Source organism: Hypoxylon trugodes (assembly GCF_022578975.1).
Source record: "Hypoxylon trugodes strain CBS 135444 unplaced genomic scaffold F4822scaffold_11, whole genome shotgun sequence".
NCBI lineage: Eukaryota > Fungi > Ascomycota > Sordariomycetes > Xylariales > Hypoxylaceae > Hypoxylon > Hypoxylon trugodes.
This window is the reverse complement of record NW_026250026.1, coordinates 14,468-270,287: the sequence shown is the minus strand read 5'-3', so window position 1 is coordinate 270,287 and position 255,820 is coordinate 14,468. Positions and strand designations below refer to the sequence as shown.

General features: G+C 44.0%; 81 protein-coding genes and 2 non-coding genes across 83 annotated transcripts; 49 read left to right on the top strand and 34 right to left on the bottom strand.

The window, feature by feature from the left end:
• The first annotated feature begins 300 nt into the window (after positions 1 to 300).
• Positions 301 to 2,817, top strand: F4822DRAFT_70205 (ammonium transporter). The gene is made up of 5 exons (XM_051463869.1): positions 301 to 1,085; positions 1,150 to 1,214; positions 1,278 to 1,735; positions 1,797 to 2,099; positions 2,148 to 2,817. The coding sequence occupies exons 1-5, from the start codon at positions 966 to 968 to the stop codon at positions 2,714 to 2,716; spliced, it is 1,515 nt and encodes a 504-aa protein (XP_051309025.1). The 5' UTR covers positions 301 to 965; the 3' UTR covers positions 2,717 to 2,817.
• A 536-nt stretch (positions 2,818 to 3,353) lies between these two features.
• On the top strand, positions 3,354 to 6,082 carry F4822DRAFT_70185 (uncharacterized protein). The gene is made up of 2 exons (XM_051463868.1): positions 3,354 to 4,082; positions 4,174 to 6,082. Exons 1-2 carry the CDS (start codon positions 3,460 to 3,462, stop codon positions 5,912 to 5,914), a joined length of 2,364 nt encoding a protein of 787 aa, XP_051309024.1. The 5' UTR covers positions 3,354 to 3,459; the 3' UTR covers positions 5,915 to 6,082.
• On the top strand, positions 5,995 to 9,347 carry F4822DRAFT_419895 (PhoD-like phosphatase-domain-containing protein). Its single transcript, XM_051459654.1, has 12 exons — positions 5,995 to 7,119; positions 7,182 to 7,341; positions 7,393 to 7,451; positions 7,500 to 7,607; positions 7,665 to 7,734; positions 7,788 to 7,926; positions 7,983 to 8,038; positions 8,094 to 8,150; positions 8,202 to 8,395; positions 8,464 to 8,559; positions 8,631 to 8,994; positions 9,055 to 9,347. The coding sequence occupies exons 1-12, from the start codon at positions 6,667 to 6,669 to the stop codon at positions 9,156 to 9,158; spliced, it is 1,860 nt and encodes a 619-aa protein (XP_051309023.1). The 5' UTR covers positions 5,995 to 6,666; the 3' UTR covers positions 9,159 to 9,347.
• Positions 9,348 to 9,562: 215 nt separating this feature from the next.
• On the top strand, positions 9,563 to 11,739 carry F4822DRAFT_419891 (protein arginine N-methyltransferase 1). Its single transcript, XM_051459653.1, has 6 exons — positions 9,563 to 9,770; positions 9,872 to 9,885; positions 9,956 to 9,975; positions 10,054 to 10,163; positions 10,237 to 10,568; positions 10,617 to 11,739. Exons 1-6 carry the CDS (start codon positions 9,688 to 9,690, stop codon positions 11,093 to 11,095), a joined length of 1,038 nt encoding a protein of 345 aa, XP_051309022.1. The 5' UTR covers positions 9,563 to 9,687; the 3' UTR covers positions 11,096 to 11,739.
• Positions 11,740 to 11,922: 183 nt separating this feature from the next.
• Positions 11,923 to 12,731, top strand: F4822DRAFT_434366 (Lumazine-binding protein; the record flags this gene model as incomplete). The annotated part of the gene is made up of 2 exons (XM_051461996.1): positions 11,923 to 11,953; positions 12,055 to 12,731. The coding sequence occupies 2 exons, from the start codon at positions 11,923 to 11,925 to the stop codon at positions 12,729 to 12,731; spliced, it is 708 nt and encodes a 235-aa protein (XP_051309021.1).
• A 652-nt stretch (positions 12,732 to 13,383) lies between these two features.
• On the bottom strand, positions 13,384 to 15,246 carry F4822DRAFT_438890 (crossover junction endonuclease MUS81; the record flags this gene model as incomplete). The annotated part of the gene is made up of 2 exons (XM_051462577.1): positions 13,384 to 14,213; positions 14,325 to 15,246. The coding sequence occupies 2 exons, from the start codon at positions 15,244 to 15,246 to the stop codon at positions 13,384 to 13,386; spliced, it is 1,752 nt and encodes a 583-aa protein (XP_051309020.1).
• A 416-nt stretch (positions 15,247 to 15,662) lies between these two features.
• On the top strand, positions 15,663 to 17,880 carry F4822DRAFT_419888 (Phosphoacetylglucosamine mutase). Its single transcript, XM_051459652.1, has one exon. The coding sequence runs from the start codon at positions 15,904 to 15,906 to the stop codon at positions 17,521 to 17,523; it is 1,620 nt and encodes a 539-aa protein (XP_051309019.1). The 5' UTR covers positions 15,663 to 15,903; the 3' UTR covers positions 17,524 to 17,880.
• F4822DRAFT_419886 (glycoside hydrolase family 5 protein) lies at positions 17,881 to 19,459 on the bottom strand. Its single transcript, XM_051459651.1, has 4 exons — positions 18,952 to 19,459; positions 18,577 to 18,898; positions 18,200 to 18,471; positions 17,881 to 18,140 (listed from the first exon to the last, which is right to left on the bottom strand). The coding sequence occupies exons 1-4, from the start codon at positions 19,393 to 19,395 to the stop codon at positions 17,952 to 17,954; spliced, it is 1,227 nt and encodes a 408-aa protein (XP_051309018.1). The 5' UTR covers positions 19,396 to 19,459; the 3' UTR covers positions 17,881 to 17,951.
• Positions 19,460 to 20,441: 982 nt separating this feature from the next.
• Positions 20,442 to 21,859, top strand: F4822DRAFT_440451 (Per1-like protein; the record flags this gene model as incomplete). Its single annotated transcript, XM_051462753.1, has 4 exons — positions 20,442 to 20,555; positions 20,719 to 20,767; positions 20,872 to 21,631; positions 21,699 to 21,859. The coding sequence occupies 4 exons, from the start codon at positions 20,442 to 20,444 to the stop codon at positions 21,763 to 21,765; spliced, it is 990 nt and encodes a 329-aa protein (XP_051309017.1). The 3' UTR covers positions 21,766 to 21,859.
• Positions 21,860 to 23,296: 1,437 nt separating this feature from the next.
• On the bottom strand, positions 23,297 to 25,779 carry F4822DRAFT_70111 (uncharacterized protein). Its single transcript, XM_051463867.1, has 2 exons — positions 24,653 to 25,779; positions 23,297 to 24,598 (listed from the first exon to the last, which is right to left on the bottom strand). Exons 1-2 carry the CDS (start codon positions 25,681 to 25,683, stop codon positions 23,341 to 23,343), a joined length of 2,289 nt encoding a protein of 762 aa, XP_051309016.1. The 5' UTR covers positions 25,684 to 25,779; the 3' UTR covers positions 23,297 to 23,340.
• A 2,814-nt stretch (positions 25,780 to 28,593) lies between these two features.
• Positions 28,594 to 30,000, bottom strand: F4822DRAFT_70024 (uncharacterized protein). The gene has a single exon (XM_051463866.1). The coding sequence runs from the start codon at positions 29,690 to 29,692 to the stop codon at positions 28,883 to 28,885; it is 810 nt and encodes a 269-aa protein (XP_051309015.1). The 5' UTR covers positions 29,693 to 30,000; the 3' UTR covers positions 28,594 to 28,882.
• Positions 30,001 to 30,485: 485 nt separating this feature from the next.
• F4822DRAFT_419852 (uncharacterized protein) lies at positions 30,486 to 31,659 on the top strand. The gene is made up of 2 exons (XM_051459650.1): positions 30,486 to 31,563; positions 31,640 to 31,659. The coding sequence occupies exon 1, from the start codon at positions 30,501 to 30,503 to the stop codon at positions 31,425 to 31,427; it is 927 nt and encodes a 308-aa protein (XP_051309014.1). The 5' UTR covers positions 30,486 to 30,500; the 3' UTR covers positions 31,428 to 31,563; positions 31,640 to 31,659.
• Positions 31,660 to 31,918: 259 nt separating this feature from the next.
• F4822DRAFT_434358 (YjgF-like protein) lies at positions 31,919 to 32,420 on the bottom strand (the record flags this gene model as incomplete). The annotated part of the gene is made up of 3 exons (XM_051461995.1): positions 31,919 to 32,239; positions 32,299 to 32,312; positions 32,378 to 32,420. 3 exons carry the CDS (start codon positions 32,418 to 32,420, stop codon positions 31,919 to 31,921), a joined length of 378 nt encoding a protein of 125 aa, XP_051309013.1.
• Positions 32,421 to 33,074: 654 nt separating this feature from the next.
• F4822DRAFT_69901 (glycosyltransferase family 39 protein) lies at positions 33,075 to 36,477 on the top strand. Its single transcript, XM_051463863.1, has 4 exons — positions 33,075 to 33,563; positions 33,677 to 33,975; positions 34,065 to 35,700; positions 35,755 to 36,477. The coding sequence occupies exons 2-4, from the start codon at positions 33,721 to 33,723 to the stop codon at positions 36,186 to 36,188; spliced, it is 2,325 nt and encodes a 774-aa protein (XP_051309012.1). The 5' UTR covers positions 33,075 to 33,563; positions 33,677 to 33,720; the 3' UTR covers positions 36,189 to 36,477.
• A 97-nt stretch (positions 36,478 to 36,574) lies between these two features.
• F4822DRAFT_434356 (uncharacterized protein) lies at positions 36,575 to 38,672 on the bottom strand (the record flags this gene model as incomplete). Its single annotated transcript, XM_051461994.1, has 4 exons — positions 36,575 to 36,748; positions 36,808 to 37,720; positions 37,777 to 38,077; positions 38,141 to 38,672. The coding sequence occupies 4 exons, from the start codon at positions 38,670 to 38,672 to the stop codon at positions 36,575 to 36,577; spliced, it is 1,920 nt and encodes a 639-aa protein (XP_051309011.1).
• A 1,771-nt stretch (positions 38,673 to 40,443) lies between these two features.
• F4822DRAFT_69905 (glycoside hydrolase family 18 protein) lies at positions 40,444 to 43,038 on the top strand. The gene is made up of 3 exons (XM_051463864.1): positions 40,444 to 41,595; positions 41,650 to 42,207; positions 42,262 to 43,038. Exons 1-3 carry the CDS (start codon positions 40,733 to 40,735, stop codon positions 42,836 to 42,838), a joined length of 1,998 nt encoding a protein of 665 aa, XP_051309010.1. The 5' UTR covers positions 40,444 to 40,732; the 3' UTR covers positions 42,839 to 43,038.
• F4822DRAFT_69918 (uncharacterized protein) lies at positions 43,039 to 44,462 on the bottom strand. The gene is made up of 3 exons (XM_051463865.1): positions 44,026 to 44,462; positions 43,727 to 43,938; positions 43,039 to 43,666 (listed from the first exon to the last, which is right to left on the bottom strand). Exons 1-3 carry the CDS (start codon positions 44,106 to 44,108, stop codon positions 43,239 to 43,241), a joined length of 723 nt encoding a protein of 240 aa, XP_051309009.1. The 5' UTR covers positions 44,109 to 44,462; the 3' UTR covers positions 43,039 to 43,238.
• A 328-nt stretch (positions 44,463 to 44,790) lies between these two features.
• F4822DRAFT_69558 (uncharacterized protein) lies at positions 44,791 to 46,092 on the top strand. The gene is made up of 3 exons (XM_051463861.1): positions 44,791 to 45,132; positions 45,215 to 45,448; positions 45,517 to 46,092. Exons 1-3 carry the CDS (start codon positions 45,076 to 45,078, stop codon positions 45,712 to 45,714), a joined length of 489 nt encoding a protein of 162 aa, XP_051309008.1. The 5' UTR covers positions 44,791 to 45,075; the 3' UTR covers positions 45,715 to 46,092.
• Positions 46,093 to 47,633: 1,541 nt separating this feature from the next.
• Positions 47,634 to 49,709, top strand: F4822DRAFT_69796 (uncharacterized protein). Its single transcript, XM_051463862.1, has 5 exons — positions 47,634 to 47,903; positions 47,960 to 48,050; positions 48,112 to 48,276; positions 48,329 to 49,619; positions 49,686 to 49,709. The coding sequence occupies exons 1-4, from the start codon at positions 47,800 to 47,802 to the stop codon at positions 49,352 to 49,354; spliced, it is 1,386 nt and encodes a 461-aa protein (XP_051309007.1). The 5' UTR covers positions 47,634 to 47,799; the 3' UTR covers positions 49,355 to 49,619; positions 49,686 to 49,709.
• A 536-nt stretch (positions 49,710 to 50,245) lies between these two features.
• On the top strand, positions 50,246 to 51,610 carry F4822DRAFT_69522 (NuA4-domain-containing protein). The gene is made up of 3 exons (XM_051463859.1): positions 50,246 to 50,588; positions 50,658 to 50,846; positions 50,925 to 51,610. The coding sequence occupies exons 1-3, from the start codon at positions 50,454 to 50,456 to the stop codon at positions 51,192 to 51,194; spliced, it is 594 nt and encodes a 197-aa protein (XP_051309006.1). The 5' UTR covers positions 50,246 to 50,453; the 3' UTR covers positions 51,195 to 51,610.
• Positions 51,611 to 54,629, top strand: F4822DRAFT_69547 (dipeptidyl peptidase). The gene is made up of 7 exons (XM_051463860.1): positions 51,611 to 52,128; positions 52,190 to 52,391; positions 52,467 to 53,713; positions 53,771 to 53,866; positions 53,937 to 54,200; positions 54,274 to 54,329; positions 54,398 to 54,629. The coding sequence occupies exons 1-7, from the start codon at positions 52,026 to 52,028 to the stop codon at positions 54,515 to 54,517; spliced, it is 2,088 nt and encodes a 695-aa protein (XP_051309005.1). The 5' UTR covers positions 51,611 to 52,025; the 3' UTR covers positions 54,518 to 54,629.
• F4822DRAFT_419794 (uncharacterized protein) lies at positions 54,178 to 56,470 on the bottom strand. The gene is made up of 3 exons (XM_051459649.1): positions 55,230 to 56,470; positions 54,398 to 55,169; positions 54,178 to 54,329 (listed from the first exon to the last, which is right to left on the bottom strand). Exons 1-2 carry the CDS (start codon positions 55,944 to 55,946, stop codon positions 54,741 to 54,743), a joined length of 1,146 nt encoding a protein of 381 aa, XP_051309004.1. The 5' UTR covers positions 55,947 to 56,470; the 3' UTR covers positions 54,178 to 54,329; positions 54,398 to 54,740.
• On the bottom strand, positions 56,471 to 58,503 carry F4822DRAFT_419793 (ATP-dependent RNA helicase eIF4A). Its single transcript, XM_051459648.1, has 4 exons — positions 58,108 to 58,503; positions 57,968 to 58,036; positions 57,546 to 57,904; positions 56,471 to 57,486 (listed from the first exon to the last, which is right to left on the bottom strand). The coding sequence occupies exons 1-4, from the start codon at positions 58,217 to 58,219 to the stop codon at positions 56,833 to 56,835; spliced, it is 1,194 nt and encodes a 397-aa protein (XP_051309003.1). The 5' UTR covers positions 58,220 to 58,503; the 3' UTR covers positions 56,471 to 56,832.
• Positions 58,504 to 58,667: 164 nt separating this feature from the next.
• On the top strand, positions 58,668 to 61,142 carry F4822DRAFT_419788 (Clavaminate synthase-like protein). The gene is made up of 3 exons (XM_051459647.1): positions 58,668 to 59,291; positions 59,412 to 60,055; positions 60,172 to 61,142. The coding sequence occupies exons 1-3, from the start codon at positions 58,966 to 58,968 to the stop codon at positions 60,690 to 60,692; spliced, it is 1,491 nt and encodes a 496-aa protein (XP_051309002.1). The 5' UTR covers positions 58,668 to 58,965; the 3' UTR covers positions 60,693 to 61,142.
• A 595-nt stretch (positions 61,143 to 61,737) lies between these two features.
• Positions 61,738 to 65,108, top strand: F4822DRAFT_419786 (uncharacterized protein). The gene is made up of 4 exons (XM_051459646.1): positions 61,738 to 62,271; positions 62,463 to 63,401; positions 63,469 to 64,176; positions 64,227 to 65,108. The coding sequence occupies exons 2-4, from the start codon at positions 62,473 to 62,475 to the stop codon at positions 64,783 to 64,785; spliced, it is 2,196 nt and encodes a 731-aa protein (XP_051309001.1). The 5' UTR covers positions 61,738 to 62,271; positions 62,463 to 62,472; the 3' UTR covers positions 64,786 to 65,108.
• Positions 65,109 to 65,407: 299 nt separating this feature from the next.
• On the top strand, positions 65,408 to 67,334 carry F4822DRAFT_419783 (uncharacterized protein). Its single transcript, XM_051459645.1, has one exon. It carries the CDS (start codon positions 65,897 to 65,899, stop codon positions 67,139 to 67,141), a length of 1,245 nt encoding a protein of 414 aa, XP_051309000.1. The 5' UTR covers positions 65,408 to 65,896; the 3' UTR covers positions 67,142 to 67,334.
• Positions 67,335 to 69,518, bottom strand: F4822DRAFT_419782 (uncharacterized protein). The gene is made up of 2 exons (XM_051459644.1): positions 69,273 to 69,518; positions 67,335 to 69,035 (listed from the first exon to the last, which is right to left on the bottom strand). Exons 1-2 carry the CDS (start codon positions 69,393 to 69,395, stop codon positions 67,722 to 67,724), a joined length of 1,437 nt encoding a protein of 478 aa, XP_051308999.1. The 5' UTR covers positions 69,396 to 69,518; the 3' UTR covers positions 67,335 to 67,721.
• A 14-nt stretch (positions 69,519 to 69,532) lies between these two features.
• F4822DRAFT_69305 (alpha/beta-hydrolase) lies at positions 69,533 to 71,786 on the top strand. Its single transcript, XM_051463857.1, has 3 exons — positions 69,533 to 70,093; positions 70,226 to 70,288; positions 70,350 to 71,786. The coding sequence occupies exons 2-3, from the start codon at positions 70,234 to 70,236 to the stop codon at positions 71,693 to 71,695; spliced, it is 1,401 nt and encodes a 466-aa protein (XP_051308998.1). The 5' UTR covers positions 69,533 to 70,093; positions 70,226 to 70,233; the 3' UTR covers positions 71,696 to 71,786.
• On the bottom strand, positions 71,786 to 73,650 carry F4822DRAFT_440447 (uncharacterized protein; the record flags this gene model as incomplete). The annotated part of the gene is made up of 4 exons (XM_051462752.1): positions 71,786 to 72,865; positions 72,916 to 73,096; positions 73,145 to 73,208; positions 73,448 to 73,650. 4 exons carry the CDS (start codon positions 73,648 to 73,650, stop codon positions 71,877 to 71,879), a joined length of 1,437 nt encoding a protein of 478 aa, XP_051308997.1. The 3' UTR covers positions 71,786 to 71,876.
• Positions 73,651 to 74,548: 898 nt separating this feature from the next.
• F4822DRAFT_434341 (P-loop containing nucleoside triphosphate hydrolase protein) lies at positions 74,549 to 78,089 on the bottom strand (the record flags this gene model as incomplete). The annotated part of the gene is made up of 9 exons (XM_051461993.1): positions 74,549 to 74,583; positions 74,647 to 74,752; positions 74,825 to 75,014; positions 75,089 to 75,119; positions 75,290 to 75,486; positions 75,544 to 75,688; positions 75,805 to 76,577; positions 76,769 to 77,262; positions 77,313 to 78,089. The coding sequence occupies 9 exons, from the start codon at positions 78,087 to 78,089 to the stop codon at positions 74,549 to 74,551; spliced, it is 2,748 nt and encodes a 915-aa protein (XP_051308996.1).
• Positions 78,090 to 82,746: 4,657 nt separating this feature from the next.
• On the top strand, positions 82,747 to 89,130 carry F4822DRAFT_419715 (uncharacterized protein). Its single transcript, XM_051459643.1, has 5 exons — positions 82,747 to 84,196; positions 84,270 to 84,753; positions 84,881 to 86,753; positions 86,802 to 87,195; positions 87,251 to 89,130. Exons 1-5 carry the CDS (start codon positions 83,374 to 83,376, stop codon positions 88,702 to 88,704), a joined length of 5,028 nt encoding a protein of 1,675 aa, XP_051308995.1. The 5' UTR covers positions 82,747 to 83,373; the 3' UTR covers positions 88,705 to 89,130.
• Positions 89,037 to 90,477, top strand: F4822DRAFT_69080 (putative cytosine deaminase). Its single transcript, XM_051463856.1, has 6 exons — positions 89,037 to 89,440; positions 89,521 to 89,607; positions 89,699 to 89,792; positions 89,847 to 90,018; positions 90,122 to 90,239; positions 90,292 to 90,477. Exons 1-5 carry the CDS (start codon positions 89,369 to 89,371, stop codon positions 90,189 to 90,191), a joined length of 495 nt encoding a protein of 164 aa, XP_051308994.1. The 5' UTR covers positions 89,037 to 89,368; the 3' UTR covers positions 90,192 to 90,239; positions 90,292 to 90,477.
• On the bottom strand, positions 90,053 to 91,864 carry F4822DRAFT_69007 (uncharacterized protein). Its single transcript, XM_051463855.1, has 2 exons — positions 90,595 to 91,864; positions 90,053 to 90,542 (listed from the first exon to the last, which is right to left on the bottom strand). The coding sequence occupies exon 1, from the start codon at positions 91,725 to 91,727 to the stop codon at positions 90,711 to 90,713; it is 1,017 nt and encodes a 338-aa protein (XP_051308993.1). The 5' UTR covers positions 91,728 to 91,864; the 3' UTR covers positions 90,053 to 90,542; positions 90,595 to 90,710.
• A 210-nt stretch (positions 91,865 to 92,074) lies between these two features.
• F4822DRAFT_419696 (kinase-like protein) lies at positions 92,075 to 93,587 on the bottom strand. The gene is made up of 2 exons (XM_051459642.1): positions 92,859 to 93,587; positions 92,075 to 92,798 (listed from the first exon to the last, which is right to left on the bottom strand). The coding sequence occupies exons 1-2, from the start codon at positions 93,547 to 93,549 to the stop codon at positions 92,275 to 92,277; spliced, it is 1,215 nt and encodes a 404-aa protein (XP_051308992.1). The 5' UTR covers positions 93,550 to 93,587; the 3' UTR covers positions 92,075 to 92,274.
• Positions 93,588 to 94,060: 473 nt separating this feature from the next.
• On the top strand, positions 94,061 to 96,276 carry F4822DRAFT_419695 (uncharacterized protein). The gene is made up of 3 exons (XM_051459641.1): positions 94,061 to 94,949; positions 95,002 to 95,736; positions 95,798 to 96,276. The coding sequence occupies exons 1-3, from the start codon at positions 94,438 to 94,440 to the stop codon at positions 96,129 to 96,131; spliced, it is 1,581 nt and encodes a 526-aa protein (XP_051308991.1). The 5' UTR covers positions 94,061 to 94,437; the 3' UTR covers positions 96,132 to 96,276.
• On the bottom strand, positions 96,277 to 98,642 carry F4822DRAFT_419693 (chaperone protein dnaJ 2). The gene is made up of 4 exons (XM_051459640.1): positions 98,242 to 98,642; positions 98,103 to 98,172; positions 97,208 to 98,038; positions 96,277 to 97,149 (listed from the first exon to the last, which is right to left on the bottom strand). The coding sequence occupies exons 1-4, from the start codon at positions 98,275 to 98,277 to the stop codon at positions 96,830 to 96,832; spliced, it is 1,257 nt and encodes a 418-aa protein (XP_051308990.1). The 5' UTR covers positions 98,278 to 98,642; the 3' UTR covers positions 96,277 to 96,829.
• A 3,545-nt stretch (positions 98,643 to 102,187) lies between these two features.
• Positions 102,188 to 103,663, top strand: F4822DRAFT_68906 (uncharacterized protein). Its single transcript, XM_051463854.1, has 3 exons — positions 102,188 to 102,492; positions 102,565 to 103,290; positions 103,369 to 103,663. Exons 1-3 carry the CDS (start codon positions 102,381 to 102,383, stop codon positions 103,449 to 103,451), a joined length of 921 nt encoding a protein of 306 aa, XP_051308989.1. The 5' UTR covers positions 102,188 to 102,380; the 3' UTR covers positions 103,452 to 103,663.
• Positions 103,664 to 104,852: 1,189 nt separating this feature from the next.
• On the bottom strand, positions 104,853 to 107,984 carry F4822DRAFT_419684 (Nop14-like protein). The gene is made up of 2 exons (XM_051459639.1): positions 107,620 to 107,984; positions 104,853 to 107,565 (listed from the first exon to the last, which is right to left on the bottom strand). Exons 1-2 carry the CDS (start codon positions 107,908 to 107,910, stop codon positions 105,133 to 105,135), a joined length of 2,724 nt encoding a protein of 907 aa, XP_051308988.1. The 5' UTR covers positions 107,911 to 107,984; the 3' UTR covers positions 104,853 to 105,132.
• A 197-nt stretch (positions 107,985 to 108,181) lies between these two features.
• On the top strand, positions 108,182 to 109,895 carry F4822DRAFT_419683 (uncharacterized protein). Its single transcript, XM_051459638.1, has 2 exons — positions 108,182 to 108,665; positions 108,724 to 109,895. Exons 1-2 carry the CDS (start codon positions 108,299 to 108,301, stop codon positions 109,353 to 109,355), a joined length of 999 nt encoding a protein of 332 aa, XP_051308987.1. The 5' UTR covers positions 108,182 to 108,298; the 3' UTR covers positions 109,356 to 109,895.
• A 1,457-nt stretch (positions 109,896 to 111,352) lies between these two features.
• Positions 111,353 to 114,321, top strand: F4822DRAFT_68815 (uncharacterized protein). The gene is made up of 2 exons (XM_051463853.1): positions 111,353 to 112,087; positions 112,186 to 114,321. Exons 1-2 carry the CDS (start codon positions 111,630 to 111,632, stop codon positions 114,206 to 114,208), a joined length of 2,481 nt encoding a protein of 826 aa, XP_051308986.1. The 5' UTR covers positions 111,353 to 111,629; the 3' UTR covers positions 114,209 to 114,321.
• A 560-nt stretch (positions 114,322 to 114,881) lies between these two features.
• Positions 114,882 to 117,443, bottom strand: F4822DRAFT_434330 (uncharacterized protein; the record flags this gene model as incomplete). The annotated part of the gene is made up of 3 exons (XM_051461991.1): positions 114,882 to 115,197; positions 115,251 to 115,512; positions 115,565 to 117,443. 3 exons carry the CDS (start codon positions 117,441 to 117,443, stop codon positions 114,882 to 114,884), a joined length of 2,457 nt encoding a protein of 818 aa, XP_051308985.1.
• Positions 117,444 to 119,631: 2,188 nt separating this feature from the next.
• Positions 119,632 to 123,259, top strand: F4822DRAFT_68658 (glycoside hydrolase family 38 protein). Its single transcript, XM_051463852.1, has 2 exons — positions 119,632 to 121,842; positions 121,894 to 123,259. The coding sequence occupies exons 1-2, from the start codon at positions 119,956 to 119,958 to the stop codon at positions 123,250 to 123,252; spliced, it is 3,246 nt and encodes a 1,081-aa protein (XP_051308984.1). The 5' UTR covers positions 119,632 to 119,955; the 3' UTR covers positions 123,253 to 123,259.
• Positions 123,260 to 124,130: 871 nt separating this feature from the next.
• F4822DRAFT_434328 (muts domain V-domain-containing protein) lies at positions 124,131 to 127,254 on the top strand (the record flags this gene model as incomplete). Its single annotated transcript, XM_051461990.1, has 2 exons — positions 124,131 to 124,361; positions 124,459 to 127,254. 2 exons carry the CDS (start codon positions 124,131 to 124,133, stop codon positions 127,252 to 127,254), a joined length of 3,027 nt encoding a protein of 1,008 aa, XP_051308983.1.
• Positions 127,255 to 127,567: 313 nt separating this feature from the next.
• On the bottom strand, positions 127,568 to 128,841 carry F4822DRAFT_434327 (uncharacterized protein; the record flags this gene model as incomplete). Its single annotated transcript, XM_051461989.1, has 4 exons — positions 127,568 to 127,688; positions 127,767 to 128,527; positions 128,599 to 128,739; positions 128,809 to 128,841. The coding sequence occupies 4 exons, from the start codon at positions 128,839 to 128,841 to the stop codon at positions 127,568 to 127,570; spliced, it is 1,056 nt and encodes a 351-aa protein (XP_051308982.1).
• Positions 128,842 to 129,070: 229 nt separating this feature from the next.
• Positions 129,071 to 131,746, bottom strand: F4822DRAFT_419631 (uncharacterized protein). The gene is made up of 2 exons (XM_051459637.1): positions 129,309 to 131,746; positions 129,071 to 129,229 (listed from the first exon to the last, which is right to left on the bottom strand). The coding sequence occupies exon 1, from the start codon at positions 131,679 to 131,681 to the stop codon at positions 129,330 to 129,332; it is 2,352 nt and encodes a 783-aa protein (XP_051308981.1). The 5' UTR covers positions 131,682 to 131,746; the 3' UTR covers positions 129,071 to 129,229; positions 129,309 to 129,329.
• A 73-nt stretch (positions 131,747 to 131,819) lies between these two features.
• F4822DRAFT_68517 (origin recognition complex subunit 3 N-terminus-domain-containing protein) lies at positions 131,820 to 134,537 on the top strand. Its single transcript, XM_051463851.1, has 5 exons — positions 131,820 to 132,146; positions 132,197 to 132,415; positions 132,473 to 132,921; positions 132,974 to 133,247; positions 133,308 to 134,537. The coding sequence occupies exons 1-5, from the start codon at positions 132,096 to 132,098 to the stop codon at positions 134,439 to 134,441; spliced, it is 2,127 nt and encodes a 708-aa protein (XP_051308980.1). The 5' UTR covers positions 131,820 to 132,095; the 3' UTR covers positions 134,442 to 134,537.
• Positions 134,538 to 135,243: 706 nt separating this feature from the next.
• Positions 135,244 to 135,699, top strand: F4822DRAFT_434324 (uncharacterized protein; the record flags this gene model as incomplete). The annotated part of the gene is made up of 1 exon (XM_051461988.1): positions 135,244 to 135,699. One exon carries the CDS (start codon positions 135,244 to 135,246, stop codon positions 135,697 to 135,699), a length of 456 nt encoding a protein of 151 aa, XP_051308979.1.
• Positions 135,700 to 136,079: 380 nt separating this feature from the next.
• Positions 136,080 to 138,298, bottom strand: F4822DRAFT_419622 (proteasome complex subunit Rpn13 ubiquitin receptor-domain-containing protein). Its single transcript, XM_051459636.1, has 4 exons — positions 137,996 to 138,298; positions 137,860 to 137,929; positions 137,299 to 137,797; positions 136,080 to 137,046 (listed from the first exon to the last, which is right to left on the bottom strand). Exons 1-4 carry the CDS (start codon positions 138,047 to 138,049, stop codon positions 136,515 to 136,517), a joined length of 1,155 nt encoding a protein of 384 aa, XP_051308978.1. The 5' UTR covers positions 138,050 to 138,298; the 3' UTR covers positions 136,080 to 136,514.
• A 105-nt stretch (positions 138,299 to 138,403) lies between these two features.
• F4822DRAFT_419620 (ribosomal protein L6e-domain-containing protein) lies at positions 138,404 to 139,845 on the top strand. Its single transcript, XM_051459635.1, has 3 exons — positions 138,404 to 138,701; positions 138,999 to 139,334; positions 139,394 to 139,845. Exons 1-3 carry the CDS (start codon positions 138,588 to 138,590, stop codon positions 139,544 to 139,546), a joined length of 603 nt encoding a protein of 200 aa, XP_051308977.1. The 5' UTR covers positions 138,404 to 138,587; the 3' UTR covers positions 139,547 to 139,845.
• A 266-nt stretch (positions 139,846 to 140,111) lies between these two features.
• F4822DRAFT_438879 (putative dipeptidylpeptidase III) lies at positions 140,112 to 142,351 on the bottom strand (the record flags this gene model as incomplete). Its single annotated transcript, XM_051462576.1, has 3 exons — positions 140,112 to 142,049; positions 142,101 to 142,161; positions 142,227 to 142,351. The coding sequence occupies 3 exons, from the start codon at positions 142,349 to 142,351 to the stop codon at positions 140,112 to 140,114; spliced, it is 2,124 nt and encodes a 707-aa protein (XP_051308976.1).
• A 4,534-nt stretch (positions 142,352 to 146,885) lies between these two features.
• On the top strand, positions 146,886 to 147,985 carry F4822DRAFT_68335 (carbohydrate kinase). Its single transcript, XM_051463850.1, has 2 exons — positions 146,886 to 147,316; positions 147,380 to 147,985. Exons 1-2 carry the CDS (start codon positions 147,032 to 147,034, stop codon positions 147,818 to 147,820), a joined length of 726 nt encoding a protein of 241 aa, XP_051308975.1. The 5' UTR covers positions 146,886 to 147,031; the 3' UTR covers positions 147,821 to 147,985.
• A 1,217-nt stretch (positions 147,986 to 149,202) lies between these two features.
• Positions 149,203 to 151,344, bottom strand: F4822DRAFT_419606 (2-oxoacid dehydrogenases acyltransferase-domain-containing protein). The gene has a single exon (XM_051459634.1). The coding sequence runs from the start codon at positions 151,020 to 151,022 to the stop codon at positions 149,658 to 149,660; it is 1,365 nt and encodes a 454-aa protein (XP_051308974.1). The 5' UTR covers positions 151,023 to 151,344; the 3' UTR covers positions 149,203 to 149,657.
• A 211-nt stretch (positions 151,345 to 151,555) lies between these two features.
• F4822DRAFT_419603 (ATP10 protein-domain-containing protein) lies at positions 151,556 to 152,915 on the top strand. Its single transcript, XM_051459633.1, has 2 exons — positions 151,556 to 152,116; positions 152,197 to 152,915. Exons 1-2 carry the CDS (start codon positions 151,731 to 151,733, stop codon positions 152,837 to 152,839), a joined length of 1,029 nt encoding a protein of 342 aa, XP_051308973.1. The 5' UTR covers positions 151,556 to 151,730; the 3' UTR covers positions 152,840 to 152,915.
• A 59-nt stretch (positions 152,916 to 152,974) lies between these two features.
• On the bottom strand, positions 152,975 to 154,526 carry F4822DRAFT_419602 (V-snare-domain-containing protein). Its single transcript, XM_051459632.1, has 3 exons — positions 154,001 to 154,526; positions 153,823 to 153,936; positions 152,975 to 153,758 (listed from the first exon to the last, which is right to left on the bottom strand). Exons 1-3 carry the CDS (start codon positions 154,067 to 154,069, stop codon positions 153,255 to 153,257), a joined length of 687 nt encoding a protein of 228 aa, XP_051308972.1. The 5' UTR covers positions 154,070 to 154,526; the 3' UTR covers positions 152,975 to 153,254.
• A 119-nt stretch (positions 154,527 to 154,645) lies between these two features.
• Positions 154,646 to 155,881, top strand: F4822DRAFT_419601 (60S ribosomal protein L35). The gene is made up of 4 exons (XM_051459631.1): positions 154,646 to 154,781; positions 154,864 to 155,003; positions 155,135 to 155,360; positions 155,457 to 155,881. The coding sequence occupies exons 1-4, from the start codon at positions 154,779 to 154,781 to the stop codon at positions 155,463 to 155,465; spliced, it is 378 nt and encodes a 125-aa protein (XP_051308971.1). The 5' UTR covers positions 154,646 to 154,778; the 3' UTR covers positions 155,466 to 155,881.
• Positions 155,882 to 156,846: 965 nt separating this feature from the next.
• Positions 156,847 to 159,121, bottom strand: F4822DRAFT_68273 (uncharacterized protein). The gene is made up of 3 exons (XM_051463849.1): positions 157,622 to 159,121; positions 157,422 to 157,568; positions 156,847 to 157,366 (listed from the first exon to the last, which is right to left on the bottom strand). The coding sequence occupies exons 1-3, from the start codon at positions 158,844 to 158,846 to the stop codon at positions 157,038 to 157,040; spliced, it is 1,701 nt and encodes a 566-aa protein (XP_051308970.1). The 5' UTR covers positions 158,847 to 159,121; the 3' UTR covers positions 156,847 to 157,037.
• Positions 159,122 to 160,216: 1,095 nt separating this feature from the next.
• F4822DRAFT_68219 (uncharacterized protein) lies at positions 160,217 to 161,001 on the top strand. The gene is made up of 2 exons (XM_051463848.1): positions 160,217 to 160,612; positions 160,677 to 161,001. The coding sequence occupies exons 1-2, from the start codon at positions 160,385 to 160,387 to the stop codon at positions 160,836 to 160,838; spliced, it is 390 nt and encodes a 129-aa protein (XP_051308969.1). The 5' UTR covers positions 160,217 to 160,384; the 3' UTR covers positions 160,839 to 161,001.
• Positions 160,642 to 164,213, bottom strand: F4822DRAFT_68211 (uncharacterized protein). Its single transcript, XM_051463847.1, has 2 exons — positions 163,811 to 164,213; positions 160,642 to 163,756 (listed from the first exon to the last, which is right to left on the bottom strand). Exons 1-2 carry the CDS (start codon positions 164,052 to 164,054, stop codon positions 161,076 to 161,078), a joined length of 2,925 nt encoding a protein of 974 aa, XP_051308968.1. The 5' UTR covers positions 164,055 to 164,213; the 3' UTR covers positions 160,642 to 161,075.
• Positions 164,214 to 165,346: 1,133 nt separating this feature from the next.
• F4822DRAFT_419589 (uncharacterized protein) lies at positions 165,347 to 167,016 on the top strand. The gene is made up of 3 exons (XM_051459630.1): positions 165,347 to 166,097; positions 166,157 to 166,468; positions 166,520 to 167,016. The coding sequence occupies exons 1-3, from the start codon at positions 165,543 to 165,545 to the stop codon at positions 166,616 to 166,618; spliced, it is 966 nt and encodes a 321-aa protein (XP_051308967.1). The 5' UTR covers positions 165,347 to 165,542; the 3' UTR covers positions 166,619 to 167,016.
• On the bottom strand, positions 167,017 to 169,034 carry F4822DRAFT_419587 (uncharacterized protein). Its single transcript, XM_051459629.1, has one exon. It carries the CDS (start codon positions 168,576 to 168,578, stop codon positions 167,151 to 167,153), a length of 1,428 nt encoding a protein of 475 aa, XP_051308966.1. The 5' UTR covers positions 168,579 to 169,034; the 3' UTR covers positions 167,017 to 167,150.
• Positions 169,035 to 171,128: 2,094 nt separating this feature from the next.
• On the top strand, positions 171,129 to 174,749 carry F4822DRAFT_438875 (RhoGAP-domain-containing protein; the record flags this gene model as incomplete). The annotated part of the gene is made up of 4 exons (XM_051462575.1): positions 171,129 to 171,419; positions 171,475 to 172,171; positions 172,224 to 174,259; positions 174,312 to 174,749. The coding sequence occupies 4 exons, from the start codon at positions 171,129 to 171,131 to the stop codon at positions 174,747 to 174,749; spliced, it is 3,462 nt and encodes a 1,153-aa protein (XP_051308965.1).
• A 1,030-nt stretch (positions 174,750 to 175,779) lies between these two features.
• F4822DRAFT_434309 (NAD(P)-binding protein) lies at positions 175,780 to 176,969 on the bottom strand (the record flags this gene model as incomplete). Its single annotated transcript, XM_051461987.1, has 2 exons — positions 175,780 to 176,400; positions 176,460 to 176,969. The coding sequence occupies 2 exons, from the start codon at positions 176,967 to 176,969 to the stop codon at positions 175,780 to 175,782; spliced, it is 1,131 nt and encodes a 376-aa protein (XP_051308964.1).
• A 554-nt stretch (positions 176,970 to 177,523) lies between these two features.
• On the top strand, positions 177,524 to 180,209 carry F4822DRAFT_419584 (UBC-like protein). The gene is made up of 8 exons (XM_051459628.1): positions 177,524 to 178,124; positions 178,193 to 178,226; positions 178,292 to 178,386; positions 178,446 to 178,467; positions 178,540 to 178,636; positions 178,699 to 178,710; positions 178,765 to 178,933; positions 178,990 to 180,209. The coding sequence occupies exons 1-8, from the start codon at positions 178,092 to 178,094 to the stop codon at positions 179,875 to 179,877; spliced, it is 1,350 nt and encodes a 449-aa protein (XP_051308963.1). The 5' UTR covers positions 177,524 to 178,091; the 3' UTR covers positions 179,878 to 180,209.
• On the bottom strand, positions 180,210 to 181,973 carry F4822DRAFT_419580 (uncharacterized protein). The gene has a single exon (XM_051459627.1). It carries the CDS (start codon positions 181,706 to 181,708, stop codon positions 180,629 to 180,631), a length of 1,080 nt encoding a protein of 359 aa, XP_051308962.1. The 5' UTR covers positions 181,709 to 181,973; the 3' UTR covers positions 180,210 to 180,628.
• A 963-nt stretch (positions 181,974 to 182,936) lies between these two features.
• Positions 182,937 to 183,699, top strand: F4822DRAFT_67966 (uncharacterized protein). Its single transcript, XM_051463845.1, has one exon. The coding sequence runs from the start codon at positions 183,041 to 183,043 to the stop codon at positions 183,524 to 183,526; it is 486 nt and encodes a 161-aa protein (XP_051308961.1). The 5' UTR covers positions 182,937 to 183,040; the 3' UTR covers positions 183,527 to 183,699.
• A 1,262-nt stretch (positions 183,700 to 184,961) lies between these two features.
• F4822DRAFT_67968 (uncharacterized protein) lies at positions 184,962 to 187,459 on the top strand. Its single transcript, XM_051463846.1, has 5 exons — positions 184,962 to 185,623; positions 185,672 to 186,008; positions 186,065 to 186,504; positions 186,554 to 186,644; positions 186,697 to 187,459. The coding sequence occupies exons 1-5, from the start codon at positions 185,468 to 185,470 to the stop codon at positions 187,242 to 187,244; spliced, it is 1,572 nt and encodes a 523-aa protein (XP_051308960.1). The 5' UTR covers positions 184,962 to 185,467; the 3' UTR covers positions 187,245 to 187,459.
• On the top strand, positions 187,444 to 189,387 carry F4822DRAFT_419574 (putative replication factor protein). Its single transcript, XM_051459626.1, has 4 exons — positions 187,444 to 187,972; positions 188,043 to 188,121; positions 188,192 to 188,977; positions 189,029 to 189,387. Exons 1-4 carry the CDS (start codon positions 187,857 to 187,859, stop codon positions 189,194 to 189,196), a joined length of 1,149 nt encoding a protein of 382 aa, XP_051308959.1. The 5' UTR covers positions 187,444 to 187,856; the 3' UTR covers positions 189,197 to 189,387.
• F4822DRAFT_419572 (uncharacterized protein) lies at positions 189,388 to 191,105 on the bottom strand. Its single transcript, XM_051459625.1, has one exon. The coding sequence runs from the start codon at positions 190,977 to 190,979 to the stop codon at positions 189,414 to 189,416; it is 1,566 nt and encodes a 521-aa protein (XP_051308958.1). The 5' UTR covers positions 190,980 to 191,105; the 3' UTR covers positions 189,388 to 189,413.
• Positions 191,106 to 191,294: 189 nt separating this feature from the next.
• On the top strand, positions 191,295 to 198,544 carry F4822DRAFT_67953 (Sec63-domain-containing protein). Its single transcript, XM_051463844.1, has 2 exons — positions 191,295 to 197,679; positions 197,737 to 198,544. Exons 1-2 carry the CDS (start codon positions 191,555 to 191,557, stop codon positions 198,275 to 198,277), a joined length of 6,666 nt encoding a protein of 2,221 aa, XP_051308957.1. The 5' UTR covers positions 191,295 to 191,554; the 3' UTR covers positions 198,278 to 198,544.
• Positions 198,545 to 199,060: 516 nt separating this feature from the next.
• On the top strand, positions 199,061 to 202,685 carry F4822DRAFT_419570 (uncharacterized protein). Its single transcript, XM_051459624.1, has 6 exons — positions 199,061 to 199,951; positions 200,182 to 200,707; positions 200,769 to 201,123; positions 201,179 to 201,412; positions 201,464 to 201,937; positions 202,037 to 202,685. Exons 1-6 carry the CDS (start codon positions 199,759 to 199,761, stop codon positions 202,085 to 202,087), a joined length of 1,833 nt encoding a protein of 610 aa, XP_051308956.1. The 5' UTR covers positions 199,061 to 199,758; the 3' UTR covers positions 202,088 to 202,685.
• Positions 202,686 to 203,007: 322 nt separating this feature from the next.
• On the top strand, positions 203,008 to 206,155 carry F4822DRAFT_419568 (polyubiquitin-tagged protein recognition complex, Npl4 component). Its single transcript, XM_051459623.1, has 4 exons — positions 203,008 to 203,364; positions 203,421 to 203,545; positions 203,603 to 205,073; positions 205,147 to 206,155. The coding sequence occupies exons 1-4, from the start codon at positions 203,281 to 203,283 to the stop codon at positions 205,501 to 205,503; spliced, it is 2,037 nt and encodes a 678-aa protein (XP_051308955.1). The 5' UTR covers positions 203,008 to 203,280; the 3' UTR covers positions 205,504 to 206,155.
• A 7-nt stretch (positions 206,156 to 206,162) lies between these two features.
• Positions 206,163 to 210,676, bottom strand: F4822DRAFT_419565 (putative carbamoyl-phosphate synthase arginine-specific large chain). Its single transcript, XM_051459622.1, has 4 exons — positions 210,124 to 210,676; positions 208,343 to 210,024; positions 206,739 to 208,115; positions 206,163 to 206,678 (listed from the first exon to the last, which is right to left on the bottom strand). The coding sequence occupies exons 1-4, from the start codon at positions 210,458 to 210,460 to the stop codon at positions 206,571 to 206,573; spliced, it is 3,504 nt and encodes a 1,167-aa protein (XP_051308954.1). The 5' UTR covers positions 210,461 to 210,676; the 3' UTR covers positions 206,163 to 206,570.
• A 322-nt stretch (positions 210,677 to 210,998) lies between these two features.
• On the top strand, positions 210,999 to 211,101 carry F4822DRAFT_t123. The gene has a single exon. It is a non-coding gene; the product is annotated as a tRNA-Ile (tRNA).
• Positions 211,102 to 213,152: 2,051 nt separating this feature from the next.
• Positions 213,153 to 213,254, bottom strand: F4822DRAFT_t120. Its single transcript has one exon. It is a non-coding gene; the product is annotated as a tRNA-Ile (tRNA).
• An 830-nt stretch (positions 213,255 to 214,084) lies between these two features.
• F4822DRAFT_419560 (auxin efflux carrier) lies at positions 214,085 to 216,128 on the top strand. Its single transcript, XM_051459621.1, has 5 exons — positions 214,085 to 214,490; positions 214,547 to 215,211; positions 215,358 to 215,536; positions 215,591 to 215,771; positions 215,824 to 216,128. Exons 1-5 carry the CDS (start codon positions 214,262 to 214,264, stop codon positions 215,899 to 215,901), a joined length of 1,332 nt encoding a protein of 443 aa, XP_051308953.1. The 5' UTR covers positions 214,085 to 214,261; the 3' UTR covers positions 215,902 to 216,128.
• Positions 216,129 to 216,364: 236 nt separating this feature from the next.
• F4822DRAFT_434297 (DUF1746-domain-containing protein) lies at positions 216,365 to 217,506 on the top strand (the record flags this gene model as incomplete). Its single annotated transcript, XM_051461986.1, has 2 exons — positions 216,365 to 216,636; positions 216,729 to 217,506. The coding sequence occupies 2 exons, from the start codon at positions 216,365 to 216,367 to the stop codon at positions 217,504 to 217,506; spliced, it is 1,050 nt and encodes a 349-aa protein (XP_051308952.1).
• A 22-nt stretch (positions 217,507 to 217,528) lies between these two features.
• F4822DRAFT_67805 (18S rRNA biogenesis protein) lies at positions 217,529 to 218,974 on the bottom strand. The gene has a single exon (XM_051463843.1). It carries the CDS (start codon positions 218,770 to 218,772, stop codon positions 217,552 to 217,554), a length of 1,221 nt encoding a protein of 406 aa, XP_051308951.1. The 5' UTR covers positions 218,773 to 218,974; the 3' UTR covers positions 217,529 to 217,551.
• A 58-nt stretch (positions 218,975 to 219,032) lies between these two features.
• Positions 219,033 to 220,522, top strand: F4822DRAFT_419554 (Sec62/63 complex, subunit Sec66). Its single transcript, XM_051459620.1, has 3 exons — positions 219,033 to 219,274; positions 219,328 to 219,629; positions 219,686 to 220,522. The coding sequence occupies exons 1-3, from the start codon at positions 219,169 to 219,171 to the stop codon at positions 219,983 to 219,985; spliced, it is 708 nt and encodes a 235-aa protein (XP_051308950.1). The 5' UTR covers positions 219,033 to 219,168; the 3' UTR covers positions 219,986 to 220,522.
• A 110-nt stretch (positions 220,523 to 220,632) lies between these two features.
• On the top strand, positions 220,633 to 222,154 carry F4822DRAFT_67793 (uncharacterized protein). Its single transcript, XM_051463842.1, has one exon. It carries the CDS (start codon positions 220,798 to 220,800, stop codon positions 222,028 to 222,030), a length of 1,233 nt encoding a protein of 410 aa, XP_051308949.1. The 5' UTR covers positions 220,633 to 220,797; the 3' UTR covers positions 222,031 to 222,154.
• Positions 222,155 to 222,718: 564 nt separating this feature from the next.
• On the bottom strand, positions 222,719 to 223,615 carry F4822DRAFT_434293 (uncharacterized protein; the record flags this gene model as incomplete). Its single annotated transcript, XM_051461985.1, has 1 exon — positions 222,719 to 223,615. One exon carries the CDS (start codon positions 223,613 to 223,615, stop codon positions 222,719 to 222,721), a length of 897 nt encoding a protein of 298 aa, XP_051308948.1.
• A 1,679-nt stretch (positions 223,616 to 225,294) lies between these two features.
• On the top strand, positions 225,295 to 228,896 carry F4822DRAFT_419549 (uncharacterized protein). The gene is made up of 2 exons (XM_051459619.1): positions 225,295 to 225,493; positions 225,569 to 228,896. Exon 2 carries the CDS (start codon positions 225,590 to 225,592, stop codon positions 228,146 to 228,148), a length of 2,559 nt encoding a protein of 852 aa, XP_051308947.1. The 5' UTR covers positions 225,295 to 225,493; positions 225,569 to 225,589; the 3' UTR covers positions 228,149 to 228,896.
• A 436-nt stretch (positions 228,897 to 229,332) lies between these two features.
• F4822DRAFT_419548 (uncharacterized protein) lies at positions 229,333 to 230,568 on the top strand. The gene is made up of 2 exons (XM_051459618.1): positions 229,333 to 229,953; positions 230,001 to 230,568. The coding sequence occupies exons 1-2, from the start codon at positions 229,826 to 229,828 to the stop codon at positions 230,068 to 230,070; spliced, it is 198 nt and encodes a 65-aa protein (XP_051308946.1). The 5' UTR covers positions 229,333 to 229,825; the 3' UTR covers positions 230,071 to 230,568.
• Positions 230,569 to 230,750: 182 nt separating this feature from the next.
• F4822DRAFT_419541 (uncharacterized protein) lies at positions 230,751 to 232,445 on the bottom strand. The gene has a single exon (XM_051459617.1). The coding sequence runs from the start codon at positions 232,296 to 232,298 to the stop codon at positions 231,399 to 231,401; it is 900 nt and encodes a 299-aa protein (XP_051308945.1). The 5' UTR covers positions 232,299 to 232,445; the 3' UTR covers positions 230,751 to 231,398.
• Positions 232,446 to 255,820: the final 23,375 nt, after the last annotated feature.

The following is a 255,820-nucleotide window of genomic DNA, read 5'->3' as shown; positions in this document are numbered from 1 at the left end:
GAACATAATGAAATTCCAAAGTCAGCCAAGATTGGACTCAGCTGGATAGTCTATGCTATCAGTGTTCAATATTAAAGATTATCTGGTATCGAGGCTTGTTCAGCGACCTATCGCTGCCCCTAAACGCCCGAGTAGATATCTCCGGGCTGGTCGGAGTAATCCTTGCTTATATTGATTTCCTACATAACCTAGTACATTGATACACATAATGATACATAGTACTTCGCCTGGTCAACAGGTAGCATGGAGTAGTTCCTACTACTATTTCAGGTAGGCCACCGATCTGAGGCGGACAATGACTCGAGCCTGCAGACCGCAGGTCATGCAACACACGCCCTTGCCTACTCAGTAGCTGGGGTCCAATCTCCCCATATCTGGAAGGGGGATAAGCTAAGATGTCGTTCAGACATCATTGTGTACGGTACATATACTATATACATTCACGCATGTATATACTGCGCTCATACACTAAATACGTGTGTCTGCGTCCTCTTCCCCATGTGCGACGCTGATCAATACAATAAGACCTGGCTAACAATAAAATTTCTCCCTGGCTTCGACACAAATTGATTGTTCAAGATTTAGACTTGTCGTGTTCCGGATCCGTGGAGCTGTTCCTCATTTTGATATGATTGATAGGCGCGTCGATTGACTCGAACGAGACTGATCGTTGTCTTACTTTTGCTTCTTCTCCTAAACTACTAAGTGGATAGCGAGTTTTACTACTGCCGGCTTTGCATTAACCTCTCCTCGGCCCTGGTATCCCACAGCCTCAAATCCGACATACTTGATCTGCCAATCTCCCTCAACTCGATTCCCCCCAGGCAAGGCTCACCAGCGACTTTATCCAACTATCTGACACTCCTTTGAATCTGTTCGCTTTTTCGTATGTGAAGCCGATAATAATTTCGACATTTTCATTTTCCTAGTCTCTTATCGATCTTTCTGCTAAGCTACGGGACAAAATGGTGGTACTCGAAGGTGTCGATCTCGACAAGCTAAACTACATCATTAAACTTCAATACAATGGCACCGGACCTACTGGAGGCGATTCCCTAAACGATGATTTGAATATATGGTACGAGGTTAGTAAACAGACATATTTGCACCTGATTTCACTCTAGACCTTATCCTAACGTGATGGCATAGAGTGGTGATATCGCTTGGATGATAACGGCCACAGCTCTCGTGCTTCTTATGATTCCAGGAGTTGGGTAAGTAACTGGTTTTCAACTAACATACCCTCACTTTGGTAAACATTGACTTACAATTTGAAGCTTCTTCTATTCCGGACTTGCGCGACGTAAATCTGCTCTATCGCTAATATGGCTCTCCGTCATGGCCACTGCTGTTACGACTTTTCAATGGTTCTTCTGGGGATACTCGTTGACGTTTTCGCATTCGGCATCTACTTATATCGGCGACTTGACCAACTTCGGGTTCAAGGATGTACTCGGCCAGCCGTCGGTAGGCTCTACGAAGATTCCGGACCTTTTGTTCGCCGTTTACCAAGGAATGTTCGCAGCCATTACCGTGGCTCTTGCGACCGGCGCTGTAGCTGAGAGAGGACGCATGCTTCCCTGTGTCATTTTCATGTTTATTTGGTCTACGATTATATACGATCCGATTGCTTGCTGGACTTGGAATCCGTCTGGATGGTCTAATAAAATGGGAGGTCTTGATTTTGCTGGTGGCACTCCTGTCCATATTTCCTCTGGCACAGCTGCACTTGCATGTGAGTCTGCATTTTATTACAACTGCTCTCAATTTTTTGTGACTAACGTGCGCATACTTAGATTCGATGATGCTTGGAAAACGACGAGGTCACGGCACACACGAGTTGAATTACCGACCACACAACGTTACTCACATTGTCATCGGAACGGTATTCCTATGGGTTGGCTGGTTCGGTTTCAATGCTGGTAGCGCTCTTTCGGCAAACTTGCGCGCAGTTATGGCTGCGGTAGTAACAAACCTGGCGGCTTGCGTTGGTGGAATTACGTGGTGTGTACTTGATTACAGACTAGAAGGCAAATGGTCCACCGTGGGTTTCTGTTCGGGAGTTGTTGCCGGCCTTGTGGCCATCACTCCAGGTTCAGGTAAGTCGCTTACTACCATGTTTAAGACATCTGTCTAACACCCCGTAGGATTTGTCCCCGCTTGGGCTGCTGTCATCTACGGAATTTTTGGTGCCGCCTTTGCCAACTACGCGACCAAACTGAAGTTCCTAATGCGCATCGATGATGCCTTGGATATCTTCGCCGTACACGCCGTTGGCGGTTTTGTTGGGAACATTTGCACGGCATTTTTCGCCGCCGATTACATCGCGCATCTCGATGGATACACTGTGATACCTGGTGGCTGGATCAACCAGCACTGGATCCAACTAGCATACCAGCTAGCCGATTCCGTCTGCGGAGGATGCTATTCGTTTGGCGGAACATGCATCATTCTGTTCATCATCAACTTAATCCCAGGATTAAAGCTGCGAGCGACGGAAGATGCCGAAATCCTAGGTATTGACGATGCGGAAATTGGCGAGTTCGCGTACGACTATGTAGAGCTCACAAGGGAGGTGTTGAACGACATCGAGGCGGATGCCAACAGCCGATATTCGGGTGACGCCGGAAATTCGTTCGACCCCCGAGAAAAGAATAGCATCCCTCTGATGGATTCCCGACTGTATTGTGGACAGTCGTCACAATCACCTCATTAAACCTTTTCGTATGACGAGACGCTACCATTTTTTGTTTGTTTTCGAGGACTTTATATACTAGGGAAAATAGGGTCAGGAGAGGTTAATGGGGATGGATATCTCGCTCGCTAATGCGATAACTCGAGAAAGGCGCTTCGGAGTTTCACATGATGGTTACGAAGGATTATTCTATACCCTTTGGTGTCAGTATATCGCATATATTTACTCGAGAATGAGTACGTAGGTGTCTAATAAGACTGAATAGCTTTCTATAATCCGAAATAAAAATAAAGAAAGTAGAGAAAAAGAAAATGTAATAAACACAACTCGGATTTCGTTAGTACGTGAGAAGGCAGTGAGTAATATTGAAATAGGCTGAAATCCTTGTCGGATTGAATGTGAGTACCTTATCGATACTTCGGATATAGTAGCGTGACTCCACTAATGACAAGTTCACTGCCAGTACCTACCATTTTCGGATTCCCGAGGTCAATTGTTCCTTCTACACGCGGGTTGACTAGAGGGGCATAAATGGAACTTCCCTTTTGCATCAGCGAAAATCCACCTGACCTCGAAGGTTGTTACTCAATATTATGTATTCACCGTATTCACTAACGGATGCCTACCCGACATATTATTTGTCACCCGGTGCAAACTGTGCATGCAGCAAAACACCCGACATTCATACAATGCATATTTCGGCCTTGGAAATCGGAGGATACTTACAGCATACACCTTATTTCATCATTACCAGGTAATAACTAATGGATCCTGAGTTAAGGGATAAAATCGCATTCTTTGAATGCCTTGACGCGGTCTGCGAGGAGAAAGACACCTTAGGCGAAGATGAGGAGGCATATAGGCAGAGGAGCAAGGCTTTTCGCTCTGTTACCTCGAAACCCTCCTCAGCCGTCACACAGACTTCGCAAAGACAAATCAGTCAGCTTGGTGCTACGGTAACCAAGAGGAAGGTGTCGGATCTCATCCCGACGAGTAGCGACCCGGACGTGGAGATCATAGCAGTGACCCCACTCAACGGGAACAGCAACGGGAACGGCAATAACAACCCGAAGGTTGCCGGCCGAAGTTTGTTAGCAGGTGCACCCGCTAGTGACAGTAGTGTTGTCCCTGAGACCGAGATCGTACCAACGAAGCAACCTCTCCGTCGCTCTACGCGTTCGTCAGTTCACCCAGCGAGACATTCCAGTCCTCCAAGCGATCCTTCGCCTTTAGTCAGGATGGGAAAACGCAAGAAGGAAGCTCCCCTGAAATTGGTCCCTGAGAAACAACGAATATTCAAGGACTTCTCATTCTATTATATCCCCAATGATGATATAAACCCAGCTCGCAGGCTACAAATCACCAAAGCTCGGGAACACGGCGCCACGTAAGTTGTCCCTTACACCTAATAAAACCCCAAAGACTATATTCCATACGATGTTTACCTAGAACGAATCCGCTAACCGAGTATTGTCTAGGTGGTGTCGGGAGCTTGCTGGAGCGACACATATCATCGTTGACAAGAAGCTTACCTATGCCGACATAGAGCGGCATCTCCAAGATGACCCTAAGTTTTCAGAAAAGGTTCTCGTCAACGAGACCTATCCCATCGATTGTTTAAGGCGTCGTATCATCGCCAACCCCGTTCAAGGTCAATACAAGGTTGCTGGCGTGCCAGCGTTGGCCGAGCAAGCACCCCAAGCACCGTTATCTGAAGGTGAATCAGACACGTCACTTAAGCTTAAGCCGAGACGGAAAAAGGCTACAAGGCGGGCTTATATGTCTGCTTCGAATACTCAGTCGAGTAGTGAGGTGTCTCCTTCCCAACGGCCGCGGACTCGAAGTTCAACAGCGAATCACCGACAATCGCAGGTGCAGAAGGAGACACTCATAGAAGAACCAGAGGAAGCCATCGAAGCAAATGACGACCTTACGCAATGTATACACGAGATGAAAACTACCGATGGCGCATTGCTGGACGATGATGATATTACCAGGCCATCAACTGCTGATGAAGCTGAGGTTGATGCGAATGCAGACGACTTGTCCGATGCCGACGCCTCGGATGACGAAAGACCAACGAAAAAGAGAGCAACCAACAGCAATGGCGGCTCGCGGCGGAAGAAACTTGACTGGCAAGAAAAATTCATTTGCACGAAGGGCGGCACGAAGAACGGCGACGATAAAAATCCCAATGCCGAAACAATCAAGGTCCTTCAAGGGATGTTAGAAGTTCATACACTCGCTCGTGACGATTTCCGAGTTCGGGCTTACAGATTAGCTATCTCGACACTCCGAGCACAACCCAAGAAGATATGCACGGCCGAAGAAGCCCGTGCTTTACCGCATATTGGTCGAATTGCGGACAAGATCGAGGAGATTGTCAATACGAATCGACTTAGACAACTCGAGTACGCGCAAGATGACCCTCGCAGGAAAATCGTAGCCCAGTTCGTGAAAATTTACGGTGTTGGTCTATCCCAAGCGCAGAAATGGATTGCGCAGGGATTTAAGACCCTGGACGATCTTAGAGATAAAGCCGAGCTGAACGCCAACCAGAAAATCGGGTTGGAACATTTCGACGACTTGAATACTCGGATTCCGCGGTCGGAAATGGATGTCCTAGCTGATTGCGTCAAAAAGACAGCCACAGCTATTGATCACAGAGTGGAGTTGATTGTTGGAGGTAGTTACCGTCGCGGAGCGGATAATTCTGGTGATATTGACTTCATCATTACTAAGAAAAGTACATCTTCTACAAAGGAACTCGCACCATTTCTAGATCGGCTCGTCGGTACCCTAACGGAAGAGGGCTTCCTTACCGCCGAGCTTGCTGCGCACCATGGTGGCGCTGATGACATAGATGGCGGCAGCAAGTGGCATGGATGCTGTGTGCTACCGGAACACGCATTTCCCGGTCCCAAAAAAGAACATCGACCAATTTGGAGGCGTATCGACTTGTTACTAGTGCCAGAAACTGAAATTGGCGCTGCCCTAATTTACTTCACGGGTAACGATATTTTCAACAGATCGATACGACTACTCGCGCGAAAGAAGGGAATGCGATTAAATCAACGGGGTCTGTACACGGACGTAGTACGAGGAAAGGGGAACAAGAGATTAAACGAAGGAACGTTACTTGAGGCACGGGATGAGAAGAAGATATTCGCGATTCTTGGCGTACGGTGGAGAGAACCTCATGAGAGATGGTGCGGTTAGGTAACTGACGTATCATTTTAACTACTTGCATACGCGGAGTTATTACGGCTAGCATTACATCCCTCACTTAAAATGTTCCTCTTATTAATTGACTAGTCGTGATTAGCTATAACCTTTTCAGGCGTCCCTCGCCTCTAGCCCGAACCCGTGGATCTTGTATAGGAAACCGTGCGGCTCCAACTTCATGGTATTATCCCGGATTGCCAATCCCAGTTTCGCCCTGCCGAGCCGGTATATACCGGATTTCCACGACCAAACGAGGAACCCACCGCATCAACTGGGCGGAAAGCTGAAGAGAACGTGCATAAGAGGGGTTGACGATAAGTGTCGACCAATTAGAAGAGTCGCAATACACACGTTTTCCCGTGCGAAATACCTCGAGGCTTAAAGTAGTACCACCCCGCGTGCTCATAACCGCGATGATTTATTGGAGCGTTCTTTTTCTTACAGCGCAGCAATAGTTGAATTGACCTTCCGTTCTGGTTCTTGGGGTTTGTTGAAATGGTCGTATTTGATTTGGATATCGTGTTATTGGACGTTGGATGCTGCGTCGTCATGCTACCCACTTACTTACTTGTCAAAGTATGGCTTGGTTGTATTGTAGGTAAGGTAAGGGTATACCAACTGGCTAGCTCGCGAGAATGGGTATAAATGAGCACATATATAAGTAGTATTATATAACTTAGTCGATATGAGTGTTTAAACGGTGTGCTATCAGGTCTGGGCTTATTTCATATCATTAATTTATAACCATGAAACTCACCTTAGCAGTCCTTGGTCTCGCGACCGAGTTCCTGGCTCCATTGGTAGCTGCCTCATTTAATGGTAACCTGAACTACGCAAGCCCTTCTCGTCGTCACTCTGGCCTTGGGATCGACGTTCCTCACGTATCTAGGCGCAGTCTAAAGCGCGGCAATGTTGTATATGCAGCGGAAGAGCTGAACTTCACGCACGGCGTGGCGTCGGGGGATCCATACCCAAACAGTGTGATCCTATGGACCCGAGTCGCGCCATCGTTAGAATCGGACACAAGCAATATCACAGTAGAGGGACCGGTGCCGCTATATAATCATGATACCCAGACGTACATCAACGCAGATCCTAGCCCGATATGTGTCGAGTGGAAGGTTCTTGCAAACGGCAGTGAGGATGTGGTATCTAGCGGCGAGGCGTATACGACGAGTGATATAGATTATACCATTAAGGTTGTTTCTGCGTCCTCCTAAGTTGGCTGGTACTGGCAATTTAGCTAACGAATTATATGTAGGTTGAGGCTACGGGCTTACAGCCGTTCACCACTTACAATTACCAGTTCACAGTTTGCGGATCGAATAACACAAGCCCTGTTGGGCGGACGAAGACTGCCCCCGAAACTGATGTAGACGTGCCGGAACTGAAATTTGCCGTTTTCTCTTGCAGTAACTATCGTGAGTAATATTTTCTTTAATGAAGCGGGCGGTAATACTTACGACTTGAAGCGAACGGCTACTTCAACGCTTATGGTAATGCCGCGCGTAAGGACGAGCAAGACTATTTCGTAAGTGACATAGTTTCCATGGTGATTATTATGTGTTAACATAGATAGATTCATTTAGGAGATTATATCTACGAGGGGAGCGCAGGGGGTGAGCGAGCCCACGATCCGCCAAAATATCTGTTCAGTCTGCACGATTACAGAACTCGCCATGGCCAGGTCCGTATAATCTTCGAACTAAAGAGTCAAGTGTGGGGAGATACTGATTAAGAATAGTACCGTACCGATCCGGATCTTCGGCTTGCCTCTCAGAATTTCGCCTGGATTTCGACTTGGGATGATCATGGTAGGTAGAAGGAGTATATTTTGAGGGGACAACAGACTAAGCAGTTCATACAGAAGTCTCAGACAATGGATATAGAGACGGAGCGAGCGCTCTCAATAACACCGAAGAGTCTTTCCTGAATGATGGCCGTGTCAGCGTCGACCAACGGAAAATGAATGCTGTGAGAGCGTATTTTGAGTGGATGCCTATTCGGTAAGTATATGTGATTCTGAGACGAATTAGTTGACTTTTTACTGACACTACCGAAGCCAGGTAGACCTTGATGATAACCTGAGAGTATGGAGAAATTTCCAGATGGGTAACCGTGTGTAACCCAATTGTTCTCCACAATGCCGTCGATAACTAACTCGTATCTGTAGTTCTTGACTTGATCGTCCTTGATACTCGTAATTACGACCGAAGCATCACATCACTGAGTGAGTAGCATTTCTGCGTGAGATCGAATAAAGATCACTGACATAATTTAGATTGGAACGATGACTACATCGACCTTATCCGCAACGATGCCTCACGGTCGCTAATGGGCTCGCACCAAGAGCATTGGTTTTATAATCAGCTATCAAACTCTTCTGAACGAGGCGCGACTTGGCGCATTATTGGCAACCAGATCGTCTTCTCATACATAACTGAATCTTATGGCTTGAGTGGCGATAACTGGAATGTAAGTTGAAAGACTTGGTTGCGCCAAAAATGGGTGAAATCGTAAAAGGCGAGCGCTAATCTTTTCAGGGGTACATCGCAAATCGAAACCGCACGTTGAAGCACCTTTACGACAACAATATCACCAACACCATATTCCTTGCTGGCGACAGCCACCAAAACTGGGTTAGTTAACGAGAAACCGCCTTTTAGTTCCCCCTATTTTTATATGAAATCGACCTGCTCACAAAATATAGGTATCCGACCTCGTTTGGTTGGACGAGAAGTCATATGATCCAGAGACAGGAGAAGGTTCCGTGGGCGTTGAGTTCGCCGGAACGGCCGTTAGCTCCACGGGATACAATGGACTCATTGCTCCCGCACGGGCCGAGGCGCAGAACCGCGTGGGAAATAACACGGAGCTTCAATGGCAAGATGGGTACTACCGAGGGTACTTCCTGCTTTCGGTAACCCCTGAGAAGCTCGAGGCGCGATACTATGGCTCGCCTAGTGTTGCATCTAGGAATTCGTGGGATTTGCCATTGGCAAATTTCACGGTTTTGGCCAGTGAGGGTAGGCTTTCTCGCCCGGTTGCTGGGGGCTCTGTCGAGGCTGGTTATTGTAAGTGTGCCTTCGAATTCATGTTCACTTTCTTTCTTATGCTAATATATTGTTTCGTAGTGAGAGGAGGCAAGACCAATCCCACGAATCTCACGCTCAATACTGATACTTTTGAATGGGATATTGTCGGATATGACCAAATGTATATCGACACCAGCAAATGAAATAACAAACAGGTCGATTGAATTGCAGGGTAAATGTGGGTTAGTTATTCTATAGTTGCCTAGGTGACTTGACAGTACGAATGAATTGTAAAGCTCATGATGGGGAGCTGTCTCAGTCGATTAATACCAAAGTTTCTGCTGTAAACAAGAACGTGAAAGCAGAAGAAGAAAAAAAGATAAAGTACGGCTGCGGTGCTACTAAGATAAATTTCGTCTTGTGTAACCTTCCTATAAAGTTAAGGAGGAGCATTTTTTCTCCGTTTCCGGTGGGGTAGCATTAAGAGTAGGAGCGCTAGAGGGCAAGGAGCGCGCCTTAGGCGCGTATTTGAGGAAAATAGTGGGGGTTTTCGGTCTAGATCCGTCGTACAGTGGTTAGTCGCCGTACAGTGGCTCCAATCCAAAAGAAAAAAAAAAAAAAAAAGTAAACCTTACTTCGTACCTACTCGCCTGTCGAGCCCAATCCTTATCCTTCTTCCCAATTCAACTTTTCAAGAACGAATTTTAGGATTGCGCCGTACCTCTTTTCACAATGGCGACTAACAATACGGAAGTTGAGGCTGCTGAGCAGAAGCTCAAGGGCATGGCCCATTCTGAGCAGCATTATTTCAACAGGTCAGTTTCTTGTGCGCATCGCATAAATTTCATAAATCGTTGTCACCCTTGCGTCCTGTGTCTGCGATGTAAGGCTTTAGCTAATACTTGTCTCACAACAGCTACAATCACCACGGTATGCATTCTTTGCGACTTGATATCACGATGTTGAATGTTTTAACTAACAAGAATTTCTTGCGACGTAGGAATACACGAGGAGATGTTGGTATGTACTCTATACTCATAGAATCAAATCGCCCTGCAAGGTTTCACTTGACTAACTAAGCATTGTCTCCTCGTATAGAAAGATGAAGTCCGCACAAAGTCCTACATGAATGCCATTGTGCAAAATAAGCACCTTTTCAAGGACAAGGTCGTTCTTGACGTTGGTTGCGGAACTGCTATCCTCTCCATGTAAGTCACTTTGCTTTAATTCACTTGTCGCCTACCCAGTTAGATTAATGCTAATGTCACTCCCTCTATGTAGGTTCGCTGTCCGAGCTGGAGCAAAGCACGTTATTGGTGTCGATATGTCAACCATCATCTTCAAGGCTAAGGAAATTGTCAAATGCAATGGCATGGAAGACAAGATCACTCTAATTCAGGGCAAGATGGAAGAGATCGAATTACCCTTCCCGCAAGTCGACATCATCATCTCAGAGTGGATGGGCTATTTCCTTCTCTACGAGAGCATGCTCGATACTGTTCTATACGCCCGTGACAGGTACCTTGCTAAGGATGGATTGATCTTCCCCGACAAGGCCACCATCTTCGCATGCGGTATTGAGGATGGCGAGTACAAGGATGAGAAGATCGGATGTAAGTTTTGGTCCGAGTGATTGTTCGGGCTAAGCTAATCGGTTATAGTCTGGGACAACGTCTACGGATTTGATTACACTCCGCTCAAGGAGACTGCTCTCGCTGAGCCCCTGGTTGACACAGTTGAAGTTAAAGCCGCTGTAACTGACCCCACTGCTGTCTTGACTCTTGACTTGTACAAGTGTACCACGGCCGACCTTGCCTTCTCCATCCCCTTCAAGCTCACCAGCCGACGCGACGATTTTGTGCATGCCCTAGTAGCATGGTTCGATATCGACTTCACGGCATGCCACAAGCCGATCCGTTTCTCTACTGGTCCCCATACAAAGTACACACACTGGAAGCAGACGGTTTTCTACCTAAGCCACGTCCTCACCGTTCAGCAAGGCGAAGAGATTAGCGTCAAGCTAGACGTGAAGCCTAACGAGAAGAACCGCCGAGATCTTGATATCAAGATTGACTATCTACTCGACACGCAAGACGCTACACGATACGTTGAGGGATCCTCCGAGTACAAGATGTGCTAAAGAAGACTCATTTGAGAGAGATTTCAAATGCTTTACTGTCTTTATAGATGTATAAGACGAACCGACGAGCATCTTTCCAATGGATAGAGGCCGGTCTAACGAAAGACTTGCTACTAACTAGTAATTGCTTTACTTAACTTGCATACCACATAATCGCATGGCGACTGGTCTGAATGGCGTTGAGAGGTACAAAATCCGCCCTTTAGTCTAGGGCTCGGGAGGAAGACGGATGGCCGATTACCAACAAATGGAAGGGATATATGGGGGGTAATTGCGATGACTGATGAAGATTACGATACACTGTAACTCCTACACGTCCCTCAAGATACCACGATAGAGTAGTGATGATCTAGAGGTTGATGGGTCAGTCAATACCCACACCGTTACGGCAAATTAGACAGGTTTAACAAAATTTCCTGCATTCTGCCCACACTTCTTTGTTGTCTATGAAAAATAATCGTTTCTGTATTGTTTCTTAGTGACTGGGCTTCTTAATATAACGGTGACGAGTTTCTATTGAACCGGTTATGCAGGTCTCTGACGGAGCGGTAAGGTGCAGTAAATGTTTGCTGTGCAGCATGCCGCTTGGTATATAAATTGTACCCATAGCGGGCAGATTACAGGGTCTTCTTTCAAGAATTAAGGGTCCTCTTTAGCGCGGAATAGGTTCCGTAGCATGTGATAGCGGGGTGAAGACATCAAAGCTTCTATATCGGACCAGACAACGTCATTCTTGCGGCAAGCCGAATAATAATCCTAGTTCTCTCTTCCACCCCTAAAACAACAACAGCCATTCATTGAGCTAGCTAAAGCTCATTTCTGCGAATATGTTTACCGGACTAGTTGAGGAGATTGGAGGTAATTGCTCCCTTAATTATGTTCATTTCTTCTCTTTCATAAGGGGGCATAGCGGGGTAAAATAACTTCAGTAAACAATCACTAATCCGACCGGTGTACAGTGGTAGCCGAACTCAACCCACACGATGAAACCGGCGGTACATCCCTAACCATCACACTCCCCGAATCCTCCACCCTACTCGCCGACGCCCAGCTCGGCGACAGCATATCAATCAATGGCGTGTGTCTAACGGCAACCAACCTAACTCAACACCCACCAACTTTCAAAGTCGGCGTCGCGCCCGAGACCCTACGTCTAACGAACCTAGGCTCCTTAGCTAAAGACTCACACGTTAATTTAGAAAGAGCAGTACGCGCGGATACGCGGATGGGTGGGCATTTTGTACAAGGGCATGTCGACTCAATCGCGGAAATCGTCTCCGTTACCCAAGATGGGAATGCTTTAACATTCCGCTTCGCGCCGAAGTCGCTGGATACCCTGCGTTATATCGTGTTTAAGGGGTTTGTCGCGCTCGATGGGACTAGTCTCACAGTTACCAAAGTCGACGATGCGGCGGCTTGGTTCGAGGTCATGCTTATTGCGTACACGCAAGAGAAGGTGGTGTTGGCGAGGAAGGTGGCGGGTGATACGGTGAATGTAGAAGTCGACGTTTTGGCGAAGTATGCTGAGAAGAGTATGACGGGATACTTGGGTGCACAAAGTGAGAATTTGGTGAAGCCGATTTTGGAGGAAATGGTGGAGAATTTGGTTGCCCAGGCTATGGGGGGACATTCGTAGAAAGAGATATAGGCTGGGTTTTGATTGTATATTGCTTGTAGCAATTTTTTCCATTGTCGACTTGCTCTGCTATGATATATATACTGGAATTGGGCAAAATTGTTAGGGATGGTAATCCAAACTCCGGATAGCCGGAAGGCAAATTGCTCATGTACATCTTCAAATCTGACGAGCTATGGAATTATTAGAAAACCAGTCTTCGAATGTGATATCACATTAGTTTATAAGATCATTAATTCATAGCTTCCTCTCATCACGGTGTATACGAGACCTGATGCTCTCGGAGTTTGCTGCTTGATGCAAGCAATCTTCCCCCACTCTTACTTTAGTCCACCCTACGAGACATCGAGAGGCACTACTTTATTGTCTGTTTGACATGTCCCCGACTTTCAAATCATGACAATTCCACGCGCAGAACCGAAATGACCTTGCGGATCGCCCCTCTTGTATACTGGGGTTATTAGGTTAGCCCTTTGCCGGAAGCTTTCAATACAACACCGGATCCCAGTAGTTGCCTAATAGCCACAAACGGTGTCCCCATGTCATAATAACAGTGGTCTCGTTCATCGTGTACTCTTACTTTGCCAGAGATTGGCCCTCCACCGGTTTGGATAGCCTCAAATTCATATTCGACGCATCTACCAAATTGATTTCATGTATTAGTCCAGATTTCTGCGATTTTCTGACTTAGTGGTTTCGCGATCTTCTTCCGCCCAAACAGGTTCCCCATCTGATCGGAGACCATTTCTCGCTTTCGTTTCTTGCCAGCGTCTCCATCGCCACAACCCTCATAAGCTTTCACGAAGTCATACGGCGTCTTCCATCTCCTCTGGATCTCAAGAGCTTTCTCTCCCGTAACTTGTCTAGTGCACATCAGCATCTTCAGATATAAATCCCGTAGCGTCATCATATCGGATTTCGACGCTAGTGACGCAAATGCAGGATAAGTGATGTGATGACCGGTTGTAGGCTCCTTTTTGCGGAGATGCTCGAGTAATGGGAGATAATTCTGAGTCGTTAGGACTTCGGTAGGGATAACGAGCAAGGGTTTGCTCTCGTATTGCTTCTTTAGAAGCATAGTCATTCTAGTAAGATATCGAATGGTATCGTCCATCTTCTGCGTCTTCTTCACAAAGAAGCCATTAACCACCTGTGTCGACCCAATAGCGGACTGTACCATCTCTGCACGTTTGTCTAATGTCTCGGCATCCATCGAGATCTCCTCGATAATATAGACGACATTCTTAACTCCGGATCGCTTCAGTCGGAACTTCTGCTCATGGAAGCGGCCGTCTTTTACACTACTGATTAAATCATCGAGTCTTTTTCTCTCAACGATATAGTCAAGTACGACTTCATCGCCCTCGGCGCCCAGTCGAGAGAGGAAGTTAGCCTCTTTACACTTGGCAACCCATATGGCATCACCGAGTTCAAGAGAACGCATTATTGGGTTGACGCCCTTCTTTGCAAGCTCGTTTTGCACTAGACAGTTGAAATTAGCATTTTCCACTATGAGTTTTCGACCAACTAAAATTCAGAGCATATATCGAGATATATGCCCGCGGAAGTTCAACATTGGCTTAATCTGCTTACTGTAGTCTCTATCGGTCTTTGCCCGGACCTCGCGGACATCGAGTACTAGATGAACCTCGAAGGTGCCGGGGCCTAAGCGAATAGGCCGGAAATTGGGTAATGATGAACTACTAGACGATGAATTACCGTTGGTAACAACGTCTACATAGCTCGATTCATTAGGTTGATCTTCTATTTCCAACGAAGGGGCTCGAGCGCTTAGTGTAGGAGGGGTTAGATCAACCTCCTGAGGTTCAGGGGCTGGATTTAACCTTGGCGGAACAGCTATAGGTTGATTGGGGTTCGTCGTCTGTTGAATTCGTCGGGCGACCTCCCATCCTTCCTCTGTCAAATGGTACCTTCGTGTTGGTCCACGGCGTTCATACACGAGGTCCTTATCAAGGAGAGTTTTCATAGAATTCCAGGCTGTGTAAAAGCTCCTTGGATCCGGAGGGGCTGTGAACGATGCATCACAATGAGGTTGCGCTACCTCGATTAATTGTGCCTTGCTGAGTCCGTTATTCGTGCCCTCTTCAAGAGTTGCTAGCCCAATTATTATGGCGTAAGGACCAGACCGAAGGGCTGGTACGTAAGGCTTAGCCTTCCTCTGCCTTTTAGGAGGCCGCGCTTCACCCTCTTCATCCTCGCCTTGGTCGGCCAAGCCAGGAACAGTAGACCGCCTAGGTCTCTTAGACATGGGTAGTCCATTTTCTTGGCAATGCTTCTGCATTTTATCGGTCAAGCGATCGCATAGTTTCGGTCCAAACCCCTTCAGCTGTTGGAGCTGAGAAGGGTGTTGGAAGGTCACCGGACATGCTTTAAGGGCGGCATAGGCCTTCCTATAGGTCGTCAATCCTTTAGAATTGCGCTCTCGCGCAAGATCAACCCATTCTTGCACCCATCCAAGAAGCAGGGGGTTGGCACAGGTCTCATCGGAAGGCATCTCGTTTGTCCGGGAACATGTCAATCTTCAAGACATGGATGTATGGTTTATGTAGTTGACGCGATTGAGCGCGTTTATGATTGAATGACGAAATGTCAGAGTTCGTCGCCGAATCATGTGACCTTGTACCGAGAAATGGCTAGGTGCAGCATACCATACCTAATAGGGTAATGATAAGATTTAATGCGGCAAGCACGTCCTCCCATACCCCCGTGAAACTTGCAAGGGCTGAGGGAAGGACTTTCAGCTTAGAGCTCGTGAGCCACTACCCCGCCCCACCTCCTAGATACCTAACCTCTAAGTGGTTATGAGCCTGCAGCTCGGGTAACGTCAGATTTCCCTAGCGTCCTAAGGCGGGGCCTCGTCTACGAATGTTAGGTGATACACCTAGACCTATGTACCTATACGAAGGAGGGGTTGGTTGCTTCGTATTAGCCTACTCGTTTCGACCTACACCTTGACCTTAACATTAACAACTTTGAACCTTTTATAGCCTCAATCTTTTTCGACGACGATTACTGGTCAATATTTTTTTTTATTTAATCTGACCATATCCCTTCTCTCGTCTGTTTCCATCGTGAAACTAAAGAGTGACTGGAAATAACAATAAATCAATTGATATCTTTACACACTAAGTCTATTGCACTCTAACCGAATATGGATCGAGATGCCATCCTCGCCGCTTCTAAGAAGCACGATATAGTCCCCGGAAGGCTATACAAATATGGTACAGCGGGTTTCCGTATGAATGCCGATCTCCTAGACGGCGTCACCTTCCGAGTCGGTCTACTATCAGCTCTTCGAAGCCGTAAATTGAACGGTCAGACGATCGGCGTAATGATCACCGCTAGCCACAATCCTGCGGTGGATAACGGTGTCAAGATTGTTGATCCTATGGGTGATATGCTTGAGCAAGAGTGGGAAGTACATGCTACGAATCTCGTAAACGCTCCGAGCCACGATGAACTCGTCGATTACTTTTACAAGCTCGCCGATTCCCTAAAGATCGACTTGACCTCCCCCGGCAAGGTCATCGCCGGCCGAGACACTCGTCCCTCGGGTAAAACCCTCATCACAGCCCTCAGCGATTCGTTAGCTTCTACAAATACGACGTTTATCGATTATAAGATCCTTACAACCCCTCAACTTCACTACCTGACTCGTTGTATCAATACTGCTGGTACACCTGGTGCATATGGCGAAGTTAGTGAGGCGGGATACTACAAGAAGCTTGTCGAGGCTTTCTATCGTGCTCTACGAGGACGTAAGATCACTGGGAAGTTATCCGTTGATTGTGCCAATGGTGTTGGTGGACCAAAGCTTAGCGAATTGCTCAAAGTCCACGACCCTGCAAAGACGGGATTGGAGGTAAGGGTTTGCAACGATGACGTATTGCGCCCAGAAGTTTTGAACTTGGACTGTGGTGCCGATTTCGTCAAGACTAGGCAACGAGCACCCGCCAACCCAAAGCCCGCTCCTGGTGAGAGGTGGTGCTCTTTGGATGGTGATGCTGACCGCCTTATTTACTACTGGATCGACCCTGAGACTAGTTTCTTCATGCTTGATGGCGATCGTATTGCCACGCTAGCTGCATCATTCATCGCAGATCTTATCCGCACTGCCGGCTTAGAAGGTCAACTCCGTATTGGCCTTATCCAGACAGCCTATGCCAATGGATCCAGCACAAAGTACGTCGAGCAACACTTGCAAATCCCTGTAGTCTGCACGCCTACCGGTGTCAAGCATCTCCACCACGCTGCCTGCTCTTACGATATCGGTGTATACTTCGAGGCCAACGGTCACGGTACTGTACTCTTCTCTCAAGATGCTCTCCAGACGTTTAAGACGAAGGAGCCCCAGTCGCCAGCACAGAAGGATGCTCTCGAAACCCTAAGCGCTTTGGGAGATCTCATCAATCAGACCGTCGGAGATGCCATATCAGATATGCTTCTGGTCGAAGTAATCCTAGCCCACAAGGGGTGGTCGCTACGAGACTGGGCCATGACATATCAAGACCTTCCCAACCGCCTCGTGCGCGTGGAAGTCGGCAATAAGGACCTATTCAGGACTACAGATGCTGAGAGGAAATTAAGTCACCCCGAAAACTGTCAAGAAGAAATCGACAAGGTCGTCAAGAAGTACACGAACGCCCGTTCCTTCGCCAGAGCAAGCGGTACGGAAAACGCATGCAGAGTATACGCGGAGGCCGCGACGAGATCTGAGGCGGACGAGCTTGCCAACAAGGTCGCCGCTATCGTGAAGGCATACGGGGGTTAGTCGGTCTCGTATCGGTATATCGAAAGTGGATATATGATGATGATTTAAAGTAAGTGGAGGGAAGAGGGGGGTGGGAATAGGTGGTGTGGACGGCTCGCGGGGTCTCAAAAAATAGGGGTGAAAAGTTAGGTGGTTTTTTGACCAGGAAAGCGAGTCTTTACGTGTTATGAACATAGTAAATGAAAGTATGAATGTCCAATTTTGGATCTTGAGATGGATTACTGTGAGTTCGAAATCGAAATTCTCATCATAACCTGAGCAAAGAAAAGTGAGATGATATAGTAGCATTCAGCATAGACATACGGCCTATAGCGTTGTAGAGGATAAATTTGAAAGCTGCAATAAATGAATTCAATTCGTGAGACTATCTGCACAATTCATGACAAAGCTAGCTTTCTATCGTTTCGTTTTTAAGTATTGCTATAATCTTAACGAGACGATGGAGATGTAGGAGCCGGGCACGGCACAGCAGGCAAAGGCTCGTCCGCCGCAATCTCTTTACCCTGGCTCATGGCAATGAAGTGCTTCCTGATGAGTTGAATCCGGCTATTTTGGTTCGCGGTATTCTTCGGGTTTCCATATTGTAAGGCGAGACCATCGCTATGATCCACGTAGGCCTACGATTTGATTAGAGACTTCGCTAAGACGAAACCAAGTTTGATCTCAGATCACTTACAGTACAGTCCGGAGCATTATGTCCGAATTGACTCCAGAAAGTGTCGCCGACAATAACCGGGCTCTCCTCAATGGCCTTGAACATTGATTGCAGATTCGCAGTATTTCCACCTACCCAATCATATTCACCAATGAATAAAGGTTTTTCGGCTGTTTCGACTAATTTGATGTCGTTTTGAAGTTTGGTTGTGTCGACAGGGTACATATGGTCGGAGAAAATGTCAACTTCCTCGATGCCTAAATGAGTGCTGTTGACGCCATATGTTCCATCAACTACACGCATATCAGTATTCTAGTTTTTTTTTTTTTCATGGGCCTCCTTCATTGCAGGGACGTTGAATGGCTAAATAGTGGCATATGAAACAATTTCACACATACCGACGAGCTTCTGCGGAGCAAGGCTCTTAACATATTTCGCGATATCCTGGACCCAATCCGCTGGCGAGTTCATATCACCCCAGACAGGACCAAGAAGTTCATTACCTGTCTCATATGCGAAGATCGTAGGGTCCTCGGCGAAGGTCAAGTTATTGTACTGGTTCCTGTGTGTAATGATCGTCTTGACATAATCTTTGAAGGTTGCAACGATGGTTTCGTTAGTATAGAACTGTTGAACTTGAGGATTTTTTTCATCCCTCCTCTGGTTAAGGTCGAAACCTCCCCATCGAAGGAAGTTGTATTTCCCTCCATGATAGTAGTCCTGTTGATGTATGAGCTGATGGTCCTTTGAAGTTTCTTGCCATAGAAGCTAACATAATTGTCTACTAGCGGTATGAGCAACCTGACACCATAAACTCCAGCTTGATAGACGGCCCAGTCAATTGGTTCGAAGGCTCTCTCGTTAACAACTCCTGGTTCGGGCACAACACTTAGGGGGTTCCCAGTGCTGATACCCAGTGTGTGCCCGCGGATCATTGTTCCTCCCAAAGCCTGCACTGTCGCCATCACTTCGGTGATACGTTCTTTGGTAGGGTAACTGGCCTTAGTGGGGGCGTAAAACGGCTCACCCTCCGGTGGCGTCACATTCTCATCAAGGCCTAACCAGTAGACATTTGGACCAACAGCTTTCCAAGCCTTGCCGTCAACTAATAGGGTAGTTCCATTACGCGTAACAGGCGATAACTTCGCTGCGCTTCGGCGAAGAGGCGAGGTAAGCGCCGCCGTGGCGGATAGAACGAGCAAAATTAACCTCATCATGGCTAGAGTCTGGATCTGATCTAAAGGAAAAGAATGAAAGTCAAGAAAAACAGCAGTATGAATCTACTGCTGGCATATAGACATATAGACATCATGATGTTATACGGACGGTATTATAATCGCCCGCGGAGGGAAGTCCTCCGCGTTGTGCTAGATACCAAATTCGTACCAAAATTGCGGCTCATAGGCCCTATAAAGCTCATATGGGCCTTTACTTTACCGTGATTATTGAGCATGTCGTGTTTTAATGACCATCATCATTGATAGCCGATTGCATTGCACTACGCAAGTTGTTGGATGCTTCGATGATGGCGCATAGTGTTGATCGAGCTAGGAAGGTTCCTAACTCGAAAGCAATCCCATCGTATTATGGGTTGCTGCTAGCGAAGCGATACCACTGCGCATTGTTTCACCGGAAATTGCCTTCTTTTGAATTGACCTAAGACAGTTCAAGAGTAAGATTTGTTCCGTGTCCGACCGATTGAGAAACGATTGTATCAATCGCTCAACCGTCTCGGAAGGCTTATTGAGACGAGGACGAAAGAGACTCTAGTACCAAGACTCGAAGCTTATTTATTAGAAGGGGAGTACATTTTCCAGGTACCAAAATATAGTGAGAGTAAGCAATGAATGCAGGGAAGTTACCACCTGGGCAGCACGAAATAGGTCCTGAATTAGGGCTAAGAATCCGGGGTATCGGGTACCAAAATACGTCAACTTTACTATTCTTAGAGCGTTAGACCGTTGTTACTCGCATTCAACCACGCTATGACGATCGACCTTCCACTGGCCGTTGGGGGCCTCGTGCAGCATAGCTTACCCCACTGAGCCGCCCCCTAAACCACCTAAACCACCTAAACCGCTGCCAAAATCCGCTGTTACATCCACCATCTGGATCCAATCAGAACAAGAACAAGCTGTCAGCGGTCCCGGTTGCCTGGACAGATTTTCCTTTCCCCAGGCTCTCCTCTCTGCTCGGGGAAAGTTTCTTTCTTGCTTTCCCTTCCCTCTTCTTTGGATACAAGCTTCGACCCGATGCAGACAAGATGCTTCGCCCATCATCATTACTGACGTCCCTCCTCGTCGCCGTCTGCTTGCTATGGGGGATTGCCGAAGCTTCACTCGGCGACCGGCTGCCCGAGTTCCGAGAATGTGTCCAGGTTCGTCTTACACACCTATACAGTATGAAGCTATAACGGTCAATGCGGGAGAAGATAAAAAAGAAAAAAAGGGAGGGGAAGCATTGGCGGAGATCGTGTATAGAGGTATATAATATTTAAAGAAAGCAATTGACTAACTTAGACGGTGTGAATCGGTATATAGGTCTGCGCGCGTGAGAACTGCGACCCGAACAATAATCCAACCCATATCCGTATGTCCCTCTACCCGCGAATTTACAATTACTCCGAAACTCCCATCTCCGCTTGTGTCACGATAAATGAATACCTCGAATTAACATTAAACCCCCCTCTCTAGCCATCCACCGCCGCCTGCTCCTCTGGACCTGCCCACAAGAATGCGACTACACTTGCCAGCACATCATAACGCAACAACGCCTAGCGACCTCCCAACCAATAACCCAATTCCACGGAAAATGGCCCTTCATCCGCGTCCTAGGCATACAAGAGCCGTTCTCAGTGATCTTCAGCCTGGGTAACCTCGCCGCGCATAACTGGGGACTCACCAAGCTGCGCCGCGAACTGCCGGCCTCGTACCCTCTCCGCAAATACTACATCATGTTCGCCTTTTTCGGCGGCGCTTCCTGGGTTTTCAGCACGCTATTCCACACCCGCGATTTCGCTGTCACCGAACAACTTGATTACTTCGCGGCCGGCGCTTCCGTTTTGTATGGCATGTACTATACCCCCGTGCGCGTCTTCCGCCTCGATCGACCGACGCCGAGACGAGAAAGCGTGTTAAGACTATGGACTATACTATGTTGCATAATGTACATCGCGCACGTTGCATATCTTAAGCTCTGGAAATGGAATTACACGTACAATATGGCAGCCAATGTGACCGTGGGCCTAGTCCAGAACGCGCTTTGGAGCTACTTCAGTTGGAAGAGGTGGAAGGAGAACCGTCAGACTTGGGCTATCTGGCCTGGTGTAGCTGTTGCCTGGCTTATGATGGTCATGAGTCTAGAGTTACTCGACTTCCCACCACTATGGGGAGCTCTAGACGCTCATAGTCTATGGCATTTAGGGACGATTGGCCCTACTATATTGTGGTACAAGTAAGTTGGCTCTTTTATTTGCCCTTAAGTGTATATCAAGGATTTCTATGCTAAACTTGGCGACTAGCTTCATGGTTAAGGACTCCCAAGACAATATAGCAAACGGTGCCAAATTGAAGGATATCAAGGCTTGACAGACGACGTATCTAGTCTGGAAGAGTTGGCTAAATGGGAGGCTTGGTGAGTGCGACTATTGTAATGATTGCGTGCGGCATAGTTTAGGGCGTTCAAATAATTCGTTGTAATGAGGACCAATGTCTTTTCAGCCGCATCAAAAAGGGTGTTCGTATCGCTATAGAGGCAGGAGTTTTGGGGTTAGGAATGGGTTGGTCTAGACTAAAACCTGTCATTGACTACGACTATGACTACCTAAGCTATATAATTTTGTCCAAGGTCACTTTTATGACCATTACCTCTCCATTCAGTCAAATAGATACCATGAATAACGATTTTAACCCATTTACTATCCGAGTCTCTCATATCCCTCCGCCACCACGCATAATCTCCACCCATCGCTTACCACATAATCGACGCAAATCCTAATAAACAAGTCAGCAATCCGAAACTCCCGACCTATCCAAGCCCCCCAACGAGGGTGAAAAAAAAAAAAAAAAACAACGCGGGTCATATAAATAGTAATCAGAAACCAAAATAATCTAAGCACAACACACCCCCACCTTGCCACCGGATCCCACACATCTCACCTACCGACAACCAAGCCCGCGGCAAGCACATGACGATGCACACGCGGCGCCTATACGGCCGGCAAGCAGATGCGGGGATTCGCGATAGTTCGGCCGAAGGAAGAAAAACCAGTAAGCAGGAGACCTGCGAATGGCCTTCCTCGAAGGCGGTCTCATACGGCTCTTCCTATGTTTGAGAGGTAAGGTTCGACACTTGCGGTGTCGGGGTCATCATAGCAATAGCCCTGCGTAAAACATAGTATCAATAAAAATATTAAATAACGTACCATTTATAATATAAAGAATGAGATGTCCTTAAAGCAGGCGATTGGAGTAAATCTGACGGGATATAGCTCTCTACGCGAAGGACATCTCATTCTGAGTTGAGAAGTGCAGAGGATGAAGAGTTCGAAAAAAAAAACCTTTGCTAAATAAATTTAGGTGTGGATCAAGTTCAAAGGTGGGTCTCTCAACAGCTGCCAGCCACCTGCTACATCCCGAGCACAAGTCCAACAACCCAAATACCTAGGTACTTCCCGCCCCACAGTGCAAACACTCATAGCAATCATCGTGACATGAGGTCAAAGCACATCTTAAGATTCACATATTCATGGTTGAGATCAAAATGCTTGAATAGACTCTCATTATAGGAGATGAACTCTTCATTCCTCGCTCTCAAACTAAAATGCCACAATCCTCAAGGCTGTATTTCCAGAGGTAACTTCTTACTACAACTATGTGAACATTTCGTGGGATGTCACTCAGAAAAGAAGCCAAATCAAAAGCAACGTAAATCTGTACACGGGGACAAGCAGAGCCTTGTCTATCTAGCTCTCTTCCGCGGAAAACATTCTGGGCTAAGTTTTTTTCCTTGTTGTCTTGCCCGAAAACAATTGATCATCATCGTTACATCATTCAAAATAGGAACAGAGCTATGAACGATAAGAAAGCATACTTAGAACGCCCACTATCGAAACAGCCTTTCATTCGACAGCTACCTCAGGAGCTGACACTGGTCACTTACGACTAATTAGGGAACCCCTGAAAGTCGGCAGACCAATCCATTTGTGGATTATAATCGATGTTGAAGTCTTGGGATGATGGCTGGCTGTAGCCAGCAGCAAGACTGGGCGGGATGGCTCCGAAAAGATTATTGCCAAACTCAGTGGTCTTCTCCATGGAAGTTGCTGGGAAAAGAGGGAAATCTTGGCCGAACTGGTTGGCGGGCTGGAAATCCTCAAAACCTTCATCTACCATGGTTGGCGGCGTCAACATGAGGTGGTTTCCTTGGCCGGCAGACAAATGCGGCAAGGGGTCTTGTTGGCAATTATCCACAGCAAGACCAACGAACGCACCCACGTCCTTATTATATAGAGAGTCTGCGGGTGTCGGTACTCGTACATGAGCACCGTAGATATCCTCAAATTGACCGGTAAATTCAGGACTGAGGTCCTCGTAGGTGTTGAATTGATCAGAGTCAGTGGTAGAGGGTGTGCTATTATCAATTGGAGAGAAGTCCAACTGAAGATTTCCGTCAAACGTCTGGTGATCGAATAAGCTAGCGTTGAATTCCTGATCTGAAGGATAGGCCGGGAAGTCATGATCGTTGTACTGTCCAAAGAGAGAGTCCTCGGGAGGTGTCATAACAGAGTCTGTCTGATCACTGCTAGGAGTAGGTAGGCCTTTGATAAGGGGTGTAGGCTGGGCGGAGCTGCCGGCTTTGCTCGACTTTTTCTGACCATTGGTCTTAGTGCGAACGTAAGTCCAGCCGTGTGCTTTCTCCATATGCTGCTTGCAATTGGATTCGCGCTTCGACTTATAGGGGCATGGCTTGAAGTGGCATTCGTACATAGGGGGGGCTGCCGAGTGTTTGTCGTTGACATGTCGGTCCATCTCTTTTTCGGTAGGCCAGCCATAGTCATGGTATTTGCAGGTGGAAATGGGACATTTCCAAGGACGAGAGTGAGTTTTCTCATGCTTCGTCAAGTCACAAGGTCTCTTGAACTCCTTATTGCAACCAGGGTGATTACATTTCTTAGGTGCAAGCTCTTCAGGGGAAGCATTCTTCTTTCGGCGAGCCATGGATCGCATGATTTCTTCCTCGTCCTCAGCTTGCTCGCTCATTGATCGCTTAAATCGAATCGGACCCTTCGTTTCTTCCTCGTAGTCCTCAATAGGTTCGCCTGTAGCAATAGAGATGGCTTTGCCGTTCTTCTTCACACGCACCAACTCAGCGGGCCGTCCATTGGTAGTAAGGCCACCCATGAGCTTGACCTCATCAGTCCTATGTACCAAATTAGTAAAATCGCAACTCCCAGATAGATACAGGGGACCATACGGGTCAATATCCATTTCTCCTAGCTCTTCTCCGGCGGCTTGCCTACTGCGAGCCTCTTGCATCTGTTGTGCGTGTTGGCGGATTTGTTCGACGAGATCAATGAAATAACCGTTGCTATAAGGTCGGTCGTGAGGTCGGGTTTGCTCTCGGTCGCTAAGGTATTCGACGGTCGCTTGGATGCATCGAATTGAGGTAAGGCAAAAATCACGATACAGTTCGACAGACTTTGCTCTCTCCTTCATCCACAACGAACGGTAAGTAACTCCACAGACGCCAGGGTCTTTCATTAGTTGACTCACCGGTGCCATAAAGATTAGGGTCTTCTCGAGATCCCTGAGACAAACAATTTGTGCCTCCTGGATCCTTCTGGGACAGTCAAGGACAATGGGTCGGAAATCCTTGAGTGTACGGTCGTTCAATAACGGTTTCAGAATATGTTCATGAATACGGTTCTTAGCTCGTTCGCTAAGACGTTGACTATTATGCGTCTTTGAAGCAGTGACAGAACGAGTGATAGCTGAGGCAGTGGTTCCAGACGTCTTGGCCTCTTTTCGCTTCTGGTGGGTGGAGGCAATAGATGTTCCTAGCCCACTGTCGGATTCATGGTTACGAGATGAGCGACGGTTGCGAGGGCGCAATACGCGCCGCTCCGTCTCCTGGGATGAAGCGTCATCCGACATGGTGTCTCCAATGGTGTGGTCCAAGAAACCTCTAGGAATAGGAAGACAGTCGTCCAAACACGGGTTGGATGACGACGAAGACTTGGCCTTGGCCGCTGACAAGGTATCCTCAAACTTGCCGATGTTCAGGGCAGCGCGACGAACGTGAGCACCAACAACATCATCGAGGCTGGTTTGGGAACGACGAGGTAGCGAAGGAACTTTGAACGAGGTAGAGGCCGATGGGCTGGACGGAGAGTGGAAAGTGGCACCTTTCTGTAGTGCCAGATTCGTCTTAAGGCTCAGGCCATTTCCGGAACCAGAATCCGGGCGAGTCACCGGAGTGGTCCTTCGAGGGTTGGAGAAGGACATGATGGATGACTCGATAGAACGGGGTGTGGGGTACAAATTAGATATATAGAATGGAGATGGGAGATATCGTTGTTAGAAACTGTGTCAAGAAACGACAATGGTTAGTACAGATATGCACTATAAGGCTGAGCAGGCCTATGAGTCACAAGAATCGTGCCCTCCACACCGAGTTCAGTAATGATGGCCTGAGGTATCAAGCAGATATCACAATTGCCAACTTGACATTGGTCAATCGATAGGTCTCGGACGAGACGGCAAGCCGAATATATAGAAGGTAGGATGAAAGGTGTACAGTGAAGAGTGTGTGTCGGGGGATGAGTCCAGGGGAGTTCGTCCTTACTTGAAGAGCGGCAAAATGATATAGAGAAACCGAACAATTGACAGTGCTCGTAAACGCAGTAGCGCGATTTGCGAGAACTCGAGATAAAGAGTCGGAAGAGGTGGGCGGAAAATAGAATAATACAGGAATTGGCACAATTCGGCCGACTTCAATAAAGAAGAATGGCGCGTCCTTCATAAACTACCCACGTAGGTTGTGCATCAAGTAGGACAAAAATAATAGGACACTATAGGACAAAAAAGAAATGTGGCAGCCTTAGAAAATGGGTTTGTGATATTGTTAATAAGCCAAGCCGAAGGTTACGAGTGTGCTTCGTCGATAGAAAACGGCGAGGAAATCGAGGGAGGGTTTAGAGTTTCGGCCATGATGGGAGGACGTTCAAAAGGATGGAGATAGATTTTAGGCAGCAGCCGTCCATTGTGGAGTCCAGTCGTGGGAACCCCTGCTTTGTCACTGGTCCGACCTCTATAAGTCGTGCATGATGTAGCTAAAAGTAGAACCCACTGTAATCCACTGCAAGTCTAGGTCGGCCGTCACTTCCGTACTAACATTCAATACCTGTAGACGCTATCAAAAGTCCTACCCAGGTACTGTTCCTCTTAGGGCAGATGCAACTCAGCTGCGCCTTCCCAGCGCCTCACGCTAAACCGTTAAGAGCAACGGCGAACCGCTCAATGTAAACTATTATTTCGTTACCATTCCCCTTACTAGTCAAAAAGGTCCCATACATCATGCCATTCATCAATTCAGCTACGCTACGGACGTATGGTCTAATATCTGTTGTTTCGTTTATAGCTACTAACAGGACATTACCGTTGTATTACCAAAAAGACAAACAGTATTATATGCATGCAGCACATTCACCAAGTCGATTAATTATTCCCGTTGATGTAATGGAGGTTATACGTAGCCAAAGCTATAAAGTCCGAAGGTAGGTCGGTATATTACTCAGTGAGGAAAGTGACAGAAACAAGCTTAAATAATCCATGGGGAGATGCATGCATGCATAAATGACAAGTGTGCTGGCTTTATTTTCTCGAGATCGACAAGCTGTGTTGGTGCCGTTGGGGCTAAGCCTTGAAAATAAAGTATCAATTAAACATATTATTAATACCTACTTGGGTAGGTGATACAAAAGTTTAACCCGCCGCCCGCACGGTACCCCTACTACTGTAAGCTGCCACTAGGTCCGGCAACGTCGCTATTCCACGTTTTTTATCCATCGTCCAATCTGCCAATCTATTCCCTTGTCCGTGTGACGATCAAGAAGCAAAGAACATTGCAAGTCAATTTTGAATGGGCAAGTGTCCTGAATCCACCAACTACCAAAACATAGCCAACCAACAGTCATGGATATCTGTCAATTAATTGTTTCAATACACTAGCAACTAGTCCATCGCATTATTCGGACTCGGCTTAGGGGTTTCAGGGGATACTCGGATTTGTTCAGTGGCCGAATTTAGGGGAAAGAATTACTCCGGGTCGGACATGTCTAGACTAGTTCTCCCGAACGGCCACTTTTTTAGGGACTATTTTCATCTAGTCTACTGCTAAAAGTACAGATAGGAATAGCACTTGGTGACGTCAATTAATAGTAGCAACTTTCTGTTGGTTGGAAATTAGTACCTAGGACGGGATGGCGTGCCCTTTGTCCTAAATTCTTCTTAGGTACTGTATACATAATGTTAGGTAGTATTCTTCTTTCGCATTCTAAATATCTGCGCAGATGCGAAAGTGCGAGGGTTATCAGTCCCCAGTTTGCTCGGCATTTTGCTCATCGGAATTGATTCGACCTTTCTTTTCCCTTCTTATCAATCCCGGCCAAGCACATGATGACCAAAAAAGCAAGAACAAATCAACAAGAGCAATAAAAGTCTCGTCATTTGTTTCCCAATCGGAAATCACTCCACAATTAAGGCTCACATAACAGATGCATCCGTGGATTCAATGCATGATTGTTTTACTCCCTCACAACCCGGACCCCTGAATGGAAGAGATCGTATCATTAAATCAACAAGGGTCGAATAGAGAATTGACACCGAAGCATCTTCCTTTGACTCATTCCCCTCGAGTGTGGTTACGCAGATTGCAAGCGTTGGCGGTCTCTTGCAGGTCTCTTGCAGAAAGAACAGAGCAAGTTACCAATAAGCGAGCTCACGAATCTGCAGAGATGCGAATGACCAAGATTCGGTCCGCTCTAATAAAATTTCCCCTCACCTTGGCATCGATTGGTCGACACGTACTCTTGTCGCATCTCTATCTGTGTTCGTCAGCCCTATAATCTCATTAAAGTTGGTAACGATAGCTTCGGCCAATGACATTGCTACGAATTTGGGAGCCTTACTGGTTCCCACGGCTTCAACCCCTTTTCATATCATCACGGCCTGCGCGTCAATAAAATACCGGTGCCTGACGCTCCCGTTTTGATCTAGATCTTATCACTAATACGTAACCTGAACGCGCATATCCAGGTCATTGAAGAAGGCAGACGTTTAAGGGTAATTAGGTATTCAAGATTATGTTATGTACGGAAAATTATCGATGATGTTACGCTAACGCACACGAAAGAGGAAAAAAAAAAAAGATTCAACACGAACGCTTATCATGTCCTTGGTTCTCTTTTGTCCACTCGATTCCTAATCTCCGATTCCAAGCAGAACCAAATCGTGATGTATCCAGTTAGATCGAAGGTAAGCCATGTGTCCTGCAGATATCGAGCGCGGGGTGAAGGGAGGGGTCTTCCGTACCTACCTAGGTAGGTAGCCACTCAATTCTCGAAGTTGCTCCCAGCCACTTGGAAATCTTCCCCAACGATTGCACCACCGATTTTGTATATTGGTAGGTCCTTAAAGTATCCCACTACAGCCAGTATTGTGAGTGATCATATCCTTGGCGGTGCTGTTCTGCATTCTTTCGATAGGCTCTCGTTTTCTTGTGCTCGGGCTGCATAGGTGAAACAGGAAATCTCTTCGACTTGTTGCCGCCGTCTTCATCATCGCTACTAACGGGCGAAACTTCATGTTTCCTCCAATCGCCATCATCCGCTTCAACGCTACCACACTCGCTGACATTGTTGCTATCTCTCCTAGCAGCGGGGATACGCGAAGGGATCGGTGAGCGGAGCGAAGGCCTGAACATCCCACTAAGTTCACGTTGATGCACGAGAGGGCGTCGTTTTAGAGGTGCGGACATTCCCTTATTCATCCTGGGCTGTTCGGTGACTATTCTATGTGAATTCTGTTGTCGTTGTTGATTGTATTGATTATGGTTCGGGTTGAGGTTTGATGGCGAGGCTGGAGCGCTATTTTGGTCGTAATGGCCCGGCTGGCCAGAGACAAATCGCTGGGCAGCAGCCTGCTGAGCCTGGTTCCTTGACTTCCAATAGAGCTCTGGGTCGTACACGGCGCGGAACTCGCTAGCCGGAAGTCCGGCGAAGGCACGAGCAACATCGGGTTCGATATACTTCACCCTGCCGTTAGGCCACCGCGGATTAGAGTAGTAAAATCTCGCAGGGTTTTGGTCTTCTTGTTCGCGATTCTCGTACGCCATCGTCGGCCTAGCTGTGTCTTGATATTGTCTTGCACTTTGTCCCGAATACTGGTGTCTGCTTTGCTGTCTAGGTGTCGGATAATAATCGTCGTCGCTGACGCCACAGCCCCCGAGACACATCGGGAATATCCTGGTGGTTTGGGTTTTTCTTTTTCTTAAGTGATTATTTCGGAAAAAACGAATGTATAAAAATGCTATGCCAGATAGCTAAAATAGAAGGGCACTGGTTTACCACCGAGGAAATGCGAAGGTGAATGTGATGATATTTAAAATTTTCTGTCCCAGACTAAATATTTCTAGTGACGTGTAGGTATCTACATTATGTGTAAAACCTGACTCGACAATAATATTGTTCTATCAGACAAGAAACCTTTCCAACTATGGTCCTCTTTGTGATTTCAAAGAAGTGACAAAGGTATTGACGACAGTCACGATACCCAGCAGACAAAGTGTATAGGCTATGTCACCTACTCGGAATCAACGATCCCATTGTTAGCCGGAAGTATGATAAAGCTACATCAAGGAACTTCATATAGAAGGCCCAAGACTCTTCAAAGTCACGAGTATGAGATGTGATCGCTACTAAGTCACGAAGCTGGGCGAACTATTGAGGGATTCATATTACGAGTACGACGCCACGATACCTACCTAGATACATGACAGGCGTTCATATTTTGGGATGATTTTGACCCAACTCTTCGGATACCTAACCTAACGTATTACATAGTCGATAGTTACTATGCTGAGAGCCTGGAGATCGTCCCTTGGGAGGGAACATCATGTTCCCGTATGGGATAGCAAATAGGGGTACATATTACAATTAGGAAAAGGGCTAACACATGAATTCTTGCGAGACAAGCAGTTGACAGAGAACAGTGCTCTGGTCCAATCCTTGTTCTAGAACAACTCTTCTGTTTAATCTAGTTCTATGATTCCCTGCGTAGGTATAAAATTTCGCGGATTCCGCCACCATAAGGAGCTAAGCCATTCCCAGATATCAAATCATATCACAATGACATTCGGATTGAATCATATTAAGAGACTATTCAACCGCAAAGAAAAGAAGAAAGAGATGACCACATCATCAATTAGCTGGCCAATTGGGAGGCCACCACAAAGACAAGACCAGAACCAAGTAAATCGTGACGTATATGACGATATTCGCAACGTACCGATACACTTTACGCCTCGAACCCAAGGTGAGGAGGCTACACGCGCATTTGTCAAGAATGGTATGTCTGATGACCTGATCAAGTTGCTTGACGATCGGGATGACGCCGAAAGGCAACTAAACAACGCCCCTAAGACGAAAGGTACTGAGGAGGTACAGCGTATACTTCGTGAGCCCTCCAGGAAGTCAATCGAGGACTTCCATAATGCCCGCAACCGCGCCGAGGCCACAAAAAGGTATGGCATTGTTGGTGACCTTGCGTACCACGTGGATAAGTACATTCGCCGGAACAGCGTACCGGTACTACCACCGCTGCAGCTCATAGACTTCGGAATGGTGATGCGTAGAGAATACGGAGGGTTCTTTAGTAGCTATAGTAGTTATCGTGCGACGCCAATTTCGTCCACTCCCGTTGACTGGCTTGCTCTCGGATTCTCAATGTCATCGGCTGGTAAAAGCCCATCCTTGTCCCTTATAGGCGAGCGTAGCAACAGCAGGGATTCACTAGATGCTAACTACGATTCTTCTAGCCGGTCATCACTAGAGTCGGAGATCAACATGGCTGAACACGAATGGCTGGAGGAACTGGCGAGCCGGGATGTGCGGGAAGCAAGTACCCTCACGATACATAAGGTACCAGCCTCCGAAGTGCGTATCACACAGATCAACCCCCCCAAAGACTAGATATAAACTCGTGCACACCTGAACCCTGAGGTGAGTACTTAGAATGGTCATATTTTGTTCAAAATATGTACTTAGGTACTTAGCTTCAAGTATAACTCATTACTGATGTGGTATGAAGTCGGAATATAGATAGTATCTGACATTAATTATTAATATATAAATTATAATGTTGTAGTGATAGCCATTAGTGCTGATGGTATGTCTTAACGTACCTGTGAATCCTACTTATTATTACTTACGCCCTTTCGTTACACATGCCCGGTATAGGTGGGTGGTAGTTGCAATTCCCGTACCATTCCCTAAACATCATCTGATGGGGAGGAGTATGGTTTGCCCGGCCTAATATTCTCACATTGATACAAAACTCATGTTTTAGGTATGATAAGACCATATTTGCTCAGGTAACATTGTCATTCATCCTTGATGATTCTTAAGACTATGTAGGTGAACGTAACATATGTACATCAACAAGCTTTTGCTGCTGGTAACGCTCACGGGAGGGCAATGCACTCGATCTCAACATCGACAGCCTTGGGTAACTGCTTAACAGCCACACAGCTACGAGCGGGCTTGTGAGTGAACCACTTCTCGTACTCCTTGTTCATGTCGGCGAACAGAGACATGTCAGCAAGGAAAATGTTGACCTTGACAACTCGCTCGATGGAAGAACCAGCAGCGGTAAGAACAGCCTTCAAGTTTGAGATGCAAGCAGCTGTCTTCTCGCCAATCGTTCCCTCAATTAGGTTTCCGTTAGAATCACATGGAATCTGACCGGAGCAGTAGATGGCGGTGGGCGTCTTGATGGCGTGGGACTACGATGATCAGTTAGCTTTCTCACCGAAGTAATAATTGGGACTCAGTGAGTCCGTACGTATGGGCCAGCAGCTATAGGGTCAAATTAGTCACGTGTATTCAGTGTCTTCCTCTTCTTTTATATAAGATCTACTTACGCGGAGCTGCGTCCTTAGAGAAGACTTGAGTGATATCGGCCATTGTGCGCGTTGGTGTTGAAATAGCGGAGATGAAAGGGGCTCTTGAAGCTGGAAGCAAACAACGACGGGCCGAAGAGAAGACGAGTGCACGAATTGGAAAAGCTCGATGAACCACGGGCATCGCTTGTTGATTAAATAACAAGTGGGTTTGATGCTTTTGTAATCGGATCCGGTCAGTTGGAGGGCGTGGGGAATTTGTTTAGCCGCTTAGGGCTCGATATAGTCTCCGTAATTCGGCGTTCCGGTCTTGTAGGCAGGTAGGTGACGGGGTAGAAGGTCTGCCAAGCTCCGTGTTACATGAATAAGGTTCCTAAATGGTAAAGCTTAGGGGTACGTATGGTACGTACAGTACCTACATATGTATCGGTAGGGCCCTAGCCGATGCCTTACGTGTACCTAAGGTCTGATGTACACCTCATGTATGTAGGTAGCCTTGCGATGAGGTAGCAATGGTCTAATTTGATCGCATTGTTTTTGTCGGTACCCGACCGAAAATGATACGTACGTGTATTGATGCATCCAAGTACGCCCGTCCAATAGGTACCCAAAATGTAGTATTTCAATTGTTGTTTGCACCTTTCGGTGACATTGAATTCGGTACTCGTTCACCTACATATATGTACCTACAACGCCGGTAGAAATGTAAATGTTTAGGTGGATAAGATGTTTTATCGATAAGATTTTTCGGTATCAACCGTCGCTGTAAGAGATTGGTTTCGGAGGGAAGCTTCAGGTGGTTAATCCACTGATGGATCCATAGGAAGACCCATTCTCCTTTTCCCTTGCCCTTTCCCTTCCCTAAGGTTTCCTTAAAAAGGGGGCAACAAGGCTAAGGTGTTGCCAAGTGGCCAGAATTATCCTGACAAGCTCCGACAAGCCCCCTAACGGCTCCCGGTTAGGCTAGATGCAATACCACACCTTGTTACGTAGCACGAGTGGGAACGCGGACACTTTTGTACAGCTGGAGCTTCCCCTGCGTTAACTTAATAAGATTTTAATGAGGCGCCGACTTTTTTGACCTCTTCTTTTCATCACCAACTTATGTCCTTCCGACAATTTGGGTGCCAACCATCATAGTACTCGGCCCACGAATTTGGCCGTATGGTTGGTTAATTTACATCGAGTTTTTTTCTTCTTTGTTTCTGTAAGTAAAATGCGGATGCCTGCCTTCTACCTTCTATACGTTGTGACACGTCAACTGCGACGTTATCACCCACATCAAAAAAAAACTCCTGCTAACTTTCAATTTCCGAGTAGTTCTCACAACAACGCTTTTCTTCTAATCTGCGCTCCTTTATACTATGTCGACGACTCCGCAGGGCACTCTGCGCCAGCGGAATGTCCCTGGTTCTGCGAAAAAGAAGTCACCGGGCTCCGTTGGCGCAGACTCGGAATCTGACGATTTCGTTAAAGTCACCAAGCCGATTACTGGCCCAGGTCCAGAATGGGATTACAAGATCGCTTTTACCGTGATCACAATACTAGCTTTTGTTTCGAGATTTTGGGGTATTAGCCATCCGAACGAGGTCGTTTTCGACGAGGTTCACTTCGGTAAAGTGAGTAAAAACCACTTATACATTCACTCAGCCTAGCGCTTGGGAGCGCAATATCGAACGTATTGGCTAATTTCTATTCTTCTGTTTAGTTCGCCTCGTACTACCTCGAAAGAACATATTTCTTCGATGTTCACCCGCCCTTCGGAAAACTCCTCTTCGCCCTAATGGGATGGATTGTGGGATATGATGGACATTTCCACTTCGAGAATATCGGTGACTCGTACATTGCGAACAAAGTCCCTTATGTGGCTTTCCGCGCCATGCCTGCACTCCTCGGCTCTTTGACTGTTTCGGTGACTTTCCTCATTATGTGGGAGTCGGGATACAGCCTTCCCGCCTGTATTGTCGCCGCAGGTCTCGTTCTTCTCGATAATGCCCACATTGGCCAAACTCGGTTAATTCTACTTGATGCCACCCTGGTACTTGCTATGGCATGCAGTTTGTTATGCTACATCAAATTCTACAAGCTAAGGCACGAGCCGTTTAGTCGCAAATGGTGGAAGTGGCTCATTCTGACCGGCTTTGCGCTCTCATGCGACATATCAACCAAATATGTTGGGCTCTTCGCCTTCGTCACTATTGGTTCTGCTGTCATCATTGATTTGTGGGACTTGCTTGATGTTAAACGACTTGGTGGCTCATTGAGTCTACGAGAATTCGGGTACCATTTCAGCGCGCGTGCTGTTGGATTGATCGTCATCCCTTTCCTATTCTATCTATTCTGGTTCCAGGTACATTTTGCCGTCTTAACGCGGTCTGGTCCTGGTGACGACTTCATGACACCCGAATTTCAAGAAACGCTCTCGGACAATGTGATGCTTGCGAACTCGCTCAATATCGACTATTATGACACCATCACTCTTCGTCATAAAGAAACCAAGGCCTATCTGCACAGTCATGAAGCGAAATACCCTCTTCGTTACGATGATGGCCGAGTTTCCAGCCAGGGTCAACAGGTGACGGGGTATCCGTACAATGATACTAATAATTATTGGCAGATTCTTCCTGTCACCGATGACCATCAGATGGGCCGCCATGTGAAGAACCACGAGCTTGTTCGACTACGTCACTTAGTAACCGACACAGTCCTGTTATCTCATGATGTTGCTTCTCCTTACTATCCCACGAACCAAGAATTCACCACTGTGCCTCTTGCTGACGCGTACGGAAGTCGCTCGGCTGATACTCTCTTCGAGATTAGAATCGAGCATGGCAAACCCAACCAAGATTTCAAGAGTGTTTCTAGTCACTTCAAGTTAATCCACAACCCTAGTAAGGTAGCGATGTGGACTCACACGAAGCCTCTTCCTGAGTGGGGTCACAAGCAGCAGGAAATCAACGGAAACAAGCAGATCGCCCCTAGCTCTAACGTTTGGATCGTAGAGGATGTTCCATCTGTCCCAGTAGACTCTCCACGCCGACAGAAGGAAGAGCGTCAAGTTAAAACCCTGCCTTTCCTAAGGAAATGGTTCGAGTTACAGCGTTCTATGTTCTGGCACAACAACCAATTGACTAGCAGTCACCCATACGCCAGTCAACCGTACCAATGGCCATTCCTACTACGAGGTGTCAGTTTCTGGACTCAGAATGATACCCGCCAACAAATTTACTTCTTGGGTAACCCAATTGGCTGGTGGATTGCTAGCAGTTTGATTGCGGTATACGCCGGAATTATCGGTGCCGATCAGGTCTCTCTCCGCCGCGGCATTGACGCCTTAGACCACCGTAAGTCGCCCATGTCTCCTTATCCACGCTCCATTAAACTAATTAATCGAAAAGGTACTCGTTCTCGACTTTATAACTCCACGGGATTCTTTTTCCTGGCTTGGGCTACACATTACTTCCCATTTTACCTTATGGGACGCCAACTTTTCCTTCATCACTATCTCCCTGCTCATCTTGCGTCGTGTCTCATTGTTGGTTCCTTGCTCGAGTTCGTCTTTAATGCCGAGCCTTCTGCTGAAGAGCCGAGCTACCAAGAGATCAAGGCGGGGAAGAAGCGAGCGCCAGGCCCTCAACGACACATTACCGCTCGGGAGAGATTCGCTGGGCAGAGCATGCTTGCGGCATGGATCGCTTGCTCTGTTCTTCTAGTATTGGTCTTTGCCGGCTGGTACTTCTTCCTGCCGCTCACTTACGGTTACCCCGGCTTAACTGTTGACCAAGTTCTCCGACGAAAATGGCTCGGATATGATCTACACTTTGCTAAATAAGCGGTTGCTATAGTATAGCAATGTGATGAGCAGTAATATTGCTATGTAAACCATAATTATTGGGAGTGGGGTAGACAGGTGTACGATTACGCAACATCCATGGATCTATTTGGGGCGAAAATGGATAGGTTGGGCAGGCTTCGCATGACCCGGGGCAATGGATCAAAAAAAAAGTCGGTTTTGTTATATAGGGGAGTGTGCTTCAATTAGCCCGTTACCTATCTAATCATGACTCGTTTCTGTAAACCATATAAAGATATCGAATTTAAAAACCCATTTATAAACCCATTACTCAATAACTCCCAGGCATAACCCAGTCATGACTATTCGTCCGACATTATAAATTTAGAGTAGAATGTATCCACCCAGTAATATTACTTGCTCGCTCACTTCTCAACCTCTTGTATAACTTCCTCAGCGACAACCTTGCCTGCTAGCCAGCTCAAGTCGATAGAACTTGCGGCGGCGTGGATGGCTGAAGTCCACCATATACCCTTGGTGGATAGTTTGAACCGTGGGTATTGTCTGAATGGGAAGAGATAGGGGTACGCATTTTCGAGCTAGTAAATCATATTAATTAGCTAAGTATAGAGGTTGGGGTATCAGATGAAGAACTTACTCTTGCCTGATACATCCAAGTAATCCCTAAATCGAGTTCACGTAACCGCTCTGTGACGTCGACGTCTGAAAGAGCGCGGTATAGGAACTCGGGAGCCCCATCACCCTTTTCTGACGTCCGAACAACTTCTCTTACAAATGATACTTCTCTGACGCCATCGAGTGAACGATCTCCGTTTTGCTCCTCGAGGAATAGGATTTGATTTACGTCGCCATATATACCGGTGTCAAGACGTGAAGGTAACGTGAAGAATGTGACGTGTGCGGGTCGATAAGATAGCATGGAGGCAGCTTCTACAACTTCGGCGGAAGCTCCGCGATACATCTCGAAATTCGGCGCAGCAATAATGACCTTATCAAATGGCTCGTTTCGAGATTCGGATAAGCCGTCGGCGTTGTATTCGACGAGCCATGCTGATTTGTCATCATCGATCTTCTTTCGTTTAACGCCAGAGACTTTAGTGCCTGTACGGACAGTTATGCCTAGTACAGCAATGACTTGATCTAGTCGTTCTAGTAGTTCCCCTCCGATAAAGGTATTTGCCCTATCTTGTTGGAAGGCAGCCATCTTCATACCGAAGTCGCTGATATCAGAAACCCTCTGCATGCTAGTGCGCTGGACTTGTGGACTCAAGACTTCATCTACGAAAGCACCACCCACACCCCGGCCGCCTAGTGTATCGTGTGCGAACTGCTGCGCGGACTCGAGGACACCCATGGAAGCTAGAAGCTGCCCGACGCCGAAGTCGAGAGGCGAGTGAACGAAGCGATCTTTTAGATCGGCCCCGTCGTCGAATATACCCGCGGCGGCCCAGGCTGGGGATCCGTATTTGAAGAGCATACCCCACCAATCAAAAAAGGAGAATTTGTTGTACGGACGGGTGGTAGTGGCTACGACGTGATCACCAGTGAAGCTATGGGTTGTTAATACCAAGACAATGACTACTTAGATATATTAAAGACTACCTACAAGCTGATTTTCTGAGGAGGGAGCTCGGAGAATGCGACGTTGTCTCCTATTGTCTTTTCCGTCGCTTTCGTACATAGCGGATTGCCCCACAGTAAGGCTGGGCCGGTGATGTCTTCGGCGGCTATCGGGTTCTGTGTAGGGTCATCGTAGGGGTATACTTGGCGACCCTTAGAATCGTTCAGAGCTAGCTGACCTCCGATGAGGGGGTTGGATTCGAATAGGGTTATGTTGAGGCGGATGTTTCGAAGTGCTGCGTTTACGTGTAGATGTTGAGCCGCAGATATACCTGCGGGTCCGGCGCCTGTTGTGTGTGAGTTAGAGTCCGATTTCTACTTCAGTATAGGTCTTAGGAGTTTATACGCACCGATGATGGCAATAGAAATAGTAGGGGGTGTGAATGTCCATGCACCCGAAAGGTTGAACTGATGTACACACACAAATATGATGAAAAAGAGGATGAAGACAAGGAAGCACTGTAGCGGAAAGCATCTATGGATACGCTTAGCGAATCGGCTATGAGGAGCCTTTCGACAAGACTCGCGAATATTATAGAGAGCTCGACTTCGACGAATCCTCCGACAGCTACTGCGGTAGCTTTCGGAGATTCGGTACGCTAGTCGACTCCGGAACGGGTTGCGAAACGAAGCCTGAACATACTCCCGTATACGCCCAGTCCGACGAGGACGTGCAGCCGGCGGTACCCATTCTGCTCTCCAATCTGGCACCCTTCTTGGCTCTGGATCTTGAATAGGTTGCAGAAGTGGTGTTCGCTCACTCCTGCGAGGCTGGAATGATGGGGGTGCTTCGGAGTACGGCGGTGGAGGAGATTCACTCCGATGGGATTCACCACGGTCGCTCGAGCTGAAGACCGAGACTGGCCGCGAGTATTTCGGCATGGTTTTAGGACGACATTAAAGAAAAATATATCAAAAAAATTGATATCCAAATAGGTGCTATCGGCCGTCAGTTGTTTCTTATGAAAACAGCTGAGGGAGCCTGATTACAAAGGCTGATCGCGGGGATTGAGGCGCAGCTGTTCCCCTCCCCAACAGCGGACAGCCAGCCTCGCTTGTACCAGGAAATGTGGTTTACTCTTATGGTGTGCACAAATTGTGGTTGAATGGGATTCTAATTTGATTAACTGTGTTATTGTGTATGTGTATCTGACAAAATAGCATTCATTGATAGGAGTGAGCTCTCTCATAGGCACAGTAGGCACCTATGGGGATATGGAGATGGGGGGTATGTGATAGGTGATAGTTACACAACATGATTTGACTCATTACCATTACCTATGGTGAATGAGGAATGGCCTATCATAATAACAGTTCTCCATCTGGGTGAGATTTTCTTATCAACTTCAACTTTTCCAAGCATATCTCGAGTTGAACTGAAATGACCTTCTGTTCGGAGACTAATAATGAAAATGAAGACTCTTATACTCAAGTTCGCGCTTGACTTGGTTATAAATGCTAACTAAACTTATTTGCTACAGAATCAAGGTTACGGTACCTTGCCTATCCGAAACCAAATCTTCTACCCGGGCCAATCAGAAGAGATTCCCCGCAGATCCTTATTCTTAGATACCTAGGTACTTAGGTACGTTTAAAAAGCAAGTCTAACACGGAATTCCAAAAAATTCCATCACGAAGAAAGGCACCTGTACAAATATCGCAAACGAGACGGCTATGCGGCGGCTCGTCAGAACCTCAACCACGAGAATTCAATTAATAATTTATAATAACAACACCCGAGTCGCTATGGAATCATGTCTTACGTGCCAGTAGACGTTTCGTGGTGTTGTGCTGATTAAACCTTGGCACTATCCTATCCCGTCCCATTCACACCTAGTCGTAATGGGAAATGTGCGATATATTGGATCTACATGTGTTCAATACTACTAAGGCCGTCTTTCAGGTTTTCAAAATACCATCCTGGTTCAAATTATTTTCTTATGTTTTTGGATCGTAAGATAATGTTTTTGCGATTGCGTATCTCACTATAACAGTACCTAGGTAGGTATCTAGGTGTCTATATGGCCCAGGACTAAACACAGGTACTTGAGTGAAGTTCTTCTGAGCACGCCATATAGATCCCAAAGAGTTATAATATTATTTAGGAATCAATACTATTAACCAGTTCTCTGTCGATAGGCTATCGGGCCGTTATCCTTAGAATATTGATCTCAGCCATGATGGTATTGAAGAGGTAACAAGAGGGGACATCGATCTAGATTCACAGCTAAACTCCTCTAAGAAACATTCTCTCTTCCACATGCTTGCACGAGGTCGACGACGCGCCATCAGGATGGTCCCACGGGTGAGGCCTGAACCTGCATCAGATCGAGTGTTGCAATCGACGGGAACCAACCGTATCATCGCTCGTTATTATCCCACCTTTTACCGATAGTATTGCCCCTGTTCGCCTCTTTTTCCGGTTCATCCCAGCTCCCGCCCCATTTCATCAACTGCAATTTTTTTCCCTTGGACGATCCAATAACATCTTAGTGGCATTGCGTGTCCTCACCAAGTGTGGATTGTGTGTCCCGTAGCTAAGAGATTTTTAACTGACCGTCCCCTTGCCACGGACCGAAAGCACTTACATAGCTACTCAGGCTAAAGACAAGGGTCAAATTGTTCTCCCATTGAGCGATTCGGATTCGTGCTTGTGAAGCTTGGGCTCTCAAATGTCCTATTGGACAAATGGAAATTTATAGAGTAATGACGCGTTCTATGAGGAAAGATGGCTCGCAGTTGCTTTCATATAACTCGGTGGAAGGGCTCATGTCGAGTCTGGACTCTGGACTTCTACGAGAGCTGATACTGGCGAAGAGTGGCAAGTTTCCGTGGCCTCGCGGGCTTCCTGTATAAAAGCCAAAGCAACTCGGTCCCTACAGTTAGCTTAGCTAAATATTTCACGAGGGTCCATTCGTTCGTTTCTAGTTCTTCTAGTCAACATGCAGAAGACATCGTTGTGGGGGCTCGCCCAATGCCTCCTTTGGGCGGGTGCATATGGAATAGAAAGACGTGATGACTGCGAACCTGTTTACTTGACGACGACGCTTTTCCTATCTACTACCATTTATACGACTGCTCCTCCTAATGTAACGTCGGTGCCATCTACCAGTGCACCATTTGGTAATACAACTGCAATCCCGACTTCAAGTCCAGCAAATACGACCAGCCTCCCGTTTGGAAATTCCACCACAAGTATCATTATCCCGACTACGGGGAAACCACCAGTAGGGACTCCAACAACTAGTTTGCCAATTGGTAACACTACTACGGGTATAACTATTTCTCCGCCTACGGCAACGCCACCGACAAGCATAGGGACAACGACTAGTGCGCCATTCAGTAATAGCACCACGAGTGGTATAATCACACCGACGGGAAAACCTCCTGGTCTCCCCGGAAATTCCACTACAGGAATAACTGTCTCTCCAACTACAGCGACTCCTCCTTCGAGCATAGGGACGACTACTAGTGCGCCATTTGTCAATACCACCACGAGTGTTATTATTCCCACTACAGGAAAGCCTCCAGGTTCCAGCACTAGTATACCTTCCGGAAATACCACTACAGGTATAACTGCCTCTCCAACTACTGCGACTCCCCCGTCGAGTATAGGGACAACTACTAGTGTGCCATTTGGAAACACTACGACGAGTGTCATCGTCCCCCCAACGACGTCAGCACCCCCGTCAAGCACTCCCTCGCCGACTACATCGCCACCAGCGGAACCTACGCGGCCTATACCGCCGGCTTTCCCACCCGGCCCATTTAGGGGATATAAGAATGCAGTGTACTTCACGAACTGGTAAGGAAACATAATCTTTTAATTACGACCAGGCTTTGCTAATCAATGTACCAGGGGTGTTAACGCGGGCTTCCACCCTCAGGAACTGCCGGTCTCTGAACTAACACACATCCTCTACGCCTTCGCCGACATCGACGAAGATGGGACGGTGAAATCTTCAGATCCAGTGATTGATCTGCAGAAGCGCTACCCGGATGATTCGAAGTTGAACGTTACCAGAAACGCCTATGGTGCCGTTAAACAGCTTTTCCTCCACAAGAAGTACAACCGTAACCTTAAGACGATTCTTTCAATAGGAGGATGGAACTACTCGCCGAAATTTGTGACGGTTGCTGCTTCAGACGCTACAAGATTCAAGTTCGCTACCACTGCCGTGAAACTGGTTACGGACTGGGGTTTCGACGGTATTGACATTGACTGGGAATATCCGAACAACGATGTCGAAAAGGCCAATTTCGTTAAGTTACTCGAGGCTTGCAGGCACGCGTTTGACAGGTATTCTCTCCTTCATGGCTTGAGATATCGGTTCACTATTAGCGTGGCAAGTCCGGCTAGCCCACAGAACTATGATAAGCTCGACTTGGTCGGAATGAACAGATATGTGGACAACTGGTAAGTTTTACCTCTCCCGGATATTATGAAAACCACGGCACTAACAGTTTGTAGGAACTTAATGGCCTACGATTATTCTGGAAGCTGGGATACAGTAAGCGGCCACCAAGCCAATGTCTTCTCATATCTCGACGATCCAGCCGTGAAGAAGCCAAGCACAGATGATGCCATAAGGCACTATGAATCTCAGGGAATCCACCCCCGTAAGATTCTCATGGGCCTGCCCGTATATGGCCGAGCCTTCGAGGGTACATCTGGCATTGGACAGAATTACTCAAGTGTCGGAGAAGGAGGTCCGCAACCCGGAGTCTTCTACTACAAGGACCTGCCGAAACCAGGGGCTGACGTGGTTTGGGACGACGTGGCGAAGGCGACGTATAGCTATGATCCCGACACTAAGGAGCTCATCTCGTACGATAATGTGCGAAGCACCAATTTCAAATCAGAGTATCTCCAATGGCGCGACCTAGGCGGTGCGTTTTTCTGGGAGGCTAGCGGCGACAAGGGTGGTGGCCAGGGCTTGGTTAACACTATGTCGAAGAATCTGGATTGGTTGGATGAGACGGAGAACAACCTTCATTATCCAACAAGCCAGTACCGTAATATCAGATGGGGATTGCCAGGCGAATAGGTACTAGACGCTTGAGATGCATCTCCTATCATGTCTACGCTTGATTTTTCTTCTTATATATGGGTTTGGGAAAACTGGACCGGTACGGTTGGATTGGATTGTTTATATAAACTTATGATTCTAGCTTCAAAGGGGGCTATTATGGATCGTGGCGTGATAGTCCTAATAGATATGATTCAAACACGTCCACTAAAGACCGCAGTTTTCAGTAACTCAATTGACTGAGTATCAAATCTAGACTTAGGGTATATTCATACGCGAATGTATAATGACCGCAATTCTGCGATGAGTATGGTATAGAAGTTGAAGTCGCTCGGAAATGAGCTTTATCGTATATACAAGAGAATATAAACAGGCAGAGATCGTCCTAATAATTAAGAGCGCTTTCTCTCATGCGAGTTTAAGTCTCTGCATACTCGTATGAACTGGTTGATTCCTCAACCTTAACTTCAATCTTGCTCTCTTCAAGCTCCTTGCCATTGACCTTGATACCGGCTCGCATAACGTCGCCTGGCACAACTGGGCCAACACCCTTTGGAGTTCCGGTGAGAATGATATCTCCCTTCTCAAGAGTAAAAACCTTAGAAATATCGCTCAATATTCTGGGAATTTGGAAAAGCATGAGTTCGGTGGAATCCGCTTGTTGGACCTTGTCGTTGACGGTGAGGTAGATATCTACAGAGTGAGGGTTGGGAATTGCCGATTTTTCAATCAGGTTACTGATTGGCAAAAAGGTGTCAAATCCCTTGGCAATTGACCACGGTAACCCCTTTTTCTTGGCCTCATTTTGGATATTTCTTGCCGTCATATCAATGCTGAGGGCATAGTCTTAAACAATTGTCAGTTTATTAAATTTGGGTGTGAAAATAGCAATTGTGGATTTCTTACGGTCGATAGCGTCAAATGCACCCTTTTCATCGCTTGCTGCAAGATCCTTGACTTGTTTGCCAAGTATCAAAGCCAACTCAACTTCATAATGCAGATCAACGCCCCGAGGCCGGATGACGGGACCCTCACCAGGTAAGAGGAGTGACGATGTTGGCTTTAAAAAGAAAAAGGGCTGCTTTGGTCGGGCACTGTTTAACTCCGTGATATGGTCGCTGGGGCGGAAATATGTTAACACCCTCGTTGTTCACCCCACGCCACGGGGCGATTATTACTGGTTACGGGAGGCGGGCGATACTCACGCATAGTTGCGTCCGATACAGACAACCTTACCGGCTTGCTTGAGGGAAGCCACCGACGCCATGCTGCGGCGGAATACGCTCATTGTCCTGTAAGAGAGTCTATAGTTAGTAATTTATGCTTGAGATTGGCGATCGGAAACGGGACGGAACAAGATCGTCGGATCCTTCGATTATCATACCTCTTACAAAAAGAAAGTGAGATGACCAAGAGAACTTCTAATACAATTATTACAAATGGACCTCGGGGGCTTTATAAAAAGTTACGGCTTCAAAATGGTTCGGCAAGGTATGCGGAGGTTTAACACTGTTCATAGGACAATTCTTGTTTAATGTCCCGATGCTCGGCTTTGGATATCGACAAGTCGGTCGCTGCGGGGGGTTAATTAAAGCCCTGGCGCTATTCTGTAGGTGTGTTAGGAAAGCCAGGAAAGCCTAGGAAAGCCTAGGAAAATCATTTCACTATTGAGTATAGCAGCAATGCAGGAATGTACAAGTGTACATGTATCTAGGGTATCTATCTCATGCACTTACGTAGATACTTCTAGATATCGGATGGGCATTGGATGGAAGGCGGTGGATGTACCCGCGGAGCTCCACCAGCTAAAAGCTACCTAGGTACCTACGTCTCGGTACTGGATACCTGAAGAGGAGAGCTTCGATTACGAATTACGCGTGCGGATGTTGCATATGTCACAGTGGGGTGAACTACATAATGTGGGGGGAGTCCCTTTAAAACGCCTGGAAGTCGGACTGGCCGGGTCCAGGCCTGGGGAAAATACCTATGCTTAGTACCCCACAACCGTTTTAACAGCGTAAATAATTTATTCTCTCACCTTCTCCCCTGTAAAAACCAAGACCTACCCTTGATATCATCACAAGACCAACTCAATTCTGTCCATTTCCTTACCATCATTCAACTTCATCATTGGAGTTTTGGTTTTAAAACCCTCGTGCAAGAGCACGTATAATAATTCGAAGAACTCTATCTATAACTTATCTCGAAAACAAACACTATCATTAAAGGGTTTTTGTTTCAATTGATGTGACGTTATGGAGGCACTTCAGCTAGCTCAGATGCTGGCAGATATCAATGATCTCCAAGCCACTGTATGTGTTTTATACCCCTCACGCTTCTGACTCCCCCAACTCCAACGAGGATCGATTTGACTAACTTGTGATCCCTCTCTAGCATGATCAAACCGCTGCAAAAGATCTGGTTACTGCTAACCGGACACTTGACCGCAAGAGCCAACTACAGCTAGAGCAGCATCAACAACTTCAACCTCGAAGCGTCCCCGAAAGCAGAGTCACTTCTCCTCCAGGACGTATGACCGACAAGTTTGGCCGTCGCATGCTCACACCGCCACTTACCAGAACAAACTCTGCATCGCCATCAATGCCCGGAAGTCCTTTAGGAGGCGAGGTACGTACCACAACAACAAAGCATATGTATTCAATAATGGTATGACAAAGTACTAATTTCTCACACAGCGACCCGATGCCGACATTGACAGAGCTACCACTCTTCTTTCCCTCTACGAAATCCGTGCCAAGCTCAAGGAACAGGACAACAGCGGCTTGATGAAGGCTCGCGAGAAGATCAACGCCCTCGCCGCAAAGCAGGCTCACGTGTCTAGCGAGCACAAGAGAGAGCGAAAAGAAGTCGACCGACTAAGCTACCCCAAGTGAACACAAACATAAACATGACACGGTTTCGATCAAATACATTCGTTCGGATACTCTGATTACCAACTGCATCATGATTACTGGCGTTTTACAAAAGGACCAAGCGGATGAAATGGGAAGCGGATAAGCTATCAAGACTGAGCGAGGTTGCTCTCTGGGAACAAAAGGCGTACAAGCTGGCTGAATATGGTTGAGTAGGTCATGCTGGTTTTTGGAACTGGGTTTGTTGTTATGATCAGAAATACGACTACAACATTGAATTATGGGTGAGCCTATATGGGAACTAATGCTAATTACCGAGAAAAGCGGCGCGCGCAAGTATATGAACTCACGAATGCTTCGCTATCTTAACTCGAGTCCACTGATATAATATTTTATAGCTTCATGCTTTTTCGTTCCCTCATGTGCTAACTTGTCAATGTTTGTTAAAGGTATCGAATATCGAGAAGACGTCCCAAGCGGTGGGTGTACCTTCCGACGTCGATAGCCTTTTGGCTGTAATTGCGAGACTTTGGAACCCAACTATTCTCGCCGGCCGTTATAGTACCTTACGTCATTTACCGAAATCACTCTGGAGATGATACCAATACATCTAAAAACAAGTTCCACGAAGCGATATGTTAGTAGAGGCCTCGCTTGTGTCTGCTATACATACATGATTTGGGTGCCTAGGAATTTTTCCAGCTGACTATAAGATAAAACTCTGTGATGATAGTGATGTATTAACCGAACAGTAAAGTAACGCGCCAATGGTACTCTAGCGGTAAGATGGAAACAATGCTATACCTGCTTATCCCGAAGAAAATCGATCATATGCGTCATAAGAACAAAATCGGTTCCTATTTTTAGTTTGGATGGGTTGCAATCTATTGCTACCCAGCGTTGATGCGACAGAACGATATCTCTACGTCTCTCGAATCTTCTTTGGTACATCTCAGTAAGTAGATAACACCTCTATTATACAGGCTTCCTTACACAACTCTACATATAAGATTTAATAAATATGTCCTCGTTTGTAACTTTACTTATATACTCGGGTACCTGACATTCTTCTAGAAGAGATGAATTGACCAATCAGATTGAAGGGAAAAAATTATTGTGGCAGCTCTGTGTACGTATTAAATCGGATTGTCAGCGTAACTACCGGGCTGACGGCTGTGGTAGGGTGCGTATATATAAGCACACCCTCCAGGATCTTGAAGGTACTGATATTTTCGTCAAGGCATTACAATTCCATGCGGAAGGATGTCTCGTGGATTATTTGGATCTTTGTATTAATATAAATAGAGAGAGAATACCTAGGTATCAACATCTATGGGGTCTCACAGATGTGAGCAGTCATGCCTACCTAGGTAACTATCCCCGAACCCTTTGATGCGTGAAATAAAGTAACTTCCTTTCAAACTTCACCGTACGATTGCGCGTTTATCCCATGCAGGAAATAAAGGTCAGACCAAAGAGTCGGGAACTGCGTTTCAAATAGGATTCATAATTCCCTCTTCATGTCGGTACACTGTCTGTCGTGTAATCGTTAGAGGGATTTTAAGAGGATCATGAGACCTCCTTCGGTAAGCACCGTATGTATTCATCACGTCATGTATGATACCAATGTAATGGAATGAAGTTCTGATATTCCCTGACTCGTTGTAGTGATAATATCGAGATTCCATGGCATTCCGGCATCTTTATATCGAGTCTAGAACCTTGGATGTTCAAGTGTTGGGTCCAAAGTTGGAGCTATGACGAGATAAGTTTAGAGCCCTTGGGTGCTGGGGTAGGGCACGGACCATATTCTCCGATGTCTACGTAGTATCCTCAGTGTCGGTAAATTTGGCGTGTGCTGAAGCTGGCAGTTGTCCCCAACTGAAGAAAGTTCCAGCCCCCCCCCCCAAAACTAAGCTTTCCCAAATCCGATTTTAGGCCGGATGGGTCTCTGAAACAGTGAAACATTTGGTAGTGACCAAAACTAGACAGCGTTTCCCCAGACGTCATTTTTTTTTTAGCCGTATTCAATTCTTCCATCCTTTTTTTCCCGCGACACTACTGGACAGAGGAGTGCTCGCCGACATCATTACCCAACATCACGATATGGCGACCAGTGTGGATGCGAAGCTCTTACGAGCGACGAAATTCCCTTCCGAGTTCAATCAAAAGGTTGACATGCAGAAAGTCAATCTCCAGGTCATGAAGAAGTTCGTACCCTCCTACGCGTCCTGCAGCCACCCGTAAGCTAACCGAGACCTCCTAGATGGATCGCGAGCAAGATTTCCGAAATCCTCGGATCTGAAGATGATGTTGTCACTGAACTCTGTTTCAACTTAATTGAAGGCACTCGATATGTGAGTACACTTTTACTGTGATGTCGGAAATATTCAGGCTTGCTGACCCTTGATTACGCAGCCTGATATCAAGTCCATGCAAATTCAACTCACAGGTTTCCTCGACAAAGATACGGCGCCTTTCTGCAAAGACCTCTGGAATCTTTGTTTAAGCGCACAGTCTAATCCTCAGGGTGTTCCAAAAGAGCTCCTCGAGGCCAAGAAATTGGAACTCATCCAAGAAAAGGTACTGCATTCCATAATGGCATACCCGAGCCACGGGCGCTGACAAATATTAGATCGACGCGGACAAAGCCGCCGAGGAATCCCGAATTAGACGGGAAACCCAAGAACGCCGTGATCGCGAACTATCAGATATCCGAGATCGAGAACGACGAGACCGTAACTTCCGTGGTGGTCGTGGCGACAATTGGCGCGGTAATAGACGTGGTGGTGATCGAGCTTTTGGAGGCCGTGGAAGAGGGTTTGGCCGTGGCGGCGATCGATCCTTGTCGCCACCAAGACGAGAACGGGACTCATATCGTAGTGATCGTGACCGCTACATTCCAGATCGTCGCGGGAGCCGACAAGAATATCGACGCGGACGTTCCCCATCTCGCTCTACAACATCAAACTCGAGAGACTCCGCGTCTCGTTCTAGATCATCCAGCACGGTTAGCGACCGTAGTCGGAGACCAAGTCTTCGATCTCCTTCACCACCACGTCGTTCTAGACGACGATCCCCACCTCGATATAGGGCGCCCGCAAAGCGAAATCGATCTTCAGACCGAGGAAGAGGTTATAGGTCTCGGAGAGAAGGCCGCAGAAGAAATACTTCTTCGCTAGAGAGCGCCAGCAGATCCGACAGTAGCAGGTCCCGCTCGCCAGCACCTAAAAGGCGTAGATATTCGGACTCGCCTAGTCGCTCAAGGTCTCCTCCCCGACGTGATGCTCGTCGGCCGAGCCGTTCCGTATCATCCTCTTCCCGATCGCGTAGTCGCAGCCCGAGGCGAAGGGCGGTTCGCGAACTCATCAGTCGTAGTCCTTCACCTAACCGCCGTGGGAGATTAAGACGATCTCCAACACGAAGTCCTAGTCCGCTAGAGTCACCGGATGGCTCTAGACGGCCTCGACAGAGAAGTCGACGAAGGAGAAGTAGAGAGGATAGCGAAGCTAGAGATATCCCTTCGAGAAGGCGGAGAGATTCTGCTGACTCCCCTCGTACCCGTAACAGATCGGCTGATATTTCGGAAGATGAAGATAGATCCCAATCCCCCAAACGCCGCGCAGCCGCTGAGGCTGATGAGGTTCGTTCCGCTTCTTAGGGAGTTCCGTCTCGTGTTACGCGTTCAGACAGAGAACTGACCTTCGCATTCTTCATCAGACCCATACTTCAAAGCAGCGCACCAATGAGCTGCGAGAAAAGCTTCTAAAGGAGCAAATAAAGAAGATGAGAGGCACCTCAAATAGAGATAATGTTAAAGGGTCAGGCTAATCTTCCTAGACTTGCAGGACTGGTTGATTCGGTCATCCTTGGACGTTAAAAACCCCGGCTGCCAAGTCTGATTTCATTTTGGTATTGTCTTCGAGGTCAGTCACAAAACATTGCGTTACGTTGTTTTTCCTAGCTCATGATCTACGACAATTATCACATAGATGATCAGACAATAGAATTTACTACAAAGCCTCAGATCACTGACTCGTGCGTTTCATTATCCCACAATTGACCAAGCAACGAGACACTTTCTCTTCATCAGCTCGTTAGTTTTGAAACTAGTATGGTTCTTGTCTAGTTTATTTATAATGATAATCATAGGCTCTGACGATCCATCGATATCTAGTACACTAGATTTTAGAATTGATCAAACAGGCAAGTCGAACCATGATATAAAAAATAGCTGACGAATTTTGGTTTTGGAGGCAAGCAAAAAACACCTAGGTATCTAGGTAAGCGATAATCATCATAAATCGTAATAGATCTTTAGCGCTGTTGGGATACGCTTATCTCCCGTCCCAAGATTTGGGATTGCCATTATTCTATAGCGTACACTAATATTTGGAAGAGCTAAAAGTATTAAACGTAGCAAAGTCTCTTGGATCAGATAAATATATGAAGGTAGTTTCCTATACCCACTTTTATCTTGGTATGAGCTTAATGGGGGGACTGTGGGTCTTTTAATGCAATGGATCCATTGTTCTAGACACTAGCAATTCCACTAGTGACGCCATTGACCACGGTAGGAGACCAATCAACCTTAATTCTCAATTATTAGCTTACTTAAAAGAGTCTAGGCTCATCTTCTACAAAGGCTGAGAGTTCGCGCTAACCCGGCCTTGACGGACAGTTCTAAATTCGCAAATCAACATCTTTAGAAACCATCGTGAACCCTATCCGACAACGGCTTTTCAAAGTAACAACCCGCGATGACCGAAAATGTCCAACCCGGCGGTCCCGGCGCTACTGATGCCGAACGACGGCTTGCGCTCACGGAATACAACAGGCAACGTCAAACCCTTAAGGAGCTCCTAGCCAAACGGAAGCAGCAAGAACGGCAACTGGTGAGTCATCGCGTCAAATTCACGAGCGCAATTAGAGGCGCATAGTAACTAACCATATCAATCGTGCAGGCGCAATTAGAGCACAATATCGCCGATCTCGAGCAGAAATACCTGGGCAACACGCGCTTCGGCAACATCGTGAAGGGTTTCGATAATTACATCAAGGGTACCAGTTCGGCTGCGCAGCGCAAGCAAGGAGAACTAAAGGAGGAGGATTATATCTGGTCACGATCATCGATATCACATAACAGCCTTCACGTACGTTTCACCGCGTCCTGCGAAAATCCCCATGCCCGCTTCTCAAGCCGCATCAATACTAACTCACATTCTTTGTAGCCTGATAATCCTGAGACCCCATCCGCTACCTCGACTCCTGCCGCTCCCACCCCAGTTTCGACGTCGTTTGCCAATAATAAGGATAAGGATGGCGGTTCGAACCAGCCAACCCCGACATCCGCAACCGAAAAGGTCACAGGCAAGGCAGGGAAGGCCAGCAAGAAGAGGACACAGCTGAAGAAGGATAAGGACGCTGATGCGGAGGACAGCGAGACAGACTCCCGCGAAACGAAGAAAGTACGGACACACTTCGGTGCATCGAGGAAATAGAGCCTCCCACGCCCCTAGTGTGATTACGACCGAGGCCACGGCCTTAATTTCGGTTCGCACGTGTCGAAAGACTATTGTCATCAATACCTCGAACTTCCTCTCTTCTTTTGCATGGCTTTGGTGTTTTGGGGAACAAGCGGAGGAACAATTTGCATGGCGTTAGGTTAGGGAAATTCTGCTAAAAAAAAGATATCGCATTGCTTTGATTTCTCAAGAGCCAGGTTTGATGGTCCGCGCCATTCTGTTTACTCTAGATACCCCTTCTTCTAGGTGTATAAAAGGTGTATCATACGGGTGATACTTGAATTCAACCCAATAAAGCGTGGTGTTAATATCGGTCCCTTCTTTCGATATATATCGTAAGCGCTAGTGACGAGAACAGCGACGCAGGGCGAGTAAGAATTGAGAGTTTACTATCGTATATAAGTGTATATATAAACATATACAACGCCTTAGATTTGACATATAGTATCTATCACATCTTTAAGTATGGATGGTTGGATGGTTTAGGCACAATATACACCTGTACACGGATGGTGCAATTGTTATATGCAATTAAGAGTGGACTCCATCCAATGGAATGCGGGGAGAGAGCAGAATACTTAAATACTACTTAGTAGGTACAGAAGGGAACCGCCTACAAAGTACATCCCACACATAACCCACAGTGGACACCTTGATGAACTGGCGAGAACGAAGAAGGGCGTATGATCAAATTGACCTACCTAAACCGGGCAGTTGTGATCATTCGTTGAAAGCAAACCCGTACCTGATGGAATAAATAGTGAGACAATTTACACCGCACCTTTACTATTCTACCCTTTTCCCAAAATGACGGTGATGGCTACCAAATTCACTCCAGAGGTGCTCCTCTCAGCTCCTCGCCGTAGCGCCGCGGTACCTAACTCCACTGGTACCCTTGCTTTGTACACCGGTAAGCACACAGTTATTGTATCATAGCTCACAGCCAAGGGATGAAAACTAATACGGTATAGTATCCGAATACTCCTTCGAGACGCATTCTAAGAAATATGCCATCAAAGTGTTGGACATCAAAACCCGCCAGTCAACTCAACTATTCGACAACCCAGCTTACAGTGAGCCGACATGGCTTTCAGAGACTGAGTTCATAGTCTTGAAAAGCAATGATACTGCCACGTCTGTCTTGGTGGCTGATGCAGCCAAGCCGGATATAGTGTGAGTACAGTTAACTCCTAGTCCGCTTCTAAGGAGTTACTTATACTCCGAGCAGACTCAACTAACTCCGCGTAGTCCGTACGAGGTCATAGCCTTTACTGGCTCGCTCTCTAACATTAAGGTGAAGGACATCGGAAATGGCACTATAGCATTTGCCGGCACGGGACCCAAGGAACAGCCTGAGTCCCCAGATCCCCTAACGAGTGCCAAGGTTTACACGAGTTTATTTGTGAGGCATTGGGACTCGTATGTACCCAAACACAAGCAAGGGCTCTTCTACGGAGCACTCAAGAAGGATGGAAGCAAATTCAAATTACAGACCAAGGACCTTGTAAACGCCCTCCATGGCACGGAATTCGAGACTCCAGTACCACCTTTCGGTGACTCTAGCGACTATGACATTGGTCCGGCAGGCTTGGTCTTCGTGTCCAAGGACCCGGAACTGAATCCGGCCCTATATACCAAGACCGACGTATACTACATCCCCCTCAAGTCCTTCACCGAAGAAAAGTCCCCTTTCCCCCAGCAAATCAAAACGGGTAAGTTACAAGGCTATGCGGGTACCCCCGTGTTTTCGCATGCCGGAACACAGCTCGTCTTCAAGAAGATGCGCAACCGGCAATACGAATCCGACAAGTGGCGCCTCCTACTCATCCCCGATATCAAAGACCTAAGCAACGTACAAGAATTCTACCGCACCGACGACGGCGAAGGCGCCTGGGACCGCAGGCCCGAAGGCGTGGTATGGAGTAACGACGACTCAGAACTATACGTCACAGCCGAAAAAGAAGGACGGCAAGTCCTATTCAAACTCCCCTCAAGCCCACTCTCCGCGAAACAGCTTCCGGAGCAAATCACCGAAGACGGTACCATAGGTAGTTTCTACAACCTCTCAACATCCGACAATCGTCTATTCTTCACATCTACGAGTCTAGTCGATAACTCCTCGTACTCGATCATCGACCCGCAATCCAAGGAACTCGGCCTCGTATCGTCGAGCTCTAAGGAGGGCAAATCGTTCGGATTGACGAAACGCCAGGTCGATGAGTTTTGGTTTAAAGGTGCAGGGGATTATAAGGCGCATGCATTAGTTATGAAACCTTCGAGTTTCGATCCGAGTAAGAAGTATCCGTTGGCATTTTTGATCCATGGAGGGCCGCAGGGAGCTTGGGCGCAGAGTTGGAGTACCAGGTGGAATCCGGCGGTTTTCGCGGAGCAGGGGTATGTGGTTGTCATGCCGAACCCGACCGGGAGCACGGGGTACGGTCAGGCGCTTACGGATGGGATTGCGGGGGATTGGGGTGGAAGACCTTATAACGATCGTGAGTATTCCTTGGTTCTTGTATTGTGGAAATATTGCCTAATTCTGGGTGCTACAGTGGTCAACTGCTTCGAACACATCTCCGATAACCTCTCGTACGTCGACACTAACAACGCCGTTGCCCTTGGGGCCTCATACGGCGGTTACATGATCAGTAAGCCTCCTCTTTTTCCCTAACTTCCAACACCCCATTCATAAATCATTACTAACAATACACCCAAAAGATTGGATCCAAGGCCACCCCCTAGGCCGAAAGTTCAAAGCCCTCGTATGCCACGACGGTATCTTCAGCACCCTGAACAATTGGGCAACCGAGGAACTCTTCTTCCCTATCCACGACTTCGGCGGTATACTATGGGAAAAGCGCGATAACTATGCGCGTTGGGATCCGGCTACTTTCGCCGGAAACTGGGCTACGCCGCAGCTCATTATCCACAGCGAGCTTGATTACCGACTACCTATATCTGAGGGCCTAGCGGCGTTCAATGGTATGTGAAATTCTAGAGACATCCTATAAGATATTAGCGGTTATGAGATGCTGACGGGTTTAATCATTCATAGCCCTTCAGGCACGCGGTGTTCCGAGCCGTTTCTTGACTTTCAATGATGAAAATCACGTAAGTACCTACCCCTCCGCAAAATGAAGGATCAAGTACCTAGGTACTAATAGCATAATCTGCTCTAGTGGGTATTGAAACACGAGAACTCGCTTGTTTGGCATAAGGAGGTGCTAGGCTGGATCAACAAGTGGACTGGTCTCGATACTGCGGGTTTAGCAGACGACACGAGGAACTTGAGTGTGTGAACTAATCATAGTGTACATTGCTTACAACTCCCGAAGTAAGGCTAGTTAAGCGTGGAAGTACTTCATTACCAAAGGAGGTGTGAAAATCTTCTAGATACCTACTGGGTGTTTGGTAGCTACGGAAACTGTCCGAGTAGTACAAAATAATTGATCCACCGAAAGGAGCCGAGTATTTTATAAGCGAGACCCTCATTGTGATTGGTGACGGTATAGATCTTCTCAGCTACTTCAATTCTATTATAGGCCCCCTGTTCGCCACGGACATAGTTGGCCCCTCTTGCGCAATTTCTAGAAGATTGAACAGCTCTTTGCCATTGATCTTACGCATAATGATCTTAATGTGGTCCCAACTTATCTTCTCAATATTAACGAATATCATCACATCTGTCTTGCTGCTTGTCTCTGCTTTCTGAAGAGGCTCCACCAACTCGGGGTATTCTTGCTGAAGCCGCATTTGTATGAGCCACGCGGCTCGGTGGTCTATCTTCTTGAGGTATTGCCTGATGAACCTGGCGTCGCTCTTGGGACGCTTGATTCGGTACGAGTTACTGAAGTGGTTGTACTGTTCTAGCATTTGAACTGCCTTTAGCGGTGGCTGTGGCCCTAAGGAAATGATGTCGCCCTCGTTTGTTGTCCCGTTTAGAATTGATTCTAGTTCGGTCGGGTTAGCACTTTGGCCTTGAAAACTGTTGTTCTTTAATCCAATCTCACCGTCTGATACTGCAGCAGAGCTCCTTTCAGTTACCTTTCTGAGGAACTGGAAGAAGTCCTCTTGTTTTGGGACAAAAGTTTCCAGGGACTGGCGAGCCCTCGTTTGGTCACTCGCGATTTCCAACAATGCCTGCTTTTGCTCAAATGTGGTTGTGGAAACAGTATCGAGCTTCTCGTACATGGATTTCACTGTAGTCTCTAAGCGAAGCAATGAGTCGTTTAAGGTAGCGATATCTTGGGGATCAGGTAACTTCGAACGAAAATCTCCAAGCGACTCCTCCACGGTACTTAATTGTTCGCGGTGACGATCAATGTGCTTATTCAATGTTTTGATATCCTTACCAAATCTCGCGTTATCCGCAGTCAGCTTAAAATACTCGTCGCTGACCTTTGCGCGAAGATTCTCAAGACCATCCTTCGTGTTCTGCGTTGATGACTCTGCCTCCGATATCACAAGGCGAAAACTTTCCTTATCATTTCGAAGCTCCTCCAGTTGCTTTTCGACAGTTTTGTTCCGAATACCTTCTTTCGCATTGGCTTCTTGAAGTTTGACAAAACCAGCTTCTATCAAACTGAGCTGTCTCTTGGCCCCGTATATCTCTTTGACTGTGAGAGCTTGGAGAAGCCTCAAGGCGTTAAGCTGGTTTCCGGGTTTCTGGAGCTTCTCCTCAAGCTTAGCGGCGTTGACAAGCCTCTCTGTCTCCCCTGCGGAATGCATAGTACAACGGAGGACAGAGAAATAAAATTTTGAGGGGAAAGGGGTACGGATCTGTTATTAGACAGCTCGAGCGAGATTCGCAATGGCGATGACTTGTAGCTTAAAATGTAGATTTCAGGGTGGGGCACTTAAAAGTAATCGACGTGGAAAGATCGAATTGGTAGAATTGGGGAAGGGATTGGAAGACGATGGCGATATGGTTGAAGAAGGTAAGCACCCCTCTTTGCTTCATATCCTATGCCCCTTCCTTCTTTTCGTATACATCGACCGACACACGCACCTACCCAACTTTCGAAGGCTAATCTATATGGGCAACACCATATACGTACACTCCTACCTGACTCTGCCCTACTGTACCGGATGTTTTGTCAATAACGTTGTACATGACTCTAACCCCCTCATCTTGACTGTATGATATGAATATATAGGATGTTTTGAGGAGCATTGCGTTTGCTATTTGTCATGGTCCCTTATAATGAGTTGATGAAACATGGGATGACTAGCGACACAACTCAGAATTCACATGTAGGCAGAGAAGAACAGATTTCAGAACGTTTATTTAGGAAAGAATCTGGCGGCCTAGGTACAGAAAAACATCGAAAAAGCAATGACCTAGTGTCTACGACCCCCAGCTTCGGGCCATATGCATTACCAGCGAGTATTAGGTGCTAGAGACCTAGCCGCAAATGCCCTGATGCGTCTTTTCCCCCTTCCTTTACCGACCATGGCTCGTCACCGAGACGCGCCAACAGAAAGCATGCTGGACGAGAACATCGTCATCTCGTCTATTTATTCCTCGAATCATTTTAGCCATACGTCTCGTAAGGGACAACTCCACCCCCAACGTACGACAAGTTCCTCGCCAAGAATGAAGACAGTCCACAGTTTAGATAAGGTCAGCAACGTTCATAGGCATCTCCTCGATCTGGGTGCTGTAGAACTGCTCAATCTCACGCATCATGCGTACGTCTTCGGCGGTAACGAAGTTGATGGCAACACCCTTTCGGCCGAATCGACCACCACGACCGATACGGTGGATGTAGTTCTCACGGTTGGCCGGGAGATCGTAGTTGATGACCAGGGAAACCTGCTGGACATCAATACCACGGGCCAAAAGGTCAGTGGCGATAAGGACACGGGAAGATCCGGAACGGAATTCCTTCATAATTAGGTCTCGCTGAGCCTGATCCATGTCGCCGTGCATAGCTGAAACAGTGAAATCACGGGCAGTGAGCTTGTCCGTAAGCCAGTCGACCTTTCGGCGAGTGTTACAGAAGATAACCGCTTGGGTGATAGTAACAGTCTCGTAGAGGTCGGAAAGAGTGTCCAGCTTCCACTCTTCTTTCTCGACAGCAATGTAGAATTGCTTGATACCCTCAAGGGTAAGCTCGTCCTTCTTGACAAGAATGCGGACAGGGTCGCGCATGAACTTAGTCGTGACCTCAAGAACATCCTGAGGCATAGTGGCGGACAGCAGAACTACCTGAGTCGACTGGGGAAGTAGCTGGAAGATGTCGTAAATTTGCTCAGTGAAACCACGCTAGACGATTAATATCAGCATCAGCAGTATCATAAATGAGGGTTCATAGTGGTACTAACAGAAAGCATCTCATCGGCCTCGTCAAGAACAAACATCTTCATTCCGTCAGTCTTCAAGAATCGACGTTGAATCATATCGTGGACACGACCAGGCGTGCCAACAACAACTTGAGGTCCCTCCTGGAGGGCCTTCATGTCGTCACGGACGCTGGTTCCACCAATGCATGCATGGCATTCAATGCTCATGAAATCGCCGATGGCGACGACAACCTTCTGGATCTGTTGAGCCAGCTCACGAGTAGGGGCGAGAATGAGTGCCTGGCACTGCTTAACACTGGGGTCGATTTTCTGGAGGACGGAAATAGAGAAGGTAGCGGTCTTGCCAGTACCTGACTGGGCCTGCGCAATTACGTCGTGACCTGTCGCAGATTAGAATTATGCTCGTTGGGCTGCTGAGGGAATATAGGCTGGTAAAAACATACCCTTGATGACTGGCATGATAGCCCGCTGCTGGATAGCAGAGGGACGTTCGAAACCGTAAGCATAAACACCTTGAAACCATTGTTAGTTAGGCGCGAAAATTTTTTGTACGTGTTTTGAAGTGGCGCTTTTTTTTTCTTACCTCGTAGCAACTCTGCTCGCAGGTTCATCTCGTCAAAGGAGTCGACGGTCTCATCGTAGTTAGACTCAATTTGGGATTGCTCGATATCCTCGAGCCCCTTGTCGGTAGCCATGATTGCGATTAAGTGATCGATGCGACTTCTCAAATTCCAAGCACAGCTTAGAATTCAAGAAGATTTATGGCGGCGATCCTGGTGGGGTGATGTCTAGAATGGATGTACGACCTTTGCACAAAAGGCAAGTCGCCGGTGTAGAAATGAAATGTGTGAAATAAAATGGACAGAAAGCTCTCCGAAAATCGAGAGAGCGATGCGGTCCAAGTACGTGTGTTTTTCTTGTTGTGGTTTTGGTTTAACGTGGAACGATTTAGAAAAATCGAGTGGAAGGGAAATGCCTAAGGTATTTGAGGTTGATCTGAAGAGGTACTAAAAAAAATTTGAGTGGGGGTAAACATCGGCCAAACCCTGATGCGGGGCCAAGAGGCGGCCTTGGAAGCCCCCCTCTGCCCCTCTTGCCCCTCTACACAGTAGGCTAGGAACCTTGGAAGGTTCTACACAGCGTTCTCTGATCAAACTTTTTATTTTTATCTTTATTGAATTTTCATTCTAACCATTTAAAGTCAAAATTTCTTGAGCTTAGACCCACAAACCGAATATTTCAACCGCCGACTTGTTTGAATATTGAAATCTAAAGTCCTGCATGATGTTAATTTTTGTGACAATTTTGTGACTCATCGAAGTTGAATTATTAGCATCGTGCGGCGAAGCGATCTAAATTGTCAATGCACCAAAACTACGACATCCTCCACGAATTACTTATCCTAAAGGGGCAACTCAACTAACATCAATTTCTATCAGCCATGCTGCTAACGAAAGATATCAGTCACGGCGGTGTTGGTGGAGATGTAACAACAAATGGAGGTGGCTTGACCACGCCAGTCGCTAGGATATCATCAGATTCCATCCCAATCCACCCAATGGGCGTCAAACCACTGGGCAACCAATACTTCGCCTCTGGCCCGACCGCTCGGCAGTCTCTTGGTTTGTTAGCCCGACTTCCGGATGAGATGATTTTACAGATACTCGAGTACCTCGATATCAAGTCGTTAAAGGATATCGGTTTTACTTGTCGCTTTCTATTTGCATTTAGTCAATTAGATGAATTATGGAAAGCCCTATTTCTTGAGTGAGTCATTAGTTATTGAAGATATGACTCCTTGAGAGTCATCAGCAAACCCTAGATGGAGAACCCCTATCTTACATGTAAATTCCTGTGCAATGTGACTAATTCGTCTATAACAATCAGGACTAGTACCCAAGCACTCCCATGGAAAGGGTCATGGAGGAATACGCTCCTAAAAGCCCCTGCTGGCTGGCGGGCTAAGATTGACTGCAGCAATGTCTTTTCTGATGTCATGCACAGGCCTTTTGCCTGTGCTCATATTGCTCTTGGAAAATACTCATCAAGCATCCCCGAAGCTACTCGAATTGATCGTTTCGAACGGCTTAGCTATGAAGACTTCGCACAAAACTGGAGCAGTAAGCCATTCATATTAACTGATTGCATTCAGCGGTGGCCAGTGTGCAACAATTGGAACATTCAAAAACTAAACAGGGCATATTCAAATGTCGAGTTCAGAGCTGAAGCTGTAGATTGGCCATTCTCGGTTTATCATGAATACCTTTCTGATAATGATGACGAGAGCCCCCTATACTTGTTCGACAAAGCTTTCGCAGAGAAGATGAACATCCAGGTTGGAAATGGCACGGACGCCGTGTATTGGCCGCCGGAGTGCTTTGGTCCAGACCTATTCGAATTGCTTGGTAAGGAAAGGCCAGCTCACCGTTGGTTGATCATTGGCCCCGAGCGCAGCGGTTCGACTTTTCATAAGGACCCTAACGCGACTAGCGCTTGGAACGCTGTTCTGGAGGGATCGAAATACTGGATCAGTAAGTCGTCCCTTCTTTGTGTTAAACTATGAATTCGTTCTTTGATATCAATAGAGACTCTCCCACGTGTTCGCGAACCTTTTTTGGATGGTCATGTCTAACAATATGTGGTGTAGTGTTCCCTCCGACAGCGCAGGTTCCCGGTGTTTATGTTTCGGAAGATAGTAGCGAAGTCACCAGCCCTTTAAGCATAGCTGAATGGTTACTCGAGTTCCATACGGAAGCACGTGCTTTGCCAGGCTGCATAGAAGGCATTTGCAAAGCTGGCGAGATTTTACACGTGCCTAGCGGCTGGTGGCATTTAGTTGTGAACCTTGAAGCTGGCATCGCTCTCACACAAAACTTTGTGCCTCAGTCACACCTTGCAGACGTGCTCTCCTTCCTTAAAGACAAGTCGGATCAGGTTACCGGCTTCAAGAAAAACATTGAAAGTCCGTATGATCTTTTCGTTGAGCGGCTGAGGGCTCAATACCCCGGCCTTCTTGACGATGCTCTTGTCGAGTTGGATAGGAGGAATCAGAAAAAGAAGCGAAAGTGGGAGGAAGCGATCGGAAACAAGAACGAAGCTGGGGAAAGTGTGGGCGGTTTCAGCTTCGGCTTCGGCTTTGGCGATGAAGAAGAGGAAGAAATACCTTAGTGTATTTTAAAAATATACGATGACCTAAGAGTGTTTATTACCTACCTATGGCGTGCCAAGGTGAGAATTAGATTATGACACTAGAAGCTGCGATATTCGTCAATAAGACGTGGGGGTATTACAAAAGCAAGGCGTGCCTGAGCCTACAGGTGATTAAGGCCGCATTCGGTCCCGGTCAGCATCTTGTCTTACTGGCGGACGGCTGAGTGGCCAACTGAGAAGAATGTAGGTGGCATGGTGGCATGGTGGCTTGCGGATTTTGTAACCCAGTTTCTTAGTATGGCGTGCTACCTGTTTCCGGAATTAGGTAGATAGCTACCAAGGTAGACACAATAAGTTCGGACCGAGTGAGACAATTTGATGTGTATTTGCCTTATTCGAAGCGAGGCTTACTGGGCAGTGTCTGCGGGTTATTATTTAGATTATTTGGCTTGGGATTTTATGTCCTGGATTAAAATAATGTTTGATTGATAGGAACACTCGAAATTAATCAAACTCAGACCTTTCCCACATTTCGCATTTCGATGTGGAAAGTGTTCAAATGAGAATCTGGCATTCGCCCGTCTTAAGACAAGTTAGACAAATTCTATCCCACCTTCAATGTTAGCAAGACTGCCTTATGTACTACTTTACTTACATTGCATGTGCGTGCCGATGTGCTACCACGACTGGATGTAATTGGAGAGTTCGATGTTGCGTGTATACGTACGATAAAATATGTATATATACTTCGGTTCGTATTTACGTAAGTATCTACGTATGCGTATTATATGCATATACATGAGAGATATACATCGATGTACGTACGGAGGTTCGTGGTTGGCAGGTACAATACATGTACATTACGGGGCTGTTTGAGACAAAGCCCGGTCTCCGGCTCGAACTTTGGAAAAGTTGTTGTACCTTACAGTCAAGTAGGGAGTGCATATACCTAAGGCTTAGTAGGGTGGTATCCTGAAAGCGTACCTAGGCGTACCTAATTTTGGGTTAAGTACAGCTACGACAGCAGGTAGTAGTGCACTAACTTACCTGACTTGCCTGACAATTAGTGGTTTAATATTACCTAGCTGAGCCCCCCCACATGATTGCATCAACCCGTCCAGAACGGCCAGACCATCTCCAGAATAATAAGTTTCCCAAGTCTCTCCTGTGAAAGCCTCCCTGTTTCCCGCGACACCTGGACACGCAAGTGCAACAACCTCAAGACAACCTAGGCGGTCTTGAAGCTGGATCTTTGAACGAGGCTCTCTTCACCTCTTTGTTTCTCTCTTATCTATTCTTCTATTCTTCCATCTGATTTACAGTACATTACATATGCTCCAAAATAATAATACCACACCATACATCCATTCTAACTTGGACACAATACTCGAACACGCATTTGTTGCACCTGCTTTGTCAGGACAATCCATTCATCCCCATCCTCTTCGTCAACACACGAACTTCGTCTCACGGCATCTGCATAATGCGAATATTCGCTTATTCTCTGTGGCACCCATCCTTCAGTTAACCATCCGCCTTAGCGCCAATCTTTCCTTCGCCTCGTATCTAGACAGTAGGCTGTCTCCGGGCTACACAGGTATCTACTACTTTCCAATACGATATCTAGCCCGGCCCTGCTTATGCTTGGCGTCGGCCGGCCTCACCACACCCCTTACGGGTTGACCGTCCTCGATATATTCCATTAGCCTTCCGGGCCGTCTTGCTTATCCTTATACTTCATCTCTTACTCCCAGCGTTCTACTAATATTTGCTTTTCCCCCTTTTAAGTCGCGTCACCATGGTATCCGACGAAACATTCGAGATATGCCTCCCCATCCTACAGGATCCGAATGTCGATGACGAGGACAAGACAGAGAAGATCGAGGAGTTATTAAGGAAGGAAACTACTCTAAGCGGCCAGACATTAGATAATGCGGTACTCGATGTGTTATGGCGATACCGCGAAGGGGGAGGAAGCGCAACCTCACCTCCCCCAATACGACAGACTATCCTTCGCCGACCATCTCCAGCCTCGTGGCGGGGTTCTTCGACACCTTTGTCCGGCTCTCCTCGACTAGGAGTGAGTCCCCTCGCTCCGCCTGGCTTTGTTCCTACCAACCTTAGTCGGACTAAATCCTCGACCGTATCTCCTTTCTCCTCACCGCGTCCGTCACCGCGACTCGCGTTTGCTGCCCCAGTAATACCACACAGTCCGAACCTTAATGCTTACGAATTTGCCAACGATACGAGCCCTTCCCAAGAAATATTCGGCGATCTACAAACAGAGAACGTTGATTGGCTAGTCAGCGATGATGCACTCAGCATCACTTCTTCTATGGGCACGTCCAGTGGCCTCAATGCCGCCGCCCCTGAATACGTGTCTGCCCAGCAGACAGATATGACACCTTATGATATGTTGCGCTCGATTCTTGGGCAATCTAAGACCGACGAGGAAATTGAAGGAGCTCTTTCTATGCACGGCTATGACCTAAGTGCCACCATCGCGTCTATAATGGAATCTCAAGGCCAAGATTCAACCAACGTCGCAGGACTTACACCTGAATCTAAAAGTGTACTTATCGGAAAATCTATGACGCCTGATGGGAGGCCCACGACACCGTCTGCTCAACAGAAAGCTGGTATCATCTGCAAGTTTTATCTGTCCACTGGACAATGCCTCCGAGCGGACTGTCGATTCAGCCATGATCTTAGTAATCACATTTGCAAGTAAGTCTGAACCATTTGTCTCGATATATCTCATGATCTACTTCATGCATGCTGATTTATTACCTAGATACTGGGTCATGGGCAATTGTCTCGCTGGTGACACATGCATTTTCTCTCATGATCCAGCTCATCTTATGAATCGTCTCAATGTGGATGGCAGTAGTACACCCCCGCAGAAGAGCCAAAACCTACAGGTGCAAGATTTCAGCTCATTTCCGTCACTTCGGCCTGGCACCCCAGAGTTGAACCCGTATGCTGCTAGTTTTAATTATCCAGCGTCAGGAGTGACGCCTCCACCAGGACTAAGGCCTGGACATGCTAATACGGGTGGTGATGGACCTCGCCCGCGCTCGCGACCCGGGAGTAGGCATCAGACGAAGGAAGGTATGAGTGCGCCGTCGATAGATGACAACGATGCATTTCCTTCTCTTGGATCTGCTTCGACCAAGCCTAACAAGAAACATCATGGCAAACGTGGCGGCCATGGTCATGGTCACAAAGATAACTTTACCCCAAGTTCTCTGGCCGATATTGTAAAGATGTCGCCGTCTCCCGGTCCAGGATCTGGATCTAGCCGACAGGACTCAAAGAAGATCGGTCGCAATGGAAGTGCTACCAATGTGAAAAACGGGGAAAATAGCGCTGCTGCTCAAGCAATCCCTATGCCTAAGCACATTCCGTGGATGGAAACGGGAGATAGAGCTAACAAGGCTTATCTAAAGGCTCGTCAGGAGGCCATTAAACACGGTGGCCTCAGGAACAAGTTTCTACAAAGGTTTGTCAATTTTGTCCATTCTGATGACTCGCAAACTGATTTCGTTTTAGTGCTGCCCAGGCATGGAATCGTAATGATGCTCGAGCAGCGAAGGCTCTTAGCCTTAGGGGTCAAAGTGAAAATGACCTAATGCGAAAGGCCCATCGTGAGGCTGCGCGCGAACTATATGAGGAGCGTAACAAACACTCTCCTAGCTCTGAGATCTTCGTGGATCTACATGGCCTGCATCCAGACGAAGCTGTCGAGTATTTGGAGAAGGTACTTTTGGAAAATAGTAAGGAGAGCAGACCTGTGTATGCCATCACTGGGACCGGCCACCACAGTAAGAATGGGAAGGATAAAGTGGGTAAGGCCATCAGAAACTTCCTCAACGAGTGGAGATACGCCTACCGCGAGTTCTCGGTTCCCGGAGACCGGAACAATATGGGAGGCATTCTCGGAATCGATGCTAGAAGCTGGGATAAATCTCTATCAAGGGATGGATCTAAGGAGAAGGACGAGCCTAAAGAGGACGTTGATATCCTGAGCCAGGGCGTCGAGATCGGGGATGGCAAGGTTCGACTCCTCGTTCGCGATCCTCCTAAGGGACCAAGTGGTAGAGGTCGGTGACTAGTAGAAGATAGTACGACGAATAAAGAAAGTTGAAATATTCTCTTACAAACAGTTCATATGCTATCATTTTATCTATAATAAGGGAACTCGGATCAATTAGATCAGCTTGGCAACGTCATTGAGCTCGAGGGGCTCCAGAAAGCTCCAGGATTTTAAAGGAGCTATCTACGGGTTACTACCTTGGCCCTATACAAGGGCCGACGCGGGGCGGGTGATGGCCAATAATTCGTTCGGGGATAAGCGGAGCATCATGATGTAATACATGTACACTGCGTAAGGCTAGGTATGTACATACATGTATGTACCCGGATAGGTACACCAGACAATGTACTTTTCCAGTACATGTATAATGCTAAATTGCGACGCCTCAGTCCTTCGTACAAAGGATGTTTCAGAGCTCCGTATTTTACATGTAGGTCTCTTCCTACGTACTAACATATATATGTAGCATGTAACGCATGAGATGCATCATCTACATCGAACCAACCAACCAAATAACAAGAGAGTTTTGTGCCGCGCATCTAGTCGTGGCTGAGTTGCGTTGTCATACAACCCACCATATTGACTTTACACACGCATATATGAAGTGTGAATCTAGGTACTTGGCGTTGCATAGTAGGTCAGGTATAAGTCAAGGTACTAGTCCCGGTACTTAACGCATGGTCCCCCTCTAATTGGTCTCATTTTTAGTTCTCAGCTGCTTACCAAACGCTAATATGTGGATTGGTTGGCACCCAGGCAGTTAGCCGTTTCCTATCTATCTTCGACCCTGACATCTTACTTTCCTCGTTGAACGTTTCCAATTTAGTAGAATACTCTTTCTTAACTCCTCAACCTTCGACCAACGATATTTGTCTCCGTAAGGAATCCCTAATCGCCTCAGTGTTGTCCACGTCGTCTATGCTAGCAAAAATGGATAGGTAGTGTTAGTTGAAAGCAATCTATTCCACTGCTGCTGAAGTCCAGCTCGCTCCGGGAAATCACGTCTGCCTATTCTGTAATACACTACCAAAACTCGGGTTCATACCGACGATTTGCACGATCTGAGAAACTCCGATACGGCTGACTACCACAAAGCGTCTAAATCATACTCAAATACTCAGTCAAAATGCCTCCCGATCCATCCTCCGAGGCCCGAATGCCCATGCTATCGACTTCACTCTCGCCATCACCCTCTCCTCTCCCCTCGCCTTCGCGATCCCCGTCTCCGAAACCCCCTTCTCCTCGAACGGATGGCCCGGTTCCTCCCTGGGTCCGGTCGAACTCCCATACTACATCCGGAACGAATTCACGCCGACTCTCCACACCGTACTCGCGAGCCAATGATGACGCCCATCTCTCCTTCGTTCAGCGCATGACGCGCACTGGAACAGACCTCACAAATAAAGCTCTTAAGATCTTCTGGAGTCTGACACCGCTGCAGCGCGTCGGCGCAGTTCTCACCATTATCGCTCTCGATGTCCTTGTAATATTATTCTTGGTGTATTCACACAGCATATTCGCCGCATTGGAATCTGTCGCCGAAGGGTGGCGCGCCCTACCTGGGGGTTGGATCCTCGTCTTCCTCCTTACATGTCTTACCGCCTTCCCGCCTATGATCGGGTATAGCACATGTGTCACAATCGCTGGTTTCCTCTACGACTTCCCCGACGGCTGGCCTGTTGCCGCCTCTGCCACCGTATTGGGTTCTCTGGCAGCCTTCCTCGCTAGTCGCACTGTCCTTGGTGGCTACGTGGATAGACTCGTTGGGGGCGACACGCGTTTCGTAGCGTTCGGGCAAGTCCTACGGCGAGACGGTCTGCTCGTCCTCGCTGCCATCCGCTTTTGCCCGCTCCCTTTTAGTTTAAGCAACGGTTTCCTAGCTACAGTACCCAGCATCACCCCCCTGCGCTTCGCTCTTGCCACCGCTGCCTCCACCCCCAAACTTCTCGTCCATGTCTTTATCGGTAGCCGCCTTGCGCGCCTTGCTGAAAGCGGCGATAAGATGAGTTTTGGAGACCGCGCTATTAATTATCTAAGCATGTTCATCGGTTCCGCCGTCGGCATAGCATTGAGTTTATTCATATACCGCCGTACTATGGCGCGTGCTAAGGAACTCGCGCGCGAGGAGGCGGCTGAGAACGGTATTCCAGTTGGCGAGGACGGGGAATTAGATTACGATGGTCTTGAGGAGGGCGTATTGAACGGCAGTAGGTCGCAAAGACACGGGGAGTTAGACGAGGCAGCGCTTATGGATGACGATGATATCTCGTTATGGGAGACGGATGATATTGCAATGGGCTATAGGGACGAGGATAGCGGCGAAGAAGCCGGTGGGTTTGAAAATGGGCATTCTACAAAAGGGAGAGTATAGATAAATCTTCGTTGTTTGTGAGTTTAATAAGGGACCACGTGTACGGTATGTTCGGCGTTCGAGCGTGGAAGAGGAGCATATGTATAGGTTAGGTCAGCTCGTATTTGATTTGCATTTTGGAATGGCATGTGGGCATATGTATAATCATGCAGGTAGCAAACTAGACGGAATAGGACGGGTCGGCGAGGTACTCTTATTTAAATTAACATATGGATTGATTGAAGGTATGTTATAATTGATACAACCCAAGTCAAAAGCAAGTTCCTCAATTTCATACTATGAAGGGTATCGTATCATCCATCCTATTCGTTCTATTCCATAAACACCTAAGCCCCAAGCGACATGCTCCTATGAGTAAAAAATCACAACGCCGTCAAACCCGAGCACATCCGTACTCCCGACCATGCGTCCAGTGAACAATTGACGATTCTTGAGAACCTTCCATGGCCGAACCAACTGCTTGACCTCGCTAAATCGCACCTAACTCCTTGCTGAAACACAAAAATAATAATCCCTATCCGTTATTCATCATAGACGCTCTAGAAAGCATCTAGTATCAATTCAAAAATCATCATTACTATCATTGTTGGCCTTGAAAATTCTGCATAAACCGAATTGCGTCCTCGATCGGATAACCAATGAAGACGGGGCCGGTGAAGAGCATCTGTGGCCTATTATCCTGTTTACCGCGGTCCAGCTCAGCGGGGTTAATAAATGCAGGTTGTGTAGGACGACTCGCGGTAAGAGGCGGTTCGTGTGCAGGGATAGAAGTCTGGCTACTCGTAGGGATATCATCGAATGCGCGGAAACTCTTATCTTCCCGCTTAATAGGGGACGAGCCGTTCATCATTTCCGCCATCTTGGTATGATCAAAGGGACATTTCCCCGTCTTCTTCGCCGGCGTGATTGATGGCGGCAGCGAGGATGGGATCTGAACAGGCGCCGGGGGAGGAGATTCGGGTCGATGGAAAACACCATTAGCCGATGGGGTATCGTAGACCGGCACCGATATACCCCACGGACGGCTTGGTGATTCGCCAACGCGCACCTCTTTAAGAGGTCGATCAAAATGACTTTGCCTCTCTAAGTCGTCCAGATCTTTAACTTCCTGTTCCAAAGCAGCGTATTCTGAGTCGTTCGCAGCTATACTAACTGTCTGAGCCCAAGTCTCAACCCTCTCGTTCGAAGTCTTTTCCACGTCACTTTGGGGTCGCGTGTCTTGCTCGGGTAACATCGGTTGATGGATCCGACTAAGACCCTCTACTACACTCGCAAGATTGCCGTATTTGGTATCTAATTTCTTCATAGAATCCTCATTCTGTTGATGTCGCCGCAAGCAGACTTCGTGACTCCTCGGTAATTCATGTTTATGCGTCTTCAAGTAATTTCCTATCTCTTCGGGTGAATGTTGGTCCAAGTAGCGAATCGGACACTTCGAAGCGGCCGGTTGTGAACTTGGGTCTTCGAACATGGCTGCGCAGATGGGATCTTGGGAATCGTGGGGTGCTGTGACTGGGAGACTGTTACGACGCTCCTCTTTTTTATCTTCACCGTCGGGCTGGGAGAAGGGGCAATTCAGTGTGCCTTTCTTTCCCTCGACAGTGAAGTCTTGCTCTAATATCGTGGAAAGCGTCGTCATAGTGGTAGGAGGTAAGCTGTCCCTACTAGACTGACTACTCTTGCTAGTAGCTGTCAGGGAAGAGGCGACGCGTCTACCTTCCCTAATTATGACGGCAATCTGGTGTTTTGAATCCGAGGCTTTCTTCTTAGGCAAGGGAACGAAACTAGTGTTGGCTAGGGATGGATTGTGCGGCTCAGGCGGTATTTGCAGATTCAGTAAGGTCTCCGAGATTTCGGGTGCTGTCGGGGCATACTTGTCGGCCAGGTACTGAAACTAGCGGGACCAATAATGTTAGCTACCCGCATGTTAGAAAAACGAATTATCGTGTGATTTATAGTCATAAAAGGTGCCGTTATTCCGGAATTATATCAGAAAATTCAAAAAAAATTTATCGGTCAACACTACCACAAAGGTAGCTCTTGATCTAGAGCTAATAATATCTCATCATATATAGGAAAATACGGGATGCGATGGGGATAAACAATGAAAACTGAAGCAGGCTACTCGTACCTGTTCTTGAGCATACCTGAGTTTATGCTCAAGGATTGTTTGCCTGTCGCTCAGATTCTGAACTTCGTCGGCTAAGGCATTAAAAGACTCTATTAGGGTCTGGGTGAGATTTTGACAATTCATCTCCTGTTTCAGGTTGAAGGAAGAAGTTTGGGTGAGTGGTAGTGGGTACAAATACAAGAAGGAGAAGAGCTGAAGTGGGAAGGGAAGAAAAAAGATGCAGAATTCTTGTAGTGCACTTGTGGTGCAACGGGTTAGTACAATGGAAAGGACCGACAACGCCGACGCTTGACAGGAATTTTTGTCAGCTCCGACCAGCTCCGATGCGCGGTTGGCTGCAGTTTTCCCTCGTTATGGTGGTTATTATTTGTAATCACATTTTTTGGTGGGGTAACTCTAATATCTAGGTATATGATACTCGCGCGATTATTCCTTAATATGACACGATTCTAGACTTCCAAGGTTAAGGTTCTTTTCCTTACTTCCTTCCCATGACCAACACTTCATGGGCATGTACGACCTATTTTATCACCATTTAGGCAATTACATACGTAGCAAGGGGATTTGTCGTTGGTATAACCTGCATAATATAGGAATGCATTTACCGTCTTATCATAGCTTAGTACTTCGCACGTCACTCATGAATATAGTCCTCTTTAGACCCAGACGATATCAAGAAACGTATACTTTAGTATTTTCAACTCATTAGGAAACCCACCTGAATATTTAGAAATCAGTCTGAGCTTTTCAATTTAAATACCACTCCTCTCCCTATAGAAACTCCGAAGAGTGTGCTACATATGTAACACAGACAATAATTTATAAGTTTCCCATTCGACTCTAAGATACAACGACTCCACTCGTCGGCATATAGACAACAACCGTTCTCCTTCCCCGCTTGATCTTAACTCCGGTATCCGTGCAAGTAATCACTAACGCGAGAACGAAGTTACAGTGAACAATGGCTCCAATTATTGCCCGTCTTGTATCTGAAAGCAAACCATACGTTGTTCCAGGTAAGTCAAGTATTCATATACGAGTCCAATGTTATATAACAGCTCACATGAGTTGCATCAGGGAAGCTCCTTGTAAAAGAGCTCTGGTTCGAGGTTCCACTCGACCATTCCGAGCCCAAATCGAAACCTATCAAACTCTTCGCAAGAAGTGCTGTTAAATATGAGCGACCTATTGTCGAATCCTCCGAGGTCGTACAAAGACCCTACCTTCTGTTCCTCCAGGGAGGTCCTGGTGGGGGCTGTCCAGCGCCCCAGGACTCCCCCTTGTCAGGACAGATGCTTGAAAGGGGTTACGAACTACTCCTCCTAGACCAGCGAGGTACAGGACTCAGTAGTACCGTCTCTGCTAACACATTGGAACTTATCGGCGGTCCAAAGGAACAAGCCGAGTACCTCAAATTATTCAGGGCCGACACTATCGTAAAAGATAGCGAAGCTGTTCGGCTCTGTCTAACCAAGGACTACCCGCCCGACAAGAAGAAATGGTCTATCTTTGGCCAGTCATTTGGTGGTATGACATCTTTGACTTACCTATCTTTTGCACCGGAAGGTCTTCGTGAATCGTTCATCACCGGAGGTTTATCTGCCTTGGACAAAGGTCCCGAGGACATCTATCGAGCTACTTTTCAAAGATGCATAGAGCGAAATGACGCCTACTATAGGAAATTTCCAGGCGATATCGCGACAGTCAAGTGGCTCGCAGAGAAAATCATCGAGCTCGGCGGCGAAAAAGGTATCCCACTACCCGCTGGTGGTTTCTTGACAGTTCCGCGGTTCCTTACCGTCGGTCTAAATTTCGGCGCTCACGGTGGCGTTGACCGAGTTCATAGCTACATTGTCAGAATGAAGGCAGATTTAGACATATTTGGCACCTTCAGTCGTTACACCTTGCACGAGCTGGAGCAAGACAACCAGTGGGACACAGCCCCGATATATACATTGCTACACGAACCTTGTTGGTGTCCTGGCCCAGGCATAGCTGGAAAATGGGCAGCCGAACGGGTTGGTGCTAGCTTAAACGAATATGAATGGCTTCGAAAAGATTGGGCTGGTCCCACAAGCCTAGGCGACAAACCCCTATACTTCTCTGGCGAAATGATTTACCCCTTCCATTTCGAGACATGTTCTGAACTCATCAAACTCAAAGAAACGGCTGATATCCTCGCCCGTTTCGATCAATGGCCATCTTTGTATGACATGGAGCAGCTGTCAAAGAACGAAGTTCCAGTTTACGCAGCAGCTTACAATGACATGTACGTCGATCCAGCTCTAGCGCGGATCACAGCTTCAAGGGTGAAGGGCATCAAGGTATTCGAGACTAACGTCCTATACCACAATGCTTTACGTGCTCGGTCGGACGAGGTGATACCACAGTTGCTGAAACTACGCGACGACAGTATTGACTAAGGCGATTGGTGTCTAACTCATGTTTATCGTAGATAGGAAGTTAGCCTTCTAATTAGCCTAGGTAGAGAACAGAAATAAATCATCGCATGTCGTAAATGGGTCCCAACTCTCCTCGCTGTGTATATATGCATACACCCACTTCCCACTTCTTTGTATGCCAAATACTTCAGCACGTATGTCCTTAATAGGGATTAAACCGCCTACCGCCTCTCCCAACTGCCCTCATATCATGCAACGGAAACGGCGGCGGTCCCATCCCCCCCAACCCTCCAGCGCCCCCGAAAACAGGCCTTTCCATCGCAGGCAACTCCCCGCCATACTCTTCCTCGCGTCGACTCAGCGTCTCCCTAAACATAAGCGCGGAGACCTCGGGGTTCTCTCTAAAGAACTCACCCGTTTCCTCCGGTGCCCGGCGCCATAAATGCGGACCTAGGAAACCTACACGCGCTAACACCATTCGTAGAAGCACATCGGATTCTGGGAGTCCTTGGTAGAGAGTATGGCACAAATGTAAGACCTGAGGATGCGCGGCGTCGGAACCTGCGGCTTCGAGCATGTCGACGCATACGCGGGCTACCGCGCGCTTGAAATCGTCCAACAGAAATTTGTTAGCGCATATGTAAACTGAGATGTTGAGTTCGTAAGCCAGGAGCCAGGTGCGGAGATCTTGTCCTTGGATGCGGGTTTCGGTGTCGTTTGCATTTCCATTTTCGTTATTACCATTAGTACGATTGGGATTATTAGTATTGTTACCAGTATTACTATTCTCAGGTATCAGGGGTGGGGGTGAAGGTATGCGATGCCGATTATGCCGTCGTCGCCTCTGGTTGCGGTGACGGGGTGCTTCGACCTGCATTACTTGCACACCGGGCGGCAAGTTGTGCGGTAAATGCATGTCTGGGTGTGGTGGCGGGGGATAGCGAGGGGCCATGCAGTTCCAACATGGCGGCCCGCCTCTTGATAAGCATTGGCGACAGTTGCAGCCCGGTCGGTGGGCTCCAGGGTGTTTTCGCCGCTCCCTTTCCCGGTGGCGGTTTTCTCGTCTGCGCCTCCTCTCGTGGCGCCTTTGGCTGCGGGCAGTAGATGAGTCGCTTAGAATACTCAGACTGGAATCTGAGTCTGAGGCTGCATGATCATCTTCTCTTCGAAAATCTACTTTTTCATCGGAGACTAATTCTTGTTAGATGACTAGTTGGAGAATTTAAGAATTCCTAACGTACGAAGTACTGTTGCGGCAGCCTGGATAGGAACGTATTTGTTCTCGTAGAGGAAGGCTACGATGAAGTGAAATATCGCCGGGTCCTCTTCCGGTAGCTCAATAGCTTGAGCCTCGGATTCTCTAAATTCGCCGCATAATGCCTTCTTAAAGAATTCTGCTTTCACAAGGACGCTTTTATGTACCTAATATTTTTTAGTAACTGATTTTGCTTTGAGGATGAAGTAACTCACGTAGAATGTTTGTCGATCTGGCTCTGTACCAACGCTAAGCGGGATAATGGGGGAATTGTATCGCCTGAAAATATAGCTTAGCTACAAAGTATCCGAGACGAGCACGGCGGTATATATGATATATGCTAGTGTAAGTAACAGATGAGGAAGAAAATATAGGAATATGAAAGCATGTACATTTAGAATGCGAGCCCTGAGAAGAGGTCACGATCCCTTCATATTCATAATGGGTAGTTAGAGTTGTTAATGACCTCCGGTCGGGAAATGGTATGAACACATGAAATTAAATTTAGCCACACTAACCCGTCGGCTGATGTTAGCCATAAATCCTCCTTAGGGTCTATGGCCTCTTCGCGATTCCCTACGTTGTGCATCGTGTCTAATACAACAATGTCTGGGGGATTGGTGGACGGCGCTCTCATAGCGTCGTCGAGTGTCATCGTTCTCGCGCCCGGTCCACTAGGTCCGCCGTCACTATTTCCTGTTCGGGCCATACTCGAAGACATCATGGCAAAAGTCGGGTTATACTGCTTAGCGAAAATACCTTATCATTTAGGTACTTATTGAGAACTTGGCATTGATTCAAATATAGTCGAATAAATAACCCTAAGTCTGGAAAAGGGTATGGGAAAAGAGTAGAACGTCGGTAAGATGTGTTACCATGACCTACTAGTTAGCCAGGAGGTAGTCACTTGTATTCCTGACTGAGTATACAAATCGGATATTGCCGATACCTACGTACTAAGGCAACCAGGCGCGAAGGGTCTGGAACTAGAAAAAGAGGTAGACGTATCACTCGTCCCAAAGAGAGCCCGGCCCCAGCAGCCGCTCGGTGGCCGGAATGCACATCCCACAAGGCTTAGGAATGCCATCCACGCTAATTGCCAAGCCTGAGCGAAGATACTCACCATACACTCAGGAAAGGAGGGTGGTAGTGTTCACTCCAGAACAGGATCGGCCTGCAACCACATGTTAGGTGACGGGGACGGATGGTTCCCTGTTAGTGGCTGAAGCAAACAAGGCAACCAACAGCGCGGCCGCATACCTGGCCAATTTGCACCCGCAGCACTCGCAGCAACTCGCGCGCGGGCTTCGGAGGCGTCTCGATAAAAGCACGGCCCGGCTTTGTAACCATGTAGATATGTATCAAGGGTAGCGCCGCACCGACTTACAACGGTAATCCAACAATAATTGATGTTAGGGGGGTCGGGGCAAATTAGGAATAAGTATTTCAACAAGGCTCCCGTGATATTTAAATTTGGAGGAGAGAACAGGATGGAACAAGTTCGCCTACTGAATGACACACTGCTTTTTTTTTTTTTTTCAAAGTGCAAACCATGGAGAAGTATGGGCTACTAGTCAAAGTCAGGGTACAAGGGAGTTGGGGTAACACGCGGGTACTGCCTATTCTTCATAAATTTGCTGCTGCATCTCGATTTCTGCACAAAAAGCATTAGTATTAGCTGCAGTGCTGCGATGAGGGGTTGGGGTCATGTGCGTACGCCACAGTCGGTTTGCTGAGTCCGTAATAATTTTCGCTTTGGCTAGAAGTTTTTCTTCGTATTTCTGCTCATCTTTTGATTTGAGCCTCACTTTACTCGGTTGTGCCTATTTAGAAATATTGTTAGTTTTCCTTTATTCAACATATTGCATCTTTACGATAATGTTCTTCTTACGGACCTGTATGAGAATCGGCACGAGTTCCTTTGGATCCGCATTCGCAAGAGCTGCGACCGTTTTGAATCCGTTTTCGTAAAAAACTCTAGCCGTCCGGCTCTTGATAAAGGTAACCTTCGCTAACGCTAGTAAATCTGACTTCGCTCCTGCGTTTAGCCTATCCGAAAAATGATCGAGGAGAGCCGCCATGCCCCTGGTTATACATGATTAGTTCCGAACACAGCCACGAGATAGGACAAGATGCCCATTAGTTCTGTGTCAACTTACCCCCAACTCATCTGCTCGCAGAACTTGATCACTATATTCAACGACGAAAATTAGTCACAACGTCTTGGGGAAATTTCAAATTGGTTTATGTTGTGAAACCCATTTTGCGACGACATCTTCTGGGAAGATTCAAGAAGAAAAGAGAAGCAATAAATTTCCACGGAGGACAAAGAGTCATCGTCATTTTAAAAATGTACTCACTTCCAGCAGCGAATCCTTGGCATGTCTGCGCAAGGTTTTGTACCGCGCCCCGTGGCATATCGTACTTTTGAGAGACCACGTGGATAGGCATCTCATTACACAGGTCCCTCAGTTGGAGAGCCAGGTAGAACCTGCGATAGATACGAGCCATCTTTTTTTCTTCGGCCGTTGTTTCTTTCAGTTTTCCACCTTGGGCCCTGTCACCAAATTAGCGGAATAGAGATATATGTACTGTTATACGAACTATTACTCACATCTTATTTATTTGCGTTGGTTTTAGGCCGAGGAAAGTCATGACGCGAAGCCCGCTATCATCGAGACCTTCCATCTCGGACCTAAAAGTTTGCCAGTTGATGGTAACAGACGAATCGTATACCGGAGTAAATGTGTACAGGATATCTGCGATACTTTGTAAGCAAACTTCTCCCTAGGCGACTTTCTAATAATACAGGAGGTAGAATAGAAAATGTTCAACATCGTCTAGGTATGGAATAACCATGTTTGGTCATACTTACGCATCTCTCCATCCATCACAAAAGCACGTAGTGCACGCTGCATTTCGCGATGAATAAATGCACCATCTTCTGGTTCAAGCGACGAAGCCACAACAGCCTTGCCGAGCTGTGTCGCAGCGTATGGGTTGGAATCGTCCGAATGGATAAACCCCATCTCGGTCAAATCTTGAAGATTAGATTCAACATGGGTCGCTATAGTATCAGGTGCCATAGAAAAATTCAGCAAGGTCTTCTGAACGTAGTCATCAATGGTGTCCCTCGAGTTCGCCAATCTGATAGCGATTACTTCTAACAGGGCACGCTGTATGCGATGCCTATCCGTCGTAAGGCTGCTCGAAATCTGGGGTAGTTCAGCGTGCATAAGCTCAATAACGCTTTCGAGGTCGTCTTTTCGGCAACACAAGTAAGTCTCGCCGATCTCATCCTTTCCTTTCCTCCCTGCCCGACCGCGCATTTGGCGAAGCATAGAGGGTCCAACTAGGTCTCGGCCCATTCGTGCATTATGAAGTACGACTCTCCGCGCCGGAAGATTGATGCCAGCGGCAAGACTGCATGTCGCTACCAGGACCTTCAATACACCGCCGTCGTAAGCGCTAGCAATTAAATCACGCTCTTCTGTTGTTAAACCAGCATGGTGAAAGGCAACTCCAGAAGTGATCGTCTCTGCCAAGCATGGGTCAAGTCCCGTGCTAAGACTACGCAAATCCGCTAAAAGATCAAGTCTTTTTTCTATGACGGTAGGATCGAGAGGATTAGCATCACGTAGAGCGCGACTAATTAGTCATGCATCAAATTCGCAACCATCTGCCAGAGGTTAGCATAATCAAGCCAAATCTAGAAGCTACGTCCGTAAGATGAGTTTTCATTCGGAAAAAAAAAACCGAAGGTGAATAATGAAGGTATTGTAACATACTGTGAGTATGTTAGCTCTTATGAACACTTTGGCAGATAATTAAATACTAACCGACGACTACTACAGAAAATGAGAACGCCATAACCAGATCTTTCTGTCTCTACAGCTAACGCGACAACGGCGTTTAATACAGGATCCTTGAATTCCTTATGTAGGCTGGGTTGAACCGTCCTCACTGGGGAATTCTGTTGTTGGCCTGTACCAAAGTTTGTGGCGAGTTGGGTGGCAGTCTTAAGGAGTCCAGTAGTTGACGAAGCTTGGTAAATATTCCCCTCATGGACTAGGTACTCTTCAATGGGTACCGGGCGATAGAATGTACTATAGATGTGCGCGTCTAACCACCGTGATAGGAGGTCAATATTTTGCAAGGTGGCGCTCATGCCAATGATTTGGACTTCGTGTCCAAGGCTAAGTAGTTTTGTGGCGATGAGTTCCATGAGGTAACCACGATGGTCATCATCCAGCATGTGAAGCTCATCTAGCACAACAGCTCTAAGATTGGTGATGGTGCAGTCGTCAATGGCAGTATTTATGAGTGTACTTGCCTGTAACTGTATTAACTCTATGTCACACAAGTTATTGCAGATAAACGGACCTTCTCGAAAGTGCAAACGCCGATGTCGAAGTCCGACCATGTCGCTCTAACCTTGCCAGCGCCGAAGAAGCCGACAACTCTTACATTATCTTCGTCAGGGCGTTTTTGCCAAAGGGAAGTTTCTTCTTTTTTAGCATCTTTTTTATCAGACTGCCGCTTAATGTCTTGGACAACATTTCGTAACCAACGAACCTTTTCTTGAACCAAAGCGACATATGGAAGCACTAGGAGAGCTTTGGCGCTCTTATTTTCGAGAACCCTTTTCAGCATTAAGATGTCAGCGACCAGGGATTTACCGCCCCCGGTTGGAGCTGTATAAACTAAATTCCTCGCCCCATTTAGGAGTCCTGGACCTAAAAGACATTGTTTCTGCCAAGGGTAAATTTCCTTGATACCGAGTCCTGCTAAGTTATTTATTAACGACTCAGGTAGGCCGTATCGTGGGAATGCTAGCGAAAGTGAGCGATCGATGGTCGATGTAGGAGTAGCTAAAATAGCCCGACGTTGCGAATATTCAGAAGTACATGCAGTGTCATCCGGATCAACGGATACGATGGTGCTAGCAGCCAGTCCAGGCTGTTCGTTTCTTACATCCGAGGCCTTTTGAAACTGATAAGCCCTTTTCGGTACAGGGGGTTGCTGTCCGGAGTTAGACCCAGCGTCGTCGACATGGCTTCTTTTATTACCAGCAAAGGTAGTTGTGTTAAATGTGGTTTGATGCAATGAGGTAGCCGATTGAAGTGTTGTCTTATGAAAGATACCTCGTCGCTGTTCCATGGTGAAGACCAAAGGCGAGCAAAGGTAACACCCCTGTAATCACGCGAGCGGACTGATTGGATAGAAGCTAGAGAAATGCATCGAAGTTGTCAATGCACATTTTCACTTTTCGTTAGCTAAAAGCAGAATTGGCAATCAAAGCTCATGGTATGCAATGGGTAGCAAGGTTGTAGGTAGTGAGCTCGCAGTAGAATCCAAATATCTGTTTGTAGTTCATGATAATTCTAGAATTTATGCGTGACGCTAAAAAAAGATGCTGGACACGAAAGCTGCACCATGGCACGTGACTGATACATATGTATTGAGTTTGAAATGTACCAAGGTACTTAAGTACCACATGTACCGCATGTACTCCCCTTGCATATGCCAAGTTGGAGTGGGGATCAATCAACAGGCTCAATCGACCGTCTACATAGACCCTCCCAGGTATCGGGAATGGCGTTTGGGCTCCGAAGCCCCACATTATTGACATAATCAGGTACAGTATCGCGTAATCATTGTCGCCGTCAATCCTAAAAGGGAAGTCATGCATCAATTCCAATCCCGGTGCATTTCATTGGATCTCGGCTTGAGCCCTAGGTGGCCCGTGCCGCGAATCTCGTGCGGTCGGGTCATCCTCCAACGTCCAACTTCCAACTTAATTACCTCTAAGGTCGGTCCTAATGTAACGGGGTTTCCTTAGGACAGATTCTTTGCCAACAGAAACGAGGCATATTGATTCCCCATACCATACCTCACTGCCTACCTACGTTATGTACAGCCCGTCATCGTAAGGTAGGCTGACCAAAGTAGTTCTTCGGCTGACTAGTCCAATGAATCCTCATTAAATACCATTAATAATACGGATTATCTAGTCATTTCAGCTTCGATCCCTTCTCCGTCCGACAATCACGTCTTATATACGTTCTAGTATCTTAGCGCTATTTTACTTTCATTAGTATTGTGCGAGCCCTTTTTCGATAGACAGCTGATGGCCAGCTTAGCATCAGTGGGTTCGCTTCCGATCTTGCCTACGTGGGTGTGTGGCGAAAAATAAAAAAGGAGTCGCACGTAAGTACATGACATACATACCGAAAATTAGTAGCCTCTGTTGTCTATCTTCAATTATTTTTTTTATTCCAACTGGTTACCATTTGCCCGATATGTCCCCCCAATAATTCAAATTGCGGGGGTATGTCGAACCGGTGAGAATGAAGTCACAAGATGACTAGCGAAGTATTGATGCTGAAATATGGAAGCTGTCCTAATTGCCAAGCTCCTCTTCTTAATAACCAATCATAATTGGGCACTCGTATCCTTCCCATCATGGATTATGAACTACAGATTAATTCCTCGATGAGAAGGCAGAAGCATTCCGTTCTTCGGGTATTAAGTATCAAGTATTAAGTAGCAAACCCTACGTGTTATGTATGTGCAACTCTTGAGAATGGCTCATTTCTTTTCTTGGACCCGAGCCAAGTTTTTTTTTCGGCTAGTAAATATTTTGGCAACTCACCTAATCTTCATACAATTGAAATCAATCTGAGAACATATGGCCGATCATTTTTCCAAACGTATTACCTTATAAATGGAAGTTGAGGGTACTCTCCTCATAAGGATGCAGGCTTATTTTCGCTATCTTACTACAGAAGAAGCAAGGAGGCTAAAGCGTATGTAACTTCGTGCATGAGGAACAAATGTACATCGTTCCCTTAAAGACCCCAGATTGGGGATTGCCCACACCGAACAGGGCCATTCTAATTCCAGTTACATTGAAACGGCCATCAAAGTATGGGACGCGAAATGAAAAGCAACACGCTTAGGTGGTCAGGATTCCGCCAGTCGACCTGAATAGGTACATGTCGTATAGGATATACTTCTTCTGTTATGACGACTAAGTATACCATTTCACTTTTGCTTCTAGTAGTTCATCCTACCATCTAGTATCCTTTTTATTTTACGTAGAATTAATGAGCTCGGTTGTCTTGGGTATGTCTCTACTATTGCACAGCGGTGACGGGTTAGATCCTTGTCCCGCGTGATCTGGTTGGGCCATTGGATCGCGAGGTGGGGGTCGGGGGTCTGGCTCAATACCTGTCGTTTTGTCCCGGGTTGCAAAAGTGGTGCCCAGGCTCGCCAGATTGCTCGCCTTTGTAACATCTCGAAGCCTAAGATCAGATTGCCTCTAACATGGGTTAAAAAAAACACGTGCTGATCGCAGTCAATAATTTTCCGTCGAAAAGATTACTGGATGCATCAGAATAGGATGGTAGAGTGCGCCGTATTTGATTGCTGATATGGTAAACTTGGTGTAAGAAAAATAGCAGATAAACAGACCGCGGCGCTTGCTTGCGTTGAAAAATCTCGGATGGGCGGTCGTGACTCGCGGCCAATCTTGGCTAGATCCCCACCCATAAAAGTGCGACAGGTGATAGGAATGCTGCCTGTCATACACAGCGCAGTCGCCCCGATGAGGTGAGCTCGAAGGTTCGGGACGCGCGGTACACCTATAAATGGGGGAGGGGATAACCGCGACGAGGCGTGCGATGATCTATGTTAGTATAAAATACGCTTACTCCTTTGGATAAGGGAGCTAGGTTCGTTTTTTAAAGCAAAATTGCGTTCGGCCAGCAAACGTATTCCGAAATGCTAGCAATCAAGCTAGGCGGAATGGGACGGATATATGTAACTGCTTTCGACAAAAAAGACGACGCAGATTCATTGACCTGGAGATATATTCTAACCAGGAGAGGAAAGGCATAGATATATAAGAAAATAGCCTCGCATCGCCCAGCTCACGGGCGTATTTCTTTGTTGATGAAAAGAAGTACCTAGGGAGGCACGGCGTGGATTTTAAATACAGGAATGATGAGATGAAGTCGAATAGAACATGCAGCCTTTTAGCAGGAAGCGTAAGTTGGTTGGACTTGACAGGGGTACGGTAATGGTGTGGACCAGTGGGCTCTCCAAGGCGAGACTTTTTAACCTCAGTGCCACTCCACACTGGCCTTGCCCAAGGGAAGTGGGAAGTGCAATGTACAACACATCCCGTCGCACACAGTTCAATCCTGCATGTTTATCCTGCCGCATAGATGTACCCGGTACCGCGGCGCTACCATCAAACTAAATAATTCCCAGCTGGTACAATATCAGAGTTTGAATGGCTGAAGATCCCAACTCCTCTCTCTCTTTTTTTCCTCTGCTCTCTCTCTATGTTTCTTGTTCTCCCTCCTACCCCAAGAAACCCCATCCACATTAAATACGTATTTACGTACTTACGCCTACATACGTAGATGTATATTTCCTCGTGCCCTTTGTGCGTGTCTCTCTCTTTTCAAATGCTCCCACTGTCATAATTATTGTTACCTACCTTCTCTAGTCCTCTATACATCAATGTAATATGTACGTACGCACATATTGATACGTACATATAGTAAGGTAGACGTCGCATGGTGTACGTGCGGTCAATGTACATTCGTTAGGTACATTTGAATATTGAAGGTAATAAAATTGCCGTTAAGCCATATGAAGCTAAATGGTTGCATTTGCATCTCTTGACCTATTTTCTTTTGCGCTCCTCTGATGCGCACGTATATCTATCTCATATATCCCATCCCATCCCATCCATACTTCATACGTACATTACGACCATACAACTATACATACAATAATACATCTATACTTCTATACATTCAATGTTCATAATCCACCCATCCAGTCAATATCATTGAAGCCAGCCCATGGCCCTTGTTGAAAGCTCCTACCTAGCTTTATTAGGGTACCCTTGTAGCCCCAGGTAACTAAGTACCGAAAGTCTAATAACGTTCGTCGAAGAAAAAAGCGACCCTTCTATTTTCATTCCTCCATAAGGTAGGAGGTAGGTTACCTTCTTTTTTTTTTTCCATACCCCCAGCATCCCAAGTTTCGTTTTCCCAATCTGCTTCATCTAAGTCAGAGCACTTGTTCCATCGACTTTTATTTTTTCCCCTAGCTTCTTTTTCTACCTTCACCTCCTACCCTTTTTACATTCACCTTTTACAAACATACATTTCGCCATCCCACACGTACACACACTGGGGTCCATCCACACAAAGACCATCTATCAACCTATCTATACACGAGAGACGAAATTCAAATCGACAGTCTCGATATCATAGGCCGATCATCGTATGCTTGCTCGCTCGCTTGCACTAGCCGACCCCCTACCTAGGATACATAACCTTCCCTACTACCTCACCTCACCTCACCTCTTGTAATAATATCTACGCGTATGTATGTAGTAGTCATGAAGGTATGAATGGATGTACACACGTACATTGCCTACATACCCATCTAGATCCTTTACTTACATATTGACGTTCTGGTACGTTGTTGTTGATTTACTCATCATAATCATTATCGTCATCCTCCACTCACACACCATACACGCACGCACCACAATACGTACATGTAGCTCGTCGCGATATACCTAGGTAGTTCGCCTACCTTACCCATCTATCCTATGATCCTGCCTATGCGCCTATGCCTATGGTCTATGGTCTACCCGGCTAGTCGTGTTAGATAGTGTGGACACCGATTTGATGGGTTTGTCCCGCCGCCTCGAACCTCCCCCGGTCCCATATCTTGCTTGGCCTTACTTTACATAAACCTTCACTTCTATTTCTACTCCTACTACTAATGTTTCTTCTTTCTACCTTTAACTTGTACCATCTTTTCTCCCCGTTCCCCATCGCCGTCACGTCCTCCCACCTTCTTTTTTTTCAACACTACTCATACACATACACAAACTTGGCCCGTCCGTTTTTTTATTTCTCTCTTTCTCGGCTAGAGATTAACTTTTTATGTCTCGTTTCTTTTAATACTTTTCTTCGAGATTCCCTAATCTGACTTCTGACTCGCCAACTAGGCACACACAACACAGATATCCACCTTTTACTTTTCTGCCACTTGCCCTACTTCGCCTTACTTTAGTTACTTGGTAACTTTACCTTACCGTGCTTTCACTTCTTTTCCCTCATCTTTTGACGAACTTCCAACCGAGGGGATCATCGTGGGACATAATTCGGTAGGCTTCCCACGGACCCTTGTTTCCAGCTTGCCGTCGTGGTACCACCGGCGAAACGCTCATATGGAATCCACGGTCATCGGTGCAGTTTTTGTCTGAAACATTCTGTCTGCGAGGCCCGCACTTAGATTGGTACATCTTATGGAAGCAAAACTGCACTATTTACCACAATTAGCCCGCTGTCAAGTTTTCGGCGTTCCTTCGTGTTACATTGGATGCGCCGCCTTTTAATCACCCACCATGGCGCAGAAGTCCGAGGACCAGCCCAATCCTTCGTCATCCTCGAACAGCAAGGAACTCCCAGATTCCGCCTCCGCGCCAAACAAATTCACCTCACACACATCAACATCTGCACCCCCAACTCAACCACCAAAGCCTACCAACACCAAGGTATCCGGCGAAAATGCACTTGACTCACAACCAATGACCAAGTCCACCTCGTCGGGATCTAACCCGTCGATTAAGGAGGCTATGGCAGGTCCATCTCCCTATGGTACGCGTTCCCGAAATCGCGGCCAAGCGCGGCCAAATTACGCAGAGGACAAAGATGTCGATGTGGATATGTACGACGCCTACGCGGAGAAAAAGGACGAAGAGCCTAAGAAATCTTCGCGACAGGTGAGTGCATCCACAAATGGCACGAGCGATGCACCGAAAGCTACGAGTTCGACATCACGAAAGGGAGCAGGACCAGAGGATGGCAAAGCTGGGGCAAATGGTAATGCCGGTAGTGGTTCGCACACCACGGCAAAGGATTCGCATTCGACGGCTAACCCGACATCAAATACAACATCTACCACTACCTCTACCAACCCTTCAAAGAAGCGAAAAGCACCAGCGCAATCGAATGCAAGCAATGCGAATAGCCACGCGAACACGCCGACGCCGACAAGCTCTAACACCGCGACGACGAAACGAAATGGCATGAACGTGATGACCCCTACACAGAATGGCAGTAACGCAGGATATAAAATGACCAATATGCTGTCCTTTGAAAAATATGGCGCGACTCCGAAAGATGGGAAGATGGTGGCGGACGATGGCACAACATTACAGGCGAACGGTACGTCCCAAGACGCCAAAATAACGAAAATTGCTCAATCTATTAACAATAGCTAACTTTGAATTCTACTTAGACCACGTATACCTTGTATGCGAGCCACCAGGGGAACCATACTATCTAGGGCGTATCATGGAGTTTCTCCACGTGCAAAATGACGTTGCGAAGCCTGTTGATGCACTGCGAATCAATTGGTACTATCGACCAAAGGATATCGGCAAGAAGGTCAATGACACGAGACTGGTCTTTGCCACTATGCACTCGGACATCAGTCCGCTAACCGCATTGCGCGGTAAGTGCGAGATCCGCCACAAGGCCGAGATCGAAGATATGGAGGCATACCGAAAAACACCCGATTGCTTTTGGTATGAAAAGCTTTATGATCGCTACATCCAAAAGAATTACGATGTAATCCCATGTTTTCAAATTGTTAATGTGCCCGAAAGGGTAAAGAAAGTGTTAGATGAAAGGTGGAAGTACATTCTGGTGGAGCAGGGTCGGTCCAAGGAATTTACAAGTGCCGTCAAGCTTTGTAAGAGATGCAGTGGGTATTGTGCAAGGTACGTCGCTGCTTATGTCATCATGCATACTCTTTGCCCTATCCCCTGTCCTACCCCCCCCTTTTCACACACGCTATTGCATATACATACAATCATAATTGATAACGATTACTGACTAAGATAACAGCAATGACTCCGTTGACTGCGCCGTCTGTCAGCAGACGTATCACATGAACTGTGTCCGACCACCTTTATTAAAGAAACCGTCACGTGGTTTTGCTTGGGCTTGTGCTGCATGCAGTCGTGCCCAGGAGAGGAAATTGGAGGCCCGACATACCCCCAGTTTAGTAGATTCCCACCCAGAAGCTGAAGAAGAGGAGACTTGGGAGGATGAAGACGAAGTTATCGATACTAATCGTACCAGTCCGGTGGATGGCATTGACGACTCTCACCAGCCGGCGACAGCCGAACAAATTTACCATGCGAGCCTATGGCCTTACCGATACCTAGGCCAACATTGCAAGGTAGAAGATGCCCTCGATTACGACGACCGGATCTATCCTCGAGCCGGTTCTCGTTTGGGACCTAAACACCAAGCTACCGTTCTTCCTTGGCCTGGTCGTCCTGTCAAATATGTGAAACCTTTAGAGATCAAAAAAGTGGGTAAGAAGGATAGCAAGCAAGCAAAAGAGGCCCTTGCAGCCCTCGAAGCTGAGAAAGCCGCTCGTGAGAAACGTCCGAGATGGGTTCAAGATGAACCTGCGGGATATGTCGCACGCGGCGAGGACTACGATAATGACGACCCAAACAATACAGCACAGCTATTGTGGAAACCCTTGAACGAGGTCGATACGGAAATCACAGAACAACAGCTTGATGCGTACGTGGAAAATTCGAGGGCAAAACTTACCCCCATGTTCAGCCTTCCCAAGGAATCCACTAACGTTCGAGACGTGGCTATCAATACCTTATTCAAAAATGATTATGACATTTCCAAGGCCTCTAAAGCGTTATTGAAAGTTGACAAGTCCGAATTCAAAGAGCCAGAACTCAGTCCCGCTGAACTCAAGAAATTTGAAGAAGCGGTGACGAAATTTGGCTCGGAGCTTTATTTTGTTACGAAGCATGTAAAGACAGTCAAGCATTCGCAGATCGTCCGCTTTTATTACACATGGAAAAAGACAGACCGAGGAAAGCAAATATGGGGTAATTTTTCGGGCAGAAAGGGCAAAAAGGAAGCTAAGAAGGCTGAAGCCACAGCAAATAAGCTTCAAGATGATGTTGCTGATGACCAGGACGACTCGGCGTTCGACACCGAAAAGGCTCTCAAGCTAAAGAGAAGTTTCGTGTGTAAATTTTGCCTTACCAAAACTTCACGGCAGTGGCGACGGGCGCCTAACAGCGCCACTGGCCTAGTAACCGAGGGACACGGCAAACACGCAAATAAGGACAAGGGGATTCAATATGTCGCCGCCTTATGCAGACGTTGCGCAGAGCTCTGGAGACGATACGCTATACAGTGGGAAGATCTGGAGGACCTTGCTAAGAAAGTTGCTGCGGCTGGTGGCCGTTCATGGAAACGGAGGGTTGACGAGGAACTACTAAAGGAGCTTATGGCGGCGAACGAGATGATGAACATGACGGTTTATAACACACCGAATGGATCAACGGCGATGGCACAAAGTTCAGCGGCAGCACCTGCTCCACAGCCCAACGGCGCCGAACCGCCGCCGCGCAAGAAGCTTAAAACCATCGCCGACAAAGAAGCGGAGGCCAATGGTTCGGACTCAGGCACTGCCGCTAACCATGTCCAGCACAAAAAGAAGGAAAAAGTCGTGGAAAAGCCCCCGCCACCCCCAGCACCTGAACTACCGAAACCCCGAACGCTTCCGTGTGCTATATGCCATCAAATGGCTCCTATAGGAGATTCTGCTCATCTTTCTTGTAAAGAGTGTCGACTTACTGTTCATCGAAAGTGTTATGGCGTTATGGACAATCGTCTTCCTGGTAAATGGACTTGCGACATGTGTCTCAACGATAAGAACCCGCAAGTTTCCATTGTGAGTATATCCTTTTTATTTTTCGGCTTACCGACTAACGATGGATAGGATTACAAATGTGTCCTCTGTCCTGTAGAATTTACGGAACACGACTTTGTAGAGCCACCGAGGACTAGCCATAAGAAAAAGACGGAGAAGGAGAAGGAGAAGGAGCGACATGATCGTGAACTCGCACAAAAGGCTGCAGATTTCTATCGCAAGAGACAGGAAGAACTAAATCGGCCTGTGAATCCTAGAGAGCCCTTAAAAAGAACGGCGGATAACAACTGGGTCCACGTTACCTGCGCTGTCTGGATGCCCGAAGTCAAGTTTGGCAATGCTCTTGCTTTAGGTCCCTCTGAAGGCATACCCTCGATTCCACGAAGCAGATATGACGAGGCCTGCAAGATATGCAAGCAAAAAAATGGTGCATGTGTGGCATGCCATCATTGTCGCGCCCCGGGTAAGTACAATTCGTTGCACATATATTTAGTCCAAAGTATTAACGAGTATACTAGTTCACGTCGAATGTGCACACCAAAACGGATATCTTCTCGGTTTTGAAATTACCCCGGTGAAAGGCTCCCGCCGAGATCAGCATAACATCGTCACTTTTGGAACAGAGACAGGGATCATGTCAGCAGTGGTATGGTGCAAAGAACATCATCCCCAGAAGACCACATTCCATCGGATGCACGACCCCGTACCCCAGCTTGATGGCCAAAGCAAAGATCTTCCACTAACCAATGCCTTGCAATTTTACGTCCATAACTATAAGCAAGCAGATCTCACTCTTACGGGTAATGTTCGAAAAGCGAACTTAGCCAACGTCATCACTAAGAGTCCTACTGTGACAACTCAAGCGAACCAGAACCGAAGGCAATCGACTACAACACCTTCCAGCTCAGCGCCATCAGGTCAGAGGGCATCATCAATCGACAACGCCACGGATGCAATTGCCACAAATCCTCAATATGGCGACAAAGTGTGCATTACTTGTGGCATCGATGTCAGCCCGAAGTGGTGGCCCACCAACAAAGATCAACAAAAGATCTTATACAATGAACAACACGTTATTAGTAGTGAAGCGCAAAAGTTCGTCGCACAGAGATCCGTGCAATGCCATAAATGTAAGAGGAATAATCGGAAGTTAGTACCTTTCAGGAAGGCACCTTTAGAGAAACCAACCGAACCGTCGAGGCCTCCTCTCCCATCTATTCCCAATACTTCAATAAGCCATCCACCCAACGTATCGTCGCATACTACAAACAGGATTACAGAAGTAGGGAATTCGTGGGGATCACGAGCACCAGCGGCGCAAGTCACGACGTCTTCTACCAACTCGGCGATTGCTGCCCCCCCTTTGCACGCACCATCGGCGAGTGTCCCTCCACCGCTACCATTAACAACTCCTCATGCCACAACGAGTCCGATGGCTGCTCCCGGTGGCCCGCCAGTAAACGCTCACCATTTTCCTCCGAGCACTCCCTTTGGAGATTGGCATCGTAGCCCACCTCAACATCCGCCGACGCTTCACCAAATTAATCATCTTCGCGATCTTCGGCCGCCACCAATAGCCCCGATGTCCCACCATCAGGCACCACCGCATCAACATGGGCTTGGTCAACCCATGGTCAACGGGCTTCCTCCCTCGCCGCCTCGCCGCGGCCCTCCTTCGGTTCAGAACGGCACTTCTCCGTTCATGTCATCATACCATTCATCACATAGTTCTCTGCATACCCTTACAAACGGCAGCCCTCCCCCACGGGTCTCAGAGCACTCCTTCTCGCAAGGATTACTTAACTCGCGTTCCCCATTCTTAAATACACATGGAAGCCCACCCGTCTCCCGGGATGGGATCTCTATGAGCCGTGAACCGAGTCTAAACAGCAGCGTGCCCTCACGATCAAACGACGGCCGACCAGCGAGCGGCGCTAGTGCTAACGCATCGCTGCGCAATCTTCTGTCGTAATCATCAAGGGTCATTTGACTAAATTTCAGTTTGAGGGATGTGGTTTATTCGCATAGCACTTTGATTTTCCCAGTTCGGCGTTAGGGGACTAGGTTTCTGTATAACTAGAGGCATATACCAAAGGCGCGATGGTGGATAGAGATGCTCTAGTCGGGATCTCAAAGTGAGACAAGGAGAGGTTACTACTTTGTCGGCTTTCGAGATTTGTACAATACCTTGATTTTCAGGTTGGCAGAGACTACTTGGGAAATTTAGTAGTCTCAGATGTTATGCCAAAGGCAAAAATGCCATGAGATAGACGTGAGAGAAAGGAGCCATTTTTGTCTAAAGAGGTGTCAGACAAATGAATGAACTCCGACATAATTGACAAAAATGTTTTCAGATGGATTTTTAGTGATAATTCGTGCGTGATGTAAATATGCTATGTTAAAGAGGTAGTAAGAAATCATCATATTCAGTCTTAGAACTAGAGTCTAGTCCCACGATAACAGCCACTCGGCGGGGACTTCCGCTTATCTCCAACACTACCTAGGTACATATTCCAGCTTCACATTTTCATTTCTCCAAGATAAGGACAATTAGATGTTCATAAAACCCCATCCTCAATTTCTAAGGGGTATTACTAGGTATAAATCACTATTCACCTGGACGGGCTACGGTCAGGATGAACGATTCAAAGGGTCTGAGTCTGGCACTTGAAGAGGCTAAGATTGGATACCAAGAAGGAGGTGTCCCGGTATGTACTAAGTATCCAATTCATAAAGTGAACAAATCACTTACGGTTTATGCTGACAATTTATTTATACGGTATGGTAGATAGGCGCAGCGTTAATCGCGGCGGACGGCAAAGTGCTCGGTCGAGGTCATAATATGAGGGTTCAAAATGGGAATCCGATTCTGCACGTAAGTATCAAGATCACTTGTTTTGTTCTTACATGTCATCTATATGCTTTTTTTTCTCGGGATGGGTATATTAAGTGGCTGACTGGCACAGGGTGAGACTTCCTGCCTCCAAAATGCAGGACGGCTGCCGTCTTCGGCATACCGTGGAAGTACTATGTACACGACTCTATCCCCATGTGATATGTGTGAGTACATATCCCTACCTCGCTACGGGCCTGCATATGCTGAGGGGTGCTTAGGTACCGGAGCCTGCCTTCTGTACGGCATCTCCCGCATCGTAATCGGTGAGAATAAGACATTTCTAGGTGGCGAGGCGTATCTTAAGAGTCGCGGCGTTGAAGTCGTTGTGCTTGACTCGACCGAGTGTCTGGAGTTAATGGAGAAATTTATAGCGGAGAAACCGCATATCTGGTGAGTCTTTTTGTGATTCCTTTTCCTTTTTATGTGCTGTGTTGTGTGGGTGTGGTTCTATAACGAAAATATTTGCTCAAGTGCTAAGATGACCGGAAATAAGGAACGAGGATATAGGTGTAGAAGAACGGGTTTATTCCCGGGAGGGCTTTATGGCGCCGCCACAGGCGTAGGAAATGAGTGACACGCACGTCAGTGGCGTGACTTGGGCTTACTCTCAGGTATGACATGCTTTGTCGAGGTAGCCTTTGGTACTCACAATAAAATGGAAAGTAATGGAAGCGAATTACTCAAGTGTCATATGTTTTACTATCTCAGATTTCTCGGCGTGAGGTCCGCAGGTGTTATGTAGAAGCCTCCAGTGGTAACTTTATTCTATTACACCCCCAAGGGCCATGGTATTATAATCGGTTAGACCAATTTCTTAGTATCTCTGCTTAGGTATTTGCATGGCTTGTTTGATTACCTTGCAAGATTAATTATCCCAAGGATGAGTATGGGTTTTATCGAACGTCGCCGAGACCCTAATTACTCATTAGGAGGTGCCAGAATCGATTGCTGTGAAGATAGCCTTACCCTTATATAGTACTCTGACTAGAACATGGGTGATTTTGAGGTGCTGATGTCGACCTGTATGTAGCAAATTTCTTTAATATAGGGCGCGGGAGATCAGGCCATGCTGAACTATCATATTAATCGTGATCTTCCTCCGTCAAACCAGGGCAGCCCTCCATCGTCTCGTCCGGATAGCTGCATTTGCACCAGAAGCAGTAGTTGTGCTCCTTCCGAAGGTATTCCACAAGTCGTCTCAACTTCTCTTCAGCCTCGAGTGCGTTGAACTCATCCAGCTCTGGATCTTCCTCTTCCAGATCTTCGACGGGTACATATGCTATACTTGTCTTGCCCATCGCTTTTCTGTCGTCTTCGTCCTCCATATCGTCTATATATGTCGGAAGCCGTGTTGAACTTTGTTCTAGGTCGTGTCGCATCCTACGATCTCGTTCTGCTTCTTCTCGATTTCGAACAAGACCTCTCCAGACTACAGGAATGGATTTGAGTGGACGTGTAGATAATGTCCTTTTCTTTTTCGTTGACGACTCCTCTTCTTCCGCGTCATCATCCTTTTGCCGCAGATCATCACCTCCACTCTCCTCATCCATCCTCTCACAGACCTTCATCCCGGCGTAGAACTGCCTCTCCAACCTCGCCGTTTCTCTTTCCTTCCTAACACGATCGCGGAATTCCGTCTCATCGATCTTCAACTTCTTCTCCTGCTGTGTCGCCGCCTCATTAATTTTCCTCTTGCGATCCGAATCTAGACCTATTCCGCCCCTATCCTCCTTCATCTCCGGCCGTATAGGCTCGAGCCTAGCTTCATTCCCATTCTCCGTACTACCAAGCGCCGTACCAGCTTTGAATCCCATCTTAGCCATCATAGCAAGACCTTTGCTCTTTTTAGCCCGGGAGCCATCAAGCAACATAGACCGTGATAAAGCTTCTTCCCTGGCAGCGCGCTCCTCAGCGGCTTGTTCCGCTTTAGATTTCACGCGCCCTTTGATCTCGCCTTCCCGCTTTAAACGCTGGCGGCGCTGAAGTGAAGTTTCGGCGGGTTTTGATGTAGGTTCTTCCTCCCCGAATGTCATGTTCATGTAGTCATCCTCCTCGTCTTCTTCCGCCTCCGGGGCGCGGCTTGTTTTCTCTGATGCCATAGCGATAGGTTATGGGTATCTCAGAATTGAAGGTCCGGGTGAGTGGCCCGGAACTCCGAAGGGTGAAATATCAGGTTTGTGCAACTCCTTTTTCTCGAAGATCTGTTTTTGAAATTATAAAAAAGAATGTCGGGTTCAGAGATATGACATCTCTTAATTGACAGGAAGTTGCGGCCTTCGCTCTATTTATGTGTTAATATGTAGAAGTTGAGTTTGTTAAGAGAATAACATTGACCAATGAATTGAGGTTGGCGAACTGTTAATACACTTACAAATGTGGGGCCATATCAAAGATCAAGTGTACCTGCATAAAATCTGGATACAAGAATTCATTATCATAATTCTTGGGTTATTGTTACAAATTGTCAGAGTCAAGGTCAATCGTGATTTTTCAAGTCTAGGATATACAAATGAATTATTTGCTGCTCCCAGAGCAGTTCCATTATTGTCGTAACGAATTTCGTAGCCTGTCCCTAGTGGTCTAATACAGAACTTGAGGATATAAGTTTACAATTATACACATGAAAAACTGATCTGCCAACCTTTCTTATACATCATCCTCTGGTAGTTCCTCAATCACCTCTTCTACTATACTTATTAACTCGCTAATATCTGGACGCTCGGTCGGTTCAACTTTCAAGCATTTTCTGACCACCTCCTTAATTGGTTCACTGATCACACCTTCTTCACGGCCCGCGCTGGAGCCAGCTGGTGCCTTTCCTTTCTTCTGACCCCTGGGGGTCTCATCCGGGAATCGCCAGTCTCCTCCTAGCACACACATGCTCAGACTACCACCAGTCTCATCACTGCGCATTTCGAAAGGAGACTTGCCGACTAGACAAGCGTATAAGGTGCACCCAAGTGACCAGATATCGACCTTAGTATCGATGACAGTTCCTGTCTTCACATCGAAGAGCTCGGGCGCTCGGTAAGGCATTGTGCTGTGTTCTGCGGCGATATCTTGTGTAGCGATGGCGAGGGAACGTGATGTTATAGGTATCGGCGATTCGGAGATAGAGCCTAGATCCATGATGATTGGTTGCGAGCCAGAGTCGTCGATCATAATGTTACCTTGAGGATTCCCCGTTAGTATGTGAAGTTCCAATTTGGAAAGTAGCTTAGGAAGCTTACCTGGCTTAATATCTCTGTGTGCGTAGGATCTTCGCTCACCAGGCGCCACAACCTCTTCATTTACCATCAGCGGCCTGGCCTGTTCTGTCTCGTCGTCTGCATCGGCTGCCGCGACGGCTTTATTTCGTCTTCCTCTTCCGCTTCGTCCTCCCACATCTTCCTCACCGGCTTTCGCATTGCCCATCTCCATGCGCTCACCACCGGCAGGTCCTCGATATTCATGCATATATCGGAGCGCCTGGCACACGCCGAGGAATAGGCGCATGAGTTCTGTCTCAGGGAAGTTTGTGTGGTTTACTAGGTTCGCATTGATAATATCTTGTAGATTTCCTCGTCGGTAATATGGTAATAGTACATAGACCGTCTTCGAGTCCGCATCGTTTCGTTCGCTTGCAATAGAATAATCAACGCTGTGGATAATGTTGGGTGTATGGGCAAAGGTTTTATATGCTTCGACTTCTCGCATAGCCTGTTGAACCGATTCGGCGCCAAAAGGACATCGGATCTTCTTAAGAGCGAACAGCTCTGCTGTTGCTGTGTCTTGTACGAGGTATACATAGCTGAAACCACCCTCTCCTAACAAGCGCAATATCTTGAATGATCGACTGTTAATCTTTAAGGTTGGCGATCCAGGAAAGCAATTTAGACAATTGCCAAAAGAATAAACAAGGTCGAGGAGTAGTTGCGCCATGATGGGCTAGGGTTGGAGTAGCTGTTTTTTTTTTTTTTGTGTGTTGCGCGCGGCCACTACCAAATTGAAGCTATCGATTGAAGTCCGTGAGACGGATCCGTCGGTGTTTCTTTAGTATTTCAATTCAAGGTTAAGTCTGGGTCAAAGCAAAAAGATAGGAAACTAGTAAGTATCGTAATTGACGACCAATGTAGTTTTATGGGTATACTATTAGAGGTGTAATGAATGTTAAACTGGCTTTTTCAAGTATCGTGAGACGTGTAGGATGATGGTAGATGGATGAAATGATACGTGAATATTCAAGGTATCCACTCTCCCGAACTTAGTTGCGTAACTAGCGTAAGCTGCGCCACAGATTACGGCTGGGAAATTAATGGTACAACCAATCATAGTTATTTATTAAAATGGTACTTTGTTACAAGAACGGGAGAATCGGTACGCTCACATCTACCTAGGTACAAGTAGACAAACTCTGGAGATGCAGCAGCTAAAGCTCGATATAACAAGCTGGCTCGATTGTGATGATCCACCAAAATAGCGAAATGCTTCATTGTACAAACCTGGGCGTAATAAACTTACCTAGGTAGGTTGAATATTCATACTTAAGTACGTACCCAAATTATAAAAAGCAACCACATGGCTGGGTCAATTAGCGCTATTCGAGTAATGCATAAACGCAAACTTCCCGCCAAATTTCATTTCGAAGCTTTTTCTTTCAATTGTGCAATAACCCGTATCAACTAGGAATTTTCATCTGAAAACTTCACAATATCTAAAACCAACTTTACGGAACGAGCACAGGCACACCTGCTAAGGAATATCTCACGAGATATACAACATAAGAATATCAAGATAGTCGTTGGAGAGTGCGCGATTGCTGGTGCTCGCATGTCAACTCACAACGTCATGGGTCTTCCATACCAATGTGTGACTCGACTCGGACAGAGCTCCATCCTCTGTGCTGCTAAGGGAACCGACATCCACACATTCGATCTTGATTCTAATTCCTCATTCCTCTCATCTTGGACCCATCCCTCCGTGAAGGAAGTCGGAAATAGTGAGCCTCAAGGAACCGTTCCAGAAGATCAAGATATTGATGAACATGAGAATGGTCAGCCTCCGTCAAAGAAGCGTAAACTGAGCTCGGATGAGAGGCCAAGCGTCGAGGGAGAAAATGGCAAGGCTGACATCGAAGCAGTAGAAGGTGTTGCAACAGCAAATGGGAAGAAAGGAAAGAAGCAAAAGTCCGAGTCTAGTAGTCAACGGCCAGAATTACCATTCGTCATTCTCTTAACGGCTACTGAAGATGGAAGTCATATAGTTGTCGTGACGGGACAAGATAAAACATTATGGGTGCTTGAGCATGACGGAAAAGGTGTACTGAAGGAAATCAGTCAAAGGTATGATAATCCCTACCAATACCCTTGAGGAAAGCGGTCTAATACTGCACAGAGCCATGCCCAAGCGCCCTAGTTCTATCGCTATCACCACGGACGGAACCACTATTCTATCCGCCGACAAATTCGGAGATGTCTACTCCCTCCCCCTAATCCCTTCAGCTGCGGCTGTACCAGAAGCCTCTTCTAACACCTCTACACCCGCCCCTGGCTCCACCCCTACTCTATCCAGCACACCAACCCCAAGCTCAACCTTTAAGCCTGCTGCAAATCGCTTCACCGTGCACTCAAAGCGCAACCTCCGAGCACTCGAGGAACAAGAACGCGTCCTAGCAAGCCGCACCCTAGACGCCCCCCGTAAGGACGGTCCAGCATTCGAGCACGAGCTAATACTCGGCCACGTATCAATGCTTACTGCCTTAGCTATCGCTACTCCCCCTTCTTCAAGTAGTAGTGGAAAGCCGTGGTATATCATCACAGCGGACCGGGACGAACACATCCGCGTCTCGCGCGGGATCCCACAGGCCCATATCATTGAGAATTACTGTTTAGGCCACGAGGCTTTCCTCAGCGCCCTCGTTATACCGCCTTCCCGACCCGAACTTCTAGTTTCTGGGGGTGGTGACGATGAATTATTCCTATGGAATTGGAAAGAAGGCCGGCTGCTTAGCAAGACAGATCTCTTGGACCAGGTGAAAAAAGTGACACCTGACACGAATAAAATCGCTGTGTCGAAGTTGTACTCGTATGATGTGGACGGAAGTTGCTATGTATTAGCAACCTGCGAATTGTAAGTGTCCTCACGTTTTACCTTAGTAGATTTTAAGAGCCTAACAACGTAATGTAAACAGGGTATCAGCAATCTTCATCTTCCAACTCACCAAGGACAACGTTCTCCAACACGCACAAACCCTGGATCTACCTAGTAACCCCTTAGATGCTGTTACCGTCCCCAAATCCGAAGGAACTTCTCAATTAGCCGTGGCGGTTGATCTGACGGTAGGAGAAGAGGCACAGTCGCTCCTATTGTTCGAACGAGACGAGACAGGAAGCTGGGTTCATAAAGGAGACATTGAAAGCGTGGTCGATGGGAACCATGACCTATCTCGGGAAGAACTAGACAATATCCTCTACCCAGTCGGTAAACTGCGGAAGACCGAATTTGAGGATGACGTGGAGGGATGATAGTCTTACCATATTATAACTAGAGGTTATTTCTACCCCAAATCTACGCAGATTTCTACAAAGTTTCTGAAGCAAACTAGTTAGCAATATGGCATTGCGGGAGCAACAGATCATACCACCAAGACACATTTACGTGACTACACAGCACATATCACAAAAGCACACTATATTAGTCTCAGCGATAGGTAAGAAACGGAAACCAGCTGTTTTCAAATGCAATGCAATCAATACCGGAATAAGTAAGCAATCGCGTTAAAAAGCATGTGTGTCCTGATTCCTCTCTCTATGTTCCCTTCTAACGCCAACTCGCAAAGAGCATTTCACGGAGCTTTGATAAGATGAGCGCCGGTGGTAATCGATGAAGAAAAAAAAGGGGGAGGAAGCTGCCGCTACTAGAATAAAACAGAAGAGCGAAACCTCCTTGCCCCTCCGAATCAAATAATGGTCCGTTTCGTATCAGATATGGTTGCAGCCTCCTTTCCACCCTTGTGCTTAGCCCTGAATATGCAAATCATATCGTTCACTTTCCTCATTCCCCTCGAAAACGTTACGCCGTAAATGTCGTCGTCTTCTTTCCCCTCTTAGGAACACCAACCAGAGGACCCTTGAAAACGTCGCCATATTATACGAGTTGAAAAACTCTTTGATGTAAATAATTTCTCACGAGCAGAATATTTCCTCCTTGGCTTCAAGGCCATTTACTGGGACGCGCATTGCACACGCTCAGCATGAGGGTGGCCATCCTCGTCCTCGTCGTCCATACCTCCCGCGCCACCGAAAGCTCGGGCCTGGCTCTGGTTTTCCAGATCTTCCAGGTCCACGCTATCCGTCATGGCATCTGTGGGAGGGATAGTCTGAAGAGCTGGAGCTGGAAGGATCTTACGTAGAGCTTCGAAGGCAGAAGCATCCTCTGTCCAGCCGCGCTCAGGGAACTTGACGGAGAATTGTATGTACATGTTGCCGAAGTCGTGATGTCTGTGAGAAGGCATACCCTGTCCTCGGAGCATCTTTACGGTGTCTACATTCAACGAATTAGCGCCAAGTTCAAGATAGGGAATAAATGGTTCGGAACATACCTGGTGCGATGGCCTCGCCCGGCAAGATTTCAACACTTAGCCACCTGTCATCTAGATGTTCGACGAAGATGGTGCCACCGGCTAAGGCTGTGACGAGGTCGATTTCGGCGCGGTAAAGGAGGTCATCCTCTTTTCGCGTAAATCGAGGGTGAGGCTTCTGCTCAATCTCGAAGACGACGTCTCCGGCTTGGACACCAGGAGCTTGATCACCTTCTCCCCTGAACTCAACCTTCGTGCCGCTTCGGACACCACGATCTACGTGTACGTGGAGAACTTTCCTGTCCACGATGGTCTTCTTGCCGTTACAAGACTTACATCGGTCCTTCTCCTTAATAATTTCACCTTCACCGTTGCAGTCCGGGCAGACAGTCTGGAAACGTTGGATCATCGGACCCATTTGTCGCATCATGGTCTTCATACCGTGACCATCACAGCCGGGGCATCGTCGAACTGCGCCTTCCTTACCACCTCGGCCTTCACACTTCGGGCAGATGACAGATCGTTGTAAAGCGAGCTTTGAAATCTTGCCTCGATAGATATCCTCGAGAGATACCTTGTGTGTGTGGTGGATAGTGCGCGCCTTAGGAGGGCCACGAGGTGCTCCGCCCATACCACTAAACATACCGCCGAGGCCACCACCGAAGGAACCGGAGCCGAAGAATTGAGCGAACAAGTCTTCGGCAGCCATGCCACCACCTCCAGCGCCTCCCTCAAGGCCGGCCTCACCATATTGGTCGTAAATTTGACGCTTCTGGGGATCGGAGAGGATTTCGTAGGCATGTGAGATCTCCTTGAATTTTTCCTCGGCACCGGGGTTGTGGGCGTTCTTGTCTGTTGGCCTATAGTTAATATCACGGCTTTGTGAAATGTTTAACAAATTCAGGCTACAACATACCAGGGTGCCACTTTAAAGCGCCTGTCTTGTATGCCTTCTTGAGCTCTTGATCTGTCGCAGTCGGCGCGACCTAAGCAAAGCGGATCAGTATGTGTCCCTCGAAATTACGTAGCTACGAGCACTGAGGGGTAAAACATACGCCAAGAGCATCGTAGAACTTTGTTTCCTTGACCATATTTGCGTCCTGGTTCTGGTTCTGGATAAGACGGAAGGATTCTCGAGGGTAAGATACGTAAGTGAGGGAGAATTGGTCGGATTAGGCAAGGTCTTTTAATGATGATTAGTATTAGTCAATAATGCGACTCCGAGATCAAACAGATAGTAAAGTTATCTAGAAAATGGAGAGGCTTGTATATTTAGAAGAGGGAAAAGGGAATCGAGTGAAGCCCCACAGTTCCTCGGACCAGTTTTCACACGGTCTTTTTTTTTCGGTGGGAAATTTGGGAAAGGTTTAGAAATAAGTAGAATGGGGTATCTCAAGGGATAAGAATAAGCATTGACAATGAAAAACACTTACCAGGTGAAATAAAGTAAAAGTGAAAAGTAACCGCGAAAAAAAAAAGGGTGATGATGGAATTATTGAATGTGGTCGGACCAAAAGCTTTGGCAACAAATTCACAAAGTGACGATGCACAAGATTGGTGGATTGGCTTCTAAGGTTTCTAAGGTTCTGCGTCAAGGTACGTTAGGTCGGAGTTGCTGGAAGGTTCTGGCTGCGTTCCTGCTGAAAGTAGTCTACCGTTCCGATTCGAGAAGGCTCTAACCCTTGGACTTGGACCAATGATATCTCTTATCAATGCACCCCGAAATTCACTGCAGGCAGGTGATGGATGGGAATGGAAAGAAGAAAAAGAAGGAAGATCTCAAAGGAAATTGAAAAACTCCAGGATTTTTCAAGTTTGGTTTGCTACCGATTAGCAAGCAACTTTTTAAGAAGTTCAGTGGTGTGAATCCTCTTCTTGTTTCTTCCTTTTTGCAACGGCACCAACACAACTTTTGGCTGAGTGCGAGTTCGAGGCTGAGATTTTCTAGTGCGCCACTGTTCCCTCGTAGAATCTGATAGAATCGTGGCTTTGTACCTTAAGTACTCGAGCGTACATATGTAGCTTTGAGGCTAGAATGCGAAGGTTTTCAATTAAATTTGGCTGCAAATTGTCCTAGCTCAGCCTCAAATCTACATTAAACTACTTTGTCCCCAGTTCCCTTCCTTGCTCTTTTCGGCATTGAATTTGAGCTTGTGCTGCATGCGATGTGGAGGATGTTACACGGACCACATTTTGTACAAGGCAGCAGTACCTGAAAGAATCTACTTAGGTACCTAGGTATCGACGTACCCAAGATAACTCCCTAATTTTAACCGGCGTTAATATTGTCGTGCCATTTATACATCGCACTTTTCGGATCGAATGAATGTTAAAACTCCGTCGCATCGAAATGGTTTTATAACATTCAAGATACGCGATTTCCTGAATGAGGATACCGAAACTCCATGTAGAGAGGAGAAATGATGAGAATACGTGATTCGACGGACCTCGGCCCCTTCGGAGGCAATCCCTCGACACTTCTCAGATACAGGCAGACAGAACGCCTTCTGCCCTGCTGAGCCTACCTATCTAGCTGCATCAATCTGAATGACAGTGCCCGTCATCTTACTATTAGGCGTCTCATTAGGCAGCTTGAATTTGACATGCCCATACCCATTAAGACGTATGTTAAATACACAAAACTCTTCGACACGATGTACTATTCTTCACCGCATATATCGCATCTGCGACATCATTAGCTCAATGGTAGCACAACATTTCGTACCAAATTGGTGGCGCAAAGGAAGTACGTAATGCGATGTAAGAGGACGAAAACGCTGCAAAAGCTTTAAAGAAATCCATAGGTCTTTGTCCATCCTCCGGGATGTTTCAAATGATAATCAAGACCTTACAAAAAGTATTCCCTAGAAACATAGGGTGAAAACCCGTGCGCATATTTATGCTATATTTCTTTTATATTTTCGATCATCAGAAAATACTACTACTCTTATGATCAAGGAGGTCAGATATCGAAGTGGGCTCTGACGTCTGCCTAGATCATTTCCCACCCGTTCCCGCTCCGTCGGCGGAAAAGAAGCGGAAGACGGGTGATATATCAGGACTTACGTAAAATAGATAAGTTCTTACATTTCCCATACAGATCTTCTAATTATACAAGGACATTCAGCTAGTGCATAATTCTGTCAGCTTCATAGTCGTAATGAACAATTATCTACCTATCATTGCCTAAGTTGATCAATATATGTGACTATTCAGTCCGTCATTCTAAATTCGTTGTATCTTCAAATAGGTGCACCTAACGCCGATATAGGCAGCTATGTCGAAATTCCGCTTAAGCCCGTCGGACCTTGCAATTCGTATTTGATTCCCCCAATCAAATAGTTCCCCTATCGGTCTACCGCGTAATGAATGTCAGCCGCAAGACCATCACTTGGTCTAGTAGGGGTTTTCTTGTACCCATAGCACAAGTATCACAAGTACCACAAAATACCTAGAAAGGGAAATGCTGAGAATGCTACATCGAGGGCACGTTATGTAAGACCTTTCTGCAGGTGTTTAGTAATCGTTCAATTATCACCCCATTTATCTATTTTGTCTCTCACGATTTCAACTCCCATATGTAGCATCTTAGGGACCTCAATTCATCATAATGCCAATTTCTAGTCCTTGGTGAACACTAAACCATATAACTGAGGCAAAAAATGTTTTTGAGGTATGAGTGGAAATAAGGCTACGAGCTGCTGAACCTTAGTGTTACTGGGGACCTCCACGAGTGCGGGTTTAAGTGGACCTGAATGAGGGTAAGTACCTTACTCAGCTATAAATAAGTTCAACACATGTCCGTGGCGGCCATGGACGAAGATTTTAACCTACAATACGACACTAAACTTGCTAACTAGGGCTATATACATAATATTAGGAGGTGATCATTGATCATAAGGCTTAATAATGTACATGGGTGATCATTCATTATTTTCTATACCAAGCAAGTCCAGTTTAACCCCCGAATAAATCGAATTATGCATGCACTGATGTTACGGTGGGATAAGAGAATTGGCATACCGAACATGCCCTATACACTAATCTAGTTTAGGTATTTATGAAAGTATTAATTATAGAAATAGACAACTGTATCTAGATTAAGTAACTTAGGTAGAACTCTATCTACCGCTAAAGGATAGTCCCTAGAATTTTGAATACATCCTAGCTTTCCATGATGTACATCCTGGGTATCCTGGGTATATAGGTTAGCTGCAATAAGGATTTAATTTGATTGACTAGAGCTGAAGTCTTACGAGATTATACCTATGAAGCCATCGCGATCATTGCTACTCTAGCAATCTAGCACAATAAATAATAAATAGAGTAAGGAAACTTACGCACTAAGAGGTAGATAATACCACGCTAGGTCACTTTAAGTCATTGGGATAGGCATTATGCATAAGTAGGTGCTGAGGTGAGCCTGGACATCTACTTGCGCACCGCTGAATTAGACTTCTGGAAAAGATTAATCTTAACTCTCATTGGTCGGCCCGGGGTTTCTTAGATGCTTGGTAACACGATGACTAAGGACAGCCAATCATATAGCTTCTTTATACCCCTGTCCTTGTAGATCTCGAGGGGTATTCTATTTTCAAACTCGCCCACGTTTTTTTTCTCCTCTCTTCCCTGACCATACCTACAGTAGGTACCGAAAACGAGGTGAGCATTATCTAACTTTGTATGAATTCTCGGCACCCAGAAGACTAGCTCTTCATAGACATGCGTTCGTTAAAGCCTTGCCAATCGGTATATGCGCATGGGGTCACATCAGGTTGGTATGGTCGCTGGCATCGGGCCATGCGTGACATTTTTAAAGTCTTTACCTCAACGATCACGGTCCACATCGTAATCGACCCCCCCTGAGAAAAGAAAAAAAAAGAGAAAAAAAGAAAGTACACGGTCATTCAAGGGGAAAGCCACCCCTCACCGTGGATTTGGGACGGGTTCCAAAGTCGGCACTGCTCGATAACACTATTAGCTCGGGGAGCTCTACAATGATAGGGCTGCTCGTATCTTTACCTTATATAGGTAACTGTCAAAGTAGCTACCTCCTAACTCCATTTTATATAACGACCGTTCTTATTCCCGTCGTGCTTGATCTAGACAGTTAAATACACTTGTCTCGACTCTTTACTCTCATGTACCAAAGTGGAATCTACATTAACCGCAACGCTGCATCTTTGCTGGCGCCATGGATAAGACTAACGCGACTACTTCTTCTACACCCGGTAAATCGAAACCACCAAAGAAGAGAAACAGTGAAGTTCGCAAGGAGCAGAACAGAATCGCGTCTCGCGCTTATCGTAAGTCGCTCCTCACAATCATATTGTGAAACTGCCCGAGCCGCCAAACATCTCGCTGACGCCAGATACTAGGAGAGAAGCGCAAACAAAAACTAGCTCTTCTCGACGAGATCCTCAAAACCGACTCTCAAACAGATTCAATGAGTTCGGTTTCTGATGAAACAGAAGGATACACAACATCGTGGTCATTTCAAAGTAGACAGGCTTCAAATAGCCCCATACCAGCTGCGCTCACTACGGTACCCGTCACCACACAATGGCAGGCGCCAAGTCCGTCCATGGCTTCATCAGTACCAGCCTTTGGACAAGAATCTTATGACGGCTGGATGAATTCTTTCAGTCATTCTAATGATGCATTTCCTGCCAGTACCGACTACACACATCCGTTTATCCCTACCGACGTTAGGGAGCATACCTTAGGCGCCTCTACATCATACCCTATGCAAACAATACCATCTATAACATCAACACCCTCCACGCCTCCGGTACCTTCTATTCCGCTAGATCCTTCGCTTGTCGCCAATCATTATACACCACAGACACAACCAGTGCAGAGTCAACATATTTTACATTCTTCAAATCCGACCCATGATAATGACGAAATTCAGAGGCAATTATGGGTCGCATCACTTGAAAATAATACATTAGTGGCGCTTGAAAGATTTTCGGGACTAAATCACATACAACAAGAGCAAGTACTGGATTTGGTACGAAAGAGAAGAGGATTGCTACAAAATACGACCAGTCACCAGAATTTGGAATTTAATTACCCAACTTGTCAAGCTACGCCTCCACCAAGTAAGTCAACCCTGCTACCCGAGTTCAGTGATAGGGAATCCTAAGGTTTCTGGCTATAAATGCTTACTTTATATCTAGCACATTATGTTAGCACTGATTTTAGAAAATACCAAACAATGAGACAAGCTTCTAAATCGCCTATCCCACATGGACACCACTAGGCTGATTCCAAATGAATAAATTCGAGCTATTCGCTATACTACTAGAATTAGTAGAGCCCAACTCTTACCGAGAGAAATATCCCAAATGCGGCTCGAATAGACGAAAACTCCCCACTCCTACGTATACGCGCTGCGACTATCCGTTCTTTTCTAGCGATGACGATCACCACCAGGTAGACGAATTAGACGAGAAGGATATACAAGACGAGGTGTTTGACGTTTGGCGCGCCCTACAGGGAGCACAGCACTCGGCGGGACTATTAGGGCGCCCGACGTACCTCCTTAAACCTATACCATAGCAAAATTCTACTCGGCGAGATACTCGTAGGGAAACGCTATGATTGAGGTTTTAATGTGGCCAAGGAAAACACTAGATATCAACCTCAATGTCAAGCTGGGCCGAGATTCGACAGCCAAGGCATGAATGAGAACGATGTCTACAAAATTCAGCTCCAATAGGCGGAGTGTACGAGAATTCAGGGGCGGCGGACGAATTTCTAGTACATCATCTACTATTAGTCTGTTTAGACACAGGGAGCTCAGAGCGGCGACTTATCCGGCGCCTCACTACTCGCGCACTGATGAATGGCCTGCTATAGCTAAAGCAGGCACACGGCACTCAAGAGAGGATCTATGGGACGTTAAATCGCCACATCGCCCATTGGCGTATTTTGATGGCGATATGCACGTTTAGGTTACATAGCGCCATTTTAAAGATCTCAAAGCAATACTACCTCTCACGGGGCAAAGCTAGAAATTCACAAGCTACTATAGATAGCACCTACATAGATGAAGGAATTAAAATGAAACCAACCTTAGAAACCTCGTATTCGTCCCTCTGGTGTAACAGTTGTATACCACCCATAATAAATATCTACGCGCAACGCATTATAAACGACTCTAGTCATAGAAGAGAAACACAGCCAAGAAACGAAACTCAGGGGTTAACTTGATGCCTAGAGTAAGTAGTCCAATATTCTCCGTTCTCAGTAGCGCATGAAATCAATGAATCTATACCCAAGAAAAAACCAGACCGCAAATTCGAATAGCCTACTTAGCAACTGCCACCCCTAACTCCCGTCAAAATTACCGAGGAAGGTAGGTCAAGCAATGACGTTTCTTCACTGCCTATTAGTTAAGCCGAGTAAAAAAGTAACCCCTATCTATCTAAGGTTGCGACACCCTATGTCTGACAATTGCTGACGTACTTGAATCTATGTATAAGGATGGGGCTATGCTTGGGGGTTACCAGCTGGTTAGGTAGGTAGACAGGCAACCGAGAACGAGGGAACGAACGGGAATCGCAACTCCTCGCATGGGTTACACGATGATCAAGGAGTTATCGGTCCGGGTATCGGTTAGGTATACATACTCACGTATTTTCAACAGAAACGCCAAGAATGATTCCGGAAGACTTTATTTATCTACGGCTATCCTGATCTCCACACCAACCCATCCTTCCCTCTACACTCCCGGTATCCGGGCATCCGCCTTCCCCTTAAACACTGGGTCCCGCTTGTGGGATATCCATTCATTTCGTCAACCCACTAGGTATGTAACCCACAGCATTGATGGAGTGTAAGCACCTAGTTCTATTGCTATACCACGTGGTCCTATCCACAATTTATGTATACAACCCTGCACGCCAACATACCGATGCGCCGCTGCAGAGCCGAACAGACTAACCCCTCTTCGCAGCGCGTTTCCGCATCTGCTTTTCTCTTTCGTACGCGTTGGCCTCTTTGCCTTCCTCGCCCTGGATCTCGGCCACCAATCTCTTGTACTTCTTCTCGTAAGCGGTGTCCTTGGCCCTCTTCATCCTGAGCTGTTCGCGGGCCATGAAGTTCGCGTCCTTCCGTAGCTCCCGCATGGCACCCTTGTGTTCCTTCTTGTGCTCCGCCTTCAGCTTGGATAGTTCTGCACGGTCGCGGTCTGGGTCGTAGTGCTTGTTCGGGTCGAATGAATCCTCGAACTTAGGTACCGCCGTCTTGATGGGGAGGGGTCTGTGATGATGTAACTCCAAGGGTCGTCGGGCCATATGAGCAAGTCTCAACATCCTGTCTAATTTGGATCGAAGTTTTTCAACTTGGTCGTTTAGAGCAGGCGGAAGCTTGGATCTACACGGCTTGCTAGCTAGATGGGCCAAAATATTCTTGGCTGGTTCGAATGTTTCGAAGAATGCCGCCTTGCCGCTGTAGAGGTCCGCTGCCGCTTCTAGTAATTGAACTGTTGTAGCCAATATTGCAACTTGAATTGAGACAATTTCTTTATCGGATACGTCCCGTTCGACACAATCAGAAGGAGTCAACTTCTTCACAGAGATTGAACGGGCATGGACGACGCGAGTTCCAGGTGTAGGCTCGTGGATTGGGAAACATCCCAATGTGCCCACGGGTTTCAAGGGCGCAAGGGCGCATAATGTGTTGAGGCAGAAATTCATTAGCTCTGGGACATAACGTTTCGAAACCTGCTGGTACTGAAGGGCTAAGGTTGATAGATAGGCCCCTTGAGTATAATCAGTGATTAATTTGGGGACCTTCTCAAGATTTCGTGCGATGAGTAGCCCAGCCGGGGTTGCTACTTGGTGGAAATGATCTGACGTCGGAAATATGGTTCCAATGGCAGTCAATATCACCAAATCTCCAAGGTTTGGTGAAAGTGGTCTTGATTGACCAAAACTCTCCAAGTGCGAGCGGAATTCGTTTGCGGTTTCAATAGGATATGACTTCGCGAGAGAATGGATGTGTCGAATGAGATTTTCGAGTATTGAGAAGGGTGGCAATTCTTTGAGGTTGGATAGATATACCACATGCCGAATAAGAATTACCACGAAATTGGCCAATTTTGACTTATTATCGCTATCCAGTTTCGGGTGATATAAGGCCCTTATCCTCTGTACGGCAGTTGGGAGGTGTTCTATAGGGATACTGCGTGCAATCTCGACGAATTCCTCCAGAGTCTGTGGACAGGGGAAAGTATAGGGCAACCCGTTTGGATCTTGTTTGATATCCGTTGTCGCTGTAGAGCCCGCGAGCCGGTTGCTGAATATCGGATTTTGTGTCTCTTCTTCGTTTAGTAATCCTCTCGTAAACTCATCGTCGTCTTCGGCGCCCGACTCCTCTTCATCTGATGATGCCTCGCTTTCGACAGGCTCCAGGTCCGAGTCACTGGCAATTAAGTTGTCTTCGATGATGAAGTCATCCTCATCATCAAAGCCGAGTTCCGTCGCGGTTGGTAGGGTCTTAATTCCCTTCCCGAGCCCATAGTCATCTTCCTCCATTTCCGTGAATAAAATTGGGCCATTAGTTGGATTCCGTTCCAATTGGGTATCTGCGACATCCTGTTCGTCCTGCTCGTCCTCGCTATCACTAGCTTCTTCTCCGCGCATTCTTCTCAGCCTCTTTTCCTCGAGTTCCTTTAGCCTTTCTGATTGCTCTTGTGCTTTTTCTTCGTCTGTTTTAGATCGGTCTGTAGGTTGCGCTCTTCTGTCTTGCGCTAATTGCCTCAGACGCATATCATAGTCGCGTTCCATCCTTTCCCTACCGGCAGCACCGTCTGCTTCTTTGGTGTCGGCAGCATCGGCCGTCTTCTTTCGGTTGAATAGTAAGTCATGGAGATCTGGAAGTTCCATGTCAAGTTCCTCTCGTAAGTCCTCGTCGGCATCTTTGGTTGCCTGTCGTTCGGCCTTGTAGAATTTTGATTTTGCGATGACTTCCTTCATAACCTCTTGTTTTGTTTTCTTCTTTTCCGGTTGCCCTTCTACTTGGTCGCCTTCTTGGATTTCGTCGTCGAAGGGTCGTGCGCGTTTTAAGCCACGGTGCTCGTCGTCTGAGCCGCCTGCATCGGATCCGGCTGAAAGGTCGTCTTCGTCGAAGTCATCCGCCAAGCCCGGACCATCCAACGATAGAGATTGTCCAAGATGTGTAAGTCCTTCGCTAGGTTCATCATCCTCGAGATCAAACATAGAACCCTTGTGACTCGTCTTTTCCCTCACGAATCTTTCCCGCATCTTTTCTTCGGGGGTCATAAACGGGTCGTTTTCGCCAAATCGTCGGTCGAGTATACCGCCTACTTTGTGGCGTCGGTTAAGTTCCACAAGAAGAGTTTGGCGTCGCTAATTGAAACTGTCAATTGAAGAAATCCACAACGTCTCGTTCAAACGACTTACCCTCTCCTCGCCAAGCGACTTTGCTTCGGTAGGTCTACCCTTCGCGGCATTGCTAGCCGCTGGTCTATTTGTCGTAACTTGGAACTTGGGACCGCGAGCATTGTGTTTCAAATCGAAGGGATTAAATTCTTCTCGGATGCCTTCCAATTCTGCCGCCTTTTGGAACCGGCGGTTGTTGTTCGCTTTCCCATCCTGCGCATTTCTCTTTTTCTGCTTTTTAGATAGCTGCGGACCTATAACCCCCTTTTCTCTAAGGGATGCCTTTAACCTTTTTAACTGGGAACCCGCCATTATGAAATCCGGTATGCTGGAAGAGCTTAAGGCGCGCAGCGTAGAGGTGTAACTTTTGAAATGGATTTTCGGTCTCGACTTTTTTTTTTTCTGATTGTAACTGGGTTCCTTATCTTATCGTAGCCACACTACATAGCTAGCGTGTTATCCGTGGATCTGGCACTGGGTGGACACTGGGCAGCTGCAGGTCCCCTCGCCCCATACTGCCCAGGGTGTTTATCGATAAAAGGACCGCTGTTAGCCTGAGCTTATTCAAGATCGTCGTATTTAACATTTACATCATGTCCATTTTCAAAATTTACATGATAAGGTTTCATCATCTTCTTTTCGTATTGTAACGACTTGAGGTGCATTTTTATTGTTATGGAAATCCGATAGCACCAGAAAAATGGGATTTTATTCCTTCTTACGCGATGACCGGCTTGTTGCCGCCGGTCTTAGCCTGGCCACGGTCGGCTTATTCTTCGCGATGCGGTCTATTCTAGAACACTATCGAGACGAAGCAGAGATCAAACCGACGCCGCCAAAAACTCAATACATCACGCAAGATACCGAAGATTCACTCAAGCCAGGTACTCTCGAGAGCCTTCTTGGCCACTATAACTTCGCGATAAGAGATACCGCGTTGAAAATTATCGCCGGTCGAGCCGTCAACGATGGTCCTACCATTTACCACCTTCTGTGGGGCATTACTCGCAAGGACTATGAGGAACGTATGGAAGCTTTAAGAGCACTTGCTTTCGCCATGGAAGATAGTATGTTAACCTATTTCCCTGAATGTCTCGATTGACGGTCAACTAATTATATCCACAGAGGATACATTTCAAGAACCACTAAGCGCGCTGAACATACCGAAAGCCTACAGTGCCCTCGTTAGATCGCTCGAACTGTGCATTGACGACGTAACGCATGAGAAGCTCGACGATCCCCTGTACGATGAATATTACCTTCGAGATATTGGCGAGAGGCGCTGTCTTTTGCTCGTCTCCCAGCTAATTCATAGATATCCTGGCAATGCTATCGATAAACTGATTGAGAACGGCTTCATCGAGAGGTGGCTAGCACGACAACCATGGGGCGACAGAGAGGACGAGAGAAAGAACAACTTTATGATGTATCTGGATCGAAGAAAGAACCGAATTGCCGATATATGTTTTCACCTCAAGACGACTAAGGCAGGCCGGAAAGCCTTGGTCAAAGCGAAACTCACTAATAAAGTAAAGCGGACAATGGCGCCTGTTAGGGTTGTGCTAGAAGTTAGCATGACTAATGAGGATGGCAATGATGGGGCATCAGGGGCTGATCTCGTCCCTCGGGTGAACGAGCAGAGTGCTGAAGAACAGCGTCTACGTAGAAGACACCGAGAAGCTATGGTCTTGAATGACGGGACGCATTCACTTGGGCGGGGTGATATCATCGAACGGGAACATGATTCCAACGCTTGAAGATAGTCTAATCATTATTGCTGGATTGCAATACTTTGAGACTAAGGTGTCAAAAAGTCATCAGATTTCTCGGATTCGATATGAAGGCTTACGTTACGTGCTATGCGACATGAGGGTTCTACCAATTTCGCGGGATATTCACTAGAGTATTCATACTACGTTTGGTGTAAGTCGCTAGCTGGATACTTCGAATGGTGGCAATTAGGGTGTTTATGGGGGTCATTGACATACTACATTGACGCCCCTACTTTGCATACGTAGCTTTTACCAACTTATGCCACGCCCTCTCCGCTAGCTTTGAGAGATGAAAACGGGTTGACACGAATCTTTGTCCCCTCAGTCGTCTATGAAGCCAAGTAATAAAAAGACATCGCCAATGATTGTGCCTTGCTTTTGTTCTATGATATTTATGATCAGGTAGTCTGTTGTATCCTTATGTACACTTTTGTGAAAGATTGATGCCGGATGATGTAAATTTATTTACTTCTTATCTACCTAGGTACCTATGTAGGTAGCTTCGGAGGCTAAAATATTGTACCCGAACTATATTAGCTTCCGTGGTTAAACCATAATTCACTAGTATGGTTTGGGAAGTAAATCCCATGGATAGTGACGCAAAGCCGTTAATTTTGTCTTACGGATCAGGGGTACCGGTATGTAAATTGTAATTAATACCTACGGCACTTTGGAAGCAGCATCTATACTATCCTTTTAGATAGACGGGTAAATTCAAACCATGTTAAATTTCAATGTTCTCTATATGAGAATTGATAACTTTAGAAATATGCTTTGTTTATATCAAACAATTGCAAAGTCTTGTTGTATCGTAGGCGCGTTGCCAATGTAAACAATGATCTTTACAACCCTGGATAATCAGTTGGAAGCCAATGGTAATTGCAGAAAGCTACCATTCTGCAAAGACTCGTTTGTTGCGGCGTATAATGTTGCAGCAGCTTCCTTAGCTACAGTAGCGTAGTTCCGATTGGGAAAGATTCGAACGAAATAGAGGAATCATCGGCACTGCTACATTGAGAGTTGCCAAATACGATACCTCTCACCGCCTGAGCGCTTGTTCATTGTGACATATCATTGGCAACGACTTTGACAATTGTTTCTAGCCTCAAAGACACTGAAAACCCCCACAGGGAATATTTTAAACTGATAAAAAGGTCCGAAGGGTCTATATCTACCTAGGTAGATAACTTCATAATACCTATGGATTAGAATTGGATATTTATGATTTTTGTTCTACGTTAGTCGACTCCGACAATCCAGTCATTACTACACTCTCTGTATCATTATTACTACAGTACTATACAGCGCCACTACCTAGGACATACATCATACCACTACTGTTGGTACTACTGCAACTTGCTTGAGTCGCCATCGCAACGGGGACAACTGCGAGATCCCCCTCTATTTTATGTGCGTCGACTCCATAGTTACGCCGGATTTACCTGCATATACATACATCTGTAGGATAAGCGATCATCGGCATATTCCTCTTTCGTCTTTCGTCCAATGTAAGTACGATTATAAGTTGTTTTGTTTTGTTGTTTTCTCCAGGATCTTACCGCATCATCTTGCAGCTTCTATGTTGTGCTTTCCGAGCTACGGAGTCCCTCAGTCCCTCATTTTCTAATACATGTATTAAGCACCTCCCGCTTTCCCACTATCCCACTGTTTAATTTTGTCTTGCTCGGCTTCCAACTCATCCGTCTTGTTCGGGCTGGTTCTTTTTTCCTTTATAATTGACCAATGCCTCACTATCCGGTATTTGCAAATCCCAATGTTGATTTTTTCTGGAGATTGGAACCAATTTGTTTGTTTCTGACATTTTTGGTTGCTAGGCACTTGGTACTTGATCAAGCTCTCCTTATTAACTTTTAATCTTTCTTGGTTCTAGTGCGCCCAGCTTGTTGGGTTTCCGCCTTCCTTCATTGGCTGAAAGCAGCTCCTCCTTCCCACGCGACCGCGCGACGGCCACCAGCAGCGCTGAGCCGGACATTCTTTTAGTGTTTTAGTGGATTTCTTATAGGAGAGCACCCCATCAACACCCATCAACACCCCATCGACGCCGGCCTCGGATTGGTCAAACTTTAAAAAGCCCCCGCTTCCCGTAAATCAATAGCGGGTAGAAAATAACAAGCTACGAAAAATAGTTGTAGGTACCACCAGTACCGCTCGAGTACCGCGAGTACCACACACACCAAGGAGTGTAAGGAGCGTAAGAGGAAAAAAAATAACAGAGAAAGGAAGGGGAGACTGCCCACCATGACTTCGACGGCAACAACCCTTTCTCTTCCACAGAGACAACACACTTTATCTCGGACTCCTAGAAAATCTGGTATCGCTACTACTTCTACCCCGAACCTTAACAGCCTATATTCCGCACATTCAAGGCTTGCCCCGAGCTCGAGCGCTCTTGCGCGCAAAGCTTCAGTAGCCACACTTACCCCTAGTTCACTCGCCGCGATTCCTGATGACAGTGAGAGTTACGCATTAGACAGCGTATTAACCGATTCATCGCGCAAAATGCCGCCTTTGACTCCAGGCAAAGGCGCCGGCGCCGCCGACGATTTCGCCCTGGGTGAAAATGTTGAGGTTCCTGGAAATATGACTGGCACCGTTCGTTTTGTCGGTTCAGTTGCTGGGAGGAAGGGTACTTTCGCTGGCGTAGAATTGCACTCGGATTTCGCTGCGCGTGGCAAGAATAATGGCGATGTTGATGGGTAAATCTAACCTTTCCTATCCACATTTATGTTTTACTTTGTCTCATTTCGACTTGTATTGATCTAGTTCTTTTGCTTACCCATATTGTTTACTATAGTGTATCCTACTTTACAACTTCGACCCCCGGTTCCGGTATCTTCGTACCTATCCACAAACTCCTCAAGCAGCGCGACTTGCCGCCAAGACCCGCCAGCGCCTTTCCACTCACTCCCGGATTGAAGGTCGCGAGTCAAAATGCCACTAATCATACACCACCGACTCCATCATTACCAACATTCAGCAAGTCCCTTGGCCCCGCGAGAGCGCCGAGTCCCGCAGGCAAACGAAGTAGAACGTCATTACCGCGACCGGACTCACCCGTACGTCGATTACAACTTACCCCGGCACCCCGACCGTCGATAGCAACGCCGGGTCCGAAGGCGCCCCCTCGTTATGGAACCCCCACCGTGTCCAAGTTTGGATCAAGTGTGCGAGGCACATCCGGAGACCCAAATAAGGCGTCTAGACTAGACAGAAAACCAAGCATAGTTCCTAGGAGCGCTTCGGCTTTAGGGTCAATTTCTAACTATGACGAGGATGAAACTACACCTGTTGGTTCGCGCATCAAGCCAAATGGTAGCGTCGGGTCGGTCTCGTCTTTATCGTTCAAGCGCCCCGCATCTCGGGCGACGCACGTGAATGAAGAAGAGATTGGTAGACTCAAGAACCAACTCGAAGATCGCGATCGCCAATTGAAGGATCAAGCCTCTGCTTTAGCCGAAATGGAGAGCAGTCTAACAGAGCTTACGATGTTAATAGATCAATCAGATTCCGGGAGGATGCGAGCGGGTAGTTTGGACGACAAGGATACTTCGCAACTTCGAGCGATGCTTAGGGAGAAGAACGAGAAGATTGCGATGCTCACTGCCGAATTTGATGCGCACCGAGCAGACTTCCGGAGTACTATCGATACACTCGAGATGGCTAGCACCGAGACTCAGAGAGTATATGATGCTAGAATCCGTGAATTAGAGCAAGAGCTTCGCGATGCGCAGGAGAGACACGATGATGTCGACAGCGTGGCGCGCCAACTTAAGCAACTCGAAGATTTGGTCCAAGAACTCGAGGAAGGTCTAGAAGACTCCCGCCGAGGCGAAGCAGAAGCTCGTGGCGAGGTCGAATTCTTACGAGGGGAGGTCGAGAGAACGAGGACAGAGTTACGGAGAGAACGTGAGAAAGCTGTCGCCACCACAAACGGGGGTGACCAAGGGGAAGACAAATTATCCATGTCGAAAGAGTTGGAACAGAAGGAAGACGAGATTAGAGGTCTCAAGGCTATTATTCACTCTCTCAGCAGGGACTCCATTCCTGGATCAGATTCTTCAGACAAGACCCCTACGCAGCCCCAACGCAACAACTCTTTCATTAAATCTCGCCCAGATTCAATCGAAGGTCGCTTAGCCAGGGAGAAGTTGGAACGAGAAGTCCACGAATCGCGCAGTCTTGTTGACAACAAAAACATTCGAGAAGAGGAACTCGAACACGAGCTTGAGGCACTCCGACGGGGCAACGCGACAAATCATCGTGTTAGCTCCACGACCATTGGCAGCGCCAATCGATCATCATATCGCGACTCCAAAGGAACTGTTATTCTCGCGCGCGAGGCACACTCGCCCGAAGCCATCCACAAACGTGCGCAAACTTTAGATACCATGCCTGAGAGCGATGCGTACTCGTCAGTCACCGAGACCAGCACGCTTTGGTGTGAAATTTGCGAGACTGGTGGACACGACATTCTTACTTGCACTAACATGTTCGGGCCCCAAAACGATCAAGGCAAGAATGGCGCTGGTGATCATGGCTACGGCAAGACGGGCAGGGACATTGTTCGAGAAGGCCTCAAGAATTTATCGGTTCCCACTGACGCCAGTGAGGAAGACACTCCTCGTCCATTGTCCCCAATGAAGCCCAAGGCAGTTGCGGCACCCCCTCCGCCTACAGTCAAGATCCTCCCCAACCCGCAAGATCCGGCGCCTTTGGCTGGCAAGGATAGCGGGGTGGTAGACCCAGAAAAATGGTGTGCCCTATGTGAGCGGGACGGACATGACAGCATCGATTGCCCTCTAGAAGATGCGTTCTAAGAGGTGTCCATGTGATCACAGATACGACTCAATGACCCAAAAAAAAAAATTACATGAGGAACAGCTGTACAAGGACGCGTGGGATTGCTTGAATACCCGGTGGCACAAAGTGTAAAAGTGACGATGCAGCTTCATACCCCGTGTCCTTTTTCTTCTATCTGCTTTCAAAGGCTAGGCATTTCATTTCTACAGGAAACGCACTGCGACTAACGACTGTTTCGGAACCATGATACCACCAAATTTTCACTTTACCTACTACCTACCTATTTATAATCCACCTACGACTTATATTTTTATTTTCCTTTTTCTGTACGTGTATGCGCTCGGGCTGGCTGAGAAAAAGCTCGGGGTTTATAATCCCCGAGATGAAATTCCGTCAAGTCCGGAATGAATGGAACTAGATGTCCGGGCTAGACCTGATTCTTCTGAATTCTAGTTGAGATAAATGTATGTAATATAATACAGTATGACTTGATGTCTTTGACAGTTACTGTTTTGTTGCTTTCGAAATGTTTTATATCTTATTTCATCCTTAATGGGATATCTCTAGTACTAGTATAGTGAAGTAGTCAATTAATACTAATGTATGCTCTACGACTCGAGACATTATGAAACCACACGCCACGCTACACATCCACTCGGAGTGTCAACCTCGGTGCTCAGTATTCTACACTCACGGAGTGTGTTGCTTCACTCTCTTGCGAACGCCTGTCCTTATAATAAAATGACGTTTTTCCTCATGCCGACCTCTAATATCGTTGCGCTGGAAGGACTTTCCACATCCTGGAACAGAGCAAAGGTAGCGTTTCTTCTCGTGCATGTCTCTGTAATGTTTCCCATGATTTGATCTCGTATCAAAGCCATGACCACACACATCGCAGATAAATTTCTTTTCCCCGCTGGCCGGTAAACGTGCTGAAGTTGTTAACCGTGCAATTGTTGATGGACTTACTTGTCCATTAGACGCCAGCAGTGTACCGCTGTCGCTGCTGTTGAAAAGTCAGTCCCTACTACTACTTCTTTATCTTTCAACAGTACACACCTAGATCCACTCGCAAACGAAGGCTGTTCAGAAGCTTGGGAAATGTTACCGAAGCAAGAGGATACGGTATGTCTAAACCTTAAGATACACGGCACTTCTTGAACCGATGTCGCCCCATCGCTGCTAGCAGTATCGATGCTGATTTGAATGAACAATTTCAGTAGCTCGTAATTACGTTCGACAAGGCGCGTAGGATCGCACCCGACTGCATCCAGTGCTAGGAAAACCCCAACGGCAGTAGCATATAGTGGATTGCGCAACACTATAGAAAATCAATTGACGTCGTTATTAAAAAAAAATTAGGGTCTAGTTACCGAGCAGGAAAGCCAGCATGATGGCGAATATAGCGCCTGCTAATAGGATTGCCAGGTGGGGATTGACATCGGGAGGATTGTCATCGCAAGTTGAAATATCGCTATATGGCGATATTTCGATTGGTTCCGCTGTAATTTTAGGTGCTAAATCTGGTGTGTTTACAGACTCCAGGGGTTCGAATGACCCTGTACTCATACGTCTTTGTCTTTCTTGGCATCGACGTTGCACTTTCTCGAGGCTTAAGTCATCAAGGCCGGATACTTGGAGAATATGCATAGCCTGACTAGCCAGCAGAGTTGTAAGATCTTGAAACCTTTGCAATGTTTTTGTGAACAGTTTGTGGCCTAGAATGTCGCCTTTCGTAGACATCCTAGCGTCAATATTCCAGATTGCCTTCGTTGCGGCGATGAATAAATCGATTTCGTAAGGATTGCGTAATGTGAGTTGCCAACGAGAAATGTCGTCAAAAAATGCGCGTTCTAGTTTCTGGGAACCATCATCGACAATACCGGCCATCGACTTCGCCAGACAAAGGAACAGAATCACTTCGTTGCAGGTAGTGGGGGGAGCCCCAGTACATAGCTGACGCATTGTAGAGACTGCTAGGGTCCAGGCTGAGCCCGTGTCCATCTCAAGATGCCGTGCCCAGTCACTTGAGATTGCCATGTTCGTTCTACAATATTGTAACAGGCTATTTGGAGTCGGCGTAGTCCACGCCGAGCTAGTATTCGCCCCCAAATATCGTGTCAAATTAGTGGCGTCCCGGGGGACTGAGGAATAAGATCGTTCTTTGCCGGAGCGGTAGTACGGTTCTACCCATAGGGAGCCTTTGCCTTTCTGGAATTCGTCCTTAGCAACACATACGATAGTGCTATGCTCGCCCCAAAATTTATTTCTCAGTCGCATAAGTTGGAAATTGGTATGTGTTGCCTTCCGAGATAAGTCGCTGAAATAGGTATCAGATAGCCTAATTAGTTTGCCAATAGCCCTGAGTTTCCTGGATTTTCCATCCAAATCGTCATCCTCGAATGCCAAGTCCTGGTTTTTTATCACGAGAATCGCAATTTGCACATCGGCACCATAACTTAGCAGGAGTCTAATGAGCAATTTTGAGTTAGTCTCAGCAGCGACACTGAGAGGTGTCTCTCTCACTTCTACAGAGTTCGGGTCGAATCCATGCTTTAGTAATAAGCCGGCGACCTGAATGCAGTTACATCGTATGGTTGTTAGGAGAAACCTCGTGGGAAATTGAACATGGCTTGCAGGAGAATCATTAACAACTCCCCAAGTATTGGATCTGAAGCTTGGAACAAGTTTGTACCGTATTAATGAGGCATATTCGGGGTGAGTGTTTGCCAAAAGCTTACACTCTTCGTAGAATCTGGAAGAGCATATCTGATGATGAATTGGTTTGGGGGAGCTGAAAACTTTACGCGAATCAACCTCGATATCCACGTCGTCCCCGTCGTCCCCGTCGTCTAGTCGTAAAGGCTCAGCTGAAACTGAACTCCGAAGCTCATCGGAGGTTTCGGCTTGAGATTTGCCATATTTGGGGATACAATGTGTTCCATAGAACCATTCCCATTCGTCCATATCCATATATCCTCTATTACACAGCCATAAGAAGCCATAGCTCTTGAGAAGCTGCGGATCTAACAGGGTATTAGTAACCAACAGGGAGAGGAGAGACCTCTCTAGAATTGATTGATGATCATCAAAACAAAGTTGTCGAAGATATTTTAACTTGTCGCGAAGGTATAACCGGTACTTGAATAGCATAAGACCATCCACTGACATCTGGCCAACCTGAATCTCATGAACATTCATGATAGTTCCTATCACAGCCCATAGCCGCATATTGTGAATCTTGATGACCATATTGCCAGGCCCCTTATCTATGGTAAAGGCAAGGTTGCAATATTCTGGATGACCGCGCAAAGCATGGCAGGCGCAGCTTAGGCTGCAAGAGCCGTAGTCAGATGTATCAATCCAGCATTGATCTCCAAAAGAATCGCCGGTAAAAGTTGAACCACTATATAAAATTAGAAAGTGTCAAAATTATATCAGTTTACAGTGTACATGCTCCTCGAAAGTTTCGTTTAGTCGGATCATTGGGGGGGTTCCGCTGTTGGAATATGCACCCCCAATATAATAGGGACAGTCAGTGTCGAAAAGGGGTACGTTGGAGTTCGTCTCCATCAAAGAATCGGTATGTCTTATTTGTAAGGCGAAGTGGCCGGCTTTGGGGGTTACGGGAAGCACCAATAGGGATAGAACAGTAGAGGGAGTAAGCGAGGAAAGTAACAAGAGATGAGCTTTATATCAAAATGATCTAGAAATTAAGCAGTGGAGAAATCAAACTGAACCCGGAGTTTCTACAAGAGATGTGGGTAAATATTGACTCCTACGTGACAGGTTCCTAAAAGTTGGGTGACTGGAACGGCTGCTTTCTTAGAAGATGGAGTCAAATGAAAGGTTGGCTGGTTGAAAGAGCAAGGGGGACATCAGTGGCCTCTACAAGTTTTATACCCAGTGATAACCAGGAGCCTTGCGATAAATCCCACATACGGCTAATCGTCATTGGCTCGCCTTACCTTCACTTATGGGGATAGCTGATTCCCACAAAAGACGATTAACCATAGGACAGCAATTTTAGGTGCAATCTCTATGGCTGACCATCTAAGCACACATCACGATTTCTATGTGAGCTGTGCGGTGGTCGTACCCAATCAATGTGAGGAGATCATGGGATTTGGATGTGACCTATACGCAATGTATAATTCTTGGTGGGAATGATACATGTACCCCAAGCAAGGTGCCCTAATCGCAACCATGGGAATCGGTTCCCATTAATCGTAATCGTGGGAATTGATTCCCGTTGAGCGCAGTCATGGGAATCAATTCCACCTAACATTTTGAATCATCAAGCAAGCGATAGTATGATTCGAGTATCGACTCTTCGGCGAGAATATAAGGTCTTGCTGCACCATGAAGAAGTCGAGGAGGACGACTTGCCGACCTGATTTTCCGTTGATATCAAAAATCAAAGCCTCATAACCAGTGTCACTTCGTTGTGGTTCAGGTACGTAAGAAATCGATAACTCAAGCAGCACTGAGTAGTTAACTCGACTCAGATCGTCACCATGCCAAAATCGTCTAGTATGGCCGATGACTTATGCGGAATTGGTGCTTGGGTGGATCTTCAAGACACCCTTTCGAAAACTCCAGCTATGAAACAAACTGGGAAGAGTACAACAAAGTCGCGTTGTACAAAAATGACACATGGGACGGTATCGAAAGAAGCGATTAGCAAATCCACAAGTACCACTCATATATCTCAAGGCCAGAGCAAGGAAAAGACCCAATAGCGTTGTGCGATAGATTAACCTTGTACCCTCAAGAGGGCGCTGGACATTATATACATTCCTAAGTAGCTAGGTACATATGTTCCTTCCTCTAGAATGACGGCACATCGGCGGTTGCCTTACTCTGTATACGCAGTACCTAGGTGCCTGGTCTAAGATAATCTTATTGGCCCACCTTCAAAACTTCCAAGGTTCTCTTCTTATCATGTGTCAACTTCGTTTTCCTAGACTCCCAGCCACCTATATTTTCGACCTTACTGTTCCGCCCTCTCCATCTCCGACCGGTACAAGATTGATGCTTTTTTTTTTTTTTTTTTTATCCACCTACGTTCCTGATCACTCATATACCATTACTTACTCACCTACACATACCTAGGAATGGACACATTGACAAGCTGCTGAATCGATTCGACCACTCACGTCACCTAATCCATACATATATACGTAATAGGGCTGTTAGTACACTGGGGTGAGTGCGGGCCGCTACAACCCATGATAGGCTCTTGTCAGGTCTCGATTTGGAGATTGCCAAGGGTTTCCCCGCAAAAGCTCTAGGGAGCTGCCAAGTCAGCTGCTCCTCGATCCCTCCACGCTTCTTCAGCCCCTGCGTCTCAGGAACCCTCGGCACCTACCTCAGGTCCTGCAAGCTTGCCCACCTTAACTCCTTCTATACCCTACGTATTCAATACAATTCAATACACCAATTCATATTTAGAGAATTAAAAAAACCACCTCAGGTCAGAAGAGTCTAACGTAGCATCTACGATAACATCCATTGGTGTGTATCTCATCAACACAACAGTAGTACAGCTGTATTAACACATTCCATTCGTTGCGGGGCACCAACTTATTTCGTATCACGATTCCCACCCTTCATTTATATTTAAGCGTTTCGTCTGACTTCATTGTAGCCGACTTCTCGTTCGATTCTAGGACGACTTGTTTATAAAGCATTCTAACCCACACATAACACATCCAGAGTTATTAAGTCACTATCATTGCAACAAGACACCACAGTACTTACCATGGGCGGTGAGACTACAAAACCAAAGGTCGTTACGACCGATTACCCCGTCCGGGCACGCGCTCCGGTCGGCAAGCGGATAACACACATCTACAAAGAACGTATTACCCAATTCTACTCTTCGGGACAATGGGAACATCAAAATCTCCTGGCTATGATGTACGAAGGCATCGCGTCTGGCCCTCCCAATGTCCGACTTTCAACATGGCCAGCTCCAGGTCTCTCAAGGCCAACGTTTGAAGAGGCTGTCGCTGGCGAATATAAACCTGCTGCTGTCGGCCAGTCCTTCGGCCCTTCTTGGGCTACCCACTGGTTTAAAGTCGTCCTCAAGGTTCCCGCCGATCTTCGAGATAAGGAGCATTTGGAATTCCATTGGGACGCCAACAATGAAGGCATGGTTTGGACTGATGACGGCAAACCCTTACAAGGTCTAACTGGTGGAGGCGAACGTGTCGAATGGATCCTTCCAGACTCTTTCAGGGATGGCAAGGAGCACACCATCTACATCGAGATGGCCTGCAATAGTATGTTCGGGAATCCGGCCGGCGATATCATCCAGCCACCGGATCCAAACAGAAGTTTCCAACTCGTAAGAGCCGACATTCGTGCCGTTAATCTAGATGCCCGCCAACTCTGGATTGACACTTGGATAATTGGTGACGCTGCGAGAGAATTCCCCGAAGATTCATGGGAGCAACACGAGGCCTTGAATGTTGTCACTAACATTATCGACTCTTACGTTCTTGGCGATAAGAACTCGATCAAAAAGTGCCGTAAAATCGCGCAGGATTACATTGGGTCTAATGTCGATTCCTCCAAGGTTTATAGCAGCAAACTCCAACCCCAGGTTTTTGGTATTGGTCATTGTCATATTGACACTTGTTGGCTATGGCCCTGGGCCGAAACGAAGAGGAAGGTTGCAAGATCTTGGTCGAACCAATGTGACTTGATGGACCGTTACCCGGAGCTCAACTTTGCTTGTTCTCAAGCTCAACAGTACAAATGGCTAAAAACCCTATACCCCTATGCTTTTGATCGTGTCAAGCAGAAAGTAAAGGAACGTCGATTCCACCCTATTGGTGGCAGCTGGGTTGAACATGATACCAATATGCCAAGTGGCGAGTCCCTCGTGCGTCAATTTTTATACGGTCAGAGGTTCTTTGAGAGTAACTTCGGAGAGCGGTGCCGCACATTCTGGCTACCTGACACCTTTGGATATTCGAGTCAACTTCCCCAAGTATGTCGACTGGCTGGCATGGATCGTTTCCTTACACAGAAACTCAGCTGGAATAACATCAATAACTTCCCTCACACGACCTTCAACTGGGTCTCTTTAGATGGAAGTCAGGTCATTTGCCACATGCCGCCGGCTGAGACCTACACTTCGGAAGCTGAGTTTGGAGACGTCAAGCGCAGTATTTCTCAGCACAAGTCAATGGACCAAGACCACACTTCGCTATTGGTCTTTGGCAAAGGTGACGGAGGTGGTGGTCCAACTTGGCAGCATATTGAAAAGTTACGACGCTGCCGTGGTATCAGCGACCAGATCGGTCGTTTGCCTAGAGTGCACTTAGGCAACTCTGTTGATGACTTTTTCGACAAGCTCGAAGAAAAGGGCAACAGTTTGGTCACTTGGTACGGCGAGTTATACTTCGAACTTCACCGTGGAACATATACGACTCAAGCAAACAACAAGCGCAATAACCGAAAGTCGGAATTTATGTTGCGGGAACTTGAGCTGTTGGCCACTATTGCGTCTCTTAAATTCAACTCGTATAAATATCCGAAGGCGAAGTTTGATGAAATGTGGGAAGCAACTCTTCTTTGCCAATTCCATGATTGCCTTCCTGGAAGTGCGATTGAGATGTGTTACGATGACTCAGACGAGGTAAGTCTACCTAGAATACCATAGAAACTTGGTAAACTGACATTAAACCAGCTATACGAAAAAGTATTCAAGATCGGCAAGTCTATTTACGATGACGTCTATGATCTCTTTGGGGTCACTCAATTAACGGCCATTGATTCTACCCGTCATCATGGCGAACTTGTAGCCCTAAATACACTGCCTTGGCACAGAAGGGAGATCGTTGAGATCCCTGGGAATATAGTAGGTGTCGCTTGTGGTTCTGGGAACATCGCTAGCATAAAGCCCTTCAAAACGAAAGCGGCTAAAGAAGTTACCATTAATGAAGTTACCGATGGTGTTTTCGTTCTGGAGAACAAACAGTTAACTGTGACGGTCGAGAATGGAACCATCACCTCCCTCATCGATCGCAAAGTAGGACGCGAACTCATATCCGGAGGAGGAAAGGCCAACCAGCTCGTCATCTTCGATGATAAGCCACTGTACTGGCAAGCATGGGATGTCGAGGTCTACCATCTTGATACGCGGAAGGAAATATCGTATGGCAAGACCCAAATATACGAAGATCAAGCACACCGAGTCAGCGTCTTGACCGAAGCCAAGATCAGCGACAAGAGCTCAATTAAGGTGATCCTAAGCCTATCTGCTGCCCTCGAGGGTCAACAATCGTACGTCGAGAGCACTGCTCATGTGGATTGGCATGAGACCATGAAGTTCCTGAAGGTCGAGTTCCCCGTAGATATCAGAAACACCGAAGCCTCTTATGAGACTCAGTACGGCCTTGTCAAGCGACCCACGCATTACAACACCACCTGGGACATGGCTAAGTTTGAGGTGTGCTGCCACAAATTTGCTGACTTGTCGGAGCACGGCTACGGTGTCTCAATTCTCAATGACAGCAAATATGGCTTTGCTACTTGTGGCAGTCTCATGCGTCTTTCTCTATTACGTTCACCGAAGGCGCCTGATGCTCATGCGGATATGGGCAAGCACACAATTCGGTGGGCCATTCTACCACACCAAGGGGATCTCGGTGCCACGACTGTACGCGCTGGATACAACTTCAATCATCCATTGACTATCCTCTCGGTACCTGTGGGCGCTGACATTTCTGCGTTGAAAACACACCCTGTTGAACTAACAGGTGATGATTCGTTGATCTTGGATTGCGTGAAGCGTGGCGAGGATGATGAAGACGTTTCTGTCGACACAGCAATTCCACGGCGCAAGGGCCAAAGCATTATCGTCCGTATTTACGACAGCCTTGGTGGTCGTAGCACTGGGAAAATCAAAACGACTTGGGACGTTAAGAAGGTATTCAAGACCAACATTTTGGAAGATGATGGGGAAGAGATTAAGATCAGCGAGGATAGAACTTTTCCCATTTCTCTTCATCCCTTTGAGGTGGCTACGTACAGGTTGCAGTTGTAGTCTGGCCGCAACCTTACTTTTCGAGCACAAGACAAGCATATTCTTCAATTAAGGAATGCCCTTGGCCTTTTCTAAGGTTGGCCTCGATTGGTGCGATATGTTGGGTGGGTGTTAGAAAAGCAAACTGGCGCCCTGTATTATATGAGAATGTGGTTTGATCCGGAAGGTTGCAATCATCGGCTGCCCAAGCAGGGCGAATAGTCTTCATTTCAATCTATTCAGGTATACAGTATGACCAAAAGGACTTATGAAAATAAAGGAATAGCGATTCTCCTATAAATGTCTTGATCAATCATATTGAACCATCTGTGATAATTGTCTCATACCCCCCGATATTTCGCTAGTATATCTGGGCAACTCATCTGATATTTTAGACTCTGTATGAACTGTTGTTGATTGTAACCAAGAATGAGCGGCATATTTACGACTTCCCAGGAAGTCGGAGATCGGACTATACTGTGCAATTGGCTTAAAATTGGCTAGGAGCCCACAGTATAAATTCAACAGAAATTGTTAAGGCAAACCAATCATTCGATACTTCGTAAATTTCATCACAACCTCCAAAAACTCAAAATTGTAATAAAATTCGGATAATTGTATTCGCTATAAAATACTTATGTGATAAGTTCGCTTCATTTTGGAACTTGAACCTCATGAATGGGCAAACATGCCGGCGGATGACCCGGGCGTTTGCCGGTCGCGCACGCGGCTGGAGGATCAAACAGACGCTATCACGACAACAAGGACTCACAGCAGCATCACTACCGTTGTCTCGCGATGTCGATCTAGCAGTCTTTTTGAGATGCCAACAACAAATACGAGGCAAAAAAACGAGATCTTCGGTGAGGCTGGAGGATCTACCGCAGGGACGTATAAAAATGAAGGACGACGATGAGCCTAAGTCACTGGAAGAACCAGAGGATGAAGGGCCAGCATATCCTACCGTCGTCTTACAAGCTTGGCGGAATATGCAGAAGTTTGAAAACTGTGTGTTGCTCACGCGCGTTGGCGGCTTTTATGAGCTCTACTTGAACCAGGCTGAAGAGTACGGACCCTTGCTGAATCTTAAGGTCGCGCAGAAGAAGACTAATGCTGGACCTGTGCCTATGGTATTTCTATTTTCCTTACATAACTTCATTCTACATTTGTTTATATTCATATCTACGCTGTTGGTTTTAGGGCGACTATTGATCTGACGATATATAGGCTGGCTTCCCGTTCTTCCAGCTAGAGCGATTTCTTAAGACCTTAGTCCTGGATCTAAACTGCTATGTCGCTATAGCAGAGGAATTCCCCAATGATCCTGGCGATAGAATCAAATCGAATGGATTAATGCATGATCGAAGGGTCACCCGTGTCATCACACCAGGAACGCTTATAGATGAGAATTTCATGGATCCGTACGCTAATAACTATGTTATGGCAGTTCATGTGAACCATCAGGAAGTGGATTCTTCTAGTTCACAAGAATCTAATAAGAGTGGTAGAACGGAGCTAGAAAGCCTTGCGGAATTCCAAGTCAATGCTTCCACACCAATAGGTCTGGCATGGGTAGACATATCCACGGGCCAGTTCTACACACAAGCAACTACGGTCACATCGCTCGGGTCTATTCTCTCCCGCGTTGGCCCCAGAGAAGTAGTAGTAGACGAGCTTCTCGAGTCGCAAAAAGATCATCACTTATTCTCGGTCCTAGCTGAAGACAAGCAGTTAATCACATTCGCACCACACAGCGAACACCTACCACTATCAGCATGGACTCCGATGCTGGAATCCGATGTTCCCACGCAGACAGCACAAAGCTTCACACCGGATGAGGTTCAAGCCGGAAGCTTGCTTCTTCAGTATGTTCGGGACCGTTTGCAAGGGCTGAGTATGAAGCTACAGCCGCCGCAGCGGTACGAAAACATGTCCGTCATGTCTATTGACAAAAGCACCATGCGCTCGCTCGAGATCAAGCAAACTATTCGTGATAGTGCCTTTCGAGGTAGCTTACTACATATCGTCCGGCGGACCGTTACTAAAGGAGGTGCTCGATTACTGAATGCTTGGCTTAGCGCACCCTCGACATGCCTAAAGACTATTACGTCGCGACAAGATCTTGTGAAGTCTTTTATCCAGTACCCCGACCTTCGCGATGAAATCGTGTTGCTGCTTAGGAGGAGCCATGATTCACAACGCTTGGTCCAGAAATTCGCTCTTGGAAGGGGAGATCCGGACGATCTCATAGCCCTTGCTAATACTATCAGAGCTACTCAAGATATCGTCTCGCTCTTGGGGACTTCACAAGAACAAGAGAATACTACATCAAATTTGGAGGACATGTCTACTTCAGAGGGATCGTCTTGCTTCGATCCTCTCCTCTCCCGCATCAAGCTCAAAGAACCAGCCGCCTTAGCCGACCGCATCAAGACCTCCATCGATGAAGATGGCCTGGTACAACAACACCGAGATGAGGACAGCGAGGCGAGCCAACTCATGACCCTCGCCGAAGACGTCGTTGCATCAGAAGGTGCCAAAGGCGATCCTTCTATCTTGCCTAAAGCGGCCGTAGCCGCCAATAGTAAACGAAAAAAGCAACCCACTTCTATCAGAGACCACTATAGCGTCGATGATAACATTGCCTTCGTCATGAAACCCGAAGCCAGCCACGGCCTGCGCGAACTCCATAATAAGTTCCAAACCCTACTTCAAGAGAAAACAGCCCTAGCTGAATCTCTACGCACACGTTTCGGCGCCGCCAGTCTGACGTTACGCTGGACGCCAACAGGGGGCCATGTGTGTCATGTCAAGGGAGTGCGGGATATGAAACGGATCGTGGACTACGATAACAGCGACGGCAAAGGCGATGAAGCGATAGTAGTAAGCTCAAGCCGAAGCACGCGAACATTCCACGCATCGGAGTGGACAGCTTTAGGTCGACGATTGCACCAAACACGTTTCGAAATCGGCGCCGAAGAACAACGAATTTTCGCCGATTTACGCGCAATGGTCGTAGCCAATCTCGTAAAACTACGCCGCAACGCAGCTGTCCTCGACGAACTCGACGTAACAGCTTCATTCGCACGACTCGCTTCTGAAAAGGGGTGGACAAGACCTGTTTTACTCGATACTACATCCATCACCAACCCCAACCCCAACCTCAACCCCACCCCCGGATCCCTCTCCACAGCACAACACATAGTAATCGGCGGCCGGCATCCCACCGTCGAAGCCGGACTCCGCGAACAAGGCCGCTCATTCACCGAAAACGACTGTCTAATCGGCGGCACCAGCACCAGCACCACCAACACGGCACACGGCACACTATCCCTAATAACCGGTCCAAATATGGCCGGTAAATCCACCTACCTCCGCCAAAACGCACTCATCGCCATCCTAGCACAAGCCGGATGCTGGGTTCCCGCCTCCCACGCAACCCTCGGCATCGCCGACGCAGTATTCTCACGCGTCGGATCCGCAGATAACCTCTTCGCGGACCAGAGCACATTCATGGTCGAAATGCTCGAAACATCGCGAATCCTACGCGCCGCAACACCGCGATCTTTTGTGATAATGGATGAAGTCGGCCGCGGAACCGCTCCTCACGACGGTGCCGCTGTCGCGTTTGCTGCTTTATATCATTTGGTCCGCGTGAACCGGTGTAGAGCCCTATTCGCGACGCATTTCCACGGTCTAGCGGATATGGTAACTGCGCGTGAGTTACATGTGGATCAGGGAGGTGTGATAGAGACGTGGTGTACTGATGTGGAGGAGAGTGAGGGAGGGTTTATTTACGTGCACAAGTTACGGAAAGGGGTGAATCGGCAAAGCCATGCGTTGAAGGTAGCGAGATTGGCTGGACTACCCGAAGCGGCTATTGCTATTGCGAGGGAGATACTTGGGAAACACGATGACAGCAACAATGGCAAGGGTGATTACCTGAAGAAAACTCAAAGTCAAAATACGGTGTTAGATCACGATACCCCTATTCCTACGAAACAGTCGACTGAAGCAGCATAAAGAATTAGGAAGCTTGATGTCAGTTATTACGATTTGATTCGGTTCATCTAGGTATCTAAAAGCGAGTTATGTTAGCACTCTGCTCATTGTACAATATTGTCTAAACAAATTGTGTTTGGTAATGTGTCTCATAGGGTGGTGATGAAATGTGTCATCAAAAAAGATCAGGGTTAAAAAGCTCTTGAATTTCTGGATATAATCATCGAACACTGGGAAGAAGTGAGAACAAAATTGGACTTACCATTTTAAAAGTAGAAAGTGGAGACCCCGTATGCTGTAGTGTAAGCACCATATCACAATAGGAGAACCAAATTCATCTGCAATCGTGCCTCAATTGACCGTTAAAAGACCTATGTACCGTCGATTTTATCGCGCCTAGGTCCCGCAATCCCAACCGAAGCCCAGTTTGATGCCTTTCCGACAACACCATGATGCTATGAAATTCAGTCACTGTAGATAAAGATGTTAGCAAACTAGTCACACTTATTCTCGGGGGATAAGGGGGAACGTACAAGAGACCACCGAAACCCTCATCACCGGACTCCTCCTCCTCTTCGTCCTTCGTCTCTTCCTCAGCAGCAGCAGCCGTTGTAGTCTCGGCAGCAGCGGCAGGGCCGGCAGCGGCGGCGTAAGCGTCGGGGTTGGCAATACGGTCCTTGAGTTGCTCAATTTCGGGCCAGCTATATTCGGTCTCGATGGCAACAGCCAAAACCTTCTTGTAGCTGTTGACAAGGGAGTGGATGACGGAGGGCAGAGTAGGGAAGTTGAGGGCGAGGGAGAGAGCGGCAATAGTGGTAATGGCGCTGGAGAAGGTCTTGAGGAGCTGGTCCTCGCTGATATCCAAGACGTCAGGGGGGAAAGTGTTGCCCTGGTCGTAGACCTGCGCAACACCTAGACCGTAGGTGAAGGGAGAGATGTTCAACATGTTGAGAAGAGTAGCCTCGGAGGGACCGACACGGCTACCCGACTCGACAAGCTTCAAATCGGTCGTGATTTCAATGGTACCACGAGCAATCTTGGTGGGGACACCAAGAGCCTGGAAGAAAGAGGTCTTGCCGGGTTCCATACCAGTGTTGCCAGCAGGGATCCAGACGTCAGCCGGCGCAACAGCACCAGCACGGGCAGGGGCCGCGACCTTGTTGGCAAGGATCTTGTCACGGATGGTTTTGAGGTCACCGTTAGTGAAGACAAAACCGATGTTGCCCTTGACGTGGGGAAGGAGTCGCTCGTACTCGGGGGAATCGGGAATGAAGGTCTTGAGGGCTCGGCGAACCTGAATTGTTGAAGCGCGCGGTCAGCCTATAATTTCACCGGGTGTAGCAATTCATTCGGTTTTGTGCTTACCATAGTGTTCTTTCCCATCAGGACGACAGCCTCCCCGCGGAGGGACTGTCGGATTTCGTGCATCTGCTGAGAGCTGACATTGTCGACGGTGACGAGGAAAACAGAGCTGTAGTCCTCGAGCAGGCCCTTCAGCTTGGGGAACTGCGCAGCCGATAATTATTAGCATTTCAATTCTCTCGCGATTGAAATAAGAAATTCAATGCGACTCACGTATTCCGCCTTCTTTTGCTTGCTGGCTCCCATGTCTTCTTATTTCTGAAGTTAGGATTTTTAAAGCCGGGGTATATGTTAGATGATGAAAATTGGTATTGCGGTTAGGAAAATTGAGAAAAGTCGCTGAAAGTTTAGCACAAAGGTCGAATTTCGGCTAATTGTTTTTTTTCGAGACCCGAATGTGTGCATTGGTTCCATCCTCCCAATTTCCCCGCTAGGGCTTGCTGCTTACGCCGACACCGATGTACCCAGGTATCCTCAGCTCTAATCTTATCTTATCTGCTGAAGACCCCGCTCTACTGTACATACTGTAGTACATGTGTGCTTCTCTTGAAATCTAGAATACGCTTCACTTGATATAATCAGAAGCACCTAGACATTGAAACGGACGGAAGGGATAAGAGGAGACGGGGTATATGTATGCCATATTTCTTAGTGATACATTTATCATGAGTGGTTATATGTACATATAACTAACATATATCATCATCTGTTAGGTGTCGAAAGACTGTTATATATCAGGCGTCTACTGGGAGGCTTTGCACCTCACCGTGCAAGCCCATCTCCACGGCAGCTTGTATAAGCAATTGCGCCTTATTCTCGTCCTCAAGGCGCGCAATTTGGCCTTGTAGGTATTGTTCCAAGAAATTTCCCAACTCTTCCCTCTTCACATCTTCCGGTATATCGTCGCTCGCCCCAAGTTCCCCGGAGGCGATAAGTTCCTGGTGCCTTCGCCTCATATGACTTTCAACTTCCTTACTCGCGTACATCAATCGATGGCCATCCCTGCCCTTTGCTAATTTTTCTAGGTCCATTGACCCTACAACTAATTCAAGTATAATAATATCTGGAGGTGTAAATTTGAATACCTGCCGGAATGCTCGGTACGCCAAAAGAAGACCGTACTTATCATCCACTTTGCGGAACGTATGTAATACAGTTCTTGCTAATGGGGCATCGACACCATTCTCGGCAAAGATATGGGCGGATTCAGCCATCTCAGCAAACAGCGATCGAGTGTTGAATATCTCCTCACGGAACTGTTCTGGTTGTACCTGGATAAGACGATTGATTGGTAAGGCCTGCCAAAGAGCCATAAAGGTCCATGAATCTGGCTCAACCTGATATTGGCTGGTCAAATCTCGAGAGAGCTCTGCGAGACGTTTACCCTGCCCATCTTGAAGGTAGGAGAACAGCAACTGGTTTAGAATGAACGAATTGGGAGGGATTTCTGCCTCCCTAAATGCCGCCCATAATTGTTCCATCTTGGGATGTAAGCCACGTTCTTTATAATTCTCAGCAAGTAGCGAGAACGTTTCCAGGTTCGCTCTTGGCCAACCCTCTCCACACTGTCGTAGCCTGACGAAAGAGGCCAAGTTCTTCATATCCTTTCTAATACTTAGAAACTGCATCCTGGTGTTGATCATAGACCAAGCAATTTCCTCGGCTTTTTGCATATTGCCAGCAGTGCCCGACCTTAAATATGCACCAATTAGACCATTGACTACAATAGCTTGGGGCATAACACCTTTGGACTTCATGTGAAGCAAGACGTTGTAAGCACCCTGGAGATCACCAGCTCCTATTAGTCGTTTCAACCATTTGCCGTAGAAAAAGGGGCTAGCCACACTAGCAGCTCCCCTTTGGCCTCCGCGTAGGTCGATGGTGTCGGATGTCATCATCTCGATGAATGTATAAAACGCATACTCGGTCTCATTCGAGGCTAAGAAGTAGGAAATGACTTGGTCATAGTCATCGATTGTAATCGAGTCGCCCAACTCAGATCGCAACCGTTGGTATAGTTCGAATCCCTTTTCTACCGTCGCAGGATTCTCAGCACACATACGAATAAATGGTAATAGGAATCGTGGATCCTTCTCGAAAGGAGACTCGAAAAGAGTGTTGACAACCCGTTCAGCTCGAGTTGTATCGCCTGTTAAACAATACATTCGGAGACCAAGTTGCCAAAACTCCACAAAGGTTTCTGGTCTCGTCCCTAGGGTAGTTACAAACTTTTTATGTGTTGTAATCGCCTCTTCTTTAAACCCGGTTATGAAGGTGGCCTCGAGTGCAAGTAGTTGTTGGTCATCGCGTAGGGTTACACCGGCCTTCTGCATATCCTTTGCTAATGTGTGGATATGGGACATTCGGTTGGGGTTATTAGGATGATCTGCGGCTAGAATCTGCCATAGCAAATCCCATATATCCTCGTGAACCAACTCCCACCTCTTCGACAAAGCTATCCGAGCAGCAGAATAGTACCTCCATAACGAGTTTATTTGCTTGGGTCCAAGGACACCACCACGAGTTTTTCTGCCCACAGTCCGTATCATATTGTTTAACTGGACGATATGCTTTCGTTCTTGTGGTGCCGGCCACTCCTCCTCAGGTAGGAGTAGTGAGGGTTTCGGTAAGGACTCATCTTGGGACGCAGCTCGTTTTCGTAATTTCTCGGCACCTTGCTTCCCCCAAATCTCCTCGACAATTTTTGAAAACTGTGTGGCTTGCTCTAGCTCTTTTTCCATCTCCTTCAAGCGGGTTTCGGCTTGACCTCCCGGGTCTGTCATTGATTGGGTAAACTCGTCCTGGTTTCGTAGACGCCGTAGATTTCCACCTTTCCCCTGTTCAAAATAGTTGACTGATATCTCGTCATCCTTGCTTTCTTTTAGAAGACCTAATGTTTCTAAGGTTTTCAGACGTTCGGCTTCTTGTTCGCTCGTTAGGCGGGATCGGGTCGTTGAAGCGAAAGATTGCGCAGCTTGCGAAGAAGAGCGTCGGAGTGCCCATTGCGCAACGGGAGTGCGCTTTCGTAAAGCCAACAAGCAGGACCTACAGATAAAATTGTCGACGGGAAGGGTCCTTGGAGGCATGACGACAGAGATTAACTAGTATAGTACGTCGTATGCATGAGGATATGTGAGCGGCAAAACGCTGCTTCGGAGTAGAAATTCTTTTTTTTTTTTTCCTTCTAAAAATTTAAAGCCGATAAGGGTGATATCACCACCGACATTCCTACTGGGTACTTTTTTTAGCGCATCCCAAGCCTCGACTTTCCTCTGCCCCACCTATAACTTTAAGCATTACTACCCACTGTACCTTCCATTTGAAGTTCTATTAGGGGATTGACCGGGATTTAGTAACGCTAGAGAGGACCCTGCACGCCCTGTACCTGTCTAAATCGCATCCACTTACACTTGAAGTGTCAAGACGCGTATTCTCATATCATATCTCATGAAAACTAAGAGACTTACTACTTAGGCAGTGAGCAAAAGTCGCATCTAATCATGGCCGTCGATGAACCTGTTAAAGAGGTATACGAAGAGAAACAGCACCAGGTATAATATTCCATATGAAGCCGATGCGAATCAACACTGACGGTTCTTAGGCCGCCTATATTTTCGACCCCTTAGAAGAAGCCGATGGCGCAAGCAGACCTGCTAAACGGAGAAAAGTTTCCAAGAAACCAAATGAATTAAAAAACCAAGATATCAATGCTTGGTTAACCTTCCAGCCACTTTTTAATGGTTCCGAAGATGAACGCTATGTCCGTCTTCGCCAGCAGCTCTTTGAGAAGTCTTGGTCTCAAATCGATGAGAGGATCCAAGTTAGTTGCTTATACTGCGAGCAATCTCATAGCATGATAACTTACAGTTTCTTATAGCGAATACTTAGAAAAACAATTCAGTCCACTCTAGACGAAGTCATTTCCTTCCTTGGCACAACACCTGATCATGCATCCATTGGCAAAATCCCTTCCGGCTTCATTATCACGGGTCCAAATTTGGCTACCCAGGACCTGTTATTTGAACAGCTCACGGAAGCATTGCAGCTTCGGATGGATGCTAAGGTAGTACGGCTCAGGTCCGGTGATGCGTCTAATTTGAAAATGGTCTTGAAAAAGATCATACATGACACTACAGCAAGGGAGACAGACGATGAAAACGATTTAGAATTGGCAACTGGCAAAGATGGTCGCAAATATCTTAATTACGATCTCGAGGGTCTTTATGCCCATCTCAAGGCTAACCCCCGTCGTCATATCATTGTCGCATTTCAAGACAGTGAAGCCTTTGAAAGCGGTCTATTGTCAGATTTAATTTCACTTTTTAGGTTAGTATGCTCATTTATGTTCCATGTGTCACACAATTGACTTGTCACGCAGCTCGTGGCTTGATCGAATCCCATTCGCATTGCTTTTTGGGGTGGCCACCTCGGTCGAGCTATTCCAGGCACGGCTTTTAAAATCAACTTGCCAGTGTCTTTACGGTGATCAATTCGACGTTGAGCAATCGACCTCAATCATCGAAAAGATTTTTAAAGCATCCATTGCGCACTCGGAAGTTCCATTACGGTTAGGCTCTTCCCTCATACATAGTCTACTAGATCGTCAACGAGACCAAGTATCGAGCATTCCGGTCTTTGTGAGTTCCTTGAAGGTAAGTTATGCCCTGTGGAACAAGCCACTATGCATCATTACGCATGCTAAGCGCTTTTAGTATGCTTATATGTACCACTTCTACGCAAATCCCTTAACAATCTTTTTATCCTACGAAATAGAAAGCAACACGATTCAGGGAGAGCACTTAGAAGCAGTACGATGCCTGCCATCTTTTCGTCGATTCGTAGAATCAAATATTGAGAAGGGTGAAATTAGCCAGGCCCGGCTACTTCTTGACGACGATCAACACCTCAGTGAAGCTTTACAAAGTTGCTCCCGAGATTCTCAACAATGGTCATTGGACGTTTTACGCAAACTAAAAATTCTCACCGCTAGTAAGGTATTATCTGCCGATTTCACAGGACTCTATTTAGATGCCATTTCGCGTGGGATAGATCCCGATCAGATCGCAGAATTTACGGAACAGGTCAAGCGAATGCAACCTGCTGATACTGAATCGTTTATAAAACAAGCGCTAGATGATATCAAGAATGGCGACCTCAGCCTTGGTTTAGATTCATGGATTGATGAAGCCAAGGAATCGGTTTCTTTGTTCGATAGCATTCTAACAAGGGTTAAGTCCTTACAAGCCGAAGCTGAAGAACAGGGAAATGTTCTCCGGAGCAAATACAGCGGGCAAACAAAGGTCTTGCGAGCTACCGTTGTCGCTCAAAAGGTTCAGCTTAGCCAAGACACAGCGACTCTAACAGAGGAAGACAAACTGTATACCGACTTAATGGACGATCTTGCAAAACACCTAAAGGAGATACTTCTGTGTAACGGCGCAAAGGATCAGTGCTTCAATGAGCTTTGGTTCTTTGATTCAAGGGTACCGTATAGAGATGTGTTTATTCCACGACCACGGGGAGTAGTTGAACGAGCATTATCACGCCCTCATGATTATCTCAATTGCTCCTGTTGCGAAACCAAAGAAGACCAAATCAAACCATCTTTCCCAACAACAGCTATTTTATATCAACTTTACCTTGAGACCGGGTCCCTCATCAATGTCGCAGATCTTTGGTCTGCTTATTACGCCATTGTTGGCGAAGAAAATGAAGATGGGTTAGACGAGCGGTCCGCGCTTGTCTTATTTTATCGCGGGATGGCTGAAATGAAGACCATGGGCTTTGTGAAGCAAAGCAGGAAAAAGGCCGATCACATCGCCAAACTTGCTTGGAAGGGACTTTGAAGGGAGAAATGGTGTACAAACCATAGTGACTGGGAAAGAGTCATAAAAATAGCCTTGAGTTTGTCTAGGAATACGCTGGGCAAATCGGGATGGTACAAGGACGGCACGGAGCAGAACAAACCAACAATTTGCTACTAGTTTCACCAAGAGGTGAGGGTCTATTCGCACCTTTAATAGGTCTTTGGGCGCTATTCATATGTGAAAGGCCTCGATGAGGCGGATAAAGCTCCTCTGAAAGCTCATAGCGCCGCTAATGAACAAAGAACCAACAGTTCGGACCATAGTGCTCAGAAGCGTCAAATAATGTGACAAAGAGAACTGTTTCGATCCTCGTACATACAAGAATACACTGCAGCCACCCTCGAATCTACGAGTCCTCGCCGATATCTTCATACCAGCAGCTACGTAGTTCAATTTAAATTCCAAGTGCTCGTTTTCTCTCTTAAAGTCCCATCATACATAAATTACGATTCACCCTTGGCTGCTGGCGGCTAGACACGATTGTCGAAGGCCAATTGAAGAATATTCTTTTTTTTTCTTAAGAGAGAAGAGGAAACAGACTAGATCGGATCAAGCAAAAGCCTTCTCACGTTGTTATTATTACTACCATTGTTTCATTGAAACCACACTCATTTCACCGACGCACTCGTCTATTGATTTCGCAAAGACACCACCGAATATAAAACTTGAGATTTTCCTCCTTTTAGAATATCCAGAAGTCCGCGATAGCTACCTCGATTAAACCAAACGAACCGAACCTCCGTCATATCCAGAGAAAGTCCTACAACAAACACCAGCCGAGATGGAAAACCAGACAAACCCAGCACACAAACCAAGTCCACCCATGTTCGGGGACAGACGAGCACTAAAAGACGCCGCATTCCGAGAGAAACTACGGCAAATGGCCTTACCGCTTGCTCCATTAGTGCAACTCACAACAGGAGAAATCCATCCGGCGTTCCCGGGGACGCTTCTAAACTTCTGGCTTTTGACGGACGCACAACTCGAGGAACTAGCACATTTCTACCACCAACGAACACCCTGCCGCTGGACATTCCACTACCCATGCCCGATAGCATGGTCAAGCGAAATATCACTTGAAGAAAAACGGCGACGCATAGGACGCTTTATCGGGTTACGCGGGTGCGAAACGCCGATACGGATTAAAACCGAAGATGAGATCGCGGAGGAGGCGAGACAGGCGCGCGTCACGGCCGAGGAGCAGGTTATGAGGGGAAAGATGTACTGGTATAGGTGATACCTAGACACTTGAGGAGGGGGAGCAGAGAGAAGAGGAGGGAAGACAAGGGAAGAGGAAAAAACTATATCCTGGATAATGGAGAGGTCAGCGCATCGCAACTTGATTTCTGCTTAACTTCTGTTTCTTGTCATTCTTTTGACTCAGTACCTATTTTAATATTATAAGCACTTGAAGAAAATATTTTGGAGCGTTTGTTTCGTATGCATTGTCAAGTTATAACATTCTGCTTGGGAGCGTAATTTGGTTGAATGATAGGCCCATCGCTAGTACATTTCAAGCGAAGTCAGGTCCTACATCTTGTTTCATGCATGTGTTTCCTAGTCCGTAGCCTGGTGAGGGATAGCAAGCATCAAACTGAGTCCCTAGGTACGTCTTGATTCATATAACTTTGTTTTAGATTGAGATTCGAATAAGGGAACGACCCGATCCTTGGGGTGATATACCCGTAAGTTATATACATTAGTCCGTCAATATTCACGACGGGTAAGACTCCCTACTCACCCATACCCCGTGATAATTCTTTTGACTTGTGGTAAGACTATCCCCCGTAGAAGGTTAAAAAAATTTCGTGAGCACTGAATAGACCGCTAAAAAACTAGGGGCACTTGTGTATAAATATCTCTAACCCAAGTTCTTAGAGCATCAGAGATATACACTCCCTTTCAAAATTACCGAAGGCCTTTGTTATTGGTATTAGGACCGAGGTTTGTATTTTAACAACAGTGAACAACGTAATTGTCCTGACGCACAAAGGATTAACTTGTGCGCCTGTTAACCTCCTAGTACAACTCAATAGCAGGGATATGACCTATCTACTTCTTCTGGACGCTTTTCTTGACTCCTTCAACAAAGGCTTCCACTGCATCTCCGCCACCTAGAGGCATTTGACTGCCTCTCAGGTAACCCCCATTCTCGACCTTAATCGATAGTGCATCGGCAATACTAGGTAAACCACCGTCTCGAATAGCCATCGTCAAGCTAGCTAAGCTCTGGTGGAACTGGGGACTTCGTAGGACTTTCTCCAATAGCGCCTTCTTCTGGCCAAGACTCATTGCCTCCTTAGCGGCTTGGATTGCTGCAGCAGTAGGCTCTGCCGTCGCGTCCCCTTGGTCGGATTGTTGGGACAGCACAAGTACCGAAGGGGGTAAGAAACTAAGTAATTCATTGACCTGTTCTTCCGTAGCTAGTTGGGCCATGGGAACAGTGACAGGAGGTGTGAGGAGATCCGAAAGAAGCGGGTAGAGTTTTCCTTCCCCTTGGTTCCCTCCGGCACCGCCGCCTCCTCTTAATGAATCTAGGAAGTTTCTCACAGCCTCAGCAGCATCTGACGTACCGGCAGCAGCACTAACATCATGTCAGCACAAGTTTCATATAGGTAGATAGGTATAGCAATGTGATGAAGAAAATGCATCTCTTTTTGATCGTGAGTGCTCAACTCTAGTATTACATGGCAGCCCAGTAGGTCAACAGAACACCTTTGGGCGCTTATGCCTGGTATTTGTTTTGTGCGAATGTGTCAAGCGTATGCAATATTCTCACTCCATATCCTCTTCCAAAAATAAAACGCCACGAATGAAGAATCAGGGATGCACCTACGCTCTAGCACCGTCGGCACCACCTTCTCGCGCTTCCTCGCCCTCTTCTCGTACATCGCCGCCCGTTGCGCCCGCGCCAGCACCTCCGCTGCCTCCATGGGGGTCATTAGAATCCTCGATGTCCTCCATAGCCTCATCGTTATCGTCACCGCGTCGGTCGTCGTTATCGCTGTTATTAATTGAGGCTAGTTCGCGCGCAACATTGACTTCCTCGCCTTGTAGGAGCTTGTCGACAATATCGCCGATCTTCAGATCGCGGGGACTGAACCAGCGCGGGTCACCAGTCCGGCCTTGGGGTTTCGATTGGAGGTAGAAGAGGTAGCGCTGGGATGAGGAAAGGAACTTGAGGATGAAGATGCGGCCGTCGGGCTTCTTCGCACTGCTGGGCTGGCTGCCGGCGTCGTAGGGGAGGAAGTGGCCATCTGTGGGCACCATGACGAGGTCTAGTTCGGGCGAATCGAGGGGGACATTTCGTTCTCGCCAGCAGAAGTGAAGTAATTCTAGAATGTGTTAGCAACATATCTACTAGCAACGTAGTTTGAAATTAATAGTAAAAACATACCATCTTCGGAATAGAGGTAAATGTAACCTGGACGGGGCGAAGCCTTGATCTTGTAGGGTCTTGAGGAGCTCTAGTGATGATATTAATGTCTGGCCTCATATGGCGATCAAGCTAACCAAAGCTAAAGAATACTTACATCAACCTCGCATATACCAGCCTTGAACGTTATAACCGGTATTATAGACGACATGATGAGGAATTATCGGGTTTATGAAGGAGTTTGATGTGTGTAAGAATCGAAGTCGAATGGTGGGATTGTTGTTATAATTTAGTTGCGTGATGTTTGTATGGCTTGTAACTTACAAGGCTGCAATAGCTTCGTCAAGCGGATGCAAGAGAGCTCATGTCATTGGCTTACCTAAGAGCTACGTCGGAGTACGGTGCGCACCTTCTTGTTTGTACGGTGGAGCATTAAGTTTGGTACTTAAGTACAATTACGTAAGTTTCTTTCTTTCTCAAATTCAAATTGATTTCAAGTGGCTTATCATCCGGCTGCCGAAAATCCGTTATCTTAGGTAATCTTGTGAAAGAAAGAAAAAAAAGCCACAGTTTGTGCCCCACTTAGCCTACAACGAATTGATTTCAAGTGGTGGCACCAGGGCTTCGCCTAAGCCCACAACTGAATTGAACTTTTTGCGCAAAGTGGGAATTTCTAACCTCGCATCATCAACCTCAACGCCAATTTCCTTTCATCCACCACCAATTCACCTTCCGACAACCCCTTCACAATGTCGCAACCGAGCACAAAGAAGACGTTCGGAAAGTCGACCCGGGAGGTCCCTCACCCTTCCCAGAAGGCACAGAAGTGGTACCCGGCCGACGATGAAGCCAAGCCCAAGTCTGTGAGTTAACAACAATAATAATTTCACATTTCAAATCTGGAGGACACATCGTATTCGCATGAAAGCAACAGATCGAATCTTCGGGTTGCCAACAACAAAACTAAATTGGTCGTGGTGGAATGTAATATTTATCTCCGGTTGCAGACTACTGCAATCTTGGATTGAATATCTTCAATCACATGGATTTTGGAGATGCACACAAATGATCTGCGGACGAACCACACACACATGCTACCACCTTCGCGTTTATTTCAGCTTATTTTTTGAATTACCTACTAACTATCATCTCTTCCATAGGTCCGCAAGGCTCTCCGACCTTGGGCTCCGCGAAACTCGCTACAGCCCGGTACCGTCCTCATCCTCCTCGCTGGCCGCTTCCGAGGCAAGCGCGTAGTCCTCCTCAAGGCTCTCGACCAAGGTGTCCTCCTCGTCACCGGCCCCTTCAAGATCAACGGTGTCCCCCTACGACGAGTGAACTCCCGATACGTGATCGCCACATCCTACAAGATCGACCTTAAGGGTCTTGACCAGAGCAAGATTGAGGAGGTCGCGCAAGCCCAGTACTTCACCCGAGACAAGGCTAAGGACAAGGCGAGCGAGGATGCGTTCTTCAAGCAGGGCGAGAAGCCTCAGGTACGATTTACAGGGTTGGATTAATCAGCAAGGACGTGAGCTAATACATTACACTACAGAAGAAGGAGATCAGCAGCAGCCGAGCAGCGGACCAGAAGACCATCGACAAGGCCCTGATCGCCAACATCAAGAAGGTAGACCTTCTTGCCAGCTACCTCGCTAGCTCATTCAGCCTCCGAAAGGGCGACAAGCCCCACGAGATGAAGTGGTAGTTTCGACGCGAGGGGACGGAAGGGTTCACGGACGATGAGAGATGAGGATTCCTGCTTTTAGAGAAAAATTTATCAAATGACTTTGCGGACGGCGGATCGCGGAACTGGGCTGGCTTTTGCCAATTGCATCTGGACGTTGAGACATCGGTCACATTGATTCTGGCGTCTGTAATCGAGGTTCTAGTCAATAAACGACTATCAAGGCAAAAAAACAATAATTACTGCATGGCGTTACGTTGGTGACATCTCTCTACTTGCTAATAGCTTCCACAGAAATTAACAGAAGTTCTTACAATAACATACACGATGCATAGAGTGACACGAGTTCCCTTGGCTGGTTTCTGACAGAACAACTCCTCTTCCGCGTCTCAAATCTAGTTGATCATTCTCAAGGCTTATCATTGTTGGCGTAAGAGGACTTATCTCAGAGGCGTCTATCTACCTAAGGTATCTAGGTAGTAACTTTACTCTAGCAGACTACGCAGATAGTCTCCGAATGCGCATCGCCAAGTGTGTTAGTTACTCACAGCAGACTACTTTGCCGTGCTGTATACCCATTCTCAAGTCAGACGTGTCTCTCCGCCCAACTCTGGATCATGCCCTCGGGAGTTGCGTCGTAGTGTTTTATCGTAACCTTGCCAGTCGCCTCGTCCAAGTTGGTGTTGGTCTGGACGAACACTTTCCGGGGTTGCTTGTTGCGTAAAACTTCATTCCTAACCTTGGTGCCCCAGAAGTCCGGGTCAACATTTGTCATGTCGCCGAAGAACTTCGCTCCGTTTTCGATGTCGGCGGTAGATTTGTATATGTGCAATTTCCGAAGATAGTCACCTACTGCTTTCCGGCCCGCCGTGAGGATCTTCGAACGGTCTAGACTAATCGTTAAGTTGCTTATGTCGTCTCCTTTATAATCCAGTTTGCAGAAATCATCCTCGGCTTCGAGGAAGCACTTGAGAATCGAAAATCGAGCTTGCGAGTGCGCTTGACCCCATTTTCGGCTCTTGGGATCCCACATCTCCAGCGATGTGAGACCGGCTCGAGCCATAGACAAATAGGAAGCATAGAGCACGTCGCCCGCCTCGCCATTGATATCGATTGAGCCGTCTCCGAAACCGAAGATCTTCAAGACGGGGAATTCACAGCTGAGATACATGGCAACAAGCTCTGCACGGCACTCTTCGTAAGCACCGGCTAAGCTACCGAAAACGGAACCCCATGTCTGACCGGGCTCATACCAAGTCGTGATGGGTTTCCCAGTTAACGGAGAAATGGGCGGGTTCTTGTGGTCGAAGTTGAACTCTCCCGGGGATTTCTCCTGCAGTAGCTTACCACACCCGTGGCCTGTCAACTCGTGGAGACCAACTTGAACTTCTAAGGAGCCGTCGCGGTACTTCCTATAAACCCCTAGGTCTTTCTCGGCAACGAACGGAACTTTCTCATTCGGTGACTTTGCACCCATCACATTACCGAGTGACACATTTTTGAAGCCTTCGCCTTGTCTAATATCATCGTAGTTAGGGATATTGATGCCAATGGGTATACCAGATCCAGCGAATGTCAAAACCTCAAGAGAAGTGAAATCCGGGGACAAGAAGGTATCCTTTTCAAAGTCTTTGCCCCATGGTAGATGAGGAATCAGAGTAGGAGCAGCTTCAACCAACGCCCCGAAAGCCCGTGTCCGATCTAGGTTCACGACAGCAGCAAAGCCTTCCCATTCAGCTCGAATACCAGCAGGGTCGCGGTACGTTTCGATGAAGCCAACATTACACTCGACCATCGGGCCCTTGTCTCGAATCCAGAATCTTTGGCTGTCCTTGAAAGCAAGTAGCGACCCTTCCTCAAAGGATTTCGCGTAGGAAGTAAACATTTTCTGCTGGTTCTCATTGTCGGCATTTTCCGCCGCTTTTTTAGCATTTGCTGTAATAGCTTCCAACTCCTTGGAGTAATCACCATACACCAGAGTAATAGTCTTCCCCGTTAAGTCACCGGTCTCGATCTTGAACGTCGTTTCTTTTCCAATATCGCCACCTTCACTGGGAACTGTGCGCTTTGCCGACGCGATCAAAATCTCGAACGAGCCATTCTTATTTTTAATGAGACGAGTATTTTCGGGAAGCAGTCCTTTCTTCTCCATCCATGATGAAATAAAATCGATTTCTGCCTTCGTGATGTCCGACGATCCAGGGTAGTAAGTGGTCATGTGTCCCTGTTCTGGGTAACCTAGGTGCAGCAAGGCTGGCTTGTTGGCGGAGAATATGGCACCAGAAGTGGCATCGTAAAACTTCTGTGCCTCCGGAGACGCCGCCGCAAGCGCGGTAAAGGCGGATTCGGGGCCCCGTGGGATGAATTTGGCATCACCAAAACTTTTGTAGTTACCATTGTTCCCTAGGAATTGCGCTGCATATTGCAAGAAATTGCCAAGATCTTCGTCCGATATACCAGCCTTGGCTTGTAACGCCTTCCAGTCGCCACCACAGGTCTTGTGGAGGGCCAAGATGAAGTCGAACTAGATACGAGTGAATATGCAGTGAGACAGCTGAAATGTTAGCTAACTTACTATTGGTTCAGATTCAGGGGAGATCTGTCTCGCCACAATTCTAGTGCCATGGAACGAGGCTCTACACCACCCAAAGCTGTCAACATTCTCTCGTACCTATAAAAGTCTAGTAGGAGTAGTAAATACCTAGAAATGAAGTGGGCGTATCTCTTCTGCTTGTCATTTAAAGCATCGAAATGTTTTTCTATCTCGAGCCTAACGACACTCGGGGGTGAATCGGCGAGATAGTTCTTAAGCTCTTGAGCATCCATTGTGGAGGCGAACGAACGGGCTATAATTCGGTGAGGGGAATTTTCTAGAAACCTTGGTTTAAGTGAATCCAGTTTTCTTGGAGAGAGTCTAGGGATCAGGTGCTTTGATGTTCTTGATATCGAAGGAGCACTCCGAATCAAGGTTGAAATGGAGAGCATTTGAGAATGAGGAGATAGAAGGCAATCACCACCACCACTGCAGCTACTAGTACCCAATATACTTCCCTAGTCTGCGTAGGTACCTAAATTTTACCTCCAGAGCTATTATAAATGTACCTTAGGCAAGTGACCCTTCTGGAAGGTCCAATGATGAAAGAGTTTGTATCATACGATTGGTGGAGAGCGGCCAGTCTAACTTATCCCCGCATTCCCTAATGCGCCACAGCGTTAAGTTAGAATAGCCAGCCACAGGGCAATTCTTTTCCTAGGCGGTAGGCGCCTATTGTGATTGCGTATCCACCCTCCACGCTTAAGTATCATGAACATTGGAGCTGTAATCAAGGGAATAAGGAACCAAACTCAACCTTGGGTGCAGGAGATAATGGATGTTGGACGCCTGTATATTCTAGAGTGAAAATGAACACAGCAAATAGAAAGGACATTTTAGGAGTGATGAGACCTAAGCTATTTGTGAGTATACGTCGGCAAGTTAAATTATTGACCACATGCAGCCCTAGAAAATATCCTACCTATATTCGTCAACATCATTCTCTATAATTTATCTTATACCAAATGAGATTTCGCAACTTTTCAATTGTGTCATAAAATACCCGTATGGTGATTAAATTGGTCGAAAAGAACACGCGCGTGGGATTATTCGACATTTACAGGATCCAAGGCTCGAGAAGCCTCGTAGACTTAATGGCATACCTGGCCTGAGGCCTCCTGACTTGTCGAAAATTGAAGCTTAACCAATATAGATCTTATAGAATAGGAGGCGTGGCTTTAAAAAGTTCCAAACAATCAAGATCTTCGGCTGGCTAATTTATATCCATACCGTACCTAGGTATAGTATCGCAAATATAGTTCGTATGTCTACTTTTAGGTACATACAGGGACGCACATGAAAAAGAATGGAATCGCTTGATATAATTAGGCACGAATATATTGTATGTAAATTTCAGGTAGAATACCTACATAGGACAAGACAATGTGTGCGGTGATAGAGGTCCTTGGTTTTGCTTGTTTGAGACTCGGATACATGGCTTACAGAGGTCACACAACAGCATTAGTCTGAACCAGAAATCACCAGTCCCTGTATACCTCTATCTACATATATGTAGGCAAGGCTTAATCTTGTTACACCGGGAGGAGCCTTAATCGATCAAAAAACGGGCCTCATGACCTCTACCTGCATGAAGGTCTTCCGCCTTCTATGCCTTTGTATCACCTCCCTAGGGTCCGACTGGTCCGAATAGATTTTTCTGGTGGGTTAGGATTCGTCCAGCGGACAAACCTCTTCCTATTGCCTCAACCTATACCGAAGTCGGTTTACAAATGCCATTGATACTACTGGAATACAGATAAAAGAAAGAAAAAAAAAACCCTATTGATGATGGTAAGTTGGGTATGACATGGTATTCTCATATTATGGGATCGGTAAAAGTTGAGGGGTGCGGATGCGGAATGAGCTTGAGAAGACTGGTTTTCTCGTCCGTGCAGGCTGCAGATGCTATAAAATTCATGCAGAATCGGTCTTGGCGCTACCTGGTGCTTTCACCTTGGTAATTGACCCAAGCGCTTGATCGCGGCGGGCGTGAGTTGTTTCGTGATTGGTGGGGGAAGTGCCATTGAGCGGTGAAGAACAATAGTCAGCTCCTCCCGTTCTCCCCGTCTTCCCCGGGTCCACTAACACCGACATTGTCTATGCTGTAACAGTGGGCTGCAGTGGATGCGTTGACAAGAAAGCGGGCTAGAACGCTAGTAGTGGGCTTATCGGATCCAGTAACCGGCCGAGCAGAAGAGGAGACCGATATTTGATTTTTGACATGGACATACATACCAATACGAACGCCCTAATGAATGCCAGTGCCGGTATCGAAAGACGTGTAACCCTAAGAGTATGAAAATACTACCGAAATATGTAGGTACACACACATAATAACGAAGCAGGCTTGCCTTATGTAGGTAGCTCCGATCCAGGTACGTAGCTCTTCCAGCCATTGATTGCTACGTACTAAACAGGTAATATCGCGAGACCTATAAACGATCAGCCGCTGTCGCACAAAGAAATCACCATATCACGTTGGGGTAGATCCGTAGCACATCCGTACCGGTCGGTAAGATGACGAGCGAGGCAACTTTGAATCTGATATTTTCGTCCAATTGCTTGTAAAGGGGTAATAGATTGCGATGCGAGTGTGTTTCCTCCATCCACGTCGTTTCCCCAAGCATTTGTTGGTTTGTCTTTGTCTGGGAAACATATTTCTATTCTGATTGAAATATAGGCACCAGGATGGCGTCAAAAGATCCCGAGCCAATGCGATGACACCTCTCTGGCCCTACCTGACATGCCTTGTTCGGAGTCCGGGGTTTTGATAGGACGCGTGTTTTCGTCCCCAATCTGTTGCTGACTTTAACGACGACAAAGAATCGCAACTTCTAGAGATACCTACCTACCTAGGCAATTTTCTCTTTGTTGTCCGTATGTAAGTAATATCTGGGCATGCCGTCATGATTCATCATATGTAGTTGAAGTCGCTTTGAAGTCGCTTCTGGCGCTTGATGGTCCTGTATGTATAACGAAGCCAAGTTCTGCAAGTGCAGTCTCAGATATCGTCGAATACGGAAGAGATTAACTCACGACCCATTGATTTGTATCTCCCTGTCCTAACCACGTTTTCCTCCACACTTTTCCATTCTCACATTAGGGCGAGCTTGGTGTCGGCTAGCTCAGGCTTCGATGCTTTCTTCGATAAAATTTCCATCAGCCTAATGTGAAATAGTGGAATACAACTACTTGTACTCTCCATATGTTGTAGGCAAAAGGTACGTACCCACCCCCACGCTACCATGTCGAATGCTTTTGTACCGAGGAAGCTCTTGGCCATACACTACTCCGTGGGAACCCATACATACTAAGTAGATTCTCGGTGGCGAACGGCTTGCCATGGCGGTAATGATACGAAAAAGAAAGGGAAAGAAGGATAAAAAAATAAAAATAAAAATGAAGAGAACTATAATTAATTACCCATTCAAGAAAATAGCCGGAGAAAAGTATAGTAGACTACCGACTACGTACACCACTGGAAATATACTAAGGCAGGCAAGGGAGAAGATGAGAAAAAATAAAAAGGGGAAATTTTCCTAGTGGCTACTGCCGGGTGTCGGTGTGTCGTCAACTCTTTCCCCAAACCTAAAGAAGAATGACCCCGAAAAACTCCAAGCTAAATGTAGGTACTTAGGTACATAAGATACATTTCTTTCTTCACTTCTCACTTCTCAATATCATCAAGTTCAGCCTGTTTCTAAACACCCATCTCAACAATGGCAACTTGATGAATTCCATCAGCTACCACAAACGGACTAATCCACTTACGGCTATTATATATATATTATTACCTTTTACATTAATATTGTTGGTCTCAATATTGTAATTGTTACTTTTCTGTCTCAGCTTTCTTTACCCATCCTTGGTTTGGCCATGGTTCCAGCCATGCCTCTTCTGCAACGTGGGTTGGGTAACCTTGTAAGAAGAAGCCACACTTTTCTGACAGTTGACGACAATACAAAGCATTTGCAGTTCATGAGCAAGTGTTACTCATGTTGCCGATAGACAAACATGATAGAGGGCACTGAGAAGATGATGCAGATCTTCAACCACAGGCGAGGCACCTCGGTCTAGTGGATGCCGTCGCTTGTTGGTTTGCCTTTCAACTCGATACATCAACTCGGCCCTATTTATCGGTTCTCGCGTTGACGATGTTGCTCCCCCCCACTCAAGCGTGTATTCACGCTACTATTTTATTATTTTTATTTCGATGGAGAAATACTTCTGGAGCCATCCCAGACCAGGTGGTTTAGGTACTTCTTGGCCTTTACCCGCACCCCTCCCTCCCTGACGTCGAGCCAGTCTGGAGCCCCAAGGACAGTTAAATGGACACGCATGATTGGTCTAATACCATCCTGAATTGCCTTCTTTGACGTTCTGTCGAGCTTCTTTTAGCGTCTAGCCCCAGGCTAATCCCTGGTCTTTCGTCTCAGGCATCTCAGGTACTAAGATTCGCTGATTTTTTTTTCTTTCATCTCGTTCGGCACTGTGGTACAACCAGATTTTAGGTACTCCGTCATTCCACAGTACCCAGTATGCGAAGCCTGTTACCGGGGCTGCTGACGCCCACTTATAAAGGCCAACGCTTCGCCGGCGGTCCTGGGGTCCCACTGCCATCTGCCCTAGCTTCTACCATATTGCGCTGCTTTAATTACCCCCGATTTCTACTTGTTTTCATAATTGGTCTTCTTATTTCTCTGGAAAAAACACATCGCGAAGTTTGTTGCTTCAGTTCTCTGCTGCTACTGCACGTTGTGTTCCTTCATATATACCCTAGCTTGATATATATACCAGACCGCATACAATAAGTGGCTGAGTTGCTCCTATTCCAACTTCGCCGCACTTCTCCAAAATAGCAATACCCTGCTATTTTCGTTTCCTAAAAGAAACGAGAAACGGGTTATAAAACTATGTTATCCTACGATAACCCGATCTCGGTTAACGGAAAACACTCATCTGCGGCAATGGCTGTGACACTTAGTACCATGGCGCCGAACACGAAGCCGGTCAGCACTACCGCGCTACCAGTAACGTCGAACAATACCGTTGCGAAAGCAAGTAACCAAACCCACGGCCTGTCAGCGCCCAGACACCGTCACATTTGGCTAGTTACTGGCCCTGCCGGCTGCGGTAAGAGCACTGTTGCCAAGCACCTGTCAACGTCTCTTAACTTGCCTTACATCGAGGGTGACGAGGTACGTCTGTGGTCAATGCGGTGTACTAGTTTTTTGACAAACTGCTAAATCACAAATTTCTAGTTTCACCCACCAGCAAACATCGAAAAGATGTCCAATGGCATACCGTTGACGGATGCTGACCGATGGGATTGGCTCACGATTCTACGAGAAGAATCCCTCCGACAATTGGCGTCTGGAGCTGAAGGAGTCGTGCTCACATGCTCGGCCCTCAAGCGCAAGTACCGGGATGTCATCAGAGTAGCACCTTACTACTCGCATGATGTTGTCCTCCATTTCATTTACCTTCATGCCCCGGAAGATGTTCTCCTTGAGCGTGTCGGTTTAAGACAAAACCATTACATGGGTGCCAATATGGTCCATAGCCAATTCTCCATTTTGGAGCCGCCAACGGAAGAAGAGAAAGACGTCATCAGTCTTGACGTAAGTGGTTCAATGGAGGAAGTTCTAAGGGATGCCCTAGACAACGTACTTAAGAAAATTGACGAAACTACAACAAATTAACATAACATGGTGCGAGATAACACAGCATGACGACATGAAATGGAATGACGACTGTGACGACGAGTGGCAGATATATGGCAGATATTGGCGTTGCTACTTTGCGTGAGTTCAGGGGTTGGTTTCGTCACTCGTTTTGGCGCAAGAATAGAGGCATCTGGATAATGGAGTTGTTTTTAGGTCGATTGCATTACGCCAGCAGCGTGAGACGCTGCTGTTGCAAAGGAGTTGGGGGTTCATATTCATTGGATCATAGATCGTTTAGACATATCGCATATCCTACGCGGGACCATCACAAAACCCCGCTAAGCTATGCTTAGGATGAATACACATCAGTTACAATGGGCGAAAGCGACCGTATGGGGAATACAGTGCGGTTGAGGACGAATGTCGAGGTGATCCCTTGGAATAAGGTTAAGGCGTCGGGCGGATAGGTGCTTTGCCGCCGCTGCCCTTAGAGCTCGGGTTACTGATACGTTTACGTCGAGTTGCATCGTCATACCCATACTCTTGGGTGCTGAAAACACACAGGACCCGTCGTTTACTGGCATGAGTAGTTTCCCTTTTTGGGGTTCCACTGTGGGACGTAGGATCATCCTTACAAGCACCCAAGATCCGCCAGATGCAGCTGGGGGCGTGTAGAGAGCGAGTGGGACGAACCCTTGTGCTACCGCCGATTATGCCCTATTACTTCAAGGTGCATATTAGAGGGGAAGACAAAAAAGAAAAAATAGAGAACCCTTTTCTTTGGGTACCTAACTTAATAATCTACCTACCTACATATTTAGATAATTAATAAGCGACATGTCTATAAAATCTTTAGGTGGTAGTCTACCTAAGGTAAGGCAAGGTATGATGATCATGGGAAAAACGGCTGACCTCCGGATGATGAAGATGCCGCTCTGTTGACTAACATCGCGCGCCCTCGGCTTACGGGCTGTTTTAGCTAGGGTAAACCGTTTCCACATCCAGCCTTGTGCAGCGGCGCATTTGTACGTGGCTGTTTCTCGTTTCTTCGCGTGATTCAATAGTGTAGGCCCCCAAAGACACCCTCAAGCATGAAAAACGGACTTTTTTTTTGTTTTTCTTTTCGTATTGTACTTCCTTGGTAAGCCTATTCGACGGGATCTAGGTCCGGGATGGGAAAAAAGGAAGGGGGTGCAGGATTTGGATGCGGAGCCGGATCGAGGTAAGACACGGGATGGATGGGGGCGGTGTTGAGTAGATGAAAAATGTAATACATATTTACTTATGTATGATTGCCGGGTGTTAAGGTGCGTCAACCGCGTTTACATACACCTACATTACACGGGAAACGCATGGTGACTGACTGCAATGCAGAATCCAGCACTTGGTAAAAAAAGCGAAGGAGGACACAACGAGGCTGTCGAGTACAAGGGTTTTTTTTTTTTCGATCCAGACAATCCGGTCCTAAGGTCCAGTTTTGCGGATATATGCTATGCTATGCTATGCGGGCTATGTCATCCATGCCCATGCGACTAGATACCTACATTGGTAGGTAATGTAGGTAGGTAGATACATATGTAGGTCGGTATGTATAGGTGTACGTATGTACTCCGGGTTTAACTGCTACCTGCTCGCTTGTTTTCCCGCCTGCATATGACATATCAACTTCGAACCCGAATCAGATCATACCCTTGAATCCCTCTGCACGCCAATTGCTGGCAACCTGGGCAACGCACTACGCAGGTGGCGTTCCTTATCCGTCCTTCTCAACCTCTCGACCCAGATTATGGTAATGCGGTGCGGCACGGCGCGACCAATCCGTCCGTCTTTGGGCACCAAACAGGCGGAATTACGCTGGGCTTATTATTCTTCATCATCTCAGGTGTAGGACCATGACGTCCGGCTCTTCAACAATCTTACGCACTACATCGGCGGCTCTTGCCATGGTTGCACCGTCAACAACGCGATGGTCAGCACTCCAACTGAAATTGCAAATGTGCTTCTTGATGACATTATCATCCTCATCAAAAGCTGGAACTGTTCGCATGCGGCCGATCCCTAGAATGGCCACTTCCTTGTCGACAATAACGGGCGACACGTATGTGCCGCCAATATTGCCAATGTTAGACACAGTAATTGTGCCTCCTGTGAAGTCTTGGGGTGAGAGCTTGCCAGCGGCAGCCAGCGACTGCAGACGTGCCAATTCTGCGGCAATTGAAAGCACGCTTCTAGCTCCCACATTTTTAACTACAGGTACCAATAAACCAGAGGGCGTGTCTATAGCGATGCCAATGTTATGCTGGCTGCGATAAACGAGCGTTGGCTTCGAGGTCTCGGGATCCACATCAACACGGGCATTCAGTATAGGGTATTGGTGTAAGGCCATTGAGACGGCCTTTATGATGAATGGCAAGTACGTCAATTTCGATGCTTCACCCTCCCTTGCCGACTGTGAAACAACCTTGTTTAGTCGCCGGCGCAACTCGTACATCTGAGAGAAGTTGACCTCATCGGTGTATAGAAAATGCGGTATACTCAATGACCGTGTCATGGTCTTGAACATTTGATGTTGTGTGTTCGACAATTGGACGGCAGTCTCGGTCTGCTTTTCCGTATCCGAAGCCGGTGGTATACTGGCGAACGGACTCGAAGGTTGAGCCGGTTGGGTGGGCGAATCCCTCTTCTCCACAAACTTATATATGTCTTCCTTTAGGACTCTACCATCTTTCCCTGTCCCATCGACCTCTAGTATGTCTACGTTCAACTCTTTAGACAAGTGTCGGACGGCTGGAGTTGCTAACGAAGCATGTTTTCCTTTCTTTGTCGGAGGTGGCTGGGACTTCGACGCTTCGTCGGCCGAGGATTCGGTCGCTCTACCTGTTGGACCTTGCCCTTGCGGGGGTTTGCTCAACGACTCCTTGTTTAAGGGTTCTGAAGCTCCTTCTGTTGCGGGTTCAGGGGCTGTGAGGGCGTCTAAATCTTTCTGGTTCGCACCGCCTTGTATATCTATATCTACGAACGGCTTGCCGACTTTTGCCATTTCACCAGCTTCATAATACAGCCTCTTGACTACACCTGAGAATCGACTTGTGATCTCGACGGAAGCTTTATCGCTCTGGACCTCGCACAAGGGTGAGAACTCCTCGACTCTGGCACCGGGCTCGACGAACCATTGTATTACTTCGCATTCCACGATACCTATAGAGAAATTGAGCAAAAGGACAAAGGCATTGGACATGGCGATGACGAGGAGATTATTCACCTTCACCGATGTCAGCAAGTAAGACTGGTTTCACTACTCGCAAGTTCCTCGTTGTGTGTAATCCTCTTATTACAGCGGCGCGGACTTGGTATTCGGCGGGACGGTTGAAACGCCGACATAGTTGCCATTGCCGGCGAATTGCGCGAGAACTACGCTGAAGAAACATTATATATATCCGGGTATATAAAATTGTCTAGAGAGATAGAAAAGAGAATAATATGTAAATTTACATTTTGAAGAATTAGAATACAGAAATTCTAAAAGATTCTCAGCTCGTACGAAGTAAAAAAGAAAGAGGGGAGAGAGCGATCTAAGCCCATGCTGACATTTCCAACAAGACCGGCTGGGCTAAACGACGTATTCCCCCACATTGGGCCGTGGTTATCCGGAATCTGGGGAAGCCGAGGATGGCCGCTCCTTGTCTACCCCACTTGTAATTGGTCCGCCGTGCTATTGGGATCCATGTCCCGTTCCTGCAGCTGCTAGGGAACCTTTTTCATGCCCAGATGAGCGATAAAGAAACCTAGCCGAAATCCTAATCTCTTATCGCTCACTCTTTTTTTCTCAGCTCCAATTTCCAATCTCCATCTCGTTGAAATTTTTACGACGTCACGCCCTGAGCATACGACAGACCCCTACAAAACTGCCCACTCGACGTCGACTAATAGTCATTTACTTGAGTCCATGTCGCTCGCTCGTAGGCCCAGGCTATTATGCCTGTTTTGCCAATCTAGAGCTTTCACTACATCCACTATATCCTACCGAGATCTGCCGAAGCCAAATGCTAGCAAACAATATAAGGCGACTACGTCGACGGAAACAACGAAAAAACCAACGACATTCCCTTCTCCAGCACGGTCAAAAATAGTACCCTCGTCCCAACTGGAAGATGCGCCTCGGTCTTATGGTAAAGCAGTTGATTCATTCACGCCCATACCTCTTAGTCGGCCGATAGGCATGCCATTTCCACCACAACCCGGCGAGAATACAGGTTTAGATGCTAGAACATTCAAGCAGCGTTGTGATGATTTCCTCAACTATGAGAAACATCTAGAGAGACGGGAGCAACTGTATGCTACATCTACAGCCCCAATTGGTTCTGTTATTTAGCGTAACTAGCAAACTAATCAGCTTGTCCCTCATTCTATAGGACGGAAGCGATGTCGCGCCCGTACTTCCGCGACTGGCGCAACCTCCAGTTCTACAAGGGCGCGTCGTTCTTCCCACCGCCACGCTGCTGGAAAGCCGAGCGCTCCCTATACTTCCCCAACTTCTGCGGGGATACATTAGCCAGAAAGAATTACTTATCACAGGACACAACCTCAGTACTACAGGGCAAAGTTTCTATCGTTGGCCTATTCAGCAGCCGGTGGGCCCAGGACCAAGTCAACACCTTCTTAACCAAAGAGAAAAACCTCAAGCTTGACCATATCTTAAAAGAGCACCCTGATATAACACAGCGCGTTCATATCAATGTCGAGGAGAACTCGATGAAGGCGTGGATGATCCGACTATTCATCAACAACATAAGGAAAAGTATTGGTGAGGAGGATTGCGGCCGGTATTTCATTGTCAGGAAGGGTCTCTCGGATGAGATCCGGGAGAACATAGGTATGTTGAATCTCCGAGTTGGTTACGTATACCTCGTCGATAGCGAGTGTAGGATACGATGGGCTGGTTCCGGTCGTGGTTCTCCCGATGATAAAGACGGGTTAGTAAATGGTGTCGTACGACTCATAGACGAGATGAAGAACCCGAAAAAGTACTTCCAGGAGGTCCAGGATACCTGGTGAACTCAGAAAACCCAGGAAATCCAATAATGCTTGTAACAGCGATTAGATACTATAATTCGAAATGATACCCCTCTGAGTTGCAATTTGGTTTTCTAGTGATGCCCTCTCACATTTGCTACAAATTCTCTTGTGCCATTCAAATCGAATAGTTCTAAATTAAAAGGGAGGATCGAATTCCCAACATATTTTATACTAGTCATATTAACATCAATTAATTCTCGCCTTTTGACAGACACTACTCTTCTCGGATATTTTTCTTTCATATTATACAGCATGCTTTCCAAACCCTCCAAATCACCGGAACGCCTTGCATGACGATAATGCAACTCTCGAAAAAACCAAGGTATGTCCATCCCGGTCCATAAACCGTTAAAAAATCAACAACGAAAAGGTCGAATCTTCGCTCTTATCCGCCCTATAGGAAAAACCAGAATACCACGAAACAGAACGCGATGAAGCTACCCATGATAATGCCATCTCGTCGCTTCCGCGCCGAAATCTTGCCGATTAAGGTATTCAGCCCGGGTACTTGACTCGCGGCCATGGTGATCCGTCTGTTAATGTTGGCAAGTGTTTCGCGTTGTACGATGAAGTTGTCGTTGGTGGCGTAGGCTTGGCTGAGCACGCTATCGACCATGTTGTGGCTGTTGTCGATGCGGTTCCGCTCGTCTAGCATGTATTCTGCCTCGGCGGCTTCGGGGTTGTTCGCTCGGTATGTCTGGATGTCGTCGCGGACATTGGAGAGCAAGTTTGCGCGGTTTCTTGCTTCTTGTAGAGTTGAGCGTAGACGGGCGAGGTCTCGTCGGTGATCAGCGAGCTTCTCGCGTAGGAGGGAGAGGTTGTTCTGTTTTAGGGCGGAGGATGTAAGACTTGCTTCGGAGTCGAGGAGGCGCGCTAGTTGATTGACTACACTGTCTCGCTTTATAGGGGTTAGTCGAGGGAATCCCAATGGCTCATAAGCCGTACGGGGTGTTGAGTCCTACCTTATCGAGTATCTCCTCTAGTTTTGTCTCGGTTTCTCTTTCCTCCTTACTCGGCTTTGCCGGAATATTAGACACGGTAGAGAACTGCGAGTAGGTATGGAATAGCGTTTCGGTCTGCGAGCGATGGAATCAGCAAAATGCACTCTTTATTTCCGTATATAGTGGTTGTTCTATATACCTGAGTCTCCAAGCTTCGAGCTTGTTGGCGCAATTGAGCCCAACCTTGGTTGCCCGTTGGCGCCGCCATGTCTAGGGTTATAGTATTAAGATAGGTATCAAATACACCCTCCAGTCATTCCCGAAAGATCTCGCAACGGAGTTTGCACAATAGTTGTCGTTTGATGTGGGCTTTCCATATAAGTCAGTTCGTAAGATAGGATGGGTCGCCCAAGAACTTAAGAGGACCAATAGTACTACTTCATCTAACAATAGACTGGCGGTTCTGGGTATTATTCGTGATTGTTGCTTCGTTTCGTGTGGTATGGTTCGTAGGTGTTGTCGGATTATTCAATGTAAGATTCGTATTTGTAAGAGATAGGTACGTAATTAGCAAGTTGGCGATGACCATACCTTATAGAACGGGCTGCGACACTCGACGCTTCCGCACTTGGCATATAGTGTTACTTGCATCTTTCAGTAGATGAATACCTACCTATAGGTACTGGATCACGAAGTGGAGTATGATTATATAAGTCAGAACTGAGCCATATTAATTAGGTAAGTGGCTTCCAGTCAAGTACGTACCTTTCCTCGTCTAGATTTAAGAAGTGGGGAATTAAAAGGCAATCGATCAATCACCTGACCAAACTTTTCAGCCCACAACCCTACTACGAAGGAAATCAATTCTTTTAGTTGTCTACCAAAAAAATCCTAGGCGGAAATTTCACGACAACCTTAAACGAAAAGATACCCGGACACCGACCTCAACTCGCCGCCATCCATTACCACTCTTCACGATGGTAAGTCGACATACAATACCAATGCGATTAATTCGCATATATCGAAATATCGAGAATTACGGGCTAATTGTTTTTTTCGCAGTCGACTGCCAAGGTTAAGACCGGACAGCTCTGGAGCAAGAGCAAGGACGACTTGCTGAAGACGCTGGGAGAGCTCAAGACGGAGTTGGGTCAGCTTCGCATCCAACAGGTGGTTTCTAGCGGTAGCAAGCTTAACAAGATGTACGTTTTACTCTAATGTTTCGCCTCGACCTTAGCCTATCACGAACCATGAAGAACCCCGCGACAGTCACACGAGTTTAAAGATCGACAATTCCCATGGTGTATATGTAGCTAACAATGTTAACTCGTAGCCACGACCTCCGAAAGTCTATCGCCCGTGTCCTGACCGTCGTCAACCTTAAGCAACGATCACAGCTACGCCTATTCTACAAGAACAAGAAGTACCTCCCTCTCGACCTCCGACCCAAGCAGACCCGTGCCATCCGCCGCCGCTTGTCGCCCGAAGAGAAGTCCAAGACCCTTGAGAAGACACGCAAGCGAACTTCGCATTTCCCGCAGCGAAAGTACGCCGTTAAGGTACGATAAACCCCCTCATATATACATATTCCCACTTTATGCGAATCCCATTGGAGAGAAGGAAACAAGGTCATACGGCTAACATGGTACTCACAGGCTGCTTAGATGAATTTTTAGGCTGTGGCGGGAAAAGGGGACGCGGACGCTTAGGTATTGCGATGGTAGACGGGCGTCGTGGTCATTCCAAAAAGGAAAGAGGAATCATGTTATTTTGCATGGCATCACACGGCTTTTTCGGTTCATAGGTGTTTACGAGGTCACACTTTGCAGTCTATGTCGCTGCCCAATGCAAAAAATCTTGCCTTCGGGCTATGAACAAATTTCTGCAGTCCACTGGTATGATGTGATCTACTCAGGGTGGAATACGAGGCATGGCCATCCCGATCTGAGAGTCCTTGCGGTCCCTAGGAATAATAAGAGTACATAGCAATTCATGGTCCCGCTATGAATTCTCAAGTAGTAGCATTCCTAGTGCCCCACCTTGATTTAAAATAATGATAAATCCAGTGAATTGCAACTTACAACATGCAAACATTAGGTATCTATATCGCCAGCGGCCTCTACTCCTACTCCCTGGGCAATACACGTGGGCTTATTACAATATGAGCGGATCAGTATTTCGTAGATTAACTCGCTGAACCTACATAATCGTTCGACGTTATTTTAGGGTGAAGGCATGTTATGCTAACATTTATATAATGCCGTTGTTGGATTGGTTCTATTCGTATTAACTACTTGGAGGTAGTCGTCTTCTTCCCCTTCATCTTGAGATACACCCGACTGTCTCTATTCAGAGATCTAAGCTTGGTAGTGATTATGTGAAAGTCGTTGTCCATTCATACATTCAATGCTTAGATGCCTACCAGTAACCTACTTCACCAAAATCATAATATAAAGGTTGAGTATACGGTAATAGTAACCACTACCCCATGCGATGAAGACGGAATACTTCAGCGACTACCAATGTATAAAATCACGAATTGGGTACAAGTCACACCAACACATCAGATCAACGCATAAACAGATAGACTCATGCAAGACTTAATTGGGTATCTTGTTCTAATATCGCTAAACTTTTACGTAGATATAAAAAAAATAAACCACAATCGCTTTTGATGCAATCCTATGCATAGATTCCCAAAATGGAACCTATGCTTATGATACCAACTCCTAAGACCGGGGACTCCTAGGGTCCACAATGCTATTCGCTGCATATAAAAAAAGAGGCAAGCGGAGAAAAAACAAACCAAGAATCCGCTGATCATCGCTAATCGTCGCTTCGTCTGTTCGTTCATTCGTTACTCGCCTTTATCTTGATGTATCAAGGTGACGAGTAGGAGAGGACAAGAGCCTCCTACTCGCCACTACTGGTGTAAATCTATGGTCCCTTAGGACAAGTGCTGCATTCGACGGGCCACCTGCTGCATGACAGCACATATTTCAGGACTCAAAGCCTGAGTGGGAGCGTACTGCTCCCACTCGGTGGTTGCAGGGGTCGCTAGGGGCCTGGAGCAGGAAACCAGATTGAGGGTCATGCCGCCCGCTGTTCGCGGAACTTGCTGACAAACCCTCGGCCTGGAATTGATATTGGTCGAGGTTCCCGGCGTTAAACACCCAAGAATCCTCGACCTGCCCCTGGGGCAGCCGCTGGTCGATCGGATTATATATCCAATTCTTCTAGACTTGGATCTCCGCCAGCAGCTGCTGGTCGTGGATGTGTAAGGCGGGATCATGGGGTGTCTCGGGTGATATGGGAGATGAAAAGACTTGTTCTGCCTCCGCTCGAACCTTTCGCTTCTTCTTCGGCCGTTCGTGGATGGCTTCGTGTCTGCGGAGTTGGTCGACGCGATTAAACCTTTTACCGCAGCCCGGTTCCTCGCAGCCGAATTTGAATTCCGGTGAGTGTGTCTTGCGGTGTTTCGATAGGTTGGATGATTCGCAGAAACGCTTACCGCATATATCGCACTCTAGCGGTCTCTCGCCCGTGTGAGTACGTTTGTGCATAGCTATATCCTAGGTTAGCTCATTATCTAACGATATATCCAAAGGTCGAGTACTTACTCAAGGCGGATTTTTGCTTGAACGCTTTTTCGCAACCTTCGAAGTCGCACTTGTATGGCGTTTCACCCGTATGTGTTCGTATGTGCTGGTCCAAGGCTTGCTGCGCCGAGAAACTCTCGCCACACGTGTCACACTTGAAAGGTTTGTCTCGATTACAGTTAGTATTATCACTGCTTTTAAAATGATTAGGTCTAACTTACATGCTGTATGGGTTGTGAGATGCCGGCGAAGCTTATTTCGAGATGCAAATACCTTCTCGGTCAGGCGAGGACAGTTCTCCCAGAGGCAACGGTACTTCGTCTTGTTGTTCATCGAAGGAAGATGCTCTTCAGACATGTGATCCTGGAGAGAATGCGCGCTGTCGCAGACATGGCCACAGATACGTTGAGGTTCCTTTTGTCCAGAGACGACCCATCGACATAAATGCTGAGCCGTACTTGCGATGGATCCTTCTCGAGGTGTCGCTGTTGAGTCTAACTCAGGAGTACTTGCGAGGCTTGGATGGGGGTGTAAGGGCAAGGTGAGCCCGCTCGATCTTGTGAGATCTGCGGATTGGTTAGTTGTATCGAAGAGGCAGTCAAACTGCGAAAAGTCTTGTTGATTCTGCTGTATGTTCGAGGCACCCGGGGCGCCGAGATCCCGCAAGGTGCGAGCAGCATCATGCTCCGATTCGTCATGGTTGCAAGGTTGGTTATGACCATTTGGGGCCAATCCTGGCTGTATTGATTCATGCCAACCTTCGTTCATAGCCCATATATCTTGCGATACACTCTCTAAGCATTGTAGATCGTCGCAGGGCGTTCCATCTCCAGAACATTCCTCGTCTTGGCAAACTTGTGTAGAGCAACAGTCACTGGAACAAGAATACTTGCTACAGTTTACCGATGTGCAGTCATCAGGAACTTGGTTGTTTGGCATAATTCCGATGTCCGAAACGTTGAAGTTATTCAAACCAATCAAGGATTCGCTATTCGAAGTGTGATACCCTTGTTTAAGGTCGTGGTCTAGGTTGTATTTGAAACCGACGTTCGTGTAGTCTTGAAACATGTTAAAATGTTGATTTACCTGGTGTTGCTGAAAGGCATTGTTTTCTTGTAAGGAGTGCGGGTATATGTGTTGGTTGTTGAACAGACGTGCCCTCGAGACGTAAGGTTGCGCATACACATTTTGTTGTATTCGCTGTGTGCCATAAGTACCCAGACATTTGTCTAAGCAGGAGTCGTCGTGAGAAGTATGGGATAACTCTAGGGAAGATGGGGCTATCGTGTCAAAAGACAACGGATAGAAGGGAAAGTCGCTCCCAAATGCATTGTTAGTGGATGCAATAGGACCGTTGAATCTCTCCGCCGAAGGTGACGAGGTCAGAGAGGGTGTCAGCCCATAGTTGACATCGTCATTTGCTTTGTCGATGTCGTCGTACATCATGATACTCGATGAGCATGACACGATGACGAGATCGTAATCGGGAAAATTATGCGCGGCTTAAGGTCCGAGGACAAGACGTTGTGTTATATGGGGGGCAGGGTAGAAGAAGAAACGGTTTAACGGGGTTTTAAGGGCTGAATAGTGTGAGTGGTGGTTAGGAGTCAGTGCCAGCCGTTGTATCAGTGGTTGGAAGATCTGGGGTGAAGAGATCGATCGACACGGGTAGAAAATGGCTTGGATGAAATTATTAAAAATTGAGGCTCTTTTCATCTGGTTGTAAAATAAGGAATAAAGTAATAATCCAAGAGACCCCAGAGAGGTGAGAGAGGGTTGGTTTGGGTGTGGGCAAATGGCGGGATCCAGGTGTGCGGTTGAGAACCTTGATGGACCTTGATGGCCGCTGTGGTTGACAGGACTTGATCCAAAGTTTTCTAGGTACAATTTAGTACTCGATCAACTTTTTTAGGTGCCCAGATGGTATAAGATAGCCCTGAATCAACTATTAGCACATGTAACAAATTGCAAACTGCCATGTAGATATAAATTACTCATTATCCTGCAATGCTCGAGTTGGACATGATGCGCCCCCTTCGTCTTCCTTCCTCCCCGCCTAATACGATACGCAAACGATTTGGCCCAAACGCACCTCTGCCTTCTTTGTATGGTGGTGTTTGTTGTATGTATGCAGTTCCTAGTTCCTGTGCAGGTGGCCTAAACGCAGAATTATGCTGGGCGGGATTCGGTAATGCGCTTCTCTTTGGTGCGCTGACGTTGGTATTGACCAATAAAAGGTCATGGATTTGTTAGAAAGTGTCCATGTGGGGTCAAAAGACACTAAGCCAGCCCTTGTAGTCAGCAGCTTTAGTGTCCATCAAGGTTCTCTAGTCCGGAAGTGGGGGCTCTTCCGTTACGGACACATCCATGGTTGCGCTGCACCTGGCTTGAACGTGATACTTAACGGCTACTTAGAGTTCTTACTATAACGCTCATCTAACTGACGTATCCTTATCTGATTAATGAAGTACCACTAAGGTGTAGGTACATATCTGCGATATAATATTATGTACATGCGCATACCCCTCTGCAACATAAGGCCCCGCGTCATATTTTCCAGGGGTCCTAGGCTTTGTTCGGTAAGGGGAACCCTCCAAGGCTGTTTGACATGCGTAAATCTATCACTATTACATAAACCCTCGTGCATTAGAGATCTTGAGCCTCATCATCACCATTACCTAGATACTATCTGGAAAGCACTACGTCGCACGTCACACCATAATATCCATTTTCGTTTCCACTTCCACTTCTACCAGGCACCACTCCACCAGACATACTTAGATAAACCATCTCACCCAATAACAACGAACCCCGGATTGTCTGCCTTGCTTACTGTTAAACTTACGTCTTCTCAAACCCACACCCACTCCGAAGCTAGACATAACCTTGGAACTTGAATTGAGAACCTTTCTGGCACCGATACCACATACCCCACCAACAAAGAATCAGCCCAGAACCCACGGCACAAGTCTAAGTCTTGAGAAATGGGTAATATTTGCGGAAAGGAGGAAAGCGAGAACTTCTCGCAACCCGGCCGCGTTCTCGGTTCCGCCCCGCCCCAGCCAGAACGTTCTTCTGTACCGGCTAAGATCGGTGGACCGCCCCGAACCTTGGGCGCCTCTACACCGAATCCGAATCCGAATCCGAACCCTCAGAACGGTAGTGATAGCAATGTAGACGAGGCTAGACGACGAGCCGCCGAGGCTGCCGAGGTACAACCCCTCTTTTCGCCATTCCTACCTTTAATAGTGTGGTTTATTCTAAACGTATCAACAGGCAAGAGCACAAGCATTCGCATCAAAGTCTACTGGTAAGCTAGGCACACAATTAGCAGCACAGAAGAAGCAAACACGCAACGACACACTCAAGGAAATCAGCAACAGCGAGTTAAGACAACGAGATGCCGACGAAGCAGCACAAGCAAGAACTCATAACTAGCATCTTTCTACTGAGGCGTGGGGTGTTTGGTATTTGAATATGAATTCCTGATTTCTTTTTTTTCTCGACAGCCATCTAACATCTCTATGGAATGTCCATCGTCTGTTACTTCTGCCTGGTTCTTTCCCACCGCTGAACGCCAATACCCCATGTAAATAAATAGCACCAGTGCATTATACCTTGCCTAATATATTGATTTACAGCTGAACCCCAAGAGAAAGTAGACCTTCCGTACTTTTACGTGACGGTATATCTACCACCAATAGGAGCCCTACTATCTGCATCAGCAGCAGCTATGGTACCCTCCTTGAGCAGACGGGTAAGCTCAGCCATCGCGTTAGCTACCATTAACTCGGTATCTCCCTCCACTAAGACGTAAAGCTTAGGTTCACCACCACTCGGCACTTCCTTTCCAGGCGGGTAAAAGGTACCCTTGTTGGTAATGGACGTTCCGGTAGCTTCGAGAATCTTAGCAACGTTGGTTCTGTTGGTGACGGCCCAACGAGCTTTCTGAGGGAAATCGTTGATTTCGAGGGTTGCATGGAACGCGCCTGCGTCGGGACCTTTGTTGTCGATTGGTTGGCCTGGTCGCAGTTGACCAGCACGGCCCAAACGAGCATTGATAGCATTGATTGCGGAAGAGACCTTGTCCAAGGGGTTGTTCGCGTTCGAGGATGGGGAGGGTTCTTCTCTTTTGTGGATAGTAAACTTCGGTTCCAGATCGATTTTAGGAGTAGCAGCGTCACGAGAAACGATACCAGAAGCAGCCGTTTGGATAGCCGACAAGGCTTTGTCGCCCTTCTTATCATCGCCTTCTTTCTCATCTTTCTTCTCTTCTTCTTCCTCGCCTTCCGTCCTATGAGACTTTCGTTCTCTCAAACGGGCTGCTTCTCTCTCTTGGTCAAGACGCTCCAGTCCCTTACCACCAAAGCCTGATTGATCCTTAGCTTTGCCTGATTTGACTTTGTCCCTGAAGGCCTTGCGCATATCTTCTAGTTGTGACGGGACTGGCTGACCGCTCTGCTCCAAGGCCTTAGCAATTCCCGGAGCGCAATTCTCTTGATCGCCTGTCACGAAAGTGACCGCTGTTCCCTTGTTGCCAGCACGTCCAGTGCGACCGGCACGGTGTACGTAATCCTCAAGGTGATTGGGGGCATCGTAGTTAACAACCAATTTCAGTTGCTTGACATCGAGACCACGAGCTGCCACGGATGTTGCGATGAGAATTGGGACGACACCATGCTTGAAATCCTCAATAGTCGAATCTCGGTCGATCTGATCTTTTCCGCCATGGATCGACATGCATGGGTACCCTTTACGCAGCAATTCTTTTAGTAGGTCATCTGCCTTCTCCTGGCGCTCCACGAAGACTAGCGTGCGAGCATCTTCATCCTTGTCATACAGCTCACCTAGAAGCTCAAGTAAACGAACGAATTTGGTGTTTTCTTCGCGGATCTCGACAACCTGGGTGATCTCTGAGGCCACAACACTCCTACCTCCCACAGTTATTTCTACAGGGCTATTCAAGACCTTCTTAGCGAGAGCATCCATGATACGTGGCATGGTAGCTGAAAAGAGAATCGTCTGGCGATCCGGGCGCATGTTCGCAAAAATCTTCATCACCTGCGGCTCAAATCCCATATCAAACATTCTGTCTGCCTCATCGAGGACAACGTAGCTGACTCTCCTTAGGTTCGTTACACGGCCTTGGTTGGCTGCTAATAGATCGATCATACGGCCCGGTGTGCAGACGACGATCTCTGCACCTCTCTTCAACTCGGCGATATGATCTTTAATAGGTGCACCACCATAGGCACAAACCGCCCGAAGATTCATCGACTTTAAGAATGGTTTGCAATCCCGATGGATCTGGGTAGCTAACTCACGCGTTGGAGTCATGATTAGACTGATGGGTCCCTCGTTTTCTCGCAAAGGCCGCTGGTCTTTGATATGCCTAAACATTGGCAGTAGAAAAGCAAGGGTTTTTCCTGAGCCTGTCTTCGCAACACCAATGACGTCTCGGCCAGACATGATAGCAGGAAACGCTTGCATTTGAATCGGTGTAGGCTTATCAAACCCTAAGGTGTCAATGATGTCGAGCGTCTTTCTTGACAAAGCACACTGTGACCATTTCTGGACTGGCTTTGGTACATCCTTACCAGAGACCTTGATGCCGTCCAGCTCGACGCGTAAGTCTGCTAATTCGGCTTCGCTCATCTCGGCTAACTCTGCTGGTTCGACCCAGAAATTCTTTCGAACGGGTTCCAGATCAAGCTTGCTGTAATCAACGGATGGAATATCCTTCTTCTTACGGGCTTTTGCCGCGATGGCTAAGAATGAATCCGGGTCCATCTTTTCATTCCGATAATCGTATTCATCATCGCTGAAATATGCTTCAGGCTCTTGAGGATTCTTACTTTGGTCACTTGTAACCTTGATGGGCTTTTCTGCGACAGGCTTGGCCTCGAGGTCATTCATGAAAGCATCTAGAGGGTCAACGTCATCCTCATCCACTTCCATAGCCTCATTCGACTGCGCGATTTGAGTCGCGCCGTTCGTGTCCGGGGCTGTTTCTTCTTCGGGTTGGTCGACTTGCATTTCCGTTGTTTGTTGGGCGTTTTCTTGCGCAATCCGTTCCTCTCGTCTCTCTTGAGCTGCTCGAGCGGCGGCGGCCTCTTCCGCTTCGTCCCCAACAAAATGATTTGCGTCATCATCGTCTTCCTCTTCGTCCTGATTTTCATATGGTGTATCATCAACGTCGCCAAGAGGCAGGGAGGGCAGCTTAGCAAGTTTTCTATCCGATGCTTCATCTTCATCGAGCATCAACTTTCGTTTTTGTGAAACCTTGTCGGCTTCAGCATTCTGCTTGTGGAAGCCGAAACCGCTTGCTTTAGCTCTACTTTGCGGAAGAGCAGACACTTTGATAATCTCGTTAGCGGGAAGAGGAGAATCACGTCGATCGGAAGTCTTACCACTCGGAGTTTTTGCTGCTGAAGGAGGGTTTGAAGCTGGTTGAACCGCAACACTGCCTAGTTTAGGGGCGGCAGCAGGAGGGTGTGTCTTGGGAGCAGACTTTTTCGCAATAGCCTTGGGGTCAAATTTACCGGCATATGGAGTTGCCGGCGAAGAAACATGAGTGTCGGCGGGTGATGCTGGCGCTGGAGAAGCTCCTGTAGGAAGTGCATTAGAGGGTGTAGGGTTAGCCTTTTCGTCCATTTCAGCTAGAAGCTTCCTGGTTCCACCTGGAGTTGGCTCTTTCTGCTTCTCCTTTTCTTCCTGCTTCTTCTTCCATGCTGCCAATTTTGCGAGGCGTTCAGCCTTTTTGTCGGCATCGGACTGGGCGGGCGTAGACTTTGACTTCGATTCTGTCTATGAATCTACATTAATAATTGTAATGGAATGAAATGGGGTTGTGCGACGTACTTCAACTGGTTTTGCTTTGGTGCTATCACTGGGCGCGGGGCCTCGTTCGCGACTGTCACCTCGCCTACTTCGTGGATGGGAGTCAGCAGTACCTTCGCGTCGTCCCCTGCCTCGATCACGGGAGTCGTCTCGCCTGTTTCGATGATCCCTCTCGCCATCGCGATCACGGCTCCTACGCCGGCGGGGCTCAGCAGAGCGGTCTATTTCTCTATCTAGGGCGCGATCGCGCGACCGTCGACGATCTCTTCCACCTCGATAGTAATCGTCATCTCGACGATCTATAGAACGGTCGCGTCGGCGGATGTCATGATCCCGATCTCGGTCCCGGTCGCGATTTCGACGCTGTACAGTAAAATAGTCAGAGGAGTTGAAGTTGTTAGGTCCGTAGGATCGCCTTACATCGTGTGGGCTTCGAGAACGACTTCGTCGTTTTGTATCTCGAGCGAAGTCTCGACGATCTCGCTCACGATAACGGTCTCGATCCCTTCTGTCGTCATCTCTGCGATGTCTTCTTGATGATTGCTGGCTTCCTGCTGGAGTTGGTGAGCGTGAGTCTCTGAGCCGAGCCATGATTTTTTAAAAGATAGTACGGCTCGGTCGCACTACGATGGTGAGAGCTACCAGAGGACTCGGGGAAAAGCTTCGATTAGACGACCAGACTTAATAGAAAGATCACCTGATAGATAAGAAGCCTATTGTATTTTTTTTTTCTCTTTTGCCGCACAATGGCGTTGCTGATAGGTGGATTCAATCGTCAACGTCCACTCCAACCTGAGAGAGAGGGCAAGATGGGGGGTGGTTGATGAATGGATGGATCAATGAATAGTTTACTAAGACTGGGTTTGGTTACCTATATTTTTAGTTCTTAGAACCGGTTCGGCGGCTCAAAAATCAAGCACCTGGTTGACAAGATGTGGCTGGAGAAAGTGGGGGAAAGATGACGGTTGTGCCTGTGGCTGAAGCCAATGATAGCAACCGGCTTATTTTCGCTTGCATGACGCTTTTACATTGTTAATTTAGGTGCGGAGCCCACAAAACGCAGTAGCTGTAAAGTGGGTCCACTAGAAGGCACAATTGCACAACCTCGAAGCTTTAAGCTTTAGTACATATGGGAAAGTCGTTAATGTCGCGTGTTTGCATAAACATGGGTCAATCCTCCCACTTTCAACACATTCTTGCCGGCGTCCCATATTATCCCATTCGCACCAGCAAGCCTTGCTAGGGCTTGCGTATCCCTTCAATTGCTATAGGATACTCTTCTCTAGACTCTAATTGCCCATTATGTTGTCTTCTATCGGACGCGCCGCAATCAGGCGCTTGGGATCAACGTCTATCGTCGCATCACCCCGCCGCATTGTAGTCTCTCGGCTAGCTGATAACTGTGGTCGCGAGTTCGTTCGAACCTTTGCTGCGGCGCGAACTAAGAATTCCGTCACTGCCACGGCCTCGACGAAGCCCGCGACGACTAAAGGACCCTCGAAGACGTCAACCAAGACCAGCAGGTCGATCAAATTGAAGGCAACTAAAACAACCAAAACAACGAAAGCGACCAAAGGCAAGGCTAAGAAGACCACCCGCGCAAAAGCCAAACCCAGAGCCAAAGCTACACCTAAAAGAAAGAAGAAGGAATTGACCCCAGAAAAGAAGGCTGCCGTGGAAAGAAGAGAATTGAGAAAAACGGCACTTTTCACCGAGCCCAAACCGCTGCCGCACACCCCATGGGTGATTTTCGTAACCGAACAGACCAAGGATAAACACACCCAGCCCTCAGAACTCCGAGAGAAGATGAAGCAACTAGGCCAAACATATCATACACTATCTAGCTCTGAGCTTCAGGTCAGTTGCCGGGTTATAATTTTAATTTGGTTGCTTCAGATATTCTAACAGTCCAGTAGCGATACGCCGACGTCGCCGAGCAGAACAAACGTAATAACTCTGTAGCATACAAAGCATGGTTAGAGAGTCATAAACCGCAGCAAATCAGCAGCGCTATCAACGCTCGCTACCAATTAAAGAAGAAATATAATGTCCCTAAGGGACAAATCAAGACCATTCATGACGACCGTCTCCCTAAAAGACCATTAACTTCATACGTCCTGTATGCAAAAGCAAGATGGGCCTCTGGGGATTTTGCAAACCGCCCTATCATTGAGGCTACGCAGGCAATTAGCCATGAGTGGAAGAGCTTGTCGAGCACTGAACGCCAGGTAAGACAATTCCCTTTGCTCTCTGTAGTACGAAAACTAACAATTCCGTAGGCTTATGATGATCTTGCCAAGGCCTCGCGTGATCAGTATGAGAAAGAGGTTCAATCAGTTCTGAATCGCTCCGTGAGAAAGCCATCGCCTAAATCATGAACAGGCCACGTCTCACACGATTCACTCATAACTTAATGAATACCAATATTCTGGAATTGATTGTTATCTTTGTAGATACGCGGGCGACGGACGAGGGTGCTCAGTGGATAAACTAGGTCGCCTACCCATCCTCATTGTGCCTTGCAGTGATGCAGGGGGTTTATCGCGTACTGATGCAAGGGCTTGGCTTCGGTTTGCTTTTTTGAAACGACCTGTACTTCTAAATACTATCTCAAGCAATGTTCAGTTGGCCGGTTTTCCTACCTCTAGATAAGCCTGTCTTAGATTTTGCTCCGTCCACGGCTTCGATAGCAACACTGGCAGAGGCAAAGGAATGAGCTAGGACTAGATAAAAAAAAAAAAAAACATAACCAAATAAAATTCACTTCTATGAACATTTTTGACATGCCGTATTCTGAGTATTGCTAGGGGTATCTTATTAGATGATATCCTGTCCCATACGCCGTCGCTATAAATGCTTGAATTCATCCGATTTAACTCCCGATTTGCAAATATGAATGAAATACCCTCACTAATTAACGCCAGGACTTCTTGTCTCCATGATAATAATGGGAATGCCTTCTCCATCATTCCAACTCGCCCCAGTGAACAAAACCTTCCGCTGGCTGGCTAGGTAAAGCAGCAAATAGATATGTGCCACTATACAACCCCAGCAGTATACTCGAATCCATTGGAAATCCGGATCCCTTTTGCACCAGACGCCCCATCCCGCAAATCCAGATCCCACGTAATTCGCAAGATATGCCCAGACATGCGGTTTAAGCTGTGCATCCCAGGACGAGCAATCTATAAGCCAGAATCCGCGTTCGAAGGGGCGCACTTCTCTCTTCTCCGTTCTTGGTTTGTACCGTTTTGGAATATCCAGATCCCTAGCTAGCTCTCCAAGTCTAGACGTAATTAGATCGGCCGGCTCTATATTTCTGCACGAGACGGGAGGTTCTGGTGCCCTGAGTTCCAAGCTATCATACGTATATCCGTGTTCCTCAAGAAAGGCGACAGTTAATATTGGCATCTGGTTCGCCGATGCTCTTGGGCCGATGTCGCTTGCTGCTCGTGGAAGGGCGCCTGGGCCTGTATTTGCTGAATCAAGTCGATGACGCTTGGCTGGCGGCGGTTCAGAGTCAGCTCTAGGGATAGAAGAAGGGTCGGAAGAATCAATCAAAATGGTCTCTTCGATGATATTATCACTCGTGATCTCGTTTTGTGATCCCTGCTGCATAACTCCCTCTTGATGCCCTTCTATGCGATTTTCCCCTGCCAACCCCCGCGAATTAGGGGAATGATTGACCGGAGGTGTACAGGGTACAATCTGTGGTGTGCTCGGAGCGAGAGAAGCCAATATTCTTTCCCTACAGGCAGGGCGAGCGAGGCCCTGAGACGGTGTCCCGGTATTACTTTGCTGAGACTGAGAAGGAGGATCTTGAGAAGCAGAGGAATAATCAAAGTTTTGGAGGTAGTGTTCCAAGACTCTTGTAGGCGACGTTAAGCTAGTTATGTTGATGAAGTTTTCCGGATATGAGTCTTGTACTACACTGCTTGGTGTTTGCCATGATGATTGGGACATTGGCATAGCATCTTCAGGATTGTTAGATTGCTCCGGCTCCTCTGGTTTGGGTCTTGGGACGATACGGGGTGAACCAGCATTGTCAAGAACGCTTCGGAATGAAGCTTGGGGTGATCTAAAAGAACCAAATGGCTCACTCGATAATGAGCTCGTGGGCAATTCTTGTATTGTATCATGTTGGCTCTCCTGGTTATGTAGCTCGTGCCTGCCCTCATTGGTGCTCATACTTGAGGAAACATGATTCGGAATATCCAACCGATCTGCTGGCTCGAAGTTGATGTAGGAAGTAGCGAGAGCACGGTAATGAGCATCATCGGCTGCTCTGCTCGGAGCACCGATGTGGATCAAGATTTCTACCTCCGGTCGTTGTTCCATTTAGATATATCGCGATCATATCCATTGAACATCACGGTACATTCCGATGATTATGAGTAATGTTTCGGATTAGAAAGGATTCAAGTTTACGAAGGGCAGCAATATGTAGGTCGTCGGATGAATGACCAGGCGAGTAGCAGTGTAGGTCAATGGTGCTATCCAATGAATTTGAAGTTATGTCAATTTCGACGGTAGCAGCCATGCAATAGATGAAAATGGAGTTGGACACTGTCCGTCTTGCACTAGACAGGATGCATTCTTTTCGTAGCCAATGATGTTCACTATATATTAGTCACAATATGGATCGTGCAATGAAAGAAGAGAAGAAAAAGGATGAAGCAAACATAGGAATATAATTATATTTATTAAGATATTCAATCAAACATGAGGATTGTTGTAATTTTCTCATGTAACTATTTTGAAGAAAGCAAACTTTTGTGACTTGATCCGAGGAACATTGGCAGGAAATGATCATGGCATTGGGATTTGGAGGGACACCCGAAAAGGTACAGAGGTACGAAATAGGCTATCATCATACCAAATCAAGTTTAGCGTAGCAATTCACGTGACAGACCCTACTCAAGGACCATGGAAAGTTTCGTGGGGTTATTATTTTTTTGTGAAGCACTTGGCTGACTTTGACCTTGCTTGACCCGCCAACTAAAATTGGCGCTAAGAGCTGTTAATGAGATTGCAGGTGATCCATTCAAGCCTATTACCTAGGGAGTAGGTACCTCTTTACCATTCTCCTACAGTTCCATTATCCTAGCCTCCTAGGAGGTCTGCTCTCCCAGACTTCTTACAGGGTCGGCTAGTGTGAGAAGAAGCACATTAGAACATCCAGGGGGGCAAGCAATAATCGGCGGCAGGTCAGCTTCATCAATTTCCCAAAAATTGCAGTGGTCGCACATCGAATCGAATTGTTTCTTTTTTTTCTTTTTTGTTGCATTTTGAAGTCGAACAAGTTGACTATTGTCTGTCATCGTCGTCATTGTCGGTCGGTCAGTTCAATAAGTCGTTGTTTAATTCATTCATTCATTACAATTACAATAATACTTCATCGATCTGAATCTCGGACTCGACCAGCCCCTCGATACCTACCTAGGTACTACAACCTCTTTATACCTATCTACCGAAACTACCTACCTAATAGCTGAGGGTCTTTCATCTCTACTGGGTACTAGTAATGGTAATGGTAATGGTAATAAAACGAGCTACCTAATTCTTCTTTTTTTTACGACCTTTTCACTTACAATACTATCACACTAATTACAACAACCTAACGTTTACATACGTGTGGGTAGAGAAGAGAAGAGAAGAAAAAGAAGAAATACTTACATACATCATAATATATCCCTTTGTCGTGCATTACCTTCGATTCCCAATTCCCACCGAACCCCCTGTCACTTCTTCTTCCCCCCTCTCTCCCCCCTTCTTTTCCTACTCCTGCAGCAGCAGCTCCCGCTTCTCTACACTGCATACAATACAAAAAGAGTACATAGTACCTAGTACCTACACACATATACATATACCTACAGGTACATACATGAGTCCAGTAGCATACATCATTCAACACACCCATACTAGCACTCGATACTAGACGCTAGCTCTCCTGCTTCCTTGAAGGTTGCACCTAGCCGGCAACCAACATCCTTCCACCTCCCTTACCCTTCTCTACCCTTTCCCGCTACTACTACCGCTATAATCTGATTACGGCGTTACATGCTTCATGCCGTGCCATAGTACCCTTCACGATCGTTTTCCCTTTCAGCGCATGTTTCGACATTATCGACGTTCTCGATATCCTCAATACCCTCGACAATTAGACGCGGTCTAGCACGGCTGGCACGGTCCTCTCAATTCTCCGCTCAACACAATACCGAACTCAGCTAAACCATTTTCTAACTTACCAACCTAACGCTACGATACGCTACGATACGTACATAGACGTCTAAACACCCATACCATACCTTGAGTAAATCGTCAACCAATCCGACTAGCCCAACCATCCGACCAACCATTCATTCTCTCCAGCAATTTCTCAGCGCGGTCCCCCAATTCTGTCCTGCTCTCGTCGCATCGTCGAAAAATAAAAAAAGAATACCCACCTCCTGTGTCGACCAACCATTACCTGCAGTACCCTCTTCTCACTGCCACACTCGTTTACCACCGAGATATTGGTCTGGTCCCGATATTTTCCTGCGCTTCCAAACATCTGCCAAATCGTATCCCGCCTGCACAACGCCGAACAATTGTCTCCCGGTTCCTGCATCCGCATTAAGTCGCACACGCTTTTGGAGTGACGACAAAGTTCGCCGTCCGATGCCAATGTCTGACGTTGAACGACGCTACCGCAACCGTGTTATCGTCGCCTCACTTTTCTCATAATCAATAATCAATTCAGCCGCCACCATTTGTATTGTCGGTGCTACTCATTAATTTCTTTTTATACCAGCCAGGCTGAGGTAGGGCCTCATTTTGGTCGCCATGATGAGCCCCGACTACGAAGGCGGTCTGGCTGGTGACCGGATTCATGGGCATCCACCACCGATGCCCAACGACGGCAGCTACCAACTCGACCACGAGCGACCAAATTTGACACCGAGCCCGTCCTATCCAAACGGAGCATACCCCCCACCTAGCTTACCGCCTGCCTCGCCGGCCCTCAGTGCTCACAGCGACCCTCGACGGAGCGGTGAGCGCAATCGATCTCGAGGACGGGGTGGCGGAAGAACAGCCAGCGGACAGCTCCGTATCTGTGCTAAATGTGGCGAGTCACTAACGGGTCAATTTGTGCGGGCACTAGACGGGACTTACCATCTCGACTGCTTTAAGTGTCGTGTAAGTGCCTACTGCATTAATTATTTCATATGATTTGTGACTAACAAGTATACAGGATTGCGGCCAGATAGTGGCTTCTAAGTTCTTCCCCGCCGACGATGAAGAGACAGGTGGCCAATATCCCCTTTGTGAGACGGATTATTTCCGACGGCTTGGTCTTTTATGTTATCAATGTGGTGGTGCTTTGCGTGGGTCCTATATCACAGCTCTCGACCGCAAATACCATGTTGATCATTTTACTTGCTCACTTTGTTCGACCGTATTCGGAGCGCAGGATAGTTACTATGAACACGATGGAAATGTGTACTGTCACTACCATTATTCGACGCAGTTTGCCCAGCGCTGCAATGGTTGCAAAACTGCCATCCTTAAGCAGTTCGTCGAGATATATCGCAATGGACAAAATCAGCATTGGCATCCCGAGTGCTATATGATCCACAAATTCTGGAACGTCCGTTTGACTCCTCCCCAAGAATCGAGCGAACCCCGCCCCGAACCCGTCGACGCAGAAAGTCGTGAACGGGTCCGACAAGAAGAAGAAGATATGGAAAATAAAGTGTATCGAATCTGGAGCGTTTTATCGACATTCGAAGAATCATCAGCGGCATGCATCTCGGATATGCTGCTTCACGTTAGCAACGGCGTGTACATGGATGGGGTTTTTGTCGCTAAGAAATTCATTATCCACGTGGACATTCTGTTCCGGTCGGCAGATAGACTCGACCAGACGATGAAGCGACTTGAGATGAACGGTATGAAACACTATTTCCCAATTTTTGACGCAATATGCTAAATGGAATATAGAACTGTCCTATGCCAGAGAAGCGAAATTACTCTGTAAGAAGATTGTAGCTTTCTTTTCGTTATTATCTAAGATGCAAGACACGGGTGCGCGGAAAATCGGTGTAACCCAAGAGCTCTTGTCTCTCGTCACGGGTCTGGCACATTACCTGAAGCTTCTCATCAGAATCTGCCTCCAAGGGGCGCTCAGAGTTGAAAAGGAGCACAATACCCCAGATGCCTTATATCAATTCCTTGAAGATTTGGGTGTACTGGAATCCATCAAAAGTGACGACGAGTCCTTGCACATCACGCTGGGCATGTCGAGGCTCTCTGCTAGTGATTCTGATCACTGCACCTTGTGCCGGAAACCCATTGAAGATGAGTGTGCTTTGATTGGGGATAAGAGATGGCATCTACATTGCGTTACATGCGCACGATGCAACAAAGAACTGGGTAGGAGCCTAGATCAGGCTCGTTTACATCGAGACCATAATATTTACTGCACAAATTGCGAGAATCAGCTCGAAGCTCGGGGTCAGCCGTTAGAACGAATAACGAAGCTTCAGCAGTACATATTCCTATTGAAGGTCGCCTTAGCCCGGTTATTAGAAATTCTTCGAACCAGCGGCGCCCTCCCGCATACTACCGATGACGCAAGTCTCAATGGCTATGGTTCTGTTGACGGTAATCGTGTATCAGACGATGGTCCTGGTATGTTGCGATCGGATTCCCGATCCAAATCCTTTGGTGGCGAAAGGGAACGGCACCAAAGGGAGTCGTCTTATGAGAATACTCTCAACGACGTGCGTCGACTTAGGAGTACGCGTCTCGATAAACACCTATCATCTAGCCTTAGGAAGGCCCGAACATCGAGAATTATGGATGGGCCAGAAGGCCGCAGCGTTCGTCCTGGCTCTGCTGGCGCAGATATGAGTTCACAAAACAAGGTGATGCAAATCGAGGAAGATCGAGAACCGGGTGGCGGTGGCACGACGGAGCAGTATTTCGGACACCAAGATGCGCTAACTCTCGATGATATCCCTCGGATCGTTGCGGCCGAACAAGCACGAGAGCAGCAACCCAACCCGTACAGAGCTTCACGTCAAGAACTTTTCCGATCCGCTACTACAGAAGCTGCGTATGGTAGTGCTGATAGGAGTCTCTCTGCTGGACGGGATGTGGAGCAAAGATTATTAGGAGATCCATCACCACAGAGGGACGGAAGAAAGTTTTTCTCCGAACTCTCCGGTCTTGAGTACTTCATCGTCCGGCATGTTGCGGTTCTTACGATGCAGCCAATGCTAGAACCGGAATTCACTCTTGATGAATTGCTTGGTCTCATCGAAGCACGGAAGGCGCCAAATTTCTGGAAGGCCTTTGGCAAGGCTTTTGGTAAGAATGACCCCCGCAAGGGTGCGAAAAAGAAGGGTGTGTTCGGAGTTCCCTTGGAAGTAATTGTTGAACGTGACGGCGCCGACTCTACAGATGGCGTGGGGCCAGGTGCCTTACGTATACCCGCCATTATCGAGGATACTATCACAGCCCTAAAGAATAAGGATCTTTCGGTTGAAGGTGTCTTCCGCAAGAATGGAAACATCAAGAAGCTCACTGAGCAAGTCAACGCTGTTGATAGGGATGGCTGTGATGCCATCCGCTGGAATGACGAGACTCCCCACCAACTTGCAGCACTGCTCAAGCGATATCTTCGTGAATTACCAGATCCCTTAATGACGCAAAAGCTTTACAGGGTCTGGATAGCAGCAACCAAGATCAAAGATGCCGACAAACGACGACACTGCTTACACCTCACCTGTTGCCTACTCCCACAAATCCACCGAGATACGCTAGAAGTCCTATTCAGTTTCTTAAAATGGGTGGCTACTTTCCACCAGGTTGATGAGGATACTGGATCCAGGATGGACGTACACAATCTTGCGCGTGTTATCGCCCCGAATGTACTCTACACCACCGAGAAGAGCCCAAGCTTCTCAGATGAGCCTATGACTGCGGTAGCATGTGTTGAGGAATTAATTCAGTACAATGAGGAAATGTGCATGGTGAGTCAAAACGTCTTTTCCCTTTTAATGATTTACTAACGCATGATGTTAGGTCCCCGCCGAACTCATGGATGTTTTGGGTGACTCGACTTTATTCATGAACAATGGCGAGATCACGACCAAGGAGATTCTCAAGCGGATCGAGGGCCGAAGTGCCAATGGAGTTCCCAGGCAATATGACAGCACTGAATACATTGGCCGACAAGAGAGCAGGCGGCCATTAGCTACTAGGGTTGCTACAGACCCCGCCGCATGGCAGCAAGAAAGTAGCGTACGCCCTGTGCAAGAGCCAACAATTCCATTCACAACTCCCTCAGGAACGCCACCGCCACAAAATTGGCGTAAACCGGATAATGGGCAATCACCTCACGGAAGCCAGTACGAGCGGCCGGATAATCAGGCCAAGCTCCCCGAAAATGGCCAACGCCGCGAATGGCGAAACTCAGGCTGGGGTAGACAAAATAGTTCTGTCACGACCGGTACTGGGTAGTTGTTTTGTTCCCAGGTATATATTCTTTCCACATCATCGGTTATTTAACTTCCGTGGGCTTCCGCAGTGAGGAAAAGGGAACCCTATCCACATTTGCGACTCTTGATTTTCTCCAGGACATAGCATGAATCGGGTGTAGAGAGATTAATAGCATTTCGGCCGGCGTTGCGCATCTCTCCTTTTTCCCCAAAATGGACTTCGCGACTTTCGATTCGCTTTCTTGACATCTAAGGACTTTCCCTAGGTGAGGCGGTCTTCTGGTATGCCTATAACTCTATTCGAAAGCATTTTTGCTCTGGAAAGCGGAGTTGCCATTTCCGAGTAGTTTGGTAGCAGCTTGGAGTAGTAGGGGGGCAGGTTGTTGTGTCTTTGCCTTCTTGGCTTGCCCAAACGGGGTCACATTTATTCGACGAACTTTCAATTTCGTTACAAATCGGAACAGTAGTTTATCTACTCATTCTTGGAGCTAGGAGATAGGAGATGCCAGTTAGTTAGTTCGAAGGGCAAGGAGGCCAAGACAGAGCTATGATGCCGGAAATATCCCTCAGATGGGCTACAAGCCTCCGGGTTTTTCTTTTGTGGGGGAGTGTTCGCTATCTACCTATTCATCGGGCGATCGAACTTGTGAAGACTGCCGCGGGTGGTTTACCACAGAAGGCCATTCGATTACGCCCATCATCATCTCGCCGAGAGACAGACAGAAGCAGTCTAGGCGTAGCCTAATCAATTGACAAATCTGAATGCAATCACATAATCTTGCTACCAATTCAAGCTTCACCACCAAGTCCTTGTTTTATATCCGTGATTATAATTAAATCATCATTGTGAAATTGATTTGTGATCTTAAATATGTCCAAATTCTAGACTAGTATATAACCAAGAATTGCAGAATACAATATGCATCTTGTCATTGATCATAATTTCCCCTTAAGATTACACTCATTATTAAATATTTTAACCTTCTACTCATATGCAATACAAAACCAATACCAAAATTACGGCATCTCGCGATTTTGGCGGTGTCATGATTCTATTTCTTCTCTTGGTCTAAGGTCCACTTGACGGTCCTCTTGACGCCATCACTCAGGCTTATTAGAGGCACGTAGCCGAGACGCCGCTTCGCCTTCGAGATATCGTAGTATCGCGTCATGGTGCTGAACACGATACGCTGGCGGTTGAAGGTCGGGGCCTTGCCTAGGATGGAGAAGAACACTTCGCTCAAGAAACCTAGGAGTAGACCGAAGTCACGGCTCATCACCCAGGCTTGGTCGGTGCCCTTCTCTGAACCGGCTGCTCGCCATATAGCTCGCATCAGATCCCAGAAGTAGACAGGGCTGCCATTGGTGACGATGAAAGCTTCACCGTCAACTTTTTCGTGATCTAGGGGAGCGGTCTTCGACGCGTGTGTTACGAGGAGGGCGCGGGCGGCGAGGAGATGGGCATGCGCTACGTTCTCGACGTATGTGAAATCGAAGAGGTTTTGGTTGAGACCGACTTGGACCTTGTCCTTGCCTTCGCGGTAGACATTGATGGCGTGGTGGACGAGTTGCATGTCACCCTCACCGAAGATGCCAGATGGTCGGATCGCGGCTGTGAGGAGATCGCTTCCTTCGGTACGATTCGCGTCGAGGACGAGTTTTTCTGCGTGTGCCTAGTAGATAGTGTTAGTAAAATAAATACACAGGGTATATAGAAGACAAATAACCGTACCTTCGTCTCAGAGTAGTATTCTGTTTGCATTTTACCTCTGATGACTGGGTAGTTTTCATTCGCATTTATTAGGTCATCCTTGTTGTTGCTCATAACACTCGCAGAACTCGTGTACACCAACGCCTTGACACCGTTTTGTTCGCAGGCGGCGATCACAGCGCGGGTTCCTTCCACATTGACTTTTCTGAATATATCGTTCGCGACAGCACCAAGTCCCTGCGCAGGTGGCGAGGCCGTGTGGATGACAACATCTGGCTTCAGCTTCCCAAAAACCTTGACAAGGCCGTCAGCATCGGTAATATCGGCTTCGACGTATTCGATACCATCCGAATCAGGTCTCCGATTTCGCTGGCACTTGAGATCGACAACAGCGACGGTGCAATTCCAGTCGCGTAGGAGTAGGTTCACAACGTGGTGGCCGAGAAAGCCGCAGCCGCCAATGACGAGGACTTTACCCAGTAGAGGCTGCGTTATCGCTGCTTCGGACATAGGGACGGTTTTCTTCGACATGATAGCTGGCGGGAGAGGCTGGTTGGCTAATTGAAGCGGGAGCGGAACACAAGAAGAAGAGGAGGGGGAACTTGATGAAACGGAACGACGACACTTGTGTTGCTTCTAAGTTGCCACCTCACCGCCTGGCAATATACGCTAAAAGCTGGAGTGAGTTGTAGTTCATTCTCGGCACCCTAGAAGACCGAAAAGTTCGAGATCCTAGAGAAAAAAAATTGGGAGTGGGGCGTTCCTGGTTCATCCCCATGATGGCTGGATGGGCACCAGGGGGGGAAAGGTCTAGGGGTAGAAATAGCACGGGATTACCGATATCTTTTTAAGATTTCCGTATGTACCTTCTCTACATTGTAGCATTCAAATAGTGTTCGTGCTATGATTATGTAATGGTCCAAAGCTTGAGTGTATCATCCAGTCTAATAGCCTTGTACCTATTTCCTTCTCGAACACGTGTAGAATTGACTAGTCGGGTTACATTTGGAGTCCAGATGAGCAGCTGATTGAGACGTTACAAACAAACAAAAATTCTGATTTTTTGAACTGTCATTAAAGTGTCGTATGCAACTGCCTAGATACCTACATAATCCCATCACAAAAACTTATCACTTTACGATTGGCTACCAGGATGTTCCTATGACTTAATCAGGTTTAAAGTTAATTTGCTTCCCACTTAACCACCTAACTATGTGAAGTAACGTATTCCTTGTACCTACCTAGGTACCTTAGGTACCTATTCACGTACTGCGCCGTCAGGCGGGAGGTCAGCCCCGCAGCCCTTTTAACAACCTAGTAGAACCCCCGCCCTTTTCTGCCTTGGGGGACCCTCCCCACTTGCCCGCATACACTTAAGAGCTTCTGCAAGTGCTACTACTAGGACGTAGGTTACCTATTGCCTATCTCACCTACCAGGCCTACCTGAACCTACCTAACCTACGTTATTACCTACTTCTACTCCGACGCTGGAACCCAAAACCAGTCAAGACGCGCCCAGAAACTGTCAACTCTCAACTTCTGCTCAACAACATCTTATTATTTCCCAATACTCAGTCCGAAGTCCATTCAAACCATCAATCCCATTAATACGACCCCAACCTATGAGACGCTGGTAAAAAAAAAAAAAAAATCATGGCGGACCAGTCCATCATCCGCATCACCAAGGTGCGCCGTAGCCTCACAGATAGAAATTGGAGGGGTAATAAGGCTGACGACTTATCCGATCCTTGCAGGAAATTGGTGAGCTCCAAAAGAGCTCAGACCTATGTATGGAAAACGATCCCAATCAAACATACCTCTCGACGACCAGAACTAATATTCCCAATCCCTAGCCCTCGCCGTAGCTTTTAGAGATCGCGACGTCCGTAGCGTCAAGGCCCTGATTATTGGTCCTCACGAGACTCCGTACGAGTTTGGATTCTTTGAGGTTAGTACATTGCCAACTGTATCGTATTATCTTTAGCTACACATACTAACATTACCAAGTTTGCTGTTAAGTTTAACAAAGGTTAGCCTTCATCGTCGGTCTACTCGTGTAGTGTCTATCCGAAGCGACTAACTTGGCGACAATCTTATTCAGATTACCCACGAAAGTCACCGAACGTAACTGGAACGACAACAAACAGTGGACGCTGTCGATTCAACCCGAACATATACGCCTCAGGAAAAGTATGCCTGTAAGTCAAATAGGTTTGGTCTACAGCAATGCTGAAGTGCGCTTTATTAATCTAGAGTACAGGTCAATCCTTGGGTATATATCTTCTTTCATCTTCTGTATCATTCGTCGAACCTAACCCGATTTTAGAACATGGCGTGGAGAGCGAGGGGAGGAGTGGTCCGCCGCTCAAGGTCTAGAATCCATACTTCTATCCATACAAAGCCTCATGTCGTCCAATCCTTACGAGAACGAGCCGGGTTTTGAGGATGCAAACGAGTCGCACGATAAGAAGAACCAGAAGGAGTACATCGCAAAGGTAATTCGCAACCACGGGGTGGATCATTAAGGATGCTTCTAACGGTATTAATGCAGATTCGGCACGAGACGTTACGTATTTCTGTCATTCAACGGCTAGAAGAGTACCTGGGCATCACAGGCAGTTGCCTCGAACCCCCCACTCCAACGGAGCGTGATGAATACGACCTTGACATGGACGACGATATCGATATTGACGATGCGAGCGTTCCTTGGGAGCCGTTTAAGGACCTTTGCAAGCGTCGATTCCTCTGGTATTATGATTCGTATCTAGAAACGATCAAGAAGGCAAAGGAAGAGGTTAAGGATGGTCAACCCTTTGTCCGCATGCCCTTCGAGGGTACATCCAACACTATGGATGGCAAGTTCAACTACACTGAACTTGAACAAAGAATACGTCGCATTAAGGCTGTTTTAGATGCTGAGCCGGAGAAATGGGCAGTTGAGGGGGTCTCTGCCAGGATGAAAGACGCCACAGTATCAGTCAACCTTACGCGACAGTACGAACAGATCAGAGAGTCCTTCAAGCGGAGCGATGTTCCTCATAGCATTGAGCTGGTGAACGAAAATCCATTCGTCTGGAACTTAACGTACTTTGGTAGACCAATGACGAACCTGGATGGTGGTATGTTCCGTATCAAGCTCAATTTCAGTCCCCGCTTCCCTGAAGAACAACCGAGAATCAAGTTCTTGACATCAATGTTTCATCACCGGATCGCAGCGGATGGTACACCATGCTACTTCCCTAACCCCAATCGCCGAGAAGATATTAAACAACATATCGACGCGATTATCGAGGCTTTAGAGGAGGAGCAACCCCCCTACGATCCGAGAACTCTAGTGCACCCTGAAGCACACAAGTTGTATTGGGGAAGTCCCGACGAAAGGAAGACGTATAACAGACAACTACGCAGATCGGTGCAGAGAAGTATGGAAGATTTCTAATATGTCCATGACACACAATATTATAGATGGTAGGGTCTAGGTGGTTTGCGATTTGTTTTCTCCAGTTATTTAGGAGTTTTCCCATCAACAGAAGATAATAACGTTGAGCATGGTTGGTGTATTTACGGAAGCCCTTGCAAGTCTGTCTTCTCAAATTCCTAGGTAGGATCGGTGGACATTAAGGCTCAACGATGGCTTTCTCAAGGCATAAGATTCGGTACGTCATCGAGATTGATGGCTTCTAGACTAGGATTGATACCTCTTCTGCTTTCACGGGCTACATGACAAATACGATGAATTAAATAAAAAATGCAAACGCGATGAACAATCATAGTTTTTACTCGTGATGTTGTCACTGTCGCGGTCGCCTTGTATTGATGCAGTACTATAATCAACGCCAGCGTTCTCGCGAGCTTTGAGGTTTTCTGATCGAATCGTCTTATTAAGATATTTCGATTCTGATGGGTCCCGAACGACCATGAGCCTTGGACATCCAAACCACCTGGCCCATTGTTCAAGTCCCTATTCAAAATGTAGAGCTTCTAAGGCTATCATGTGTCGGCCACAATGCAATGCTGTAGACCGTAAATAGCAACGCTCATCATAATCCGTAATTTCATGATTGGCTACTCCCTCCAGGGGTTGCCTCCTCGCCTCACTTGATCTAGTAGGTAGCCAGCCAAGCACCTCGCCGTCACATACGTAACCCGGCCACAACCATGTTGGTCTAACGCGCAGCCCATCATCCAATTCAGCGTTTCAATACCTTGGACTTCCGATTATCTATCCGGTCCTTGCCAGGGTTATACGGCGCCGCGATGCCGACGAGCTTCTCCTGTTTTCCCGCGCCAGCCTTGAACTCGTATCGTCCGTCTGCTCCTAAAACTGCGGGTGTCCCTTGGGATGGTCGCGCGAGTTGTTCGGCGTGGAGTTTGTCGAGGGAGTCGCCGACGACGGCGTATTGTGACCAGTTGATCGGTGGACAGCGCACGATGTTTTGGGGTTTCGGGAGGCGTGTCCAGGGGCGGGGTTCTTGTGGTTGTTGCGCTTGGGGTTGCGGAGGTTGGGAGGGTGGTTGTAGCTGTTCTAGATTTGTAGCGTCGGGGTCGGTTTTAATAGTTAAACTCGGACCTGCTGAGTCTGAGATTGTATTTGGATTTGTACTAATATTAGGATGTGCTTGTTGTTGTGATTGTTCACCGTTTGCGGTACTAGGAGGAGCTTGCTGGCCAGCAGCACTTCTCTCCGTTCCCTCCATAACCTCATCCTCATCATCGTCCTCCGAACTTGAGTCTTCCCCGTCACCACTAACAAAGAGCCTATCCCCTTCCACGGCGATACGTCCAGACGTTAGGTCGCGCACAAAGGCTTCCGGCTCAGCAAGCGCGGCGTTCTTAGCCCGGCTAAGTGCCGCCATGTCGGCTTGCGCTTTACGCCGTTGCATCTGCAGGATAGAGATCGCGGACTTGAGCGCGAGGATATCGGGGTTCGTGTCAAAGTCGATGGGCTCAGGTGGTGGAGGTGGTATCGCTTGTTGGTCTTTCTGTGTGCTGTGTGTGTAGTTTGGTCGCGGAGGAATCGCGAGAGGGTTGAGAGGCGGGGTTATGGGACTATAGGGTGGTCGTTGAGGCGAGGAGTCGCGTGATGGGGATGGTCGCTTGTTGGTATTACTGCTAGCAGCGGCGGAGTTGGAGATGTTGGTCGGGAGCGTGGGTACGGGGACGGGTGTGGGCGCGTGTTGGTTGGCGGCGCTTTGAGGAGGGTATATGGGCGTAGCGGCCGACCCTGAGGCCGTTGTGGTGCCTTCGGTATTGAGTGTAAGGCCCGGCATTGCGACAGTTGGGAGACGGTCGATATGTTCTACGTGTGGCGCTGCTTTGTTTCTTTACTTTGCGCGATTATGTGGAGATAAGAAAGAAGCTTTGCAAACAAACTGTGCGATAACAGCTCTTGAATCAATATGCTTCAACGGTGACGGTAATAGTGGGTTGGATCTGTCGGATTAGGAGGATTATTGTATGGAGAGAAAGCGCAAAGCAGTTACTGCAGCCTTGGGAAATCGCAATAAACTCGGGGTCGATGTTGCGGCAAGTGGGGGCAAAATACGGGAAACTAAGAACCAGCCAATAGGCACACGTTAAGGGAAAGAACTGAGCAGGGGATCTATGCTTTTTGTCTGTGCGCAGATTTATCCGTGGTCGGGTCCAGGATCCCTGGTCATAGATACCCTGCAGATCTTGAATCCGGAATGCCTGCATATGATGTCTCATATTACTGGTAAGTTATAGCCAATGTCCTCACATATCGTGTACTTTCCGCTTTTTAACTCTTTTACTATTCCCAGGAGTCATTCACACCTGTGAAAGTTCACCATCCAGATAAATGATTTTCATTATACATTCACGTATTCAAGTCACATATAATCCATAAATTACCTATACAGCTCAGTCAGTAGTCAGCTAGATGATTGGGAATCTCAGCTCAAGCCTATCCACATCACTAAACATCACTAAAAATATAGCGTGAGGAGTCAGTCTTTTCTTTTTCTTCTCTAAAGCTACATTTAACCAGGGTACCAACCACATATGTTTATAGCAAAAGCCATGTAAGTATTTGCCTAGACTCATGCCCCTATATATTGGTCTGTAATGTGAGATGATAGAGATAATTCTATCATAAAAAAGTCATTGAAAAGACCAAGTAGCTATATATGTAGTAGATCCAATCATTGATATTGGAGTACCAGTGTCTATTGCTTGGGTACCTGGATCTCCTTTATTCGGATAGCGCGCCTTCTAAATTTCATCGCACCTCCTAAAGAAGGCAACTTCGAGCTGAGTCGGAAACTTACGCTAGAAATTAATCAAGCAGGTCAAACTAGCTCTTACTCTCATTCATGTATCTTGTCGAAACCTAAAGCTGAGCACCATCCTTTGCTTTTTCAACCATAACTAGTAGAATCACCTCTTTATATCATCTTTCTCATCTTCCTATTCTCCCACCGATGTAAGATTATCATTTATTGCTCAGATAATGCAGACACTGGGCATTTACGTGTATGTCCACATGAGACTCGAGAAACCTACCGCATTTGTCTAAGGAGTCCAAAAATTCATTAATAAGGAGTTTATTACGGGTTGTCATTTCATTGTTTCGATATACAATGGTGGGGTTTGCTGGACGTCTCCGGAAACCCAGGCAAGCCATTGCCCTCGAAAGTCCCCATGAAGAAGGCCTGGTACCATCGCCTACACCGACTACACCGGAGAGATTCACACCACCTGTTCTAAGGAATTTCTCCTACCCAACAACCGTCGGAAGCCCAGAACAACCCCCACAATTCCCATCCACGTATTCACCAGGGCAGACAACGTGGGATCAATTAGGCGACATTTGTAACTTCTCTCCTATTAGTGTATCTCGGGTGGGTCAGGCTAGGCCAGACGATCCGTTTTTCTTCAAGTCCGAAGCGGAGCCATATAGTCTACTAGACGATGAAGACGAATCATTCGGAATTGGAATATCACCCGAACATCTCGCCGATTCTGATTCAGCATCACAGGACGGGCCCAAAGCAAGAAAGAAACAACGTCGAAGTACACTGTTAGGCCTACCTTCCTCTCAAGCCTATAGTTCTTCACGACTCTAGAAGAGCACCGAGAAGAGCGAGCTAAAGGAGAAGGTACCAAAATCGGCCACGAGTCAGTCCTTGGGAGATCGAATTTTCACGCAGAACACCATCGCTTCCCTCCGTCTTAAGCGTAACTCATTGGGTCAGCACAAGACAGTTACCTCAGTTGATGCGTCTCATGCCATAGCCGCATCTTGTCACATCTCCAATAGCCTTACGTCGAGCTCAAGAGTCCCACTCATTAATACAACACCCAAACCACCAATCGCAGTGACTATAGGCGATCTCCCATCGTACTCACCCCAACAAGAGAACGCTTGGGAAATCCCTACAAGCCCTGATGATGAGGTGTCAATATCGCATATGACCACAACAATGGAATCTCTAGAGGTAGATTCTACCCACCAGGAGAACAGGTTGTCTGGCCAATCTGGGTTGAATAATGTTGTTCTCGAGGATACTAACAAGAGGCAACAAAAGAATCCGGCGGCAGAACCAACCAGAATCAGGGAAAAGGACAGCAAGCACCGCTGGTTATCTCAACTCAGGGGCTGGGTTTCCACTTCGGAGCCGTCGGCCCAAGCCTTAAAACAATACAAAAGAGATACTTATAGGAAGGCCAATATTGAATATGATGATCCTCAAGCTAACGCCAAGCTTCACATACCAATTGGAGCCCTACCTCAAGATGCCATAAACCCGGCCGGGCGGGAACCTAGACCTGCGGGGATGACGGTGAAGCGGACGGAAAGCCAGAAAGAGACGAAACGCTCGAGCATACGTAGCATGCGTTCAGGCGCAACTTCCCAGGGTTCTAGAACGAGCGCTAGCTGTTACTCATCATCTAGCAGCATCGCCTTGAATACTACAAGAGGCGATGCTAATCGATAAGGGCCCGAATATGTAAAGAAGGGTGATACTGTATGGTTTATATGGCTTGTGTGGATTATCGTGGCGTTTTATTCACTGCTGGAATTTGTGCTACCCGGCGTGTTACTCTTATGTCACTCTTTCTTTCTCACTCTTGATCTGCAACGGCTCGCCATCTTACACATGGGGTTGGAAGGATTTTGACAAGGAATTATAGCTTAACCGGCTAGATGTATCTAGAAAATGTGTCACCAAGAGTAACTACCTAGGTAGATATGGAGGTGGTCAGCTTCACATAGATATGAAAATAAGCTATATGTATTGGAAGCGAGTTATAAAAACACTTTCGACATTTCAATAATTCACCAACTAGGTACCAGAAAGGTTCATTCGCATGGCTGAATTTAAGTCATACTGACGATGGTTTAGCTAGATTAGAGGAGAATGGGGGGTTATTAACGTTGCATCAATGGAACGTTGATGTCGCTAGCTGTATAGGGGATTGCGATCGATTAGATCTATGATCTAGGCGAGATTAGGGGGCAATTAGGATTGGAGAATTCTGTCGAGCTACCCTTTTTCTTGCCCCGCCGTGTAACTTTGAAGCTCGCGATCTTTATCGCGAATGTCACGAAATAATATTTTGGAGTGCAGGTGACCGGGATATTCGATTTGATTCGAAACTACCGTTATCTTAGCATTTGCCCGATGCTAGATTGAGTTTCGTCTCAATTCTTAGTCTACTCTATGTTGAAACTCCTTGTTCACTTTGAGCTTGATCGGGTGTGGAGTCGAGTTAGTTAGAGCTAGTAGTCATGACGTAGACATAGCGAGACTTGGCTCAGCAGGTGCTCAGCATGTCGGGGCAAAGTCTCCTGATGTTGTAGATTGAAGCGAATTCTAATTTTTCCTCTCATTGTAATGTAAAAGTAAAGTTTATTTTATTTGTAATTCTGATTTTATTGCTGTTTGGTTGCTGACAGCCTTAAGAATAGTGAGAAGTATCATTGAGCGTAGGCCATCGATCGCTTCTGGATATTCCCGAAGTATATTCGCATTCGAGATCGGGAAATAATTCGAAGTTACAATATGAAGCTGTGGGGAGGATCTAAAAGACAGGACGACAGTCCAAGGGATTCGTTGGATCAGGAACAAGAAGAGGCGGCGAACGAACATACTCGCTTGCTGCCGAATCGGGTCGAGAGCGCCGATTATACACAATATTTGAGCCCAGATGATCCAGCTGTGAGTATCTACTCCGGCAATGGTCTGAACAGCACTGACGCATTATAGGTCTCGCCGTACAATCTATGGAGCGTGCGAATTGTTAGATACCTTACCATATTCTTCACAATACTCACCTTTGCATGGTGGACAATTCTCCTAGTTTCGACTTTTGTTACACCACCTGGTTTTCATACGCGAGGTTCTGGTTTCTTCCCCTTTAGCTACACAAGTTTAGCGCTTGCGAACCTGCTTTTTACTCTCATATTTTTCGCCATTCCGTCAAAACCCGTCCGGATATTGAGTATAATTATGGGTATAGTATTGCTGGTGGACGCTGTCTTGTTGATTTCTGTTGAGAAGACAAGGCATGAAGAGGGTTGGGTTGGGATGGTCAGTGTCTTATGTGAGTCAATGATCTCTCGAATGCGAGAACCAGAGAATCTAATAGTTTTGGTTTAGGGGCGTTTCTTATAGCTCTTTGGACCTTGATTACCGATCGCTTAGTGGAATGGGGGAAGACCGAAGAAGAAGAAAGGCTGACGGGTCGAGCTGAGACTCGCCGCACTTTAACAGAGTGGATTGCCGTTCTAGCATCCACCATATCTATGGTAATACTTACTCTTGTCGTTTTTCTGACAGCTTTAACTCTCGTCCTTCGTGCCCTCGATGCTGGCTTGGCACCACCAGGTCAGCTATTCTTGGTGGATGGTGGTAAATATATGGTACATGTTTACTGTCATGGAAACCAGACGGACTCTAAGGGTACAAAGCTCCCTACAGTATTGCTAGAGGGTGGAGAAAGCGCGGTTGAAGACGGCCTATGGCAGTTTGCCGACGCTGCAATCAATAATAAGTCGATCAGTCGGTATTGTTTTGTTGATCGTCCCGGACTTGCTTGGGTTAGTGTGGATAGACCAATTTCAGGTTACAGCCGCTGATGTGAAATAGAGCGATACCGCACCATCACCTCTATCAGCCGGGATGGCGGTCGAGGCAGTCAGCGAAGCATTGGCTAGAGCTGGAGAGGATGGGCCATGGGGTAAGAGATAATGCATGGCGTTGTTTGATGGCGTTCGCTAATAATTGGCTAGTCCTTGCGAGCGCTGGTATTGGTTCGATCTACTCACGAATCTTTTCCGCCCGCCACAGTGGGGAAATAAAAGCTCTCCTTTTTATCGATCCGCTCCATGAAGACGATCTGGGCGACGTGGGTTCGCCAGGACGAGGTTTTGTGCTCTGGATCCGGGGCATCATCTCACCCCTTGGCCTTGACCGCATCCCAGGTGCTCTTTTTAAGGGTCGAACTAAGGAAGACCGTGTTTGGGGTCAATCTGCATACCAGACTGGGAAATATCTCTTCACAAAATTACAAGAGAACCTCGTAGCCGACACATTGACTAAACGTGATCTAGCGAGTAGCACGGCTATCCAGAATCCTGATATTCCCTTGACTTTGATTAGCTCGGGGAAAAGGATCCGGAGTGATAGTGGCTGGGAAGACAAGCAGAGGGATCTCACGCATGTCACGCATAATTTGGTCCACTGGGATATCGTCGATAAGGCGCCACATCGGATCTGGGATACCCAGAAAGGACGGGAAGTTATCGAAACCCGCCTCCGGGAGTTGGTGCATGCATAACCTGACATAGTAGTTTACTGTCATTGTTTTGGTGTATTCTCATTTTGCATTTCTAACGAGCGTGGCATATGATCCCTGGGCATTTTCATATATTTGGATATCGGATTGTTGTTGTTTTTGAGTATAGTTTTTGCTTGTAACGATTGAAGTGTAGATATGCTTAAATATAAATAATCGGATACCGTACAAAACGATGTGACATGTTCCGGTTTATTTCGTTCTACGTTTATTGGTACACAAGTGAAGTATACATCTTTTTATGAAGAATGCCCTTTGTATTCTACGTCGGAGCGGGAGAGCTCAGTATGACCGCGCAACCAGGTGGGGGAACCACTGATTGGGCCCACAAAAGATCCCTACCTGTTCACGCCGCCTTCTCTTTTCACATTTTAATTGATGGCAGAATTACCTGCAAACCAGAAAGCGCGTTCATCACGCGTCGGTGGAGACATCTTTTTGTATTCGCACCTAGGTAACTGCAGAACCAAATTGACGTTAAATCGATATTTAACTTTGTATGACGTCTTAACATCGCCGAGTATTTGATACACTACCACTCATTTCGACTAAGTTACCCATTGGGGATTCTTTAATATCTCGCACCGATCCAGCATGGCAAGCTTCTTCGATATTAAGGCCCGCAAAGCAGCGGCGGCAAATGGTGGGGGAGCTTCGAAACAAGAAGAATCGAAACAGAACATCCGAAAGCAACCATGGGTGGAAAAATAGTATGTTTTACTTTGTATATCGGTTTATGTCACGAAATCGTAGCGACTGTATCTTACCTAGATGTTCTAGTCGACCGAAGACCCTCAGCGATGTCACAGCTCAAGACCATACTGTGAATGTCCTTCAACGAACACTCCAAGCCTCCAATGTAAGCCGCACCTTTAGAAATCGACGAGATGAAACCATATATGGCTCAAAATACTAACACAAACTTCTAGTTACCTCACATGCTCTTCTACGGCCCCCCAGGTACGGGAAAGACTTCTACAATCCTCGCACTAGCAAAGGAGCTCTACGGTCCGGATATGATGAAGTCGCGTGTCCTCGAACTCAACGCCTCCGACGAGCGTGGTATATCTATTGTACGAGAGAAGGTGAAGGATTTCGCACGTATGCAACTCACGAACCCACCCCCCGGTTACAAATCCCGTTATCCGTGCCCACCTTTCAAGATCATTATCCTCGACGAGGCGGATAGCATGACACAAGATGCCCAGAGCGCTCTTAGACGAACGATGGAAACGTACAGCAAGATAACACGATTCTGCTTGATTTGCAACTACGTCACTAGAATTATCGACCCCTTGGCGAGTCGATGTAGCAAGTTTAGGTTCAAGAGCTTGGATCAAGGCAACGCGAAGAAGAGGCTGGAGGAAATTGCCCAGAAGGAGGGTGTTACACTTGAAGATGGCGCCGTTGATGCGCTTATCAAGTGTAGTGAGGGTGATTTGAGAAAGGCAATTACGTTCTTACAGAGTGGTGCGAGATTGGTGGGTGCTATTGAGAAAGAGGAGGACGGAGACAAGATGGACGTCGATGAAGACACCAAGATTGTGTCGGTCAAGATTATCGAAGAGATTGCTGGTGTTATACCGGACAAGACTATCGGATCGCTACAGAAGGCAATGCAACCCAAATCCGCAGGGGCGACGTATCAGGCCATTGCAAAGGTAGTCGAAGAGATGGTTGCAGATGGATGGAGTGCTGGACAGGTCTTAACTCAAGTAAGTTGCTTGGGGCTACTATTTGAATTGGAAACTAATGGGTATCTACAGTTATACCAGTCGGTCATACAAGATGAGATGATCCCGGACGTGAAGAAGAACAAGATAACACTCGTCTTTTCAGAGGTCGATAAACGATTGGTGGATGGTGCTGATGAGCACCTATCCATTCTGGATCTTGCGCTGAGAATTTCGAACATATTGGCTGGAAAGGGTTGATTGCGAGATCCGACATAATGATAATACCAAGACTAATTTTAGATGAGAGGTGTATTTCATTACATGATGAGTATCATAGCACATGGCGTTAGGTTCACAAAATGTAGTGGCGTTGTGCCATAGAGTTCTTCTAGGTAGCTAGGAATTGCTCTGAATTAAAAGGCAAAGCCTAAATGTAAATGAATTCATTTGGCCCTAACAAAACAGTGATAACCCGTTATTCGTTGATCAACCCTAAATTGCCGTCCAATTTCGCATAGATGCTCAACCCCTTCTGGGTTTCTACCTTTTTCTCCCTGTTCTTTCTAACGCGGGTTCCGCTATTTTCATCATCCTCTCCCACCCACATATCATGTTCAGAAGTCTCTTGCTCACCTGGAGTATCTCCTATTTTAACGTCATCCTTGTTTAAGAGCTTGCGGGCTTGGTCTAGGGCTTGCATGGCATCTTCGGCCGCCGCCTGGCCTTCTTCAACCTTCTCAAAGACCGTCTCGAGAGTAGCGATTTGGGCTGAGTTGGCTGCGGAGATCCAGGGCTCGACTTGACTCGTCACATTGGATCTGTTTGCTCCTTTTGTGGCTTCGCCGAAACTCGACTTGGATTTGCCGGATTTCTTGGTTGGGTATGTTTGGAGTAGATGGCTTTCCTCTACTAGGTGGTTTGTGATCTTGTTAATATCTTGCTGTTGTTTTGCGAGGGTGGCGTTGATGTGGGACTTTTCTTGAATAAGACCCTTTTGCTCGCGTGATATGGCTTGGAGTTTCTCTAGATATGGTGTGAGGAGGAATGCTTCGGAGTCGGAGTTACTCGGTGGGGGGAGCTCCTGAGGGGCCTGTGATTCTTGGCCCTGTGGTGACTCGAGATTTAATTGCTTCAATTGGGCTATAGAAGCTAAAATTTCTTTACGGAGTTCGATGTGCTGCTGGTATTCCTTTTGAATTTCGGCCGTACTTGCGTCTCGGTCAAATTTCTCTTGGCCATCTTGTCGTGGTTTGGTTGGGGATTCAAAGCTTGGCTCCTCTTCGTCACCGCCAGCTTTTGTTAACATAGTCTCGATCCAGTTTATCAAGCTCTCCTTCACAGCATTTAGCGCGTGGAGTTGTACTTCTGGAGAGAGACTACTAGGATCGGTTGGATTTTTGGCCTTTAGTTTCTCGAAATTTTGCTTTTCACGTTGTGCTAGAAGTTTGTTTCGTAACACCGCCTTCTGGAGACGCGAGAGTAATTCCTGGATCTCGCGATTGGGTGCGTCGCGATCTTGGGTAAATCCATCCATTAGCTCCTTAGGTAATTCGGGGAGAGGTGTGCAGCCCCTGAACATGATATCGGGTTTAAGAAAGTCGTCCGCTGCGGCGGGTTGTTGGCTCAGTTCTTCTAGGTATCTGTTGACTATGTCCAATTTCTCACGCTCCTGCTCCAATGCATTGACCTCGAGTTGAAGTTCGAGAAGTCGCGTCTGCTGGTCCTCCTCAGGTAGAGACGGGAGAGAAACATTGGCTGCGTCATGTTCCTCTTGCAGCCTTGTAAATCCATCTCGGATTTCGATGTTTCTTCGAACTGCCTTGATATAATCGCGATATATTCCTGGCAACGCCTCAGAAGAAATAATAACAGTGTCTGGATCGATGAGTGATAACGGGCTACTAAGTTGTTCTGTTCCCAAGCTCTGGGCCAGATCATGGGCTAGGTGCCGTCTAATAGTAACGACTTCATCGCGAGGACGTATGCGGTGCTGAATAACCTCGCGAGCCCGCTCACACAGTTCCTTATCCACAACAGCCATCGAGAGTCGTATGAGCTATGGATTCAGACCCAACACCAAAATAATATTTTTGGGGGTGCAAAATTGAGATTAAAAGGTGAATCTTCATAGCATGATAGACATTGTACTTATAGGTATGAATTTCTGTAATGGGATGTTACATATGTATGTACCTAGGTACGTACGAGTAGACCGCCAAGCTGGAGCGTGGATTTAATTGGTTCAAGATGAGATAGTGACCCGTAAGTACTAGTGCCACCCTACATTATGCAAGTTTTAGTTAGTGCCTTCAAAGTTTAAGCTAAGGTTGCCTGTTGGAAACGAAGACGTGAAAAAGGCAAAAAGATTAAACGATCTTTAGCTTGTTAATTTTCCACATTCAAGGCGGAAGCGTTGCGCTTCGACATAAAACAACGACATAACGGATACCGAAATACAATAATATATCGCCGTATTCTCTGATGATACATCTGCAAACGAAAACGGCGCCCCCGTCCATTTGATTGAATTGGACCTGCCGACGGTCTTCTTCCCGCCACCTTAACCTAGGTATCACCGTCGAGAACAAAGCCATCACACGCGACATCACCACGAAAATGGCAGACCACCATCGAGATGTGTCGCAGTACAAGTACTCGGCAATGTCCAACCTGGTTCTCCAGGCGGACAGACGGTTTGTCACGCGACGAACCGACGAGGCTACCGGCGACCCTGAATCCCTTGCTGGCCGCCTGAGGATCAATGATATGGGTTCCAGGGTTGCGCGTGACGCGGCACCCGAACGAAGGAGACCTGCGGGTTTAACAGGCGTCGAGAGGGGGGACGTGCAAGAAGGTCAAGATATCCTAGCTCGCGAGCAACGAAAGCGAAAAGGCGATCCATCTCAGATGCGAGCAACGGGTATCCTTGGACAAACAGATCTCCTCGTCGAAGGCCTAAGATACCGACCGCGTATACCAGCCACCCGCGCCACCTACGATCTCATACTTAATGTCGTGAGGAATAACCTTGGCGATGTGTCGCACGAGATCGTCCTAAGCGCAGCGGATGCCGTCCTGGAATATCTGAAGGATGAGGATATGAAAGACTTCGATAAGAAAAAGGAAATAGATGACTTGCTAGGCGCAACATTGAACCCCAAGCAGTTCAACGAGTTGGTCAACCTCGGAAAGAAGATTACAGATTATGATACCCAAAATGACGATGATGAAATAGATACGGGAGCTGGTGCAGCCGAGGACGACGCGGAACTCGATGAACGTCAAGGTGTTGCTGTTGTTTTCGACGACGAAGAGGAAGATGCAGATGCAATAGTAAACGAAGTCCGAGATGAATCATCGGATGATGAAGTGGTTTTTGATAAAGATGAAGAAGACGTTGATGGCTTGGAGGAACGAACAGCTGCCGAAGTTGTGGGCAACCAAGACCAAGAGGCAGCCGGCTTAGCAAACGAAGATGAGATGGTGATCGATTCAGCATTGCCCGATAGCAAGCGTGGTGGAGCTTCAAAACAGACCAATTATATCCCTGCGCGCCAGATAGATGCATATTGGCTGCAAAGAGAAATCGGTAACGTATACACGGACGACCATATTCGACACGAGAAGACTGCTCAAGCTTTGCATATACTTTCAGGAGAACCTGATGAACCTGGCGGAGATGAGAAGCAATTAAGAGAAATTGAAAACGAGTTGATGGAGCTCCTAGACTACGAACATCATGAGGTCGTGCAAAAGCTCATCGAGAACCGAGAGAAAATTGTTTGGCTTACGCGCCTAGCCAAAGCGGAAGGTGACGAAGAAAGGGGTGTCATTGAACGAGAAATGGCTTCTGAAGGTGTCAAGTGGATTCTGGATGAACTCCGGGGTAGAAAAGCTACTGATGGTTCCAAGAAGATGGAGATCAAAATGGATATCGATGTACCGGCATCGTTCAGCGCAGCACCAAAAGTCGAGCGGGCGGAAGGCCAACTCGTCGGTGGCCTCCAACCGCGGAAGCTTATCAACCTCGAAAACCTCGTGTTTGACCAAGGCAATCATCTTATGACAAACCCAAAAGTTAGACTTCCCGAGGGATCTACGAAACGAACTTTTAAAGGCTATGAGGAAATTCACGTCCCCGCGCCGAAGAAACGTAGTCAAGCAGAGGATTCTAACATCCCTATTACCGAAATGCCCGAATGGGCACGTGTTCCTTTCAGTTCGGCCAAGAGTTTGAACAAGATTCAATCGCGATGTTACCCGACAGCTTTCGAAGACGATGGGAACATGCTTATCTGCGCTCCCACGGGTAGTGGAAAGACAAACGTAGCTATGTTGACTATTCTGCGGGAGCTTGGAAAACACAGGGACCCGAAAACGGGTGACATCAACCTGGATGCCTTCAAGATTGTGTACATTGCGCCTTTGAAGGCTTTGGTCCAAGAACAAGTTGGCAACTTTGGCGCGCGTCTAAAACCATATGGCATAACGGTGGCTGAATTGACTGGCGATCGCCAACTCACAAAGCAACAAATTTCGGAGACGCAGATAATCGTTACGACACCTGAAAAATGGGACGTAATTACGCGAAAAGCTACAGACCTGACATACACAAATCTCGTGCGACTCATCATTATCGACGAAATTCATCTTCTACACGACGAGCGAGGACCGGTCATCGAGAGTATCGTCAGTAGGACCATCAGGAAAACTGAGCAAACTGGTGATCCTGTTAGACTTATTGGTCTGTCTGCTACCCTACCTAACTACAGAGATGTGGCTAGTTTCCTTCGTGTAGACCCTACTAAAGGACTCTTCCATTTTGATGGTTCCTACCGTCCTTGCCCCTTGAGACAAGAGTTTATCGGCGTCACTGAGAAGAAAGCCATTAAACAGCTCAAGACGATGAATGATATTACCTACAACAAGGTAATTGAGCATGTAGGTGCTCATCGAAACCAGATGCTCATTTTCGTTCACTCTCGAAAGGAAACCGCGAAGACCGCAAAATATATTCGAGATAAAGCTCTTGAAATGGAAACTATCAACCAAATATTGAAACATGATTCGGGCTCTAGAGAAGCTTTGAATGAAATTGTTAATGATATCTCAGATGCCGACCTGAAGGATCTCATCCCTTACGGATTTGGAATTCACCATGCTGGTATGAGCCGTATTGATCGATCTGAAGTTGAGGGTCTCTTCGCCTCCGGTTTGATCCAGGTCCTCGTTTGCACAGCTACTTTGGCTTGGGGTGTCAACTTGCCGGCGCATACCGTCATTATCAAAGGAACCCAGGTTTACTCGCCAGAGAAAGGTAGTTGGGTAGAATTGAGCCCACAAGACGTTCTACAAATGCTAGGACGTGCCGGACGTCCCCAGTACGATACTTATGGTGAGGGTATTATCATCACGTCTCAAGGCGAGATGCAATACTATCTATCGTTGCTCAATCAGCAATTGCCTATTGAAAGTCAATTTGCCAGTAAGCTCGTGGATAACCTTAACGCAGAAATTGTTCTAGGCAATGTCCGGAGTCGAGACGAAGCAGTAGAATGGCTTGGATACACATATCTCTTCGTTCGAATGCTGAGGTCGCCTGGCCTTTATAGCGTCGGGGCCGACTATGAGGATGATGAAGCCTTGGAACAGAAGCGAGTTGATCTTGTGCATTCGGCGGCCACAGTCCTTAAGAAATCCAACCTAATTACCTACGACGAAAAGACTGGTAAGGTCAAAGCGACTGAACTCGGAAGGATATCTTCGCACTATTACATCACGCATGGATCGATGGATACCTACAACAAGCTCATCCAGCCTTCTATCACGACGATCGAACTCTTCAGAGTATTCGCTCTCAGCGCTGAATTCAAGTATATTCCCGTGCGACAAGACGAAAAGTTGGAGTTGGCGAAGATATTAGCTCGAATACCAATCCCTGTTAAAGAAAGCATCGAGGAACCACACTGCAAAATCAATGTCCTTTTGCAGGCATATATCAGCCGCCTCAAGCTTGAGGGCTTGGCTCTCATGGCTGATATGGTTTATGTCACCCAATCTGCTGGTCGTATTCTTCGTGCTATCTTCGAAATTACTCTCCAAAAAGGATGGTCTAACGTTGCGAAGACGGCCCTAGACTTGTGCAAAATGGCAGAAAAGAGGATGTGGTTAACTATGACACCGCTTAGGCAATTTCCTCGTTGCTCCCGAGATATCATTGCAAAAGCCGACCGCTTAGATGTTCCATGGAGCAGCTATTTCGATTTGGATCCTCCGAGGATGGGAGAGCTGCTCGGACTTCCGAAGGCAGGACGTATCGTGTGCGACCTAGTATCTAAATTCCCGAGGGTTGAGATTCAAGCCCAAGCCCAACCGATGACTCGTTCTATGCTTCGAGTCGAATTATCAATTACACCGAATTTCCAGTGGGATGATGAATTGCATGGGTCGGCGGAAAGTTTCTGGATCATCGTTGAAGATTGCGATGGTGAAGATATCCTATTCCACGATCAGTTCCTTCTACGTAAGGACTATGCGATATTAGAATCTAACGAACACCTAGTCGACTTCACGGTTCCTATTACTGAACCTATGCCTCCCAATTACTTCATTTCCGTGATTTCCGACCGATGGATGCATTCGGAGACGAAATTGGCCGTCTCGTTCCAGAAGCTCATACTTCCCGAGAAATTCCCGCCGCATACCCAGCTGTTAGACTTACAGCCTCTTCCAGTCGCTGCATTGAAAGCGAAGGATTTTTCCAATCTATACGAATCTTGGAGCTATTTCAACAAAATCCAGACTCAAACATTCAATTCGCTTTACACAACGGATGATAACGTCCTAATTGGCGCTCCTACTGGTAGTGGAAAGACGGTGTGTGCCGAGTTTGCCCTCTTGCGTCTTTGGTCTAAGCCAGAGATTGGTCGTGCTGTTTATATTGCGCCATTCCAAGAACTTGTTGACATCAAATATCAAGACTGGAAGAAACGTCTTAGCCATTTACGTGGCGGTAAGGAGATAGTTAAACTCACTGGTGAAACCGCAGTAGACCTCAAGCTACTCGAGAAGGGAGACCTTATCTTGGCTACACCGACGCAATGGGACGTCCTCTCCCGCCAATGGCAAAGACGCAAGAATATTCTCACAGTCGAGCTTTTTATTGCTGACGAACTACACCTTCTTGGTGGCCCGTTAGGATACATCTACGAAATTGTAGTATCCCGTATGCATTACATCCGTACTACCGCTAGCTTGCCAATGAGGATTGTTGGGTTGAGTGTTTCGCTTGCAAACGCTCGAGATATTGGGGAATGGATTGATGCTAAAAAGAAGGATGTCTATAACTTTAGCCCCCACGTCCGGCCAGTACCCTTGGAACTTCGCATCCAGTCATTCTCTATTCCTCACTTCCCATCGCTGATGCTTGCCATGGCTAAACCAGCTTATCTCGCCGTCACTGAATTATCAGCTGACCAGCCATCTCTCATCTTTGTTCCAAGCAGAAAACAAACCAGGTCAAGCGCTCGCGATATTCTTGCAGCATGTTTGGCTGAAGATGACGAAGACAGGTTTTTGCATGTCGAAGTTGACCAGCTTCGCCCCCTCCTAGAACGTATCCATGAGGAAGCTTTAGCTGAAGCACTTTCACATGGTGTCGGTTACTATCACGAAGCTCTCAGTCAGAGCGACAAGCGTCTCGTCCTTCACTTATATAACCAAGGCGCGATTCAAGTGTTGGTTGCGTCTCGCGATGTATGCTGGGAGCTGGATTGCACCGCACATTTAGTAGTGGTAATGGGTACCCAGTACTTTGAAGGTCGTGAACATCGTTACGTCGACTACCAGCTGAGTGAAGTACTACAAATGTTCGGCAAAGCTTTGCGCTCGTCCCAGGATGGTCGTAGTCGCGGGGTTCTGATGGTGCCAGCTGTCAGGAGAGAATACTTCAAGAAATTCTTGAATGAAGCCCTTCCGGTCGAGTCGCATCTTCACAATTTTGTGCATGACGCTTTTGTTACTGAAGTTAGCACAAAGATGATCGAGTCTGCAGATGATGCCATTAATTGGACGACGTTCACATACTTCTATCGCCGACTTCTGGCAAACCCAAGCTACTACAGTTTGACAAGTCCGACACACGATGGTCTGAGCAATTACCTTTCCGATTTGGTTGAAACAACCTTAAAGGAGCTTACAGAGTCAAAGATCATTGATTTCGATGAAGATGATGGCACAGTTACACCTCAGAATGCGGCTATGATTGCAGCCTATTACAATATTTCTTACATCACAATGCAGACATTCTTGCTGTCGTTATCGGCAAGGACAAAGCTGAAGGGAATTCTGGAAATTGTAACATCAGCTACAGAATTTGAGTCGATCCAAATTCGCCGCCATGAAGACAATTTACTTCGACGTATATATGACAGAGTTCCAGTTAAGATGTCTGAGCCGGCATATGACTCGCCACACTTCAAAGCCTTCGTATTGCTTCAAGCGCACTTCTCGCGCATGCAGCTTCCTATCGATTTGGCCAAGGATCAAGAATTGGTTGTGTCGAAGGTGTTAAGCCTTCTGAGTGCGACCGTCGATGTTCTTTCCTCTGATGGACACCTAAATGCAATGAACGCCATGGAAATGTCGCAGATGGTGGTCCAAGCCATGTGGGACCGTGACAGCCCCTTGAAGCAGATCCCTCATTTCACACCTGAGGTAGTGAAGGTGGCAAATGAGTTTGGGTATGTACTTCTACATAATGATATCAGCGGTGAAGATGCTAATTCCTTACGCTCTAGTATCAACGATATCTTCGATTTCATGGAGGCGATGAATCCTGAGGAGAACGCGAATTACGGTACCCTTGTCAAACGCCTTGGCTTGTCCCAATCTCAGTTGGCCCAGGCAGCGTCTTTCACGAACAATAAGTACCCCGATATCTCTCTAGAATTTGAGCTTTTAGACGAGGACAACATCCGTGCTGGAGAACCTGCATACATAAACGTCCGGATCGAGCGCGAAGTTGAAGAGGAGGACGGAGAGGTTGACACGACAGTTCATGCTCCGTTCTACCCCGCCAAGAAGGTGGAGAACTGGTGGCTGGTTGTTGGAGAGGAGAGCACAAAGACACTGCTGGCAATCAAGCGGGTTACGATTGGCCGGCAACACAAGGTTAAGTTGGAGTACACAGTCCCAACACCCGGCAAGCATGATTTGAAGTTATTCTTAATGAGTGACAGCTACGTCGGTGTGGATCAAGAACCAACGTTTTCCGTTACGGTCGCAGAGGGAATGGATGTGGATGATGATGAAGACGAGGACGAAGAAGATGATGAGTAGAATCCTTCAAGGTGTTCCTCGCGGGGCCCTCCACAGGTGTGATTACAATTCATCTTATGTATGAAAAGCTTACTGTACATATAGAAAATCGTTTTAGAGGGCGATAAGGCTTGCCCGGCGAATTATTTAGGAAAAAGGGTTAGGTGAAAAAAAAACGTTTATTGCTAATTCTACACATTGTCTCAACTAGTCGAAGCGGCGCTTCTTATTTTGCTTTTCTCTATTTTCATGTTGCGGCGTGAGTTATCCGAATGCTGGGTTGTGCGAAGCGAGCTATCGATGTGGACCGATCTCGGTGGCGTATCTCATCGGAAAGCTTAGTGGGCTTGTCGTCGGTGGGCGTGGATGCAAATGGGGGTGGATGGAGGAGGAAGGAAGAAGAAGGCTTGTGCGGGAAAAATTGAATATAGGAGGGCTACGTTGATGAATGTTCGATGATCACCAGGTGGATTGGTTCTCACGGCGGGTGTGGGCTGGCGTTAGGGGGCCATCTTGCCTCCTTACCTAAGTACCTCTACTGCTACTTGCTGCTGCTACGTAGGTATCTCCGTGTTGTACCTCATTCTCGGCCGCAGCCTACTCCTACGCACAGGCAGGGTAGGGCAGGCATGTACTGTAAACAGTAAGAAAAAGGAGACCCACGTAGGAAGTACCAGCGTAATCTGAGGTCCTAAAGTCCATAGGTACTTAGAAGGTAACCAAGGGCTACCTCGGCCGGACCAAAGAGAACCAAGAACCACGACACCCCGGGAACTACGTAAGGGAAATAATCCACACCTACCCGTTCTACCTACCTGCCTACCTAATAAAAAAATAATAAGTCACTGAGAGAAAGGTAGTACACATACGGCAACGACAAGAGGGACGACGCCATCGACTTAAAGTCACGTGCATTTGTACCTTTTTTTCTGGTCTTTCCTGCCATTTCTGCCATTTCTACGGGCGTACCGCACGGTATCCGTGTACTTTTCAATTCGTCAGGTACATCCCGGCGTAGTTGCTTGTAGTCGAATGAGCACAGGCTTTCCATCTCGATCCTGGGAATTTTTTGAACTACCTCATCTATCCACCAACTTTCCGCCGTCACCTTTTTTTTTCTTTCTCTTTCCTCTCTATTTTCCCTTCCGCGAATCTAATCTTCCAACAACACAACCCCATCGGATCGCGCCATTCAATTGAAGTGGTCCATCGATAACAGTGGTTGCCTGTTAGCTCCGTCAACTTCTCCAGTTTTAACGAAGTTGATCGGACGCGTTTTTTCTATCTTTCCACCCTTCCTTCCACCAACCGTTGGTCAACAACTTTTCGCCGTAGCTACCACTCACCACACACCACCAACCATTTTCTTCCCTTCTACTATTATTTGAATTTCTCTTTCTTCTCTCTCCCTTCGCGACTTACCATCATCGTCTTGTACCATATCCGCGCCGCGTCCATCTTTTTTCCTCTATTGCAGACACCACTAGCGTGGGAATATCATCATGTCTGACGAGACCGCGCAATCTGCCGTCGCGCAGTCCGCCGACGCTGCTCCCAATACTACAGTAGAGGATACTACGTCAGAATCCGTCGCGCCTACCGACGCGAAATCAATTGACAAGAAGGACGCCGCACCTTCCCTCGACGCCGACCAGGCTAAGGAGGACTCAGCTGAAAAGCAAGCCGACACCGAAGGTACGTCACGCCTAATTAAAACAAAATAATGAAGAGACAATTATTCCCGCCGAAACTTCCCAACATCACGATTCGAGTCGCGCTTTTCACGCATAATAACTATACATCACTCCTCCCGCGCAGCAAGCGTCATATAATCTGTTCATTATTTTTTTTTTTTCTACAATTCTTTCTACTTAACTGTCTATACATTGACACGAACACCACGCTAACATCGCATCCAATTCTAGACTCGGCTCCTACAGCTTCTGCCGCCGCATCTACCGACAAGAAGTCCGCCGATACCGATATCGAGATGGCTGATAGAACCGTCGGAGAGGCCAGCAAGCGCGATGCTGATGCCAATGTTGACTCGGAGAAGGCTGCTGAGCAAGAAGATGTTGAGAACGAAGCTACTGCAGGCGCCGCTGAGGCTGCCCCGGCTGAGACAGAGTCGGCAACACCTGTCGACAAGTCTAAAGCGCGTCGCAAGTCTTCAGGCGATACGAAGGGCAAGAAGCTGAACAAGAAGCAATCTAAAGCTAAGATTCTACACGTCGATGCTCAACCTGGTGAACACTACTTCGCCAAGCTAAAGGGTTTCCCTCCCTGGCCTGTCATCATCGCCGAAGAGGACATGCTACCCCAGAGCATGTTGAGCACAAGACCTGTCACAGCTGCGCGTCCTGACGGCACTTATCGAGAAGACTTCGCCGATGGTGGTAAGAGAATTGCAGACCGCACATTCCCGGTCATGTACTTGCATACTAATGAATTGTAAGGTTGCCCCAATTCAAACTCCTTATGTGGTATCTTTGAAGCTGACTCCCAATTCTAGCTCGTGGACAACCAATTCTGATCTTAGCGAGCTTGATCCCTCGACTGTCGCATCCATGATCACAACCAAGATGCGCAAGGATTTGCAGAATGCCCACCTGTTGGCTGCTGAGCAGAACTCTTTGGACTACTACAAGAACGTCCTTCGCGAATTCGAAGAGCAGCGCCTCGCCAAGCTCGAGGCTAAGAAGGCCAAGTCTGCTAAGACTCCGAAGAAGGCTGCCAAAGCAGCTGAAACTCCCGCCGTTGATGAGGACGAGGATATCGAGATGGCAGACATTGACGACACCGCCGATGCGGAGCCCGTTGAGAAGAAGCCTAAGTCCAAGAAGCGCAAGGCTGATGATGACAACAGCGTAAGGAAACCCCCTCCTACTAATTACTACTTACTGATTACTGATATTTGCCTAGACTCCTCAACGCGCCGAATCTGTCAAGAAGCCTAAGATCAAGCTGACGAACTCTTCTACTCCCAAGAGCGCTAACGGCGTTCAATCTCCGTCTACAAAGGAATCTTCCAAGCCTGTTAAGGTCAAGGCCAAGACTAAGGGTGGCAAAGACAAGGGTGAGAGCAAGAAAGAGAAAGAGGCGGTTGCACCCAAGGAGCCCGAGCTCACCCCCGAGGAGAGACATGTCCGCAAGGAGGTAAGGTCTTTTAGTTCATAGTTATTTTGATCAGCGCTAACTAGTTTGCAGAAGGAGATATTTTTCTTGCGACACCGACTCCAGAAGGGATTGCTTCTCCGAGACCAAGAGCCGAAGGAAGAGGAGATGAAGTCGATGTCGGAGTTTCTTGCAAAGCTAGAGACCTTCCCCGACCTCGAGGTCAGCATCATTAAGGCTACCAAGATCAACAAGGTTCTTAAGGCTATCTTGAAGCTAGAGAACATCCCGAAAGAGGATGAGTTCCAGTTCAAGCCGCGATCCCAGACCCTTCTAGACAAGTGGAATAAGCTTCTACTTGCCGACGGCGCACCCTCAGCTGCTAACGGAGTTAACGGTTCTACCGGTGACGCCGTGAAGTCCGGAAAGGGAGCTGCCAATGGCGTTAAGGAGTCATCGGCTGACCACAAAGCGGACCCTGAGAAGGAGGATGACAAAGCTGATGTCGAGAAGGAGGATGCAGAGACTAAGGAAGAGGCCGCTGATGAGAAGCTAGATTCCGCGAAGGTATGTCGAATACTTTAACACGCTTGCGACACGGCCCATGAATGAAACTTTGATTCTACATTACAAGACGATCGAAGCTAGGATACTAATATATCACAGAATGTAAAGGCTTCCGACGAGACAGCAGTAGAAGTCGACTCCACGGCGTAAAGAGCAACAGATGCAGAAATCGACAAGACAACGAGAAATTCTTGTTGAAAAGTTGTTGGCAACTAGGGGCGTTTACGGGGGTATAAGTTTGGCACAACATTTGCTATAGGCATGTCTACCGTTTGTTTGATGGTAGCCCATGGATGCTACTGGAATATGATGCCTACGCTGGCATCCGAGTACCCAGGCTCAGTGGTTGTGTTTAGGCTGTGTAAACTAGGCAGTACTTTGTTTTTTCAGATCCGATTATGTGTGGCACTGGAGCAGTCGATGTTTGGTCAGGAAAGGGCCTTTGGCAAGGGGAGGGATGCGAAAAAGTGAAAATTATGGCCTGGCACGAGTTGTACTGCAATATTCAAGGCGGCACTCCTAATTAGTTCGTCGACTGGTCAAGATGCTAGTCAGACAAACAGACAGACACAGGATGTCCTACGTACCCAGGTAGTTATTGCCTTGTTTCCCAGCTTTTTTATTGGAGGGTTGTCATGATTTTCTAGGGACGTTTGCAATAAAAAAAGTCATTGCATTTCTATAGAATCGACGTAGCTACTGTCGCCATTGTTGGTCGATGATACCTACATATGTATGTGTGTCTATGCTTGTGTGTATCTTCATGTGAGGTATACTGTGTATGTCGCGATCTGTGATGTCGACACGCATTACCGCGGTTGCCGAATACGTGCATATTTCATACATCATACCTCGCTCAGTGCATGGATGTTTCTTCGGTACGATGGTCCGTGCCAGCTACAGAAAATGGAGCTCGGGCCATTTATGGGGATGTACTCTAGCTCGTTAGTAAGGTGACTAAATACCTGGCCCGAAATGGTATGGGTAAGGTAGCTGCAAGGGCCACCCCACCCTTAGCCATTCTGACAAAGCTCTAGCGGCGCGCGTCATCAGCGGTCAGTGCCTGAACAGGTTCGAACATTTCTAAGTTGTAACTTCCTCTCCTTCACGCAGTCACGAATCTAATCATCTACACAACTCCGGTTCCTTCCTCGCTATTCTCCGCCACATACACTTTAATTATTCCCTTACTCTTACTCATACCAAATCCCACCTGATTTCTCAAACCAAAATTCAGGGGGCTACCATATAAATTTTATTCCCCATGAGCGACATCTCTCCACCCCTCATTTTCTTCCCATTATAACGCTTCTCTATCATCATCTGACCCCATATCTTTCACGATGTTGTTACGACTACGAGGGCCGGATGGCATGATCCGGATCAATATCGAGAAGACCGATACCTTCGCAGAGCTTGGTAATAGAGTAGGCTTTTTTCTCCCTCCCGTAATACCATAACCGTCTCTAACTAATTATCACAGCTCGTGCCGCAATTGCCACCAACCGTCGACCCCAATAGTATCTCCATGTCCCCAGACCCCCAAGCCAAAGACTCCAAGAAACTAGTAGATATCGCGAAATACAAACTGTCCCAGATAGGTTTAAAGTACTATAACTCTACCGTTATCTCATCCTGGAGCTCAATATACTAATGTACATATAGTCACGGGGACTTAATCTTCATCGCCTACCAACACCAAAACGCTGCCAACGGCCACGCTAACGGCGCGCCCGCACCATCCACCACCATCTCATCGACGAATAGATTAAATGGCAAACCTATATTACCCACAGAAGATCTTCCGGTCGACCCGCCGTCGTTAACATCTCCTACGCAAATCATCAAGAACCCTTGGGAGACAGTAAGACAGTCCGCACTAGATGATCGGTTAGACAAGCAGGATGGAAAGATTCCTCGAGGTCGAGATCGAATGTGCAAGCACGGTCCCAAAGGCATGTGCGACTACTGCATGCCCCTCGACCCTTTTAACCCCCAATACCTCACCGATAAGAAGATCAAGTACCTATCCTTCCACTCTTATCTTCGAAAGATTAATTCGGCCACCAATAAACCCGAGTTGGGAAGTTCTTTCATTCCGCCGCTTAAGGAACCGTTTTTCAGAGTGAAGAGGGACTGCCCGTCAGGACATCCTCAGTGGCCTGAGGGTATTTGTACAAAATGCCAACCTAGCGCTATCACCCTACAGCCGCAGACCTTCCGTATGGTCGATCATGTCGAGTTCGCCTCATTCGAGCTCGTTAACTCCTTCATTGACGCGTGGCGAAGAACCGGTGCGCAACGAATTGGTTACCTGTATGGTCGCTACGCAGAATACTCCGAAGTACCGCTGGGCGTTAAAGCGATCGTCGAGGCTATATACGAGGTACCTCAAGTAGATGAAGTTGATGGAGTGTCATTAAACTCCTGGGGAGATGAGGCGGCTGTGAATGACGTGGCCAAGTTATGTGGACTGCAGCAAGTTGGGGTTATATTTACCGATTTACTTGATGCAGGTACCGGCGATGGAAAGGTCGTTTGCAAGCGACATGCCGACTCATACTACCTTAGCTCTCTTGAGGTTTGCTTCGCCGCCCGGTTACAGGCTCAACACCCTAAGCCTACCAAGTGGAGCGATACAGGGAGGTTCGGCTCTAACTTCGTCACATGTATCATTTCGGGTGACGAAACAGGCCAGATCGCGATTTCATCTTACCAAGTCTCGAATGACGCTGTAGAAATGGTACGAGCGGACCTTGTTGAGCCATCAGCTGATCCCAACGTCATGCTCGTACGGGAAGAGGAGGAAGACGATGGCTCTACGAGTCGGACACGATATATTCCCGAGGTGTTCTATCGAAAAATCAATGAGTACGGCGCGAACGTACAGGAAAATGCTAAGCCATCTTTCCCGGTTGAGTATCTCTTCGTCACATTAACACACGGTTTCCCTGCTGAGCCGAAACCTATCTTCAACACCCCCAACTTCCCCATCGAGAACCGTGAGGCTATGGGCGAGAATCAGCAATTCAAGTCAGTTGCAAAAGCACTCGACACCAGTGGTGGCAATCAACTTGGATCCCTTTCCGATTTCCATCTTCTCAACTTCATACATGGAACAAGCATACTATCCAAGGTAAGTCCCTCTTATTCTATCACGTGATCTATAACCCCTTTTCGTTAGTTACAGTAAGGTAACCAGTGAATAGGAAGAGGAAGCCCTGCTCTGTCGAGCAGCAACCACACACGACCTTGCAGATACGTATCAGCTTTTCTCGATGCCGGGTTGGCAAACTTTAGAAGCCATCTTAACTGAAACTGGTGAGAAACTCCCTACAAGAAAGCGCCCTCGTCGTTCAAGTGGCGAGGGGGGCCAAGCGAACGGCGGAGCGTCCTCAACGGCAAAATCATCCTCGTCCGCTTCTGCTGCCGCTGTTGATACTGCTGCCGCCGCCCGCTCCCAAAAATCCGGTGAACCGCTTACTAAGCGTCTTGCTGCCGTTAGGCTAAACGAGCGAAACGAGAACCGACCCACCTTCAACCGCGCCAAGTTCGAGGATATATGATTTGGAATGGAAAACTCGAAAAAATATCAAGCAACACGGATGAGACGGAAATGAGAAAGGCAGGTTACACGAGAAGGTGGGGTTTGTGTTTCACGGACGGAATTTTATACCTATAGATGAGATAGGCAATAGGTTCATGTATTCATTCGATTCGACGCGAATGCTAGCCAACAGCCTACCAACGCAGCAGGTGGGCGATAGAGGGATAAAAAAAGGATTTCTCTTCACTTTTTTCCGTCGGATACATAGGTGCTTTACCATACATACTACGTATTGAGCCAGAAGATAAGCCTCCGGAGTTATTTTTGACGTTCGGCTTTTGCCGACGTAGAGGAAGAGAGAAGAGAAATACGCATTTCTCGTGCGTGTGTAAAGGAGGAGAGGGGAAAAAAGAGGGTGGGCATATAGCTGGCTGCAGGACGGTGATACAATAACTCCTTATTTTCACCGTCGATCTTTGCTCAACTGATAAATGGCAGCCCGCTTCGAATCATATAACCGCATGCATGAGCTGGCAGTACATGCCTAGGTACATTTGCTTTTGCGACTTGCGCTGCCAAGATTTTACAAGTTTTCTCTTCTGCTAGATGCGTTAAATATTAAGGTAGATCTAGTAAGCATTATAATATTCATTGAAATCACCAAGTACGATAGCATAGTTATTTTGAACTTTTGTTATCAATTCGAAGGCGTATAACACGTAGATCCAGCATATGCTATCTACCTAATCTACGTCCACACCATCCTCACTATAGACCCAAGTATCTAGCGAAACTGACCCCGGTCATGAGGTACGCCACAGGTGATTTTACCTCCATTTCGGATCTTCCCTCTCGGATAGAGGACGGAAGAAAAAGCAAATAACATATCGTTCGTCACCCTTTTCCACGCCCCACCCACCCATCCGTCTCATATAAAGTCATCGAGCAAAAAAGTAAAGTGAACGCCAATCAAAATTTTCCTCGAATAAATCGCGAAGACGTTGCGATAGTAGAATTTTTTCCCTTTTTATTTAGCTCCGCAAAATTCTGTGAGGAAATAGGGAACCGGGTATATAATAAGTTACTCTACAACGGCTTTCCGCCGAGGAAGTCGGACCACCGACGGACCTCGGAAGGTATGCCTTCTTTCCTAGGCAGTTTCTCACTCATACACTGAGCGAATAGCATCGCGGTCTAGAAAAGGGACAGTTAGCATATGCGTACATTAGGTAACCAACATGAAGTAATTCTTACCTGTGGCTCCATGAACAATGGGACACCGAAGTCGACAGCATTTCGGCGCATTACATAGTCAACATCCGTAACTGTCTTGGCTCGAGCTAGAGCCAGGTTGAATACTCCGCGGATTTGGTACTTCTCGAAGACTTCTCGGAGAGCCCGTTTGTCTTCCTTAGGGAACTCAATTACATCCACGGTAACCTTGTCCTTAGTAGTCGACTCAAGGAATTGCTTGACGTCGTTTCCAGCAGCGTAAAATTTGTAGTCAAGAGGAGAGAGGTAATCGGCAACCTTTGTGAGCCAAGGCTTAGAGATCTCACCGCCGAAGAGGATACCCTCGCCGGGCTCGGGCACGCGGAAGTTCATAGCCGATTGAAGGGATGTCCAGTACGCTTCAACAAGGTCCTTACCAAAGCAGGCCATCTCTCCAGTGCTAGCCATTTCAACACCCAAGAATGGGTCGGCTCCAGCTAGACGAGTCCATGAGAATTGGGGGACCTTGGTGGCAAGATAGTCTCTCTTGACAGCCATAACATCAGTAGGGCCAGGAACATCTTTTCCGAGAAGAGCTTTGGTGGCAACATCAATGAAGTTGGTGCCAAGTACCTTGCTGACGAAGGGGAATGACCGAGACGCGCGAAGATTACACTCAATAACTTTGAGTGCTGATTCTCCACCTTCAGGGTCATCAGCCTTGATAATCTGCATATTGAACGGTCCAGTGATGTTCCAAGCTTTCGCAACCTTTTTGGCGATTTCCTTGAGCCGTTCCATGATGCTATCATCCAAGTTTACCGGAGGAAGTACTAGGGTAGCATCGCCAGAGTGAACACCAGCATGTTCGACATGCTCACTTACAGCGTGAAGGATCAAGTTACCTTGATGAGCCACACCATCGACATCAATCTCCTGCGCGCCCTCAATGAATTTAGTGATAACCACCGGGTGGTCAGGAGAAACGTTACTGGCAGCCTCGAGCTTATCCTTGAGATCTTCTTGGCTTCGAATAACAGTCATAGCAGCGCCGGAAAGAACATAACTTGGACGGACCAAGACAGGGTAGCCAACCTGGTTGGCAAATTTCTCAGCTTCGGTAACAGAAGTCAGTTCCTTCCAGGCAGGTTGGTCAACTCCAATGCTGTCCAAGATTTCGGAGAATTTCTGTCGGTCTTCGGCCTTATCGATATCTTTGGGATCCGTTCCTAGGACATTTGCCTTACCCGTTTCTTGAAGTCGGAGAGCGATGTTTTGGGGAAGCTGGCCACCAACAGACACAACTACACCAGAAGCATTCTCTAATTCGTAGATATCCATGACCCTCTCATAACTTAGCTCTTCGAAGTATAATTTATCGGCAGAGTCGAAATCAGTGGATAGCGTCTCGGGATTGAACTTTTTGGCAAGTTAGAAGGGCATTTAGATGAGTAGATGAGTAAAATACTCGAGGAAGAATCTAATGTGTGTGGGAGGGATCGTGAGGTGGGAAAGGGGTTGAGATGCATCAAAGCAATAAAGTTAGGTAGAAGTGGGTACAATATGCACATAAGGGATTATATGCCCCAACAGCAATTAAGGGGTATAAATGAGTAAAAGTGGTAAAAGTGAACTGTTTTACTTACGTTGATCATGACAGTTTTCTCGCCCATATCCCTTAGGGCAAAAGCAGCGCTAACAGCACACCAGTCGAATTCAACTGAGCTACCAATTCTGTACACACCACTACCGAGGACAACAGTACCCTTATCCTCGAATGTAACATCATGAGAACTGGCATTGTAGGTGGTGTATAGGTAGTTGGTGTCTGCTGGGAATTCGGCGGCCAGGGTATCAATCTTCTTAACCCAAGGTCTAATTCCCATGCTTAGTCGGAGAGCGCGAACAGAGTCTTCATTGCTCTTGACGGCATTCGCAATTTGCTTGTCGGAAAACCCCATTTTCTTGGCTTTGAGGAGTAGATCCCGTTTCAGACCATCCAGGCTACCAACCGCCTCCATTTCTCTTGTGCAGTTGACGAGGTTTTGAAGCTTGTGCAAGAACCACTTGTCGATCTTACTCAATTCGTGGACTCTATCGACCGAATAACCTTCGTGAAGCATTGCCTGGCCAACAGCTAGCCATCGACGGTCCGTCGGATGGGAGAGCTCATAGTCAAGATCCTCGAATTTGTCACCTTGAAAACCAAGGAACTTAGGATCGACTTGACGAATAGCCTTTTGAAATGATTCTTCGAAAGTACGTCCAATAGCCATTACCTCACCCACAGATTTCATAGCACTGCCGATGTCACGCTTCACGTGCTGGAATTTTGACAAATCCCATCGAGGTATCTTCGTCACAATATAGTCAAGAGAAGGCTCGAAGTTCGCGGTAGTAGTTTTCGTAACGGCATTTGGAAGCTCAGGCAGACTGTGACCAAGACCAATCTTTGCCGCGGTGTAAGCTAGAGGGTACCCAGTAGCTTTCGAAGCAAGAGCCGACGACCGGGAAAGACGAGCATTGACCTCAATAACCCTATAGTCGAGACCATCCGGTTGAAGGGCATATTGGACGTTACACTCGCCGACAACTCCCAAGTGGCGAACGATTTTGATAGCAGCGGACCGAAGCATATGGTACTCCTCGTCGCTAAGAGTTTGACTAGGCGCAACGACGATTGAGTCACCGGTGTGGGTCCCTAGGGGATCGAAGTTTTCCATATTGCAAACAGTGATGCAATTGTTGTTTGCGTCGCGGACGACTTCATACTCGACTTCCTTCCATCCCTTCAGTGATTTCTCGACGAGGATTTGGGGCGACAAAGTTAGGGACCGGGCGGCCATATTGCGCAATTCCTCCTCATTGTTGGCAAAGCCAGAACCTAGACCTCCCAGCGCGTAGGCAGCACGGACGATGATAGGATATCCGACCTTTGAAGCAGCATCGAGGGCATCGTCAACAGTTCCGACAGCAATTGACTTGGCAATTGGGATGTCAATCTCGTTGAGAGCCTTGGCGAATAGATCTCTGTCTTCACTCAGCTCCAAAGTATGAACACTTGTACCAAGGACCTTAACACCATATCTCTCTAATATTCCCATGCGCTGCATTTGTACACCCAAGTTCAACGCGGTTTGTCCACCAAAGGACAAGAAGATGCCATCAGGTCGTTCCCTTTCGATAACATAGGACACGTATTCGGGAGTGACAGGAAGGTAGTAAATCTCGTCAGCGAGGACATGGTTTGTTTGAACAGTAGCAATGTTTGGATTTATGAGCACAGAGGCTACACCGGCCTCCTTAAGAGCCTTGAGTGCTTGTGAGCCTACCCATTTATGAATGTTAGTGTGTGTTCATAAACTCGATCAAGTTGTGAGTCACTCTTGACCGCTAGGGTTGTCGAGGGCAAAATTGCAACACCAACCTGAGTAGTCAAATTCTCCAGCTTGTCCAATTGCTAGGCCACCACTACCAATTACCAATACCTTTTTAACATTCACAACATCTCTAGGCTTTATCACGCCACTCTCCAAGTATGCCTTCGGGTTCGGCGCCTCTTGTGTGGTAGCTACACCCGCCGAGCAAAGAGCGGTGGCTGAGAAGTTTCTCTCTTGTATGAAATTAGATTTTCGGTACGAAGCGAGGAGCTGAGTAGGAGCTCGGAAACTCTTTGTAGTAAGTTGCCTTCGAGTGACGGGTAATCGTCGAACATTTCGCAATAATACAGGCGCTCGACCTGCTATCTTGGTGGGGAGAGCCATGACAAGCTGGGAGCTAGAATATGGGGAGGTTTAGAAGGGAAGAGGTCTCACGAGACCAAAGATTGGAGCTCCCTACTCCCAATTGAAGTCAATTGAGCTCCTAAAAGAAGGAACTTTAACGTTCTCGAGTCTTAAGTAGAATCAGAGTCAGAATGGAATGAGTCTTGAAGAAGGGCCGGATCGGTGTCTAGCTAGATAAATTTCCAACAGCATGCGACTACTGAAGCGTAGATAAGCTGATAAGAAATTAAAAAAAAATAAATGCACCAGGGTTTCCCCTCAGATCGTAGGGCATGCCGAATCACCGAATCGGGATTAGTTCCCTTGCTGTCCTTACTCACCCTTGTCACCTTGTATTTTTTTGTGAAGACCCACTCACATTTAGTCAATCCCGGTACCGGCCGTAGTGGGGGGAAAAGTGAAAAAAAAAAAAAACACCCCCCAATTAGTCGGATTCGACTCTCCATCCTCTCTCACACCATCAGAAAAAGTACATAGAATTAAATAATCCCTCAATCTAACACGAATTCAACCAATAGGTCCCATAGCTCAGTTGGTTAGAGCGTCGTACTAATATTAATCCGATGAGGGTTTATATCAAGTAAATGCGAAGGCCGGCGGTTCGAGCCCGCCTGGGACCATTTGTTTTTGCTTTTTTTCTACTTGGTGGTGATGAAGGAAGGGTCTATCTATCTTTGTTCTTTTACCCCAAATAACAGGATGGAGGGGCAATTACTTTGGGGCCGCCTTCCCCTCCCATTTTACCTTCTATTAAAGCGATTCTAAACGAACATTGAATCGACGACCTTGTCTTATTTTTATCCCAATCTCGAGGAAAACTTAAGTCATTTTAAATTTAGTTAATGCCGACTTACTCCCCTATTCCAAGATAAAAGATAAAAAATTCAAGATTCTGATCTAATCAGCATAGAAGCTCTAAGCATGACTCATTTAATGCATTTTACATGCCAGGGACGCACGCTCAAGATGTTACATTTGTAAGAACAAATGAGAGCCAGTATCCATCCTAACAAGACGCTCGACTCTTTACCATGCGGCGCCAAGGGTCTCCCTTTCGGGTACCACCGGATCTACCCGCCAATACGAGAAGAGCACTGCGTGCGAACGTACATCTTAAGGTCTTCCTCACCTGACTTCAACGCAATGCTGGTAGAAAGTTTAACTCACGGTAAAGGCTCCGTCTGCGCAGAGCTGTAACTTAGCTATCAGAGGGGAGAATTATCGTGCTCCCGCTAATGATGTGTGGTCACGTTTGGCTACAAGTCTATCATATGAGCGGCATGGTCGTATAAAGACAATATGCCTTGTATACCGTGGACAAGTAGTGCTCCGGAGATGGGAAATCAAATCGGTAGTCCCGCAACTATATTCCGCGGCATCGCGATTCTCTTCTGCTAGCCAGTCCGGGACACCTGGATGCGCCACCGGGAAATATATGGCAAAAGTGAATCAATGAACATATGAGCTGTAGTGTCATTTCTAGTGAAAATTAAAGTAAATGTAATATCATGCAAGATTTCCACACTAGGTAAGTTCACCCAAGGTATTTTCTTCGTCATGAGAGGCACGAATTGGTGATTCCACGAGATTGCGGGCCCTGACTCTTCCTTCAGCGAACGCATGGTTTCCCTCCTCGTACAATCAAGAGATAATGTTCATATTCCAGTAGCGGAGCATATCACCGACCAAACTGATGCTCATTGGGCCCATTAGGGTCTAGGAGCGAGCTTCCATTACTATATACCGCCGCTAGTGAACAAGAAAATTGGCTACAATAATAATCGCATGGACAATATGTTAAGCCCAATAACGCTTCAAAATTATTGTACACAGATTTTATTAGCACTATCATAACGCTGGTCTAGGTGGCTTGGGCTAGTCCTTTATGCACGCACCCCTAATGAAGCTGGGGCGAGGAAAATCAGTTTCCTCCTAAACATTAACATCGCTGCTTAAGGATCATTTATGTAAGTCTAGATCTTTAAGGGCGTTAGCAGGACCTCAAATATCGTCCTCTTCGGAATGGGATCGATACCTATCCTTGACTTCACATTCTCAGTAGTTATAGTACATGAAGTTGTTATCACCATAGGGTAGGTAACAGAAGAACAAGAGGATTTCTCGATCAGTGCGGCCCAGAACGTAGGACGAGCAATCTACTAGGTTTTGGGAGGCAAATACCAGTGCTGGCCAGCGAAGCGACTACCAGCAGTGCTACGAACTAGGCCACTGATGAAGATAAAATTGAAGTTTTTACATAATAGGATTCTGGAGTATGTCACACATATCTCTCTTAAAAATTAGTAGACGACGGAATAGAAGATCAGGAAAGGGCGGGGCGGAAACGAGGAGCAAATAAAGGGGGGGATATGGCACCTAAATTTCCCATCCTATTCAACACTCATTAGCTCTGGCGAATTATGGCAGACTGTGTGAGAAAATCATTGACTAAATACGACTGAGATCCTAAGAAGCCAGAAAAGGGAAACCCCCCAAACACCCTTCCCCCCCCCCCAAAAATTCGACTCGCTCAGATGAGTTAGAGTCTAATATTTCAATATAAATTCCTAGCTTTACAATCTCATTGCTGTCTAGGGCGGCCTTGCGTGAGTCAACAGAAGAACCGCTGTGTGAAAATCAATAAAAATAATATAGAAAAAATACCAAAATATGGTCCCAGGCGGGCTCGAACCGCCGGCCTTCGCATTGACTTCATACTATTCAGGATAGAATGGTATTAGTACGACGCTCTAACCAACTGAGCTATGGGACCAATCGGGATTTGATGAAAGAAATCTCTTTGACTTGCTTTATACAGTAAGCGCTCGGCGTTATACCGGCTTACTGACTAGTTGGGTAGCATGGAGGTGAAGTTTGGTGAATGATCAAGCTAAAAATCAACGACCATTTTCGAGTTATCTCATTTAAACATTGATGTATTATCTTAGAAGTGCTAGATAATAGGGGCCGTTAAATTTAGTCGCCCTTTATGTGTGTAGGGTTGCTGAGTTAGAAGGGAAGGATATGGAAGATAGGGGGGTTTGCCAGCAAAATTAGGGGCTGTTTTTAACAGTATACCGCTGTGTCTCACTACCTAGGTACCTGGGATTTCCCTTACATGTACGACTTCCTAGGAAGTCGGGCTATAAATCTGGACTCTGAAGGTAGATACCGCCCTTGCTGCCACTTTCGTGATGCCTTAGAGAATAGTTTTCCCTTTTCAGCCAATTTTTATTTTATTTTTATATCCATTATAATACAGTCATCTACCGAGAGAATAAGAGTTGAGGTTTTGTTCTACCATTGGGCTACCGAGGCACCTAGGTAATTCTTATAGGTAGCAAAATCCAAGTTGCGCTCAACCCAACCCAGATTTATACTTTAGTACAGTGATGCATAAAGTTGACTGCATAATTAGGGCTGCGATGAAGCTAAAAGCGGCGTGAATTTGGGAGCCTTAATCTGTACCCAAGTACCAAAAATCGCAGTCGATTTGCGGAAGCAGGAAGCCGTCCATCTCTTGGCGTACCCGACCCGACGGAGTACGGTACTTTAAAGCTTATCTGGTTCAGTGCGGGCATGCGTACTTTACTTCCATTTTCAGCAAGGTCCAGGTACCGTACTATCCGTCCATTACGGAATAGTTTGGCGGTAATGACGTCCGCGAATTAGCTTAGCCAATTTTACATACGTATATGAATATCTAGGTAATTATGTATTTTTTTTTTCCTCGCTGGGATAGAAATCTGGGGTTGAATTGTTAAATTTTTTGGAGGTAATATGGCGTCGGAAGTTCTCGTTTCTTTCCTGGGAGCCGTACAGGCGTCTTTATCGGTGCTATTGACTATTGGTTGTGGCGTTGTCGCTGCTCAATTTGGTCTAGTTACGACACATGCCGCTGAAGAAGTATCACGCCTTTGTGTCAAAGTGCTTCTACCCTGCCTGATGATCACGAAGCTGGGTTCAGAGTTGTATCTTGATACGACGGCAAATTACGTTCCTATAGTCAGTATGTTCAAATCTTAGCATCCAAAAACCATTCACTCCTTAACTCACTTTCTTAAGTCTGGGCTACTATTTTCACCGTTACATCTATTGCCATTGGGAAAGCGGCAGTGGCTTTTTTCCGTCTCCCGAACTGGGTAGTACCTGCTATAGCTTTCAATAATACCGAGTCGCTTCCCCTGTTGCTGTTACAATCCTTACAAACGACCGGAGTACTGGAATCTTTAACTAGTGCGGAAAAGGCATCTGACGGGGTTGAGCGAGCACGTACCTATTTTCTCGCCTGTTCGGTAATCAACAATACTATAACATTCGGCCAAGGCGCAAAATGGATTACTATGGGGGAATCATCTGGACAGGACGACTCAATGGATCCTGAAAGTCAGCAGGACGGACGGGGAGACGAAAACCCTAGTGAGCGAGAAAGGAACGGAAATGCTCATTCACCTCAAGACTGCGAAGAATCGACTGATGCGAATGAACGAACATCCCTCCTCCCTGGCAAAGTTCAGTACTGGGAGCGAAGGGTAGGGAACGATCTTTCCTCGCGATTTCGGAGATACTTCTACGCCACTCCGAAGCCTATGAGGGCGATCCTTGCGGGCATTGGGATGTTTCTCAATCCACCATTTATTGGTGCAGCCATCGGCTTGATAATAGGTCTTTCGCCGCCTCTGCATCGGATTTTCTTCAATGACATGGATAAGGGTGGTTATTTTAATGCGGTACGTATGGAAAACTCGAATAGTGCCCGTCGCTTGCTGCTGCCAAACCCCTGTTGTTGCTCGATCAAAATCGCCCTACTTTTTCTTAGGGTCCCTCTTTCGTTACTTTAAGAGCCGTTGAATTGAACGTTGACAATTGTTTTTAGTGGCTCACCTCCAGCTTGAAAAACATTGGAGAACTTTTTGTCTCACTTCAAGTTGTCATAGTCGGCGTCAAACTGAGTCTGAGCCTCAGACTTATGAAGGAAGGTGAGGAGGAGGCTGGTACACTACCCTTGGGCATAGTTCTCCGTGTGACTTTTGTTAGATTCATTCTTTGGCCGGCGTAAGTTCGAGTTCTAGCACCAAGTCTTTCGCTATACTAATATCCACACGATAGCATAAGTATTCCCATAATATGGGCATTAGCAGCTTATACTAATATCCTTCCTGATGATCCTATGTTGTGGTGGGCTTTGATGATGATGCCTGTTGGCCCTACCGCCATGAAAGTTCTCGCATTGGCAGATGTGAGTGGAACAAACCAGACGACACGGATGTCGATCGCAAGATTTCTTACGGTAAGCATAAATACCTTTGTACACTGAGTAGAAGCCAAACTTACCATCCTAGATTTCGTATATCATAACTCCTATAGTATCCTTTGCTGTTGTGGGAGCTCTGGAAGCTGCAAAGGCTGCAAAACAATAGGTATAGCTTCATGTATAAAAGAAGGCATGTATATATGTATGTAGTTGTGTCTAAACAAAGCGCTATGCATATCCGTCAAAGTAGGTATTTTTAAAGTTGAGATGATTGATCGGTTCTAAGGTTGTGAATGGTGAAAAGGAGAAGGAGGGACATCATTAGTCAGCTAATTGGAGATATGTACTGTGTTAAATACGGTATTAAATTAATGACGTACTGTGCTTAACCCACCTCAGCTTGGCCCTAAATTCCACCGTTCAGCTTCCGTTCTTGGTCGATAGTAATCGAACAACCAACGCCGCAAAGCAACAACGCGCTGCCCCCTGCCTTGTCGCTCACTTTCCCACCCTTGAGCGACTACGCAATAAGGCGAAAAGCTTTCATTTTTGTATATTTATGACGGCCTCACAGCATGTAAAAACAACCCATCATCCGGTTGGCTTCTCACGTCGATTGAGGTGGAGCTATGAACAATGTTTCCACCCCGACCACGCCGGCGGACCCTCATCGTACTTCCCGCGATCATCAAGAGGACGACCCCGACGGCCCGGCACTGTCCGCCGTGTCCGAGCAGAGCCATGATGGCGATGACGATGACGACCACGCCACTACTCAGAACCCCTCGCTCTCCAAGGCGGCGAAGGATGGTCTTACCAAGAAGCTGCAACTCATGATACACCTGAGTGTCAGCTTGGATACTGTGGTGTATGCTGAGCTGTGTGCGCTGTACTATATGGAGTATGACAAGCCCTTTCCTATCCATCCACGCCACTATACATACGAACACATATCTGCGCATCGCATACAAATGCTGACATAGTATTTACTAGTTGTTCATTCTTCCGATTAATGATACGATGGGTATCCCAAGCCTTGTTCATAAGCCCCAAAGCCGAAGACACCATTCTCATTATACCCAACTATCACGTCTCTGCGATTATCGGCCCGAATGCTCTATGCATCTTGATGCACCTCCTTACATCGTTACCCCAAGCTGGCGAAGCTAGTCGAGGCTATCTCCACGGTGGCATACTCTTCGACTTCATTGGACAGAAAGCGCCGACGTCCAGACTTTCTCTCCTCATATTGGATTTCCTGATATTTGGCCTACAATGCTTTATGTTAACTGTGAATATGGAGAAAGAGAGAGTGCGTAAGGTAGTAAAGCCTAGGAGGTTAGCCGATAGCCCCGAGGGTATTACAACAGAAGCCACAACAGGTCAGGATCATGATGCGGAAGAGCGTGGAGTTTTGCGGGATGCGCCTGTGGTGGACGAGACTCACGATATCGAAATGCAATCATTAGGAGATGTGAATGGTAGTAGTGGTCGTCATGACGGAGAAGAGAGGTCCGGCTTATTGAGGCGGACGACTGTCTCGACAGCTGATCTCGAGGGTCTAGCCGACACGTTACGATCTGGGAACGCTGTACTAGCCACCTATAACGTTCGACAATCGGTTCGGACAGCCTGGCAGACACCGGCGAGTTCACCGGAAAGTGCGGCGGCTTACGCTATACAAAATGTCGGATACAATGCGACGCTTGCGGCTTTAGCAGCGCAGAGGAGAGCAAGACTAGCCGCTGCAACACAACCAAGACAATCGTAAATAGCCACGAAAATCACTGTACAGATTTAATGGATATAATAATTACTACGCAATCTTCCTTCCCACATTGCCGACTCCTGTTCCCTTTACCGAGATTATAATGTCAGCTGTGTCGTCGTCTTCTACATCTCGCAAACCCCAACTACTAGCCCCGAACTTTCTAAGATCCCGTGCAAGCCCTATCACTTGTTCTGTGCCCATAACATCCTTTCCAAGGCGTAAGCGCCCAACATCTTCCGATCCCATGGCCATCAGTGTTAGAACAGTTCCTGTTGCCGCTCCACTGATACAACCCCCTTGATTTATGGTCTCTAGGAGTTGATATGCGCATCTCTTTCCGATATCTTCGGGTATTATGCCTCCTTTAGGTGGCACCACGACGTCCGCCGAATATAGCACGCCCACAGCACTTGATTCCGCGACTAAACTCAGTCCAAATCCGATCCCCATTCTTTTCTTACTTCCGGACTTTTCTGCTGCGTCGGGAACTAAGGGAGCTTGGTCGTACTGCGCTGCAATGTGTATGTCCGACACAAGAGGATTCAGTACCTCACGTGCAGAATGTATCATACGAGCATTATTCGACGCCGAGACACCTGTCGCATACGCAACACCACGTATCCTTTTTATCCTACCCGGACTTCTGTTTAAATGTAATGTCTTGGGTAACCGGACTTGACTAGCGAATCTGAGTTCAACAACACCCGCGCCTCCGCTACCATGTGGCCCGGCGCATGATCTTTGGATTACTCGCAGCTCGATCCGCGCCGCGGGGATACCGAAGAGGTTGTATAGTGGGAGGATAGCGGTTCGGAAGGAATCAACTGAGAGATCGCCTGTCTCGGTAGCTGATGTTATGACGCCTGGCCCTGTGAACCGGACGTTCATGTGTGATTTTGAAAATGGGGCGAGGAGACAGAGAGGGAGGAGGAAGTAGGTGACGCCTCGTGTGCAGGTTGCGGGGAGAGAGTGTTCGAGGATATCGCCATCTGAGGCGCCAAAGCCCGGTATAGCTCCTGTTATTAAACCGGGTTGATATGTTATCGTTGTACCGGTGTAGGATATTTGCATCGAGCTGCCATTGGTGACGGCTTCGATGAGACGGAGGAATGAGACTTCATGTGGGGCGAGACCGGGATTGGTGGGGGAATTTGGACGGATTTTGGAGATATGTATAGGTCTACCTGTTAATGTCGCAAGTACTAGGCGTTGTGTAAATGATTTATGGCCTGTAAATTTGAGGAACTCTGGCCTCGGAGTCGACATCGTGGGTTAGATTGGGGGTGTAACTGCGTAAAAGGTCAAAGTACCCGCCTATTTGAATGGTTGGAAAATAGAAGAAATTCTGCCGTACTGATGGCCTGGAAAAAAATTAGCTAGGCAAAGGCGGTGAAGATAAGTACCAAATTTAGTACGAATGTAGCTTGTTTATTAGATTGTCTTAGCGCGGAAGTACATGGGTACATGCATGTACTGGGTCCGACTCCGATTCATTGTGGGTCGAGCTACGTGAAAAGTGTCAAGATCCCGACTTCCAAAAAAAGGCACGTTATAATAATAATATCTTAGGTACCTACGCTGCTTTTGACGTTTTTGTCAACTACATAATTCCTCCCACATTCTTTTTTCCATATTTCTGGTCTATATCAGTCAATCAACAAGATGTTCGATATAGACTGGATGAGCCTTGCGCTCCCATTCGCGTACATTACTGTCCTTGGTGGTTCTCTGTACACCTTTTCTACGATTTATCGAAAAAGGAAGGCTTGTATGATTTTCCGTCAACCACAAGATACCACACCGAAACTGATAAGATTTTAGCACAAAATGCCAACCTAGAACCATGGTTCCCACCGCACCTCCAACGAAACATATACCTGACACTCCTTCACATGGAGCCCGAAGCCGGCCAAGAGAAGGCACCTAAAGTCCCAGATAGCGTCGTTCGAGCTGCGCTTCTACGAAGAGCCGTCGAAGATATCCGTCGCATCATCCAGATCCGTACCTCGAAGCAAGCACTCAATACTTTATTACAACGAGGCAGTGTGGGCGATGATCTAAACCAGAGATTCATAAGGGCCGAGAAGGAGATTGAGGAAGAGTTGAGAGATGTAGTCACAGAGGTGAGAACACTTTATGCTATACAATACTTAGGGCAAACATACTCATTTTTATCTAGGCAAATGCTCTCGCGCCCGGCTGGGGTCAAACTATTTTCCAATCCGCAAACGAGATCGCCGCAAACACCATGCTACGCACACGACTGGATGAGATCGAGAACCGAGCGACTACTGACAAGGAGTGGTGGGAGAAGCGACGCGAAACAATCAAGAAGGACTTCATGAAAGAGCTAGAGGAAGACTCATCGACTAAGGACTCTACGAAAGGCGCTAGTGACGACGACGGAGTGTTAGTTGATTCGGGTACACCTGCAGCTACACCAAGCGGAGCTTCCAAAAAGAAGAAGGGCAAGAAATGAATGTGTGCTGGGCGAGACTAGATGAGCGAGAAAATCTTTAGGGTTGTTAAGCCACCTTGTACCTCTACGACTAGTTGATGGGATATTCGCATTCATCTCCGGCGTTCGGGCATTCGGGTTTAGGGGTATTGCGCGGGTGCACATCGCATTCACCTTCGCGGGTAGATACGTTGGGCCGCATAGTGTCTAAGTATATAATCGATACGTACGGAATTATGTGAGCATCTCGGAGGCTAGGTCTTGATGTATTAGGCACCGCGTGGCTAATGTTGCCCATGACTTTTTTCAAAACATAATTCCTTACTGGCTGGGAACTTGATGCGGGGTGTACTATTTCTAGGCATTGGCGCTGTGTATATGATTGATCTTGAACTTTGAAGACGGATTAAAGCCCGTTTGCCATTATTCGCGGGTAACACCTGGTGACGAACACTATCAGCGCTATATGATTTGATTCTCGCGGCTTGAATGATGTAAATAGTCTAACTAAAACTAGAGCTACCCTAAACACGCTAATACTAAAATGGTAGTACAGGGTCCGATGTGGCTGGTATCTAACAAGTACCGCGAGTGAATTTAGTGCATCTCACATTCTGACGTATGAAGTACATATACCTGCAGGCTGTAGGTCGTGCGTAAAGGTTAAGGACGGAAGGTAGCCTGGGGGTAGTTTGCTCGTTAAGGGAAGCTACCAAACATCCATTCTTCCTCCTACAACAACGAACAACATTACAGTCTAACTAAATTGAAATCGCGCTCACTCCTCCTGCTTCATGCCCCGCCAAAGATTGAATTGATACAAATAAAATACAATGACAGATCCCCAAGGCGCCCCAGGCCTTTCCTTTCCGACTGATCCTCAAGAATTCGAGCTCGACGAACGCATTTCCTTCTCGAAACTCGACAACAAGTACATCGCCGTGCAAGATGACGGGAGCGAATTTGAATGGGACGCACAACTAAAACGATGGATCCCAGTTGTAGACGAAGAACTTCTTGCCCAACAACAATCGGCTTACGGCGGCGGCAGCGCGACCCCTGAAGATGACAGTAACAACAATAACAGCCATCATAATAAGAAGCGCAAGAAGGGTTATGCAAATGGGTCAGGAGAGCCAAGCCGAGGCGTTCCATCACAAGGTCGCCCGCAGAAGAGACAAAAACAACCACCACAGCCTCGCCAGAACACGGCCATCTACGTTACGGGCTTGCCATTAGACGCGACAGTCGACGAAGTACACGAGGTATTTTCGCGCAAATGCGGAGTCATCGCCGAAGAAATCGACAGCGGACGTCCGCGCATCAAGCTCTACACCGATGAGAAGGGAAATTTCAAAGGCGACGCCCTAGTCGTATTCTTCAAGCCGCAAAGCGTCGAAATGGCCATCATGCTTCTCGACGACACCGATTTCCGCTTTTCCGCCTCGGGATTATCTACCGGACGCATGCGCGTGCAAGCCGCGGACTCCAGCTACAAGAAAACACACTACGAGAACGAAGAGGGGGAGAACGGGAATAAACAAGGGGGGGATAACGGAGCGGAGGAAAGCGAACGTAGTAATCAGATCACAGGAGCGGGTAAACCGCGCGACCGTACGCGCGAGCAGGATAAGCAGAAAATCATCAAGCGCACGCAAAAACTCGACGCCAAGCTCGCGGATTGGGACGATGATGATCTGTACGGTGGACAACTGGATATGGGTGCAAAGCGCGATCGACTTGTAGTCCTACGCCACATGTTCACGCTGCGCGAGTTAGATGAGGATCCTGCGGCTCTGCTTGATATCAAGGAGGATATCCGCGATGAGTGCTCGAAGTTGGGACCGGTGACGAATGTTGTGCTGTATGATCTTGAAGAGGAGGGCATTGCGAGTGTTAAATTTCGTACGCCGGAGGCTGCGCAGGCGTGTGTGGAGCTTATGGATGGGAGGGCGTTTGATGGTCGTACGGTACGTGCTACGATTGCGACGGGGCGCGAGAAGTATTGTAGGTCTGGTAGGAAACAAGGTGAAGATGCGGATGAGGCGGAGGATAGTGATAGTTGAGGGTCTTAGTGAAGATAACAAGAAAGGGAGGAATCAGTCGATGTTTCTTGGACTCAAGAGTATCCTGCTTAGGATTATGAGCAATGGTCAGCTGCTGGATCTTACTAGTGTATTATGTATTTTACGCCCGCCGACAATCACCTTCGAGGACTGGAAAGGTGGAAGGAAGTGACGATGTATGATTATTTGAGGCTGGATATGATTCACAAGCAAGTTTTCAATGCTATTGGTCCGCGAAAGGGAGAGATCAGAAAGAAAAACTTCCTATAACACATGTGCCTAATAGTGATATTTCGGGGGCCTCTCGATAGTTAATTCGATTGCAAGTCCCAAAAAAATTGCATTTGGATATCATTTGGGGGGGGGGGTTCAAAGTTGTACCCAACCTACCCAAGTTCGTATTCATGCATCGGGGAAGCAAAATTAACTGAACCAAGAAAATGAAATTCCCGTTCATACTGCAAATAAGCAGACATCGTTTCTTACTTGTCTTTACCAATGTGGATGTTGATTTAGAAGTTTTACTATGTTTTTGGTGTACTTCTAGTAGGTAATCGACGGCAATAGCAACTATTCTATAGTTTTCCTCAGCTCTATTAGCACCGTAATACACAAGGCCATTCCTTTACTTGATCTCGTAGGAACTATCGTCTGGGCACTCAGTACACCCGCCATGTTATAGAGCAATTCACAAATCCGCCGTCACGTCCAACACCATCTCCTTTGCAGTAACCCACCACGCAGCTGCCTCGATAATCTGGCATACAATCTTCAGTTCATCCATTGTTCGAGGTGCATAAACCATCGTAAATTGCTTCGGGACGGGCATCTTCAGTAGACATTGGCTAGTTAATGGATGGCGTTGTCCCCAACCTTTCTCGATAACCTCTTTCACATCATCTGGGTGGAGATTCAGGTGCATTGAATAATCGGTGTTGTGGACATGGCAGATCTCTCCCTGGCAAGTCTTATTGAAAGGGTATCGAGCGAATAGTCCCAAACCGTGCTTCTCGAAACAAGAAGTACCAAGACCCACTTCCTCGGGGTTTCTACTGCCGTGGTTTTCTAGAATGCGCCGTAGAGCGAGATAGCATTCTCGAGAGCCGAATTGGTTGACCTGCCGTTGTGGTGCTATTCCCACGACTTTCGGGCGTAGTCCACAGCGGTAGGGGAGAGGCTTCTTGCGGAAGATACCACAGGCAGGTTGTACATCTGGATCTGCTGGGAGAGGGTTGAAGGGATCTCGACAAGCCCAGAGTTTAAGCCAATTGATACGGACGTAGCCGGCAAAGGTTGCTGGTGTACCCCCAGGACCAAGCTTCAAATAGTTTTGATAATCATTGTGGATGAAAATAAGACCGGTAGTTATACCGATGAGTAGAGCAACGGCAGATGGTTGTAATAGGTGTATGCCGAAGATGAGAAGGACAGAAATGGCAAAAATAGCAGGCCCATCCAATGTTAACGACAGAGGATCCTGTCTAATAGTTACATTGATGCCTAGGGGGTCGCTGTCGCGGTTCGAACAGGCATCGATAGAACAGGAATGTGTTAATGTCTGTGTCCGTGTGAGAGTACCAGACATGATGTCAGAGGGCATGGATAGTCAATTAAACCATAAAGAGTAGGGTGAGATGATGAGGCTTGTCTATTGTAAGATGGTGTGCTTGAGTAGAGTAAAAGGGGAAGCTGGGAGGAAAGAGTCCTGTCGTTAAAAACAAACCAAAAGCCTAAAAACATAAATAAAATTCCTAACCCATTGGTCACCTAGAGATACATGTACAACTTGGGCTTAAAAAAAAAGTGAGACTAAGAGGGTTACTTTATACCTGACCAAGGAGGAGAGGACGCATGGTAGAACTCAAAATCGGCTTGTTCGAGGTCAAGTGATGGAGAAAACAAGCTAAATAGGCACATATGTAGGGTCATGTAGCGGTTAGCCACAGCTAATCCAGCGGGATCGGTACCTAGGTAGGTAAACCTTGATTGAAGTGAACCTGGGGGAAACCAAGACAGACACTATAGACGGAAGTGGCCACTGGGACTTTCGCACGTCGTGTAAAAGACCAACGTCTGCCCACACATTTATAGGAATTGATCCCCACTAAGTGGATTGGAGGATGAAAAACTGACATAAACATGCCCATACGTTTACGACAAAGTGATGTAGTGGATCTCACGTACGACCATAAATCGGCTGAGAATCAACTGAGAAATGGACTACCATTTCATAGACAGCAACAGAAGGCGAAAATTCCATGCGACTTCACAAGAACAACAAAATTTTCTGTGTGATCGGACCTGCAGATGAAATATGCACACTGCTAGCCGTATGTGTATGTGATATATACGGGTTCCAGAGTAACTTTTTTTTTGTCGGTGCGGCTGCATAACGCCCGCACTCGGAGGTTACAATATGACCCAAAACTATTAAGGTGAGGCCTCAACGGGCACATATGTACGTCAAGGTATCGTGTAGTGGCCCAGTTGGGGGTGCTAATGCATAGCGGAGTGAGTGTTGATGTTCCGGAACTGCAAGTAACTGCAAATCGGCGCGTAGCTATCAATGCCGGATGCGCACCTAGGTAGGGGCACCGTAGGTGTAACAGCATTCATTCGACCATTCACCTGTGGAACATGAGCCCACCGGCAATAGTGTTTCTCGAAAATCCTTCAAATTTGGAGCTCTCGTGACCACGTAGACGATTTGCTGTCAAGAAATAGGAATGCTTGGCCCGATAGAGGAGGCCATTCCTAACGCTTGCTCTACTGTGAGCTTGCGAGCATTGCGTATGAGGTCCATATAAATATCCAAAGAGAAAGATATATAAAGGACGGTATTTCAGAGGTGTTGACTTTAACACCAAAAACAACTTTTCAAATCATAGTTGCGAGCTGTAAATCGACGTATGGCAATATCTATAGATGTTGTTAAACTCTGCTGATACTGGAAAGTTGGAGAAGTTGAAAAGTTGAAGAAGCAACCTTGGAAGTTAAAAGGTTCGCCGTCCGCAAGGGATTAACTAGCGCAATGTCGGGTGTAACAATCGATTAGCTAATATTACTTACCCCCATGTTGATTGGGCTGCTGCAGACCAATCGTGCAAAAAGGATTTGATTGGTCCATTGCCAGCAATTACGTAGTGAATACTTGCGGTTGCCAGGTCGGCAAACATGACAGGGGTATAAGCAGGGATAGGGGCCAGTAACTGTTGGCTGAAAGGGGCGTATCCTAGTCAATCCAAAACAACCACCACCAGAATTCACGTATCGATTACGATCGTGCTTAGATTTTAGAGTCTACATCCTTATGTCTCAACCGTAAAACTTCATCAACTTTGTTGAAGAAGGCAATAATTTACACAAAATCTACCAAAACTTACCTGCGAATTTGTCGCTATTTACTTCTTCCCAAGCTGGGCGCAAAAATATAAATTAACTAATAAATCAAGTTGGTGTACAAGTATGTAGCCTCCCCCCAGTAGTGGACAATCTGGCAAACATGCCTAAGTCATTACAATACTAATACGGCCACCAGCATTCCTACGCCCCATCCAAGATGGGAGCTTCCTCATGGAACCCTTTGCGTTCCCGCGACGCTCGACAATCCAAATTACCCCTTTACGAAAACATAAACAAGGAACGAGATTCAAACGACTCATACGACTCCTCCGACGATGACGGATATTCTATCACGTCCTCATCCCCAGGTACTAGCAACTCGCGAGTTACGAGCGCCTCCACATCGACTGCAGCACCCATCATGTCGAAAAGGAACTTCGTACTCCCTCGTAAACCACGCCAGCCCCTTGGCTACCGCTTACCAAATAAAGTCATCCGCTACCTTTGTTTTGGCTTGACCTCCTTCATTATTATTATGATCCTCTCTCTCATTCGAGCGAGTCACAATGAAAACAAGGCCCTGGCCGAGGGCAGAATCGATAGACCGGCGTCTGCTCCTCCGCCGTGGGATTCCTACCCATTCATTACAAGATACTACGGTGGCATTAGAAATCTGGTCTCTTTTTCCCGGAATATCCCCGAGTATCCTCGTACTGCTGGTGAGGCACCGGTAGATAAGATGTCATACGCCAACAGTAGTAAATGGAAGCCTGATGTGGAAGAACGGAGTTTGCCTGCTAGTAAGGAATTCAACCAATATCCCCAGAGCGTGTTCCAAGATGCGCCTGAGCAATTTCAAGAATGCTTTATCGACAAAGCGAACAAAGTGCGGGTACCTCCTATTCGCTACTACGAAGGACGTCCTAACGGTTTCCCTGAGGCTGTACTTGGGTCTTATGAACTTCTCGGACTTCCTGAGGATATCTGCTTTGAACGTTACGGCCGATATGCCCCGTACGGCTTTGGATATTCTGTTAGGTCTGGCGGTCTGGGCACCGGGGAGCACGGTGAAAAAGAAGGCTTCGAGTCTACCTGGGACAAGGTAGCCCAAGTTGACTGGAAGGGAACGAACTGGGCGGACGTACAAAGGCGATGTTATCAAGCCAATTCTGTTCGCTTTGGAGCAATACCTCCCAGACAAGCCAATCCCAACGGCTTCTATGTTGACGAAGGTACTGCCGCGATGAAGCTTAACACCCGCGATGCTTTACTCGACGAGTCGCTTAAGTCTTCCACGGATAAGGCTACGAAAGAGAAGACTCCGGCGCCAGCATCTAAAGGAGAGTCTGACAAGAAACAATTGCCGAGGACAGCCGTTGTTATCCGATGTTGGGACGAATATTTCTGGAGAGAAGAGGATGTTATGAACATCCGTTCCCTAATCAGTGAATTAGCCCTAGCATCCGGTGGTCGTTACGATGTTCATTTGCTTGTTCAAGTTAAGAATGATGCTGCGCACCCAATTTGGGCAGATGCAGCTACATATCAACGAAGAATCGAGGAAACCATACCCGAGGAATTCCGAGGTCTCGTTACTTTCTGGACAGAAACCCAGATGCTATCACTCTACCAGGGAATCTTTGACTTATTCGCCCGTGGCCCAGACTTGCCAGTTCATGGTGTCTATCGTGGCTTACAGATGGCTATGCAATATTTTGCCTACCAACATCCCGAGTACGACTATTATTGGCAATGGGAAATGGACATTCGCTACATCGGCCACTACTACGATTTGTTTACGAAAGTAGAAAACTGGACCAAACAGCAGCCAAGAAAGGGTCTTTGGGAACGAAACGGGCGATTCTACCTGCCTTCCGTACATGGAACCTGGGAAGATTTCAAGCAAATGGCTCGAGTGCAGAGTGAAATAGGCATCACCGGCGCCGACAATATTTGGGATGGAATTGGATCCGATAAGAAAACGCAGTCTAGCCGTGGCGATAGGCCTATCTGGGGTCCTGAAAGACCCAAGGACCCCAATGACTGGTTCGAACCTGATGATGATCCCGTTCCAGAAACTTCCTACGAAAAGGATAAATACGTGTGGGGAGTTGGCGAAGAAGCGGATTATATTACATTCAACCCCATGTTCGATCCAGAAGGTACCACTTGGGGGTTAGCGGATGACATTACCGGCTACAACACGACAGATGGCAACGGAATGCCACCACGTAGGGCCCAAATCATCACAGCATCACGTATGTCTCGTCGCTTGCTCATGAAGATGCACCGAGAGACTGCCTTCTTCAAGCATCACGCTTTCCCAGAGATGTGGCCGGGCACTGTTGCTCTGCAGCATGGTTACAAGGCTGTATTCGTACCGCATCCCTTATATGTGGACCGTGAATGGCCTACAGAGGTATTTGCACGCACCCTTAATAACGGAAAGAACGGAGCTACTGGAGGCTCGCGTACTTCAGTCTTCGGCCAGCGTGAGCACAATCTCATAGGTCTTACATGGTTTTACAACTCGGGATTCGCACCCAATCTATACCGTAGGTGGCTCGGGTTGAAAGTGAACAACGACGGCGGCGAGGAGTTCGAATTGAATGTGGATGAGAGCAAGAACGGCTCTACTGTAAGCCTAATGCGTGGTGGTGAGGGTAGGATGTGCTTGCCGCCTATGTTGCTTCACCCAGTGAAGGACGTCGAACTTCCAGTTGAAGCCAACCCGGAGGATAAGATCGAGATACCCGAGTCCGACCCAGGAGCTTGAATCAAGCAAGCGAGATAGCTGAACAAGGAAAATGGTTAATGAACGGTTGCATCGGCCCCGGGTTTTGTAACGGGCTACTAGTATATAAACGGACTCTAGCACATATGGGGAGGGGCGTTGATTGGAAAGTTTGGTTTTTTTAATCGCCACGATATTTTTCTCGTGAGCTTTTCGAATGACTGGTCGACGCGGAGCAAGCGAGCGTTTGCGCGTCAGGAGGTACGGTGTAGCATAGCATTCACTGTACAGATGGGACGGCATGGCTGGATAGAACGGAAGGGTACCTGCTTAGAAAGTAGGCTGTAATATCAAAGTTTTAATCTGGTTGAACAAGTGTATGGCCTCAATCCTTTTGATACTTTGACTTGTTGTATCCACGCCTAACGCCCTGTCAGAATTACACTGCCACTTTCGCAGCACCTTGCGGTGAACAGCAGCCACCGTCGAACACATCGCTTTCCTAAGGTAGGGTCATACTAGAAGTACTCAAACACCTGAATCTAGAGGGCCTTTCCATATGACACCTAAATATGTCGATTGGACGATCTGCTGCTAGAAAATTCGGCTGATTCTATATCAGACAGTAAATCCGATTCTCTGCTTTTACCTACTTTTCTGCCTACCTGGGTATAATGGAGCTAAACCATCTACGTGTGCGGGCGTGTCCTTTACATTTGGGTTATCCTTCTTGAGATCGAAGTAAATACGAATTAGAATGATTAAATATCTACCTAGATAGGGACCGAACGAATTACCTAGGTATCTGAATGCTTAGCAGTTAAAGGGAGTAGATATACATATGTATGTATATAAGTACGGTACGTAGCTAAGTACCTAAGTAAGTATCATTATCCCACATAATGCCGAAGCTAACCTATACATATGTATCTACTTAGGTACCTAAAGACCTAAGTACCTAGGTATACATCAACTCTCATCGCGTTCTAGCCTCTATTGAGGGTTTCGTTATTAATAACTTTTACAGGCCTGCAAGTACATAATTGATAATCATTTCTGATGAATTCTAATAATATGAGAGCGCAACGTGCTACCAGATACTCGGTACATTCCTAGGTAACTCCTATGATGTATTGTTTATAAGTACCTAGTATGTACCTACATAGGTAAGCACTTAGGTATGGAATCGTAGATCCCGCGGCTACGATAAGCTTAAACCGTAGCCTTAATTATCCTTTTTTTTTACGTTGTATTTCAAAATCTCCGTATTGTACTTCTAAACGTATTATACATTCGAATACCATACCATCATCAACACCACACCACACCTTAGAGACCCCAAATCTTACAGACATCTAGAACTCGTCTCGCGTCCGGCTTCTTTCCGGGCATATGATGATCTTATGTCTTTCTCTATTACCACCCAGTTTTCAAAATCGCTAGAAATAGATTTCAGGCCACCCAGTTGTGTGAGGCTCTGAGGATCCTAGAATAGAACTGATGGAGTTCGCAGTCCACCTAGTACCATGTTAAGAATCTCCTATTGCGGTTATTGCTGCCTTCATCCATGACTTGTGAATTATAATATACTCCGTTCTTCTTGTTTCCCTATCACTCGAGCGTTTCTACTGCCTTTTATGATACTTTAAGCGACCTAGATATTTACTCAGGTACCGTACCCAGGCAATATTTAGAAAAACCCCTGATTTGACCACAGCTATGGAGAATACCATGAACAGTGCTATCAATATCTACTGTATAGCTTCGTTTTTATTGTTCACCGTTGCCGTACATTCAGGATTGTGGAGAAGAGTCAGTCTATCTACTCGTTACGCTGGAGGAACAATGTATGAACTCATTTCCTGCAGCTCGACAGCGCTAATGTATTACGAAGGCTCTTCACGATCTCCGTCCTCTGTGCCTATTTGAAATTCAAGCTTCTATTGCCAGACCACAACAATTAAGCCTCGTGCGACCAAAAGGGTAGGATGTGCCTCCTCGGAGAGTGAGACCTCGGCTCTAAACTGAATGCTAAACTTTTCACAGTGTCCTTCCGAGGAACCAATGCCGATCGTTTACTTGTCCTACACACGCGTGAGAATGATTGGTGGGATAGATGGAGTCATAGTATAATATAAAGCTGTTAGATGTGACATGAATTGGTGCGACAATAGATACTACCTACCTATATAGATGACATCCTAATATTTGATAACTGAGACCCAACACGGTTACACAATAGGGGCCAATCCCAACATACGCCCATAGGGTGCGGATATATCATGTTAGGCAGGTGTTACACCATAAGCGGGTGTGAATGGTGTAACATGAGTATGTAGTATCCCATGTAGGCGCAAGCCAACACTCTAATATGAGACGTGCAATCCAACTGTCGATCGTCAGCAACTGAAGACCTATAGGCCGAGAACTTCGCAATACCTTGGCAGCGTGGTGCATTTGTCAGACTCCATACAGTTGTAGACGCCCACGGCATTCCTTCGGCGTGCCATTAGAGCCCGGAAGAGATATAAATGGTAACGGATAGCTTGATGAGCGGCATAGAGAGCCTTAAAAGACTGAAATATGACGAATCATAGTAGGATAACCCTGTCGGTGCGTCCGAAATGCATAAATTAATTGCCAGCTGGAGACCTCTATAATGATATAGACAATTGAAAAAAAAAAAAAAAAGTAAAGGCTGGAACTCCGCTTAAATTTGCTTTTTCGAATGAGACGTTTGTAGAATAGGTAGTGCGCGGGAACAGGACCTCTATTTGCAAGCCATGATATTATATCCGTCATTGATACTAAGTATAAACGAGTTGACAACTATCATATAGGAGTAATTGACAAACGGTGAGACCACCAAACGCCACTCAACTAATCAAGGTTCAACATGATATTCAAAGGCTCCGTAAGATGTCATAGGAGTAGGTGTGAAAAGGTACCTGTTTTAATTTAGAAGCTCTTACGATTCCATATGTACTCCATTAGTTACCTGGGTACCTGATTACCCCTACTCACTGATCAAACAACAGTACCTGTAATGTGACGAGTAAGCTTCTGGTAATTACCTAGGTAGTGCTAGAATTTCCAAAGCTGGTTATCTATAGAATATCCAGATTGCTGAACGCTAAACATCGCATGATTAGAAAGCACGTAGTGTATTGAAACACGTTCTACATCCATTTGTCCTTAAAACCTATGTAAATTTAACATTGCTTGCCTGGCAATAAAGAGCGCCGAAGAACAAATACCAGCAAATCTTTGCCCCTAATAGAACAGTATCACATCATAGTGCCTTCTGGCCAACAGCAGTTATGACTTTTCCTTGATGGATCACAACGCCTTGCTCCGTCTCCTTGACGCCATTTGCAAACAAATCAAACCAGGCCTCACGGGACAATGGTGCATTTGGTTCCTTTGACTTGGGTGGAAAGAATACTGCAAGCTCCTCCCAGACCATCAAGTAGTCTTCAGTCCAGCCCTTAAAGTCCTGCTTTCTCTTCTCATGTACGTTCATATGAACGTTCTGGAGGCCGTACTTCTCAAGATGGGTGTCTAAAACATCAACCCAATCATTTCGGATACCTCTCGCTTGTAGACCACCCTTGAGCACCTGCACGATGGTATCACAGGCGGCTTTGGATATCTGAGGTGAAGGCGACTCCACGATGAATCTGTCACCCCGGGATTCCTCCCACTGTAGATATCCACCAGGCTTCAGAAGCTCAGATGCGACGGAGAGGACGGGTGTGAGATCCGCGTTGGGTATAACGCTAACAAAGGCTCTGATGTGGACAATGTCGTATACGCCAATCAACTCAGCGGGGAGCGGTTTCGCAAGGATATCGAGCTCCTTGAGAGATACAGAAGCCGGGAGATAAGCCGGGTCCGGGAAGTTGATGGGATTGATATCAAACCCATCTAGCTGGGCAGCTATGCCGTTCTTAGCAAGGTTAGAGTGTAGTTCAGTTAACCATATGCCATTGCCGCAAGCAAGGTCCGCAACCTTGAGTTGTGATGACCCGGCGACGGCCTTTTCGACGGCCGGTTCTAGAAGGTAGCCGAGCGTGTTCTGGATAAGGAAATGCTGGAGATGCAGGCGTGCAGAAGATCTGAAATTTCTAGCCGGAGCTACCCAGTATTTGGATTGGTCATAGTCTTCAGTATCAGTAGAAGAAGTTGCCATATTGGTCGGAAAGCTTTCAGCTAAGGAAGGTCAAACAGAAGAGGTTGGCAAAAGGAATTAGCAGCAGAACAGTTGGATAAATTTAATGGGGGAGGAGCTTTCAGCTTAACAGGTAAATTGAAAGCCTACCGAATGCAATGACCCTTGGTACCTAAGGTCTGGTGTGTGTTACACAATCTGCGTGCATTACGACGTTAGGCAGGCTCTGAAGGGTTGGTTGGGACTTGTTAAACATACCTAGGTACACCCATCCAGTTAGGTACAGTACCTAGGTAGGTATTTGCTAAGAGTTCACCGAAGAACAAAGAAATCTAAATGGTTCCCTTACAGGTCGACTACCTAAAATGGTAAGATCTAATGAAAAATTAATTTATGTGAGAATCGTTTAGGTAAGAAGCCCATATATGATAAACCTATGCCTTAAAAAGGTATAATTATTATTAAATTAATTAATTTAAGATATTTAAATTTAAAAATAATAATATTAATAATAAATTAAATAATTAAATAAATTTTATTTATTAAAAAAACTTAAAATCTTTTTATTATATTTAAAAAAATAATCTTAAATTAATAATTAAAAAATTATAAAAAAAATGATTAAATATATAAAAATATTTATAATTATATAATTATTCTTTTTTTCTTTTTTTATATTAAAATTACTTTAATATATTAAATTAAAATTTAATTATAATAAGTTATTAATATTTCATTTTTTATAATTTTATTATAAATTAACTGTGAAAAACCTTTATTAAAACCATAAAAGGTGGAATATAAGTATCATAAACCATACAGGCTTACAAGGATGTAAGACCTCGGAGGAAACCTTTTTCTTCGCCGAAGTAAAACAATGATAATAAGAATACATAACATATAACATAAATAAATATAAATAAGGACATTTAATCTCATTTAAGGAATATGATATGGATAAATATAAATAAGTATATTTAATCTTATTTAAAAAATATAATAAGGATAAGTATAAATAAAAGTATTTAACTTCATTTATAAAAAAAATAATAATAAAAAATATTTATATAATTATTACATTTTTTTATATATTTAACCATTCTTTTTAAAACTCTTTAATTATCAATTTAAGATTATTCTTTTAAATATAATAAAAATATTTTAAGCCTTTTTAATAAATAAAATATATTTAATTATTTAACTTATTATTAATATTATTACTTTTAAATTAAAACATTTTAAATTAATTAATTTAATAATGAATATATTTCATTAAGGCATAAGTTTATTATATTTTAATAATTTTTTAATTAATATTAATATTAGATTAAAAAGTGATATAAATCATTTATAAGATATCCTTTTACCATTATTAATCAAACCTTCTTTTATTTTATTAATCTTTAAAAATAAAATAAAAAATCTTTATATCTTTTAAGAATTATTTTTTAAAAAGTATTATAATTAAACATAAAATAAACTAATAGATCCTAACTTAGAAAGTAAAGAAGAATTAAATAAAAAGGAATTCCAGAATAAAAACTTAATGTGACGAACCTATCCCTCAAAGAGGTATAGTCATTGCTGGATTGGCTAATCCGGGGTTTCTTAATTTGAAGATAATAATATTAATAATAGGTTAAATAATTAAATTGGTTTTATTTATTAGAAAAGCTTAAAATCTTCTTATTATATTTGAAAAAATAGTCTTAAATTAATAATTAAAGAATTATAAAAAAATAATTAAATATATAGGAAAATTATGGTAATTATATAGATATTCCTTATTATTGCTTTTTTTATAGATGAAGTTAGATCCCTTTATCTATATTCATCCCTTATTATATCTATTAAATAAAATTAGATATATTTATCCATATTTATCTATATTATATTTATTAGATAAGATTAGATATCCTTATCTATATTCATCTATATTATATGTTATATATTCCTATCCTATTTTAATAAAGAAAAAGATTTCCTCTGGGGTTTTATATCCCTGTAGGCCTATATGATTTATGATATTATTTTTCCTTTCCTTAATTCTTTTATCTTTAAAGATTTTTTTTCTTAATAAGTCCCTTTTAATTCAGTTTTTATTATATTTATTAATCTATTTATAAAATATAAATATATTAATTAAGAATAGGAATATATAGAGTTTTTAGAATGGATTAACAGGATTGATTTTAATATAGATATTATATTATATTTATATTGTTTTAATCATAATCTTAAATATATAATAATAATTAGGATATTTAAAAAATATAATAAATATGTTTTATATTATTATTAATATAATGGAATGGACATCCCTATTAGTTCTTTTTCCTGGTTTAAAAATAAAGAAAAATAGTTATTTATTTAAGAGTATTAAACTAAAAAAACCCTTAAATATCTTTATATTAAAATAGTTAAAATCTTAATTTATATTAAATAACTTAAGTAATAAAAGGAATTATTAAAAGAAAAAGGTTTAAAAATATTTTAATATAATTTCCAAAACCTGAAGAAGCTGGAAGAATAGGAATAATTAGAAAAGGAGTAATATCTAACAAAGGAACAGTAATATAACATTAAGGTATAAATTAATACAGTTTCTATAATTAACCCCTTCTCCAATTTTTCCCTTAAGGATATAAATTTTAATTTGTTACCATTAATCAATCTAGGTTCTAATAATGGAAATCCTTAATTAACTTTTAGATTTTTTTATTTATAAAATATTCTTATAATTCTTAAATATTATTTTCTTTTAAATAATTAAATTATTTAATAAAATATTTAATTTAATTATTAATAATTTTAGAATCCTAAATGATTTTAATATTATATTCTTCTAGGTCTTCTTTTAATTCAATATTTCTTTTAAATTTAATATTTTTAGATATTAATTTAAATATAATGATATAAAATATATTAATTTTTAATTTTATATTTATTAATAATTATAATTAATAGTTTATTCTTAAAAGGATTTTTTTAATTAAGAAGGGTCTTAGTTTCTTAAAATCTAACTTCTTATTTAGTCTTTTAATTTAAATTTGAAATGTTTTTAATATAAAATATTATTTATTTTATAAGAAATAGACCTTATCTCCCTTATATAAAATTAATCTTTTAATTTTCTTTTTATTATAATATGTTATTATTTGTCTTTATAAGAATTTAAGACATTTTCTAAATTTAATTTATAATATTAAAATCCTAATAATAAATGTTTCTGTTTGAGATGGTATTATTTCTAATTCTGGGATAACCTTGTTTATTAATGGTTCTTATTTTATATTTATTTATTATTTATATAGTATTTTTTATGGTAATATCCCAGTGATATTATTAATTAAAATATTATATAAGGATATAATAAATAATAGGAATTTTACCTAATTATCTTATTTATAATTAATATAATTCCATAAGTATTGTTCTAATGTTTAATTTAGTTGTTTTATTTGGCCATTAGTTTAAAAATAAGTTATTATAGAAAGCTTTTATTTGATCCTTAGTTTTTTTATTAAGCTAATCTAAAATTTTAAGGTAAAGAACTTATCCCTATTTAAAATAATCTTTTTTAATAATCTATATTTGTTAAAGACTTTTTTGATAAATTTAAAAACCAAATCTTTAACTATATAAATTTCTTTAAATAATATAAAATACCTATATTTTATAAGTTTATCAATAATAATCCATATATTATCATATTTTTCCTTAATTATTAAATATTATGATTTAGATAATTTAATAATAAAATCTTATATAATAATATCCTATAATTTATCTAGAACCTTAATAAATTATAAAAATTTATATGATTTATATCTAACTTTCTTAATTTTATTATAAATATTATAATTTAAGATAATCTTCTTAACTATCCCTTTGATTCCTAAGAAATTATATATCTCCTATAATTATATAATTATTTTAAAGATTTTTAAATATTTATATAAAAGATATTTATATATCTTTTATATAAACTTTTTTTATAATATTAATAATATATAGATTTTCTTATTATATAATATTATATCTTTAATAATAAAATCTTATATTAATAGAATATTTTTAATTTATAAGGTCTTTTTTTTAATCCTTTATTCTTATTTATATTATAATTTAATTAAATATATTATTGGATATTTCTTAAAATATTATTTTTTTTTTAATTTTTTTAATATTAAAATCTTTTAATTTATTAAGAATATTTATTTAAATATTCTTTTTTTCTTTAATATAATAGATTTTGAAATTAAAATGTATAAAATTATTTATCTATTATAATTATCTATTATTAAAAACCTTAATAATTATAAAAGATTTAAAATTATAATAATTTAAATAAATTTTTAAAGATTTAATAATTTTTAATATTTGTAATTTCTATTTTTTTAATATTTAATAAATAATTATAAATTCTTGATTATATATTTTATATTTTATTTTTAATTTTTTAAAAGTTTTAAAAAAATAGATAATTAAATATTATTTTCCATTATCTTTTAATTATTCTAATATTATTCCCATTATTCCATTTAAAACATTAATATATAATTATTTCCTTTTATTTAAATTAAATAACTTTATTATTAAATCTTTTATTATAATCTTTTTTATTTTTTATATTTATTTAAAATCTTTTAGATTTTTAATATATATTATAATTATTATTAATTTTATAATTTTCTTAAAATCCTTAATTAAGGTTTTATTATAATTATAGAAATTATAAAAAGCTTATATTTTTATAATGGTTTTTAAAATTAATTATTTTTTAATCATAAATATTTTAAATTTTTAAATCTTAATTTTTCTTAGAGAAATTATATATCCAAAATAATTAAATTTTTGGATAAAAAAGTTACTTTTATTTAGATCTATGAGAAGTTTAATTTTTTTTAAGGTTTTAAATATTTTATATATATTTTTTTTATATTATTTTTTGATTTTTAAATAGATCAAAATATTGTTTAAATATATAAAAATATTTTTTTTAAAGAATTATTATAAAATATTCTAGATTATTTATTAAAAGATAATTAATATATTTATAAATTTAAATAATATTATTAAATATTTGAAATAATTATATAATATTTTAATAATTATTTTTTATTTATTTTTTTTAATAATTTATATAAGATTAAAAATAAATTTTAAATTTAATAAAATAAATTATTTATTATTATTTATTTTTTCTTTTAGGTTCTTAATATATAATAAAAGATGTTTATTTTTAATTATAATCTTATTTAATTATTAATAATTATAAATATCTTTTTATATTATTTTTCTTTTTTTATTTAATTTAAATATTTTATTTTTATTCTTTTTGGATATTAAGAAAATTAAGTATTTTATTAATGATTTTAATTTTTATATAAATCTTTTTGCTTTTTTATTTTAGAATATAATATATAAGGTTTTGGATTTATTTTGATTTAATTTATAAATCTAATATAATTTTGGATATTCCCTTTCTTTTAATATTATTTTATAATTATATTAATTATATTCTAATATATTTATATCTATATTTAGATTATTCTAGAATAATTTTGGAAATATTTTTATATATTTTTTTTTAATTTTAATTTATTTTTGGTTATTTAATTTTTTAATATTTATATATTATATTATAAGGCATAGAGATATAAAATGTTCCTTTATAAAATTATTTATTTATATTTATTATAATTATTATTTTAATTTACTTAAATTAACCTTTTTCCAATATTTAAGGGTTAAATCTTTTTCTGGTTTATTCTAATAAAATTAATCCTATATCTAATTAATTCTTGGATTATTAATTCTAAACTATATCTTCCCCAAAACTAATTTATAATTTATATCAATAAGATTAAAAGATATTAATTTCTGATATTTTTGGATTAAAATAGAAAAAACTATAGTTTCTCTTTTAACTTTTCTTTTATTATAGGTAATAAGGTTTTTATTAATGTTATTAATTTAATAAGATATCTTTTTTTTTTAATATAATATTCTATATATGTTGATTAATCTTAGATGGATTAAATTAATTATATATCCTAAATTAATTAGGATATTAAATTTATATCTTTTTTATATTATTTTTATAATTAAATGGGATCCCTTGGCTATTCTTATTGAATATATTGGTTTGATTTTGTTTAATATTATTTATAAGATCTTTAATAGTTTTTCTATTATATTCTATTATTTATTAATTATATTAATTATTCTTTATAATAGGTTTATTAATTATTTAATTTTTTTTTAAAAAGTTATAATCTTATTTTTTAAATATTATATTTTTTTTTAAGATTAATTAATTATCTCTTTATATTATAGTAATATCTATTTATAATATCTATCCAAAATAATATTTAAATATTAGGCCATTTATTTTAGATATTTATAAATAGGTTTAATTAAGGTAATTATACCTTATTTTTCTTTATAAAATAATATATAAAAAATCTTATATATGTTTTTATAATATCATTATATAAATTCCCAGTTTTATCCATTTTTAATTATCCTTTTATAATTTAGATTTTTAAATATATTTAAGATAAATAATTCTAATATTTTTTATTTTTTGAATATCTTTTTAATAATGATTTTATAGGCTCTTTTATAATTCTATTTCTTATATTTTTAGATTTATATTTTATTATTTTTAAATGTATATCTTAGATCCATTAGGTTACTAAGATTATAATAATAATAATCTATCCATTTAATTAGTCATATATGGTATATTAATTCTAATTTAGGGATTTGATTTTATTTTCCTTTATTATTAGAATCTTATTAATCCTATATTACCTATTAATATAATTATATTTTTATTTAATAATAATATAATAGAGATATTTTAATTATTAATCTATATTAAAAATATTACCTTTCCTTCTACTTTTTCTTTTATATTCCAATCCATGTTCCATAATGGTCTTTATTTATTCAAAAAAGAATTAGATTTTTTTAAAAAGATATTCATTTCTTCTTCCTTAAAATCCCTTATATTTATCATATTAAGATTCTATAATTAATTTATTTGATCTACAAAATTCTCCATTTTTATTTATTAGGTGGTTTCATCATAATCTAATAATAGGCTTTCCTGTTCTTCTTTTTTTTCAATAATATCAAATATTCCCAGGGTTAAGGATCCTAATGTTGTCATTATTGTATTAACTAATTTTCTTTCTAAAATTTATAATTATTTTTTGGGTTTCTTATATTAACTCTTATAATATCCCATTTTTTGATAATTATAATATTTAATTTTATTTAAATCTTTCTTAGATTTTTTATTATTATTAATTATATTTAGGTTCTAAATCTTAATTGGTTTTTTTTTCCTAATTCTTTATTACTTTAAAGCTTTTCTTTTTTTTATTATATTTTTTATATAATCTATTATTATAAAAAATTATTTTAATTATATATTTATTAATAATAACAGATTATTCCTCTTTAAAGAATTTATTCTTTACCTAAATAGCCATTTCTTTATAAAAATAATTAAATTATATATCTTTAAGTAATTATCCTATAATTATAAATTATTTAAATTCTGTTATATAAAATATAATTCATCTCTTTTGTCTAAGGTAATGGATGGCTTTTTATATTTCTTTTTTTTTAAATAATTTATTAAATATTATTTATATTTTGTTTTTAAAATATTCATATAATTTAAAGATATATTAAAATGATTTTCTAGAATAGATTAAAACCATATAAAAATAATTCTATTTAAGAATTAAATAATAATAAATATTTATTATTCTTCTTATAATAAATTTTCTTTATAAAAAAATAGATAAAGTTTTATATATATAAATTAATCTTTAATATCTAAAATTTTATTATAAATTAACAGATTTATTAATTTATATCCCTTAATAAATAAAAAAGGAATTATGATTCTTTTTTTTCTTGATTAAGAATTTCCATTTTTTTTTCTTTCTTATTTTTTCTATTATTATTATTATTATTATCTAAAAGTCTAAAGGGTACTAAAAGTTAGAAAGATATTAATTAATAAGAAATTTCTAATAGAAACCTTTTAAAGACCTTTTTAAATCTGGTTTCCCTTAGGATTAATTCTTTTTTAAGCTTTTTAACCTCTTTTAAGGTAACCATTACTTTGACTTATCAATCAAGGGCCTTTTTTTCTTCTTAGTTATCTTCTCCTATCCTGATATTAATCTCCTCCTGCATTTTTACTTTTAAAATTTATAAATATATCTCAAAAAATATCATCTTATTAATGAATTAAAATATCTTCTTTATTAATAATAGGTTTTAAATAATATAAATAAATATGGATATTTTAGATAATAATAGATTAAATTATTATAAATTATTTAGGTCCTTATTTTGGAATTTTTCTTTATTCAATTCTTCTTTATTTTCTAGATTAAGATTTATTAATTTATTTTATATTTAATTATAATATACCTTAAAAGATAATTTTTTAAAAAATATAAAAGTTTTTTATTTTATTTTTAAAGATTAATAAAATAAAAGAAGATTTGATTAATAATGGTAAAGAAATATTTTATAAATGATTTATATCATTTTTTAACCTAATATTAATATTAATTAAAAAATTATTAAAATATAATAAATCTATCTTTTAAAGAGGTATAATTATTATTAAATTAATTAATTTAAGGTTTCTTAATTTAAAGATAATAATATTAATAATAGATTAAATAATTAAATTAATTTTATTTATTAAAGAAACTTAAAATCTTTTTATTATATTTAAAAGAATAATCTTAAATTAATAATTAAAAAGTTATAAAAGAATAATTAAATATATAAGAAAATTATAATAATTATATAAATGTTCCTTATTATTATCTTTTTTATGGATAAAATTAGATCCCTTTATCTATATTTATTTCTTATTATATTTATTAAATAAGATTAAATATATTCATCTATATTTATCTATGTTATATTCATTAGATAAAACTGGATATCTTTATCTACATTTATTTATATCATATATTATATATTCCTACCCCATTTCAACAAGGAAAAAGGTTTCTTCCAGGGTTTTACATCCTTGTAGGCCTGTGTGGTTTGTGATACTTAGGTGATTTATAATAACTTAATCCATCATTACTTAAAATATCCATACTTATTCATACCATTTAAGACCTGTTATTAATAGAAAAGATACTTTAACTTATTAATAAAATAGTATTTCTTAAGACATACTTACAGGTCTTAAAGTTAAAGATGTAAAAGGAAATTAATATCAGAATAAAAAAAGATAACTAAGAAGAAGAAAACACTCCTAATTAAGAAGCTAAGATAATAACCACCTTTAAGGAAATTAAAAGGTTTAAAAAGGAATTGGTGTTAAAAAAAACCAGACTGGGGAAGGCTCTTAAAAGGCCCCCATTAAGGACCTTTTAATAACCAGTATCCTTTTAATAGTCGACATCTCCTCAGCCTTTAATACTTCCTGGATTATTAAATGATGATAATAATAAGGAAAAGAAAAGCGAAAAACCTTAATTAAAAAAGGAAAGAATAATGATCCCTTTTTTATTTATTAAAGGATATAAATCAGTAGATTTATTAATTTATAATAGAATTTTAAATATTAAGGATTAGTTTATATATATAAAACTTTATTTATTTTTATAAGGAAAATCTATTATAAAAAAAATAATAAATATTTATTATTATTATATTTTTAAATAAAATTGTTTTTATGTAATTTTAATCCATTTTAAAAAACCATTTCAATATTATTAAAAAAGAGTTAAAAAAATCTTAATATATTTTTAAATTATATAAACATTTTGAAAATAAAATATAAATAATGTTTAATAAATCATTTAAAAAAAGAAATATAAAAGGCCATTTATTACCTTAAATAAAAAAAATACATTACATTTTATATAATAGAATTTAAATAATTTATAATTATAAGATAATTATTTAAAGATGTATAATTCGATTATCTTTATAAGAAAATGGTTATTTAAATAAAAGATGAATTCTTTAAAAAAAGAATGACCTATTATTATTAACAAATATATAATTAAGGTAATTCTTTATAATAATAGGTTATATAAAAAATATAATAAAAAAAAAAGAGATTTTAAAATAATAAAAAATTAAGAAAAAAGGGAATTAATTAAAATTTAAAATCTTAATATAATTAATAATAATAAAAAATTTAAAAAGGATTTAAATAAAATTAAATATTATAATTATTAAGAAATAAAATTATCACAAACCACATAGGCCTACAAAGGTGTAAGATCCTAGAAGAAACTTTTTTCCTTATCAAAATGGGGCAGGAATATATAACATATAATATAGATAAATATAGATAAGGGTATCTAATTTTATTTAATAAATGTAACATAGATAAATATAAATAAATATATGTAATTTTATTTAATAAATATAATAAAAAATAAATATAAATAAAAGGATTTAATTTTATTTATAAAGAAGGTAATAATAAAGAACATCTATATAATTATTATAATTCTTTTATATATTTAATTATTCTTTTATAATTCTTTAATTATTAATTTAAGATTATTCTTTTAAATATAATAAAAAGATTTTAAATTTCTTTAATAAACAAAATTAATTTAATTATTTAATTTATTATTAATATTATTATTTTTAAATTAAAAAACCTTAGATTAATTAATTTAATAATAATTATATTTCTTTAAAAGATAAGTTCATTATATTTTAATAACTTTTTAATTAATATTAATATTAGGTTAAGAAATGATATAAACTATTTATAAGATATTCTTTTATCATTATTAATCAAATCTTCTTTTATTTTATTAATTTTTAAAAATAAAATAAAAAACTTCCATATTTTTTAAAAAATTATTTTTTAAGGTATATTATAATTGGATATAAAATAAACTAATAGATCCTAACTTGGAAAATAAAGAAAAATTAAATAAGGAAAAATTCTAACATCAAGACCTAAATGATTTATAATAATCTAATCTATTATTACCTAGAATATCCATATTTATTTATATTATTTAAAATTTATTATTAATAAAGAAGATATTTTAATTCATTAATAAAATAATATCTTTTAAAATATGTTTATAAATTTTAGAAGCAAAAATATAAAAAGAGATTAATGTCAAAACAAAAGAAGATAATTAAGAAAAAGAAGAGGCCCCTAATTGGTAAGCCAAAATAATAACTATTTTAAAAAAGATTAAAAGGTTTAAAAGAGAATTAGCCCTAAAGGAAGCTAAATTTAGGAAGGTTTCTAAAAGGTCCCTATTAAAAACTTTTTATTAACCAATATCTTCTTAACCTTTAGTATCCCTTAGATTTCCAGATAATAATAATAATAATAATAAAAAAAATAAAAAAGAAAAAAAAGATAAAGATTCTTAATTAAAAAAAAAAAAAATAATAACCTTTTTTTTATTTATTAAAGGATATAAATTAATAAACCTGCCAACCTATGATAAAACTTTAAATATTAAAGATTAACTTATATATATAAAATTCTATTTATTTTTTTATAAAAAAAATTTATTATAAAAAGAATAATAAATATTTATTATTATTTAATTCTTAAATGAAATTATCTTTATATAATTTTAATCCATTTTGGAAAATTATTTTAATATTATTAAAAAAGAATTAGAAAAATCTTAATATATTTTCAAATTATATGAATATTTTAAAAATAAAATGTAAATAATATTTAACAAATTATTCAAAAAAGAAGAAACATAAAAGGCCATTTATTACCTTAAATAAAAGAAGTAAATTATACTTTATATAATAGAATTTAAATAATTTATAACTATAAGGTAATTACTTAAAAATACATAATTTAATTATCTTTATAAAGAAATGGTTACCTAGGTAAAGGATAAACTTTCCAAAGAAGAATAACCTGTTACCATTAATAAATATATGATTAAAATAATTCTTCATAATAATAAGTTATATAAAAAATATAATAAAAAAAAAAAAAACTCTAAAATAATAAAGAATTAAAAAAAAAGGAACTAATTAAGACTTAGAACCTAAATATAATTAATAATAATAGGAAATTTAAAAAGGATTTGAATAAAATTAAATATTATAATTACCAAGAAATAAAATATTATAAGAGCTAATATAAAAAATCTAAAAAATAATTATAAATCCCAAAAGGAAGATTAATTAATACAATAATAATAACATTAGGATCTTTAACCCTAAGAATACTCAACATTATTGAAAAAGAGGAAGAATAGGAAAATCTATTATTAGATTATAATAAAGTTACTTAATAAACAAAAATGGAGAGTTTTATAAATTAAATAAATTAATTATAGAATCTTAATATAATAAATATAAAGGATTCTAAAGGGAAAGAAATAAATATCTTTTCAGAGGAATCCAATTTTTTTTTAAATAAACAAAGACCATTATAGGACATAAATTAAAACATAGAAAAAGAAATGGAAAAAAAAATAATATTTTCAATATAGTATGACGAACCTATGCCTCAGAGAGGTATAATCATTGCTAGATTGGCTAATCTGGGGTTTTTCTTGATTTGAAAATAATAATATTAATAATAGGTTAAGTAATTAAATATATTTTATTTATCAAAGAGGCTTAGAATTCTCTTATTATACTCAAAAGAATAATCTTAAATTAATAATTAAAGAATTATAAAAAGAATAATTAAATATATAGGAGAATTGTGATAATTATATAGATATTCCTTATTATTATTTTTTTTATAAATAAAATTAGATTTCCTTATTTATACTTATTTCTTATTATATTTGTTAAATAAGATTAAATATATTTATCTATATTTATCTATATTATATTTATTAGATAAGGTTGGATATCCTTATTTATATTTATTTATATCATATATTATACATTCCTATCCCACTTTGATAAAGAAAAAGATTTCTTCTAAAGTCTTATATTTTTATAGGTTTATGTAATTTATGATATTATTTTTCCCTTTTTTAATTCTTTTATCTTTAAAGATCTTTTTTCTTGGTAGGTCTCTTTTAATTTAATCTTTATTATATTTATTAATTTATTTATAAAATATAAACATATTAATTAAGAATAGGAACATATAGAGTTTTTAGAATAGATTAATAGGATTAATTTTAATATAAATATTATATTATATTTATACTATTTTAATTATAATTTTAAATATATAATAATAATTAGGATATTTAAAAAATATAATAAATATATTTTATATTATTATTAATATAATAAAATAAATATTTTTATTAATTTCTTTTTTTGGTTTAAGAATAAGGAAAAATAATTGTTTATTTAAAAACATTAGGCTAAAAAATCTTTTAAATATCTTTATATTAAAATAGTTAAGGCTTTAGTTTATATTAAACAACTTAAGTAATAAAAAGAATTATTAAAAGAAAAAAGTTTAAAAATATTTTAATATAATTTTTAAAATCTAAAAGAATTAAAAGAATAAAAATAATCAAAAAAAGAATAATATTTGGTAGGGGAATAGTAATATAATATTAAAATATAAACTAATATAACTTCTATAATTAATCCTTTTTTTGACTTTTTTTTTAAGGATATAAATTTTAATTTATTATTATTAATTAATTTAGGTTTTGATAATGGAAATCTTTAATTAATTTTTAAACTTTTTTATTTATAAGATATTCTTATGATTCCTAGATATTATTCTTTTTTAAATAATTAAATTATTTAATAAAATATTTAATTTAATTATTAATAATCCTAAAATCATAAATAATTTCAATATTATATTCTTTTAGGTTTTCTTTTAATTTAATATTTTTTTTAAATTTAATATCTTTAGATATTAATTTAAATATAATAATATAAAATATATTAATTCTTAATTTTATATTTATTAATAATTATAATTAATAATTTATTTTTAAAAAGATTTTTTTAATTAAAAAAGGTCTTAATTTTTTAAAATCTAACTTTTTATTTGGCCTTTTGGTTTAAATCTAAGATATTTTTAATATAAAATATTATTTATCTTATAAGAAATAAACCTTATTTCTTTTTTATAAAATTGATTTTTTAATTCTTTTTTTATTATAATATATTATTATTTTATATTATAAAAATTTAAAATATTATCTAAATTTAGTTTATAATATTAAGATTTTGATAATAAATATTTTTATTTTAGATAATATTATTTCTAATTCTGGGATAATTTTATTTATTAATGATTTATATTTTATATTTATTTATTATTTATATAATGTTTTTTATGATGATATTTTAGTAATATTATTTATTAAAATATTATATAAGGATATAATAAATAATAAAAATTTTATTTAATTATTTTATTTATAATTAATATAATTTTATAAATATTATTTTAATATTTAATTTAGTTACTTTATTTGGCCATTAATTTGAAAATAAGTTATTATAGAAAACTTTTATTTAATCCTTAGTTTTTTTATTAAATTAATTTAAAATTTTAAAATAAAGAATTTATTTTTATTTAAAATAATTTTCTTTAATAATCCATATTTATTAAAAATCTTTTTAATAAATTTAAAAACCAAATTTTTAGTTATATAGGTTTTTTTAAATGATATAAAATACCTATATTTTATAAGTTTATTAATAATAACCTATATATTATTATATTCTTCCCTAATTATTAAATATTATAATTTAGGTAGTTTAGTAATAAAATCCTATATAATAATATCCCATAATATATTTAGAACCTTAATAGGTTATAAAAACCTATATGGTTTATATTTGGCTTCTTTAATTTTATTATAAATATTATAATTTAAGATAATCTTTTTGACCATCCTTTTGATTCTTAAAAAGTCATATATCTCTTATAATCATATAATTATTTTAAAGATTCCTAAATATTTATATAAAAGATATTTATATATTTTTTATATAAATTCTTTTTATAATATTAATAATATATAAATTTTTTTATTATATAATATTATATTTTTAATAATAGAATTTTATATTAATAAAATATTTTTGATTTATAAGATTTCTTTTTTAATCTTTTATTCCCATTTATATTATAGTTTAATCAAATATATAATCAATAATATTAGAATATTATTAAATATTTTTTAAAATATTATCCTTTTTTTTTGATTTTTTTAATATTAAAATTCTTTAATTTATTAAAAATATCTGTTTAAATATTTTCTTTTTTTTTAATATAATAAATTTTAAATTAAAATATGTAAAATCATCTATCCATTATAATTATTTATTATTAAAAATCTTAGTAATTATAAGAAATTTAAGATTATAATAATTTAAATAGATTTTTAAAGATTTAATAATTTTTAATATTTATAATTTCCATTCTTTTAATATTTGATAAATAATTATAAATTCTTGGTTATATATTTTATATTTTATTTCTAATCTCTTAAAGATTTTGGAAAAATAAATAATTAAATATTATTTTTTATTATTTTCTAATTATTCCAATATTATGCCTATTATTTTATTTAAAATATTAATATATAATTATTTTTTTTTATTTAGATTAAATAATTTTATTATTAAATCTTTTATTATAATCTTTTTTATTTTTTATATTTACTTAAAATCCTTTAAATTTTTAACATATATTATAACCATTATTAATTCTATAATTTCCTTAAAATCTTTAATTAAAATTTTATTATAATTATAAAAATTATAAAAGGCTTATATTCCTATAATGATTTCTAAAATTAATTATTCTTTAATTATAAATATTTTAAATTTTTAAATCTTAATTTTTCTTAAAAAAATTATATATCCAAAATAATTAAATTTTTAGATAAAAAAGTTATTTTTATTTAGATCTATAAAAAATTTAGTTTCTTTTAGGGTTTTAAATATTATATATATATTTTTTTTATATTGTTTTTTGGTTTTTAAATGGATTAAAATATTATTTAAATATATAAAAATATTTTTTTTAAAGAATTATTATAGAATATTTTAGATTATTTATTAAAAAATAATTAATATATTTATAAATCTAAATAATATTATTAAATATTTAAAATGATTATATGATATTTTAATAATTATTTTTTATTTATTTTTTTTAATAATTTATATAAAGTTAAAAATAAAGTTTAAATCTAATAAAATAAATTATTTATTATTATTTATTTTTTTTTTTAGATTTTTAATATATAATAAAAGATATTTATTTTTAATAATGATTTTATTTAATTATTAATAATTATAAATATTCTTTTATATTATTTTTCTTTTTTTATTTAATTTTGGTATTCTATTTTTATTCTTTTTAGATATTAAAAAGACTAAGTATCTTATTAATAATTTTGATTTTTATATAAATCTTCTTATTTTTTTATTTTAGAATATAATATATAAAGCTTTAGATTTATTCTGATTTAATTTATAAATTTGATATAGTTTTGGATATTCTTTTTCTTTTAATATTATTTTATAATTATATTAATTATATTCTAATATATTTATATCTATATTTAAATTATTTTAAAATAATTTAAAAAATATTTTTATATATTTTTCTTTAATTTTAATATATTTTTAATCATTTAATTCTTTAATATTTATATGTTATATTATAAGATATCAAGGTATAAAATATTCTTTTATAAGATTATTTATTTATATTTATTATAATTATTATTTTAATTCATTTGAATCAACTTTTTTCTGATATTTAGGGGTTGAATCTTTTTCTGGTTTATCTTAATAAAATTGATTTTATACCCAGTCAATTTTTGGATTGTTAATTTTAAACTATATTTTCTTTAAAACCAATTTGTAGTTTATGTTAATAAGATCAAAAGATATTAATTTCTAATATCTTTGGATTAAGATAAAAAAAGCTATAGTTTCTTTTTTGATTTTTTTTCTATTATAAGTAATGAACTTTCCATTAATATTACTAATTTAATAAGGCATTTTCTTTTTTTAATATAATATTCCATATATGTTAATCAATTTTGGATAAATTAAATTAATTATATATCCTAAATCAATTAAGGTATTAAATTTATATCTTTTCTATATCATTTTTACAATTAAATGGGGTTCTTTGACTATTCCTATTAAATATGCTAGCTTAACCTCATTTAATATTGTTTATAAGATCTTTAATAATTTTTCTACCATATTCTATTATTTATTAATCATGTTAATCATTTTTTATGATAGGTTTATTAATTATTTAGCTCTTCCTTAAAGAATTATAATTTTATTTTCTAAATATTATATTTCCCTTTAAAATTAATTAATTATTTCCCTATATTATAATAATATTTATTCATAATATCTATCTAAAATAATATTTAAATATTAAATCATTTATTTTAAATATCCATAAATAAGCTTAATTAAGGTAATTATGCTTTATTTTTCTTTATAAAATACTATATGGGAGATCTTATATATGTTCTTATAATATTATTATATGAATTCTTAATCCCATTTATTTCTAATTATCCTTTTATAATCTAAATCTTTAAATATATTTAGGATAAATAATTCTAATATTTCTTATCTTTTAAATATTCTTTTAGTAATAATTCTGTAGGTTCTTTTATAATTCTATTTCCTATATTTTTAGGTCCATATTTCATTATTTTTAGATATATATCTTAGGTCTATTAGATCACCAAGATTATAATAATAATAATCTATTTATTTAATTAGCCATATATAGTATATCAATTCTGATTTAGGGGTTTAATTCTATCTTCTTTTATTATTAGAATCCCATTGGTCCTATATTACTTATTAATGTAATTATATTTTATTAAAATGTATTAAAATAATATTTTTATTTGGTAATAATATAATTAAGATATTTTGGTTATTAACTTATATTAAAAATATCATTTTTTTTTTATTTTTCTTTCCATATTCTAGTCTATATCCTATAATGGTCTTTGCTCCTTTAAAGAGAAATTAGATTCTTCCAAAAAGGCATTTATTTCTTCTTCTTTGGGATCTTTTATGCCTATTATATTAAGATTCTATAATTAATTTATTTAATCTATAAAATTTTTTATTTCTGTTTGTTAGGTAATTTTATTATAATTTAATAATAGGCTTTTTTTTTTTTCTTTTTTTTTAATAATGTTAAATATTCTTAAGGTTAAGGATCCCAATATTATTATTATTATATTAATTAATCTTTCCTTTGGGATTCTTGGTTATTTCTTAGATTTCTTATATTGGTCCTTGTAATATCCCATTTTTTAATAATTATAATATTTGACTTTGTTTAAATCTTTTTTAGGTTTTTTATTATTATTAATTATATTCAAGTTCTGAGTTTTGGTTGGTTTTTTTTTTTTTTAATTTTTTGTTATTTTAGAATCTTTCTTTTTCTTATTATATCTTTTATATAATTTATTATTATGAAGAATTATTTTAATCATATATTTATTAATAATGATAAATTATTTTTTTTTAAAAAGTTTATCCTTTATTTAGGTAGTTAGTTTTTTATAGAGGTAATTAAATTATATATTTTTAAATAATTATTTTATAATTATAAGTTATTTAAATTCTGTTATATAAAATATAATTTATTTCTTTTATTTGAGATAATAAATGGTTTTTTATGTTTCTTTTTTTTTGAATAATTTGTTAAATATTATTTATATTTTATTTTCAAAATATTTATATAATTTAAAAATATATTAAAATTCTTTTAATTCTTTTTCAATAATGTTAAAATAATTTTCCAGAATAGGTTAAAATTATATAAAAATAATTTCATTTAAAAATTAAATAATAATAAATATCTATTATTTTTCTTATAATAAATTTTCTTTATAAAAAAATAAATAAAATTTTATATATATAAATTAATCCTTAATATTAAAAATTTTATTATAAATTAATAGATTTATTAATTTATATTTTTTAATAAATAAAAAAAGGATTATTATTTTTTTTTTCTTTAATTAAAGATTTCTATTTCCCTTTTTTTTCTTATCTTTTTTATTATTATTATTATCATTATTTGAAAGTCTAAAAGGTGTTAATTATTAAAAGATTCTTAATAAGGATCTTTTAAGGATCTTTTTTAATCTAGTTTTTTTTAAAATTAATTTTTTTTTAAATCTTTTAATTTATTTAAGGATAATTATTATTTTAACTTATTAATTAAGGGTTTCTTTTTTTTCTTGGTTATTCTTTTTTATTTTAATATTAATTTCTCTTTATATTTCTAATTTTAAGATTTATAAATATATCTTAAAGGATATTATTCTATTAATAAATTAAAATATTTCTTTTATCAATAATAAATTTTAAATAATATAAATAAATATAAATATTTTAGATAATAATAGATTAGATTATTATAAATTATTTAAGTCTTTATTCTAGAATTTTTTTTTATTTAATTTTTCTTTATTTTTTAGGTTAGGATCTATTAATTTATCTTATATTTAATTATAATATCCTTTAAAAGATAATTTTTAAAAAATATGGAAATTTTTTATTTTATTTTTGAAAATTAATAAAATAAAAGAAAATTTAATTAATAATGATAAAGAGATATTTTATAAATAATTTATATCATTTCTTAATCTAATATTAATATTAATTAAAAAGTTATTAAAATATAATAAACTTATGTTTTAAAGAAATATAATTATTATTAGATTAATTAATCTAGGGTTTTTTTTAATTTAAAAGTAATAATATTAATAATAAATTAAATAATTAAATATATTTTATTTATTAAAGAAATTTAGAATCTTTTTATTATATTTAAAAAAATAATTTTAGATTAATAATTAAAAAATTATAAAAAAATGATTAAATATATAGGAAAATTATGGTAATTATATAGATGTTCTTTATTATTATTTTCTTTATAAATGAAATTAAATCTTTTTATTTATATTTATTTATATTTATTTATATTATATTTATTAGATAAAGTTAAATATTTTTATTTATATTTATTTATATTATATATTATATATTCTTATTTTATTTTGGTAAGGAAAAAGGTTTCCTCTAGGGTTTTATATTTTTATAGGCCTGTGTAGTTTGTGATATATAGATTAATAATTAAAACATCTTTATTATATTATTATTAAATAAAAATATTATTCTAATAATAAGAGAAGATAGAATCAAACCTTTAAACCAGAATTGATATATTATATATGATTAATTGAGTAAATGGATTATTATTATTATAATCTTGGTGATCTAATAGACCCAAAATATATATCTAAAAGTAATAAAATATAGACCTAAAAACATAAAAGATGGAATTGTAAAAGAGCCTATAAAACCATTATTAAAAAGATATTTAAAAAATAAAGAATATTAGAATTGTTTATCTTAAATATATTTAAAGATCTAGATTATAAAAGGGTAATTAAAAATGAATGGGATTGGAAATTTATATAATAATATTATAGGAATATATATAAAATCTCTTATATATTATTCTATAAGGAAAAATAAAGTATAATTATTTTAATTAAACCTATTTATAAATATTTAAAATAAATGGCCTAATATTTAAATATTGTCTTAGATAGATATTATAAATAGATATTATTATGATATAGGTGTCATAAATCATATAGGCCTATAAAAATATAAGACCCTAAAGGAAACCTTTTTCTTTATCAAAATGAAATAAGAATATATAATATATAACATAAATAAATATAAATAAAAATATTTAATTTTATTTAATAAATATAATATAAATAAATATAAATAAATATATCTAATTTTATCTAATAAATATAATAAAAGATAAATATAAATAAAAAAATTTAATTTTATTTATAAAAAAAATAATAATAAAGAATATCTATATAATTACCATAATTTTCCTATATATCTAATTATTCTTTTTATAATTTTTTAATTATTAATTTAAGATTATTCTTTTAAATATAATAAAAAGATTTTAAATCTTTTTAATAAATAGAATATATTTAATTATTTAACTTATTATTAATATTATTATTTTTAAATTAAAAAAAACCCTAAATTAATTAATTTAATAATAATTATATCTTTTTAAAATATAGGTTTATTATATTTTAATAATTTTTTAATCAATATTAATATTAGGTTAAAAAATAATATAAATCATTTATAGGATATCCCTTTATTATCATTAATTAAATTTTCTTTTATTTTATTAATTTTTAAAAATAAAATAAAAAACCTTTATATTTTCCAAAAATTATTTTTTAAAGGATATCATAATTAAACATGGGATAAATTAATAAACCCTAATCTAAAAAATAAAGAAAAATTAAATAAAAAAGAATTTTAAAATGAGAACTTAGGTGATTTATAATGGCTTAGTCCATTATTACCCAGAATATCTATATTTATTTATATTATTTAGGATTTATTATCAATAAAAAAAATATTTTAATTTATTAATAAAATAATATTCCTTAAAATATATTTATAAATCCCAGAATTAGAAATATAAGAGGAAATTAATGTCAAAATAGAAAAGGATAATTAAGAAAAAGAAAAAACCCTTAATTAATAAATTAAAATAATGGTTATCTTTAAGGAAATTAAAAGACTTAAAAAAAAGTTAATTTTAAAGAAAATTAAATTAAAAAAGACTTCTAAGAGATCTCCATTAAGAACTTTTTAATAACCAACACCTTCTGGACCTCTAGATAATAATAATAATAATAATAGAAAAAATAAGAAAGAAAAGGAAAACAAAGATCTTTAATTAAGGAAGAAAAGAATAATAACTTTTTTTCTATTTATTAAAAGATATAAATTAATGGATCTATTAATTTATAATAGAATTTTTAATATTAAAGATTAATTTATATATATAAAACTTTATTCATTTTTTTATAAGGAAAATTTATTATAAAAAGAATAATAGATATTTATTATTATTTAATTTTTAAATAAAACTATCTTTATATAATTTCAATCCATTTTGGAAAATCATTTCAATATTATTAAGGAAAAATTAGAAGAATTTTAATATATTTTTAAATTATATAAATATTTTAAAAATAAAATATAAATAATATTTAATAAATTATTTAAAAAAGAGGAAATATAGAAGGCCATTTATTACCTTAAATAAAAGGAATAAATTATATTTTATATGATAGAATTTAAATGATTTATAATTATAAGGTAATTATTTAAAGATATATAATTTAATTATCTTTATAAAGAAATAATTATTTAAATAAAGGATAAATTTTCTAAAGAGGAATAATCTGTTATTATTAATAAATATATGATTAAGGTAATTTTTTATAATAATAGGTTATATAAAAAATATAATGAAAAAAAAAGAGGCTTCAAAATAACAAAAAATTAAAGAAAAAGAAAATTAGCTAAGATTTAGAGTCTAAATATAGTTAATAATAATAGGAAACCTAAGAAGGACTTGAACAAGGTCAAGTGTTACAATTGCCAGGAAATGGGACACTACAAGAGCCAATGCAAGAAGTTGGATTTTAGGAAGCTGGGACCCTTCTTAATTGAAGAGGTCCTTTCAAGAATAAACTATCGACTATAATTACCAACAAATATGAAATTAAGAACCAATATATTTCATATCATTATGCTTAAATCAGTACCTAAAGATACTAAACTTAAAAGAAATGTCAAATTAGAAGAAGACCTAGAAGAATATAACATCAAAATTATCCATAATTCTAAGATTATTAATGATTAGATCAAATATTTTATTAAATAACTTAACTATTTAAAAAAGAATAATACCTAAGAACCATAAGAACATTTTATAAATAAAAAAATCCAAAAATTAATTAAGGATTTCCATCATTAGAACCCAGATTAACCAACAGTGATAAATCAAAGTTTATATCCTCAAAGGAAAAGTTAAAAAAGGGATTAATTGTAAAAACTATATTAGTTTATGTCTTAATATCATATTACTATTCTCCTACCAGATATTATTCCTTTTTTAATTATTCCTACTCTTCTAATTCTTCTAGGCTTTAAAAATTACATTAAAACATTTTCAAGCTTTTTTCTTTTAATAATTCCTTTTATCATTTAAGCCATTTAATATAAATTAAGGCCTCAGTTATTTCAATATAGAAATACTTAAGAGATTCTTTAACTTAATATTTTTAAATGGATAGCTATTCCTCTTCATTTTCAAGCTAAGAAAAGGAATTAATAAGGATGTTTATTTTATCATATTAATAATAATATAAAATATATTTATTACATTTTTTAGATACCCTAATTGCCATTATATATTTAAAATTATAATTAAAATAATATAAATATAATATAATATCTATATTAAAATTAATCCTATTAATTTATTCTAAAAACTCTATATATTCCTATTTTTAATTAATATATTTATATTTTATAAATAGATTAATGGATATGATGGAGATTAAATTAAAAAGGATCTATTAGGAAAAAGGATTTTCAAGGATAAAAGAACTAAGGAGGAGAGAAATAATATCATAAATTATATAGGCTTA

What these genes read in the sequence shown, in the direction of transcription:
- F4822DRAFT_67968 (XM_051463846.1), top strand. Translation starts at nt 185,468, where the DNA reads ATGAAGCTGTGGGGAGGATCTAAAAGACAGGACGACAGTCCAAGGGAT. An exon ending in TGGGATGGTCAGTGTCTTAT is followed by an intron (nt 186,009 to 186,064) that starts GTGAGTCAATGA and finishes GTTTTGGTTTAG; the next exon opens with GGGCGTTTCTTATAGCTCTT. An exon ending in TGGAGAGGATGGGCCATGGG is followed by an intron (nt 186,645 to 186,696) that starts GTAAGAGATAAT and finishes ATAATTGGCTAG; the next exon opens with TCCTTGCGAGCGCTGGTATT.
- F4822DRAFT_419622 (XM_051459636.1), bottom strand. Translation starts at nt 138,049, where the DNA reads ATGTCGTCTATAATACCGGTTATAACGTTCAAGGCTGGTATATGCGAG. An exon ending in TTACCTCTATTCCGAAGATG is followed by an intron (nt 137,798 to 137,859) that starts GTATGTTTTTAC and finishes AACACATTCTAG; the next exon opens with AATTACTTCACTTCTGCTGG. An exon ending in GGTGCCGACGGTGCTAGAGC is followed by an intron (nt 137,047 to 137,298) that starts GTAGGTGCATCC and finishes ACATGATGTTAG; the next exon opens with TGCTGCTGCCGGTACGTCAG.
- F4822DRAFT_67805 (XM_051463843.1), bottom strand. Translation starts at nt 218,772, where the DNA reads ATGTCGACTCCGAGGCCAGAGTTCCTCAAATTTACAGGCCATAAATCA.
- F4822DRAFT_419683 (XM_051459638.1), top strand. Translation starts at nt 108,299, where the DNA reads ATGGGATTTTATTCCTTCTTACGCGATGACCGGCTTGTTGCCGCCGGT. An exon ending in TGCTTTCGCCATGGAAGATA is followed by an intron (nt 108,666 to 108,723) that starts GTATGTTAACCT and finishes TTATATCCACAG; the next exon opens with AGGATACATTTCAAGAACCA.
- F4822DRAFT_419852 (XM_051459650.1), top strand. Translation starts at nt 30,501, where the DNA reads ATGATTCCCTGCGTAGGTATAAAATTTCGCGGATTCCGCCACCATAAG.
- F4822DRAFT_419554 (XM_051459620.1), top strand. Translation starts at nt 219,169, where the DNA reads ATGTTCGATATAGACTGGATGAGCCTTGCGCTCCCATTCGCGTACATT. An exon ending in TTATCGAAAAAGGAAGGCTT is followed by an intron (nt 219,275 to 219,327) that starts GTATGATTTTCC and finishes ATAAGATTTTAG; the next exon opens with CACAAAATGCCAACCTAGAA. An exon ending in TGAGAGATGTAGTCACAGAG is followed by an intron (nt 219,630 to 219,685) that starts GTGAGAACACTT and finishes ATTTTTATCTAG; the next exon opens with GCAAATGCTCTCGCGCCCGG.
- F4822DRAFT_69918 (XM_051463865.1), bottom strand. Translation starts at nt 44,108, where the DNA reads ATGAGCGTATTCCGCCGCAGCATGGCGTCGGTGGCTTCCCTCAAGCAA. An exon ending in TGTATCGGACGCAACTATGC is followed by an intron (nt 43,939 to 44,025) that starts GTGAGTATCGCC and finishes TTTCCGCCCCAG; the next exon opens with CGACCATATCACGGAGTTAA. An exon ending in TGCATTTGACGCTATCGACC is followed by an intron (nt 43,667 to 43,726) that starts GTAAGAAATCCA and finishes CAATTGTTTAAG; the next exon opens with ACTATGCCCTCAGCATTGAT.
- F4822DRAFT_419602 (XM_051459632.1), bottom strand. Translation starts at nt 154,069, where the DNA reads ATGGCGGCGCCAACGGGCAACCAAGGTTGGGCTCAATTGCGCCAACAA. An exon ending in CTCGAAGCTTGGAGACTCAG is followed by an intron (nt 153,937 to 154,000) that starts GTATATAGAACA and finishes CATCGCTCGCAG; the next exon opens with ACCGAAACGCTATTCCATAC. An exon ending in TAGAGGAGATACTCGATAAG is followed by an intron (nt 153,759 to 153,822) that starts GTAGGACTCAAC and finishes ACCCCTATAAAG; the next exon opens with CGAGACAGTGTAGTCAATCA.
- F4822DRAFT_419693 (XM_051459640.1), bottom strand. Translation starts at nt 98,277, where the DNA reads ATGGTCAAGGAAACAAAGTTCTACGATGCTCTTGGC. An exon ending in AGTTCTACGATGCTCTTGGC is followed by an intron (nt 98,173 to 98,241) that starts GTATGTTTTACC and finishes CGCTTTGCTTAG; the next exon opens with GTCGCGCCGACTGCGACAGA. An exon ending in GGGCGAGGCCATCGCACCAG is followed by an intron (nt 97,150 to 97,207) that starts GTATGTTCCGAA and finishes CGTTGAATGTAG; the next exon opens with ACACCGTAAAGATGCTCCGA.
- F4822DRAFT_67793 (XM_051463842.1), top strand. Translation starts at nt 220,798, where the DNA reads ATGACAGATCCCCAAGGCGCCCCAGGCCTTTCCTTTCCGACTGATCCT.
- F4822DRAFT_68335 (XM_051463850.1), top strand. Translation starts at nt 147,032, where the DNA reads ATGTTATCCTACGATAACCCGATCTCGGTTAACGGAAAACACTCATCT. An exon ending in CTTACATCGAGGGTGACGAG is followed by an intron (nt 147,317 to 147,379) that starts GTACGTCTGTGG and finishes ACAAATTTCTAG; the next exon opens with TTTCACCCACCAGCAAACAT.
- F4822DRAFT_69558 (XM_051463861.1), top strand. Translation starts at nt 45,076, where the DNA reads ATGGAGGCACTTCAGCTAGCTCAGATGCTGGCAGATATCAATGATCTC. An exon ending in TCAATGATCTCCAAGCCACT is followed by an intron (nt 45,133 to 45,214) that starts GTATGTGTTTTA and finishes ATCCCTCTCTAG; the next exon opens with CATGATCAAACCGCTGCAAA. An exon ending in GAAGTCCTTTAGGAGGCGAG is followed by an intron (nt 45,449 to 45,516) that starts GTACGTACCACA and finishes TTTCTCACACAG; the next exon opens with CGACCCGATGCCGACATTGA.
- F4822DRAFT_419715 (XM_051459643.1), top strand. Translation starts at nt 83,374, where the DNA reads ATGGCGCAGAAGTCCGAGGACCAGCCCAATCCTTCGTCATCCTCGAAC. An exon ending in CACAACATTACAGGCGAACG is followed by an intron (nt 84,197 to 84,269) that starts GTACGTCCCAAG and finishes AATTCTACTTAG; the next exon opens with ACCACGTATACCTTGTATGC. An exon ending in AGAACCCGCAAGTTTCCATT is followed by an intron (nt 86,754 to 86,801) that starts GTGAGTATATCC and finishes AACGATGGATAG; the next exon opens with GATTACAAATGTGTCCTCTG.
- F4822DRAFT_68273 (XM_051463849.1), bottom strand. Translation starts at nt 158,846, where the DNA reads ATGATGTACGACGACATCGACAAAGCAAATGACGATGTCAACTATGGG. An exon ending in TCTCACAACCCATACAGCAT is followed by an intron (nt 157,569 to 157,621) that starts GTAAGTTAGACC and finishes ACTGTAATCGAG; the next exon opens with ACAAACCTTTCAAGTGTGAC. An exon ending in CAAGCAAAAATCCGCCTTGA is followed by an intron (nt 157,367 to 157,421) that starts GTAAGTACTCGA and finishes CCTAGGATATAG; the next exon opens with CTATGCACAAACGTACTCAC.
- F4822DRAFT_419565 (XM_051459622.1), bottom strand. Translation starts at nt 210,460, where the DNA reads ATGGCTCTCCCCACCAAGATAGCAGGTCGAGCGCCTGTATTATTGCGA. An exon ending in TGGAGAATTTGACTACTCAG is followed by an intron (nt 210,025 to 210,123) that starts GTTGGTGTTGCA and finishes ATAAATGGGTAG; the next exon opens with GCTCACAAGCACTCAAGGCT. An exon ending in AGAAAACTGTCATGATCAAC is followed by an intron (nt 208,116 to 208,342) that starts GTAAGTAAAACA and finishes CTTGCCAAAAAG; the next exon opens with TTCAATCCCGAGACGCTATC.
- F4822DRAFT_419631 (XM_051459637.1), bottom strand. Translation starts at nt 131,681, where the DNA reads ATGCCTCCAAGGACCCTTCCCGTCGACAATTTTATCTGTAGGTCCTGC.
- F4822DRAFT_69522 (XM_051463859.1), top strand. Translation starts at nt 50,454, where the DNA reads ATGACCGAAAATGTCCAACCCGGCGGTCCCGGCGCTACTGATGCCGAA. An exon ending in AGCAGCAAGAACGGCAACTG is followed by an intron (nt 50,589 to 50,657) that starts GTGAGTCATCGC and finishes TCAATCGTGCAG; the next exon opens with GCGCAATTAGAGCACAATAT. An exon ending in TATCACATAACAGCCTTCAC is followed by an intron (nt 50,847 to 50,924) that starts GTACGTTTCACC and finishes CATTCTTTGTAG; the next exon opens with CCTGATAATCCTGAGACCCC.
- F4822DRAFT_69901 (XM_051463863.1), top strand. Translation starts at nt 33,721, where the DNA reads ATGTCGACGACTCCGCAGGGCACTCTGCGCCAGCGGAATGTCCCTGGT. An exon ending in ACGAGGTTCACTTCGGTAAA is followed by an intron (nt 33,976 to 34,064) that starts GTGAGTAAAAAC and finishes TCTTCTGTTTAG; the next exon opens with TTCGCCTCGTACTACCTCGA. An exon ending in CATTGACGCCTTAGACCACC is followed by an intron (nt 35,701 to 35,754) that starts GTAAGTCGCCCA and finishes TTAATCGAAAAG; the next exon opens with GTACTCGTTCTCGACTTTAT.
- F4822DRAFT_419580 (XM_051459627.1), bottom strand. Translation starts at nt 181,708, where the DNA reads ATGCCGGGCCTTACACTCAATACCGAAGGCACCACAACGGCCTCAGGG.
- F4822DRAFT_419568 (XM_051459623.1), top strand. Translation starts at nt 203,281, where the DNA reads ATGTTGTTACGACTACGAGGGCCGGATGGCATGATCCGGATCAATATC. An exon ending in CTGTCCCAGATAGGTTTAAA is followed by an intron (nt 203,546 to 203,602) that starts GTACTATAACTC and finishes ATGTACATATAG; the next exon opens with TCACGGGGACTTAATCTTCA. An exon ending in GAACAAGCATACTATCCAAG is followed by an intron (nt 205,074 to 205,146) that starts GTAAGTCCCTCT and finishes ACCAGTGAATAG; the next exon opens with GAAGAGGAAGCCCTGCTCTG.
- F4822DRAFT_70205 (XM_051463869.1), top strand. Translation starts at nt 966, where the DNA reads ATGGTGGTACTCGAAGGTGTCGATCTCGACAAGCTAAACTACATCATT. An exon ending in TGGCACAGCTGCACTTGCAT is followed by an intron (nt 1,736 to 1,796) that starts GTGAGTCTGCAT and finishes GCGCATACTTAG; the next exon opens with ATTCGATGATGCTTGGAAAA. An exon ending in GGCCATCACTCCAGGTTCAG is followed by an intron (nt 2,100 to 2,147) that starts GTAAGTCGCTTA and finishes AACACCCCGTAG; the next exon opens with GATTTGTCCCCGCTTGGGCT.
- F4822DRAFT_69796 (XM_051463862.1), top strand. Translation starts at nt 47,800, where the DNA reads ATGGCGACCAGTGTGGATGCGAAGCTCTTACGAGCGACGAAATTCCCT. An exon ending in TAATTGAAGGCACTCGATAT is followed by an intron (nt 48,051 to 48,111) that starts GTGAGTACACTT and finishes TTGATTACGCAG; the next exon opens with CCTGATATCAAGTCCATGCA. An exon ending in TGGAACTCATCCAAGAAAAG is followed by an intron (nt 48,277 to 48,328) that starts GTACTGCATTCC and finishes GACAAATATTAG; the next exon opens with ATCGACGCGGACAAAGCCGC.
- F4822DRAFT_419606 (XM_051459634.1), bottom strand. Translation starts at nt 151,022, where the DNA reads ATGTCCAATGCCTTTGTCCTTTTGCTCAATTTCTCTATAGGTATCGTG.
- F4822DRAFT_70185 (XM_051463868.1), top strand. Translation starts at nt 3,460, where the DNA reads ATGGATCCTGAGTTAAGGGATAAAATCGCATTCTTTGAATGCCTTGAC. An exon ending in GCTCGGGAACACGGCGCCAC is followed by an intron (nt 4,083 to 4,173) that starts GTAAGTTGTCCC and finishes AGTATTGTCTAG; the next exon opens with GTGGTGTCGGGAGCTTGCTG.
- F4822DRAFT_68815 (XM_051463853.1), top strand. Translation starts at nt 111,630, where the DNA reads ATGACTTCGACGGCAACAACCCTTTCTCTTCCACAGAGACAACACACT. An exon ending in AATAATGGCGATGTTGATGG is followed by an intron (nt 112,088 to 112,185) that starts GTAAATCTAACC and finishes TGTTTACTATAG; the next exon opens with TGTATCCTACTTTACAACTT.
- F4822DRAFT_67953 (XM_051463844.1), top strand. Translation starts at nt 191,555, where the DNA reads ATGGCAGACCACCATCGAGATGTGTCGCAGTACAAGTACTCGGCAATG. An exon ending in AAGGTGGCAAATGAGTTTGG is followed by an intron (nt 197,680 to 197,736) that starts GTATGTACTTCT and finishes CTTACGCTCTAG; the next exon opens with TATCAACGATATCTTCGATT.
- F4822DRAFT_69305 (XM_051463857.1), top strand. Translation starts at nt 70,234, where the DNA reads ATGGCTCCAATTATTGCCCGTCTTGTATCTGAAAGCAAACCATACGTT. An exon ending in CAAACCATACGTTGTTCCAG is followed by an intron (nt 70,289 to 70,349) that starts GTAAGTCAAGTA and finishes GAGTTGCATCAG; the next exon opens with GGAAGCTCCTTGTAAAAGAG.
- F4822DRAFT_419572 (XM_051459625.1), bottom strand. Translation starts at nt 190,979, where the DNA reads ATGGCTGTTGTGGATAAGGAACTGTGTGAGCGGGCTCGCGAGGTTATT.
- F4822DRAFT_419570 (XM_051459624.1), top strand. Translation starts at nt 199,759, where the DNA reads ATGTCTGACGAGACCGCGCAATCTGCCGTCGCGCAGTCCGCCGACGCT. An exon ending in AGGCTGATGATGACAACAGC is followed by an intron (nt 201,124 to 201,178) that starts GTAAGGAAACCC and finishes ATATTTGCCTAG; the next exon opens with ACTCCTCAACGCGCCGAATC. An exon ending in AGAAGCTAGATTCCGCGAAG is followed by an intron (nt 201,938 to 202,036) that starts GTATGTCGAATA and finishes AATATATCACAG; the next exon opens with AATGTAAAGGCTTCCGACGA.
- F4822DRAFT_68211 (XM_051463847.1), bottom strand. Translation starts at nt 164,054, where the DNA reads ATGGACGAAAAGGCTAACCCTACACCCTCTAATGCACTTCCTACAGGA. An exon ending in AGCAGCAAAAACTCCGAGTG is followed by an intron (nt 163,757 to 163,810) that starts GTAAGACTTCCG and finishes AGATTATCAAAG; the next exon opens with TGTCTGCTCTTCCGCAAAGT.
- F4822DRAFT_70111 (XM_051463867.1), bottom strand. Translation starts at nt 25,683, where the DNA reads ATGTCCTTCTCCAACCCTCGAAGGACCACTCCGGTGACTCGCCCGGAT. An exon ending in GGAGAAATGGATATTGACCC is followed by an intron (nt 24,599 to 24,652) that starts GTATGGTCCCCT and finishes TTTGGTACATAG; the next exon opens with GACTGATGAGGTCAAGCTCA.
- F4822DRAFT_419895 (XM_051459654.1), top strand. Translation starts at nt 6,667, where the DNA reads ATGAAACTCACCTTAGCAGTCCTTGGTCTCGCGACCGAGTTCCTGGCT. An exon ending in ACAGAACTCGCCATGGCCAG is followed by an intron (nt 7,608 to 7,664) that starts GTCCGTATAATC and finishes GATTAAGAATAG; the next exon opens with TACCGTACCGATCCGGATCT. An exon ending in TTCGACTTGGGATGATCATG is followed by an intron (nt 7,735 to 7,787) that starts GTAGGTAGAAGG and finishes CAGTTCATACAG; the next exon opens with AAGTCTCAGACAATGGATAT.
- F4822DRAFT_68906 (XM_051463854.1), top strand. Translation starts at nt 102,381, where the DNA reads ATGGATAAGACTAACGCGACTACTTCTTCTACACCCGGTAAATCGAAA. An exon ending in AATCGCGTCTCGCGCTTATC is followed by an intron (nt 102,493 to 102,564) that starts GTAAGTCGCTCC and finishes GCCAGATACTAG; the next exon opens with GAGAGAAGCGCAAACAAAAA. An exon ending in TCAAGCTACGCCTCCACCAA is followed by an intron (nt 103,291 to 103,368) that starts GTAAGTCAACCC and finishes CTTTATATCTAG; the next exon opens with CACATTATGTTAGCACTGAT.
- F4822DRAFT_67966 (XM_051463845.1), top strand. Translation starts at nt 183,041, where the DNA reads ATGGTGGGGTTTGCTGGACGTCTCCGGAAACCCAGGCAAGCCATTGCC.
- F4822DRAFT_419786 (XM_051459646.1), top strand. Translation starts at nt 62,473, where the DNA reads ATGGTATCCGACGAAACATTCGAGATATGCCTCCCCATCCTACAGGAT. An exon ending in CTTAGTAATCACATTTGCAA is followed by an intron (nt 63,402 to 63,468) that starts GTAAGTCTGAAC and finishes TTTATTACCTAG; the next exon opens with ATACTGGGTCATGGGCAATT. An exon ending in AGGAACAAGTTTCTACAAAG is followed by an intron (nt 64,177 to 64,226) that starts GTTTGTCAATTT and finishes ATTTCGTTTTAG; the next exon opens with TGCTGCCCAGGCATGGAATC.
- F4822DRAFT_419601 (XM_051459631.1), top strand. An exon ending in GGTAGCAAGCTTAACAAGAT is followed by an intron (nt 155,004 to 155,134) that starts GTACGTTTTACT and finishes GTTAACTCGTAG; the next exon opens with CCACGACCTCCGAAAGTCTA.
- F4822DRAFT_419696 (XM_051459642.1), bottom strand. Translation starts at nt 93,549, where the DNA reads ATGGCGCAACTACTCCTCGACCTTGTTTATTCTTTTGGCAATTGTCTA. An exon ending in ACACAGAGATATTAAGCCAG is followed by an intron (nt 92,799 to 92,858) that starts GTAAGCTTCCTA and finishes GGAATCCTCAAG; the next exon opens with GTAACATTATGATCGACGAC.
- F4822DRAFT_419584 (XM_051459628.1), top strand. Translation starts at nt 178,092, where the DNA reads ATGGCGGACCAGTCCATCATCCGCATCACCAAG. An exon ending in TGCTGTTAAGTTTAACAAAG is followed by an intron (nt 178,468 to 178,539) that starts GTTAGCCTTCAT and finishes AATCTTATTCAG; the next exon opens with ATTACCCACGAAAGTCACCG. An exon ending in AGAAGGAGTACATCGCAAAG is followed by an intron (nt 178,934 to 178,989) that starts GTAATTCGCAAC and finishes GTATTAATGCAG; the next exon opens with ATTCGGCACGAGACGTTACG.
- F4822DRAFT_419783 (XM_051459645.1), top strand. Translation starts at nt 65,897, where the DNA reads ATGCCTCCCGATCCATCCTCCGAGGCCCGAATGCCCATGCTATCGACT.
- F4822DRAFT_419589 (XM_051459630.1), top strand. Translation starts at nt 165,543, where the DNA reads ATGTTGTCTTCTATCGGACGCGCCGCAATCAGGCGCTTGGGATCAACG. An exon ending in TATCTAGCTCTGAGCTTCAG is followed by an intron (nt 166,098 to 166,156) that starts GTCAGTTGCCGG and finishes ACAGTCCAGTAG; the next exon opens with CGATACGCCGACGTCGCCGA. An exon ending in TGTCGAGCACTGAACGCCAG is followed by an intron (nt 166,469 to 166,519) that starts GTAAGACAATTC and finishes ACAATTCCGTAG; the next exon opens with GCTTATGATGATCTTGCCAA.
- F4822DRAFT_419888 (XM_051459652.1), top strand. Translation starts at nt 15,904, where the DNA reads ATGGATCGAGATGCCATCCTCGCCGCTTCTAAGAAGCACGATATAGTC.
- F4822DRAFT_419684 (XM_051459639.1), bottom strand. Translation starts at nt 107,910, where the DNA reads ATGGCGGGTTCCCAGTTAAAAAGGTTAAAGGCATCCCTTAGAGAAAAG. An exon ending in AGTCGCTTGGCGAGGAGAGG is followed by an intron (nt 107,566 to 107,619) that starts GTAAGTCGTTTG and finishes AGTTTCAATTAG; the next exon opens with CGACGCCAAACTCTTCTTGT.
- F4822DRAFT_419886 (XM_051459651.1), bottom strand. Translation starts at nt 19,395, where the DNA reads ATGATGAGGTTAATTTTGCTCGTTCTATCCGCCACGGCGGCGCTTACC. An exon ending in TGCTCCGCAGAAGCTCGTCG is followed by an intron (nt 18,472 to 18,576) that starts GTATGTGTGAAA and finishes ATATGCGTGTAG; the next exon opens with TTGATGGAACATATGGCGTC. An exon ending in ATAATGCTCCGGACTGTACT is followed by an intron (nt 18,141 to 18,199) that starts GTAAGTGATCTG and finishes ATCAAATCGTAG; the next exon opens with GCCTACGTGGATCATAGCGA.
- F4822DRAFT_68219 (XM_051463848.1), top strand. Translation starts at nt 160,385, where the DNA reads ATGGGTAATATTTGCGGAAAGGAGGAAAGCGAGAACTTCTCGCAACCC. An exon ending in GAGCCGCCGAGGCTGCCGAG is followed by an intron (nt 160,613 to 160,676) that starts GTACAACCCCTC and finishes ACGTATCAACAG; the next exon opens with GCAAGAGCACAAGCATTCGC.
- F4822DRAFT_419793 (XM_051459648.1), bottom strand. Translation starts at nt 58,219, where the DNA reads ATGGCTACCGACAAGGGGCTCGAGGATATCGAGCAATCCCAAATTGAG. An exon ending in TATCATGCCAGTCATCAAGG is followed by an intron (nt 57,905 to 57,967) that starts GTATGTTTTTAC and finishes AATCTGCGACAG; the next exon opens with GTCACGACGTAATTGCGCAG. An exon ending in AGGCCGATGAGATGCTTTCT is followed by an intron (nt 57,487 to 57,545) that starts GTTAGTACCACT and finishes TTAATCGTCTAG; the next exon opens with CGTGGTTTCACTGAGCAAAT.
- F4822DRAFT_419788 (XM_051459647.1), top strand. Translation starts at nt 58,966, where the DNA reads ATGCTGCTAACGAAAGATATCAGTCACGGCGGTGTTGGTGGAGATGTA. An exon ending in TGGAAAGCCCTATTTCTTGA is followed by an intron (nt 59,292 to 59,411) that starts GTGAGTCATTAG and finishes TATAACAATCAG; the next exon opens with GACTAGTACCCAAGCACTCC. An exon ending in GGGATCGAAATACTGGATCA is followed by an intron (nt 60,056 to 60,171) that starts GTAAGTCGTCCC and finishes TATGTGGTGTAG; the next exon opens with TGTTCCCTCCGACAGCGCAG.
- F4822DRAFT_419891 (XM_051459653.1), top strand. Translation starts at nt 9,688, where the DNA reads ATGGCGACTAACAATACGGAAGTTGAGGCTGCTGAGCAGAAGCTCAAG. An exon ending in GGAACTGCTATCCTCTCCAT is followed by an intron (nt 10,164 to 10,236) that starts GTAAGTCACTTT and finishes CCCTCTATGTAG; the next exon opens with GTTCGCTGTCCGAGCTGGAG. An exon ending in CAAGGATGAGAAGATCGGAT is followed by an intron (nt 10,569 to 10,616) that starts GTAAGTTTTGGT and finishes AATCGGTTATAG; the next exon opens with TCTGGGACAACGTCTACGGA.
- F4822DRAFT_68658 (XM_051463852.1), top strand. Translation starts at nt 119,956, where the DNA reads ATGGGCGGTGAGACTACAAAACCAAAGGTCGTTACGACCGATTACCCC. An exon ending in GTTACGATGACTCAGACGAG is followed by an intron (nt 121,843 to 121,893) that starts GTAAGTCTACCT and finishes ACATTAAACCAG; the next exon opens with CTATACGAAAAAGTATTCAA.
- F4822DRAFT_69007 (XM_051463855.1), bottom strand. Translation starts at nt 91,727, where the DNA reads ATGGCATCAGAGAAAACAAGCCGCGCCCCGGAGGCGGAAGAAGACGAG.
- F4822DRAFT_69905 (XM_051463864.1), top strand. Translation starts at nt 40,733, where the DNA reads ATGCAGAAGACATCGTTGTGGGGGCTCGCCCAATGCCTCCTTTGGGCG. An exon ending in GCAGTGTACTTCACGAACTG is followed by an intron (nt 41,596 to 41,649) that starts GTAAGGAAACAT and finishes TCAATGTACCAG; the next exon opens with GGGTGTTAACGCGGGCTTCC. An exon ending in AACAGATATGTGGACAACTG is followed by an intron (nt 42,208 to 42,261) that starts GTAAGTTTTACC and finishes AACAGTTTGTAG; the next exon opens with GAACTTAATGGCCTACGATT.
- F4822DRAFT_419603 (XM_051459633.1), top strand. Translation starts at nt 151,731, where the DNA reads ATGTCGCTCGCTCGTAGGCCCAGGCTATTATGCCTGTTTTGCCAATCT. An exon ending in CTAGAGAGACGGGAGCAACT is followed by an intron (nt 152,117 to 152,196) that starts GTATGCTACATC and finishes CTCATTCTATAG; the next exon opens with GACGGAAGCGATGTCGCGCC.
- F4822DRAFT_419548 (XM_051459618.1), top strand. Translation starts at nt 229,826, where the DNA reads ATGGAGAATACCATGAACAGTGCTATCAATATCTACTGTATAGCTTCG. An exon ending in CGTTACGCTGGAGGAACAAT is followed by an intron (nt 229,954 to 230,000) that starts GTATGAACTCAT and finishes TGTATTACGAAG; the next exon opens with GCTCTTCACGATCTCCGTCC.
- F4822DRAFT_419782 (XM_051459644.1), bottom strand. Translation starts at nt 69,395, where the DNA reads ATGAATTGTCAAAATCTCACCCAGACCCTAATAGAGTCTTTTAATGCC. An exon ending in TCAGGTATGCTCAAGAACAG is followed by an intron (nt 69,036 to 69,272) that starts GTACGAGTAGCC and finishes TGGTCCCGCTAG; the next exon opens with TTTCAGTACCTGGCCGACAA.
- F4822DRAFT_419549 (XM_051459619.1), top strand. Translation starts at nt 225,590, where the DNA reads ATGGGAGCTTCCTCATGGAACCCTTTGCGTTCCCGCGACGCTCGACAA.
- F4822DRAFT_68517 (XM_051463851.1), top strand. Translation starts at nt 132,096, where the DNA reads ATGGCCGTCGATGAACCTGTTAAAGAGGTATACGAAGAGAAACAGCAC. An exon ending in GATTTAATTTCACTTTTTAG is followed by an intron (nt 132,922 to 132,973) that starts GTTAGTATGCTC and finishes CTTGTCACGCAG; the next exon opens with CTCGTGGCTTGATCGAATCC. An exon ending in TCTTTGTGAGTTCCTTGAAG is followed by an intron (nt 133,248 to 133,307) that starts GTAAGTTATGCC and finishes AAGCGCTTTTAG; the next exon opens with TATGCTTATATGTACCACTT.
- F4822DRAFT_419794 (XM_051459649.1), bottom strand. Translation starts at nt 55,946, where the DNA reads ATGCATTCCGCAGGGGAGACAGAGAGGCTTGTCAACGCCGCTAAGCTT. An exon ending in GCTCTGCTGCAGTATCAGAC is followed by an intron (nt 55,170 to 55,229) that starts GGTGAGATTGGA and finishes CCGACCGAACTA; the next exon opens with GAATCAATTCTAAACGGGAC.
- F4822DRAFT_419587 (XM_051459629.1), bottom strand. Translation starts at nt 168,578, where the DNA reads ATGGAACAACGACCGGAGGTAGAAATCTTGATCCACATCGGTGCTCCG.
- F4822DRAFT_69080 (XM_051463856.1), top strand. Translation starts at nt 89,369, where the DNA reads ATGAACGATTCAAAGGGTCTGAGTCTGGCACTTGAAGAGGCTAAGATT. An exon ending in TCTATCCCCATGTGATATGT is followed by an intron (nt 89,793 to 89,846) that starts GTGAGTACATAT and finishes AGGGGTGCTTAG; the next exon opens with GTACCGGAGCCTGCCTTCTG. An exon ending in GCGGAGAAACCGCATATCTG is followed by an intron (nt 90,019 to 90,121) that starts GTGAGTCTTTTT and finishes ACCGGAAATAAG; the next exon opens with GAACGAGGATATAGGTGTAG.
- F4822DRAFT_419560 (XM_051459621.1), top strand. Translation starts at nt 214,262, where the DNA reads ATGGCGTCGGAAGTTCTCGTTTCTTTCCTGGGAGCCGTACAGGCGTCT. An exon ending in AAATTACGTTCCTATAGTCA is followed by an intron (nt 214,491 to 214,546) that starts GTATGTTCAAAT and finishes CACTTTCTTAAG; the next exon opens with TCTGGGCTACTATTTTCACC. An exon ending in AGATTCATTCTTTGGCCGGC is followed by an intron (nt 215,537 to 215,590) that starts GTAAGTTCGAGT and finishes TCCACACGATAG; the next exon opens with CATAAGTATTCCCATAATAT.
- F4822DRAFT_69547 (XM_051463860.1), top strand. Translation starts at nt 52,026, where the DNA reads ATGACGGTGATGGCTACCAAATTCACTCCAGAGGTGCTCCTCTCAGCT. An exon ending in TGGAAGACCTTATAACGATC is followed by an intron (nt 53,714 to 53,770) that starts GTGAGTATTCCT and finishes TGGGTGCTACAG; the next exon opens with TGGTCAACTGCTTCGAACAC. An exon ending in GGGCCTAGCGGCGTTCAATG is followed by an intron (nt 54,201 to 54,273) that starts GTATGTGAAATT and finishes AATCATTCATAG; the next exon opens with CCCTTCAGGCACGCGGTGTT.
- F4822DRAFT_419574 (XM_051459626.1), top strand. Translation starts at nt 187,857, where the DNA reads ATGGCAAGCTTCTTCGATATTAAGGCCCGCAAAGCAGCGGCGGCAAAT. An exon ending in CAACCATGGGTGGAAAAATA is followed by an intron (nt 187,973 to 188,042) that starts GTATGTTTTACT and finishes TAGATGTTCTAG; the next exon opens with TCGACCGAAGACCCTCAGCG. An exon ending in CTGGACAGGTCTTAACTCAA is followed by an intron (nt 188,978 to 189,028) that starts GTAAGTTGCTTG and finishes GGGTATCTACAG; the next exon opens with TTATACCAGTCGGTCATACA.
- F4822DRAFT_419620 (XM_051459635.1), top strand. Translation starts at nt 138,588, where the DNA reads ATGTCGCAACCGAGCACAAAGAAGACGTTCGGAAAGTCGACCCGGGAG. An exon ending in ATGAAGCCAAGCCCAAGTCT is followed by an intron (nt 138,702 to 138,998) that starts GTGAGTTAACAA and finishes TCTCTTCCATAG; the next exon opens with GTCCGCAAGGCTCTCCGACC. An exon ending in AGCAGGGCGAGAAGCCTCAG is followed by an intron (nt 139,335 to 139,393) that starts GTACGATTTACA and finishes ATTACACTACAG; the next exon opens with AAGAAGGAGATCAGCAGCAG.
- F4822DRAFT_419695 (XM_051459641.1), top strand. Translation starts at nt 94,438, where the DNA reads ATGTCAACTCACAACGTCATGGGTCTTCCATACCAATGTGTGACTCGA. An exon ending in CTGAAGGAAATCAGTCAAAG is followed by an intron (nt 94,950 to 95,001) that starts GTATGATAATCC and finishes AATACTGCACAG; the next exon opens with AGCCATGCCCAAGCGCCCTA. An exon ending in GTATTAGCAACCTGCGAATT is followed by an intron (nt 95,737 to 95,797) that starts GTAAGTGTCCTC and finishes TAATGTAAACAG; the next exon opens with GGTATCAGCAATCTTCATCT.
- F4822DRAFT_419541 (XM_051459617.1), bottom strand. Translation starts at nt 232,298, where the DNA reads ATGGCAACTTCTTCTACTGATACTGAAGACTATGACCAATCCAAATAC.
- F4822DRAFT_70024 (XM_051463866.1), bottom strand. Translation starts at nt 29,692, where the DNA reads ATGTGTCTCGGGGGCTGTGGCGTCAGCGACGACGATTATTATCCGACA.